We start from the raw sequence: 222500 nt of genomic DNA on the forward strand, positions 1-222500 counted from the left end.
CACCCACACATACCACACAAAACACCCACACACACACACACACACACCCCACTACACAACACACACACACACCCCCACTCAACACACCACACTGCCCCACACAACACACACACACCCCCCAAACACCCACACACACACAACACACACACACACCCCCACTACACAACACACACCACCCCCCCACCAACACACACACACCCACACACAACACACACACCCACACACTACAACACACACTCACCCACACACTACAACACACACCCACACACAACACACACACACACGACCCCCACACAACACCACACAACCCCACACAACACACACACACCCCCACTCAACACACTCTACCAACACACACACCACACCCCACACACACACTCACACACACCCCCACACAACACACACACACCCACACACAACGACACACACACCCACACACGACACACACACACACCACACACAACACACCCACACACACTCACACACACCCACACACAACACACCACACCAACACACACACTCACACCCACACACAACACACACACACCCACACACATACACACACACACCCACACACAACACTACACTCACACCCACACGACAACACACACACACCCAACACAACACACACACACCCACACACAGACACACACACCCATACACACACACACCACCACACATACACACAACACCACACACAAACTCACACACACCACCACACAACACACACACCACACACACACATCACACACACCCCACACAACACACTCACACACTCACCTCACACCAACACACACACCTCTCACACACACACCACACACATCACCACACACACCACACACTACACACACAGCCCACACACAACTACCACACACACACACAAGGCACACAATATATATATTATATTATATATTATATATATATATATATATACATATATATATATATACATAATATATTATATATACATATATATATATATATATACACATATATATTATTATATATATATATTATATATATACATATATATTATATATATACATATATATTATATATACATATATATTATATATACATATATATTATATATACATATATATTATATATACATATATATTATATATTACATATATATTATATATACATATAATATATATACATATATATATATATATTATATATACATATATATTATAATACATATATTATATACATATATATTATATATACATATATTATATATACATATATATATATATACATACATATATATATATATATACATATATATTATATATATATATATATACATATATATTATATATACATATATATTATATATAGGGAAGAGAAAAGGACATCTCCTATGAGGCTACCAAGTGAATTTTGAACTCTATCAAGGTAGGACAAGACCTTTCTAGCAGGTCCTGCCCAAATGTGACAATAGTACTCCATCCTTGGACGTACCTGGCTCTTATATAGATAGAGAATTGCATCAGCAGTGAGATATCTACTGGATCGATAGAAGGATCCCACTATGTTTCCAGCGGACTTGGCAACTGATTTGATGTACATGTTCCATTTCAGATCAGGAATAAAGGTCAAGCCTAGAAGCTTGTCAAAATATGAGGCCTCCCCCAAACAAGAGCCATTCATTTCAATTGATGCCAGCATTGATGATGTAAAGATAAAAGCTTGGCTTTAGATGCATTAAAAGTAACCAACCACTTCTTTTCCCATTCAAGATCAGGAGAGAGAATCTTGTTTGTCCAATTTAACTCCATTAGATTATTTTCTTTGGAGATATGTAAAGTCATCTCCATGCTGATAAACCAGACATAATAGACCACTTGGAAGACAACATTTGACACATTGCCAAACTGGAAGCGACAAAGATTTAAATTAAGGCTAGTCAATCAAAAAGAGGGGATGACTTTCGAAAATATCGGCGAAAAAAGTGACCCCTCCCTGTAGAAAAATGCCCAGTTGAGTATGAAGGAATTAATGTTTTTATCCAATTTTTCGATATTTGTCATCCGAAGGGTCTACTTCACAATGATACCGATCTTGTGCAAATCCGTCACCTCTGTCGAAAGTTTTAAGCAGACATACAAACATACATTTAAACAAACAGGTGAGATTTATATTATAGACTAGCGGGGGTATCTGGTGTTGCCCGGGTGTTTAGAGGTGTGCGTGTTGGGCGGTTTGGGGTGGGTGGGGATGGAATCAAAACAAAAGAATAAGCAAAGTAAGAACACTGTTTAAATATAAAAAAAACAATGTTAAAACTTCTTCAAAAAAAATTGTTTTCCGTGTGTTTGTGTTGGGGGGGGGGCTTAAAAAAAAAGAAAAAAAAAAGTTTTGGTAAGTAGTTAGGATCGAACCCGAAGTCTTGAGGCGAAGGTGGAAAATCAAGTGTGCAAAAAACCTGACACGTTACCCGCTCGGCCAACAAAGAGCAACGGAAACACGTTTGAATTTATTTAAGTATTAAAAACAGAATTGACACGTGCCCGCAATAAAAGTTAACTCTGCTGTTTCTATTTGACCTCATTAATGAGGTCAAATAGAAGTAGTGGACTTAACTTTTACTGCGGGGAAGCTTTTGGATTTGTTTACCCAACTATGGCTGGTTGTTTCCCCAAGATGTTGAGGAGGGGGAAACCAGCTCCCCATTGTCCAGATTGAATAGCAATTGTCTGATATAAGGAGTTTGGCTCCACATTGATCAAAGCTGATTGCTTCTGGACGTTCCCGTGTGCGATTGCCGGGAACACTGGGTATTTATTTGCTCCCCCACCGAGCAAATTAGGCACGAGGCCGATTTTTTATGTGAGGAGTGAAGGGGAAATGGAGACCAGCTCCCGGGGAGTAGGGAAGCTGGATAGTGACAATTGGTATGAAGGGTTGCCCCTACATTGACCAAGGTCTTATATGTGGGGTTCCCCCACATATGGTCTTTGCTTGCAGTATCTGCCGGAACAAATATAACACTTTGATGCCGGCCCAAAGGCCAAGAACTGGCACGATTGCCGGGAACAATTCTTAGCTTTGAATTAGTTTCGGTTTTATACAAAAAAGCTGAACGAACACAAGACGGGCTGAAATAGCAATAATTTTGTAAAAATTGACGTAAATAAATCTAGACGCAATGTGCATTCGCAAATCGTACATATTATGATCTAGGGGCTATATAAACAGTTCTGAGTGCATAAGAAGGTATGTCACAATCCGTATGGCCATGTGACCCATATAGACCGTCTCACATAAAATGGCAACAGATAGGAAAAGTTGCAAGTCATCATCAAATCAAACATCTAACCTCAAGCATGAGACAGGACAACAAAAATGAAAATAATGAACAGTGGTTGTAATTGAAGCTTTTTTTAAGAAAAGTTTTACACAACCCTTCCAACTTTTTAAGTGACCGTCATCCCAACTCAAAAATAAAAGCGAGTCTACATCATTGTAAGCAATAAACGTCACAGCTGTTTTCCTTCTAGATACCTGCCTTAGAATAAAGAAAAGCTGAAGAGGACATCTCTCCCAGTGATTTTACTGCACCATCAGACAACAACCTGAGCATTTCTATATCTCAGCATGCACACACAAACTGGCCAGTAATCAAATAGAGGTTCAGCCACCCTTTGATGGTTTTGTTATTAATCCTGCTCACCAGTTCACACACACACACACACACACACACACACACACACACACACACACACACACACACACACACACACACATTATATATTAGTGAGTGCTACTCTTTTACAAAAAGCCCATCCCTGCAAGATTGCAATGTTCAGTTCTGGCCACACAGATGGCTCAGAAGTCTAGATTTATTTTTACAATTATTGATGAAGATATGGCATGCAAGACCACTACATAGTTACTATGTACTATGTCATAGTACATAGCTATATTCTACTCCTGTTTGGTTGCCGTACAGGATCTCATGTTGCCCAGTAAATAAGCTATTTACAGACAGGTTCTACCACATGAGCAGCATATATGGTTGGGCTAAAAATATCTGGGACATTCAACACTAACTGTTTCCAGAAAGCGTTTCAAGTTAGAGTACTTTATTTGCTTTGCCGTCATAACACCCTAAAAACATATCTTTGGCGTGTATTTCAAAAGTTTGTCACACTGTGGTTCCCTGTTGTTAATGGAACCTGTTAGCTTCCATCCTAACTAAATGCCCTGCTCCTTATGTACAACATGGATTTTAATGTTCAACACACCAGTTTGTAGTAGAACAATTCTTATGTGAGTGATGTTATCATTTGAGATTAGCATCTACGTTTAAATATCTGCATATAAAACTTATTATACAAGCCATTTGGAAAATCGATTGCATAATTTCATAAATTGTGTAAATAATGCAAAAAATGACCCAATAAACATAGATATGTAAAAACTTGGTTTCCAAGTCATAATAAGCGATTAAAACAAAGACTGATCAACCTTTTATTTTTTTTTTTTTACCCAAAAATGACATTTGTGAAGGTTGCAGTCCAGCATTTTCTACTAATTAGTAATGGATTCTCATTGGTTTATTGAATTTGAACGACTGCTGCAAGATAACATATACACAAATCAAGAGAGATAGCAAATATTAAGGAATGGTATTGTTGCAGAAGTTTGTCATCTGTACCAAGAAAGGTTTTCAATCCGAAGATGCCATGATTGAAAAAAATTTGAGAACATTCATAGACTCCTTGTGAATATGAAACATTCCAACCATTGAGGTGAAGACAGAGAATGACCGAGGACAATGATGCCAGAATGAGAAGAAATGATACTCAAAAATGTAGAGGATAATCCGTAAATCAGTACAGAAGAAGTGGCAAGACAAGTAGCTATAACTTGTTTGTTTGGAAAGTAATATGGAAACATGGTTTGTACCTGCATCAATGTTTACAGATTGTTACAAACAGATTACCTTGCGTAAGTTATCTTCTACTGGTGGTTTCTGGAGCAGTGCGATGGAAATCCTAATGCTTCTGGCTGAATTTTCTTCTTTGATGTAGAACAGTTTACACGAGATGCAATAATCACACAATCTGTACGTATAAACAAATGATAATCGACACACAGCTGATTCATCATACAATCAACAGCAGTTCTTCTTGCTCAACATCTCGACAAGTATTCTTGATACGTCAGTGAGTTTTACTTATTTTCAAACAGATTGATGGGCGAAGCATATCATTGCTTCTTGAAAACTATGATGCCTGATGATGACATTCCTCTTGCCGCTCATTCACGATTGTTTTTTTCATTCATGATGATGTTCTCTCAATTTCAGTTGCATAGCCCACAGGCACCTTGACAAGAAAGATGAGGTGGATCAGTTACATGATCTTGAAGCTCGTCAGAAATTGAACGAATCAAGATCAATCTTTGAGGTAATTTGAAAACAACTATTTAACTCCAGTATGTAGTAAGGAAGACCTGCATAAGTGAATTGTCACAGGATGAACAGTCATATAAAACGAGGAATTTATAAACACGTTTAGGTTTCATGAGATGTCATTGTAAAGCCTGCATTACTGTAGAGAATGCACATTTTGAACATTTGCTTTAATGCATGCAAAAGCATTGCACGAGTTGGATAAAAAAAAGAATGATCCGTATTTGTTTCAATAGCCTATAACTCATAACCAAGCATTTCTAGATATATGTTCTTATTTGTACTTGTTTCAGGATTCACCCTGGAGCGGTGGGTCCAGCTCTATCCAAAGTATTTCCTGCATCTCAAACAAAAGTTGACCATGATGATGAGCCACCATAGTAGCAGAAACGTGTTAGTCAATTTGCAGTTTCAGTGATAAACCTCATAGAGGTGAGTACCCAGGATCAGCGGGACATCCTATTTCTGGGAACTTTTTTGTAATCATTTACACAAATAGAACATAATCTTGCAATTATGTTATTGGTTTACCAAACATTCTGTATATAATATATACACACTATGAATTTAGTTGAATTGTGAGTGATGTGTGTCTGTAAATTTTTAATTTTGTGTGGTATAATTCTACAAATAATGGAAATTGCAGAATTAAAATTCATTTGTGTTGTAATTTTTATCACCTGAAAATTTTTGGAAGAGCAAATAATCGTTTTCTAGTAGAACTGGAAACATTAATGATATGTGTTTCCTTTCAATCTACAAATAGGCAGGAGTGGCATGGGATCTCTGGATTTTACGTGGGTCATTTTTCAAGACTAAAATAAAGTAGTTGTTAAAGTGAATGGCTTATTGTCATAAGGAAGATTAAAACTCTGTGGTTGAAGTTCAAAACAAAATTTCTGTCTCTTTCTAGTATCCAACTTTATAAGTTGGAATTTTATCCCCTGTCCACCTAACATGTAAAGAACACCCAAGCATCTAAGTTTTTACACTATACAATGCATTGTTGCCTCCTTTTATTTTGTTTATAATGCATTTATTTAAAAATTCAATGATTTCTTTTATCTTGCCCACTTAAAAATCCTTTGTTCACACATCAAAAGTTGAATAACTCTGCAAAACTTTCTCATCTAAAACATGCTTTGACATTAGAAAGAAAAAATTTTTCTTCAATTTTTCATTCATTAGTAAAGTTTCAGAGTTTCAAACATGTATCTCTAATGAATACATTTTTACAAGTTCTGTAAGGTATACTTTTAATCCATTTTTTTTACATGATTAGGGCTCTAGTTATTTTTTCATTGTTTTTTTTAAATATATTTTTTTACTAATGATTCACCATTTTCACTTGAGGATAAAGATCAATGAGATGAATGAATTGTCAGTTGAGTGATGAAGAATATTATGAAATGATTTAAAATGATGAATGGAGTTAATGACTTGTAAACCCAGTTTATGACAAGTGTTTTTCGTTGAAACCGATTTCACTTGATATAATTTGGGTGGCTGAAATATGATTAATCATTTTTTTTTAATTAAATTTATTTGACAATTAAATTTTTTTTAAAGTTTGCTATTATTATTATCTATATATCTAGAAAAGTGAAAATGTGTGCATGTGTGTGTGAGGACATTTCTCAACCTGTATACTCAATAAATTTTTGATTTACAGATTTGAAATTTGGTATATAGGGTATTCAGACATGGGAAACTTTTTAATCGATTTTTATCCGGGGGGGGGGGGGGGAGAGTGCTAAGGGGTCAAAATTAAAAAATTGGTACGGGGGGTGGGGTATCAGAAACACAATTACAGGAGACGAAACTGGACATATTCTTTCTAAGTGAAACTAGCATAGGGCCAACCACTTCTCTAGACGAATTCATAATTAAAGGTTACTCCAACTTAACATCTAAATCTGACCCCAAGATCGCCATGGGTATGGAATATGTGCCTACATCAAAGATGGCTTTCCATGTGGTAGGGGTATCTCCAGAGAAGACCCTAATTTACCTTATATGTGCTTTCGGGTTGCACTAGCTTACACCACTGCATTTATATTTGCCCTCTATCGCCCCCACAACAGTTGAGTTACTATCTTTAAGAGCATATCTGAGAAAATTGACCACATCCTATCTGCTCATCCTTCGGCTAACATTCACATTTGCGGTGACTTCAATGTCCATAATGTGGAATGGCTGACCCACTCAAATAAAACCGATAACGAGGGGAGGTTTTGTCAAGATTTTGCCATTGCCTATGACCTCACTCAGATTGTTCACAAACCCACCCATGTGCCCAATACACCCGGTCAATATGCAAGCCTTCTCGACCTTTTCCTCACAACTACCCTTGAGCTGTGTTCATGTTCCGTTCTATCTCCTCTGGGATCCTCTGACCACTCTGTTATAGCAGTTAAGATAAAAATGAAATGTAATAAGCCTTCAGACGTACCTCTCCACCGTACTGTATATAGATACTCTATGGCTGACTGAGATAGCTTCCGTACATTCATATCTGACCTACCTCTGCATTCCATGTTTTATCCTCTATAGTATCAGACCTGACCGAATAGTTAATTATAGGCATAGACCGATTCATACCATCTAAAAAATTCCAACAAAAACCTAACAGCCAGCCATGGTTCTCCCCTGAATGTGCTGCTGCCATTGCGCACAGAAATCACTTTTTCCATAGCTACCAACGTAATAGATGTACTGAGACTAAAGCTGCTTTCAGGACTGCCAGCAACCACTCTAAAAGAGTAAAAAAAACATGCAAGAGAGCTATATGCTCAGTCTGTTAAATCCAAAGTAACTGAGCAGTGGCTTGGTTCCCACCAGTTCTGGCAAATAGCAAACAGGATCTTGAACAGAAGTGTGCGTTCTATCCCAACTATCATCAATGGACCTGAGGTCATCTCGTCAGCATCAGACAAGGCCAGGCTATTTGCCAAGAACTTTGCAGCTAATTCTACCCTATGTGACAATGACCATCAACTCCCTGTATTTCCTCCTATAAAAGACAACACGCTATGCAACATACAAATATCTGTGCGTGAGGTCGCCAAGCTAATCAAGAACCTTGATGCCAGTAAAGCAACTGGCCCTGATGGCATTCCAGTTATAGTGCTGAAAAAGCTCCAACTAGAACTTGCCCCCATACTTACAAAACTGTTTAAGCGTTGCCTTAAGAAGTGCTTTCCAACACCCTGGAAAACCTCATCAGTATGCCCTGTATTTAAGAATTCAGGTGAAAAGTCATCTCCCTCTCAGTACAGACCAATAAGTCTCCTGTGTGTCATGAGTAAGTTGTTGGAATCCATATTAAATAAAGTAGTCAACCACTTCAACAGAAACAACCTTCTTAGTGACACGCAGTATGGTTTCCGCTCTGCAAGATCTACAGCAGATGTGCTAACGGTTATATCACACAGGATTAGTGAATCTCTTGACAAAAGTTTCCTTTCCAAGGCAATTGCTCTTGACATATCGAAAGCCTTCGATAAGGTATAGCATAGGGCCTACTTCACAAGATTTCCAGCTACGGTATAGCTGGAAATGTTTTCTCAATCATTAAATCATTTCTCTCCGATAGGTTCATAAGAGTAGTGGTTGATGGGCAGAAATCAGAGGCCCACAGTATTAATGCTGGAGTCCCTCAGGGGTCCAACCTGGGTCCAACTCTCTTCCTGATCTACATCAATGATCTCCCAAAACACATACTTAAATCATTCGTTGACATCTATGCTGATGACACGACCATCTATGGCAACACATCAAAGGCCGTAAATGACAAAGTTCTCTCTAATTCTCTCTCCTCTGATCTTGAGCATGTGGTACAATGGGGGAAGAGGTGGCTGGTCACTTTTAATGCATCCAAAACCAAGCTTCTATCTTTACATCATCAATGCTCTGATCCCCATCTGGCATCAATTGAAATGGATGGCTCTCGTCTTGGAGAGGCTCCATGTTTTGACAAGCTTCTGGGTTTGACCTTTACTCCTGATCTAAAATGGAACACGTACATCAAATCTGTTGCCAGGGACGCTGGAAAAATGGTGGGATCCTTCTACCGCTCCAGAAGATATCTCACTACTGATGCAATTCTCTATCTTTATAAAAGCCAAGTACGTCCAAGGATGGAGTACTGCTGCCACATCTGGGCAGGAGCTGCTAAAAACAGCCTATCCTGCCTTGACAGAGTACAAAATAGACTTCGTGGTTTAGTGGGGGATGCCCTTTTCTCTTCCCTGCAACCTCTCTCCCACAGAAGAGACGTTGCAAGCCTGTCTTTGTTTTGTCGCTATTTCCATGGCAGGTGCTCGTCTGAGCTCCAATCCCCCCCCCTCGCCAATCTTTCACGAGAAACACTCGTCTGGCTGAAACTACTATCAATAATTTTCCCCACTCTTTATCTGTGCCTAAATCCAAACGTAGATTCCATGAGCAAAGCTTCTTTCTTAGAACTGCACGCCAGTGGAACTCTCTACCGCTTGCCTGTTTCCCACCTGACTACAACTTGGACGTCTTCAAGTCCAATATAAACAAGCTCCTGACAAACCGCCCCCTTAAGTAAGACACTATCAAAACCCCCAATACTAATGATTACTACAATACTATCTCATTGATTACTGTACACACAATAACCCTTATCCCTGAGTGGCCTTTGGGCCTTGATAAGTGGTGACCCCCATGTAAAAAAAAAACAAAAAAACTTGCACATGTGTGAATCAACACAGTATATTAAGAATAAATAAGTTTTGAAAACACTTTTTAAAAGATCGTGTCAATCTGGCTTAATGGTTATCATACTTGACTCACTGTGTTTAGGTTTTGGTTTCAATCTCAACTTGAGTATTTTTTTTGTTTTTTTTACTTACAAAAAGTGAAATGTTTAGAAAAAAAAATACTCGCATGTTTCTTTCTGTTTTTTTTTTAAAGAAATTTAATGTTACATTTAATACCGGGCAACACCAGGTACATCTAGCTTATTGATTTATTTTTAGAAGATTTCTGAACACAGAAACAGAGTTTCAATTAAAAGTTCAATGGCTAAAAATTCAAGATTTTTTTTTTAAATTAAAAAAAAAAGAAAAAAAAAATAGTCAAAACTATCAAAATTCATAAAACTAGAAAATATGAATTTTTTTCTTTTAATTGTGATTAATTTAATACTTTTATCAGCAAAACCAAATATATAAGAGTTAATGCAACACGCGAACCGAAAAACACTAACCCGAATCTAGAGTTAGTGATAATATAGACTATTAAATATTTTAGCCATTAAATACAAAAAGTAAAAGTTATTACTTGTTGATTTAGAATGAGTGCTTTATGCCAAACTTTTGGAGTAAATGTGGTATTGTGGTGACTAATCACTATTAATCCATAACTGTGCATTGAATGGATACCATAATACTTAGTTTGCTGCACCTTATCATAACAAAAGACCCATACAAAATTTCAGCCAGATCAGCCAAGTAGTTTCTGAGAAAAAGTGGAATGAACAGACTAAGGAATATAGATTTAATTCCTTTTTACCAATGACAGAAGCTATGTTTTATTTTTTCGAATGCATTTGTGGATGTGTACATTTCTGATTGCTCATCACTAACTTTTAGGCAAATTATTAAGTAAAAATGGTGCTGGATAGTATTTTATAAAATTTATTAAATTATATTCACTTTGTTGACAAAAACGTGTGCAATTGAATAAAATTAATGTAAAAAAAATAAAATTTCATTTCAATTTGTTATCGTTTTTGTAAAAAAAGTTTTCTTTTAAAATTCTCCAAAAATTAATTTTGACCTTCATTTGTAAAGCGGGCATCTGATTAAATATGGCAAAAGGGCAAAAATCTCATTCAACAACAAAAAGATAAATTTGACCTTATATATATATATATATATATATATATATATATATATATATATATATATATTATATGCATTGCTACAATCTATTATGGTTTGCATAAAAAAGGTTTATTAGAAAGAAATGAAATCCAGTAACTAGGTACTACAACAATGAAAGGCAACCACACAAAATGAAACCGGGATCCTGAAAGGAAAAATGAAAGAAAACATTTTTTTTTGGTAAATCGTTGCTTTTTATTTGACATAATTAAGCTATAACATGAAAGAGCAAATTATTATTAGATTTTGTCTTTTGTATTGCCACCTGGACTTAGGGTTGGTGATAGAGTTAAGGAAAGGAATGCATCTTTATGATTTAACATGGACATTTTTCATACTAAACAGTAATCATCTACTTGTTGTCTGGGTGTGGAATTTGATTTCAGCGTGGGCATTAGTGACAATCATGTAGTCTTGGTGCTGCAACAGAAGTATTTTTTCTCCAAATAAAACTAGAACTCCAATTTAAAACAAGTAACAATGTTTTATTTTGTGAAACGACAATTGGGTTTTTCGATAAAACGAGTCACATCTAGCTGAACAACACGTCTGCCAAATCAACAAAGTTTCTCATTTAACATATACAGTTTAGTTTAGGATCTAAAGACCCATCTGTCTCTGAAAACCACAAAAACCCAACTGACTCCTTCTGTGAGACTATTCAAAATTATTAGCTGTAAATCTATGGTCATAAAAACTGACTAAACCCAGCATCTAGTATGAACATTACTTTTGGAAAAAGTCAAGTGGGTCATAATCACAGCATGGAACCTCATATCAAAGAAAACATTACTATTTCAAAAATGCCAGCCAATTCCTTGTCTCTTTTCTTAATTAAATATTTCTCCATTGCAGATCTGTCGTCTTCGTGCATTGCAACTATGTATCCAACTAAACATCCAGCATTGCACATGTTTACGGTTGGAATACAATCTTTCATAACATTTCGAATCAAGTTTAAACCCTATTTTTGTTGTGTGAATTGATTTCTGTATGCATTTACAGCACATGCCGTGATCGTCTCCGCATTGTGCTCACCTGAATTTGGTACTGGATTCTAACACCACTCACAGTGCCCATCATGTGGTCCCAGTTTTTCTATGGGCATAAAAAATAACTTACTGCTTAGGGATCTCATGTCTAGAGGAACATTAATTTTTCTAAGACTCAAGTGGCTCATGATAATCACAGCATGGACCATCATATCAAAGAAAAAGACATTACTATTTCAAAGATGTCAGCTGATTCTTCTCTAAATATTTCTCCTCTTGCAGATTTGTCTGTATTCATTACAACTATGCATCCAACTAAACGTTCAACAAGGCTAAAATCTGATTTTTAAATCGATTCAAATAAGAATTGCAGTCAAATTTAACTTAAAAAGTAAAAAAAAATCACGTCCTCCCTTACTCTACCACTAACCTTAAATCCAAATGGCAATAAGAAAAATAAAAGAAAGATGGAGAAGGTGTATGTGTATAAAGAGACAGTTAAGAATCAATTTAGCCTTTTTATTTATTTGTTTTTGTGATTGTTTTCTGGTACTTCTGCAGTTTACAAACTATTGAAATAATGTTATTTAGAAACTCATTCTGAACATGGGAAGAAGTCAAGCTTTAATTATTCTGTACTTTCATCTAACAATTTAATAAACAAAAATATTGTGAAAATTGAAGTTAACCTGAAAATCCTATCTAAAAATAACGATCTATAAACTTCAGAAGTATTGTTTTTCTTAAACTGTGCCTTCATAAAAGATATGCATTATTTTGTTTTTGTAAATTGATGCATTTTACTAAGGCAGAAATTTTGGATTTATATCCGCATTATCAGAATTTTTATTTTTAATCGCAAAATTATACTTATGCAGACAAGATACCATGCTAAAATAATGTCATTATTTAGAAACCTATTCTTAACATGAGAAGTGGTATAGTATTACTATATGGTACTTTTGCAGAAACAGTATTACACTAGGTGTGTCAGACACTTTGTGAAAAATATTAAATAATTCGACCCCCTGTTTTTCCAAGCTTATAACTACTCAAAAAATGTAATTCAAACCCTATTTTTTTTTCAATTAAAAGAAGCAAGAACCAAGGTTTTATTAAAAAAAAGAAAAGAAAAGAAAGTGATAAAAAAAGAAAAAAAGAAAGTGATAAAAAAAGAAAAAAAAAAGGTTTTAAACTTTGGATTTTACCGGTAAATTTCTAAAAAACACTACTTTTTTTTGTTTTTAATTTGAATATATTATTTATTGATCTTTTATCTTCAATTTGTGATATATAAAACTTTGGTGAGTAAATTAATTATTTACTTTTTAATAGACATTTCAAAATGGGAGGGGGCGTGAATTAATTCGACCCCCGTCTTTCCAAGCTTATAACTACTAGAAAAATGTCATTTAACCTCTAATTTTTTTTTTCAATGTAAGGACCAAGGTTTCATTTAAAAAAAAAAAGAAGAAAAACAAACGTGGTTTAAAAAAAAAAAAAGTTTTAAACTTCGGACTTTACAGGTAAATTTCTAAAAAACACTTTTTTGTTTTAAATTTGAATATATTATTTATTGATCTTTTATCTTCAATTTGTAATATATAAAACTTTGGTGAGTAAATTAATTATTTACTTTTTAATAGACATTTCAAAATGGGGGGGAGCGTGAATTAAAAAAAAAACGTTTGTCTAAAATATTATATTCGGTTTATTAGAAAGCGCATAAAATTTCACATTGACCCTGAAAATATTGTAAAAATAGAATAGAAAAATTGATAGATTTTTAAAGTTTAAAAATTGAAAAATACTGAACTCATAAAATTCAATTAATTTCATTACTGTTTTTTAAAAAATAAAAAAATAATATTTCTATTACCTTTTATACAACTTTATTAGTTTATTTTGGAAGTGTAATCCATAAAGAAAATAAACAACCCACTTTTAAAAGAGAAATTACGAGTTTTTTTATATTTTATTTGCAGTTTCGTGTCGTGTTAGGGGTGTCAAAAATTCCTACAAAAATTCTATAACACCTAGTATTACACCATTTTTTTAAAAAGTATTTTCAAGTTTTATGGTATCTTGTTTATTAAATTGTTAACTGAAAGTACAGAATAGTTACCAAACACCCTCCTCTCCCCATGGTAATGTTATTATTTACCTTCTTTCCTTGAAAAAGTTATTTTTGATTGTTGGAAGGTGTGAATCAGTTCTTGAATTTTGGAGACCAAGACATGAAGGCTACGACAAACAAAGTTAAAACAAAAACTCAGCACGACTGAAATTTTTGGTGCTTGTTTACATTGGTGAGATTTTAAACCAACGCATTTCAGGTGAAACTATTATTACATACTTACATGTCATAGTGTAATTAGAATATATTTGAAAAATTACGAAAAAGGATCTAGTAGAAGATTAGGGTTAGGTGTATTTTTAACAAAAATCAGTCCCAACTACATTCTGAAATATGTTGATTTAAAAATAGGAGACCCATTTAAGTTGAGGTTAAGTTCCCTTGTTTGTCATACTGAATTGGTCGTACAATTCTTCTATATTAAAACAGACAATAAAATTCAATAAATTCTATTTTTACGTGTAATTATTTTTCTTTTGGATCATTTCTCTAATTTATACTAATTTTGTCATGTCATGTAAGTATGTGATGTTTTCACCTGAAATGCATTGGTTTAAAAGACCACCAATGTAAACAAACACCAACATTTTTGTTAGTAAAACTGGAGGCCTGCACCACATGCGAATTCATCTACCCCCACCCTCTTAAATGAGATTCTACTTTTTTAAGCGGATTACACGTAAACATGTAAATGTTGCTGCTAAAACTAAACAAAACAGGTTATAATCTAGATGGTCTGCTCTTTTTGACTTCCGGTTTCTGATGTCCATTTGGCTGGATAATTAGACATGTTCAAGCGGACAAGAAAGCCATTTTAAACATGGGGAAAGGGGAGAAGAGGGGGGGGCTTTCATGGACCATATCTTGCTTGTCATTGTCATCCTGTCTGCAGAACAGAAATCAGAGTAAAAAGAGCACAAAAACTTTACTATAACCATAAGAAAATATTTTACACTGAGAAATTAGTATCAGATATAAATTTAATATAAAATTATCACTCATTTTCGGACCGATAAGTGTAATGATCACCTGCTTCCGGATTTTAAGGACATGTAAGCAAATATTATGTCTGCTGGACAGAACTTGAATGCTTACTAGACACTATCCTCGAGTGTCTAAGGTTTCTTTGTAAAAAAGTTTGGAATAAGGATACTTTTCCCTACAAGTAAACCCTTACTAAATATTCAAAATCACATTTTGTATTCACGGCCCAAATAAGATCTCTTTGCTGTGACTAACTATACTATCTTTTATGACGAATGGTTCACCTTCTACAAGTGATGTTACCTAAGTAGCAACATGAAGCTGGATACTCTACCAAACTATTAGGTTGGTGCAAAAACAATATCATTTTCTCACATATGTTGCTTTTATATATGATTTCTGAATTAATTCATTGATATGTATAGCCATTTTGAAGTGTTTTTTTTTGCTCTATTGAATTGTGTTATTCATTACCTTTCTCAATCTCTTCATTTTTTTTTAAGGCTTTTCGACAGCATGGACAAAATTCAAATCTGCATAATTTTCTTGTTCCAGTTCAAACTAGGCCGAAAAGCTGCCGCGACAGCTTATGATATCAATGATGCATTTGGCCCAGGAACTACTAACGAACGTGTGGCACAACAGTGGTTCAAGAAATTCTGCAATGGTGACGAGAGCCTCGAAGATGAAGATCATCGCGACCAGTTGACTGCGGTTGATAACGAACATTTGAAAGCCTTACTTGAAGTCAATCCTCGCAAAGCTACACAAGAAGTTGCTGTTGAACTCAAGGTCGACCACTCAACAGTCATTCGACATTTAAAGCAAATAGGGAAATCAAAAAAGTTGGATAAATGGGCGCCGCATGAATTGAACAATAATCAAAAAAATTGTCGCTTTGAGGTGTCTTCTATGCTCCTTCTGCGCAACAAAAATGACCCATTTCTCAGGTGAATTGTGACGTGTGATGAGAAGTGAATCCTCTACAACAATTGGCAACGTTCGGCTCAGTGGTCCGATGCCGGAGAAGCTCCACAACACTTCCCAAAGCCAAAACTGCACAAAAAAAAAAAAAGTTATGGTGACTGTTTGTTGATCTGCAGCTGATCTCATCCATCACAGCTTCTTGAATCCATATGAAACAATTACGGCAGAGAAGTATTGATGACAAATTGACGAAATGCACCAGAGGCTCCAACATATGTGCCCGAGATTGGTCAATATGAAAGGACCAATTCTCTTCCATGACAACGCTCGCTCACATGTTGCTCAAATGACCTTGCAGAAGTTGAATGAATTGGTCCACGAGACTACCCTACCCGCCATATTCACCGGACCTCTTGCCCACTGATTATCACTTTTTCAAGCATCTTGACATCTTCCTGCACGAAAAATGCTTCAAAAGCTGAGATGATGCTGAATCAGCCTTCGATGACTTCATCGCTTCCAGAACTGCGGATTTCTATGCTAATGGGATGGATAAACTAGTTTCTCGTTGGCAAAAATGTGTCGATTCTAAATGTTCTTATTTCGATGAATAAAGTTTATTATGAAAGGAGTTATGATCTTTTGAAGTTGAACATAAAAAACAGCATTATTTTTGCACCAACCTAATAGATGAATTCTTGTCCTGGAATCCAGTAAAACAAAAAGAAAGATATACTGCAACATTAAAATGGTCAATTGTGGAGGTGAAAATTATGTTTGAGAGATAACGTCTATGGAACATTCAAATATCTATGTACGATCTCATATAGAGTTCAAATGTTAACCTCATGTAGAAGGGCCCCTTGATTTCTGAGAACTTTGCCTGAGAAAAATGAAAATAGAAAAATACATTCAACTTTCACTTTATAGAAATAAATAAAAAGACATGGCCTGTACAATGGTGGAAGTCTGCAAATAAACAGATAGGTCAACTCATGAGATTTAGATTGGGCGGAGACTTGTGGCCAGTAATCATAATGGAAAGAAAAAACACAATTATTTTATTAATAACAGGTTATCCCCTTCAACATATCGCTTCATAATTGATCGCCAATAAATCTTTTAAATGTTAAAAATAAATTTGGGTGCTAATGCATTTTGTGAACTGGATGTCTGTATACGTCCGTTCGAGTTTGCCCGGCAACTGACATAAACCGCCGGAATATACCGGGAGCGTTACCAAGCAAATCTTAAAAATGCTAGGAAACAGAAAATAGCAACAATTCATCGGATACCAATTACAATAAATTAAAAAACAAAAAAAAACAAAAAAAAAACATGCACACAAAAAATGGAAAAGCAATCAAAATAAAATATAACAAAAACCATGCTTCATGATTTAAAATCAATGACTAATAAAGTTTTTGCTTCTTTTCTTCCAATTTATCAAAAATCGTCTGCTAATCATGTGATTTCTCATTGTTTGTTTGTCGCTTTCTGATTTTTTAAAATTTGCTCGGTGACATTCAGATTTTTCCGTCGGTTTACGTCAGGTGTCGGGCAAACCCGAGCGAACGTTTAGAAACACCCAGTTCACATAAATGCATTAGTACCACATTTGCTACATATTCTTAAAAACGTTATCTGGTCCTGAAGTGGGTGATTATTTTACGTCATATTTATATTTGAAACCATTTCAAATCTAAAATATTTGTTTTTGTATTTGGATTGTTCGAGCTACTGTTCTCATCTTGGTTATTAGGGCTAGGACAACAGCATATTCTTTTCATTGTTTTGACTCTCGAGTGTGTATTTGTTGATATCTTATATGCTTTTATATAGAGTGATGTGGTTCTTGGTTGATTAACTGTGTCGGGTATATACCCGAGAGTCAAAACAATGAAAAGAATATCCTGTTGTCATAGCCCTAGTTATTATACCGTATAAATTGGCAGCAAACGTTTTCTTTTCTTTTTTTTTGTCAACATAATTGTTTTGTTTTTTATAAAAGAAATATGTATGCTTTTTTTGAAAACCGTAAATTGATAGGTGAAAGTACAGAAACGTTTTTTTTTTTTTTTTTTTCAAGAAAATTTACAAATTATTTTTTGTCAACATACGTTAAAAAAAAAAATAAATAAATAAACAGCAAAAATACCGGTATTTTTTTTTACGACCTGCCCCAGCGTAGTATAAACACCCACAAACACCCCATGTAAAGAACGACTTTCGGAATACCCCCCCCCCAACCTCGCCATAACGGCTTAACATGAGGTTTTGGGGTGCTTATAATACGCTGGGCTGGGGCAAGTCTTAAAAATTGCCCCCCCCCTCATTACCCAAAAAATAATTAAAAAATTATATTTTTTATAAAAAAAAAAAAAAACGAAAGAAAATGTCGATTTAGCGTTTAAATATTTGAACAACATTCAGCTTATTGGCCCTCGAACCCGAACAATAATTGACGGGAAATCCCGAAGATCTGGGTCAAATTCTGCAAGTTTTTATTATTATTATTTAATTTGTCGAGCACTTATATAGGTCAACCTTTACGACTATCCATATTGGTTCGGTAAAAGTTGTAACGTTAACAACAATCGAAAAATGACCACACAAGATGAAACCTGCGTTCATAGAATGAAAATAAAAAACTGACTTAGGTATATTTGCATTCTATTTTTAAGGATTTGTTGGGTTTGTATTACTATACACAGATTCGAAAGTTGCCCCCCCCCCCTAAAAAAAAAACAAAAAAAAAAACCAAAAAAAAACAACAACAAACAAACCAAATATATAACGAATAAATGTTATCAAAGGCAAAACAAGTTACTTTTCTACCTAACTGGATGATTTTTTTTCTGTTTTTATTTAATGTAACATGTTTATTCAGCTCGAAAAACAGTGTGTACGTACCGATGTTGGAAAATTAAAATTGCGCCCGACTCTCTCTTTGACACGGTAAGTTTGGGAAAATGAGTTAAAAATAAAAAAATATATACAAAATACTATTAGAAACTCCCTCATTATGTTACCGTGACATAGGCTTATATATAATTCGGTGAATTTCTAACAGTATTTTGTATAGTTTCTTATTTTAACTCATTTTCCCCAAACTTACCGTGCTCAAGAGAGAGTCGAGCACCATTTTTAATTTTCTAATACATCGGTAAACACTGTATGTTTTTCGAGCTGAATAAACAGGTTACATTAAATATAAATAGTAAAAAATTATCCAGTTATGTAAAAAAAAAAGTTACCACTTATCTTGCCTTTGATAACATCTGTTATATTGTTTATTTGACAACTTTCGAATCTTTGCGCACTGTAATACAAACCCCAAAAGAATTACCTTAAAAAATATATGAGAATAAATATATATTTACTTACTTGTGTAAAATTATCCCCTGATTTCTGACGATCCATGTTCGGTGATAAAAACACAGTCCGATTATTATTTGAGGAGGAGGAGGAAAAAGAAGGCGATTGGGATCGTCTTCTTCGTCGTCTTCTCGATTCCTCTTCTGGTCCATCTTGTCGGTCCCGCGAGATGGACCTGTCGTTTCTCCTCTCATGGTTACTTTCTGTTGACGACGATTCCCAGGAGGAAGAGAAAGGCCATTTGTTATCACAGTTTGTCGGGGTGGAATTTCTCAAAACCGAAGAGGACTCGCCAAAAGCACGCCAGCACGATTGACGAGTGCTCTTATCCGCAAGTTCCCCTGTAAAATCGTTCCGAGACGACATTTCCCCTTTTTGTTTTAATACTTACCAAAAAATAACTGTTTTTTAGTGTTTAGTGCATGTGTACTTAATAGTTTAGTCTATGGTACCAAAAAATAACGGGTTTTTAGTAGTTTTCCCATAAACATCTCTGTTTCGAGGATAAGTCATTATCAGTGCGCACTCACGACTGTCGTAAAACTCGCAGCCTTATTTTCTCTTGCTACACACACACACACGTACATAAGCGTATACATAAAACCAGACAAAAATGTACACGGGCACATGCACCAGAACGGTTTACGACTATCGCAAAGATTCTAGGTTTAAAATAAAAACAGTGTCTAGTCTATATTTCCTTATTAATGTTTAATATTTTTTATGTATTTTTTTTTTAAATATAGTTTTAGAAATTTTAAATAAAGTAATAAACAAACTATCTACCATTTTGAATTTTATTTATATTTAAATTCTGGAAATATAAATTAGTTAAAATATTAAATCATTTATTTTATGCATAAAAAAAATGGATTTTTTTTTTTTTTTTAAACAAGGAGCGCATTTTGTTTGTAGCTTCAAATATTTTTAAAATCAAATTTCCATTAAAATAATTTCTTTTCACACTAAACCAGACTTGTTGATATTGTTATTTTCATAACATTTTGGGCATTTTTTTTTCAAGAGCCCACAATAACAACAAAAATTTTAAAAGAATGAGGGGGGGGGGAGATGAAAAAATAAATATACAATAAATAAATGTTACTAAAAGGAAAGGCAAGATGTTGATTGTTGCTCTCCTATCTACTTTGTGTGTGTGCATGTGTATGCAAAGCGTTTATTTCGCAATAAAAGCAGTATCAAGACTGTTGAGTTAGAACAACAATAACAAAAAATGGCCTTGTTACAGCCCTGTTGACCCTGTGGGGGTCGCCTGGCCTTTTTTTGGGAACTGACTTCCTCCACAAATAATAAAAATAAAAATAAGAAATCTTATGTGCACTGCAACACTGCAACACAAACGGAGGTTTATTTCCGGAATAGAAATAACAAACAATAACAAGCAAAGCATAGTTCTCAATATTTCAGAGTTCTTTTTTTTGAGTTCATATGAAAGATGGAGAGTCTCTTTTTTTGTGTTCTTTGAATGTTCAAATATGTAACAGAGACAATATTAATGTTCGTCTGTTAAAAGAGAGTATTAATGCGCGGAGCACTGAGCAGTAGAAATGAAATAATTGATGTTTGCATGCGTGGCAAGTCCTAATGAGAAAGCGTTGAATGAGTCGGAAGAGTTTAAAGAGACGAAAGAATGCTTGAAGGCTAAGAGACTAAAGAGATAGATTTTGTGTTTGTGCATGTTTATATATGATTTGATCGGCTCCAAACGAGCTCTAGAAAATCAGTTTTAAAATATGTCCTAGGAGGAATTCCATTGGACGGAAGACATCACATGGGGTGCTTTCAACTACGTTCGCACCTTTGGTGTCTAAAGGTCACGCCAGAATTTGCGTGGGTGTCATTTTTCATTTTTTTAACGCGCCGAAACAATCAATTGCACTGCGCGCCTAAATTGTATTTAACGATTTTAAATTTGAATATTAAACTGTGTCAACTGGCACAACCCTCAATAATCATTCAAAAATCTAAAACCAAGCAAAATACTGATAGAACATTATGTTTTCGCACGATTGGTGACATTGGATATGTTTCTGTGACAACTCTACCTTCGAAGTGAGACTGAGAATGTATTTCAATGAAGCGGAGAAAGAAAGAGGGTAGCTATTCAAGCCAGTCGTTTTTTTTTTTTTTGGGCGCTCCTTCGAATCCCATCTCTACACAACACAGAAATATCGACACTTGCAAATGTCTTCAATTTAGCCATTAGATGCAACTATCACAAATCATCTTTGGTCATTAGCCTTCCCTGCAACAGAGAACAGTCGCAGTATGAACAGGCGTTCACTCATTGCGGTGATCCAGAGTCGTGGTTTGATTCCAACAACAGTTACAGACTCACTCACAGTGTCAATCTGGTCTTAGTCAGTATTGAAAGAGAAAAAATATCCCCCTCCCCCATCTAAATAAATCATGGCTCCAGTCTAAAACAAATAGCAAAGGTTTATTTTCTTTGCAGGTTACAATGATATTCGTTTTTTCTACTGACCAGCAGACATGTAGATGAGAATTCTTAGTCCAACGAAATCGAAACACGATTCCATTTATAAAAAAAATCAAAAGACAAAGTCTCATTTTTAACATTTCAAACAACTTTATTGGTCATTTTTGTTTATTGCATTAATAAAACGGGAATCAAAGAGAGAAGAGTGTTAGTAATGAAATAAGTTCACAAGTATGGACGAAGAAAAAAAAATTAGCTCCATTTATCCATTAATATATATATATATATATATATATATATATATATATATATATATATATATATATATATATGCGCATGCAGTGGCCCTGCTGGTTTAAAGAGCATCAGTGACTATGGCTCTCCAAATTGTAGAGCCATAGGAATCTCTGGAAGACAAGTAAAGACAATAGTTTCTTGTTGCTTTCCATCTTGATTCAGAGATGTTGAAGTCAGGGTCATTTAGATTCTAATTTCATTCGTCAACTTTTATGCAGATGACACTACCATCTATGGCAACATTTCAAAAACCAGCAACGACCCATATCTCTCTGAGTTTCTCTCCTCTGACCTTGAGCATGTGGTGCAATGGGGCAAAAGCTGGCTGGTTAATTTTACACATTCAAAACCCGCGCTTTTATCTTTTGGCCATAAACATGCTGACCCCCCCCATTTGGCCCCAATTAATATGACTAGTTCTCGTCTCAGTAACTTCCTGCCTTGACAAGCTTCTGGGACTGACCTTCACTCTGACCTGAAATAGAAGACTTACATCAAATCTGTTGCCAATGTTGCTGGAAAGATGGTTGTGTCATTCTACTGCTTCAGAAGGTATCTCATTCCCAACACAATCTTCTATATGCATAGGAGCCAAATGAACCCTAAAATGGAGTACTGTTGCCACATCTAGGCAGGAGCTGCTCAGAGCCTCCTATTCTGCCTTGACGGAGTTCAAAAGTGGTTTTGAAACCTAACAGGTGATACCGTTTTCTCTTCCTGCAATCTCTTTCTCACAGAAGAGATGCTCAGAATCTCTATTTTTATTTTCATGGCAAGCGCTTATCTGAACTTCAATCTATGGTTACCACCTTGCCAAACTTTCACAAAAAACATTCATCTAGCTACAACCAGTATCAACAATTTTCCCTACTCTCTATCTGTGCCTAAATCTAAACACAAATTTCATGAATAAAACTTCTTTCCTAGAACTACCCACCCGTGGAATGTTGTTATGCTGGCTTGCTTTGCAGCTGACTACAATATGGTTATCTTCAAGTTAAGTTGTATGGCTCCAGGTGGAGGGGTGTTGCTTACTAAGAGAGAAAATTGAGGTTAAAAGAAGTATTATAAAAGGAGTCAGCTCTCTTGGGTGTCCTGGCTGGAATTGAGAGAGTACACTGTGTGTTCACCCTTTTTATCAACTTCTATCATGTGCTCAGCGCCATGAGAGATCGTTTTTGATTGGGCAAACTAGAAGAGAAGTTGAGTCAATCAGCACCAAGCTTAGAAATGAAACAAATTCAAAATCATGAGCTGCGCGCTGCTGTGGTCGCCTGTAATCACTAATGCTGCGACACAAGAACCCAAATGTTCACCTCTCTCTGAAAGCCACACAAACGTAATTGACTGTGAGACATTCAGAAGGTTAACTAACCGCTTCTGTTCCTCTGCTGGAATATATATATATATTTTGGCTGACATACAAATGCAAAATACGCATCGGCTCCGATGTTGTATGCAGTTCGTTCGAGGGAGCATTCATTATTCCGAAAAGGAAAGGAGTTTAGTGTGCGTGGCCTTTTTTTTTTTTTTTTTCTTAAACGCTTTTTCGGATTATTTTTTTATTTGTTTTTTTATAGATACTTTTTTTTGCCGTGTTTTTTTGACTTTTTGTTTTTGGGATCGATATTTTTTCTTTTAGCTGTGTTTTTTTATTAGGGGGGATGGATATTTGGGGGAGCAGCATGTTCTTTTTGCTGGAGATTATAGTTATTAACAGGAAAATTGGTGCAAGTCCAGATTAGGGTACTCATGCAGTAGGTTTGTCAAAATTTTTTGGGAATTTTTGACACCCTTAACACAAAACTGCAAATAAAGTATACAAAACTTGTAACTTCTCTTTTTAAAGTAGTTTTTTTAATTCCTTTATGGAATATACTTCCAAAATAAACTATTAAAGTTTTTTGAAAAATAATAAAAATATTATTTTTTAAAAAACAGTGTTTACAAAGTGCATGCGCGTTCATGCAACCCTTTTTTCTATGTAATGAAATGAATTGAATTTTACGAGTTAAATTTTTTTCAATTTAAAAATCTATCAAAATTTTTTTATTGGTTCCATTTTTACGATATTTGCAGGTTTAATGCGAAATTTTATGCTCTTTCCAATAAACTGAATATAATATTCTAAACAAACGTTTTTTTTAAATTCAACACCCATTTTGAAATGTCTATTAAAATAAAATAATTAATTTTCTCACCTCAGATTTATATGTCAAAAATTGAAGATAAAAGATCAATCAATAAAATAATCTAATTTAAAACAAGAAAAAGAAAAGCATAGTTTTGTGCAAATTTACCTGTAAAGTCAAAAGTTGAAAACCTTTTGTTTTTAAAAACCACATTGATTTCTTTTTTTTTTTTGTAAGTGAAACCTCACATTTTGGTTATATTGTCCAGTAAATATCAGACACCTACAGCAATTTTTTCAATTTCATTCAGCGTTTTTCTTTTTAGATTTAAAAAAAAAAAAAAAATTCACTGCATAGAGAAGAAATAAAATATATTAAATCAAAAACTATTTCTTTAAGAGAATAAAAAAAAACATGGAAAATTGGTTGGGTGGTTTGTATTTAAAGGGCAAAAACTGATGAGTGAAATGTGATCATTTTTCACTTCTGGTGACCCATATTTTTACGCACAAACCACGACGGCTCACGTGTATGTGTTGTTTTTACATTTTTGAAATAATTACGGCCCTTTAAGACATCCGTATTTCACAACTGGAAGAAAGAGAGGAAACACCGCTTGCTAACAGCGACTAAAACGTGGTCTTTTCGGACCCTTGCTTAAAAAATTATTTTATTTAAAAAGTACATGGAATATAAAATATAAATATGGACAAATTCTTATGAATGAGGAATGGAAGCACCCATTGAATAGTATTTTTTATAGGTAAGTGATTTTTTGGCATTTATATATATTTATTAGATTTGGATGAAGTTAAAATTCGTTGAATTTTGTGAAATCTTCTTTAAAGAAAACTGATTTGAAAAAAATATTGTATATTTTTCGATTAAACCTTTTATTATTTCAAAATTTGGTCTTTGCTCTTTTTATTGACAAAAAATTATGGTTTGAAATGACATTATTCGTGTTGTTATAAGCTTTGAAACATAGTGAGTTTAATTAATCAAATGTTTATCACTTCTTTTGTAATGGTGACTTCTGGCACTTCTACTCATGCAGAGAGTGATCCAGACAACTCGGAGTAAGCCAAGCATCGCCGATGAAAGCATAACAAGAAAAGAAAACCTACCTTAAATTTAAAGTTTTATTAACTGTAAAGAAAAATATAACAATATTTTTTTTTTTTGTTTTGTTTTTGCTATATATATATTTTTGAATAAATAATGTTAAAGATTTTTTGTTTTGGTCCAAAATTAAGTCAAACAAATACTTTCAAGGAATTTTTTTCTTTCCAAGAAAAATTTAAACCAAATTTTTATTCATGTTTTTTGGGTATTTTTTATTTTTTTTCCAAAGAAAAACCTGAAAACTAGAAAAGTTGAAACAAAACTGGGTGGGATAGTTTTTTGTTTCTTTTTTCATATTAAAACAGATATTGTTGTTGTTGTTTCCTCAGACCGTTGTTTTATTAATGGTGTGTGTGCATAGATCGCATTCGCATTGGAGGTCTTTCTGTGCTGCTTGCTCGAATGCCCACAAGTAGATTATTTTAATTATGATGGCAATTGTCAGCCTAGACTTGTCAAAAAAGGTACCAGTTTAGATGGTGTAAAGGTTCGGCATTTGGTAGCCTGACACCTCCAGGCATAGTCATCGCTTACCTTTCCTCTTATGATAAGATTGCACCTGTGTCCACATGATGCAAAATTTTCCTTAAAAAAAAAAAAATTCCTTGAAAGTATTTATTTGACTTACCTTTGAACCTTTTCTCAAACAAAAAAATCTTTAACATTATCTATTTAAAAATATATAATTTTTTTCTTGACAAAAGTCGAGGACTCCAGCTGGTGTTTTCAGCTGCTCACTTAAGACTAAAATTCATGTTTTTTTTTTCTGACATGAAAGTACGAAATGGTGTGTTTCTTTCTTTTTTTCGTGCTATGTCAGACGGCTTAATCCGGCTGTTGACGTCATGTTCTGAGGAAAGCCAGGCGTGTGCTGAGTTATGTCTGGATCACTCTCTGCATGAGCACCAAAATTAATTAAAAAAAACATTTGAAAAAAGGTACTCTTGCATAATTTGACCCGAATTCTCATGAATTCCTGTCAAGCATGGATCAGGCGAGACCAGCTATCATCGGTGTCATGCAAGCATTATAACAGACGCAAACTAATGAAAAAAAAACCCAAATAATCAAAAATAACAAAAAAGCCTACCTTGAAAAATGAAAATATGTTTATTTTATTTTAGTATATATTTTTTATTTTGCAAAATATTTAGCAACAGAAAGTTTATTTTTTCTTCAAGAAAAGATTTTTAACTGTAGGTGTAAGTACAAGTTTTTTTTAATTTGTTTTCTTTTTTGTAACCATATTTTTTTTCTTGTTTTTTTTTTTTTCATTTTCAACATTTTTTGTTCAGTCAAGTTTTTGAACGCCCATAAATAAATGATTTTTACTATTGTTGGAATTTCCAACTTGGATCGCGCAAAAAACAATCCTGTGCGCAAGGATATCCATTGTCTGCACTGTCCATTTGTACATCTCCAGGAGAAACAATCCTTTACACACAGTCTATTTTTAAGCAAACATTTGTGTTTACAATTGTTGCACCTCATTTTTTGGGACGGCAATTTCTTCTGACAATATGAGATTCTACATCAATGTTTTCATTTCTTTTTCTAACATGCATAGATTTATTTCCTTATCTGTCATGCTTCTGTTTGGCGAGTTTGAAAATATATTTGTTTGTCAGCTTTTTTTTTTTTTGGTTTAATCACTTTCTTCCAATTCGAATGTCGTCTGCTTCCATTCAAATAGCACTTTTTCATTGGCTAATCAAATTCCCAAAAATTCAATCAAAAACAAAAATAATAAATAAATAATAAATAAATAACAATCAGAAAATAAAAAGTCACCTTCCCCTTAATATCACCTTAAAAATTACTAATAACATAACAGAAAAAAAAAAAAAATTAAATAAATAAAATAAAAAGTCGTGTTAGCGTTTCAACATTTGAATAACGCTCGGCTGACCCCAATGATTGCAGGTCTCGCCTGACCCATGCTTGACAGGAACTCATGGCAATTCAGGTCAAATTTATGCAAGAGTACCGAAAAAAAAATAATTTAATTGTTTAAATTATTTTTCATGTTTTTTTTTGTTGTTGCTGTTGTTGCATTTATTATACATAAGTATAAAATAACATTTGTTTAAATTGTTCTTTTAGAATTTCTGAGTTGGCAATTTGGTCTCATTTCGTTTTCCGGTACGCCTGATCTGACTTTTTGATCACCTGTTGGTCTATAGAACATCAGCCATATTTCATATTCTTCATTAGCTATTTACACGAGACATACACATTTTAATGATGATTTTCTCTAGTTCAGATGGGTACAGTAAATAAACTTTTAACTCAAAATGACCCCTAATGTACTAATGTATAACATAAGAAACATTTGTAATGCGTACACAGATTTATTTGCTCATATAACCTCAATACGCTTTGAAGGGATTTTACCAAAAGTTTTTGATTCTCCTTTGCTTTCAATTTATCAAAAGTCGTCTGCTAATTATGTGATTCCTCATTGGGTCATATTTGTTGTCGCTTCCTGATTTTTTGAGATTTGCTCGGTGACATTCGGCATATTCTGTCGGTTTACGTCCGGTGTTGGGCAAACCCGAGCGAACGTTTAGAAATACCCAGTTCACATAAATGCACTAGTACCACATTTGCTACATATCTTTAAAAACGTTATCTGATCCGGAAGTGGGTGATTATTTTACGTCATATTTATATTTGAAACTGATCCCCCTCATTTCAAATCTAAAATATTTGCTTTTGTATTATTTGGATTGTTCGAGCTACTGTTCTCATTTTGGTTATTAGGGCTAGGACAACAGCATATTCTTTTCATTGTTTTGACTCTCGAGTGTGTATTTGTTGATATCTTATATGCTTTTATATATAGTAATGTGGTTCTTGGTTGATTAACTGTGTCGGGTATATACCCGAGAGTCAAAACAATGAAAAGAATATGCTGTTGTCATAACCCTAGTTATTATCTATATATCTATAAAACTGAAAGTTTCTGTGTACATTTCCCGACACAATAACTGTTAATTTTCAGTCTACAGACTCGAAATTTGATATACAGGGTATTACGATTTGGGAAAATCTTTGTAATCTGTTTTCGGCCAGAAATTTGGCTGTTACGGGGTCAAAGTTCAACGATTTGACCTTTGATAACTCTACCAAACTCCTCTGTCAATTTTGTGTCTAAATACTTGAAATTTTGGATATAGGTTCCTTGGACATGGATCTAACTTAATAACTTGATTGGAGCCCAAAACAATAAATATTAAAGGGCCATAATAGGGGTCAAAGTTTAAAAGAAATTTGACCGCTTCGGTCTCTACCAAATTACTCAGACAATTTCTGGTCTAAACATTTGAAATTTTACTTAACGGTATTCAGAGATAGGGCAAGCTTTTTAATCGGTTTGGGTCGAAAATTTGAGCTACAAATATATAAATCTATGTATGTTTGCATGTCTGCCTAAAACTTTCGACAGAGGCAACAGATTTTCACAAGATCAGTATCGTTTTGTGGGTTATTTATTTTCTTTATGGAATATACTTCCAAAATAAACTATTAAAGTTGTCCAAAAAATAATAGAAATATTAATTTTTTAAAAAACAGTGTTTACAAAGTGCGGATGCGCCTTCATGCAGCCATTTTTTTAGGTAATGAAATCAATTGAATTTTACAAGTTAATTTTTTTCAATTTTTAAACTTTAAAAATCTATCAAAATTTTTCTATTGGTTAAATTTTTACGATATTTTCAGGGTCAATGTGAAATTTTATGCTCTTTCCAATAAACTGAATATAATATTTTAGACAAACGTTTTTTTTAAATTCACCCTCATTTTGAAATGTCTATTAATATTTTAATACAGAATAGGTACAAAAAAACCTTCCCTCCCCATGTTAAGAAGGGCTTTTTAAATAATAACGTTCTTATTTCAGCATGGATCAATAAGTGTACTAGTATCGTAAAAATTTAACAATCAGAAAACACGCTATGTGATATACGTATATCTGTACGTGATGTTGCCAAGCTAATCAAAAACCTTGATTCCAGTAAAGCAACTGGCTCTGACGGTATTCCAATTATAGTACTCAAAAAACTTCAACCTGAACTAGCGCCCATACTTACAAAACTGTTTAAACGTTGTCTTAAGGAGAATAGTTTCCCATCTCCCTGGAAAATTTCATCAGTATGCCCTGTATTTAAGAATTCAGGTGATCGCTCATCCCCCTCTCAGTACAGGCCAATAAGTCTCCTGTGCATCATGAGTAAGTTGCTGGAATCTGTGTTAAATACAGAAGTAATCAACCATCTCAACAAAAATAACCTTCTTAGTGACACTCAATATGGTTTCCGTTCTGCTAGATCTACAGATGTGCTTACAGTTATATCTCATAGGATTAGTAAATCTCTCGACGGAGGCAACCTTTCTAGAGCAATTGCTCTTGACATATCTAAGGCCTTTGATAGGGTATGGCATAAAGGTTTACTTCATAAGATCTCTAGCTATGGTATTGCTGGAAATGTCTTCTCAATTATTAAATCATTTCTTTCTGATAGGTTCATAAGAGTAGTAGTTGAGGGGCAAAAATCAGAAGCTCACAGTATTAATGCCGGTGTCCCTCAGGGGTCCATCCTGGGCCCAACCCTTTTCCTGATCTACATTAATGATCTTCCAAATCACATCCTTACATCATTTGTAGACATCTATGCTGACGACACTACCATTTATGGTTGCACATCTAAGACAGTAAACGACCAAGTTCTCTCCAATTCTATCTCCTCTGATCTTGAACACGTAGTACAATGGGGTAAGGAGTGGCTGGTTACTTTTAATGCATCTAAAACCAAGCTTCTCTCTTTACATCATTAACATTCTGATCCACATCTGGCATCAATTGAAATGAATGGCTCTCGTCTTCAGGAGGTCTCAAGTTTTGACAAGCTTCTTGGCTTGACCATTACTCCTGATCTTAAATGGAACACGTACATCAAATCTGTTGCTAAGGCCGCTGGAAAAATGCTGGGATCTTTCTATCGATCCGGTAGATATCTCACTGCTGATGCTATTCTCTATCTATATAAGAGCCAAGTACGTCCAAGGATGGAATACTGTTGCCACATCTGGGCAGGAGCTGCTAGAAAGGACTTGGCCTCGTAGGAGATGTCCTTTTCTCTTCCTTGCAACCTCTATCTCACAGAAGAGATGTTGCGTGTTTGTCTCTGCTTTATCGTTATTTTCATGGAAAGTGTTCGACTGAGCTTCATTCAATTTATGGTCCCCCCTCGCAAAACTTTCACAAGAAACACTCGTCTAGCTGTAAACACTATCAATAATTCCCCCCACTCTTTATCTGTGCCTAAACCTAAACGTAGATTCCATGAACAAAGCTTCTTTCTTAGAACTGCACGCCTGTGGAATTGTCTTCCGTTTTCCTGCTTTCCGGCTGACTACAATATGGTTGTGTTCAAGTCTAACGTAAATAAGTTCTTGATGAGCCGTTCCATATAAGTTATCAAATTTACCAAATTTTCATTACTAATGATTACTATATTGTCCAATTTCTACTGTACACTCTTTAACCCTTATCCTTGAGTGGCCTCTTGGCCTTGATAATGTGGTGATGCCTATGTAAAAAAAAAAAAAAAAATACCCCCTCATTACCCAAAAATAGAAAGAAAATGTCGATTTAGCGTTTTAATATTTGACAACGTTTGGCTTATTGCCCCTCGAACCTGAACCATAATTGACGGAAAATCCCGAAGATCCGGGTCAAATTCTGCAAGGGTATCCAAAAAAGAAAAGAAAAGACAAGAAAACGAAAAAAATTTGTACTTACACCTAACAATTATACGGTTAAAAAATCTTTGGTACTCCTTGGGCGTTGAGTTCCATGGTGACCAGCAGAAAAATTTAATGGGTAAATGTTTACTTTAACTACAACAGAACACCAACCAATAAAATTTTTTTTTGGGGGGGGGGGGTTCGGGGTAGCTGACAACGAATATGATAATCAAACCTGTCGCAAATTTACCGTTTGCATAGTATTAACCCCTGAACCCTCGCACTATTTTGTGCCAACTAACTCACCGACATTGTTTATGCTATTCTTACATGATGCGTTCGCGCATGGACGCGCGTAGTAAGGTGATTTGCCACATCGCGGAAGAATTTGTTAGCAGACATTTGAAATAAGAAAGTTTTCAAAAACAAAATGTGGTTAATTTTTCTGTGTTACGTAGTTTTTGATGCTTTTTTAATTGATAAAAAAAAAAAAAAGTTTTCACGAGCGGTCTACAAAAGCATTTTTATTTTTCGTTTTTTAATTTTTTTGGAGGGGGTTTTTCAATTATAAAACTTGTACAACATTTAGCAGGTGCTTCTGCAGTTTAATTTACCGTTTTTCCGTAAGTAACGCGCCGACATACACCGAGCAGAAGAACTGTTTAATTTTTCAATTAATTTACATTGGGCGGTAGGGCGGTGGAGGGACAGGGGGGGCGGGCTCAGGGGTTAATACTATGCAAACGGTAAATTTGCGACGGGTTTGAATATCAGATTCGTTGTCAGCGACTCCGAAAACCTAAAAAACAAAACAAACTTTATTAGTCGGTGTTCTGTTGTAGTTAAAGTAAACATTTCCCCATATTTTCATTTTTCAAAGTAGGTTTTTTTACCTTCTTGCACCTTAGGCAAATGGAAATTAGGAAGATAGGAAAGGAACAGCAGTCGTCTAACACCGGTTGAAAGAATGCCATTGATTGGATAGAGAAATTATGACGTCATTTTATAAATAAACAAGTTTTTACGCGTGATTTTAATTAATTAGAAACGATAAAAAGATACGATATTGAAATTGACAGTATTAGAAAACAATTTTTTTTTTAATAAATGATTGTTTTAGAAATAAATAAATGGGTTTGTATTACTGTACACATAGATTTGAAAAAGTTGTCAGAAAACAAATATATAACAAATAGATGTTATCAAAGGCAAGATAAGTTACTTTTCTGCCAAACTGGATATTTAAATTAACCACACGTGGTCTCAAAATGAATGACGACGCTCAAAGTGTATACACATTTTGACTCCTCCCTTTACTTAAAAATTCACCAAAAATCAGGAAATTAACGAATTTTAACGAAAATTGCAATATTTTTCAAATAATGATCGCAGAATATAATGAACTAATTATTTTTACTGTTAGAAATTCGCTCAATATATATTACCGTGACATAGGTTGGTTAACATATATTCGGTGTTTTTTTTAATAGTATTTTGTCTAGTTTATTATTTATAACACCTTTTTCCCGAACTTACCGTGTTTAAGAGATAGTCGGCCACCATTTTGAATTTTCCAATACATACATACATCGGTAAACACTGCATGTTTTTCGAGCTAAATAAACATGTTAAATTGAATAAAAACACGAAAAACATATCCAGTTAGGTAGAAAAGTAACTTATCTTGCCTTTGATAACATTTATTTGTTATATATTTGTTTTTTGACAACTTTTTCGAATCTATGTGTACAGTAATACAAACCCTTTTTTTCTTTCTTGTTTTTTTAATTATTTTCAAGACTTGTTGTTCAGTCAAGTTCTTTTGATGGCACTGTCCATTTGTACATCTCCAGGAGAAACCATCCTTTACACACGATCTTTTTTTAAGTAAACATTTGTATTTACACTTGTTCGACCTCATTTTTTAGGGACAGCAATTTCTTCTCCTGACAATATGAGATTGTCTGCATCGATGTTTTCTTTTTATAACATGTATAGATTTATTTTCTTGGCTGTCATTTTTCTGTTTGGCGAGTTTGAAAATATATTTGCCAGCTTTTTTTTTTTTTTTTTTTTTTTGGTTTAGTCGTTTTCTTCCAATTCGAATGTCGTCTGCTTCCATTAGATAGCGCTTTTTTATTGGGCTAATCAAACTCCCAAAAATTCAATTAAAAATAAAAATAATAAATAACTAATCAGAAAATAAAAATTCACCCCGCCCCCTTAATATAACCTTAAAAATTACTAAAAACATAACAGAAAAAAAATTAAATAGATAAAATAAAAAGTCGAGTTTTCAACATTTTTGAACAACGCTCGAGGGCCGCGGCTGACACCGATGATTGCCGGTCTCGCCCGATCCATGCTTGACGGGAATTCACGAGAATTCGGGTCAAATGATGCAAGAGTACCAAAGTAACTTATCTTACGTTTTGTAACATTTATATAATATATATTTGTTTCTTTACCACTTTTTCGTACTTTGGTCGGTTATAAAACAAATCCTTAAAAATAGAATGCAAATATACCTAAGTCAGTTTTTTTATTTTCATTCTATGAACGCAGGTTTCATTTTGTGTGGTCATTTTTCGATTGTTGTTAACGTTACAAAATTTTACTGAACCAATATGGATAGTCGTAAAGGTTGACCTATATAAGTGCTCGACAAATTAAATAATAATAATAATAAAAGAATTACCTTAAAAAATATATGAGAATAAATATATATTTACTTACTTGTGTAAAATTATCCCCTGATTTCTGACGATCCATGTTCGGTGATAAAAACACAGTCCGATTATTATTTGAGGAGGAGGAGGAAAAAGAAGGCGATTGGGATCGTCTTCTTCGTCGTCTTCTCGATTCCTCTTCTGGTCCATCTTGTCCGTCCCGCGAGATGGACCTGTCGTTTCTCCTCTCATGGTTACTTTCTGTTGACGACGATTCCCAGGAGGAAGAGAAAGGCCATTTGTTATCACAGTTTGTCGGGGTGGAATTTCTCAAAACCGAAGAGGACTCGCCAAAAGCACGCCAGCACGATTGACGAGTGCTCTTATCCGCAAGTTCCCCTGTAAAATCGTTCCGAGACGACATTTCCCCTTTTTGTTTTAATACTTACCAAAAAATTAACTGTTTTTTTAGTGTTTAGTGCATGTGTACTTAATAATTTAGTCTATGGTACCAAAAAATAACGGGTTTTTAGTAGTTTTCCCATAAACATCTCTGTTTCGATGATAAGTCATTATCAGTGCGCACTCACGACTGTCGTAAAACTCGCAGCCTTATTTTCTCTTGTTACACACACACACACGTACATAAGCGCATACATAAAACCAGACAAAAATGTACACGGACACATGCACCAGAACGGTTTACGACTATCGCAAAGATTCTAGGTTTAAAATAAAAACAGTGTCTAGTCTATATTTCCTTATTAATGTTTAATATTATTTTGTTAATGTATATATTTTTTAAAAATATAGTTTTAGAAATTTTAAATAAAGTGATAATAAATAAAATATCTATCATTTGGAATTTTATTTATATTTAAGATCTGGGAAAAGAAATTAATTAAAATATTGATAATAAAATCATTTACTTTTCTTGCATAAAAAAATGGATTTTTTTTTAACAAGTATATTTTGTTTGTAGCTTCAAATAATTTTAAAATCAACTTTCCATTAAAATAATTTCTTTTCACACCAAAACCAGAATTGTTGATATTGTTATTATTTTTATTTCCATAACATTTTGGGCATTTATTTTTAACAGGAGCCAACCATAACAACAAAAATAAAAAAAGAATGGGGGGGGGGATGAAAAATAAATATACAACAAATAAATGTTACTAAAGGCAAAATGTTCGTCTCCTACCTACTTTGTGTGTGTGTGCAAAGCGTTTATTTCGAAATAAAAGTAGTATCAAGACTGTTGAATTAGAACAACAATAACAAAAAATGGCCTTCTTGTTACAGCCCTGTTGACCCTCAATAATCATTCAAAAGTCGAAAACCAAGCAAAATACTGATAGAACATTGTTTTCGCACGATTGGTAACATTGGATATGTTTCTGTGACAACTCTTCCTTCGAAGTGAGACTGAGAATCTATCTCAATGAAGCAGAGAAAGAAAGAGGGTAGCTATTCAAGCCAGTCATTTTTTTTTTTTTTTTTTGGCGCTCCTTCGAATCCCATCTTTACACAGCAAAGAAATATCGACACTTGCAAATGTCTTCAATTTAGCCATTAGATGCAACTATCACAAATCATCTTTGGTCATTAGCCTTCCCTGCAACAGAGAACAGTCGCAGTATGAAAAGGCGTTCACTCATTGCGGTGATCCAGAGTCGTGGTTTGATTCCAACAACAGTTACAGACTCACTCACAGTGTCAATCTGGTCTTAGTCAGTATTGAAAGAGAAAAAATATCCGCCTCCCCATCTAAATAAATCATGGCTCCAGTCTAAAACAAATAACAAAGGTTTATTTTCTTTGCAGGTTACAATGATATTCGTTTTTTCTACTAACCAGCAGACATGTAAATGAGAATTCTTAGTCCAACGAAATCGAAACACGATTCCATTTATACAAAAAATCAAAAGACAAAGTCTCATTTTTAACATTTCAAACAACTTTATTGGTCATTTTTGTTTATTGCATTAATAAAGCGGGAATGGAAGAGAGAAGAGTGTTAGTAATGAAATAAGTTCACAAGTATGGACGAAGAAAAAAAAAATAGGAAGTCCACGTAGTGTTAAATAAATGTCCTGTTAGTGGAGAAGGAAAAAATGTCATTTCTTAAGAATAGATCAATGTTGAGTTTAGGTTAGTTTTCCATGGGTGGGGCAGGTTTGAAATTGGGATTTCTTTCCCTTAGATTGACTACCTTCCATAGCTGATGAGCTCCATCTATCCATATATATATATATATATATATATATATATATATATATGTGCATGCATGCATGCAGTGGCCCTGCTGGTTTTAAGAGCATCAGTGACTATGGCTCTCCAAATTGTAGCGTCATAGGAATCTCGGGAAGACAAGTAAAGACAATAGTTTCTTGTTGCTTTCCGTCTTGATTCAGAGATGTATCTTTCTCTGGGAGTTAAACCGTGACTACCGAGAGTAAAGAAGGCCGATGCACATGACAGCGTAACGTCACTTCCTGATTAACTTGTAGGTATAGACAGTTTCTGGTATTCAACCACATGGTCACGCTAACAGGCATAAAAAATATGGCTAACGATTGTCTATGGCTACCAATATGTACTACCGATTGTCCATGTATTTTCTAAAGAGAAACAATGATTCTCCATTTGGATAATAATTATCATAATTGCACATTGGGATAATTTTAATCTAACAAAATATAGTAAGTGAACTAGTTTTTGAACTTTTAATTTCTGTCGGAGAAAGTCGAATATTTCATTTTATTTATTTTTTTTTACTGCAAAACAAACAATTTTTATGTAATATTTTTCAGTCCGTTCTTTTAATAATAAATAAAACTTTTCCCTGTGTATTTCCAAATATTTTAAAGTTAGCATTTTTCGCAGCAGTTTTTTTTTTTTTATGATCGGTGAATTATCAATATTTTAGCACCGGGCATAATTTATTTCTTTGAAATATATTTAAAACATAAAGGTTTTGTTTTTTATAACATTTTAACTCTAAATAATTTACATGACGGGTTTGTTTTACTATACACATAGATTCGAAAAAGTTGTCAAATAACACATATATAACAAATAAAATATATCGATAAACATTGTATGATTTTGAAAGCGATTACACATTTTAAAGTGAGTAAAACCACTCTGATCCCCATCTGGCATCAATTGAAATGGATGGCTCTCGTCTTGGAGAAGCTCCATGTTTTGACAAGCTTCTGGGTTTGACCTTTACTCCTGATCTGAAATGGAAGACGCACATCAAATCTGTTGCCAAGGATGCTGGGAAAATGGTGGGATCCTTCTACTGCTCCAGAAGATATCTCACTACTGATGCAATTCTCTATCTTTATAAAAGCCAAGTACGTCCAAGGATGGAATACTGCTGCCACATCTGGGCAGGAGCTGCCAAAAACAGCCTATCCTGCCTTGACAGAGTACAAAATAGACTTCGTGGTTTAGTGGGGGATGCCCTTTTCTCTACCCTGCAACCTCTCTCCCACAGAAGAGAAGTTGCGAGCCTGTCTTTGTTTTATCGCTATTTCCGTGGCAGGTGCTCGTCTGAACTCCAATCCCTCGCCCCCCCCCCCCCTCGCCAATCTTTCACGAGAAACACCCGTCTGGCTTAAACTACTGTCAATAATTTTCCCCACTCTCTATCTGTGCCTAAACCAAAACGTAGATTCCATGAGCAAAGCTTCTTTCTTAGAACTACTGCACGGCAGTGGAAACTGGAACTCTCTGCTGCTTGCCTGTTTCCCACCTGACTACAACTTGGACGTCTTCAAGTCCAACATAAACAAACTCCTGACAAACCGCCCCCTTAAGTAAGACACTCTATCAAAACCCCTAATACTAATGATTACTACAATACTATCCCATTGATTACTGTACACGCAATAACCCTTATCCCTGAGTGGCCTTCGGGCCTTGATAAGTGGTGACCCCTATGTAGAAAAAAAAAGAAAAAAAAAAAGGAATACAAACCCCTAAAAACATATCCAGTTAGATAGAAAAGTAACTTATTTTGCTTTTGATAACATTTATTTGTGTGCGTGCGTCTGTGTATACACACACACACACACACACACACACACACCTTTTTTTCCGCTCGCTTTTAAAGCTTGTCATTATTTCAGTCCATCTATTCTTTGGCATGCTGTTAAATGTTGTCTTCGAATGGGTGAAATAATTATTTATATTATTTTTAAAAGAAATGCTGATAAATGTACTGTTGCCAGTTTATTATCGTTGGAGCGCTATATTTGAAGTTTAAATTATAATTAATTTAGAAAGGGAGACAACTGCCATTTTTTGAAAAATGACATTCAAGTAAAAAACCTTTTATAGATAAAAGGGAGATAACCAGTAATTTTTTTAAAAGTAAATTATTTATTTATTGCAATAGTTAAACATAGTAAAATAATAAAGTCCATAATAGTAATACTATTACTGTTTATGATAGTAATTAAACAATAATATTTATAACAGTAATTATAATAGCTATAGTACTAATATTCATAAAAAATACTGATAAATATAAAATAAAATAATAAAATAAAAAACAGAAACTAATAGTAATAAAATAACAAGTAAAATTATAATAATAATAGTACCTATTTACTATGCCTCCCCACGGGACAGAGTTAGACACCAGGGTCGTTTTTTAACGTGGAGAAAAGGTACAAAAATAAAAATTGTCTCAGTCGTGAAGGATTTCTCCTCCACCGAAAGAGAACAAGAAATAGAAGTGCAGCATCTGAAGAACAGATACTACACTTTGATCTTGTAATAATAATAATAATGATAGCTATTAAGTTATTAATTATAAATGTTTAAAACAGATTAGTAATCAGAATATTTTTATGATTTTATGGTGGCTTAAACCTGTCAAATTTAAACCAATGTTTATGAATACACCCCGTAAGAATTTCGTTTTTAAGTTTACGAGAATGGACTTACTGTCATTATATTTTAATATATTAAGGGCTCCATATCTACAAAGTATGCAGAATTTTTCACCAGGCATGTACGCTTTATAAGAGCCTAGTATTTTGCATTTTAAATTGAATGGAATATTTCTATCATTGAGATGCCAAATATATCTTGATAAAGCCGTCTGGTTTTTCAAGATTTTTGAAGGAGTGCCTATGTGCAGAGATTCTGTGTTTTATAAGTCCAGCTGTGGACCCGAAATATATCGCATTTTGTTTAATATATTTATAATAATTGTTTTCAGGTAGATTAAGATTGGTATTGATATGTAATACGTTTGGTTATATTTGACTGGTAGATGGGTTAATGGGGGTGTTGTCATTGATTAATTGTGTGCTGGTGTTTGTCTGTGAGAAAGGATTTATATGGTTGCTATTATTATAATTTTCATTTGGAGTTTTTGATACTGTGCAGCTATAAAGCACGTTTTACTTTGCAGGTACCTTGTAAAGGACATGTATTTTTTCTTCTACAGTTACAGCCTGCCATAGTTTGCAGACTTGTATTTTGTATTTTCCTAATTTTTTTATTGTTGGAACTAATTACTTTTTTATGCAGATTTGGTATTGTTGAGTAAGATGCTTTGATTGTGTTTTTGTTAAAGATTTTACCGTACTTTGAAGTTTCTTTCCAATATTTAAAAAAAATTCTCTGGCTATGTCTGTTTTAAGATTTTTGGAGTATAGAGGGTTAGACCATAGGGGTTCCTTTATCTGTTTTTATGTTTAATGATTTTGCTTTGGGGTTTATTTGCGTTAATGGCTAATGCTTGTGGTTTAATTTGGTTTTGCACTGTGGTCAGATTATTTTTTGCCATATTTTTGTGGGATGACATGGCCATATTATAGGTTATTATATTTTTACTAGGTTTATTATAATTATTGTAGTTTTCTATATAATTTGTGTTTTTATCATTTTTATTTTGGTATTTAATTTGTGATTTGTATCCTGAGTTTAAAGGGCCTCATTGTAATATTTTGTGTTTTTATTAAATATAGATTTGTTAGAAGATAATTTAGAAATTCTTAAAGAGACATTGGGGACTATTAATTTCAATATTGACTTAGGCTGGTTTGATTCATTATGGACATATAGTACAAATTGGTTTGGTTTATGATAGGGTTCAAAAGTAGAGTTTTCAAGATTTAACGTTACATCCAAGAAACTAACTATTTTTTTATTAAGGTCGATTTTTATAGTAAGCCCATAATTTTTAAAGACTTTATGTAAGGATTTAATTGCTTTTTTGTAATTTTTATTTATGGAGTTTGTTACGAAGTGTGCATCATCTCTGTAAATGCCCCCCTCTAATCTGAATTGTTTGTGGAGTATATCATGAATTTCACCCAAGAGGAAAAGGCCAACTAGATCAGTGACCTGAGCTGAGTTGGTCGAACTCATTAAAATGTTGAAATGGTCAGGGGTATTGTTTTTTGTCCAATATTTGTTGTCAAAGGTTATTATAGACTTTTTCACTAATAGTATTAGATTCATTTCGTCTGGTGATATATAAGTTATTTTACATGCCATAAGGAGGGACTTATTTAATAGGATTGGAGATATCGATTGGTAATAGGATTCGATGTCGAAAGACAGAAATTTAAGATTCTTTTTATTGTGAATGTTTGAAAACCATTCAATGACGTGGGTAGAGGATTGCCATAGTGGGTATTTTATCACGGATTTAATCTTAGGAATAATTTTATTGAGGATATTTTTACTAACTAACCCTATGTCTGATTTTGAGGGGCAAATGAGTCTAATTGTAGGGTTAATATCAAAGTCTTCTTTGTGATCTTTTAAAGAAAATCTTGGTACTGTTATTTCTGTGTATTTATCTATTTTCAGTTTAGTTAAGATATTTTTTGCTTCTTTGTTTATTCTATTTAGTGCTGACTTATTTGTTGTTTTGTAGTTTCTGTTAAGTTCCTTATATATTAGATGTTTATATTGTATATAATCCATAGTATAAAACTTCCTAGTTTTATCTGCCGGGCCTATCAATTTATTTTGGTGGCTTTTAGATATTGATTTTGAAATTTTTTTTTTTTTTAAGGGTTTGGGTGACATATTTTTTGTTATTTTTAAATTTAGTATTTTTAATTAGGTTAAGTAAGTCGTTTTCAAAATTTTCAATGTCCTTGTTCTTTTTTGTTATCAATTCAATAAGGGTTAAGGAAAAGGAAAATTAAAGCAGAGGGGGAAACCTCTTAAGGCCATAGCATTTTGAAGCCAAATGCTTCTCATTAGAAGAGGAGAAAAACCAGCATTATACAGAAGTAAGGAAAAATAAAGACAATACTGACATCAAATACATTTAAATCAGAAAAAGTGGAAAAATAATTGAAGGCGGGGGGGGGGTGATATGATTTTTAATGGGATAAATGCATATAAGTATGGACTACGGCAAGAAGGTTGGGGAGTCCACGTTGTGTTAAATGAATATCCTGTTTGTAAGGAAGAGAAAAGTGTTCATTTCTGAAGAATGAATGAATGTCCTGTTTGTAAGAAAAGGAAAAATGTTCATTTATGAAAAATGCGTACCGTACACTAACGTTGAAGTCAGGGTCATTTAGATTCTAATTTCATTCGTCAACTTTTATGCAGATGACACTACCATCTATGGCAACATTTCAAAAACCAGCAACGACCCATATCTCTCTGAGTTTCTCTCCTCTAACCTTGAGCATGTGGTGCAATGGGGCAAAAGCTGGCTGGTTAATTTTACACATTCAAAACCGCGCTTTTATCTTTTGGCCATAAACATGCTGACCCCCCCATTTGGCCCCAATTAATATGACTAGTTCTCGTCTCAAAGTAACTTCCTGCCTTGACAAGCTTCTGGGACTGACCTTCACTCTGACCTGAAATAGAAGACTTACATCAAATCTGTTGCCAATGTTGCTGGAAAGATGGTTGTGTCATTCTACTGCTTCAGAAGGTATCTCATTCCCAACACAATCTTCTATATGCATAGGAGCCAAATGAACCCTAAAATGGAGTACTGTTGCCACATCTAGGCAGGAGCTGTTCAGAGCCTCCTATTCTGCCTTGATGGAGTTCAAAAGTGGTTTTGAAACCTAACAGGTGATACCGTTTTCTCTTCCTGCAATCTCTTTCTCACAGAAGAGATGCTCAGAATCTCTATTTTTATTTTCATGGCAAGCGCTTACCTGAACTTCAATCTATGGTTACCACCTTGCCAAACTTTCACAAAAAGCATTCATCTAGCTACAACCAGTATCAACAATTTTCCCTACTCTCTATCTGTGCCTAAATCTAAACACAAATTTCATGAATAAAACTTCTTTCCTAGAACTACCCACCCGTGGAATGTCGTTATGCTGGCTTGCTTTGCAGCTGACTACAATATGGTTATCTTCAAGTTAAGTTGTATGGCTCCAGGTGGAGGGGTGTTGCTTACTAAGAGAGAAAATTGAGGTTAAAAGAAGTATTATAAAAGGAGTCAGCTCTCTTGGGTGTCCTGGCTGGAATTGAGAGAGTACACTGTGTGTTCACCTTTTTTATCAACTTCTATCATGTGCTCAGCGCCATGAGAGATCGTCTTTGATTGGGCAAACTAGAAGAGAAGTTGAGTCAATCAGCACCAAGCTTAGAAATGAAACAGATTCAAAATCGTAAACTGTGAGCTGCGCTGCTGCTGTGGTCGTCTGTAATCACTAAAGCTGCTATATAATAACTTAGAACCCAAATCAGAGAGATCTGAAAGCCACATAAACGTAACTGACGGTGAGACATTCAGAAGGTTAGCTAACCGCTTCTGCTCCTCTGCTGGAATATATATATATACATATATATATATATATATATATATATATATATATAAGAGAAAGAAAATTAAAACTGTAAGTTGAACTTTACAATCAAAATTTATTGTCCAACTGAATACTCGCAAAAACAATTTACAAAGTCCTTATTCTGCGGAGTTTCAAAGAATGCTATACTTGTTATTCTTCTCATCAGAGGACATAAAAAAATCAGCAAATTATATTTGTAGCAATGCTAGAATTTGCTAGTTACGGCATTAAGTGAAATCGCAATTTATTGCAGTTATAAATTGCCAAATAAAAAAGTGAAAAAATGTTGGATATTTAATATATATATATATATATATATATATATATATATATATATATATATATATATATACCGCGCATTATTTCAGCTTGCACAAAAATCCTCTCAAATTGATCCGAAATGCAAAATAATTCTTTAGAGAGAATGGAGTCCAAAATAATCCAGCATGACGATGCATATAATCCGATTGGAAAGCCTTCAAAACAGCTGAAATAATGAAAATTGTTTTTTTTTGGGGGGTAGTGCAGTAGCCCAAAGAGAAGTCTGTCCCCAGTCAAATGGGACCTAATAGTAAAAAGACAGAAAACCAGTATGAGAACTTTCATCATTAAAAAGTGATTTCAGATAAAATTTTAAAGTAATTAAGTTCAGGCTAAGCAGGGAAAAAAAGAAAAAGAATCAGTCCGTGAAAGCCTGTATTACTCTGATTGGAAATTGTCTAGACAGAATGAAACAGATCTTTCCATAAAGTGTTAAATTCGATGTCATTATTAAAAAAAAATTGGAGGAGTGAGGATAATAAAATTTTAAGTGTTGCAGAATCATAGCTTATTAAGGCTGCTGAAAAGTCATGATGATGATAAAGATGACAAAATAATAATAAATGCAAAGCAATTCTAATAATAGTATAGTCAATGATCATGGGTAATAATAGTAATTTAGTAATTATAATAGTAATTTAGTAATTATAGTAACAAATTTAGTAATAATGATTAAAAAACCCCAAAGAAAACGGTAATAAAGATGGCGATAATAATAATATTCATAATAGCAGCAACAGTGATAGTGACAAATGATTATGTCAATCATATACCGATGTTGATAAAAGGTAAATATATATATATATATATATATATATACACACACACACAAATATAGACATATACATACTTACACATATACATACTTACACATATACATACACATATACATACACATACATATACGTACTTACTCACATTTATACATACATAAGTACACGCATAAACACACAAGTGCATATATATATATATATACACACACACATATATATATGTAAATATATATATATATATACACAACGCACAAAACACATATACATTGACATAAAAAAAAACCTACACACATATATATATAAATAAATATATATACATACACATACATAGAAACACATAAAAGTTATATATATATATATATATATATATATATATATATATATATATATATATATATACTAGCAGGCCACCCGGCCTTGTCCGGTCATAAAATACGCTAAAATATTATATTTTGATTAATATAGATTTCATATTTATTATTATATTATATTAGACCCAATTTATAGTAGTGATTTTAAAAGTTTTTAAAAAATGACTCGTGCGCCACCACCTAGAATTGAAACCAAAACGTTTAGTTTACGATTTACTTTTTCCTTTGACATTAATGCCTGAGCTATGAAGACATGTTTCCTGCAAGGATAAAAGTTACGTTATGAATGCATATTTATAATGCCGTTTTTCGACCTTCACCTAGCAAATTCCATTTTTTAATTTTCACACTTTTGCACCAATTTTCCCCAACTAAAACTCAAATATAAAGTTTTACATGGGTTCGAATCCCCTATATACTAAGTTTTATGTCTGTAGACCAAAAACTGACACAGGAGTATGGTAGGCAAAATGTTTTAAACAACAATATATGCACATACATAAATATATGTAGAAAAAGTTTTGTGTTTAAACCTCTTTACACAAATATTACGCAAGTATAAATCATGTAGAATACCTGCATTAATATAATTACACGTAATAGTTTACAAAGGGTAATCATTTGATAAAAAAGAAATACAAACGAAAAAACTAATAGGGAATTAATTGAAATGAATGTTTAAAAGAATATGCTAATTAGCTACATCTTTTGCAGATGAATGCAATTCCACGATCCATGATATAACAAAGTTGCATTTTCTTTTTAAATAAACAGAAAAAGGTTCGCCTTTTTTCTTCTTGGCCTTCAAGCCAAAATCTTTTTTATGTTATCAAAGTGTAGTATCTGTTCCGGCAGATGCTGCAATCCAAGTTATATGTGGGGGCAACTCCACATATCAGACCATTGCTCTTGAGAAATCAGTTTTTGGTCAATGTAGGAGAAACCCTTCATACCAATTGTCACTATCCAGTTCCCCCGAGAGGGAACTGGTCCCCATCCCCTATATCCAAATTAAAAAAAAAAACGGCCTCGTACCTAATTTGCTCAGTGGAGAAGCAAATAAATAACCAAAGTGTAGTATCTGTCCTGAACTACACTTTGTAATTTGTCTCGGTCAATGGAGGGGAAACCTTCTGTACTGAGGCAATTATTATTTTTGGTCCCAACCAGAGTGCCCATTTTGCCTTTTTTTGAGGGAACTGGTTTAAGCCCACATTAAAAACGACCTTGTGTCACATTTTGCTTTCGTGGGTAAGCAAATAAATACTAATAAATCGAAAAAAGGGTCTTTAATATAAATATCAATACACAAAAAAAATATATATATATATATATATATATATATATATATATATATATATATATAGGAGTATAGATATTGAATCTCTTTGGATTTTTCAGTTGTAACTTTTTGTCTTGACAATATAGAAGCACCACCATCGCTAAGCCTGACTGAATTAATATTACCATTCTTTACTTGGAATTCTTTACATGGAATTCTTTACAATTCAAAGCTTTTCTGATTGGATTAATGCTACTAATTTTTGCTTCAGACAACTACATTTAATATTCGTAATTGAATAATTTTCTTTTCTTTATGATTAAATTATTTCTTTTACCATTCCTTTTTCTATTACAAGAATGGCTCTGCCCTCAAGAATTCTCATCTTTACTGGTGAAGTTAAAAAATATAAATAAGAAAGAAACAATGAAAATGTCCCAAACTGGAAAAAAGACCACAAAATCTATCAATCGGTATAGAAAGAAGAAACGGAAAAAAAAACAAATAAATAAATAAAATAAAATAAACATCTCATTATGGAAATAGAGTGAAAGACTTATTTTCGAATTTATTTTAGATAGCGAGAGGGGGTTTGCTACACTTGCTATTTATTTTTTCCCTTCTGATCACTTGAAATTTGCTTTGTCTGGCATTTTTATCTGATGGCATGAATTCATATTTATTTACATACTAGCAGGGGTGCCCGGCGTTGCTCGGGTGTTTGGAGGTGTATGCTGTGCAAAAAAAGCAAAAAAACAAAAAAAATGGTTAATTTTTTAAAACTTTGACCCCTATTATGACCCCTTAAAATTTATAGTTTCGGGCTCAAATCACTTTATTAAGTTAGATCCAGGTTCAAGGAACCTATATCTAAAATTTCAAGTGTCTAGACCCAAAATTGTCGGAGGAGTTTGGTAGAGTTCTTAAAGGTCAAATCGTTGAAATTTGACCCCTTAACAGCCAAATTTCTGGCTGACACCCGTCACATCGATTTTCCCAAATCTCAGTACCATGTATTTCAAATTTCGAGTCTATAGACTAAAAATTGACAGAGTTATTGCGTAGGGAAATGTACACAGACAGACAGACACACAGACACACAGACAGACACGTCCACTTTTATAGATATATAGATATGAAAAATACATATTGGACTTCATTACAGAGTGGAGAATTTACATATCAAATGAAGTCTATATTTAAGGGGTCACACTGTACATGTGTATTAATTGGAGGAGGTTTAAAGATTAACTCAAAGTTATATTACAAATCATTTTATTTACTATTGTGATTAATCAAATATAGTAGGGTCATTTCTGCTCCGTGACAACGACTTGAGGTAGAGTCTGCCTCTGGCGTGACCCAGTCATATAGCGGTCCAAGTATCGAGAGTTGTTTTGTATTACCATATTGTTTTTAAAATTTGAATTCTTTTCAATGCGTGACAGGCAGACTCCATTTTTGACCGGGATCCTGCGTCGGGCAAGTAAAGGTTCTTTGCTTCCCATCTTCTCACGGCAAACTTTTTTTTCGCTGCACCTTGAATACAAATATAAGAAATGATTAGAACATTTAACAAAAATAAAATAAAGTGTCTTTTTAGCATCATTTAGAACCTTACAAGCATTTTATTATTATTATTATTATTATTATTATTATTATTATTATTATTATTATACTAAATGTGAGTCAATCAACGTCTGTGGCTCTTTTCTATATACTTTAATAACACAAATACATCTAATATATAAAAGCCAGTTGTTTTTTAATTTATTTTACTTCAGTAAATTTGGAGAGATCAAGGGGTTCCCTCCTCTACTTGATTCTGTTATGATTTAAATTTATATCTGAGGGTTCTTTTAAGAATAGATACTGTTCCCTTTATGGCTATTATTTGTATTTTTTTTTTTTTTTTTACATGGGGGTCACCACTTATCAAGGCCCGAAGGCCACTCAGGGATAAGGGTTATTATTTCGTTACAGCTTGGTTTTCTAGGGATTGCTTCTATGTATTTCTTTCATAAGCCATGTCATTTTTAGATCATTTTTTAGGTCCTGTTATCTGTCTGTGTGTATGTTTGTATGTCCAGCTAAAAGTAAAAAAAAACAAAACAAACAAACTATGAAACAAAGACCCAAAGGTTGCTATATTCCTGATCAGAGTTGCCTTGGATGAATAATATCTAAATTTTAGAAAAAAATTATTCATTTTCTGAAGGTCAAAAGAACCAGCTTTTGTCAAAGGTGGTCGGTTTTTCCGTGTTATTATGCACTGATTTGGAAACAAAATTTTAACTAATTCCACAAAGAATCTATTATGTAAAGAAGAGTTGTGTGTGTGTGTGTGTGTGTGTGTGTGTGTGTGTGTGTGTGTGTGTGTGCGTGTCCAGCTAGAGAAGAATGGGCTGAGCAGAGGAAAAGAGAGATTTGAGGAGAGGCAGAAAGAGAGAAAGATAGAGAGAGGTAGAAAGAAAGAAAGATAGAGAGAGGTAGAAAGAAGGTTTAATAGAAATATGTTACATTTTTGTCCCAGGCAATACCGGGTAGCCCTGCTAGTGCTAAATATATCTTAGTCCTAGAATTGAGTTATGCTTGCAAACAATCCGTTTTAATGGTTCTAATTAGCTGTAATTTATAATTAATTGTACAAATCATTCATCTTTCTCTAGGCTATTTCTCTCGCGCCTCTCACTTTATGCTGATTCAACCACTCTTTGATATTTCTTAATCTTTCTGTGAGCATTTAGAGAAAGAGTGGCATTTTCTTTTGAATCACTATCTTTCTCCGTACACCCCCTCGTCTTACTCCTTTTCTACCTCCTTCCTTTTCCTTCTTCACCTTTCTCTTCACGCCTCTCTCTGTCCATTCCCTTCTCTTATTTTAATGAATTAAAAATAATTACAAAAAGATGTAAGAAATTCACCCAAGTTTTCAGTTTTAATATTATTGCTCCCACACAATGCCAAGTTATCTTGTCTCTGTCCCACCACTTTTAACACTTTGGGGAGACATATTTTTTTTAATGTATTCCCAAGCAATACAAAGTTTCTTGTCTTTCCCCTCTCCCTCAACACTACACTAAAACATATTTGTTTTAATGTATTCCTGGGCAACACCAATTTTCTTGTCTTCGCCATCTCCCTTTCAATGCCACAATGAAATATATATTTGTTTTAATGTATTCCCGGGCAAGACTAAGTTTCTGGTCTCCTCCCCCAACACTATAATGAAACACACATTTGTTTCACTATATTCTCAGACAACACCATGTATTTTGTTTCACACCTTCTTCCCCTCAACGCTATAATGAAACACATATTTATTTATTTCTCAAGCAACACAATTTTGTATCTTTCATTTCTCCTCATTAACATTATAATGAAACACATATTCCTTTTAATATATTCCTGAGCAAATGTGAATTTCTTGCATTCCCATTCTCTCCCCCTTCAGCATTATGAAAAAACATATATTTATTTTAATGTATTTCCGTGCAATGCTGAGCTTCATGTCTGTACCCTTCAACAATATAATGAAACAGATAATTGTTTTAAAATATTTCCAGGCAAAACCGATTTTTTTGTCTTCTCCCTCTCCACTTCCACACTATAATGAAACATATTTATCAATGTATTTCCAGAAAACACCATGTTTCTTGTCTCCTCTTCCTCTCTCTCACAATAGTCCGAAGAGAAATGATGTTGACAAGAATAATTCAAAGAGAATGTTATTTTATTTATCTTCTTTCCATAAGGTTAGACACAAGGTCAAGTGTGAGTGATGAAAGGGTTTCTTTTCTTTTTTTTTTAAATTCAATTTTCACCCCAAACAAGGCACAGTGCCACATTGAAGTAGGGGGCTACTATCAGTGACATAAGTTGCAGGGGTATTATGAAGGGAGATGAGTAGCAAGATGTCTGTTCACATTACACTTGAACTTCTGCATGTCAGTACAGTTGCGAAAGCAGAATCCCGGAAACGAGTTCCAAAGTTTAGCAGTTCTGGGGAAGAAACTACTGGAGATGAAGGCCTTTTTTTTTTACATAGGCATAACCACTTATCAAGGCCCATAGACCACTCGAGGATAAGGGTTAATAGTGTACAGTAGTCAATTGGACAAAATAGTAATCGTTAGTAATGGAAATTCGATAAATTTGTTAACTTAAGTGGAACGGCTCATTAAGAACTTGTTTACGTTAGACTTGAAGACAACCATATTGTAGTTAGCTGGAAAGCATGAAAACGGAAGACAATTCCACAGGCGTGCAGTTCTAAGAAAGAAGCTTTGTTCATAGAGTCTACGCTTAGGTTTAGGCACAGATAAAGAGTGGGGGGAATTATTGATAGTGTTTTCAGCTAGACGAGTGTTTCTTGTGAAAGTTTGGCGAGGGGGTACCATAGACTGAAGCTCAGTCGAACATGAAAATAACGATAAAGCAGAGACAAACTCGCAACATCTCTTCTGTGAGATAGAGGTTGCAGCAAAGAGAAAAGGACATCTCCTACGAGGCTATGAAGTCTATTTTGAACTCTATCAAGACAGGACAAGTCCTTTCTAGCAGCTCCTTCCCAGATGTGGCAACAGTATTCTATCCTTGGACGTACCTGGCTCTTATATAGATAGAGAATTGTATCAGCAGTGAGATATCTACTGGATCAATAGAAGGATGCGACCATTTTCTCAGCGGCCTCGGCAACAGATTTGATGTATGTGTCCCATTTAAGATCAGGATGAAAGTTCAAGCACAGAGGCTTGTCAAAACTTGAGGCCTCCCCAGGATGAAAGCCATTCATTTCAATTGATGCCAGATGGGGATCAGAACGCTGATGATGTAAAGAGAGAAGCTTGGTTTTAGATGCATTAAAAGTAACCAGCCACTCCTTTCTCCATTGTACCAAGTACTCAAGATCAGGAGAGACAGAATCGGAGAGAACTTGGTCGTTTACTGTCTTAGATGTGCTACCATAGATAGTAGTGTCATCAGCATAGATGTCAACGAATGATGTAAGGATGTGATTTGGAAGATCATTAATGTAGGTCAGGAAATGAGTTGGGCCGAGGATGGACCTCTAAGGGACTCCAGTATTAATACTGTGAGCTTCTGATTTTTGCTCATCAACTACTACTCTTATGAACCTATCAGAGAGAAATGATTTAATAATTGAAAAAACATTTCCAACTATACCATAGCTGAAGATCTTGTGAAGTAAACCTTTATGCTATACCCTATCAAAGCTTTTGATATGTCAAGAGCAATTGCCCTAAAAAGGTTGCCTCCATCGAAAAATTTGCTAATCCTATGGGATATAACTGTAAGCACATCTGCTGTAGATCTCCTTACATCTAGAGATCCAAGCAAATGTAGGCCTTCTTACACCTAGGGATCTCTAGTGTGAAGGGGTGGGATGTAACTGCTTGTCGGGGGTGTTCATGTTGAGGGGGCACAAATGCTTGTAGTTCATCAGAGCATTCACCATTAAAGTACTTGTAGAATAGGCAGAGGGATGTAACATTTCGTTGATGGGACAGAGGCTAAAGCTTTGATAACAGTTCAGGACTTACCATTTTGGCAACTCTCTTTTGAACCCTGTCAAGAAGTGAGAGACACCAAATGTGACAACAGTACTCCATACATGGGTGAATGGTGGCCTTATAGAGGTACATGATACTTTCAGGTGTAAGTAGTTTTTTTAGCACAGTAGAGAGAGCCCACCTTCTTTGCAGCAGCCTTGGCAATGCTCTCAAAGTATCTATTCCAGTTCATGTTCCCTGTAAATGTTAGGCCAAGGAGTTTAAAGGAAGTACTTTCGGGTAATGTGTTCTTGGCCATTGCTATTGCTGGTATTGTTGACTTTTTAAAACTATACGAGCTGAAATAAACATTAAAAAAAAAAATTACCCGGACATGTTTTATACTGTTTGCTGATTAGTTTTGCTGATTAGTTTTGCTTTTTAGTGAAACTGGTTCTCCAAAACCTCATTCTTTTAATCATTTTCTGAACAAAAAAAGCACCATTTTCATACATTTCCGTTTTTTAGATTTTTCCTGGATATTTTTATGTGTTTCATAATAACTCCAAGGACCAGATTAAAGACTTTGGCGGTCTGGATTTGGCCCGCAGGCTGTAGTTTGGGACTCCTGGCCTAAATTAAAATCAGTTGCTTCTTGTCCTTGACATAAGAATCCCAGGTTGCTTGAATGACGTGCCTAAATATTACACAAATAGAGAATCAGTCATAGGCATTTGCCATGCCTTTGTCGTGCCTTAATTTGCTGTTCATAATTAATAAAACTCAGGACCTTCCATAACTTGAAATGTTTTATTGTAGAAATTAAACTGATTCAATAAGTATAGTAAAAATTACTTACTTTTCATTACGACAGGTACTGCCAGGACTTGCCTTTCTCTCTGTATTTATAACTTTTGGGGTTAATATGGAAGCACTTGTATCAATCTGAGCTGTTGACGAAACGTCTAACCCTGGGTGACCATGAAAATCTACTCCAGCACCACCGATGTCGACACCCCATGGAGTTCGGATTCCTTGTAAACCACAGGCAGGGCTACAAATATATTAATAAAAACAAATAATTACTTTGTTTTGTTTAATTATTAGATTTGGATTTGAGAAAAAAAGGGGGGTGGGGACTCTAGTGAGAATATGTCAACTTCTGCCGCATTGGTTATGCAAATATATGTGTTATTCGATTAAAATTTAAATTCATGAGCAAAAAAAAAAAAAAAGCAAGTGTAAGAAGACATGCAAACAGACAAACCATATTTGCATGGATCATTTTTCCTTCCTACTTCTTTGTTCTCATAGAAGAGACGTCACGAGTCTCTCTCTCTCTCTCTCTTTCTCTCTCTCTCTCTCTCTCTCTCTGCTCTATTGTTACTTCTATGGTAAGTGCTCAGCTGAGCTCCAATCTAAAACATTCACAATAAATACTCGTCTGGCTACAACAACTGTCAACAGCTTCCCTCACACCCTATTAATGCTTAAAACTAAACAAATATTTTATGAGCAGAGGTTATTTCCCAGAACTGTCTGTCTGTGGAATACAGACTATAAAATGGCTGTCTTCAAAGCTAATGTGAATAAACTCCTATTGAGCCGTCAAATAATGTATGCCCTATTCAAATTCCACCATAACCGATCATACTGCCTCACTATCTACCCAAGCCTTTTTTTAAATTACATTTTCACCCCAAACTAGGCACAGTGCTACTTTGATGTAGGAGGCTACTGTCAGTTGCAGGGATACTGTGTAGAGTTGAGCAGCAAGATGTCTGTTCACATTACACTTGAACTTCTGCATGTCAGTACAGTTGGGAAAGCAGGAACCCAGAAAGGAATTCCAAAGTCTAGCAGTTCTGGGGAAGAAACTATTAGAGTAGAAGGCTTTCTTACATCTGAGGATTTCTACTGTGTAGGGGTGAGATTTTGCTGCTTGCAGGGTTTGTCAGGGTATTTATGTCGGGGGGGGGGGTACAAGGTCTTGTAGTTCATCGGAGCATCTACCATTAAAATACTTGTAAAACAGGCAGAGGGATGCAACATTTCGTTGATGGGACAGTGGTTGAAGCTTAGATGACTTAAGCATTATTCTTGAGTGGCCTCCAAGTCTTGATAACTAGTGACCTATTAAGTAAAAAGAAGTAAATCTATATACAGTCTGAATGCATGTCCTGGGCTATTTTGAAGATGGATATGATAAGCATCATCACAACCATCTTCTGGCAGAATCATGGCAAGAGATGTTGCATTTCTAATGTTGAGATGAAAGCGACAATAGTACATCTTGTGCCTGCAGAGACAACAACTTTGCATTAAAAACTTGTTGAAATTCCCGCTGAAGATATTATAAGGTCTCTTTGTGTTCGCTGTCAATTAAGTGACAAGTTTTTTTTTTTGTTTTTGGGGAGACGCTCTTTGTAGATGTTAGATGGATAAAAAATATTATCTAGAATTTTTCCTAGAAAGACATCGGGTACTTACTGGAGGGACCATGTGAAGGTTGCCAACATCCTAAATGAAATTGATTTTTAAGGAACAAACTGGGTTCGAACTTGGGACACCCAGGTTGTCAGTTCATGTCGTTAATTAACCACGTGACCACCATCATCATCATCTCCCTCTTTTTGTTGTAACATTACTAGATTACGATATTATAGCACAGTTTGTAACAGGTAAACTATTAAATAAACTATTACATAAATAAATAAACTATTAAATAAATAAATAAATAAATAAACCATTGAATAAATACATAAAGTATTAAAAATAAATAAATAAACTATTAAATGAATAAATAAAGAAATAAACTATTAAATAAATAAAAACATTATTAAATAAATAAACTATTAAATCAAGAAATAAAGTATTAATAAATAAATAAACTATTAAATAAATAAATAAACTATTAAGTAAATAAATGCATAAAGTATTAAAAATAAATAAACTATTAAATGAATAAATAAATAAACTATTAAAGAAACTATTAAATAAATAAGCTACTAAATAAATAAATAAATAAATAAACTATTAACTAAATAAACACAGAAACTATTAAATAAATAAATAAACTATGAACTAAATAAACACAGAAACTATTAAATAAATAAATAAACTATTAACTAAATAAACACAGAAACTATTAAATAAATAAATAAATAAACTATTAACTAAATAAACACAGAAACTATTAAATAAATAAATAAACTATTAACTAAATAAACACAGAAACTATTAAATAAATAAATAAATAAATAAATAAACTATTAAATAAATAAACTATTAAATAAATAAATAAATAAATAAATAAATAAATAAACTATTAACTAAATAAACACAGAAACTATTAAATAAATAAATAAATAAATAAATAAATAAAGATGCATTTCTTGTTGCGGTTTTACTCACCTAAAGCGGAAATCTCTCGGTAATGAGAAAGATTTCAGCGCACGCGTATGGCATTGTCGCAGCTGATGATGAAAGTCATCCTCTGCACAACCATATCCATTAAAGATGTGATCACAGAAAAGCAAATCGCCATTACAATATATCTGAAGTGAACAATAAATAAATAAAATAAAATAAATAGTGGCGTTTATTTTAAAGCTTTGAAAATTGGTTTCATTTGGATTATTCAGATTACCGTTCTCACAGTGAGTATTATTTTCACCAAGTTTCAGCCGATGTAATCTGTAACAGATAAAGTACTAGATTAAAAACAGTTCTAAATTACATTTTTTGGGAGTCGAAGGTTCAATCCTTAGTGTGGGCAACATTAAGAATGCAAATGCAAATTATTTACGGACTTCTACCCGATCGTGGCTGACAGAGCAAGATCATGTTACCTTTGTAGGGTTAAAGAAAGAATATCATTCTATGGAGATTCCCAAGTTCGACAGAAAGATTCCCAAGTTTGACAAAGTATTGTTGCAGTGTGTTTCAGAACACCAGTAATTTCTTACTTAAATAAAGAAAACATGCAATGGCTGCATTTCATGCCAAAAAGTCTGCCATGTTACCAGCACATGCGATTCACGTGCAACTCATATGCGCCAATGCGCATAGACGTTTTGTGTGGGTTTGTGTTATGTCAATTTTTTCGTTTTATCTGCAAACGAAAAAAACATAAAATTTTATTTTTTTTCAAATAATTAATAACAATAGAATTTTAATTAAAAATCGAATCAAACATAAACACAATCAATGTACATTTGAAACTATTTTGATTGTGCCAGGTTCGATAAAGAATTGATTCTATTCATTTGTTTTTTTACTAAAAGCGATGTCTGGTGTAACAACACTCTTTCATGGATACAGCGCTTCTACAGCTAAAAACCCTCAATGTGGCTAGGGAGCAGGAGGCCTCCCAAATGTGGCTTTGACACTCTCAGTGAAGTCGACGACCCCAGCAGTTAAAGGGTTTCAGCAGCAGCAGCAGTAACAGTACTTCAAACAGCCCTTTTCAGGGCTATCTTTTCAACACTACTTTTATGTGATCAACAAACTATTTTATGCGATCAACAAACTATTTTTATGCAATCAACAAACTATTTTTATGCAATCAACAAACTATTTTTATGCAATCAGCAAACTATTTTTATGTGATCAACAAACTATTTTTATGTGATCAACAAACTACTTTTATGCGATCAACAAACTACTGATGCAAATCACAAACTACTCATATGCAACTACTACTGCTTGCCTGCCTGCCTTCTGAGACTACCTTTCTACAAACAGCAAACTCCAGCTCACTTCTGTGGCTTCCAATGCCGCCTGCAGTCTTCAACACCTCCTGCAGTCCTCAGCGCCTCCTTCAGCACTTTCTGCAGCCCTCAGTGGCTTCTGCAGTCTTCAGCAGCTCTTGCAGTCTTCGGCGCCTCTTTTCAGCACCTCCTGCAGCCTCCAGCACCACCTACAGCACTCAGCGTCTTCTGCAGCCCTCAGTACTTCCTGCAACCCCCAGCACCACCTACCCGTTCCAGTACCTGTACCCGTCATGCTACCTGCTTCAGTGCCTGTCACCGTTCAGTTATCCGTTTTGGTGCCTGTAACCATCAGGCTACCCGTTCCAGTACCGGTCGATGTCAGGCTACCCATTCTAGAGCTAGTCAACGTCTGGTTACCCATACCAGTGCCTATTGATGCCAAGCATCCTTGTTCCAGTACCCACTGTTATCTAGTTACCTCATCCTTCAGTACCTACTGATTGTGACCCAACTACCTATGATGGTCGAAAATTGCCTAAGTAGAGAGTGAATGAGAGCTGTATTAGAGTTCTATTATATGAACAATCCAGCAGGCAGCCTTGCTGGTCAAAACGGTTTGGTTTGGAATGTAAAATACATGAAAGAAAAAATAATTTTGGGAACATTAATAATAATATTGTTTATGAAAGAAATCGTTGCATGGCGTTGAATAGTAATGTTTTGTCTAGATTTGACCTTGGGGTCAAGTTTTTCAGATTTTACTGTCTGAAAAACCTTTAAGGAAATCACATAATTAATATGCACAAGTGATTTAGCCAATTAGCCAATCAGGGCGAAATAGAGTATGACATAATGCAGAGGGATTGGTAGGATTAGAAACTCAGACTCACCAAACCCAACCCACTACCTATCAATAAAAGGAGGCACAGAACGATTTTTCAGCAGTTGAAAAGCAGTTAAGTTGAAAGTCAGTTGTGCCATGCCCCCCCGTTCACTGACTGTTTGATTAATAGAAAAGAAAAACAATGAGTTGTTGAAAAAAGGTCTCGTTTGACTCATTGTTTAAGCAGACTCTTGAAACTGCTGGTGAAAGAAAAAGACATTGCATATATTTTTTTCTTTATTTTCTTCTGTTCATAATTGTAAAAATAACATTTCCCTTGTATTCAGAATTTATTTAATAATTAACCCTTATAAACGAAAATCGAAAATTTAATCTGGAGTCAATAATTTGTTGCAACGGTATTCATGTCTGCCCTGTAAGTGAATGATACCAAATCGAAGTAATTTCTTTCAGCCGAAAGCAAGCAAGATGATAAGTTCGCCAACCCAGTGCCCGTACATATGGCCCATGATGCGTGTCTTCCCTCGAGACTTTGAGTTGTGTACTTTGGACTTTTGATTATTTTTTTTTATATTTTCCTATTTCTTTTTGTTCTTTACCTGCGAGCCACTGTTGAGGTAGAAAATACAAAAATCTCACATCAACCCAGTCATCATAGAACCGACTGAGACCATGCTATTGAGCTTCTGCAGGTGCTAGAATCAGAACCATCTAGAACTACACTTATGTACCGGTAAACACTATGATTTTCATTGTGTTATACTAATGCCCAGCAGCCCTGTTCCAGTACTCACTGTTGTCTGGTTACCTCCTCCAGTGCCTACTGACGTCAAACTGCCGCATTCCAGAGGCTGGTCCTGTCTTATTCAGACTGACCACAATCACAGGCCTTTCGAATTTGCCACTTGAATCTATTTCTTTTGATAAATAAAAGACGGTCCGTCGTCTTTTAACGAATTTCAGTGCTTGTCATTCTTCTTTTGCTATTGCTGTTTATCTGAAGAAGGTTGGAGGTTATATAGGCCGAAATGTTGTGTGAATAACATTCAAAATGAGAACAGTGGTCCAAATAATCAAAATAATACTAATCCAAATGATACAAATTAGGATACAAACCATTCTATACAAAGGACGCTCTGGATGGGCTAAAAATAAAAATTGCCTTAATTGAAGACAAAGCAGATGTTGCATTTTAATGTAAGGCAAAAGGCCGGCCTTTTCTTTTGTGCACAAAATAATTAATATATAACTAGCGGGACCTGTGAAAATTCCACAGCGGAATCCGTCATGTGTAATATATTGATGTTGACATTCTGTGGATGTTCAGTGTAAATGGAGACGCCATGATGTTATTGTAGCTCTTTTGTTAAAACTGCAAAAGTATTTATCTAAGCTAGCAGGAACACCCAGTGTAGCCCAGTCGTAAAAGACACTTAAATATGATATTTTAATTCTTGCAGATTGCGTATATATTATTATAGAACCAATTTTCTATCGATTCTTATATATTATAAAGTTGTGATTTAAAAAAAAAAAATTATAATTGGGTGCATCAGCTTGAATCAAAACCGAAACCAAAACTTATAAAAATGCCTAAGTAGAGAGAGAAATATATATATATATATATATATATATATATAGCATGGATTATTATAGTGCCAGCCACAATTTGCCTAACTCGCGATGGAATTGGTAACCAAATTTCGACCCAAGGAATTTAGTAGAAACATGAAATTGAAAACAAAAACTTTAACTGATCCAGAACGTGTTTCATAAATAATAAAAAAAAATATAACTCTCCATTTTCTTTGAATACAAACTATATATGATGTAATATACTGTAATATAGCCATGATGTAATATACTGTTTTGTTTTTAAATCCCCGAAACAGTGTTTCATGGTAAACAACTGATGATCCCTTGACAAATAAATTATCGGTACTATAGTAAATTCGAGAGTGAGTTGATGCAGTGATTGCAGGTGATTAAATGACTTACTGACTAGATGGTTTTCTAACAAATGATAAAAAATATTTTTTTGTATAGTTTTAAAGGTTAAAACTTCCAAGACTATATATATATATATATATATATATATATATATATATATATATATATGCATGGCTGACGGAACAAGAGAATGCTATACCCGTGAAGTAAATAAAGGGTTCTACTCAAAATTCCATCCAAATTCCCGAGTTCGACAGAAACATTGGCGAGTTTGACAAGATACACCTGAAGAAGCCCGGAAGTTACATCGACCAAAACATTGTGAAAATCACACTTAAGATGAGAACATTAGTCCGATGAATCTAAATAATACAATAAACAACGTTCTAAACTCCCCAGATATGACAGCAGTATATAGAACCTGTGTGTGTGTGTGTGTGTGTATGCATGCGTGTGTGTGTTTGTATGCATGTGTACGTGTGTATGTATGCGTCTGTGTGTATGCATGTGTGTACGTGTCTGTGTGTGTCTGCATGTGTGTGTATGCGCGTTTCTGTATATTTGCGTGCATGTGTGTATCTTCATACATGCACTGGTGTGCGTGTGTGCTTATCTATATCTCTATATCCGTGTGTATATATGCGTGTATGTGTGGGTATGTGTGTGTGTGTGTGTGTGCGTGTGTTCGTGTGCATGTCTGTGTATGTGTGTGTGTATGAGTGCGGTGTGTGTATGTGTGTGGACACCTTAAATCGCTGTGTTTTACTTACGAGTACCATGCCGGGGACAACATTGTGCCGACGGAGAAGCAATGGACGCCGGGTGTCAACAACGTACCCTGCAGCTTTATCAACATCATACTGAAGCACGCGAAACATATCGTTTTTGCATTCAACGCATGGGTGACGCCTCTTTCGATTTTCCCTCTGGTAAACCCGTTCCAGCATATGCAAGCCCGGATTGCTTTCTGGGAAGCTAAAATAAAGAAATAAAAAGGATTATTTTTACTAATTGAGATACCCGTCTATTTGTCAAGCAAAGTAAAAATACGTGCGTTTTTTGTTATTGTGTTTGATTATTAAAGTCGACGTAAATTTCTTGGATTGTAATTCTTGTAAAACTGGGTGAAATATGATAGAATAGTATGTGTTACTTAATAATGTGGTTTTATTTGAATAGTTGATTCTGTGAGGAGGATATATTCAAATCTCTCTCTCTCTCTCTCTCTCTCTCTCTCTCTCTCTCTCTCTCTCTCTCTCTCTATATATATATATATATATATATATATATATATATATATATATATATATATATATATATATATATATTGTAACAGAATGCGAACGCGCGTATGACGGCTGAAAAATTGCGTTAAAATAACTTAAAAGTAATATGGAAATGAACGATGTAAAAAAAGCAGAAAGTATTAACAATTGTTTATTTAGATAATTTACACACAAAAAAAAATATTGGGATGCTGAAAACGTAGACAGTAGAACAATATGTTTTATTGTCACGTTGATTATTTGTTTATGTATGCATGCGCAACCGGAAATCGTAAACCGGATGTTGGATTAAAAAACCCGTTACAAGGTCATTTAAGTTTCATAATTATATAGATTCTATGGTTAAAATTTTATGACAATTGGTAAAAAAGAACCTATATTTCCAAATCAATAATTATGCCCAAATTTGCCTATATATATATATATATATATATATATATATATATATATATATATATATATATATATATATATATACTAGCAAGGGATACCCGGCGTTGCCCGGGTGTTTGGAGGTGTGTATGTAGGAGGGGGGACCCTGTTTTGATGTTATAAAAAATTGGAAAAACCAAAACAAAGCAAAACCGCGAACAAATGTAAAAAAAGGGGGGAAAAAGGTGTAAAAGAGGAAAAAGGTGTAGGTAGGAAGATAGGCTCGAACCCAAATCATCGAGGCTAAGGCGGAAAAAATGCCTGATACGTTACCTCTACACCCAAGAAACACACAGTTGGGAACGGATAAAATTAACCCTTTAAAAACACTTGCAGATGGTTGAAACTAACGTCAACGTTTTCTAGGTCAAACGATATCACTGTCGCAGTAGCAGGAGGAGGCCGAGTTTAGAGTGAAGGAACCCCCCCACACACACATTTTAGCTTTTATATTTATAGATGCCCCCCGCCCTGGTTTAGCTAATATATGACGTGTAAAATTGAAAGGAATAAAAAACAAAACGAACGTGAAAGAATACAAAAGGAAAAAAAGAGAAAAAAGAAAAAAACCCAAAAAGTTACCGCGTAAAATGCAAATATGTTTATTTAAATCTAATTTTTTTTTAAAATGGAAAAACAAAATTAAAAAAAAAATAAAACTTACCGTGTATAACGAAAATATATTTATTAGATTTTATTTATTTATTCTTCTTTGTTTCAATGAAAAAGAAAAAAAAAAAGAAGAAATAAAATGTTGGTTTGTTTTGGTTTGTTTTGGTTTCTTTTTTTGTATTGTTTTCTTTGTTGTCGCTGTTAACCAATTTGAATGTCGTCTGATTCCAATATCAATAGCGTAGTAGTAATTGTGCTAATGAAACTCTCAGAAATGCAATGTATAGAAATAAATAATGAATAAGTAACTAATCTAAAAATAGGAAGTAAGCTCCCCCCTCCCCTATGAAATCAGTGCAAACATAATAGAAGTATAAAGACAGTAAATAAAATAATAAAGCGACTAATCGGTGCAAGATTTGAAGAACACTGGCAGCTGACTGTTAAAGTTTCTTGTAAAAACTGGAATCCAATGTTAGTTCGTTTAAGTAATCCTTCGAAGCGCACCCCCCCCCGGCTACAAAAAGAGAAAAAATATAAAGGGAGGAAAAAAAGGGGAAAAAAAGAAGAAATTTATAAAATGGCACAAGTAACCCACAGAATAACTGGAATGTAAAGTCGCGTTTCATCCGATGGAAAAATGCCAATCCATATTTTTTAAGCAACTAAGAACTCAAACCGATATTCCTCGTATATTCCCCTGTGGAAGTATCTGCAGCGGTGTTAAGTGGTTGCGGGTGGAGTATGAATCGAATAGAGAGAAAAGATTTTACAACTTCCATTGATTCTAACCGATTGTGGCAGTGAACTCTCACCGGAAAAAATATAGAAATGTACGAATATCAAGAAACTGTAAGGGTAGTAGGCCTATAGCACACCTCAGATCCTTTGCTGAAGTGTGGGGACATTACATTTGAATGTAATGACGTGATTTTCAATCCTATTAAGGTCAAACTCACACGGAAAAAAATGAGTTCATTTATTTATATATATATATATATATATATATATATAAGATTGTTGAATTTTTATTTATTTTTTATTAGTGATTAATGTCTTTCTTTTTTTTTCGCTCCCTGATCGTTTTTATTATAAAAAAGGAGTTATTTGCCCTTTGTTTACATTTTTCTTTGCCCCCATTTTAGGATGTATTACTTTTTTAATTTTATTTAAATATTAATTATTAATTAATAATTAATAATAACTACGTGCATAAAAGTAAGTCATCTATATACATGCATGTTTCAGAGTTTACTCTTCATTAGTATAGCTAGACTTTATTGACAAGGATCGAACCTACAACGGCTCAATAAGTAGTCTAGTGTTTTACCATGGGACTACAGGGCCCTTGCCAATTTTATGCACGATTTTTATCGCTTATAAATGTAAGATTGTTGATTTTTATTTATTTTTTTCACTCCCTGACCGTTTTTATTATAAGAAAGGAGTTATTTGCCCCATGTTTACATTTTTCTTTGCCCACATTTTAGGGTGTATTTACTTTTTTTTAAAAATTTTATTTAAACATTATTTATTAATTATTAATTAATAATTACATATATATATATATATATATATATATATATATATATATATATATATATGTAATTATTAATTAATAATTAATATATATACATATATATATATATATATACATTATATATATATAAATATATAATGTCCTGGCAAGCAGCTTCAGTTTTACTGCTTCAGTTGTCTCCCCTGTGGCCTTGCCAGGCCACTAATAGGCTGTTATCGACCAACTGATCTTAAAGCTTAAAGCAATTTCAATGCAAGTCAACACCTGTCAAATTACCATGACAATATTAGACTATGTATTGATAATGATTTTTTAAGTGATAATTTATTAGCATTTACTTAACTAATTATTTTTATAGATAGACGTGAAGCATGTTTTATCACTATTTTCTTTTTATTACGTTAAAATCATTGGATTTTGTTGTCTTATGTAATATAATGATGACAATAAAACAAGTCTGATATTTTACAAGCACGCAGGTAAAACGTATCATTGAGTGAAAATTAATTATAATAAATCTAAGTACATTCATGAAATAGACCCTATTTATATACACTCCCAACTATATAACACTATATTATAGTAAGTATAACTATATGAATAATAAATTTAACTATATTAAAATAAGTATCGCTACAAACTCAAATATATTATAATAAATGTTAATATAAACTTGAACCACCGATATCCATGACAAATAACACCCTACCTGAGAATTCTTCCTTTAAACTACCTTTGCTTAACACTCATGAGCAATATGAACTGGAACAAATACATTGATGATATTGCAAAGGCTGCTGCCAAGAAGGTCGGTTCCTCTATCGTACTAGAAGACTACTCACACCTGAGAGTATCCTGTACCTCTACAAGGCTACCATTCGCCCACGCATGGAGTATTGTTGCCACATCTGGGCTGATGCATCTACCACTAGTCTCTCCCTCTTCGATAAGGTTTAAAAAGGAGTCTTCAATCTAATAGGTCCCACTTTGTTACCTAAGCTCCAACCCCTGTCCCATCGCCGCAATGTTGCATCCCTGTGCTTGTTTACAAGTATTTTAATGGAATGTTTTCTGATGAACTCATAACACTTGTGCCCCCTCGACATACATATCCCTGACAAACCCGCTTAGCAACAAAATCACACCTCTTCACTGTTAAGGTCCCTAAATACCAGAAAGCTTTCTACTCTAACAGCTTCTTCCTTCGAACAGTTAGACTTTGGAATTCCCTTCCTGCAGAAGTTTAAATATAACATAAACCAACATCTTGTTAATCTTTTCTATGCATGGTCCCAAGTAGTCCAAGTGCGATATGCTTTGTAATGAGTAAAAAATAAATAAATATGATTACAAACTCAAGTATATTATAACAAATATAAGTGAAAACTCATATATATTATAATAAATCATTTGAATAACACCGAACGTAGTGCCATTATTAATTGTTGAGGATTTAGTTTTTTTGTTTTTTTTCTTCCTATAGTTTAAACATAAACCATTAAAGAAGAAAATTTCAAAAAGAAAATAAAAATACACTTCTCCTAAGCTTTAATTATATGTTTAACAAACACAAATTAGATAAAAGGGGTAAATAAGGGGTGGGGCAAAAAAAACAAACCCTATCGAGATGTCTTTCAGCCAACCCTTTTCAACGGGGAAGAAAACATCATTTAAAAACGTGGTCAAAAGACCATGTATTATTAGCGAGGGTAAAAAAATAAATTGTATAGGGAATAGGAGAAAAGGAAAGAATCTCAATAGCCATAAGTTCCAAATTATGGGTATACTCTGTTTGTTTACACAGAGATGGTTGGCGTAATTTAATGGATACTGTCTCGAGAATTGTTAAGTGAACTCTCGAGCGTGCTCTATGTAAAACTGAGAAAGTCTCATCAGTGTATCCGTCAGTGCAGATCTGGCACTGTAATAAATGCTCACCAATGACCGACTTATGAGCTTGTAAACGCCTGGATAATAATAAGTGTAAGTGCCAAATAATGTATATTATAATAAAATTATTCTAATACAAAATAAGTATCATTTATATATTGTTTATGTACTATTTTGGTTGTTTATATGTTTTTATACCATTTTCATAAAATTTTACTTGTGATAATTTTTCTATGATTTTGATATAAGCTTTTGTATTAAGTTGCTTGCTCAAACAGAGTGAGATCGACAGATATAAAAACAGATATAAAAACAGATCTTAAAACGGACAGGCAGACTGCCAAACAGAGGCACTACAAATATATTAGCTAACTGGCTGATTATAGTTGATGGTAACCCAAAAGCTCCTGTTCCATTAGCTGGATTCCCAGGATTACTCCACTTGCTCTTGAACCCTTCCTTATAATTCTGTGTTTAGCAAAAGAACATCAAGTACTATGTTTTAAGTCTTTGTTATGATTCAACTGAAGATAGAATCCTGGTAGATTATATTCGTGTCATTGACTGCATGCCCTTGCTTGGGTGTCTATTAAGAAAGCTGGAGAGCAAATGGCAGAAACATGAAGTTATTTTCCCCAATAGGATACTAACCGAGATGAAACCACAACCACAACGATCATCTGCTTATTGTTGGTCTCTCTATAGATGAACTGGTCATACTCAAGATCTGTAATCTGTGGTATCAGGCTAACACTGCACCGGCAGAAGACATGGTTGGAGGTGCCTAGTGTTGTCATATACTGCCGAAGAGCTGGAGTGCAGGGAATACCTAATACTGTATTGACACGGCGTCTTGGTCGTTTTGTCGTAATCCCAGTCAGATGTGGAGTTGTCTTCCCTTGGTTCTGGTTCTGTCCACTTGAATGACTTCTGTTTGACGATTCACAGCACACACGCAGTTTGTCAGCTGTTCTGCAAATACAGATAGTTTTGAAATAGAGATAAAAAATATTCATTTTTTTTTTTAAAGTTGATGAAAATATTGTATAGATACAAGCAGGACTAAATATAGTTTCAGCACCCAATCAAAGTGACAGTTGAAAAGAACAGAGTTGAGCCTAACATCATATATGACGTCATTGCAATCTGACACTTTCACGAACATTAGGAAAGTATTTATCTCCAAATTGACTTGGTTTCAGGGTTACATTTCTTTTGCTCTTTTTCACCCCAAACAAGGAATATGGCTACTTGGATTATTATTTGGGATTGTGTCTAACAGGGAACTGCGGGGAAATTAGATTTTAACTTTTTAAGGTTAGTACAGTCAGAGAAACAGGAAACAGAGAGGAAATTCCAAAGTCTAGCAGTCTGAGGGAAGAAACTTAGAGTAAAAAACTTTCTGACACTTAGGAACCTCAACAGGGAAGAGGGTGAGATTTTGCTGCTTCCAGAGTACATTCCATTAAAGAACTTATAAAACAGGTACAAGGATGTGACATTGTGGCGATAGGAGGGAAGTTGGAATTTGGTTGACAGTGCGGGACATATTAGATTTGAGTCTATTTTTTTATTATCCTGTTTAAGAGTGACATTATTTCCATTTAAAAGAATTGCAAACAATATATATTTTATAGTGGCGACAGAAGTTATATAACAACTGTGTTTTCCTATACGGTTAGAATTCCACCCGTGTTTGATTTCTTTTTCTATCTGACATGTGTTTTGGTGTCTCATCCCATACAAAGAGGAACAGCCACACAAATAACTAGGTGTTTTACCTAACATTTCCCAGGATGCAGCCAAGTCATTTTAGTTTTTAATTTGTATTTGATTGCAAATTTTTAAACTTAAAGTCAAAAACACCTATTATATTCTTCAACTTAAAATGAGTCATCTCCCTTGCTGATTTTTATTTTTAACTGTTTATTCAAAAATATTTCATATTAGCTGTTGCCAAGACTAGACTAAGTATTTTTTAAATAAATTGTAGCAAAGTATGAGGGGCATTCCAAAAGTAAAGTCTCCTATTTTTTTTTAAAACTCAAAATGTTGAAGAGCTACAAAGACGGGAATGGTACCATTAAAACGAGCGACCTTTTGTGCTCCAGAATTTATTTTTCTACATAGTCACCAACATTCACAATGCACTTTTATCAGGAATTCAATGATGCATCTCTGCTTCTGATGACAGGGATTGCTTTTTTAGAGTCTCACACTGTCAATATCTGCGACAGATAGATGAAACTTTCAGGTCAGGAATGCATAAGTTCAGTCATTATAACAATGTAATTTGCAATCCCCTCTGATCAATTCTAACGGAATAAAATAGGAGGCATTAATTTTCTAATGCCTTTCGTACCTTACTATATTGCCAATAACATGCTACTACAATAACTAATGAAAATTGGATAATCAGAAGTAAAGTTTGATTTGTCAGCATAAATACTATTTTTGTCTGATTTTGAAAATCCAATATAATTACTTTATATATCAGACAAATACTCAAAAGTTTTATTCAGGTTTTATGTCAATTTGCGTGTAATACTGATAAAATGGTTTCAACTTACTTTGAAACATGCTCAAGGGCCTTTATTGCATGCGTCTGCAGAGTTATGTCACTGTCGGCTGCAGAAGATTCTATTTTCTCCATGTCTTTTGGGCTGTCCTCATTTTGTCTATTTTCTTCACTCGATCCTCCATCAACGCTCTCACATTTGAAGCCTAAAAATACAATAGAAGAATTGTAAAGTTTTCAATATATTTTTCATATCTTAGGCTAAGGAACATTTAGTTTGGTCAGTATTGGATGGGTAACGACTTGGAAATGCTAAACGCTATGTGAAAGGATAGCGAAACTCCTTGCAAAAAAAAATTTTTTTTTTTGCAAAAATTAACTTTGCCAAAATCATCTACCCTGTCCTGGATATACATATGACTTATAGCGGATTAATCATGAATTCAATATTCCCCCAAACACTTCTACACTTTTTCAAATCATGTGCGGGCGAAAGATAAAGACAGTTCACCCCCCCCCCCATTTGGATGTGTACAGTTCCAATATAATGCAATAATATATTAGGTTATTCAATAAATATTGGCCGACTTTCTGACTTGATTTAAAAAAAAAGTTTATTTTGAGTTGCTTTTTTTGTGGTGTTTTACTGCTTGATACTTGATCTTGAATAAATTTTCAACTTGTAGGACCTGTATATTGCCCAGGAAAATCGAATGACCCAGAAAATTTATGCTTCCACCTCTGAAGTGCATATAAATATTTTTTACTTGATTTTTCATTTGGTTAATTAATTATAGTGTTTTGTAAGTATTAAATTTATAAGTAACATTTAAACACTAGTAAAATTTTATAACTATGAAAGAGTATCAGTGTAACAATGTATTTATGTAGCGATAATAATTTTTTTGAGAGGGGGAGGTAGATAAGTAATTTTATATAAACACAAACACTAGAGGGAAGGTAATGTTTATATATATATATCTGTGTGTGTGCGTGTGTGTGTGTGTGTGTGTGTGAATCATTGAAAGTGAATAAAACAAAGATATATTTTTCTGAAAACAGGCATCAAGAATTGTTCTAAATGCTCACTGAAACAGATGTGCACATGCAGCTTTTGGGGAAGAAGTCTAGGCAACATCTTTCATCTACAAGTGTCATAATACAAACATTTACAAATGAAACAACACAGAAATGATAATGTTCGCAAAAACGTTTATTCATCACAAACCAGAAAGATTCTCTTTGAAATTGTGTTCATAAAAATGTGTACACAGTTTACAATGCATACAATAAAGTTTGAAAAAGATGAGTACTCTGTGTGTGTGTGCGTGTGTGTGTGTGTGTGTGTGTGTGTGTGTGTGTGTGTGTGTAAGTTGAAGGGTTTGTCTTATATATCATACATAGTGCATGTGTGCTTAATGCGAAATGATACATGAAAAAAAAAAGGAGAATTTCCTTGTATTTATATTCATTAATTGCAGCACCCTCTAATATCTTGGAAGGGGAGATAATTGGGCTTAGTGACCCCTTGGTGAATGTATGTGCAAATGTATAGAAAAGAGTAGGTAATTCAACAAATACTAGATTGAGATAAAGATCCCTTGAGATCTGTTTTTAATAATATGTATACTTTAATGTTGTATGGAAATGTCATTTTTCTACCAGATTTTCTTTTATATTTTTAGTATGGTGTATGCATTTAGAGAATTAGATTACTTTGTACTATTTGAACTGGTATACTTGTCGTGTGTCTGTTGGCTTAGCTGTGCTTTTTTTCCACTAAAGATCGCTTTAGTCTGTCGATGTTGTGTCATTTTTGCCATTTTTTTTTATGATGGTAAAAACATTTCTACCCTTTTGAATACTCTGTATGGACCTTGGAAGTGTGGTTGTAATAGTTTTTTTTTTTCTTTGTTGTAGCTAAATCCATATTCACTATCAAAAAGTGTTTTGGAAACTTGTTTTGATACTTACCTGATAGGAAGTTGAATTCAGCAATAAGCTTTGACTAAAACTGTGTGCCTCTGTGGGTTGAAATGACTCTCAGTACATCAGATGTGGATATTCACCTTTTCAAGATGATTTTTGCTATTGTGTCTGCTGAGATGTCTACTAACAGACATCAATCATTGCAGTGGGCCAACAAGAAAAGCAATCAATGATCAGTAGCACATAGCAGTAGTCCTGACAAAATGGTCTGCCTTATGAATTGTATTTGAGTCTGTCGCCCATGTTGATACTGATTCTGACGGATGTGTTAAACCACTGGTTGATGAGGGTTCCATCCCGGGTCAAGTCATGACAATTAAGTAAGTATTGCTGTTGTTGCTTAAAATCAAATATTTAAAAAATCGATTTGTCGACTCTATCTTAACAAGCACCGAAACAAATAATGGGTGCAAGAAGGAAAAATGAAAGTCACAAAACTGAATTTCCACTGTTTACTTTCTATGTCAATTTCAACTAAAAGCAACGTTATCGACTTAATTGTTTGGTCGCAATTAGTAACATAATACTGCATTATTTATTTTTTATTATTACATTTTCACTCCAAACAAAGCACAGTGTTACTTTGATGTAGGGGGGGGGGCTGCTATCAGAGACATAAGTTGCAGAGAACGATGTTAAATGTAAAAATCGAAAAAAAACAAAAAAGAAAACAGAAAAACGAACACGTGAAAAATGGCTTAAATAAGCCTGTTTCGATATTAAAATTTAAAAAAATCGGTGGGTACCCGGGTGTTTTTGGGTGTGTGGTCGGGGGTGGATAAGCGAAGTAAAAAAAACCCCAGAAAAACGAACGTTACGTGAAAAATGGCTTAAATAACACTGGTTCAATATTTAAATTTAAAAAATCGAAAAACAAAAAGAAGACATCTCATATCACAATTCGAACTGAAAATGTTTAGATAATGAACCAACACGCTAACCAACTGAGCTAACGCGACGTACATGAAATTTGTTCAGTTTTTCAACTATGTAAAGTAAATCAGGTCATGACGTCATCTGACGCATGCGTAGAACCAGTCGTTGTCACGAGAGGACCGTTTTTGTTGACCTCCCCTCCCCCTGTCGAAAATTGTCGATTTCGGGGTGAAAAAGTTGTTTTTGGCCAATTTTTCGATATTTTTCGAGCGAAGGATGGAGCTTCAATATGATACCGAATTTATGAATTTTCGTTGTGTCTGTCGAAAGTTTTTAGCGGACACACAACCATACATACACACATTTTCGCTTTTATATATATAGATTTCTGAATTGATTCATTGATATATATAGCCATGTTATATATCATTTTGAAGTGCGTTTTTCATTCTATTGAATTGTGTTATTCGTTATCGTTCTCAATCTCTTCATTCATTGTTTGCAGGCTTTTCGACAGCATGGACAAAATTCAAATCTGCACGATTTTCTTGTTCCAGTTCAAACTAGGCCGAAAAGCTGCCGAGACAGTTCATGATATCAATGATGCGTTTGGCCTAGAAACCATTAACAAACGTGTGGCACAAAGATGGTTCAAGAAATTTTGCAATGGTGACAAGAGCATCCAAGATGACGATCACAGCTGGCCGACTGCAGTTGATAACGAACATTTGAAAGCCTTAATTGAAGCCGATTCTTGCAAAACCACATGAGAAGTTGCTGTTGAACTCGAGGCTGACCATTCAACAGATGTTCGCCATTTAAAGCAAATAGGTAATTAAAAAAGTTGGATAAATGGGTGCTGCATGAATTTGACAATGATAAAAAAAATCGTCATTTTGAGGTGTCTTCTGCGCAAGAAAAATGACCCATTTCTCGTGTGGATTGTGACATGTGATGAGAAGTGGATTCTCTACGACAACCGGCGATGTTATGCACAGTGGTTGGATGCCAGAGAAGCTCCACAACACTTCCCGAAGCCAAAATTGCACCAAAAAATGGTTGTGGTGACTGTTTGGTGGTCTGCGGCTGATCTCATCCATAACAGATTCTTGAATCTGGGCGAAAAATACTGCTGACAAATTGATGAAATGCACCAGAAGTTCCAACGTATGTGCCCGAGATTGGTCAATGTGAAGGGACCAATTCTCCTTCATGACAACACTCGCCTGCATGTTGCTCAACTGACCCTGCAGAAGTTGAATGAATTGGGCTACGAGACTTTGTCTCATCCGCCATACTCACTGCACCTCTTGCTCACTGATTATTACTTTTTCAAGCATTTCGACAACTTTCTGCACAAAAAATGGTTCAAAAGCTGAAATAATGCTGAATCAGCCTTCGATGACTTCATCGCTTCCAGAATTGTGGATTTCTATACTAATGGGATAAATAAACTTGTTTCTCGTTGGCAAAAATGTGTCGATTCTAATGGTTCTTATTTCGATTAATAAAGTTTATTATGAAAGGATTTATGATCTTTTGAAGTTGAATGTCAAAAAACAACATTATTTTTGCACCAAACTTATACAGTAAAAAAAACTAGAAAAATACATAACTACATGATAAAAATGCATAAGTACAGAGTGGCTGATTATCGCTGCAAAAAGCACCGCCAAAATGAGAGAACGAGAAGATTGGGGAAGAATAATACCATCCTGCCCTCAACTAAAAAGAGAATAGAGAATATTTGATTCTAAAGAGGTTCATTACTACTCAAATTCCAAGGACGCACACCAGTGAGAAACTTCTGATAATGGAGAGTGTGAGAACACTGTATGAGGTGCAATAATGATAATGGAGAGTACTTGAAATTTAGGAAAACTTGCTGTCGCTCACATTCCAGGGATAGGTACTAGTTTTTATTTTAATCAAAGGTAACAATTGGTTAGTTTCAAATAACTTGAGAGTGAATGGATTGATTGATGAGGAATAGCACCATCCAGACCATGACTCAAATGGAACAGAGATTATTGAAATATTACAGATATTTGCTGTGACTCAGATACCATGGAAAGCCATCATTTTATTTTGTTGGATTTTCAAAGTCAGGCCCAAATAGCAGTTCTTCTAACGTATCAATACTTGATTCGAACTAACCTTTGTTTGTTTGTTTTTCTATCAATTTTCATTATTGGCACGAATATATTTATTTAGCTTCAGTTATTTTTTTTTTTGCAATTACTTACTCTGGATAAGAAACATTTTCTCTGATGGCACAACAGCAAAGAAAATCCGTTGCCTCTGTTAAAGGTTTTAGGCAGACATACATACATACATTTAAACAGACAGGTGAGATTTATGTCATAGACTAGCAGGGGTACACAGCGTTGCTCTGGTGTTTGTAGGTGTGTATGTTGGGGGGAGTAGATCTAAAACAAAAATCCTGGTGTTTGGAGGTATAAAAGAAAAAAAAAAGTTTTGGTAAGAAGGTAGGCTCGAACCCGAAGCATTGACGCGAAGGTGGAAAAGAAAGGGGGAAAAATATGACATCTAACCCGCTTGGCTACGAGGGGAGAGGAATTGAAAACTGTGTAAATTTAAGGTTTATAAAGTTGACAGGTGCGCAAATTAAATGATAATGAGGTCAAACATATTCGGCAGTTAAGTTTTGCTGCGAGGCAGTTTTTCTTTCCCCAACTTTGGCTTTTTGTTTACCCAAGATAAAAAATCAGGGTGTCCATTTGAAAAGCAATTGTCTGATATGACGGTTTTTTGTCGCATTGATCAAAGCTAATTTGTTTTCTGAACGTCCCTGCCACGAATGTGAGGGAACTGATGGTGTGGATTCAGTTTTGCTTTTTTATACTGAGAAGTGAAATGAAGATGCGGCGATCGAAAAATCTCAAAAATAGTGCGTAAAAGTCAGGCAAATTAAAGATAGACATGACCTCTGTTCATAACTCATAGATATTATGATTGAGACAGTATATAAAACGTTTTAAGAAGGAGTGACCCAACCGAGCTCCCCCCCCCTTAAAAAGCCTTTGCCGGACATACATAAAAAGTGCACACACACACATTTTGCCTTCTATATATATAGATTAGCGGGGGGGGGGTACTCGGTGTTGCCCGGGTGTTTATAGGTGTGTGTGTTGGGGGGGGGTAAATCAGAACAAAAAGGAAACTTAACGATAGCAATTTTAAAAATGGAAAAAAAAAAGAGGGGTTGGTGGCAGGTAGGCTCGAACCCTGAGCCTTGAGGCCAATAGGCTGAGCCTGAACACTTGCACTACGGCGACAGTGGCAATGTAAGAGTGATTAAAAAGTGAGTCAAGTCAAAGAGGTTTGATTGACCGGTGGCCGCTTAATGAGGTCATCGCGGGAGTGTTACAATGACGTAAGCAATGGCTATTCAACAGTGAATATTTTCAATGTGGAACAGTTTTTAATGATTGTTTTTTTTGGGGGGGGGAAGGAAGGAAGGAAGGAAGGAAGGAAAGAAAAGCAGCTCCCCTGTTTATTATTAGGGGAGGAGTAATAAAGCAATTGTCTGATATGACGGTGAAGCCGACATTGACCAATCGAATCGAGTTTCGCTTTTTTTTCTTTTTTTTATTATTATACTGAAAAAGCAAAGCAACATGCAGTGATCCAAAAATGTGGAATATTTAATGTTTCAAAGTTAGGCAAATTAAATAGACAGGCGACTCCTGTTGTTAAGTCGTAGATATTACGATTTAGAGGTCATATAAAAAGTTTTAAGAAGGAGCGAGCCGAGCAATCTGCTCCAGGAAAAAAGCCTTTTGCGGACATACACAAAAAGTGCACATACAAATATACATACACACACACACACACACATTTTCGCTTTTATATTTATAGATGGAATGATTCCAATATTTTTCCCGAATTTAAAACAATTATCAATTCCGATTCTTTAGAAATCTCTAAATATTCAACTATAAAATTTGTTTTTTTTCTCGATTACCGTTAAATGTGCATATAATTTACTCAAACTTATTGATGTATAGATGTTAGTTTTACAGGTAGTTTAAAATCTATAAATATTTGTTTTCTTATTACTACCAGCAGTGGAAGATTTTGTTTTAAGCAAAATCAAATAAAAAAAAATAATTAAAGGAATCATTTTTGGGATCAGAAAATAGGCACAATTTTTTCTGATACTGATTCCGAAACCTCGAAAAGTTTCAATTCTTTGATTCCTGATTCTGATTAATCATCCCAACACTAGTTATTATATAAACATTTGTGACTATCTGAAACGCGCCTCTGGCATGGCATTGTCACTGTACCCCCTCCTCAAGGGCATTTTATCTGGCGATTATCATTTCACTGGATTAACCTGACTTTAATTACACCTGTGTAAACATTTACCAAAAATGACCTTTCATACTTTTTAACTTATCTCCTTTTTAGCAATTGATCAAGCTTGTTGTTTCTTAACATTTTTTTTTTACATGGTAGTCGCCACCGGAAACCACTCGGGGATAAGGGTTATTGTGTGTACAGTAATCAATGGGATAATATCGTAGTAATCGTTAGTAATGGAGATTTGATAAAGTGTCTTACTTAAGGGGGCGGTTTATCAGGAATTTGTTTATGTTGGACTTGAAGACATCCAATTTGTAGTCAGGTGGGAAACAGGCAAATGGAAGAGAGTTCCACAGGCGTGCACTTCTAAGAAAGAAGCTTTGTTCATGGAATCGTCGTTTTGATTTAGGCACAGATAAAGAGTGGGGAAAATTATTGATTTTAGCTAGACGGGTGTTTTTTGTGAAAAATTGGTGAGGCGAGACCAGAGATTGGAGCTCAGACGTGCCATGGAAATAACTATAAAACAAAAAGAGGCTTGCAACATCTCTTTTGTGGGAGAAGGTTGCAGGGAAGAGAAAAGGGCATTCCCACTAAGCCACAAAGTCTATTTTGTCCTCTATCTGTTTTTAGCAGCTCCTGCCCAGATGTGGTAGCAGTACTCCATCCTTGGACATACTTGACTTTTATATAGATAGAGAATTGCATCAGCAGTGAGATATCTTCTGGAGCGGTAGAAGGATCCTACCATTTTTCCAGCGACCTTGGCAATAGACTTGATGTACGTGTTCCATTTCTGGTCAGGAGTAAAGGTCAATCCCAGAAGCTTATCAAAACATAGTCTCCCCAAGCGAGAGCCATCCATTTCAATTGATGCCAGATGGGGCCAGAGCATTGATGATGTAAGGATAGAAGCTTGGTTTTAGATACATTAAGAGTAACCAGCCACCTCTTCCCCCACTGTACCACACACTCAAGATCAGAGGAGAGAGAATCAGAGAGAACTTTGTCATTTACAGCTTTTGATGTGTTGCCATAGATGGTCATGTCATCAGCATAGATGTCAATGAATGATTTAAGTATGTGTTTTGGGAGATCATTGATATAGATCAGGAAGAGAGTTGGGCCCAGGATGAACCTCTGAGGGACTCCAGCATTAATACTGTGGGCCTCTGATTTCTGTTCATCTACTACTACTCTTATGAGCCTATTGGAGAGAAATGATTTAATAATTGAGAAAACATTTCCAGTTATACCATACCTGGAAATCTTGTGAAGTAGGCCGTTAGGCCATGCCTTATCATAGGCTTTTGTTATGTCAAGAGCAATCGCCCTAGAAAGGAAGCCTTTGTCAAGAGATTCACTAATCCTATGAGATATAACCGTTAGCACATCTGCTGTAGATCTGGCAGAACGGAAACCGTATTGCATGTCACTAAGAAGGTTATTTCTGCTCAGGTGGTTGACTACTTCTTTATTAAATGTGGATTCCAGCAACTTATTATGACACACAGGAGACTTATTTGTCTGTACTGAGAGGGAGATGACTTATCACCTGAATTCTTAAATACAGGGCATACTGATGAGGTTTTCCTGGGTGTTGGGAAACTCTTCTCCTTAAGGCAACACTTAAACAGTTTTGTAAGTATGGGGACAAGTTCTGGTTGAAGCTTTTTCAACACTATAATTGGAATGCCGTCAGGGCCAGTTGCTTTATTGGAATCAAGGTTCTTGATTAGTTTGGCGACCTCACGTGCAGATATTTGTATGTTATATAACTGTTTTAGGAGGAAATATGGGGAGTTGATAGCCTTCGTCGCATAGGGTAGAACTAGCTGCAAAGTTCTTGGCAAATAGTTTGGCCTTGTCTGATGCTGACGAGATGACCTCAGGTCCATTGATGATAGTTGGGATAGAACGCACGCTTCTGTTCAGGATCCTTTTTGCTATTTGCCAAAACTAGTGGGAACCAAGCCGCTGATCAGCAACTTTGGATTTAACGGACTGAGCATATAACTCTCTTGCTTTTTTTATAACTCTTTTGCAGTGGTTGTTGGCAGTCCTGAAAGCAGAAGTACATCTATTACATTGGTAGCTACGGAAAAAATGATTACTGTGCACAATGGCAGCAGCACATTCTGGGGAGAACCATGGCTGGCTGTTAGGTTTTTGTTGGAATTTTTTTGATGGTATGAATCGGTATATGTCTACAATTAACCATTCAGTCAGGTCTGATACTATAGAGGACACATCCTTTTTAAACATGGAATGCAGAGGTAGATCAGATATAAATGTACGGAAGCTATGCTAGTCAGCCATGGAGTATCGATATAAAGTACGGTGGAGAGATACGTCTGGAGACTTATTGCATTTCATTTTTATCTTAACTGATATAACCGAGTGGTTGGAAGACCCCAGAGGAGATAGAACGGAACATGAACATAGCTCAGGGGAAGTTGTGAGAAAAAGGTCTAGAAGGCTTGCATACTGACCGGTAGTATTGGGCACATGGATGGGTTCGTGAACAATCTGGGTGAGATCATAGGCAATGGCGAAATCATGATAGAACCTCCCCTCATCATCTGTCTTATTTGAGTGGGTCAGCCATTCCACGTTATGGACGTTGAAGTCACCACAGATGTGAATGTTAGCTGAGGGATGTGCAGACAGGATGTGGTCTATTTTCTCAGATATACTCTTAAAAATAGTAACTCCGCTGTTATGGGAGCGATAGGGGGCAAATATAAATGCAGTGGTGTAAGCAAGTACAACCTGGAAGCACATATAAGGTAAATTAGGGTCTTCTCTAGAGATATCCCTACCACACAGAAAGCCATCTTTAATGTAGGCACACATTCCATGCCCACAGCGATCTTGGGGGTCAGATTTAGATGTTAAGTTAGAGTATCCTTTAATTATGAACTCATCTAAGGAAGTGGTCGGCCCTATGCCAGTTTCACTTAGAAAGAATATGTTCGGTTTTGTCTCCTGTAATTGGGTTTCAACCTCTGGAAGGTTGGAGCCTAGACCCCTGATGTTGGAGTAGGAGACATGGTAGTAGGGGTCTACATTGGAGGATAGGGTTCTAGGTTTATTCATGTTTTTTTTTCTGGAGATATTTCATGTTGAGGTTTTGGGATTTGTGGAACAGGTCGACAGACTTGGTTAGAGCAGAACAGAGAGAAAAAGTAAGTGAGAAAAAGGCAGGAAGTTTTTTGTAGCATGATAAGGTAAAGTTGTAACAATTACCCACTAATATGGCATTGAGAGGCCCCACCAGAAACTACTGCATGGTCCAGAACCCAATTCACCAAATGGCAATACAGCAGCCTCAGTACTTTGCATCTGCTGATAGGACAGCCTCCTTAGTGGTTAATCCAAGGTTCGGGTCCCTGACTATCAGGCGGGTAATGTCAGCCCAGATGAAACGTTTACCTCCAGCACCCTTACTAGTGACATGGCCACGAGGATAGGCATAGAAACAGAAAATTTCCGACATTTCAGGCTACTGTTCATGAAGTACTGCCGACCTGGAAAGCAGCTTTTTCTTCGCAATTTGTCAGAAAAATCACTCATTGTAAATGAGAACTGAGGGACAAATAAGGAGAAGCAAGAGTTACTGGAACTGCCGATAACACATCCACAGTGCATTATTTACTTTCCATGAAAAAAAAAAAAATAGGTACGAGTGACTTATTAATATAAGTCCGTTGCTCCATTTCCAATTTAGGACGATATTTGAAAATAGTCTCCCCTCCCATGTTAATGCGTGGATTTGTAATGTGATACACAAGGGATTACGTATCAGATATGAATAATAATGATAATAAAATTTTTTGACCTTATTAGAAGTTGTTACTGGACAGAACTAACCTTGAATTGGCTTCGTTCACATCATTTAAACTCGTTAGCCCTACTATTTCTACAAGTTCTTAGCATTATATATGTAAAAATCAGGGGCAGCTGGAGGGGGGGGGGTGCTAGACCAGCATGTGTTTTTTTTTTACGTTTCGCAAAGTTTCTGAATGATGTTTATACTTAGGGAATTTCGTAGAGATAAAATAATATATGAAATAATAATAATAATAATGAAAATAATAAAAACATTTATATGAAATATAAGAAATGTAGATGTCTCGTGTCAGATTCATTATCTTTATTCAAATGAACTTCTCGTACATTCGATAATCATTTTATGTTGTTTCTTGCATTTGTTGCCAGGTGCACACTTTTGTCAAAATGATTTCTCAGTATACACGGCCTAGATATTAAACGAGGTGTCAAGTTCATAATTTTTAATTATTTTGCTATTTCTTGTAGGTCAGGTGCTCGCTGTTGTCAAAATGATTTCTTGGTATACATGACCTAAATATAAAACCAGATGTCAAAGATTCATAATTTTTATTCAAATGAACTTTTGGTACATTTGATAACTAGCAGTTCAGCCCAGCTTTGCTCGGGCCCTATGTACTGTTTATAACTTTATATGCATGTATATATATATATATATATATATATATATTAAAAAGTGTGCATATGTATGGTAATGCTCTTCTATATAATAGGCTTCCTAAACTACCATAGAGAAAAGTCGGTAAGGACTGCAGACATCAAATTTTTTTAAACTTTGACCCCCAATTTTGACTCCTTAACATTTATTGTTTTGGGCTTGAATCAAGTTAAAATATTTGACCCATGTCCAAGTAACCTACATCTAAAATTTCAAGTGTTTAGACCCAAAATTGGCGGAGGAGTTTGTTAGAATCTGCAAAGATCAACTCTTTCAACCATGAAACATTTGCCCTAAAACAGGTGCACACTTTTGTCAAAATGATTTCTTGGTACACACAGCTTAGATATTTAACAGTAATAGTTGATATTTGACAGTAATAATCCACTTGCCAAACAAATGTGAAAGGAAAAGTGTTGTTTACAAATCTGGGAAATATACAAAAAAAAATTCCGACTTACCTGGTGGGGCAGACGGCATCCTGTGTTTCCTTTTTATAACCACGTTTATATTTGATACGGACATCAGACCAACATCTTTCAACTGGGAAGGGCTGCTTGGGTTGATCATTACAGCCGAGTGGGTTCTTCGTAACTGGCGGGTTCGACTTTTTTGACTCAGGGCCTGGCATATATCATTTGGTCGAATACCAATTATTATTTGGTAGTGTTCCATCCAACTGTCAACGATGTGCCTGTGAAGTAAAAGATGAAATTATGTTTTTAATATTAAGTTCGTTGCTTATTTAGAATTTAAACTATTTTAAAAAAATCTAAATTGCTGAAAAATCTTTATGATGTGCATATCTGTCACGGAATACAGATGTCATTAAAAAAATCTAAATTGATCAAGTAGTTTTATTTTTATTTAGAAAGTAATTTTTTAATTATTTTTTTTACGATTTTAATAATAAAGTGTATCCATTGTATCTGATTTTGATCTCGGTAGTTCAAATTGAATTGTCTTCCTTTATTTATAAAACATGGCGGATCAACACCCCAAGTCCTGCTTTGTCATAAAATTTAGTTTTCTTAATGAAAAAAAAAATACTTGATCAATTTACATGATTTTTGGAATAAGACATCTTCGTTCATTACAGGTACATACATTGTAAAGTTTTTTAAAGATTTTTCTGTATTTTTGTTTTGAAAATGGGTTTAATTCTAAATAAGCAACTTAAGATTTCATACCAACAAATTTAATTTGCTTGAATCCAAGTGAAAACATTTGCTCATGTAATTATTAACTTTTTTTTTTTGCTAGCATGTGCATAGTTTTTAATTTTTGTTTACACATTTTAAAATTTATACAGAAAAAAATGAAATTTTAGTTGTGAGGGAGACAATCCTTTTTATAGTCCTCAATTAAAAATATGAGTTATTCCCTTTGCTGATTTTGTTTATTCGGTAATAATTTAAAAATATGGTTATAGTCAGCTAATGTACTTCCTAATTTTTTGCATGGCTGCTACCGGAAGTGGTGACAAGACAAATCAGTTCCTTTACTTTTATTGTTCTTCAATATTTCTATTGTGAAGGGATTTATTAAAATAAAATATAATAAAAGGACATTATTGAAAAATATACGATAAAATTTTACAAAATTATACAGATAAAAATAACACAATTATTCTTTATTTGCACTTTTAATAACAAAAATAAAAAATAAGTTTTTATTTTATTTGAAATTTTATGAAATTATAAAAATACGTTTTTTTTTTATTTAAAAAATGAAAGTTTTTTATTTGAATGTGTAATATATATACATATATATATATATATATATATATATATATATATATATATATATATATATATATGTTTACATTTATAATATATTTATGTATATATTTATATATGTTTATGAAAGTATGAAAATAAAAGTATTGAAATCAAAATAACAAAATTTCAAATATCATAGAAAATGTATCCAATACATAATATTCCCAAAATAGTTTTAAAAGATTTAAAAAAGTATTTTTAATAATTCTTAAAAAAAAAAGAGCGCAGAAAGTATTTTCAATACTTCTTAAAAATATATAAAACTAATTTCAATAATTCTTAATTAAAATAAAAAAAAAACAAAAAACAACAACTTTTCAATGGTTATTAAAAAAAAAAAAAAAAAAAAAAAAAAAATGAACGACCGGGACAATTTAATAAAAAAGAGTATATGCCCAGGGGAGATATAGACATGGGAGAAAAAAGTGAAGGAACTGATTTGCCTTCTCACCGCTTCTGGTAGCAGCCATGCTGGAAGTTAGGAAGTAAAAAAAAAAAAAAAAAAAAAAAAAAATACCGGAAATTATTCTCTAGAGTAGATAAACTTAGGACTTTATTTAAGTAGTATACTTAATATATACTATTACTGCAAGCTTGCCTGTATTGAAAATATTTTCTTCTAGTTTTCGAATCCTACCTTATATAGTTAGCCTTATGTTCAAGTACATTCGAAATATAATACAGCGCGAAGAAAGTCACTCATGAAAACAGACCTCCTAAATTAAAACCTTGAAAAATTATTTAAACTCTAATGTAAATTAATATTAAGCAGTCTTTACAAATTGATAATAGTTAATTATTGGATTTTAATTAATTATAAGATGAAACTTTAATGATTCAAACTAGATAGATAACGACAAACTTCCACCCATTAATATGGGAGGGGAGATTATCACCAAAATGCCATGAATTATTAAGTTCGCACCGGACTTACTACTTAGATATAAGTCACTTGTACCCATTCCCCTTTCTCCCCCCCCCCCTTTTTTTTTTTTTTTTTAAATGGAGAGTAGATAATACAGTGGATGTGTTATCGGCAGCTCCAGTAACTCTCGCTTCTCCTATTTTGTCATTCAGTCCTCATTAAATGAGTGATGTTTCTGACAAAGGGTGAAGAAAAAGCTGCTTAAAGGTCGGTACTACTTAGTGACCAGTAGTCTGAGATGTCGGATATTTTTCTGTCTTTGTCTGTCCTTGTTGCCATGTCACTAGTAAGGGTGCTGGAGGTAAACGTTTTGTCTGGGCTGACGTTATCCGCCTGATAGTCAGGGACCCGAACCTTGGATTAACCACTAAGGAGGCTGTCCTATCAGCAGGCGCAAAGTACTGGGACTGCTGTATTGCCATTTGGTGAGTGGATCTGGACCATGCAGTAGTCTCTGGTGGGGCCTCTCGATGCCATACTAGTGGGTAATTGTTACGGCTTTACCTTTTCGTGTGCTACAAAAAAAAAAAAAAAATTTTCCTTGTCTTTTTCTCTCTTACTTTCCCTCTCTGTACTGCTCTAACCAAGTATGCCGACCTATTCCACAAATCCCCAAACCTCAACATGAAATATCTCCAGAATAAAAACTCGATTAAACCTAGAACCCCATCTTCCAGCGTAGACCCCTACTACCAGGTCTCCTTCTCCAATATCAGGGGTCTACGTTCCAACCTTCCAGAGGTTGAAACCCAATTACAGGAGACGAAACCGGACATATTATTTCTATGTGAAACTGGAATAGGGCCGACCACTTCCCTAGATGAGTTCATAATTAATGGATACTCCAATTTAACAGCTAAATCTGACTCCCAAGATCGCCATGGGCATGGAATATGTGCCTACATTAAGGATGGCTTCCCATGTGGCAGGGATATCTCTAGAGAAGATCCTAATTTACCCTATATGTGCTTCAGGGTTGCACTTGCTAACACCACTGCATTTATATTTGCCCTCTATAGGCCCCACAACAGCGGAGTTACTATCTTTAAGAGCATATCTGAGAAAATAGACCACATACTGTCTTCACATCCCTCGGCTAACATTCACATCTGTGGTGACTTCAACGTCCATAACGTGGAATGGCTGACCCATTCAAATAAGACAGATGATGAGGGGAGGTTTTGTCATGATTTTGCCATTGCTTATGACCTCACTCAGATTGTTCGCGAACCCACCCGTGTGCCCGATACACCCAATCAATATGCAAGCCTCTTAGACCTTTTTCTTTCAACTTCCCCTGAGCTATGTTCATGTACCGTTCATTCTCCTCTAGGATCCTCCGACCACTCCGTCGTATCAGTTAAGATAAAAACAAAATGTAAGAAGCCATCAGACGTACCCCTCCACCGTACTGTATACCGATACTCTATGGCTGACTGGGATAGCTTCCGTACATTCATATCTGATTTACCTCTGCACTCCATGTTTAAAAAGAAAGTGTCCTCTATAGTATCAGATCTGACCGAATGGTTAATTGTAGGCATAGACCAATTCATACCATCTAAAAAATTCCAACAAAAACCTAACAGCCAGCCATGGTTCTCCCCAGAATGTGCTGCTGCTATCGCGCACAGAAATCACTTTTTCCATAACTACCAACGTAATAGATGCACTGAGACTAAAGCTGCTTTCAGGACTGCCAGCAACCACTGTAAAGGAGTAATAAAAAATGCAAGAGAGCTATATGCCCAGTCTGTTAAATCCAAGGTAGCTGATCAGCGGCTTGGTTCCCACCAGTTTTGGCAAATAACAAATAGGATCCTGAACAGAAGTGTGCGTTCTATCCCAACCATTATCAATGGACCAGAAGTTATCTCGTCAGCGTCAGACAAGGCCAAACTATTTGCAAAGAACTTTGCAGCTAATTCTACCCTATGCGACGAAGGCCATCAACTCCCCATATTTCCTCCTATAACACAGAACAAGCTAGGTAACATACAAATATCCGTGCATGAGGTCGCCAAGCTAATAAAAAACCTAGATTCCAGTAAAGCAACTGGCCCTGATGGCATCCCAATTATAGTGTTAAAAAAGCTTCAACCAGAACTTGCTCCCATACTTACAAAACTATTTAAGCGCTGCCTTAAGGAGAAGTGCTTTCCGACCCCCTGGAAGACCTCATCAGTTTGCCCTGTATTTAAGAATTCAGGTGATAAGTCCTCTCCCTCTCAATACAGACCAATAAGTCTTCTCTGTGTTATGAGTAAGTTACTGGAATCAATATTAAATAGAGAAATAGTCAACCACCTCAGCAGAAACAACCTTCTTAGTGACACACAATATGGTTTCCGCTCTGCAAGATCTACCGCAGATGTGCTGACGGTTATATCCCGCAGGATTAGTGAATCTCTTGACAAAGGCTTCCTTTCTAGGGCAATTGCTCTTGACATATCAAAGGCCTTTGACAAAGTATGGCATAAGGGTCTACTTCACAAGATTTCCAGCTACAGTATAACTGGAAATGTTTTCTCAATCATTAAATCATTTCTCTCTGATAGGCTCATAAGAGTAGTGGTAGATGGACAAAAATCGGAGGCCTGCAATATAAATGCTGGAGTCCCTCAGGGGTCAATCCTCGGCCCAACTCTCTTCCTGATCTACATCAATGACCTCCCTAAACACATACTTAAATCATTCGTTGACATCTATGCTGATGACACGACCATCTACGGCAACACATCAAAGGCTGTAAATGACGAAGTTCTCTCGGATTCTCTCTCCTCTGATCTCGAGCGCGTGGTTCAGTGGGGGAAGATGTGGCTAGTTACCTTTAATGCATCTAAAACCAAACTCCTATCCTTACATCATCAACGCTCTGATCCCCAGCTGGCATCAATTGTGATGGATGGCTCTCGTCTGGGTGAGGCCCCGTGTTTTGACAAGCTTCTGGGTTTGACCTTTACTCCTGATCTGAAATGGAACACGTACATCAAGTCTGTTGCCAAGGTCGCAGGAAAGATGGTGGGATCCTTCTACCGCTCCAGAAGATATCTCACTACTGATGCAATTCTCTATCTATATAAAAGCCAAGTACGGCCAAGGATGGAATACTGTTGCCATATCTGGGCAGGAGCTGCCAAAAACAGCCTATCATGCCTTGACAGAGTACAAAATAGACTTCGTGGTTTAGTGGGGGATGCCCTTTTCTCTACCCTGCAACCCCTCTCTCACAGAAGAGATGTTGCGAGCCTATCCTTGTTTTATCGTTATTTTCATGGCAGGTGCTCGTCTGAACTCCAATCCCTGGTCCCCCCTCGCCAAACTTTCACGAAAAACACCCGTCTAGCTGAATCCACTGTGAAAAATTTCCCCCACTCTATATCTGTGCCTAAATCAAAACGCGGATTTCATGAGCAAAGCTTCTTTCTTAGAACTGCACGCCTGTGGAACTCTGTTCCGTCTGCCTGCTTCCCTCCGGACTACAACTTGGATGTCTTCAAGTCTAATGTTAACAAATTCCTAATGAACCGCCCCCCTAATTAAACACTTCATAAAATCTCCTCACTAACGTGATGTACTTGCAATAACCCTTATCCCTGAGTGGCTTCCGGGCCTTGATAAGTGGTGATCACTGTGTAAAAAAAAAAAAAAAAAAAAAAAAGTATGTTAGCTGACTATAATAAAAAATGATTACTACCAGCACAACCGATTCATAATATAATCTCTATGCTAGGCAAATGTGCTTTAAGCAAATTCAATGACCTAATATACTGGATTTTATTAGATTGCATCTCCATCTGATCGGGAATCTGTCATTCTATTGCAGTAACTTGACGCTCTTGACAAAGCTGCTATATAACTTACCTCCCCGGATGTAAAGGGGAGGTAACTCGTGATCAGAAGCAACAGCTTACAAAATTATACCTTTGCTGCCTTGCATTGGGTTCATATTCAACACCTGTGCTCAGCATATGTCCTAGATAACAAAAACAGTCTACTACCTCTATGTGAGGATGTAGCTCTATATTTTTTGCTATTGTATTACGGTATTTTGGGGGTCTTACTCACCTATTAAATGTGTCTAGTGTATGTTATGAGGGCTTCATTAATCTCCTCTCTCTCTCTCTCTCTCTCTCTCTCTCTCTCTCTCTCTATATATATATATATATATATATATATATATATATATATATATATATATATATATATATATATTATTTGCTATTCCAGAAAGATCTTCTTTCATGAAAATCTATAACAATGGCGAAAAAGAAATAGGAAGATTTAGAAAAATCTCAGTATAACGTTGTCTGTGGACCTACACATGTGTGCAGTTTCAATCTCACAGGAGACCAAGATAAAGAATAGGAAATAACTCTGACTCGCTTTTTGGTCCTGTACAATGACCTTTATTTCTTCATTAGTACAGCTGTGACGTCTCCTATGTGATCTAGAACGTTCTCTATGTTTCTCACGAGATCTTTGTCTTGCTCTTTTTTATAGTCCCCCCCCTCTCCACTGGTGATGTCACTTCTCATGCATTTACATACGTGCATCCGCGCTATGTTACACCTTTTAAAAAGATATTCTAATAATTGTTGGCACTCTTTATAAAAAGGTTTTCGTGCTAACCCAACAGTTGTTGGTTTGTCAAAATGTTGCTATTTTTTTTGCATTTCATCTGTGTTAAAGGTCCCAGAACTTTCCAGAACCTTCAAAAACGATGGTAAGGTTCTAGAAAATTCTAATACAGAATGATGCTCTATATAAAAGAAGGTTTTGAGCTAACTTGGCAATTGTTGGTTTGTCGACGTTACAAGTTCAGCCTCAGGTCTGGCGTGATTCCAGGGTTATAAATCCATCCGAAAGAAATCTTCTGGCAACAAAAGTTAAATTCTTTTGAAATATTTTTCTGATGAAAGATATCATAAATTAAAAATTTTGAGATTATCTTTACGTGAATAAATTAAACTTCTCGGCATATTTTGACCTCTTTCTACTAATACCCTCATCCATTTCCTTGTCACTAGGATTTCTGACTTCATCATCGCTTAAGTAAAAATATATTTTTTTGTTTTTTCTTATATGTTAAATGTGTGTGTGTGTGTGTGTGTGTGTGTGTGTGTGTGTGTGTGTGTGTGTGTGTGTGTGTGTTAAAATTATATTTAAATTAATCATCCTAATTTCCTACTAGTGGTGGTGGGGGTGGGGGGATTAGCACCCGACTTTGCCCAGTCATAAAATATGCTTAAATATGATATTTTAATTTGTTCAAATTTCCTATATATTATTATAGAGCCATGATTTCAAAATTAAAATAAAAAATATTTGGGTGCCATCAGCTAAAACTAAAACCGAAATCAAAACTGTAGCATTCACACCTGGTGACGTTACCACTGTACCAACGTGATACACATATGAACTGATTAAAAATAAACTAAGATGAATGCACAAAATGTATAAAGATTTTTTCAATTTTGACCCCTTAAAATAAATAAACCATAAAAGAACGGTCCATAAAAAATCCAATCATTTGAGGTTATTAGCGCCACAATGTGACTTTTAGTTTTAGAAGAGATAGAGTTTGAAAATATAGAGACAAACAGACAGACATACATAGTAGGTTTTATAAATTAGATTTTGTTACATTTTTAATTGCATAGTTAATATATGACTCCAAGAACTTTGGCTTTCTACATGCCCTTTTTGCTGTCCCGGTAGAAGTCAAGGGGTAAGTGGTTTCTGTGCCTGGAAATAAATTTTGAGATTTCAGAGACCACTGATTCTTTACAAACACAAACAAATTGAAACTGGTTTGGACAATAACATGTTGCAATTTCTCTTTGATTGCAATATCTACAATCACATAGAAAAAGAAATATAAAAACTTGTAACCTATCAGAAGATACCAGAGCTTTCCAAAACCTTCAAGAAAGATCGAGAGGGTTCTAGAATATTCTAATACTGGATGCTGCTGTTTTTTCTTATATGTTAAATGTTTTTGTTAAGTAAAGATTACATTTCAATTAATCATTCTAATGTTCTCATTAAATTTCTTATTTCGTTACATTTTTAATCATGTAACAGTGTATTTTATTAAGAACCCGTCATAGCATAGATATGTCATGTATACATTGCAAAGAGCAAATTAACTGCATTGAAAGTTCAAAGAGGCAGATATTGAATTTACCTTGCCTTTCGCTTGAGTTGAAGAAGAATCAGTTCCGCCGATAATCCAAATCTGACTTTCTCTGGGATTTCCAAAGACTTTCGAAATTCTTCTTTCTGGAGAGTTTCCTGTAAGAGTATGCAGAACAATAAAGTTGTTAGATAATGAATACAGAGATGAAAGCACACACAATTGCAAATGAAAAATAAAACAATATGAGATCAATCTGTATGATGATTGCAACGTCTTGTCAGATGAGAGCCACTCCCTCAGTCACTGAAAGTCCATGTGCCCGAAGATGACTTTTTAGCCCTGCCAGCGACTTGCACACCCTCAAGCAGACATGACACTGAAAACGTTCACTGGTTTGGATGAAACTAACAGCAGTGGAACCTGTATCATCATGGGCTTTCATGTGATTAACAAAACCTGCCTTAGACAACAGATCCCGATCACACACCTTACAGATCCAGAGATCTCCATGGTTGGGCGGCAAGGTTTGGCATTTTCTACATGCTCTCTTAAGCTTCGCTCGGTCTATTTTGGCTGCTTCAAAGTGTTCTGCACCCCTATATATCAGTGTCCTCCACTGCTTGCAATCAAACGCTAGGGACTCCCAACTGTCAACAGGAATATGAAAGCTCACCAGACTCTCCTTGATGCCATCACGAAAACGTTTTTTGGGCTTGTGCTGGATTTTTTTTTCCAAGAAAGAGCTCACTGTAGAACAACTGTTTTGGGAGTCTTAATAACAATGGTAGCAATACTGGTTGTTTTGGCCTTTTTTAAGACATATGTATCAGGGACAAAGCTATACCACTTTAAACCAAGAATATGTGTGAGGCAGTGCTGATGGAACCTCTCGAGCAATTCTCTATGTGACTGGTACAAGGTCCAAGTTTCAGATGCGTAGAGTGGGGATGGTACTACACATGCTTCATATACTGAAATTTTAGTTGTCAGAGTTAGATCACCGTCAGACCAGACTATCTTGTAACCTTCCAAAAGCATCAGATGCCTTGCTGATTCTCTGTCTTATTTCCGCATCAAGAGTGCCATCATTTGATTAGGTGCTCCCAAGGAAGACAAAATTTTTTATGACTTCAAAGCACTTTCCACAGACGAAGATATCAGGTTCCACATACAGATCATCAGGAGCGGGAGTGTACATGATTTTAGTTTTCTTAATACTGTCTGAAGCAGGTACGAGCATTTGTAAAGAGATCCATCACTAGTTGCATATCTACTGGGGAGTGGGTTACCAGATCAGCATCATCAGCATGCAACAAGTCCATCACTAACAAGTGTTTTGGCTTGGAATCTTCTGAGGTTGAACACTTTTCCAGTCGTTTGGAATCTAATATAAACACCCATATCGCAATCGTGGAAACCATACCAGAGCACAGCAGTCAATCTGTATAGCAGGATATGAACATACAAGTTACAGAGTACACAAGCAAAGACAAGCAGATGTAAAAAATTTGTAACATAGTTGGAATGCCGACATAATGAAAATAAATGAAGAAAACTACTTTTACGCCAAACCATTATAAATAATTGTTTTAATAATGGATTTGGAGATATGGGTTAAATCCTCGGTTGTGTCATACCAAAGATAGAAAAAATTGTACTTGATTTCTTCTAGCTAAATATTAGCATTATAAGATGATAATCAAGAGTAAGCGGTGCTCTTCCATACATCTCCGTGTAATTAACCAATGAAAGAGAGCTCTTGGGATATATCTTTAAAATTAGCTGTAAAAAATTATGTTAAATATATAAACGCACTCTGCAAAAAAACAAAAATAAAACAAAAAAATCAATCTTGGTCACGAGTAAATAATATAATTTGTTATTATTATTTTAATTTTTGTTGTAGTAGTAATAGTGGTAGTAGTAATAATAATAATAATAATAATAATAATAATAATAATAATAATAAAAAAAAAAAAAAAATAAGCAATCCAAAGTTTGGTTAAAAAAGTTTTATTGTCGTAAATTTTTATTATTATTGTTAGAGAATGGATCAAGGGGAGAGAGAGAGAGGGAGGTGTGTAAATTATATTGAGACACGTTGACCGGAAGTCAGAATCAGCTGATTGGACTGCGTGTGAGTTACGTGATCAGGTTAGCTGAATCGTGGAGATTTGGTTTGGGCTTAAAATACGACGGACAGCTTCACAGACGTCTCTCCCCCCCTTCGCGGGGGAAGGGGCGCTGGCGTGTATGGAAACAAGACCAAGAGAAACCACGCAGGCTAGAGATTCACTTTCCATCCTTCTGCGAGACATCTGGAAGGTGAAATAAAGACTGTAAAACCAATTCATCGTTTGGAGTGAAATGAATCTTTGTCCCCAAAACAGGTGCCAGTCTCCCTCCAAGACGAGACGAATTCAGATGGACCGGCATCCACGGCGCAGAGGGTGTGTGCAAGACTGCATGACATGTACCACACACATTCACACACAGGGGCATTTGAATATATCATTTAGTGAAGGGAACCACTAGTCGATCATACAATGTTAACTCTGATTAGACGATCACACAATGTTAACTTTGATTAGACGATCACGCTGTATTGCTATTTGGTGAATGAATTCTGGACCATGCAGTAGTCTCTGGTGGGGCCTCTCGATGCCATACTAGTGGGTAATTGTTACGGCTTTACCTTATCATGTGCTAAAAAAAAAAAATTTTCCTGTCCTTTTCTCTCTATTCTGCTCTAACCAAGTATGCCGACCTGTTCCACAAATCCCAAAGCCTCAACATGAAATATCTCCAGAAAAAAACTCGAATAAACCTAGAACCCCATCTTCCAACGTAGACCCCTACTACCATGTCTCCTTCTCCAACATCAGGGGTCTACGCTTCAACCTTCCAGAGGTTGAAACCCAATTAAAAGAGACGAAACCGGACATATTCTTTCTAAGTGAAACTGGAATAGGGCCGACCACTTCCTTAGATGAGTTCATAATTAACGATACTCTAACTTAACATCTAAATCTGACCCACAAGATCGCCATGGGCATGGAATATGTGCCTACATTAAAGATGGCTTCCCGTGTGGTAGGGATATCTCTAGAGAAGATCCTAATTTACCTTATATGTGCTTCCGGGTTGTACTTGCTTACACCACTGCATTTATATTTGCCCTCTATTGGCCCCATAACAGCGGAGTTACTATCTTTAAGAGTATATTTGAAAAAATAGACCACATCTTGTCTGCACATCCCTCGGCTAACATTCACATCTGTGGTGACTTCAACGTCCATAACCTGGAATGGCTGACCCACTCGAACACGACAGATGATGAGGGGAGGTTCTATCATGATTTCGCCATTGCCTATGACCTCACTCAGATTGTCCACGAACCCCTCCATGTGCCCGATACTACCGGTCAGTATGCAAGCCTTCTAGACCTTTTTCTCACAACTTCGATTATATCAGTTAAGATAAAAATGAAATGTAATAAGTCTCCAGACGTATCTCTCCACTGTACTGTATACCGATACTCTATGGCTGACTCGCATAGCTTCCGTACATTTATATCTGATCTACCTCTGCATTCCATGTTTAAAAAGGATGTGTCCTCTATAGTATCAGACCTGACCGAATGGTTAATTGTAGACATATACCGATTCATACCATCAAAAAAATTCCAACAAAAACCTAACAGCCAGCCGTGGTTCTCCCCAGAATGTGCTGCTGCCATTGTGCACAGTAATCACTTTTTCCATAACTACCAACGTAATAGATGTACTGCTGCTTTCAAGACTGCCAGTAATCACTGTAAAAGAGTAATAAAAAATGCAAGAGACCTATATGCTCAGTCCGTTAAATCCAAAGTAGCTGATCAGCGACTTGGTTTCCACCAGTTTTGGCAAATAACAAATAGGATCCTGAACAGAAGTGTGCGTTCTATCCCAACCAAGGTCATCTCGTCAGCATCAGACAAGGCCAAACTATTTGCAAAGAACTTTGCAGCTAATTCTACCCTATGTGATGAAGGCCATCAATTCACCATATTTCCTCCTAAAACAGTTATGCAGCATACAAATATCTGTGCATGAGGTCGCCAAGCTAATCAAGAACCTTGATTCCAATAAAGCAACTGGCCCTGACGTCATTCCAATTATAATGTTGAAAAAGATTCAACCAGAACTTGCCCCCATACTTACAAAACTGTTTAAGTGTTGCCTTAAGGAGAAGTGCTTTCCAACAACCTAGAAAACCTCATCAGTATGCCTTGTATTTAAGAATTCAGGTGATAAGTCATCTCCCTCTCAGTACAGACCAATAATCTCCTGTGTGTCATGAGTAAGTTGCTGAAATCCATATTAAATAGAGAAATAGTCAACCACCTCAGCAGAAATAACCTTCTTAGTGACATGCAATATTGTTTCCGTTCTGCAAGATCTACCGCAGATGTGCTAACAGTTATATCTCATAGGATTAGTGAATCTCTTTACAAAGGCTTCCTTTCTAGGGCAATTGCTCTTGACATATCAAAGGCCTTCGACAAGGTATGGCATAAAGGTCTACTTCACAAAATTTCCAGCAACAGTATGATAGGCTCATAAGAGTAGTGGTCGATGGACAAAAATCAGAGGCCTGCAGTATTAATGCTGGAGTCCCTCAGGGGTCCATCCTGGGCCCAACTCTCTTCCTGATCTACATCAATAATCTCCCAAAACACATACTTAAATCATTCGATTACATCTGTGCTGATGACACGACCATCTATGGCAATACATCAAATGACAAAGTTCTCTCTGAGTCTCTCTCTTCTGATCTCGAGCGCGTGGTACAGTGAGGGAAGACGTGGCTGGTTACCTTTAATGCATCTAAAATCAAACTCCTATCTCTACATCATAAACGCTCTGATCCCCATCTGGCATCAATTGAAATGGATGGCTCTCGTCTAGGCCCCATGATCCTTCTACCACTCCAGAAGATATCTCACTACTGATGCAATTCTCTATCTATATAAAAGCCAAGTACGTCCAAGGATGGAATACTGCTGCCATATCTGGGCAGGAGCTGCTAAAAACAGCCTGTACTGCCTTGACAGAGTACAAAATAGACTTTGTGGCTTAGTGGGGGATGTCCTTTTCTCTTCCCTGCAACCTCTCTCTCACAGAAGAGACGTTGCAAGCCTATCTTTGTTTTATCGTTATTTCCATGGCAGGTGCTCGTCTGAGCTCCAATCTCTGGTGCCCCTCGCCAATCTTTTACGAAAAACACCCGTCTAGCTGAAACCACTGTCAAAACTTTTCCCCACTCTATCTGTGCCTAAATCAAAACGTAGATTCCATGAACAAGGTTTCTTTCTTAGAACTGCACGCCTGTGGAACTCTGTTCCATCTGCCTGTTTCCCACCTGACTACAACCTGGATGTCTTCAAGTCCAACGTAAACAAATTCCTGATGAACTGCCCCCTTAAGTAGATACTTTATTAAATCTCCACACTAACGTACTGTACATGCAATAACCCTTATCCCTGGGTGGCTTCCGGGCCTTCATAAATGGTGACCCCATTGTAAAAAAAAAATAGTGATAATAATAATAATAATAATAATAATAATAATTAAAAGAGCATAATTCTTTTATGTTAATTATTTAAAAAGATTTTTAAGTTATTTTCATATACAAAAATTTATAATTAAAAACTTTTTTTTTAATATTAATTTAGTTTAATATAGATTCAATTCCGGACGAAAACCACTTTTTTTTTTATTAATATATTATAAACTTTATTGCATTAAAAAATCAGTCATCGAAGCTTTCTTTAATTTTCCAATGTCGGAGATGTTAACATTTTGTTATTAATGTTATAAACTTTATTACATTAAACTAAAAGTTGTCATCGTTTTTTCTTCAATAAAAAAATTCAAATCTTCTGCAATTATCGTCACATTTTCAATATTTTAATAAAAAGTATAATTCCTTCTACTCCAATCGTTTCTTCCCCAGAACAGCTAGACTTTGGAATTCCCTCCGGGCCCCTGCTTCCCTGACTGTACTGACATGCAGAAGTTCAAGTGCAACATGAATCGACATTTTGCTACCCAACTCCCTACAGATTACCCCTGATGCTTATGTCCCTGATAGTAGCCCCCTACAACAAAGTGGCAATGTGCCTAGTTTGGGGTGAAAATGTAATTAAAAATTTTTTAAAAAAGGCAAAGAATAGGCGATCGGCAAAGAAGATGATAAAGCCTACAGCATCCTTGGACGCATGCCACAACTGTTAATGAAAATGACATTCCACCCAGACTTGAGCAACCATGACTATCAAACATCTCTACAATCTCAGCCTAGAACCAACACCGAGCTTTTGACTTTACACTGTAAAAAGTTAAGCTCTGCAAACATTAACAACCCCCTTCAGGGCTTACCAACTCTCTCTGACAGATGATTCAACAAACCAAACCCTCACAGACATTCATCAAGCATATATAACCCATGGACATCACCAACAACCACAATGAAGAAGTCGCACCAGTTCAAAACGAGTTAAACTGCAACACGCACATTAAAACCTGCACAATTGGTCGTTTGATAATTCAATGAACACACAGGAAACTCAATCAACTCGAAGGATGCACACCAACACTAGTACAGACCCACTTGTACTTGGCACTGCTAACTTACTTGCAAGACTTGCACAACTGACTTTGACCACAGTGTACCACCAATCTTGACAATTATTTCTACAACACAAACGATACAATCAACAAGTGTAAACTCACTTGCACTCGTCTCTTCGACTCTGCAGACGCATCTGCAGACTAAGAACACAAACAATTGTGCAAATCCAATTGCACTCATTCATTACTCTCAACCAACCATGCTGCCGAGATATGTACACCACCAAACTTCCTCATCAATTGTGCAGGCCCACTTGCACTCATCATTTCGACGATCCTTGCAGATACATTTGGAAAAATCTGCGGAGACATTTGACATATGTTAATTCCTAATCGATAATAATCAATTATCCAAGGAGAGGGCCTTGCCACCACTTTTCCACTCGAATAAAGAAAACACACAATGACAGCATTTTGCGTGAACCAATTGCAAGTGCAATTCATGTGCGACTCGCGTGTGTCTATACTCATAGGTGTTTTGTGTGGCCGGATGTTATGTCGATTTCTTTTATTTCAACTGCAAAACATAAAATTTGATTTTTTTTTTCAAATAATTAATAGCAATAGACATTTAATTCCAAATCAAAACATAAACACAATCAGTGTATATCTAAATCTCTTTTCATGATGACAAATTTGGTTGGGAATTAATTCTATTCATTTTATTTTTTTTACTAAGAACGATGCCTGATGTAACAACACTCTTTCATGAATATAACACGTCTGCAGCTAAAAATCTCTAGAATGCCGTCCTGAATCACGACTCTTGATGTGTCCAGTTAAGTTGTTTGACCCCAACAACCACTGAACATACTCAGCAGCACCAGTAACAGTAGTTCAAACAGCGCTTTTCTGGGCTACCTTTTCCACACTACTTTTATGCGAACAACAAACTACTTATGCGATGCAACTACTACCAGCCTGCTTCCTGAAACTACCCTTTTTCAACCGGTAGTCCAGCGCCTCCTGTAGCTTTCAGCACCTCATGCAGCCCTCAGTGCATCCTACAGCCTTCTAGCACCCCCTTCAGCCCTCAGGCTACTTGTTCCAATGCCTGTACCCATCAGGTTATCTGTTCCAGTTCTGGTTGACGTCAGGCTACCCATTCCAGAGTCTGTCAATGTTCAGCCCACTGCAACAAAAGCAAAAGACAAGAGAAAGAATCTTCCAAAGAAGGCCTGACTCATCTCTCATGCTAAAAATTGCACAAATTGTCTGAAAGTCAAACTAAATTGATAACAAATACTACACTTTAATTCATTTATTAACAAATAAAAAATAAAAAAACATTCAATTTAAAAAAATAATTTCAAGGCTGTAGTGAAAAGGCTGAGTGAAAATTATAATTGTTGACAAACCTTATCTGGGTTTTTAATTTTCTGCTTAGAGTAATCTCCCTTGACTAATTCTTTAGCATATGAAGACGAAAATGGTCCAGACGTTTTTAATAAATGTTCTTTCTATAAGAAAAAAAGAAAAAAAGTTAATAAATGCAAAAGTCATTCAAAATAATTTTGCAATAAAATGACTCATATTTTCACTCATTAAAATCAGGAATGACTGAAGTATGAAGATTTAGCCACCAACTGACGTGTGAAGAACCACCTTGATGTGGGATGCATTTGTAATGTCATGACCCTTTAGGCTGTGATCATAGCGTAGTATCTGTTAACTGTGGCAAGTGGGGTCAAGGGTCAAAACATTATTATTGTTATTGTATTATTATTAATTGATTTGAGTGACGGATGGTCGCTGGATCAGTTATTATGATTAGAAGAATAAACAATTAAATTGGAGAAAAAATGATTGATGTGTAAATCGCAAAAGGAATGTGAAAATAGAAAATAGATGTAAAAATTATTTTGGGGTTTGGAATAAACAAATAACTAGTTGTGGACATTAGGTTGGTCTGAGACACATAATTAGGTGACATAAGAGAACACGTGATGTAGTTAGTTTTGGAGAGATTCAGAGAGTGGAGAATTGACCACCAAAGCGGACAGATGTCTAGACAGGGGCCCAGCTAGGAGCGGGCTGTAAGAATAGAAAATGTAGACGAACTGCAGATCCTGTGAAAACCATTTGAGACAACTGTAATAAATTTATATTATAAAAATATAAAGAGTTGTTTTATGGTTTCACAAATAAGAACAGATGTCTCAATTGGATGGTGCTGATCGTTTCATGGTTCGTCACGGAGCAGCGGGAAGATACAGAAGAACTCTTAAAAAAAAAAAGGTATGAAGCATATATTATTCTTCTTACATATGAACTGTAAAAGTATCCCGTGTGATAAGTCTGATACAACATGACTCAGTTTACACGTCAATATCATGTCCTCCTGGCTAAACAACATACATATGATTTATACGTTTATTATCTGTCTGTTAAAAGAACAATGTCTTACATCCACTAGATAACACATGACACGTTTTAATATATCATCTCCTCGAATATAAACCAATATACAACACATTGAACTAATTTGCAATTGCAATTGGTTCAATCCATATTGGGTGAATGTCACTAAAACTATAAGTCATCACAACCTTGATGAGGTGAACCAGAGTATTATCACTCACAGTGAGGACATTTCAATACTAACAATGGTCTCTATTAAGAAATCCACTTGTAAATCCTCCAAAGAAAAAAAACTCATAAACAGTAGGCTGCTCATAAAGCTTCCACGGTGATTGGTAAGATAAAGAAACCCAATAATCACAGATACGATAACTCTAGCTTTCTGTGACACTAAACGTTATCCATGATCTATCAAGTTTATGGTCTGGAAACCTCCATTTTAGTATTTGGTGTGTTAAATTACCTTAAGACCTAAAACCCCATTCGCCCATGGTTAGAATATTGTTATAAGGAGAAGAAACAACGAGATATTGTTGGGCTACACGAGCCATTTTTATTATTTCCCAAGGGGACATAACTCATGCAGCTAAAAAACAAAACAGAGTAAGATAATCTATAAGATGACACCTCCATTTGCCCATGGCTATAGTATTGTTGTATTTGTGCATATTTTTGACTGAAAAGATACAATTTTTACTCACCTTTGAGAAGTTGAGCAGTGCTTGTCCTTGCTGTGCATGGCATCCTGCCTTAGAACCTGGGGGTAGGGCACTGATGTTGAATTTGAATGTGTGCGAATCACATTTGAATGCAAGACCTAATGCATTAGGGCCTGCTGAGTGGAGACTCACTTGAGACGTCACCTCAGAACAAAAAAAATGAACACGCAAAATATATATAAAAGTATATGGAAATAATTCTATTCTTTTTTTTTTTTTTACATAGGCATCACCACTTATCAAGGCCAAGAGGCCACTCGAGGATAAGGATTAAAAAGTGTACAGTAGAAATTGGACAATATAGTAATCGTTAGTAATGGAAATTCGCCAGCTCATCAAAAACTTGTTTACATTAGACTTGAAGACAATCATATTGTAGTCAGCTGGAAAGCAGGAAAACGGAAGACAATTCCACAGGCGTGCAGTTCTAAGTAAGAAGCTTTGTTCATGGAATCTACGTTTAGGTTTAGGCACAGATAAAGAGTGGAGGAAATTAGTGATAGTGTTTTCTGCTAGACGGGTGTTTCTTGTGAAAGTCTGGCGAGGGGGAACCATAGATTGGAGCTCAGCCGAGCACTTGCCATGAAAATAACAATAAAGCAGAGACAAACTCGCAACATCTCTTCTGTGAGAAAGATGTTACAGGAAAGAAAAAAGGACATTCCCTATGAGGCTACGAAGTCTATTTTGAACTTTATCAAGGCAGGACAAGTCCTTTCTAGCAGCTCCTGCCCAAATGTGGCAACAGTACTCCATCCTTTGACGTACCTGGCTCTTATATAGATAGAGAATTGCATCAGCAGTGAGATAACTACTGGATCGATAGAAGGATCCCACCATTTTTCCAGCAGCCTTGGCAACGGATTTAATGTATGTGTTCCATTTATTCTCTGTTCAAACCGGATAATATGGCAAGCAATTAATTTAACTTCCATTTGGAGATAAGTATTTTATTTAGACAAAAAATATTATAACGATGTTTCTACAAATTTGAAATAATTATACGATTTATACTTTTTGTTTCAGCACACATTACAAGAGTTCACTTCTTGCTTAAAGCATGAAGCTCTAATCGTTGGGGGGGGGGCGTCGATGATCAGACACTTTTTTTTAATGATGTAACTGTTTTAGCACACAGAAAGTGTTTTAGCATGTAGATGGCAATCTGCAAGAGAAAGACCACCGATCCAGGTAAGTATTTTATTTAGACAAAAAGATGATGCAACTATAATGATGTTTGTTCCATGTTTTCATACCTGAGCATATTATACATTTTTTACGAACCCACAATTCGCTCATGCATGGAGTTTTGTTTCCATATCTGGGCTGGTGTATCTTCTACAAACCTCTCACTTTTAAACAGAATCCAAAAAGGTCTTCAATCCAATAGATCCCACACTATCAACCAAGCTCCAACCTCTGTCCCATCACCAAAATGTCGCATCCCTGTTTCACAAGTATTTTAATAGAACAACTTCTGATGAATTCATTGCACTTGTATCCCCTCGACATACATACACCCGACAAACCTGTCAAGCAACAAAATCCCACCTCTTCACTGTTGAGAGCTCTAGATGCCAAAAAGCCTTCTACTCAAATAGTTTCTTCCCTTGAACTGCTAGATTTTGGGATTCCTTTCCTGTTTCCTGCGTCCCTGTCTGTACTAAAACATAAAGGTTTAAATGTAATGTGAAAAGACATCTTGCTTGTCTCCTCACATAGTCCACAGTAGATATGGTCCCAAATAGTAGCCCCTCACATCCAAGCGGCAATATAAAGCTTTGTTTGTGCTGAACAATAGTAAAAAAAAAGGTTTTTAAATGTTCTGCCAAATAAGTGTGATTAGCGTATTAATAAATGATGTCTCGCAAAATGATGTTGAATTGAATGCAATGTTTAATTTCAGAAGAGTTTCCTATGGGTAGCTGTTCTGTATAAATCCTGGAGACAAAGAGTTTTCAGTAGGTAGCTGGTCTGTACAGGTTCTGGACTTTATAATTTGGCAGACAAAGAGCAAAAGATCTTTCTCGTGTTGGCACGAAAAAATTATGTGCTGGAATGTTAAAAGATTCAATCCTGGTTTCTGATTGGTTGCTAGCAGAACGTGGCTCCATTTGATTGGTCATTTCCAATCACTAGTGTCTATAAGTAGAACCTTCCAACTTTCAGTGATCATACCCTTTTATTATATCAAAAATATTGCAACAGTTACCTTGTATAATTAAAGAACTAGTGCTGTTAATTTTTCAAACCATAGCGTATAAAAAAAGAGCTGCACAGATAAGACTCACCTGGTGGGATATGTTTGGAAGAGACTTGTTTTTACCCCACAACCAATGGTGAAGTACCTCGCCATGTTCGCTGAAGATGTAGCCATCAGTAGCACTAAAAAATAACCTAAAAAGAAAAAAAAAAGGAAGAAATATTGTTTTAATCACAACGTTTTGACTGATGTGCTCATCGGCCTTCTTCATATACTACGTACAACACAGTTTTCTGCTATGCTTTTGCAGTAAACAGCGGATTAGTCTTAAAAAAAGATGTCGTTCTTTGATATCTTGACGATTTGGCCAATATTTTGTTCATTTCTCAGCAGTTCTCAGAACTGACACTACCATTTCTCATAGATTCTTCAATTGCAGTTCTGTGACACGATGGTGTCATGGTTGCATGTAGCGAGGTTAATACTGCAGTAGGGAGGGTGTTTGACCAGACGAGATGGGGTGGGGAGTGCAGAGAAATGCAAAGATTTGGTTAGCGATAAGGGACCAACCACCATGCTGTCATTATTAGTTTGTCACAACAAGCCAGATGGCATATCATCTCAAAAATGGAGACAGAATTAAGGTTATCTTCTTGAGATGTTTGGATTTGGGAGAAGCATTGCTAGTAAAGACCTCCCAGAGTTTTGACTGAAGAAATCCAGAAAAACTGTCACAGATATCAGTGTGAGCCACCAGCCTCCTCCCATGAAGGAGAGGGAGAGGTGTTGAGTGATTGAAACAAAGAGGGGCAAAGAGGGGCACTGAGAGGAAGAAAGAAAGGGTGTTTTTAACTACTTATACTTTATGAGGGAGAGGCGAGGAAAAGGGGTTGTACTTTGGAATAAGGATTCTGAAAAGATTCCAGTTCTAGCCAGCAAATTACAACTGCGCTGATCAAACGCTCCTGACCTGGAGGCCTCTCAGGGTCTGATGTTATAATGTTAACTAGACTGTTAACGGGGTTTGTGATTTTTGCTTGCTTGGTCTGGTCAGGCATTGTTCTCTGCTTGTAGTCAATCACCTTAAATTAGACAGTATCGGTTGTGAAATGATGAAAATAATGAATAGTTATTGTTATTGTAGAGTTCTGTTTGTTTGTGGTGAAGACTCTTCATTTGCGCAGGCTGACTGGACCAGCAGAGGGATTAATGAACCCAGAGACCAAACAGGACAAGAGACGATTAGATCAGGAAATGAAGCGCCCCACCATTGGGACACAATGTGTGAAGACGATCATAGGCCACCTTGTGACGGGACAACGTACGATTGGAAAAGCACCTGTCATATCGGGTGCTGTTCGATGAAGAAAGGCACCGGTCATATCTGGTCCCATGACCAGGATAAAGACACCAGTCATAGTTCTATCATCGGTCAACAATCTAGTTATCATGTTTGGCATCTATTTTAGCTAATGTAGAACAGGATCTGCATTTATCATTCATGTTGTTATAATAAGATAGAAATTAACTATAAAACTGGATACTTCCACCGTGTCTACTTGCTGTAAGAAACCTCAAAATAAACACAATGGACACAGTTGTTCTTTCCTAGGACTGCTCATCTGTGGAACACGAAACTAGCTTTAAAGCTGATTTCCCTGCAGTAAACAACAAAGAATCGCCTGTGGCATACGTAAAAGCTTCAAACAAAAAGTGAGGTTGATTCGTCGTTTGTAGCTTTATATAACAGGGATGATTTCCCTGTTCAGGAAAAGAAACTCAAAACGTCAGCGTTCATCCTTGTTTTAAAGCATCCAAATTCCAGGAGTATAAGTAACTATTGGAACGGCAAGTGCATTGTAGAGTCTGAGTTTTAAGGCATAAGACAAAGTTCTAGTCTGTTTTATATGCCCCTTGGCAATGATGGGTAACCTTGCTAGCTTTCAATAAGTATTATGCTTCAGCATACTATGCTGTAAAACAAAGTAAACACAGATATCAACTTGTATTCAACAAACTGTACACAACTTTTACAATAAGTATTCTTTTAGAATTAAATAATCTAAAAAAAGAACTTGACTTGCATGTAGAGAAAAAAGATTTTTTACTGTAATAGGTAAAGCCAACCTGCCCCCTTCCCTCTGAAATAACTAGCAAAGAATTGCCTCTACTATACACAAAAGCTTAAAAAAAGTGAGATGCAGTATGATTCATACTGTGCACTTGATTTGTCCTGTGTAGCTCCATCTAAGGGGGGATAACTGGCCTGTTTAGCAGAAAGAAACCCAAAACATCTCTAGAATCCAACTGTTTGTAGGGAGAGATTTGATGATCACAGGAGTTTTTTTTTTTAGTGTATCAATTATTACATCATCTGTTTCTCTTTATCACTGTTGCTTCAGGAGGGGAGGTTTTCCTCTACTTCACTCCGAAGACATTTTTTCCAAAAATGGAATTTATTCTAGTTTTTTTTTTTCAAATTCTGGGAAAAATGTCAGTTATAAATGTCTACTCACCTAAAGTGACACGCACCAGTTGCAAAACCAGTTGCCTTGTTTATTAACAGAAATTCCTATTCACATGAAGAGAAAAACAATTTTTTCATCTTCTCACTTGATTTCACTTTTGACTAATTTAATTGCAAATCTCTGCATTTTTTTTTTAACAGAAAAACCCGGCTATGCATGAACCGTTTTTCAATTCAATAATATTGTCATGTAAGGTGAATAATTTATCTGTTTCATAGCCACATCTGGGCAGGAGTTGCTAGAAATGACTTGTCCTGCCTCAATAGAGTTCAAAATAGACTTTGTAGCCTCATAGGGGATGTCCTTTTCTTTTCCCTGCAACCTTTTTCTCATAGAAGAGATGTTGCGAGTTTGTTTCTGCTTTATTGTTATTTTCATGGAAAGTGCTCGGCTGAGCTCCAATATATGGTCCCCCCTCGCCAGACTTTCACAAGAAACACTCGTTTTATAGAAAACACTATCACTAATTTCCTCCACTCTTTATCTGTGCCTAAACCTAAACATAGATTCCATAAACAAAGCTTCTTTCTTAGAACTGCACGCCTGTGGAATTGTCTTCCGTTTTCCTGCTTTCCAGCTGACTACAATATGATTGTCTTCAAGTCTAACGTAAACAAGTTTTTGATGAGCTGCTCCATATAAGTTTACAAATTTACCGAATTTCTATTACTAATGATTACTATATTGTCCAATTTCTACTTTACACTCTTTAACCCTTATCCTCGAGTGGCTTCTTGGCCTTGATAAGTGGTGATGCCTATGTAAAAAAAAAAAAAAAGAAACCCAAAATGTCACTAGCGTCCAACTCAGTTGGTTGAGAAAGATTTAGTCATAACAAGTGTTTTTTTTTGTTTGAGGTGGTGTTACTGAGAAATGTGCAACTTGTGTTCGATAAATAGGTAAAGCATAGTTCACAATCCAGAAATTAGAAGATAGATATTATATCCTGTTAAAGCTTTTGTTACATAGTAGGGATGCATTTAGCAATTAAGTTAGATGGTGTGAATTTTGACGAGGATAACCTTTAGTGCATGTCATAATAACCTATCTGCAGATGTGAATTGAAGCAGGGGGAAAAAGTTCAAACTTCACAAACAAAACAAAAGTCATCACGATATGATGCCACATTTTCGAGTGAAAGAAACAAAGGTTTTCTGATCAGTTCTCTTCAGGAAGCCATATGAAAAGAAATGGTTAGATGATGTGGAAACTGATAAACTCAGTGAATGTTACCAATGCCTCTGTCCATCTGTGTCTCTCAATTCTCAAGTTAGAAAACTAGATTAAGAAAGAAATAATTATTAGTTATTAGTCTCTCTTTCTCTCTCTATAAGTAAATTCTCTCCAATAAAATCTTGAAAAATTTAGCAAACGTCTCCTTGTGTCATTCATGTATGAGAGGTTTTGTTTGTCATAACGATATTTTTTTTTTTTTTTTTACACAAGCGGCCTTGTTGGTATGTGAATATATTGTCAGATTAAAAAAAAAAAAGAAGAAATCTACAAATTTATATAATATATCAAGAAATGCAATAATTGTTTCCCAGGAATGGAGGTATTTGAATAACAGGTATGACCTGTGAACTTGCTAAGATTGTTTGTAGTTGGGGTCGCAGAGGCCAGTAGATAGCGTGATGGATGATGCTGATGAAAGATGTTTTCTAGAGTCTAAGAACACAGATATCTCTCTCTTATTTGAAAAAGAAAAGTTATTAATTTAGAATTCTCTGATTTGGAAAAAAAGAATAAAAAAAAGAAAGGAAGGTTATTAATGTTTAATTTCTTTATGCAAATGGAAAGAGCGAGTTGCAGAGTTTATCAATAGAAGTAAAGGAAAAACGCAAGTTAGCCATTTTGCTTCTGCTCACCTATGCCGTTCTGAGAGAGCCGTCAGATTTGGGGTTGCTGTCACCAATTAAAATTGTCCAGAACTTTAGAAATTAAGAACCAAAAGCCAATCCAAAACACTTCAAATAGAAAGTGTTAGGTTGAGAAGAAAGTTCTTATGGAATTTTTAATTTTTATTTCAAACGATGTATTTTCAAATAAGTTTTTGTTATAATACCTTTACTTTATATATCATTTGTAAGAGCGTTTTTTGCTCTATCTAATCGTTTAAATTACAATCATTTTAAAACAATTATGTCTTCTTTTCAAAATGTTGAACACAAGATGGAAAAAAAAATTTGTACAATTTTCTTATTTCAATTCAAGCTAGGCGCGAAAAGCTGCTGAAACAGCTCGCGATATCAACGAAGCGTTTGGCCCATGAACCACTACTGACCGTACAGCAGAATGGTGGTTTTTGTGGTGGCAATGTGAACCGTGAAGGTAATGAGCATAGTGGTCGGCCATCAGATGTTGACAATCATCAATTAAGAGCTTTAATCGAAGTTAATCCACGCACAACTGTTCGAAAAATCGCTTCTGAATTAAGCATCACATATACAATGATTTCCAACAACTTGAAAGAAATTGGAAAAACAAAAAACTTCATAAATTCGTGCCTCACGAATTGAATGACAACCAAAAGAAATGCTGTTATAAAGTGTCATCTTCCCTTCTTTTACGCAACAAGAACGATGCATTTCTTAACTTGTAACTTGTGATGAAAAGTGGGCCCTTTATGACAACTAGCGATGCTCAGTAGTTAGATGCCAACAAACCTCCACGACACTGCCTGAAGTCAGAACTTCATCAAAAGAAGGTCATGCTGACTGTTTGGTAGTCTGCCACTGGTCTTATCCATTACATTTTTTTTGAATGCAGGCAAAATCACCATTATGGGGGGGGGGAGTGCTGTCAACAAATGGATAAAATACATCAGAAACTTCGACAACAACACCCAGTATTAGTCAACAGAAAAGGCCCAATTCTCCTCTATGACAGTGCTTGACTGCACGTTGCTAAAATGACCCGGCGGAGGTTGTACCAATTGGATAATGAAACTCTGCCTTATCTGCCATACTTTCTAGACCTCTCACCTACCGACTACAACTTTTTCAAATATCTCGACAACTTTCTGCATGAGAAATGCTTCAAAAACCTAAGCGATACTAAAAACGCCTTCAGTGACTTTATCGCCACCAAAATGCAAAATTTTTATGTTACTGGCAGAAATACACTTGTTTTGCATTGGCAAAAGTGTGTTGATTCTGATAGCGTTTATTTTGGTCAATAAATTTTTGTTTGAATCGAGTTCATCTGAGTTTAGAAGTTAAAAACCGCAAGAACTTTCTTGTCAACCTGATACAATTATACATGTTTTCCTTCCACAACTCCATATTGTAACGTTTATTGAAATAATTATTTTTTATACAAAAAAGAACAACCGTCGACTTGTTCTTGCTTAAAAGTGAGCTTTGCTTCCTCACTGACCACTCAGAACTCAAGAATGGCCAAAGTCAAGGATGTCACCAGAACAAAGAAAAAAGGATACAACGTACACAAAAGACAACACAATTAGGAAAATGGAATTCAGGATGGAATCTTCTGGGAAAAAGGCACAGAAAATTACCAAACCAAAGGTCTTCAACAGGATAGCAAGGTACCAAGGAATGGCCAAAGTCAGGAATGTCACCAGAAAGAGAAGATAAGGGGCAAAGTCTAAGTTAAACAGATGAGGCATTTGACAACCACTAGACGAAACAGACACTCATAAAACACCGACCATGAAACAGTGACGAGAAAAAAGCAACTAAAGAAGAGATTTTGTTTGCATGTATAAGACTTTGATTTCATTTAGTTATTGATCGCTCACCGGTAAAAACAGAACAATTCTTGCTACAAGAACAAAAGAAATACATCGTTGCAAAACAAATGGAAACAAATTATTTTGTTGTTTTTACGTAACGAATAAAATAAGGAAAGGAAAGAAAGAAAGAAATCAAAATGGACGAAAGAGACATCGGCCGGTGGCAAGGCCAGCGTAATTATAACCAAAAGAATCGAAGTATTAAATCACCATTGATGAAACTGAATTAAATTTATGCTTGACTTTGACAGGCGAAAGGCGGGAACAACAGGTGACGCCAATAAATCTCTTTTCGTCTATTCTTGGTTGCTCATAGCAAATTATTTGCACAACATTACTTGATGAAAATCAGAATCTTATAGGCGCAGATGGCACCAGCAATCTATAATTTTGCTACCTTTCGTTTTTTTCCTCCCTGACGTCATCTATTGCAACAGAAAATAGAAGGAGATAGTCATGATGTAATTATACTGCGGTTGGGAAGAGAACGGAAAAAAGAGGGAGGAGCTCATAAAAAAATGAATAATTATTATCAAGGAAGAAATATATATGATAGTCCGGGCAGGCATGTAACACAACTTCTCTCTTTCTTGTTTTTTCCTTTCTTTTCTCTACTCCTCACTTTTATTCTCTTCTCGGCCCATTCCTCTCTCGTCACGCACGCACACACACACACACACACACACAGATAACTCAAGTCGATGAAAGGGAATTAGCTCTTTAGTCGTTCAAAACGATGTATCCATTTTATTTTAGGGCGGTCCATTTTATTACAAGTGTTTCAAGAAGATTTTTCTATTTCAAGGAGGCCCAAAAATGGACCCAGTTTATTTCAAGGTGGTTCATTTAATTTCAGGGTGGTCCAAAAAGATGTATCCATTTTATTTCAGTGTGGTCCATTTGGAGGATTATTGCAAACTCCAATGTATTAATAGCCAAAGTAGTTTAGCATAAAGGAGTACATTATAAACTATTGAACTGTGCTCACAAAATATTGGCATATGAAGGAAAACTTAAGCGACACAAGCTTACATAAATTTATGAAAAGAAAATCGTAGTTTTCCTTTCTGTTATCGTGATCTGTTATGTTTTAATCGGTGAGCGATCAATAAATTGTACGTGCGGTATTTTATTTATTTACATCGTTGCTATTTTGCTTTATGTTTCATAGTGGTTGTCGATTGTCTCGTCTTTTTAACTAAGACGAATAAAACTCTTTTCATGCATGAAAAACACAAGGAGACTTTTGCTGAGTTTTCTTCAAGTTTTGTATTGTTATCATGATTGTGTGATCGTCTAAATGTTGCTGTCTATTTGTGATATATTCATATCTAATTGTTCATATGCAGTTGTGTGTGTGTGTGTGTGTGTGTGTGTGTGTTACATGTATTTTGACATACCTTATCTTCATGCGTCCTTGATCTTCCATCTGGAATTCATCTTGTTCTTGGAGGGGATACTGGACCTGTTTTGGACGAATATTCATTCATTCCAAGATGATGAATTGGTTTTATATAGATTTTATTTACCTTCCAGATCGATCGCAGAAGAATGGAAAGTGAATCTTTGCTTGCGTGGTTAAGGTCTTATTTTCACACACGTCAGCTCGTCCCCACCCCAGTGAAGGGGAGGGGACGGCCCATTAAGCTGTCTGCTCTTCTCTACTTCCAAATCCAAACTCACTGATTCCAGCTAACCTGATCATGTAACTCACACGCATATTCGATCAACTGACCCTCAGTTCTGGTAAAACGTGTCTACAATATGATTTAACATTTTTCTTTCTAATTTTTGATCTAATTCCTAACACAAGGTTTTATTGGAAAGAATCGACTTAAGTGAGAGAGAGAGAGAGCGAGCGAGCGAGAGAGAGAGAGAGAGAGAGAGAGAGAGAGAGAGAGAGAGAGAGAGAGAGAGAGAGAGAGAGCAATTTATGCCAAAGAATATTTCCTTCTTAACTTACTAAAATAACAAACGGGTGACACAATGGATAAAGATATTCTTTGAGATTGTCAGTTTTCTACATCATTTGGACATGTCTGGTTTGTGTGCTTCCAATAGAGAGACTGAACTTAAAACCTTAGCAGGTAGGGAATTCCAAAGTTTAGCAGTCAGAGAGTAGAAACTATTAGAGTAGATGACTTTCCGGCATCTAAGGACCTCAACAGTGATGGGGTGGGATTTTGCTGCTTGTCGAGTTAGTCAATAGTATTCACATCAAGAGGGAACAAGTGCTATAAGTTCATCAGAGCACATTCCATTAAAGTACATGTAAAACAGGCACAACGATGCAACACTGCAGGGATGGAACAGAGGTTAGAGCTTGATAAGTTTAAGTTAGATATGTGTATATGCAACATTTTCAGGAGCAAAATAAGTTTCTTTATACATATATGTGTGGGGGTTGGGGTTATACACTGGGTCCTTTATCGCCTTATCCGATGCACTTGTTTCTCTTCACTGAATTTCAAAGGTGCTTATCGATCGTCTCGTCTTTTTAACTTAGACAAATAAAACTCTTGAATTTTCTTCAAGGTTTTATTGGAGAGAATCGACTTAAAAGAGAGAGAGAGAGCATTATATTGTTCTATTTTTTAAAATTTAGATGAATAAAAGTTCTCATGTGGGAAAGACATTGAAGAAAGACGTTTGCTGAGTTTTCTTCAAAGTTTTATTGGAAACACTGGACTTAGGTAAGGGAGACTAAAATTATTTACTTTTTAATTTCCCAACTTATTCTCAAGAAATAAGTGATGCAATTAATAGAGCCTCAAGTTTCCGCTTAGACTATTTCTACATTATTCTACATTATTTTACATCATTCTATTCTATTCTATTTGAGAATTCTATTCTAGTCTATAATTCTATTCTATTCTATTCTAAAATTCTATTCTACAATTCTATTCTATTCTATTCTATTTTATAATTCTATTCTATTCTATAATTCTATTCTATTCTATAATTATATATATAATTCTTAATTTCTATTAAGTTATTCTTAATTATTCTGAAGTTCTATTATTATATATATAATATATTCTATTCTATTCTATTCTATTCTATTCTACATTATTCTACATTATTGGACATAATCCATTGCAATGCTTCCAATTGAAAGACTGAACTGAAAACTTAGTTTTCTCTTCTTCAAAAACGTGGCATTATCGCATCATCGTATCATTTGATTATATTTTATCTAAGGTGTGTAACCTGTTGTTCCCTGCTTCCTTATGTCAACCGTCTCTCTAGGGATTTTATTCTCGGACACTAAAATCAACAGAGATTAGACCATTCTTGTAATGAACCAGTTCCTGTTGATTTTGCGGTGGAAGTTTAGTTCTGTGCAGTTCTAGAAGGTTCACCCTCCCAGGCTTTGCCTTCTCTCTTTGAGAAGGGGTCAGTTTATTCCTAATCGCCTGAGGCGCTCTCACCGGAGAATGCCGTCGGGGCTGACCAGGCACTTTTTTGCAGGTCAGAGTGCCCCTCTTCAGAGGTGCTGACTTCTCAATCCCCCTTTCCAACCCTGATTCTTGCTGTGCGAGAGAACTAAACAATCCCTACATCACCCGTCTCTGGATACAATTTTCTTTGCAGCTCGGTTATCCTGACATGCACTAAGGGTGACCCTTGTTAAAATTCACAATAACTAAATCACTATTTACTGGCATAGGATTTCTACAAGGTGACAGATCTACCCTATTTTGCCACTGAATGGTTTCTTCCTAAGTCTTTGAATAAAGTCGTTATGACCAATCAGTAGCAGGGAGAAGAGAAGTTAAGTGAGGAAGCCACTTCAGTCAACCCATCATTTTTGTACTTTTTGTTAATACAATTTCTTATTAGTTATCTTATGTTCATGTTATTTATTTCGACGCTTTAGGGCCATACTACTTTCAATAATGAATGTTACCTATTAGGTAACATTCATTATTGAAAGTAGTATGGCCCTAAAGCGTCAAATACAAATGGTTATACCTTTTTGGACAATCCTGTAATTTCCATTCTCAGAAAAAATTGGGAAAAAATACGTACTTACTTGATGTGGCCGTTCTTAAACTGACAGCAACCAGTACCGTCAGGTAAAAAAACGAGAAGCAGCTTGCTGCCTGGAATGTCATCAAAGACCAAGGTGTAGTAGCACGCCGGGTGGTTGCAGCCACTTGGACAACCAACGACCTGGTAGCGAACGATTGCAATGCGGCCAGATTTATAGCTTTTTTAAAAGTAGTTAGTGAAAATGCAACACATGGATTTCAGAAGGGTATATATATATATATATATATATATATATATATATATATATATATATATATATATATATGCTTATGAAAAAAAGTAAAATTTGCCTAAATAAAAATAAATAACTGGTAATTGGAGTTACACAATATATATATATATATATATATATATATATATATATATATATATATATATATATATATATATATATATATATATGCTAAATTTATGGAGCACTTATAAAAAGATGAGATAATAATCTAAACCTGCATATTTAAATATTAAGAATTGAAAGCAAACGTAAAATATTTAACAGTAGGTTGTGGTATTTTTGTTTTTTTGCTTTAAACCTTTCTCAAGCGTTTTAGCTGAGTTTCATACTAAATTCATTACAATATTCGAAATGATTCATTGTCATACTAAAGGTTATTTCTTATTTTTCAGGTAATATTTGATTCCTACCAGTGCTATAATAATATATCTAATTGGAAATGTTTCCAAAGATGCAGCTTTCAGAGATTAAAATGGCGCACATTATTGCTTTTTCTAGTGAAAGATATTCCCAAGTAGAAATTTCCAAGAATATTGCCAGGAAGGGAGTTCAAACAACGATTAATAGGTACAAGGAAACAAAATCTTTCAAAAACAGAAAAAGTCAAAACCGTAAAACGTCTGCAACCGCAGATCTTTGAAAAAGAGCATCCCTTGCAGATAGGAAGAAAAGAAAAGTGATTTAGAGCTTGCTACTGAGCTTAGGGAGGATGCAAACAAAGACATCAGCCCAATTATTGGGCCAAAATTGTTTGGTCCAACGAAGTAAGTTAACAGCTTCTATTTCCTAAACTTTGGAAGGAACAATTGAAACTTTTATGCGAATACACATCCATAACATTTATTCAAAAACTGTAACAAATTCTGTTTTTTTTCCATCAGGCATTTCACCCTGATTGTATGGTTCCAACTGTATAATTTTGAGGAGAAAGCGTAATGATTTGAGCAGCATGGCTTCTTCAGGTGTTGTGCACATGTGAGGATAGAATGAATATTTATACTAACATGTTGGAAGCAGGTGTACCAAACCTTTTTGACTAAAATATTTAATAATAACATTCCAAATGATGTACTCTTCTAACAAGACAATTCCCCATGCCATATGGCAAAAGTTTTAATGGATTGGTTTGAGTGATGAAGTGGCCCCCCCCCCCTCAATCACTAAACCTAAATCTATTGAAACTTTGTGGTTCGATCTAGGGAAAAGAGTGAGAAGCAGAAATGTTCATCGAAAAGAAAAGACTTTATGAACAGTGGCAGAAAATACATCCTACCACCTGCAACAATTTGGTCAATAATATGCAAAAACGGATAAAAGCTGCTATAAAGGCAAAAGTAGGACATTCCAAATATTTATTGTTGTTTGAATAGATTTATTAATGTTTATTCCACTATTCTTAACTTTTAAATATATAAGTTTGAATCATAATTTCGATTTTTCATTGGTGCTCTATAATTTTGGTCAAGGATATATATATATATATATATATATATATATATATATATATATATATATAGTGTTATAATGGAATAATTCCAGGAGGGAATCCGGGTATGTTATTTTATTTTATTTTATATATATATATATATATATATAAAATATATTTTAGTCATCGACATACAGACCTGTTTCGTTGTTTCACAACTCATCAGTGCCGCTAGACTAACACCTCTCCCAAGCCGAGGATCGAACCTAGAACCGTCGTGATGACAGTCGGCAGTCCTACCCCTTGACTACGGAATCGGTGGCCGAAATTAACCTGTCCGAACGATTATTTAAATAAACATCCGTCCGCTACTTGTAGAGGGCTCAAACGTTTGTTTGTAAACAAATCGCGAGCTTCGCATTATTTCAGCTAAATTAAGTAGCGAGTAAGATAATTTACGAGAGTGCTCTACCAAAGAGGGGAGCTTTATAAAATATATTTTAGTCATCGACATACAGACCTGTTTCGTTGTTTCACAACTCATCAGTGCCGCTAGACTAACACCTCTCCCAAGCCGAGGATCGAACCTAGAACCGTCGTGATGACAGTCGGCAGTCCTACCCCTTGACTACGGAATCGGTGGCCGAAATTAACCTGTCCGAACGATTATTTAAATAAACATCCGTCCGCTACTTGTAGAGGGCTCAAACGTTTGTTTGTAAACAAATCGCGAGCTTCGCATTATTTCAGCTAAATTAAGTAGCGAGTAAGATAATTTACGAGAGTGCTCTACCAAAGAGGGGAGCTTTATAAAATATATTTTAGTCATCGACATACAGACCTGTTTCGTTGTTTCACAACTCATCAGTGCCGCTAGACTAACACCTCTCCCAAGCCGAGGATCGAACCTAGAACCGTCGTGATGACAGTCGGCAGTCCTACCCCTTGACTACGGAATCGGTGGCCGAAATTAACCTGTCCGAACGATTATTTAAATAAACATCCGTCCGCTACTTGTAGAGGGCTCAAACGTTTGTTTGTAAACAAATCGCGAGCTTCGCATTATTTCAGCTAAATTAAGTAGCGAGTAAGATAATTTACGAGAGTGCTCTACCAAAGAGGGGAGCTTTATAAAATATATTTTAGTCATCGACATACAGACCTGTTTCGTTGTTTCACAACTCATCAGTGCCGCTAGACTAACACCTCTCCCAAGCCGAGGATCGAACCTAGAACCGTCGTGATGACAGTCGGCAGTCCTACCCCTTGACTACGGAATCGGTGGCCGAAATTAACCTGTCCGAACGATTATTTAAATAAACATCCGTCCGCTACTTGTAGAGGGCTCAAACGTTTGTTTGTAAACAAATCGCGAGCTTCGCATATATATATATATATATATATATATATATATATATATATATATATATATATATATATATATATTTTAAATATAATGGGCGGAAGTCTCTCGAGAACTCTTTCAGCTATCATCTCATCAGGAGAAAATCGATAGCGTAAAAATAACACTATGTCGAAAGTAAAGAGTTCTGATGGGGAACTATTGAATGTGCCAAAAATTACGGGGACACTAAAATAAAGTTTATTAACGTTTAAAAAACGATTAAAATGATGGCACGACGAGGAAAAAAAACAAACAAAAAGGAACGGGAGAAAAGATTCACAGTTCCTCAAAGAGAAAAAATGCGTTAGATGTTTCTTTCTGCCGGCACAAAGAAGGTTTCTGCACCGCAATAGAGACAGACTCCAAAATCTTTAAATGGTTTCTGGAGTCCGCTCTATGTAGCACCTCGAACCATTCAATTTTATATCTATCGGCACGGCACGGGTTGTCAACCAAATGCTGGCCAATAGCAGAGTCCAAGGCTGCAGAAGGAGGGATCTTTTCTCCCGTTTTTTTTTTTTTTTTTTCCTCGTTGTGCCATCATTTTAATTGTTTTTTAAACGTTAATAAACTTTATTTTAGTGTCCCCGTAATTTTTGGCACATTCAATAGTTCCCCATCAGAACTCTTTACTTTCGACATAGTATTATTATTTTTACGCTATCGATTTTCTCCTGATGAGATGATAGCTGAAAGAGCTCTCGAGAGACTTCCGCCATTATATTTAAAACTTTATTTAAATTCTGTACCTCTAAACATTTATATATATATATATATATATATATATATATATATATATATATATATATATATATATATATATATATATATATAGTCTGCTTATCATAGAAACATTATTGGCTACATATGTGCATACATGTTTCAGTGGAATACCAATTCAAAGAGATCACTTCATCAGACCAAAGAAAGGGCGATATTGAAACTAAAGTGAAGATTACATTCGTTTACTTCTGCCCCGTGTATGGCATTAAACTATATCTAATGAAGAGGCATGACTCTAAAAATATGAAGAAGAGAAGAAATACCAAAGAAAAGGGATACTGTATAATAGTTGTCTTGCAGTTTGTTACACTTTGAAGCAATTGTTTTTCTTCCTCCGTATCGCTCGATTCCAGACGAGGTATTTTTGGAGGTTGCACGTCGTCCAATGTTAATGATTGTTTCTTGTTGTGGGGGCGTGGCTTTGAGCGCATTTTTCTTCCAGACTGGCTACCGTTTGATTGGACGATTTTTGATCCGTAAAAAATCAGGCTATAATCACGTGCTCCATCTGACAGTCTTCTATTTTTCCCATGTGTCCTGTAAAAGTAAAGATTATTGTAACAAGATTGTAATAAGATTATTGTAATAAGCTGTTTGTAATAAGATTATTGTAACAAGCTGTTTGTAATAAAATTATTGTAACAAGTTGTTTGTAATAAGATTATTGTAACAAGTTGTTTGTAATAAGATTATTGTAACAAGTTGTTTGTAATAAGATTATTGTAACAAACTGTTTGTAATAAGATTATTGTAACAAGTTGTTTGTAATAAGATTATTGTAATAAGCTGTTTGTAATAAGATTATTGTAACAAGTTGTTTGTAATAAGATTATTGTAATACGCTGTTTGTAATAAGATTATTGTAACAAGCTGTTTGTAATAAGATTATTGTAACAAGCTGTTTGTAATAAGATTATTGTAATAAGATGTTTGTAATAAGATTATTGTAACAAGCTGTTTGTAATAAGATTATTGTAATACGCTGTTTGTAATAAGAATATTGTAACAAGCTGTTTGTAATAAGAAAGGTCGAAGGTTACAACACCCAGTTCTTTTGGAACCCGAAGCCTAAAGTGTTGTGAAGGACCCCAAAATGTTTTGTCGAACTCTCTTACAAACAGAAGTAGCAGTTCAGAGTTCAATCTAATTAAAAATAAAAATAGACAAAAATCTTTGTGATGTCCATACACATCATGTCATATTCCAAAAATCACGTAAATTGATCAAGTAGTTCTTTTTAACTAAGAAAATTATATTTTATTAGTAGGCGATAATGTTGTGCTTTGATCTTTAGCATTTAACTAGCCTGAGTGCCCGGCGTTGTCCGGGTGTTTGGAGGTGTGTGTTGAGCAAAAAAAAATAGTTGTAGTAAGCAGGCAGGCTCGAACCCATGACGCAAAGGCGGAAAAGAAAGTGGAGGTGTGTGCGTAAGGATGTTGGTTGAGCAACAAAAAAAAAAAAAAATGAAAGAAAATTGCGAGCGCAAAAAAAAATGGTAGTAGGCAGGCAAGCAGGCTCGACCCCGTACCGCGAAGGAAGAAAAGAAAGTGAAAAAAAAAAAACATGACGCGTTAGCTGTTGTGCCCATTGTGAAACCGGAAGTGATGTAGGTTTAAATTAATCGAAAAGAGGCGATGACTTTTGGAAATAGCGGTGGTGGTGGTGGTGAGTTTTCTCCATACAAAGCCATACACTTCAATCATTTGGACATCCTTACATTTGGTAACCTCTCCATGGCTTATAGGAAAAGTTGGGAACCTAAAGGGTTCAAGATGAAGCAACCTACCTTATCGACTTGGATGACTGAAGTAATCGAACGCATTTCTTTAATATCTCTTCACGATCCCTGTCACTCAGACCGTCGTTAACGCTGGCATATCCTTGTTAGAACAAAATGAAAAATCACAATATTTAAATAGAAGTCCAATATAATAAAAAAAAATATTTTCATCAATAGATATCGATAAAATAGCACCTTAAAGTAATTTCATCTTAGTACTTACGTTATCACGTGTCACTCCCTTTTTTTTTTTTTAAAAATGGGACCTCTTGATTGCCAAAGATGGAATGCAAAATAAGTATTTTTGTTTTAAATTATATCTGAATAGCGGAAAGAGGGGGCTTTGCCCAGGCGTAAAATATGCTTGCATATGATATTTCAATTTGTCCAGATTCCGTATATATTATTATAGGGTTGTGATTTCAAAAGTAAACAAAAGTATTTAAGATGCCATCAGCTAGAATCGAAACCGAAACTCTAGCATTCAAAGCTGGTGCCGTTACCACTGTACCAAAGTGACATACATAAAAGCTAATCAAAAATTAAAAATTAAAAATAAACTAAAATGAATGTACAAAATATTTAATGATTTTTTCAATTGTGATTCATTTTTGACCCCTTGATAATAATTTTAACTAGCTAAAGATCCATAAAAGAATGGCCCATAAAAAATCCAATCATTTAAGACCTCTAGCGCCGCTCTGTGGCTTTTGGTTTCGGAGGAGATAGAGTTTGAAAATACGGAGACAGACATATAGCCGTTTATATATTAGATTTTGCTGTTGTGTTGAATGTGAAACTCAAACTAAAATGCATTACTTGATCTTAGGACCAAAGTGTAGTATCTTTTCGATCTGTGTGACACTCTCATCAATTCTGACATATACAACTGTCGTTTGGAAATCTGCGTATAATTTGTTTATAGTGGTGAAAGCTTTGTGCAGAACCAACCACTTTTTTGATACAACTGTTAATCTCAGCCGGTGCAATTGAATTGAACTGATAAATCCTTGTACAGAGAGATCTTAGACACTCGAGGATAGTGTCTAGTAGATATTCAAGTTCTTTCCAGATATGTCACTGTTTAAGAATTTTCAAAAGAAGTCAAAGTACAATAGTGTTCGTGGTTATGACCCAACGGGTCACGATTACTCTAGTATTTAACATATCTATTATTATTTCATATATATATATATATATATATATATATATATATATATATATATATATATATATATGCATATAAAAGTGAGAATGTGTGTGTGAGGACACTTCTCAACCTATATACTCAACGAATTTTGGATTTACAAACTTCAAATTTTATATATAGGTTATTAGACAAGATTTGAATTATACTACAAATTCGGGTTGTGAGTTCAATCTCGGCTGTGGCCGCGCTGGCTGGCTGGCTGGATGGATGGATGGAGACATGTGAAAAACTTTTTAATCGGTTTTCATCCGGAAAAAAAGGATTCAAAATTGAAAAATTGATATGTGGCGGTCGTCGGATTTTTATCTGTTTGTCAACTGTTTCACGAATGCGCATGTGTGAATGGTTCACATGACAGGTTCTTTATGTTAAGAATACAAATGTTTAAATACACTTTTTAAATTACGTGTCAAGCTGGCCTACTAGTTATCATACTTAACTCACTGACTTTAGGTTTTGGTTTCGATCCCAGCTCGAGTATTTTTTATTTACTTACACGAAGTGAACTGTTTAGAAAAAAACATAATACTCGTATGCACATGTCTCAATTTCTGTATGAATTAAAATATAATATTTATACCTGTATTACGACCAGGCAACGCCAGGCGGCCTGCTAGTATATATATATATATATATATATATATATATATATATATATATATATAAAACATTAAAATATTCTATCTCTCTCTATATATCTGGAAAAGAATTGAAAAAGATTAACCATAACCACTTACGAAAATTTAAAAAAGTAAAGAATGATTATTTTTCCAAATCTCCAGATCGTATATCTAATCTGAGAAAAATAAGCACATACATCCATTATTGATATAAATTGCCTGGCATAAACACAAAAATGAAGACCTACCTTTTCTCCAAGAACTTGCCGAAGCCAGGCTGAAGCGAATATTAATGCCTTTGTCAAACTGTTGTTGAACTGTTAAAAAAGAAGTTTTTATTTTTTTTATTGATTTAGTTACTAGCATGGCTGTGGAAATCCCACGCTTAATGAAAGTAAATAGGATCGGATTGTATCACTTTATCTCTATATCTTATACAGGGTGTTTAAAAAATAAAATTGGTAAATAAAGGAAACACATTGTATAGATTACTTTCGAAACAAACAATTTGATGTTACATATCCCTGATTCTGTCTCTTAATCTCACTTCCACATAACAATGAAGATATGTTTCCAGGTTCAGAACATATTCACTGCTTAGTTGCATTCCATTGACCAAAGGAAAAAAAAATTATTAGCTGAGAAACATAAGGTGAAAAAAACTTAAAAATGTGGGCATTTATTTTTTTAAATCCCAAGTATATTGACTGGTACATAACATTCTCTGATCATATCAATCGACACAAGACGTTTTGCAAACAACTCAACCCGTACAAAAACCAGATACATAATGTAAACAACTTATTGGACAACTGATCAACCATTCCATTCGATGAATACTAAATATAATTAGATCCTTCTTAGACAATAGGACCATCCAGGTTGTCATAGATGGATGTACATCCAAACAGCATAACATTAATGCGGGAGTGCCTCAGGAGTCGATCCTTGGACTATTCTTGATATTCATTAACCACCTCCTTGATAATATTGTGTCCGAGATGGGTATATTTGCTGATGATACAATGCTCTATAACATGCATGAGGGAAGAATGGATGTACACAAATCTAAGGCAATGGCAGAATACTTAGAAAATTACCTCCAGACAGTAGTGGAATGGGGCCGCAAATGGATGATAACATTTAATGCTACTAAGACTAAGCTGCTTTCCTTTAACAATTACAAGAAGCCTTCCCAACCACTGATATCCATGACAAATAACACTACCTGAGAATTCTTCCTTCAAACACCTTGGCTTAACATTCACAGGAAATATGAATTGAAACAAATACATTGCGGACATTGCGAAGGTTGCTGCAAAGAAGGTTGGTTCCCTCTATTGTGCTAGAAGACTATTCATACCTAAGAGTATCCTGCACTTTTACAAAGCCATCATTCACCCATGCATGGAGTGTTGTTACCACATCTGGGCTGGTGCATTTATCACTAGTCTCTTCCTCTTGGATAGGATAAAAAAAAAGAGCCTCAAATCTAATAGGTCCTGCTTTGTCAACTAAACTGTAACCCCTGTCCCATCGCTGCAATGTTGTTGTATGTTATATCTCTGTGCCTTTCGCTTACCTTTTTAACCAACTTAGCAACAAAATCGCACCCCTTCACTGTTGAAGTCCCTAAATGCCAGAAAAAAACTTTCTACTCTAATAGTTTCTAAACCGTGGAATTCCCTTCCTGCTACCTGCTTTTATATGCAAAAAATTAAATGTAATGCAAACTAAAATTTTATTAGTCATCACCCTGCATGGTCCCAATATATATATATATATATATATATATATATATATATATATATATATATTAGGCACCGCCAAAACTGGGGGGGCAGGTCAGTACTTTTTGACGGACCGTCTTTTTAAAAATCTACCAAAAATCAGGTAATTATCCGATCAATACGAAATTTTCAGCGATTATTAGGAGAAGAATGAACTTTATAACAGTGTACTTATTTTTCATAAACGATATTTATATATATATATTTTTTTGCTTACAAAACCCCCCCTTGTTTTGAAGTGGGAACAAATATGCTTAAAATAATCATCTGAAACTGAACAAAACATATTGTTGTTGTAAGGGACAGAATTATAGATTAAAAAAAAAAAAAAAAAAAAAAAATTGTTTGCATACCTTATTTTGACGTCTGAATATCAGAACTTCGATTGTGTTTAATTATCCCGCTTTTGAGTTTTGAAGTGTGAAATTCGGTGAATATGTTAAGTAAAATAATTAATTTAAGTTAAGCAAAACAAAAAAAAATTTTTTTTTATATTTATACGAAAAAAGCCATTTTAAAATTTTTGATAAATAAATTAACAATTTTTTTTTAGCGAGCCGAATAATGCATGACCATTATTAAACAGAGCATGCTTTGAATAATCGATACAAAAAAAAAAAATTCGATAAATATTGTGCCCTTTGTGTTAAAAATAGCATCATTTTTTTCGATCTCGTTTGAAAACGTTTGCCGCCCTTCGACTACGGTGGACCAAAAGCGCTGAAATAATTTTTTTTTATTCTGCTTTAAATTGCCCCCTCCCCCCATTTTGGGGAGCCTGGCCCCCACACACATACACATTAAAAACCAAACTCATACAAATGGTCACCCATCTGGTACTGGCCAGCCTCAGCTTAATAATACATTGAAATTTTCGTCACTGAAAAATAAGTTTTTTTGGCCTGTTTAGTCTTCCATAGTTTTCGTCTCATCGAAAGAAAACGTAAACAGAGTCGATCTGAACTCTTCGGCGACGCGAAATATCTGGTTACATATATGAATAAGTGGAATTATTTGAAATTCAGGTACTTATATTATAATATTTTTGCATATTCTCTTAGAAAATCATCCTAAATCTTAGTTAGACAATAAATGAATAAATAAATTATTTCAAAAACCCTTTTTTTTAAATATTTAAGTACGTTTTTTGTGCAAGACAAAAAATAACAATTGTTAACTTTTTGGGAAAATTTAACATTTAAAATTGAATTAAAAATAGTAGAAAAAGTTTTACATTATTCTGTTTTCTATATGATAAAATTCAGGGTTTTATCTTTCTGGAAAAAAAAAAGTTACTCAGAAATAATGGATTTTAATAAATGTAATTTAGTTTTAAAAAACAACAACAACTTGATTTTGCGGCCATTTTTGGCGGTGCCTAATATATATATATATATATGCCTTGTTTGGGGTGCACATGAGTAAAAAAACAAAACAAAACAAAACCTGTTAATGAACAAATTCAAACTCCATCATTTCACATACAGACAAATACAAATGAGAATCATGAAAGGCCTCGTAGTAGTTGCTCAAAGAACAATCCCAATTATGTAAAGCACCTGCAAATTTACTTCGAGTGCGTTCGGTACAGTTAAAAAATTAAAACGGATAAAAAAGATATTTGAGTAGAAACTAACAAAAAGAAATAATAGAGTCATTTCCCTTGGACCAAGAAGACAGTATTATCGCCCTTGAGTAAAACAGAGGCGGCCATAACAGTTTGAGAGATTTTAAAAATCTGTAAATTGTTGAATAGATGTTATGCTGCAATGCTGCATCCGTTTGATCATATTTTAACGGTTATTAAACCTATAACACGTATCATCAGACGTAACACTCCAGTCATTATAGCAGCTTTTGTAGAATACACAAAAAGGCAAAATTAGAAAATTATATACACAGGTGGCAAAAAGAAAGTCCGTACAAACCGACGTGAACATTAGAATATTTCAATTAAAAGTCAAATGTGAACCGGTAAAATTATAGAGGAATAAAAGGCAAATCAAATGAGGTATAGTTTGTTTAAACAGTTACATTAAATTTAGCTTAAATCTACAGTTTTTGAAAAAATTACAAGTGCGAACTTTTGCCGGCGCTGTATTTTTTATTGTAAGGTTGCCCTATGTTGATTTACTATAAAATGTCTAATCTGTGTGTGTGTGTGTGCTTGCATGAGTGTGTGTGTATGCGGGCGTTTGTTGTGTGTTGTGTGTGTGAATTGCGTGTGTGCACACATGTGTGTGTTGTGTGTGCGTGTATGGGTGTTTGTTGTGTGTGTGTGTATGTGTGTGTGTGTGTGTGCGAGCGCCCGTGTGTGTGAGTGCGTGTGTGAGTGAGCGTCCGTGTGTGTGTGTATGTGTATGCGTGTGTGTGTGTGTGTGTGAGCGCCCGTGTGTGTGTGTGTGTGTGTGTGTTTGTGTATGTGTGTGAGTGAGCGCCCGTGTGTGTGTGTATGTGTGTGTGTGTGTGTGTGTGAGTGCCCGTGTGTGTGTTTGTGCTATTCCAAAAGCTTACATATGCATGTGTGTCGTTTTCTCACCTCTACTGTGACAACTTTGGCAAGGGAGAGGTTCAGTTATCTCTTGCCAAACTTGGATAATGCTGAATGTGTACCAGAGCGGCGCTCTGGCAGAGCGCATGTGGGCAAGTGTGAAAATATCAGCAGGAGCTGTAGAATAGCTGGCCTTCGAAGATATTAGCAGCACATTTGCACATATGCAAATTAGGAAGCGTGTACGGGTTTGCATACCAAGAAAAAGAAAAAATACTCCACATGGTCAGGAAAGAAGTAAAGTATGGTCGAGATGGATGTGTGGCCCTGTATTGACATTGAGAGAGTTTTAAGCTGGTGTTGAGATGGCAGGGTTTTTAATCTCATGGCAGACGAAAGGAACAGAAAAAATAAATAAATAAAAAGCAGCATTGTTTGAAGAGTAACGATAATGCCTTTTGCTAAAACAGAAAAAAAAACAAGTTGGATTTAATTATTTTTATTTGTTTGTTCCTTTACAGCGCTACCTACCGGACAGTGTGAGGGTTCGAGAGAGGTTTGAAGTGTAACAAACATAGTTCGAGTATAATGGCCACGTTACAAAATAAGGGCACAGAAGACACACAAGATTGAGATAAGGATAACAGATGTATTGAATTATAACATTAAACAATAATAATAAAAAAGAAAGTCCTTGCAAAACTGCTTATGCTTGTGACTGTAGAAGTTCAACTACAATAAAGTTCTTTTATGACCAAGAAAATAGATGATCTTCAGAAGGTTCAGATTTGGGTAGTTACATTCAATTTAAGGAGAGTAAGGTTTCCTTACTTGTTGACTGGGCAGTATCCCATTCAAAAAAAAAAAAAAAAAAAAAAAAAAAAGAGGAAGAATAATTGTTTTTGTTTTTTTTTGCATCCAGCCCGACAAATAGAGTGTCTGCAGATGGGTTAAGGAGAATCGCCTTGGTTAATTGGGTGGGGCTTTTTTTTTAGAATAGGAGGGGTGGGCAAGATGAAAATTATTTATAAGAGAAAGAGAAGTAAACCCTTTTGTATAGTGAGTCTTTCTCAGTCTGTCTTTCCATACTGGTTTAATTAATGTCTGTAATTTTTGATTTCTTGCAAATTAATTTTTAAAATAAATTATTGTTTCTGTTTAAGATATTACAAAAATATATTTTTTGAAAATATAAAACCCCAAAATTGAATTAAATATTTTATTAAATGATTAAAATCATTTAAAAAATTTTTCTAAAACTTTTGGTTTAATACACTTTTTTCAAAGAAGACTTAGTTTTTGTCAGTTTTTCCTTCTTTTTCTTTTAATTTGTCTGGTAGTATTAACGCCGAGGGGTCAGAGAATAAGAAGGATACGTCAACAAGACCGAACATTTAATAATAAAAAAAATAAAAAAATAAAAAAAAAGTCTCCTTTTAAAAAGGTGTATTACACTGAAAGTTTCAGAAAAAATTCAAAAAATCATTTTAATCATTTAATAAAATACTTCATAACATTTGCTTTTCTGATATTTTCAAATTAACTTTATGAATTGTTTTAAAAAATGTGATTAAACTCCTATCTATCTATCTATCTATCTATCTATCTATCTATCTATCTATCTATCTATCAATCTCTCTCTCTCTCTCTCTCTCTCTCTCTCTCTATATATATATATATATATATATATATATATATATATATATATATATATTTTTTTTTTTTTTCTTTTCTTTTTTTTTTCTTTTTCTTCTAATTTACTTTTTTCCTATTGAAATTGAATTCCGCATCATCTGGTATTTTATTTTAAATTCCTTACCTTGAGCATTCAATTTTTAATTTATTGTTATATAATGGGGTACCAACATGACATACAGAGATATGTACTTGTGATGAAGGGTTCATCTGAGTGTGTATATGCCTCACTAAATGTCTATGATAGTTCTTCACTAATTGAACCCTAGCTTATCGTGTTGTAGTCAAGGTGTGTGTTCTTCACATTTTCTCAGTGTATAATTAACTCTTTTCTTTGATGCTTTTAACCCTGCTATGATCGTTGGTACTGTCTCTTTTAGTGTGTGTGTGTGTGTGTGTGTGTGTGTGTGTGTGTGTGTGTGTGTGTGTGTGTGTGTGTGTTGACATATAACACGAATCCATAAACTTGGCATATCTGATTCTGTTGCTTCCTTTTGATCATCTTGAGGGAGCTGATTCTCTTGACAGAGAAGACGCATGCAAGATACTCAAGACGGTGGGTTGGTTTTTATATTTTTTTATTCGCTCCCAGGCATTATGTTTAGCAGAGGAGCGATCAACGATCTTTACTTGAGTGGCCAGTTCTTACACATCCCACATCTGAGATCCCCATCCCCTTTTGAGAGGAGACCTCTTTGAATTCATTTTCTTCTGTTGACGTCCTCAATTCAACTCATTTATTTTTCTCAGCTAACCTGATCACGTGACAACCACGGCCTTCTGGGTCAGCTATCAGACACTGTTCCGGTGCAACTTGTCCAATTGATAGTTTTGACAAGTTTTTTAAACATCTTTAAACAATAAATAACTTCCAATATAAACTATTTTAACAATATCGCTGGATAGAAAGATAGCTAGATAGCTAGATATATCGATAATACACATAGATATATAGATAGATCGACAGACAGATAATTTCCTGTGTTCTACTTACTACACAAACACATGATGTTGTGACATAGCTCGAAACCAGGATATATTTAAGGAGTGAAACTGAGTTGAAGCTGCAAATTAGAAATGCAAACTCAGAGCGGTTTACTTGCCAACCCAGTTGTTGCTGCCTGGCATGGACGTTTATTATTGTACCTATCAAAATAAATCTATTCTATATATTATCGGGTCAATGCACAAGTTTTTATCGGTTTATAGAATGGGTATTTTAAACCATTGAAAATTGATTTTATGCATATTGTTAATAGTTAAATGTTAAAGTGTCTGCACATGTGTACGTCATGTGGAATCAAGCTGCCAATGAATCAAGATAGTGGCGCCTACAACTTTTATAACTAGCAATCTCGCAAGGTGATGCAAAATCTTGCTGTTCGACTGCATAAAAGTAGGCTGCGGGGAAAATGCAAACAAACAGTTGTACAAGAATCCTTTGAGACAGTTGTGTGAGAATCCTTGGAGACGGCTGTATGAGAATTCTTGTAGATAGTTGTACGAGAATTCTTGGAGATAGTTGTACGAGAATCCTTGGAGACGGTTGAATGAGAATCCTTGGAGATGGTTGTTGCCTTTATTGAGCCACTTTGCTTTCCTCCTTTTTTCCTTTTCTTTTTATGATAAAAACTATTTCGGCGTTATGAAATTTGAACTAAAGTTTTAATCCCTGAATTCGAGTGCTCCCCCACTGGCCCATATGTTGTCAAATAATTTGAAAAAACCGAATGCATTTGCAGGCTGTCCAAAATAAAAGAGCTTGCACTGGTCATCGCACTGAATCCCACAAAAGGAGCCTACACCATATACCAGCAACTCAGGGATGACGCAAACTTGGAAGAAATTAAGCAGGCACTATAGGCGGCCTTTGGTATAGACTCCTTCATCATCTGGAAACAATTTACTGAATAATGGCTCAAGCCAGGTGTAATGGTGGACTTATGGCCAATCTGAGGAGGCTGGCCTTATTGTTCGGGGGAGCGAATGGCTGCATACTAAGATGCGCCTTTTTGGCAGGTCTTCCAGATTACATCAGTCGGCTACTGCGAGCATCGATGAGGCACTTTGGCCATTTCAAACTGTCCTTTTCAAGGGCCAGCACTTTTGTTTCACACAGCTAGAATTTGGGCTTAATGTGGCACCTCTCATTATGAAATCTGTTATAGATGCCATCATATCGCAATCGATCGAGCATGTTGTTTTAGCATACGTCAATGACATTTTCATCAATAAAATTTGAAGCCAACCCGCTGCCTGAACTGGATGTGACCAGAGAAAGTTTAAGAATGGAGATATCATTTAGAACAAAAACCCGTGTGACAAGATATGGTAGCAGGTTGATGATGTGCCCTATCACATTAAAGACTTAATGATGTTGGTGACGTAATCTCAACCACCATTGGATGACGAAAGCCAATCGGGTTCTGAGACGAGTGAACAATTGCTCTGATTTATGCCAGCTCTATTAGGTAGTGATTCGGATATTGATAGCCTCCCGGCAGACATGGTGATTCTCAACCTTCAGACTGCAGACAAAAGCACCTTCCTGCCCTGCCTGCGATTAAGAAATCAGGTGAGAGTGTTGGGAAAATTGTGGAAACCAAGAAAATGGCTCATCGTTAAAGTTGTCAACCAAGTTGCCGTGGGGGGGGGGAAGAAAGAATCAAAATGGTGGCACTCACAATTTTTATAACTGGCAATCTTGCAAAGTGGCACAAAATCTTGCTGCTCGACGGTCTAAAAGTAGATAAGAGAGAACGCAGACAGATGGTTGTATAAGAATCCTTAGAGACTGTTGTTGCACATTCCTGAGTCACTTTGCTTTCTTGCTATTTTCCTTCTTTTTTGTGATACACCCGAAAAGTGAACAGAAAGGGAGTCATCTTCCATCATGATAATGCTTGTTCTCACTAGCATTACAGACCAAAGATCTCCTAGGAGAATGTGGTTAGAAATCTTGCCCCATTCTGCATATTCTTCTGATCTAGCTCCTCCATTTATTGCAAGGGTCACAAAACCATTTAGATCTCCTTAGGTTAACATCATGAAAAGAAGATTGACCATGAATTAAATTCATATCAAAATCTAAATAATTTTTAGAAGCTCATTGACAAATGGAGTTACGTTATAGAGAGCAAATGTTGTTGTTGAATAAAGATTTTGAAAAGTTTTTCATTTTCAATTGTTTATTCATCTTTTAGCACATGTTCTTATTTTTTTGTGTTGCTTCAAGTGCTATGAATTCCAAAGTCTAGCGGTCCTGGATATGACCTTAAACTATGTCTGAGGGTGAGGCCCCAATTTGCAGGCTTTGGGGAGTGTGGAGCCACCATTCAATTGCCATTGCTCCCAGGTCCACTCTGACCCGGAGTGGTAGTACCTGTTACGGTCCCAACTATGGGTTGAATAGAAACCAACTTGAAAAAAAAAAAAATATTCTATTAAAAGTTTTTTTCTTCAAAATCACTGGATTCAGCATTAAATAACCTGAAAAGGGTTGATATGCCGTAAAACAAAAACAACCAACCAAAGTCTAGCCTGAAGGAAGAAACTGTTAGAGTAGAAGACTTTCTGGCATTTATGAACCTCAACAGTGTAAGGGTGGGATTTTGCTGCTTGTCGGGAGTATGTACGTCAACGTATATATTTGAGTTCATCAAAGCACATTCTGATAGTGCAAAGATCTTCTAGATTTAAGACACTTTGTGGATCCTAAGAGTGGTAGATGCACCAGCTCTGATATGGCAACAATACTCCATGTACGGTATGCGAATGGTGGCTTTGTAAAGATATAGCCTACTCTCTGAGTAATTTTCTAGCAAGATAATGACTTTGAATATTACCAAGCCAACAATTGTATATAGCAAAAAAAAATAATAAAAATAAAATAAATAAATAAAAAAAAACGTTACAACTCACGTGATGTTTTATTGTCCATGGTGTCAACACAAGTGACTGTCGTCAAGCGAGACTGGCTTCGATTGTTTAACTTCTTCACTGGAACTGTTCATTATGCGAAGAAGAGAAGGAGTAAGCGAATAAATAAACAAATGCATAAATGTAATAACAACCATCGAAATTATTTTATTATGAACATAGATAATCATCAATAATAATAAATGGTCAACCCCATCATAAGTGAATGCAATGTGGCTTTAGTGGGGCCATTTTGTAACGTAGTACCCTTTTACACACATAGATCCAACACATAGCAGAGTACGTCACAAGGAACACAGGACAAGTAATAACTCGACTCCTTTTTTTGTAACATTTATTTCCTCATTGTTCTGCCATGGTCAAGAGTCAAAATTGGGGTCAAAGTTAAAAAAAAAAATTTACCTCTGCGGTCTCTACCAAAGTACTCAGCCAATTTTTGGTCTAAACATTTGAAATTTTACATAAAGTGTATTCAGACATAGAGCAAGCTTTTCAATCGGTTTTTGGCCGAAAATTTGACTGCCAATGGGTCAAATTCCATTGCGGTCTCTAGCAAACTATTCAGCCAATTTTGGGTCTAAACATTTGAAATTTTACAAAAAAGGTATTCAGACATGCAGCAAGCTTTTTAATCAGTTTTTGGGCGAAAATTTAGTTGCCAGGAGGACAAGTTGAAAGAGTTGGTCTTTCCAGACTCTACCAAATTCTTCTACCAATTTTGGGTCTAAACACTTAAAATTTTAGTTGTAGGTTACCTGGGCATGAGTCAAACTTTTTAATATATATATATATATATATATATATATATATATATATATATATATATATATATATATATATATATATATGCACATAAAGTTATGAACAGTAAAGCCGGGCTGAACTGCTATATATCTGGAGGACTCTAACGCCTGGCACTGTAGTTCTTGAACGATCAAATAGTACTAGTATTGAAATGAAAATCATTCAAAATCAGATGCGCTGGACAAATGACTCCCTAAACAACGGTTTTATGGCGAGAGAGCTAGGGGTAAAAAACCACAGCATAAACCAAGAAAAAGGTTCAAGGATTCTCTGAAAACAACTTAAAAATACTTAAGATGGATATACATAACTGGGAAGTCCAAGTGAAATATCGATCACTGTGGGGAAAAAACCATCAGAGAAAGTTGTAAAATTTTTGAAGAGCAGCGTGTAGATCTTGCTGTCTTAAAACGTGTTTTAAGAAAGCAAGACGGAAATTTAATGTCAGAGAAATTACAGCAGAAACTGAAGTGCACTGTATGTGGCAGATACCTTTTGTCAAAAGCTGGTTTTGTTCATCATCTGAAATCACATAAGACAATTGCACTTAAGGGAACAACAAGGATACTAAAGAGAGTTCTTGGTTGGTTTTAGTAAAAGGCAGGACAATGTTAGCAACTGGTTTGGCTGCCCCATACCCAGCGTTACAATCTTTAAAGGAAGAAAATTAAAGAGAGAGAGAGAGAGAGAGAGAGAGAGAGAGAGAGAGAGAGAGAGAGAGAGAGAGAGAGAAAAGGACATGAGTAACAATCTTATGAGAAGCAATGCTGAGTTATATTCGTGGCATTATCTGCAAATCTAAAAGTGGATTCACAATATTATCATGCGATCATCTTTACAAGAAGGAAAGTTTTTATGTCACATATGTGTACTTTCATGTAGGACTAAAGCTGGATTAAAAAGTCACCTACATGCACACAGACGTTCAATACTTAACTGAAGAGATGGCAAACTTCTGTCAAGAAGTAACAATCATGCATGTATATATATATATATATATATATATATATATATATATATATATATATATATATAGTGGAGATGGTAATTAATAAAAACTGAAGAAAGTGCTCAATACTGTTGTAGAGCAAATATGTGTTTTATTTTTATTATCGTACCTTTCTGTTAAGTTACATTATTGTTTCGGCTACTCGGCCGTTTTTTTTTGGCCGCCTGAAGCGTCCTCAGGCTTTTACATAAAGTTTTCTGTAAAAGTCTGAGGACGCTACAGACGGCAAAAAAACGGCCGTGTAGCTGAAACCATATTATGTAACTTAACAGAAAAAATAAAACGTATATATATATGTCAAGAATGAGAGTTCAATAGAAACGTTGTTTTAATTTGAAGAAAATAAAATGAGCTCTCATTCTTGACATTATTCACGCGTTAACTACGCACAGTTCAAACATTTCAGAATACAACTGCCAGATACAACGCGCGGCTCTGTACAAACAGATTTCTTGCTTCAACTTTACAACATGGCAAGGAAGAAGAAAAAGAAAAAAAAAAGAAACAAAACAACACACTGAAGATGGAGTATACCTCCGAAATATATTTGTCATAAATTTCAAACAAGTAAAATATTTGTTTATTTTCCTAATATTACGTTGTGATTTGGTTTCAAGCGCACTCGATGCGTATTTTATTATATATATATATTATATATATATATATATATATATATATATATATATATATATATATATATATATATATGTGTGTGTGTGTGTGTGTGTGTGTATGTATGTATGTATGTTTGTGTCAGGTCATGTCATATGCTATTGGTACCATGTAACCCAGTACTACCTGCCTCATGGTCGGGTCATCGGCGACTAAACTGGTTCCCCCACCAGACTTGTTTGGTGAGGAGAGCGGCTAGTCTCCCTGATGGATTAAAAACAATACCTTCCAAAGGGCGAATGAACTCTTTTTCTGGGTCAACGGCCAACTAGCACCGTGTATATTTGTGTGTGTGTGTGTGTGTGTGTGTGTGTGTGTGTGTGTGTGTGTGTGTGTGTGTGTGTATACATGTGTATTGGGGTGGAGAGGGCTCCCGTAAGCCGTGGTGAAGGCAACTTTCTAGGAGAAGCAAATCTCTGATTTAAAAAACCATAAAGCGGGAGACCAGTACCCGCATTAAGCTGGTCTGCAGTTTAATTTGTTGCTGGCTATCTTGCTCTTGCTTGTTGCTGGATCTCAACATTTTGAACCGAGAGAGAGAGAGAGTTAGCTGTCGTACAAAGCTAAGACTCTGTAACATCATCTTTGTATAGATACTCCCTCAGGCATTTGGGCTCATGGATTTTTAATGTCTGAGGGAGTGGCACTCGTCTGACAAGACGTTGCAATCATCATCATGTATGCATGTATGTATACACATGTGTATAGAGGTACATACATGTATTAAAAAACTGCTGGCCGAAATGATTTCAAGTGTTATGAGGAAGGGAGAAAGCAAATAGCAAGTCTAATGATACCCTGACATCTAAAGTGAATTCGGGAAACATCTTTTGTTGTATGGTCTCTGGCTTTGATAGAGACCATTTTGAAATGACGATAGCGTATTTAAATAGTCCCCAAAACCATCAACATTAAATGTAAACTGAGTGTAAACGTTATGGTTTAGCAAGGAAGAAGATCAAGTATATATATATATATATATATATATATATATATATATATATATATATATATATATATATATATATATATATATATATTTCTTTTCAATTTTCTTATTAGTTTGTTCAGGCTGGGGCATCGCACTGAATGCCAAACATTCACCCGCTATCTCATATATTCCAAAATCGTCCCTTTAAGTGCCGAAAGCGCAAGACGCATTGCTGTCAACGCAGCAAAGTCAGATATTTAGCTAAGAACTGTTCATGAAATAAGCCAGTTTCCGAACGGAAGAAAAAAATTTCCATCTTTTTTCTTGCTCAAAGTCAAAACAATTTCTTTTTCTTAAACAACTAGCAGAGGTACCCGGCGTTGCCTGGGTGTTTGGAAGTGTGTGTGGTTTTGGGTAAATCAAAACAAAAGAATAATAAAAAAATCGTTGCCCGGGTGTTTGTTTTTTTAAAAAAAACTTTTGGTAGAGGCGCAGTTGGAAAATAATAAAAGTGTGAAAAAAAAAAAAAAAACCAACAAAAAACAAAAAACAAAAAAAAAAAAACAAAACGTGCGACGTTAACCGTTCGCCAACCAAGAAATAGTAACGGAAAGATGTTTGAATTGACAGATGCCCGCAATAAAGTTAACTCCATTACTTCTATTTGACCTCATTAATGAGGTCAAATAGAAGTAATGGAGTTAACATTTACTGTGGGGCAGGGTTTTTTTTTGTTTCCCCAAAATGTTGGGGAGAAACATATATACTACTTTTTTTTTAATCAAAAGTAATGGACTAGTGAATTCAACGAGGTTGTTAGATAGTGCTCAATAAAAAGAGCTGATAATACTTGTTTATTGTTATATAAACATGCTCACATCACATCCCCTGCTACAAACAGCCACTTGTTTCAATCAAACAACAGATATCATCAGGCAACTACTTGACTATTCAAATGTTCATTGAATAATCATAATAATAAGATTATTCAATGAACATTTGAATAGTCCAGTCGCTGCCTGATGATATCTGTTGTTTGATTGAAACAAGTGGCTGTTTGTAACAGCGAGATGTGAGCATGTTTATATAACAATAAACAAGTATATATATATATATATATATATATATATATATATATATATATATATATATATATATATTATTTGAGTATTCTGTCGAATAATAAATTCATGTAAAATAAAATTTAAAGTCTTAAATTTGAGTTCTCTAACAAGCTCTATTTTCTATCTTGGTTCAATTGAGCTTTTTTATTTGGTTGGGATTACTATATAAATATTAATATTCGTTTACAGAAGCTTTTGGCTTATAAGTTTAATTTTTACTTCTGGTTTATATATATATATATATATATATATATATATATATATATATATATATATATATATATATGTGTGTGTGTGTGTGTGTGTGTGTGTGTGTGTGTGTGTGTGTGTGTGTGTGTGTGTGTGTGATAGAATAAGTGCACGTGTGAGCCTGTACTGTAATGCCATTCTCTGCGTGTTGTATAATTTTCGTAAAGTTTCGTTCAACATTGAAAGCTAAGAAAAAGACGATTTCGAGACGCGTCACGTTTGAAGCCTTTTCGGTTCCCCAGCAACAAATGTACATAATTTGCAAAACAAAACACGGATTAAATTCTGCTCGCGCGTTAAGTGTCCACACTTTACGTCGTCGGTTGCGGAGGAATAAGCAGGAGACCGAAAATAGTTCGTAACTGGATACATTTTTTAAAATAGCGAAACCTCTTTCTTTGTTTGTTTTAATAAAGACCCTGCTTTAAATATATTTCTTTTTGCCCTGTTTATCTGTCTATCAGTGCCAAATATCCATTGTTCGGCGTTGCTATATAGCTTGCTAATTGTCGCAGAAGATATTTAAGACACGCTTTCCGCCGAGCACGTGTAATCGATACGCCGGTAAATATGACAACTTGAAATATGTGGCAATTTAAAACCTCGTCTTGGTAACTCGTCTTTCAGAACAGTTACTCAAGGATAATTAATAAGAAATTTACTACTTTCATGAGTAAGTGGTGTAGTTTGCTTAAAGCATTACATGCATTAAATAGTTGTAGCATCTGCTACAGACGACCGGAACAAATCTTCGGCAGAGACATTCTCAGATCAATCACCGTTTTCAACATGTACATGTATGAAGAACACGCCAAGACACAATGTCGTAATTTGCCCACCCGCACACATACGATAAAGGAATAATGTTGCATTCCATATACAGTGATACAACAGACAGACTGGAATATTCTAGAACTCACCTGCATAAATTATTTAAGGATATTTTACAACAGGGCAATGCCGGGCATCTCTGATAGTATTCATATATAAATATACAGTTATATAGAAAAAAATGACATTCTTGTGCCATACCCTATCAAAGAAAAGAAGCCTCCATTGAGAGATTCACTAATCCTATGCGATATAACTGTTAGCACATCTGCTGTAGATATAACAGAATGAAAACCATATTGATGTCACTGAGGAGATTTTTGCTGAGGTGGTTGACTACTTCTCTATTTAACATAGATTCCAGCAATGCACAGGAGACATTGGTCTGTACTGAGAAGAGGACAACTGAATTTTTAAATATGGGGCATTCTGATGAGGTTTTTTGGGGTGTTGGAGTGCAATTCTCATTAAGACAATGCTTAAACAGCTTTGTAAGTATGAGAGTTAGTTCAGGTTGAAACATTTTAGCACTATAATTGGAATGCCGTCAGGACTAGTTGCTTTACTGGAATCAAGGTTTTTATTAGCTTGGTAACATCATGCACAATGGCCTTCGGACCAAGATCAAAGTGTAGTATCTGTTCCGGCAGATACTGCAAGCTATGACTAGCTATGACTAGCTATGACTAGCAAAGACCAGATGTGGGGGCAACCCCACCTGCCTGACCATTAACCAGCTCCCATTTCCCACCTCTCGGGAGCTGGTCCCCTTTTTCCCTTCCCCCTCCCTTCACTCCTCACATTAAAAATCGGCCTTGTGCCTAATTTGCTCGGTGGGGGAGCAAATAAATACCATCTGTTCCGGCAGATGCTGCAAGCTATGACTAGCAAAGACCAGATGTGGGGGCAACCCCACATGTCTGACCTTTAACCAGCTCCCATTTCCCACCTCTCGGGAGCTGGTCCCCTTTTTCCCTTCCCCCTCCCTTCACTCCTCACATTAAAAATCGGCCTTGTGCCTAATTTGCTCGGTGGGGGAGCAAATAAATACCATCTGTTCCGGCAGATACTGCAAGCTATGACTAGCTAGGACTAGCTATGACTAGCAAAGACCAGATGTGGGGGCAACCCCACATGCCTGACCATTAACCAGCTCCCATTTCCCACCTCTCGGGAGCTGGTCCCCTTTTTTCCTTCCCCCTCCCTTCACTCCTCACATTAAAAATTGGCCTTGTGCCTAATTTGCTCGGTGGGGGAGCAAATAAATACCATCTGTTCCGGCAGATACTGCACTTAAGATAATTTGTACCAGTCAATGGAGGGGAAACCCTCTATACTGGGACAATTATTATTTTTGGTAACCAGAGTGCCCCCTTTTTGCCTACTTTTAGGGGAGCTGGTTTTTACCTCACATTAAAAACGGCCTTGTGCCTAATTTGCTCAGTGGGGGAGCAAATAAATACCATCTGTTCCGGCAGATACTGCAAGCAAAGACCCTATGTGGGGGCGACCCCACAGATAAGACCTTGGTCAATGTAGGGGCAACCCTTCATACCAATTGTCACTATCCAGCTCCCCTACTCCCTGGGGAGTTGGTCCCCATTTCCCCTTCACTCCTCACATTAAAAATCGGCCTTGTGCCTAATTTGCTCGGTGGGGGAGCAAATAAAAACCCTGTTCTTCAGATGCTGCACTTCAATTTTTGTTCTCTGTCAGTGGTGGAGAAATCCTGCACCCGGCTTAAAGAAGTGTATGGGGATTTACCACCAGAGACGGCTACGCAATTGGTCCCCAATCCAGTTGAGTGTGAGCAAATGCCATCGCCTGTCGGATTTCCCCGAGTTTAATAAGAACAGTGAAAAGTGAGTATGCAAAAAAGCGGTAAAAAAAGAAAAAGAAAAATTCAACATGAAATAATGAGGAGGCCGAAAGCAGAAATATAGTTTATATATATTTTCCCCCTTTTATATGGGATTTATTTATCCTTTTTTTTTTGTATAAAACAAGTAAACAAACAAACAAAAAATATAGCCCAGGATGGCAATAACGTAAAAATCTCTTTGATGAGGAAACAGAGGGGGAGAAATTCACGAACCTTCATGGCTAACTCAGAGTCAACCATATAACGTTTTTTTAAGGTATCATTCCTTTTTTATTTGTTTTTTTTCCGCCGCTCATTCTACGAACCAGCAAAACGAAAACATCGCCTTTCCTCGCCGAAAGCGCCAACTCAGACTCCTTTCTTTTCTTTTCCTTCTCCTTTTTCATCTTTCTTCCGCATCTCGACGCGAATGCTCCCAGACTCCTCTTTTTCCTTCTTCCTCTCTTTCCCCTTCCTGCTGCTGCTAGTGTTTATTAGACCTCGGCATGACCTCACAAAAATACCCCCCCCCCCGACATCGTCGCCGTCTTTTCCGCTCTGCCACAGACTTGCGTCCACTGTGACTTGCGTCCCCTTCGACTTCCCACGGCTTTTGGACCGTGACACAAGATACACACATACGTTAATTTAACACTGTATATACACGGTCATATATAAACACCATCCCACAACGCAACAAATGCAGCATCTGGTATTCCCAAATTGTCACCCATCTGATACTGACCAGGCTCAACGTTGCTTAACTTCAATGATCTAAACAAGTTATAAAATGTCAATGTGATTATGCCGTATTAGGTGTAATATTTGAAAAATACTCCAATCTTTATAGTTAACTACTGATATCTCTGAAAAATACAGATGTCGCTGAAATATGGTTAATTATCATCCTGATGAAAAAAAAAAAACAACAACAACAACAGGACCATGAATACTAATGAGATTAATTTATGCTTACTGTGGCACGCGTGGAAATTCTATTGTGCTTTCTACATTAATCTGTATAATTTACTGTTATTAGTAAAACTCCTTTTAAATAATAAATGTCTGTTAGGGTTAATACTAGTATTGGAACAATTAATCAGAATCGGAATCAGGAATCGGAAAGAGCATAACTTTTTGAAATATCGGAATTGGAAAAATTTGTATTTATTTTCTGATGCCAAAAACGATTCCTTTAATTATCTTTTTTTTCATTTGATTTTAGTTTAAGAAAAACTTCCATTGTTGATAGTAATAATAAAATAATGAATATTTATTGATTTTAATCTGCCAGTAAAGCTAAAATTTATACATCACTCCCCCCGCCCCCACAAGTGCGTTTTTACATTTGAAAATATATATGTACATCTAAGATGTGTTTCTACCGTAATCGGGACAAAATCACTATTTTATACTTTAATATTTTGAGGTTCATAAAGAATTGGAATCAGAATCAGTAATTGTATCGGAATCAAGAATTTAGTACGGAATCGGTAATTGTATCGGAATCGGGAATTTAGTATGGAATTGGAACTGCATCGGAATTGGGAATTTGGTAAGGAATTGGTAATTGTGTCAGAATCAGGAATTTGGTACGGAATTAGTAATTTATTGGAATTAGGAATTTAGTACATAATCGGTAATTGTATCGAAATTAGGAAAATATTGGAAGCGTCCCATCACTAGTTAATACTATTAGAACAAGTTGACTTAATTGTTTATTTTAGTGACATTAGATTAATAACTAATTAATTTGCTGATCAGGAAAAACAGATGCCCTTGCGTATTTTGTTTTATGTCACACTCCAGAGGGCACACTTTTCACAAATCTATGTGCTATATCTAATATCAAATAAAAAGGAGATTGCAGAGAAAATCGTGACTTACCTAACTAGCGTGTGTGAATGCTTCATAGGGTTTGGTCGCTTAACAAAGCAAAAAGTTAAAAATGGCGACATACAGTTGTTTTTATGCTTGACGGTCACGCGTGAGTAATGCAGACTCTTGCCGTTCCTACGCTAATGAGATGATACCAGGCGCATAAAAAGGCCGTGGAGGGAACGGGGAGGTGAGTTGGAGTTCTGCATGCTACATACACAGAAATGTGGAACAGATTGCTTAAGTTAACTCGAAAAAATGTAGGCAATAAAGAACGCCACCTTATTGAAATCAACTTCCAAATAGAAGAGATCTTAGACAACCGGAACAAATGGATAAGTTGCAGCCCTCGTCTACTGACTTAACCATTGGCTTTGTTAGACCCTTCTGCTTGGGAATACCATCGGGACTAGGCGATTAGATCAATCTTCATCTAGCTCCTTACAAAAAACCTTATGCATAGCCCTAGCAGAGACATTGCTTTCAGGATCCACAAAGCATACAAGCTCCATCATGACCTCAAGGGCCGAGATGCAAATTATCACTAATAATCTTGGTTGTTATTTTCAGAAGTTAGTGATTATGAAAACACCCCAGATAAGAATAAAATTATTAATAATAAAATAACAAAATTAAAATTATGGAATACATGGAAATATATATTAAAAAAAATACTCATTTAATTTGAAGTGACATAAACATTGTTTAAAATAAATAAATAAAATTAAATAATAATTAAACTTAAACTATACAGTCCTCTTGTTAGTCTGTAATCCTGTTTTTAAAGTGGTAGCCATTTTAAGAATTTTATTTTTTTTAATACTAGCAGCCATCAGGTGGTGGCAGGAGGCAGAGTAGGGTTCGGCCCTTTTTGCCTTTATGAAGTAGAATGCCTACACTTCTTGACCTAGTGTGACTGGCATCATCATCATCATCATCATCATCATCATCATCATCATCATCATCATCATTACTTTCCAGCAGTAACCTTTCTTGCTCTGACAAGATTGAGGGAGGATGGAGAGGGCTCTTTGCTCGTTTGCCATAGTTCGAGTTTTGCAGGTCTTTGGAAAGGACGTGAGCTGACGTTCTCTGTCCAAAAAGGTTTTGACGTTAAACATTATGCTCTGAGTTTTTCTCACTTAGAGAAAGACGTATCAATTTCATCTCCAGTTAATTACAGGGCAACAAGGTCTTACCAACTGGGAAACTATTGGTCAAAAGACTAATGGAAGAAACCAATGGTTGTTTTTTTTTTTGCTTTTTTTTTTTTTTTTTTTTTTTAGATATTTTTCTGTAATCGACAGAGATTAAATTCGCCGGCCTCTCTGACAAGAAGACGAGCAGATTATCAGCACACGTGTTCTCCAGGAAAGAAAATTCCGTCTTTGTTAAAGGAACTTAAAAAAAGACACCGCCTTGGAAGACAATTCAACTAAAATTCCTTTCACTAAAAAGACATTTGTATTAAAAAAAAAAAAAAATAAATATAAAAATAATAAAAATAAATAAATAAAAACAACATTCGAACCAAAAGGTTCTATAGATTGAGAGAGCGCCTCTCCAAGAAAGACTGAAATAAAAAGAACACGTTTTAATGACACTTTGGGTTTGTATTACTATACACATAGATCCGAAAAAGTTGTAAAAAAAAATAAATATATAACAAATAAATGTTATCAAAGGCAAGTTAAGTTACTTTTCTACCTAACTGGATATGTTTTCAGTGTTTTTATTTAATGTAACATGTTTATTCAGCTCGAAAAACATATTGTGTTTACCGATGTATTGGAAAGTTAAAAATGGCGGCTGACTCTCTCTTTGACACGGTAAGTTTGAGAAAAGGAGTTAAAAATAAAAACTATACAAAATACTGCTAAAAACCCACCGAATATATGTCAGCCTATGTCACGATAACATATATAGAGTGAGTTTCTAACAACACTCTAAAATTGGATCCTTGATTGTAATTCCATGAAAATGTTTTGAGGGCTTTCTTGGATTTTGAAGCTTAACGGATTATCAACGGCCAGCGGGGGTGGATGATGGGTTGGGGGTGTCAAATCTTATGACCTCCCCCAGGTGGCAAAAATAGTTGTTACGTTACTGACATATACATACATACATACATACATACATACATACATACATACATTATATATAAACCCTGTTAAAGGTGGGTAGGTTACAATTTAAAATCTTGGAAGATATTTAGTTATTTTAATGTGAGATTTAGTTGTTTTAATTCAAAGTTAATTATCTTTTAAACTGTAGATATTTTAACTTGGGGTTCATTTGTTTAAATTTGAGAGCGAATTAGTATATCGTCAAGTTGCTAGGCCTTTTATAGAGATCTCCCGACATACATAGTTGCATCTCACACCCTGTTGCATAATATTGTCGCGGTTATTTTACAACTCAGAGAAGTCCAGAGAAATCCGTTGATGGAAACAAACGTAAGCTCAGTAAATCTTACAAGGACGGAAACCAGTTTCGTCTTGTTTCATTAATTAAAAATGGTTGTCGTCTGCTTTTATTAGTTGCTTTCTTTCCTTTTCACTGCGTTCTTATTCAGGTAGGCAAGAGAAAGAGGGAAAGGGATGACATTTTATGGTTATTCAAATGTCCTAATTTTGTGCCACGGGGAGGGGGCAGGCTAATTACCTCACATCTGCAGGTGGTCATGTTTCAACTGACATTAAATCTCAAATACCAATCGATCTGTTTTATGGTGTCCAGAAAACTCGTCCACGGAAAACTCGTCCACTTTTTTTTTAAGCATTCTGGAGTCCCACTATAAACTGATCTTGTATCTAACCTTGCTGGATTATTTTTAATGATGTGACACAAGAGTTGGAAAATGGGATTTGAAAAGCCAGTGTTCTAGAAGACGAGTTCTCTAGCCTGCAAATAAATGTTCCATTGGCATTCATCAGTTGGGGTGCCTCAGTCGATTAGCAATAAACTAATCCCTCCTCAATGGGAGAATCCAAAGCCTAAGAGTGTGGACCGCCTAGAACTGAACAGAACCAAAAGCATTCCTCAATCAACAGGGAACAGGCTATGGAAGATTAGAAATTGATGTGCGAAACGAACAAGCATAGGAAAGTTAGCAGCTGATATAAACTACATTTTTTTTTCTTTGTTCGTTTGGCTTACTTTTTCTTCTTCTTCTTCTTCTTCTTCTTCTTCTTCTTCTTTCCTTTTCACTTATTTCTTGGTAGTTTACTATTGGAACTCTACATCGATATGTGATTTAGACAATGCTAAAAAGCAAATGACTTAAATTACTACCCTTTTTCTTTCTCTATTTTGTTGGTATTCGCTCTTTTTCATCACTTCAAAAAAAATTAGTTTTCACAGGAATTTGTTAGTAGTCCAGCGAGTTCAGGTCAGGGAAGAAGGTGGAGGGCAATGAGAGAAGGGTATTATGTCGTAGCACTTCTTCTGAAGCCAAGCCTGGGTGTCCTTGGATTTGTGAGCTGGCGCCAAGTTCTGCTGCCACACCCAGGGTCGCACCAGGGAATCACCACACCTTTCAGCATACCCAGATACGCTTTAGCGTTGATTTTCAAGCCAACAAAGATGTGAGGTGGCATGATGTGGCCCTCACTTGAAACCACACCAAAGACCATGACCGTGGCTGGAAATTTTGTTGAGCTGTGCTCTCAAGCGTTGGATCATCTAGATTTGCATTTTGAGGGTGCTGGCAATGGTCCTGTTGTCATAACTTGGATTGGTAGAGAGCATGAGTTGTACTCCGGCGCATCTCCAATCTCACTCATTAAGCATTGTGTCACTTTCAAACATGATAGAAGGCTCCTACCGCCCTTAGGATTTGTACACAACTGACCATGGTCTGCAACAAAAAAAGAAAATCGGTTTTACCAAACGGAAATGAAATCATGTCGTCTTTTCTAGGGTGACACTTTTATTGTTCTATCCTGTATATATATATATTAGTCGTTAGTGCTGTTCTTGACACGTTTCAAAGACGTTGCTGTTGTAAAAATACACTATCCAAAGTCAGGAGTGGGACTATAAAACCATTTCAAGGATTGCCTATACTCTGTTGGCTTTTGGTGCTGAGGGAAAACACTCGGTTTTTGTCGTCATCCTTTTGAGAGAAATGGATTTTTTTTTCCACATTAAAACAAATCTTGTGTCCAACTATATTTTTGCAAATCTCGTTATTTCACATGATATTTTATGACAAATTTCGAATATGTTAACAACCGTGAAAAATGTGGCTAAATCTGTTTGATTCTGTGGTCTGAAATGTTTAAAAAGTTGTTACAAACCTGCCTTGTGCAATTTGTACAAATCTGGGCAGACCAAAAAATAAATGAAGAAAAAAGAAATAAAAATGGCCGCCTTATCTCTTTATATGCCTGCAATGTTACCACCTGATATGCAGATGAGATGCTCCTGGTTGGAGATAAAAGAGACCTGATTTTTTCAGAAAAGTTGTTCATTTTGGAATTGGATTTGGAAGAAGTAAGTTCGATCAGCAGAAGTGCTTTTGGAGTTGAGAGTGTAATAGCAGAGAGTTGAGTTTTTGGACTAAGGAATTGTGGCAGCAGTGTCTCAAATCTAGCAATTGAGACTTAACTAATTTAACCACATATTCATATCTAGGTGCAAATCCAAAATTCAACATAATTAAAAACTAAAAATTCAGAAAAATCCTTATGCTGTACGTACCCGTCACGGAACAAGAACTGATGTAAAAAATGTTACCAAAAAAAAAAAAACGCCAATAAAAACATTGTAAATGTATTTTACCATTTAAATACTGAAACAAAATGACTAAAAAAGAACGTGCAGGTTTATAAAAATCAGACCTTTCTGATTATAAAATTCTAATAAAGATTGTTTTCATTTTAACAATATTTTTTTTATTGGCAAACTTTTCTTAACTATGATAATAGTAAATTATGTACGTTTTGTTTTCCATAAAATTAAATCTTTTTCCATGATAACCGGAAGTAAACTATAAACCTTGATTCTTAAATTAAACCCATATGTCATATAGGTTTTTCTATATTTTCTTGTATTTTTTTTTAATTAGGTTGAATTCTGGACTTGATCGATCTCTATTTATTCTTTTTATTTATTTTAGAACTTTTGTTTTTATTATGATTTAAAAAAAAAACATATAGACTTTTAGATACTGCATGAAGTACATAGCTAGAGCTACAACTGACTACGAAACAGTACGTGTAAAACACGACCAGCTTTGTAGCATTGTATATTTCGGCGAATAAAGCGTCTGAACTGCTTTGTGTTATCTCTCAACATTTGCTTCATTACAGAAACACATGGACTAGTCCTTTTCATTTTTACAGATTTTCCTGAAAAAGTATGAAGACAAACGTTATTCTTGTTATTATGTTGTTTTTATTTCTTAATCTTTTTTCTTTTTCGTTTTCATTTAGTTTTTCGTTTATATTTAGTTTGACTTATCTTAAATATAATTTCATTTTAAACAAGGTGTATTAAAAACAGCAGCAACGAATGTTACTTTTACGTATTGATTTTTGATAGGATCAGCAGGGTTTTTTTTTCAACCAATCACAAGCGTTAGGATATCTACTGCCAAAATTTCGGGCGTAATATAAAAATCCAAACAAATCAAAAGCCATCAACGCAGAGAGAAAACTATAGAAATGAGACAACGCAATGAAGTTTCATTCTATATTAATAAACAACTTTATTTGTTATCTTCGTTAGTAGAATAAAGAAACGGGTTAGTAGGTTGAAGTGTTCTTGTATAGAGATAGAATTAATATATTGCCGGCTTGTTGAGGAGAGAACAGCACACATTTTCGTTAGTAGCGTTAGTAGAAGAGAGAAACGGGTTAGTGGGTTGAAGTGTTCTTGAGTGAAGATAGAATTAATATATTGCCGGCTGGTTGAAGGAGAGAATAGTTCAGTTCCATTTACACGTGTTTATAGCTAGAACAAAGGAAGGTGATTAAAGGAGAAAGAAGTGCGAAGACTTCAGTGTGTTTATGTGTTGGTGTGGGTGAGTGTGAGTTGTATGTTCTTTAGCATGACAAAGAATGTTCGTTTGGGTACAGCACATGGAAATAAATGTGAGTTTGAAGAGTACTCACGTTCAGCCTAGGGTAAAAGCCTCAGGCTAATGCCGCTGCCCAGCAGAGTCAGGTTGAAAGAGGGTTGAGAGTTTCAGATTTTGCTTTTTATATACTCTGTCACGTGATAGAGAGTTGGCTTGTGATTGGACAAGCCAGGGAAAAAATGGATTTCAAATCTCGAAGTCATGAGCTCCTGCCTGTGATGTAGCGGGTGTCGGCTGCTACAAAACCATTTAACCTAGCAACAGCATATACACACTACTAACCTGTAACCCTATCATCTGCTTGGAGTATAACTTGGTGACTACGTTTCTGAAAGGGCTATTATGTTCTGACATGAACACACCAGGTTTAAACAATAGGCACATCCTCTTTAAACGGATGGGTTAATCACATCTATAGCTTGACGCGTCTATGTTCATATAATGTAATAAAGGCGCAAGCAGAAAGACCTTTTTCCAAGGCTTTATTCAACTGAATTTTACAACGACAAATGCGGCAAGTGGCCAGGAATGCATGTTAATAAAATAATAAAAAAGAAAGTATTCAAATAAGAAAATAAAGTAAAGACAAGATCACGTGAGAGGAGATATGCAAATAAAGAGAAAGTCACTTTAATAAGAAAGTTAAAAAAACCCAAAAAACTTCCCTCCACTTGAAACAGAGATTATTATTAGAAAGTTTATAAACCCAGACGCTGGATTGGTTTACAAGTCCTGCTAGACCAGTGGAGAGGCAGCTCACCACTGGAAGAGTCAGAAGTCTCAGACTTTGAGGAAATATGAATGCCAGGACCTGCACCAGTTGAAGATGGCAGATTTTCGGGGTCCACGGCCCCAGCAGAATCCGGAGTTCAATCTGGGCATGGATTTTTACCAGGATCCTAAGATCGTGGAAAACGGGTCAAATGTCTCAATGCTACGGAATCCTCCCGACCATCACGATGTCAAATTCTTGAGTGTCTAGGGTTGGTTTTGAGTATTTGCACTGCCTCAATAATAATAGGGTCATACTTAATAATAGGGTCATACTCAATAATAGGGTCATACTCAATAATAGGGTCATACTTAATAATAGGGTCATACTTGCTTCTGCAACCAAATTCGTTTTAATAACAATTTTTCAGGTTTACAGAGCCAAACAGGCAATGCAGTGCCAGTGGAAGAGCGCCTTTCAAAATTGAACAACCGTTCGTGAGGAATGGCATAAGTGGTTGTGCATAGTAGAGAGCGAATTGCATGTAAAACATTCTGTAGAATGTCCTGCCAAGCGTTAATGGGTAACCGTTGACATTCCAAAGCTAATAAAATAGTGTTCAATATTATTCCATTATAGCATTCACATTGGCTGTTACCTATTCAGTTACAAGCAGTGGTGTTACTGGATCCAATCCCAAGTTATAGCAGAAATTGCTTCACTGGAGATAGAGCATCCTATTAGATGCCAGTCATTCCCCTGCTATCTCATACATTCCAACCGAAAGAAGTATAGTTGCTTTGATCTCTCTTGCACTTGGTTCACCGGGTATATTTGCCAGGTAGTTTTTTTAAATTCCTTTTCATGAGTTTGGTTGCTCTTATAATTATTGGAACAATAGAGATCTTCCTAAGATTCCAGTTTCTTTTCAAATCATACGTGTGACTTTGGTATTTCAAGCATTAATGGGTAACCGTTGAAATTCACCAGCTAAGATAGTGTTCCATATAATTCCATGATAGTTGTTACCTCTTGGGTTATAAGCAATGGATAAATGAGGGAAATCTGAAGATAGAGAAAATAGTCATCAGGCACTGTATTGCGGTTTAAGAAAAGCAATCACGACAAGAGAAAGCAAAAGGAAATCGACCATATTCGTCGGCAACCTGGTGAGGATACTGGAAAAGGTCCTTTGTAATCAACAGAAAGACGTTGAAAATAGAACAGATAAGAATATGATTAGAGGAATTAAAGAATTGAGGATATATTTTGCCACAAGTAGGACATTCAGAAGTCACGTGGCGGACTTCAATCGATTGAATATGGCATATTTTGTAACCTTACAAAATGCCAAAAAGCGTTGTACTGTAGGATGTGGTAAAAAATTATGAATTGATTTTAGTTCCTCCTAGGAAGAAATCACATGTTCGTGATATCAGCGACAACATTTTCTTTCCCAGGTGTTTTATATCATAGGAAAAAGGAAGAAGTTCCATTTTCCACCGTATAATTTTATTGTTTTTATTATTTTTCCGCGATTAAACATAAAAGATACAGCTCGCTGATCCATAATGATAGTGGGCTGGTGCATCTGCTACTAGTCTCTCACCCCTGGACAGGGTTCAAAAGAGCCGCCAACCTAATAGGTCATGAACTGTCATCCAAGCTTCAACCTCTGTCCCAGCGACGAAATGTTGCATCCTTCTGCCTGTTCTACAAGTATTTTAATGATGGATGCTCCGACAAACTACAAGCCCTTGTACTCCCTCGACGTAAATACCCCCGACACACCCAACAAGCAGCAAAATCCCACCCCTACACAGTAGAGATCTCTAGATGTAAAAAAGCGTTCTACTCTAATAGTTTCTTCCCCAGAACTGCTAGATTGTGGAAACCCCTTCCGGGATTCTGTTTTCCCAACTGTACTGGCATGCAGAAGTTCAAGTGTAATGTGAACAGACATCTTTCTGCTCAAATCCCTACATAGTATCTCTGCAGCTTATGTTCCTGATAGTAGCCCCCTATATCAAAGTGGCACTGTACCTTGTTTGGGGTGAAAATGGAATAAAGTATACGAGGTGGAACGGTGAAGTTGTCACACAAAAAAACCCAAAAAAAACTACAGCTTTATTTTAAAATTTTTATTGAAAAAAATCAATAAAGGTAACTTGATTATGCAGTTGAGCTGATATCTATTCAATGTAGTCACCTTCAGCTTCAATAACTGCCTTGATATGGATCCGGAACTGGGAGCATACCTTTTCCACAAGCACTGGCGGGGGCTCAGCAAATACTTGACAGATGGCAGCGATCAGGCTGACTTTCGTGTTGTGGGAGGTCATGTTGGTGATGTTCTCGATGTATGACCAAACGAAGTAGTTCAGCGGTTTCAGGTCGGGGGAGGAAGGGGAGGCCAGAGAAAGAAGGGTACAAAGTCGAGCACTCGTTCTGAAGCCAAGCCTGGGTCTCTTTGGACTTGTGGGCCAGTGCCAAGTCCTGCTGCCACACTCAGGGTCTGCCAGCTGCCATCTAATTACACCAGGGGATCACCAAACTCTTCAGCACATCCAGGTATACTTCGGTATTGATTTTCAAGCCGACTTCGAAGATGTGAGGTGGCATTATGTGTCTCACACCAAAGACCATAACCGTAACCAGAAACTTTATTTTCATCACCCTTGACACGTTCCTGTTATTGATGGCAATCCAGTGATTCATTTTGAGGGTGCTGGAAATCGTCCTCTTGTCATAAATTAAATTGGTAGAGAGTTTACATCATGTTTTAATAAGACCACGACTCCCCACGAGAACCATAGAAGTCAGGCACAAAGCTCTGAAATATGAGGGACTCCAGTCCACTGAAAAGGGTGCTTATCATTGTTTTGTTTTGTGAAAGAGTATGTTAGATATAGACCGGACAACGCCAGGTAACCTGGTCGATTATGATATATACAGTTCATACACGTACTCTTTCACAAAACAAAACATATATATATATATATATATATATATATATATATATATATATATATATATATATATATATATATATATATATATATATACAAGTACCCGTCGTTGACTGGGTTTAAAAACAGCCTACAGAAAATGAACTCTGATTTATGAAAGTATGATAGGTTATGAAAAGGAAGGGTTGTAAAGAGATAGCTTCGAATTTGGGGGTATCAAAACCAAAGCAAAATATGATGAAAATAAAAATAAAATAGATAAACCCAATAATTTATTATACCATACCTGTTCACACTGAAACACTTATCACAATATTCTGTGGATCTATATTAAAAAACCTTGTTAAATTTTGTGACATATTCCCATTCTATGGAGGTCAGGCACGAACGAACACCCCATAATTTTATCATACCATATTTCTTCAAACTGAAACATAATTATCAAAGTATACTTACGCAGATAGATATAAAAAGTCTTTATTAAAGTTTATGCCTATTTCCATTCTAAAGGTGCATCTGCCCGGCGTTGTTTGATAGTATATATACTTAGATTTTGTTTTGTTTTTCTTTATTTAAATAATGCCATCTTTTTCCCCAAAATATATTTTTAAAGTTCTAATAAAAGGGAAGTAACATCTAGATGGACGAATACAGAGTTATGTATCCGTGATCATTTAAAAATAATTTTGACATGGAGAACGCATTTTCTGTAAGAAATTAAATCGAATCATAGTCTATTCTTTTGAATAACATACAACAACAATCCAAGAAAAGAACTGATGAACCAGAATCAAATACTGATTTTGTAGGAAAAAAAAATCTATCGATGGCAAAAATGAAAAAAAGACAAACTTTACTTCATATAGTGGGAAAACGATGCAGTTACAGTTTATTCTCAGGGTTACATCAGTTGCTTTTGATCCTCCTCTTATAATGCTGATTGTTTAACAAGAAGGAATAAGGTATTCTATGCATGGAAGAATGGTGCCTTTGTAGTGGTATAAGATACTTTTAGGTATGAGCAATTTTCTAACATGGTAGAAGGAACCCACCTTCTTTGAAGCAGCCTTTGCAATGCCCTCAATTTATTTGTTTCAATTCATGTTGCCTGCGAATGTTAAGCCGAGAAGAATTGCTCACAGGAAGGTCCACATGAAGGTTGCTAACTAATAAAAGCGATACTATGGATCTGACAACCACAATCTGCTTCATGCCACGTTATTTTAATTGGCAGTACCAAACGAAGACATGTTACCTCTAACCTCTATCTCATTAAGCTTTTTTTCTTTTCAAAGTCAGTTAAGCATCGTGAAAATGTTAAGCGATATAATATTATTGCGCCCAATTATTGATAATCTGTGTCGCGAGAAACCCGAGCCGAGCAACAGAGGATTGTTTATTCAAATACAAGTGCAAGTACTTGAAAAGTAATCTCATTGTCATGATAAAAATTAAAAGAAAAACTCGGGATAAGCACAACCGACAAACAGTAGCATATCGGGCCTAGAATATTAGTTGCTAGGAGACACATAATTATGATATTATCATTTTATTTTTAATATCAAATGAGATTTTCAAAAATACACAAAGTTCGTTTGTAAAAGTAAAAATGGATGTTCTTCTCTATTTTTCTTCCTACGAGGGAAAAGTTAGACACAAGGTCGGTTTTTAATGTAGGAAAAATCTAGCTCCCTCAAATTGCCTCAGTCTAGAAGGAAGAGTACTTCAATGATTGAGGACAGACTAGAATTTGTAGCATAAGAACAGTTGCTACGCCTTGTTCCTAGCCAAAATGGGTTCTGTGTAGCTTATGGTTGCAACTATTTTGCATTTTTTCTTCACCTGATTTTGTTTATACATTTTTCTTTTTCGATGAGGACTCGCATTCAGAGAGGCTCGGGTTTCGAATCTCGAGTTCAGATATGTTTAAATGATGAGCCCAAATGAGGGCGAAACTCGTCTTGGACTTCCAGTTTGTTGGCTGTCATGTCTCTTTTGAGTTGCGACGTTGTTTGAGCGTAGAAATATATATATATATATATATATATATATATATATATATATATATATATATATATATTTCTCCCAAAACCTCTGGCCTTGATGGAGGGGGGGGAAACTAAAACTTGCTAATATGATTTCAAATGATCTGAAATAACAGCAAAGAGGAGACTTGATTCCAAACTTCAATTATATTATTTTAATTTCTTTATATTATTCTTTTTTTATATTTATATCAGATAAATATTTCTCATATGTTAAATCTCCCCTCTTTGGTTTTCATACATAAAGTAAATTTCACAGTGTATAAGGATTATTCGATACTGGAGATATTCATAATCATATCCTATTCCAAAATTCTTACACATATTGTAATGATTTATGGATTTCACAGTATCATATTCTGCTTAATGCACATGAGAAGATTAATAATTTGCAGTTGTCGTCCTATTACAATATTTCAATTTTAAATGTGAGTTATCACCTTTACTTATTTTTTTATATTTAAGTTATTACTAGGCTTCATACTAGTAGTCACTTATACCGGACTAAGTAATTATTTAAATAGATTGTAGGGAAGTATCTTTAATATATTGTGGATAACATGGTACAACAATAACAAATGAAATTGGCTAGTCAGAAGCAACGTTTGATTTTCAGTAATACACAGAAGAGGTTCTATTAAAACCAGAGTTTGGATTGATAAGTGTAACATTGTTGCCTCTCATTTTTCTTCTCTGAAAAGGATACCAACATACGGAAATCGCTAATATACTTCAAATTTTTATGCTTGATGTTATTTCTAATAGTTATTTGTCATTATTAGGCATTATCTTCGTTATGTGAATTCGCTTGTAATTCGTTAAGATGTCATGTGAAAGCAAAAAGACTGGGAATCGGAACTTACTTGGTACCTGTCGACCAGTTGATCATTTAGTTTGGACTGAGGAATCCAAAGAAAAACGATCTTCAGAATTTTAACCGATCGAGAAAGAACCCACAAAATACTCTAGTCCAGTATTTTGCTCATTGATTTATCGGCCCTTTCTGCTTTTTTTCTTTCTGTTTTATATCTAATGCATTTATGGACCCATGTCTTAGCATCATTTATTTTATGTTTCATGCTTATACTGCCACTGGAAATTTATCATTATTAGATTGGACTAGTTTTCAGGGGGTGATGGATTAACCATCAGCTTCGTGATGCAAATTCTCTTGTAACTCGATAAGATGTTATTTATAAACAAAAAGACTGGGGATCTGGATTTGCTTACAATTTTCAGAATTTTCACTGATCGAGAAAGAGTCTAGAAATGTTGCATTCCTCTGCCCGTTTTACAAGTATTTTAATGGTCGATGCTCTGACGAACTACAAGCCCCTGTGTCCCCTCGCTGTAAAAACATCCGACAAACCCGACAAGCAATAAAGTCCCACCCCATACATGGTAGAGATCCCTAGATGTAGGAAGGCCTTCTACTCTAATAGTTTCTTCCCCAGAACTGCTAGACTTTGGAATTCTCTTCCGGTTTCCTGCTTCCCCAACTGTATTAACATACAGAAATTCAAGTGTAATGTGAACAGACATCTTGCTGCTAAACTTCCTACATAGTATCTCTGCAACTTATGTCCCTGATAGTAGCTTCCTAGATCAAAGTGGCAATGTGCCTTGTTTGGGGTGAAATTGTAAAAAAACAAAAAACAAAAAAAAATATCCTAATTTAGTTTTTTTTTTTTTTTGTCTCGCTGGCTTATCGACCCTTCCTGCTTTTTTCCTGTTTGATATGTAACTCATTCACAACTCCATATTTTAGCATCATTTATTTTATATTGCTTATGCTCATTAACAATCTATATATTAATACGATAGCGTGTGTCTTATTTTGTGTGTCATGCTTACATCTTTCTTCCGAGTGACTGTCGTTTAATTATTATGACCTTTCATTTTTTGTAATAAATAATTTTACCAGGAATTTTTCATAAGTTTTGGTTTCGGTTTCGATTATAGCTGAAGAAACTCAAGTTTTCGTATATATAATTAAATTCATTCAAAAAAAGTATCACAAAACAAAAAAAAAACATCTACATAAAAAAACACGATACATTGAGTTGTGTGAGATAGTCTAGTGGTAGGGGGTTATGCTTCTTACCATGGGGTTCCGATTTCGAATCTTGCTTGATTCAGCCACTCTGATGAGTCGGAGACGACGAAACACGTGTCAGTGGATAATTATACTTTAAAAATAATAAATATGCTGCTCCTCACTCGGGGTACCAAAATTGGTTAAAGGGAAAATTATTCCCAACTCGCATTTAGGTAAAAATGCATTTTCATATATATAATTGAATTTATTCCAAAAGTGTCACAAAAACAAATAATATATATATATATATATATATATATATATATATATATATATATATATTGTTTTTGTTTTTTTTCTTCATAAGTTTTGGTTTCGGTTCCGATTCAAGCTGATGCACCCAAGTCATAGGTATATATTTTTTAATTTTTGAAATCACAACTTTATAATATATAAGAATCCATAGAAAATTGGTTCTATAATAATATATACGCAATCTGCAAGAATTAAAATATCATATTTAAGTGTATTTTATGATTGGGCTACACCAGGTATCCTACTAGCTTAGATAAATACTTTTGTAGTTTTAACAAAAGAGCTACAATAATATCAGGCCGTCTCCATTTAGGTTGAACATCAACAGATTACCAACATCAATATATTACATATGAATGAGTCTGCATCCACAGCCCCCGCTAGTTTAACATTATTAGATAGAGTGTTCAGAAGAAATGGGGATAAAAGATTATTTTCGCTAGTAAAAGTCTATCATCCCTAACACTACTTCTTACTTACTTGTTACGTTGTTGGGGTCCCTCTCTCACTCTATAATAAAGAGCAATTTTATCACATGATACATATTTAGCATATGTACAGTCACCACTTACCTGATGGAGAGAGTGTATCATGTTCCACATAATGCATTGTCTACTTAAAACAAATCTACGTGAAAAGATTGTCTGATAATTCCTATTATATTTTTCAATTTAACATATGAGTTATCACCCATGCTGATTTTTATATCGAGGTTATTACAAGATTTCATACTAGCAGTGATCGCAACCGGACCAAGTAATTATTTAAATAAATTGTAGAAAAGTACCTTAATATATTGTGGATAACATGGTACAGCAATAACAAATGAAATTGGCTAGTCAGAAGCAACGCATGATTTGTCAGCTTATATGCTATGTGAGTCTGACTTTCAAAATCCGACGAGATGACCTTTATATGTTAAATTAAATAATTTTTTTTAATGGAAATCGTTTCTGATGAGGCATGAAGCCACTTGATATAAGGAGCTAACAAGAATGAAAGATGATTATCGCAAAGACAGATTATTATTGATCTTAATCTTGAAAAGGCCAAGGTTATAGATAGGAGGAAAACAATCAGTAGAAAAAGAGTTCCATAAGTCTACAGTTCTTGGAAAGAAGATATTGAAATAGAAAGCTGTATTACAATGAGGTATAAAAACAGTGAATTGATGGAGACCACTGGACCAACGAGTTAAGCGAGCTGGAACAAAGGAGGCAGGTGTAGGGAAATTTAGGTAAAGAACATCGGTTTATATAGACACCGAGGAGTGACTTTCTTTTGGACAAAAAGAGGACAGATATATTTCAGCATTGACAAGAAATGTAAGGTTTTCCGCCAGTGAGAACATTGTCCCACTATGAGACAAAGTAGGACTTTAACCACTTCTAAGTTTTTTTTTTACAAAGGAGTCACCACTTATCAAGGCCCAGAGGCCACTCGAGGATAAAGGTTAATAAGCATACAGTGGTCAATGGGACAATGTCATAATAATTATTGGAAATTTGGTAAATTGGATTACTTAAGGGGAACGGCTCATCAAGAACTTGAAGACGACCATATTATAGTCAGCTGGAAAGCAAACAAAAGGAAGAGAGTTCCACAGGTGTGCGGTTCTAAGAAAGAAACTTTGTTCATGGAATCTACGATTAGGTTTAGGCACAGATAAAGAGTGGGGGAAATTATTGATAGTGTTTTCAACTAGACGAGTGTTTCTTGTGAAAGTTTGGCAAGGGGGGACCATAGATTGGAGCTCAGACGAGCACTTTCCATGAAAATAACGATAAAGCACTGACAAGCTCGCAACATTTCTTTTGTGAGAAAGAGGTTGCGGGGAAGAGAAAAGAGACTCCCCCCACTAAGCTACAAAGTCTGTTTTGAACTCTGTCAAGGCAAGATAAGGTCTTTCTAGCTGCTCCTGCCCAGATGTGGCAACAGTACTCCATCCTTGGACGTACCTAAGTATTTATGTTTGTAAGCATTTGTAGTTTCAGTGATTCAACCGACTATGAAACCCCTAACGCTTACAACACAGGGAATAGATCAGACAATTCTGAAGAACACATGCCATAATAGTATTTGTAGAAAAAAAGACTGTGACTAGCAACATCCTGTCTGTAAGAGAGAGGTTGCAGAGAAGAAGAAAGGGTGAGAGCCAATAAAATTGCAGATACGCTTCTGCACCTTATCAAGAACCCTCAAATTGGGCAGAGATTCACTGACGTAATTATGACAACAATACTCCATACATGGTATGTGCTATGTGAGTTTGATTTTGAAAATCCGACAGGATAACTTTATAGATTAAATAATTAAATCTGACTTCAAATAGCACACACACGCGCGTGCGCACACACACACACGCACGCACGCACGCACACACACACACGCACGCACGCACACACACACACGCACGCACGCACGCACGCACACACGCACACCAAATATAGATATTGAAGTACGTGTTCGGTACATGGGCGCATACAGTATGTACTTGTTCACGATTGGCTTATTAGTCAACAGATCTATTATTGGCAATTTGTTTTGCATCGACATTTAATCACTTATCATCTGATGTCGGTTGAGATCGATCATGAAAGAATAGCAAAAGTTATTTTAAAGAAAAGAAGCTGTAGTATATTTTTTTTCCGTATTTGGCGGCCATCTAGGTTCACCTTTTATCTGCCACTGAGTTTAAAGATAAAATCGGTTCTCTTTATCGCTCTAAACACTTTCGCACACCTAGGGTATTCCTATATCTCTACAAATTCAAAGGTCATAAATTACCTGGCTATTTCCGGAAAGACATCAGCACTATCCTTTTTTTTGAATTTTCACTAAGGATTAACCACTTATCAAGGCCAAAACCAATCAAGAATAAGAATTAATGTTTCTTTTTTAGAAATGTCTTGAACACAATACCACGAACCGCTTTCCAGCTGGCTACAACATAATCTTTTTCAAGTCCAATATAAACAAATTCTTGTTGAGCTATCCTTTTAAACAATCAAATTTTGCCCAATTTAAACCACTATTACCAATCTTCAGAGTTTATGTCACTGCCTACCTGACAATTTCATTAATCTGTATCCTCGATTGGGTTTTTGGCCTTAATAAGTGATGACTCTTTAATAAAATAAAATCTGTATCGTTTAGAATTACTGTGTTTTTCCAAATTTTTAGATACCTTGAAAAATCATATACACGACAGCTGATAAGTGGTCCTGATCACATAGGGTGGAGTTTGCTGCAAAGTTCTTGCCAAAGAGTTTGACTTTGTCAAATGCTAGCGAAATCTCCTCAGGTCCGTTGATGATGGTCGGGGTAGAGGACACGCATCTGTTCAGGTTCATCATGCTACTCTCTTCCTGTTGACTGTTTTCTTCCTACCTATGTCAATAGGCATATTCTGTCTTTGCGATAATCATTTTTCATTAGTTTTAGTTTCTTACATCAAGTGGCTTCATATCGTGCCTGGAGCAGTTTCGATTAAAATATATATATATATATATAAACAGGACGAATAATTCAAAAGTATTAAATATTTTTTTTGTTCAGTTTAGTAAAATGTCAAGGAAGATAATTCAAATTAAGATATTGTCTTCATTTTTATTAAGTTAATTAAAATTTTTAATGCTACTTTATCTGTGAATCTGCCACTTCCTTTTTTTAAGCAGAATTGGTAGAATTGCCTCTATTCTTTGTCAAATCGAAAAAATGTAAAGCACAAAACAATCTTACCTGACGACCTTGGCGTGATTCGATCTTTTGACTTCTGGGTAGCCGAAATACTCCTTGCTTCCTCCTCTTCAGCCATTTCTGCAGTCAAGGAACTTGGGTTACGTTTCCGCCCTTTCTGTGAAGTCTCTAAAGGATCAAGATTTTGTAAAGAATTGCAACTAGAAGGATCCGCCCTCTTTTTCTGTTCATTAGAAGCTTCGATGCTGCCAGAAGTGTTTGACGTATGAGCGTCGCTCTTCTTCCTTGAGACCCGGACGTGATCACGCATTGTGCTCGTCTGCCATTCTCTTGGAACCATAACCACGTCTCGCGTGAACTCTTCATAGCCGCATAACAACTGATATTCCAGACTTTTTGGTACAAGATTGTCTTTGTTTGGTAGCTCGTAAAGATAAAACGACAGTCGTTGTAGAATGTCCATTGCAGACGCTTTAGTCTGCTCAAATAAATGCCGCTGAGAATCTTCGTCATTGGTGAGCGTTGAGTCTAAGTGGTTCCTCACCGTGTGGTAGGCTAGGTTGATTTCCGGCAGTAAACTTTTCTTGCCTAAACCGTCTGTTATGTCCGTCTTGTTATCATCGCGGCCTGTGAATGGTGCCGAAGGTGACACTTTAACACCAGAGAGTAAAGGGACTTGGCTACTGGGGTACTTACGAGACCTTCTTGGTATGCTTCTGTTTGGAGCTTGGTCGTAGAAAAATATCGTTCGAAGCATGGTAAAATCTTGAGCATACACAGTGAGTTTTCATGTCTTCATTCTGGTCTGTCATTGAGTCAATAGTGTTTCTTGCCAAATTCTAGAAATAAAAAATATATCCTTTTTAGATCAAGGTTCGATAAATCATTTTTTTTTTTTTTGAAATAACAAAATGGTAAATATATTTATAATTTGCTGTCGAATGGTTATATTGAAATTATCGTGCAAATAATAGATATCTATCAAAAAATCTCAATACAACATTTGTTTTAAACCTACAAGGAGTACATTTAGTACCACATTTATAGAGATGATTAAATCTACAAAGAGTACATTTATTACAGCAGATATGATCAAATTTAAAAAGGAGTACATTTGATACAGTATTTATAAAAAATTATTAAATATACAAGGGATACATTTATTATAGTATTTATAGAGATGATTAAATTTACAACAAGTGCATATAAAACAGTATTTATAGAAAGGGTTAAATCTACAAAGGAGTCATTTGATACAGTATTTATAGAGATAGTTTTAATCTACAAGTAGTACATTTAATACAGTATTTATAAAGACGACCAAACATACAAAGTTTAATCAATTATTCATAAAAATAGTTAAAACTTCTACGAGTACATTTAATGCAGTATTTATCGAGATGAGTAAGCCTACAAGAAGTACATCTATTACAGTATTCATAGAGATCCTTCCACCGTTGTAACAGGTGTCCTTGTTTTGGAGGGATATTTTATCTATCATCTTTCCGAACGAGTGTTTTTATGTTCTTTACTTAACGTTCTTCTTATCTGTATTAAGCACCTTCTTCCTTTTTATTTTGTTTTTATTTATATTTGATCGTCTCTGACGAGCAGCCAGATAGACTAAAGACAATATTTTTCATCATGAGCTATGAAATGCACGAAAAAAACAAAAAAAACCCCAAAAACTTTTATCTTATTACAGTACTCCTATACCTATACAGTCGCCAAAGAAAACCAAAGATTTTTCAAAACAAAAACGTATTATTCAAGTTATTAAAAAAAAATGTTAAATTAAATCAACTGGCCACGTAAACAAGTAAATAAAGACTGGACATGTTACATGATAAGGGCTGTCCTCTTTTCATGTAAGTATAAAAATAGAGAGATTTAGTTAAAATGAAAATGAAATAGCATAGACGAAATTCGAACCTCGTAATTTAGGTTTAAAAATAGATTACAAAAGAGAATTAGCAATGGAATGTGAAAACAAACCATTGTTTAGCTTAGAGATAAAATAGTTTCAAGAAAAGAATGTGCGTTGTCAATTCTGTTATGAAAAATTCAATTGAGGAATGCAACTACAAGATAATTTAATAAACATGTTTTTAACATATTGGAAATATAGGTTACTGGGAATATAGGTTAAAATTCCTTTTTTAAACAAAGGAAAAAGTTTTGGACACGCATGTCCAGAACACGTGAAAGAAGACACATGTTTTAACATGTGTATGACGTCATGGAAAATGGGAAGTTCTAGATATAGTTAGAAACTTGAGAGAAACTGGGGGAGAAACTGAGAGGGAGTTTGAGGACGACAGACGATAGTCTGCAGTTGAGATTCGAACGTCTAGAAGCGAGACGGTTACTTTTGAAACTTAATATGTGAAGCTTTGAATTCTTGATGATGAAAACCACGACCAGTCGGGAGAAGAAATAAACCCATCATGTGTTTTTATAAACGTCGTCTTTGTGTTGTAATTCTACCAAAAGGTAAAGTGAAAATTGTTATATATGTCTTATATATATCATGTGTTTAAAATGTCTTTACATACACATCTTACATACACAATATGAGCACTAAGACTGTCTCAACACTATCTCAACACTCAAAGAGCTTCTCTACACTTCTAAGTATGAACATTTTTTATAAATATGAATCGCATTATAACACGAACAATCTCTCTTACTACAACATCTCTCTCTAAGACTCTCTAAGAACTTCTTTTAATAAGAAAATATAACAGATACACAAACAAATGAAACCAAATATGTTTCAAAACGAAAACGTATTATTCAAATTATTGGAAAAAATTTGTTAAATTAAATAAATTGGCTAAACACAAAAATATAATAATAAATTTGAATAAGAACATTTGAATAAGATATAAAAATATAATAATAACTTTGAATAAGAACATTTGAATAAGATATAAAAATATAATAATAAATTTGAATAAGAACATTTGAATAAGATATAAAAATATAATAATAAATTTGAATAAGAACATTTGAATAAGATATAAAAATATAATAAATTTGAATAAGAACATTTGAATAAGATATAAAAATATAATAATAAATTTGAATAAGAACATTTGAATAAGATATAAAAATATAATAATAAATTTGAATAAGAACATTTGAATAAGATATAAAAATATAATAATAAATTTGAATAAGAACATTTGAATAAGATATAAAAATATAATAATAAATTTGAATAAGAACATTTGAATAAGATATAAAAATATAATAATAAATTTGAATAAGAACATTTGAATAAGATATAAAAATATAATAATAAATTTGAATAAGAACATTTGAATAAGATATAGAAATATAATAATAAATTTGAATAAGAACATTTGAATAAGATATAAAAATATAATAATAAATTTGAATAAGAACATTTGAATAAGATATAAAAATATAATAATAACTTTGAATAAGAACATTTGAATAAGATATAAAAATATAATAATAAATTTGAATAAGAACATTTGAATAAGATATAAAAATATAATAATAAATTTGAATAAGAACATTTGAATAAGATATAAAAATATAATAAATTTGAATAAGAACATTTGAATAAGATATAGAAATATAATAATAAATTTGAATAAGAACATTTGAATAAGATATAAAAATATAATAATAAATTTGAATAAGAACATTTGAATAAGATATAAAAATATAATAATAAATTTGAATAAGAACATTGTAATAAGATATAAAAATATAATAATAAATTTGAATAAGAACATTTGAATAAGATATAGAAATATAATAATAAATTTGAATAAGAACATTTGAATAAGATATAAAAATATAATAATAAATTTGAATAAGAACATTTGAATAAGATATAAAAATATAATAATAAATTTGAATAAGAACATTTGAATAAGATATAAAAATATAATAATAAATTTGAATAAGAACATTTGAAAACCTGAAAATGTTATACAATGATAAAATCATTATTTACTTTTTTTTCTTTTTTTTTTTGTTAAATTCCGAATTTTCGCCAAAAACATGGCTTTATCAAGGAGAGGGTAGTCCGATGTATTTTTTTTTACTACATAGGCATCATTTATCAAGGCCAATAAGCCACTCGAGGATAAGGGTTAAAGAGTGAACAGTAGAAATTGGGGTATTTGGTACTATATAGTAATCGTTAGTAATGGAAATTCGGTAAATTTGGAACGGCTCATCAAAAACTTGTTTACGTTAGACTTGAAGACAACCATGTTGTAGTCAGCTGGAAAGCAGGAGTTTTTTTGTTTTTCTCTTCATAATGTTGTTATTAAAAGGTTGAGCTTCCTGAAGAGAAAAAAAAATGTCTTGTATCGGTTTTTTTTGCAATTCGGGTATGTAATCGCTCGATTGAAGCGCGAAATTTAAGAAATAGAGAACCACACTTCTTAGAGAACATTTTTTTTTCATAATAAATTTAAATGGGAACATTTGAAAACCTGAAAATGCAATGAAATGATAAAATCATTTTTATTTACTTTTTTGTTGTTGTTAATGTTTCAACCCTTTAAAAATAGTTTTTAAAATTTTTAAATAAATTTATTTAGAAATTGTAAATAATGCTATGAATTTATTTTGTGAAAGAACTGCTGCAAAGTTTAGTTTCGCTAAAATTTGCGTTCCGTTCGATTGTTTACATCCATTCACGGCTACCATCTTGCTTATGATGACTTAAGTCAAGTTTGCCCAAGGAATGAATGGCTTAAAATATTTTTGAAAAAAAAAAATGATATGCTTTTTTTTAACGACAAACTCCCCTACCCCTGACAAAAGTTGAGGTTCATGGTAAAATGTTTTTATTATATTTTCTTCAAATCTAATACAATTTGTATTGTGGCCATTGAAGTTTTCAATTTTGAAAATAAGTTTAATTTACGCGGGGAGAGTTTTTAAAAAAGTCAACTTCCAGAAAAACTTTTCCATTGAAAAATCAACAAAAATATTTAAAGAAAATCACTTTTTGCTTAACTGCCCTAAAACGCTAGAATAGCTCGAATATGAAGTTTTGTTTTACATCAAATTTACATGTGAAAATGACCTCCACTCTAAATTCTTAAATTTATTTTTTTCTTTATTTCTTCTCGCCCGGTAGATAATTTTCCAGACTATCTAAGAAAGCAAATAAATAAATAAATAAATAAATAAAAAGGGAGAAAAAATAAATACAAAACCATAAATGTTACCAAAGGCAAGATGAGGACCTCTTCTACCTGGTAAAAGAATGTATTAAACTTTTACAAAGGAAACAATTAGAACTTTTGCATTACATTAAAATAAGAGTTTAAATATGAAACAAAATAAAAAAAAACATATGTCAGTAATTATTTTTAATCCATGAAACATTTTGAATATCTTGAAAATAGGTTTTAAAAAATACACTTACATTTTATACTGGGAAATTTACAATGTCTTTTGTGCGTCCTCTTAGTGTATGTGAAACTTGAAACTAAATCGCCGAACGGAAACAAAAATAGTTATTTACCAAAAATAATTTCTATTGAGATTTTATTGCTTTATAGTGTCATCCAAATCCGCCTCCTTTTATTCAGACATTTTGTTTTAGTAGATAAACAGAAATCAAAGAAGAAATGAGCCAACACATGTTGTCACATATAGGTGTGAAAAGTTCGGAATCTACTAATCCTGTTAATGCCTAATTCATACGTACATATGAAACTGAAATCAAAGAATAAATGAATCAACACATGTCGCATATAGACGCGAAAGGTTTGAATTCATTAATTTTATTGCTGTCCAATTCATCTGAGTCTAAGATTTTGAAATTACGAAAAGTGTGTTTTCGTAAAGCACACTTTTTGATAACTTCTTGTAAACTTTGCTAAGGAGCCGGACAAAAGGCCACCGGAAAAAAGGACACCGGACAAAAGGACACCGGACAAAAGGACACCGGACAAAACCCACCATCTTATTAAAACAAAACACAAACAGATTAAATCTTAAAATGAATCAAAAACATTAAAACTCACTTTTTATATTTTTATTTTAATTTAATTAAATTTCAAAAAATTAGACACCATGGCAAGGTATGAAAATTAAGCAGCTATGGAATAAATATTAATTGAGGATAGATTTTAAGACTATTCTTGAAGAGGATATAGTTTTAAATAGAATTCAAGTGCTTCTCACAGAAATATACATATTTTTAAAAATATTTACTATTGTTTGAAACCAAATAAGTCGATTTCTCTAAGTTAGATTCGCGTTCTAATGATACTGTTCTGATATTATTTTTTACAATTATTATATTAACAAAAAAAAAGTAATAAATTAAAATTCTATTACCAGATTTAATTCATCTTAATACATTTCGGTTTATTCATAAAAACGTCAACGATTATAAAATTTTGTTAATATTAAAAAACAAAGTCAATTTTTCCGTGAGTGTTTGAAACTTGAAAGGAATTTGACAGTATTTAAACTATCGAATAGAAAGCCACTTAAATAGTATTTGAGGTATAGCGCTTAGCTCATATTTAAAATTATATCCCCGATAGGACGATCATAAAATCTGTTTTCAGTCGATTTTTATTCCGTAGTTACTTAATGTTTCTACAATTCCAAAATTACGTAATTTTCTATTGCTAATTTTCCAGTGTCCAATTCTCCGTTGCATCATTAAATTATTAGTGATGTTTGAAAGTATTTTTCTAGACAAAACTGTTTTGTTTAATTTTTCAATATTTTTCGGAACATGTAAATCAACTACTTTCTTTGAAAGGTTACCTAGAGAATTTGTGCAATTTTTAAAAAAGATTTTTGTTTCATATGTAAAATAAATTTACATCGTATTTTGATGTTATTATCATTTTAGTTTTAGTGATAATTTAAAACAATAAATATTTATCATTAGTATCAATAATGAAAAAATTAAATTATAAATTTAAAAGAATCGGTTTTGGTATCGGAAAATAGTGACACGTTTATCCGATTCTGATACCTCTAAAAGTTTTTCACAAACTTCAAGACTCATTAATTTATTAATTGCGGATTGTTATCCTTATCATGTTTTTTGGTTGTTGTTTCACGACGTTTCAGCCAAAAAAAAAAAAAAGATGTGGATAATCGTCCGCAATAAATAAATTAATAAATAATACTCATCTCAATAATGAATTCTAATTAAAATTTCAAGGCTCAGTATGGTATAAAATTTCAGATTTTTTGCTAGCTTTTATTTATATTTTTTCTATTTTCTAATTTACCCTCTAAAAATGCCGCCCGGGGCGCACCGCCCACCTCCATTTGCTACGCCACTGATATATATATATATATATATATATATATATATATATATATATATATGGGGGAGTTAAAAGAATAAGAATAAGTTCGATTCTTTAAGAGGAGACTTAACGGGATAATGAAAAGCTCAACAAAGTGTTTTGGAGCTTATATAGACTCTGATATGAAAGTCATTTTGTGTGTGTGTGTGTGTGTGTGTATTTTACAAGGTGGTCACCACTTATCAAGGTCCGGAAGCCACTCGGGGACACGGGTTATTGCGTGTACAGTACGTTAGTATTGGAGATTTGATAAAGTGTCTTACTTAAGGGGGCGGTTCATCAGGAATTTGTTAATGTTGGACTTGAAGACATCCAGGTTGTAGTCAGGTAGGCAACAGGCAAACGGAAGAGAGTTCCACAGGCGTGCACTTCTAAGAAAGAAGCTTTCTTTTTTTTTATAGATAAGAAATAATTTTTACAGGGGAATATTTTACGTTACACTGCAAAGGAGATAATAAAATCTTATCAAACCATTTCTTCTTAAAAAGAACCCAGAATTATTGATATCTGAAGATATAGCTCAGATCGAATGCTCTCCTGTTCAAACCCGGATGTACCTCACCATATATATATATACACACACACACACACACACACACACACACACACACACACACACACACACACACACACATATATATATATATATATATATATATATATATATATATATATATATATATATATATATATATACTAGCAGAAGTACCCGTCGTTGACTGGGTTCAAAAACAGCCTACAGAAAATGGACTCTGATTTATGAAAGTATGATAGGTTATGAAAAGGAAGGGTTGTAAAGAGATAGCTTCGAATTCGGGGGTATCAAAACCAAAGCAAAATATGATGAAAGTAAAAATAAAATAGATAAACCCCATAATTTATTATACCATACCTATTCACACTGAAACACTTATCACAATATTCTGTTGATCTATATTAAAAAACCTTGTTAAACTTTGTGACATATTTCCATTCTATGGAGGTCAGGCGCAAACGAACACCCCATAATTTTATTATACCATATTTCTTCAAATTGAAAGATAATTATCAAAGTATACTTACGCTGATGGATATGAAAAGTCTTTATTAAAGTTTGTGCCTATTTCCATTCTATGGAGGTTAGGCGCGAACGCAGACCACACAATTTTATTATACCATCCCTGTTTAAGTTAAAACATACTTATTAAAGTATTATTATGTACATCTATATCAAAAACACTTGTAAACGTTTTTTTTTTTAATTTTTAAACTTTTTATTTTCATACTTTGTGGACCAGGCGCGTATGCAGATCCCACAATTTTAATAAATCATTATTATGCCAGATCAAACATACACATTCCTGTGTCTCGATACATCTTCTATCATTATATGTGATCAGTTTTTAATAATAGTCAATCATATAGGGTCCTATTCGTGGCCAGACACACACACACAGACGTTCAGCTGTATATTATAGATATATACATAACATGATGAAAAGAATTGTATTTTTCGAAACTTCGAGGAATAAAATCTCTCACGTTTATTTGTACTCCTTTTCAGATGATTAAAAATTTTGTATACCTTTTTTGTATCAGTTTATAATGTTTTTTTTTGTTTTATTTTTAAATTTGAATTAATTTTCAATAATAAGTTTTTGTTTTCTATTTTATATATATATATATATATATATATATATATATATATATATATATATGTGTGTGTGTGTATATATATATATATATACACACATATATATATATATATATATATATATATATATATAGTAATTAGTAATTAGTAATTACTAACTAGCTCTACCTACGTATTGAGCACTTTTGAAGTAAATACTTAAAGTTTACGCAAAAATCTACACTTTCATATATTAATTTTATGTGAGTAAATGAAGTAGTTATATATATATATATATATATATATATATATATATATATATATATAAGTGAACGTGTCTGTGCGTCTGTGTGTCTGTGTACGTTTCCCTACGCAATAACTCTGTCAATTTTAAGTCTACAGACTCGAAATTTCATATGCAGGCTACTGAGATTTGGGGAAATCTATGTGATTGGTTTTTGGCCAGAAATGTGGCTGTTAAGGGGTCAAAGTTCAACGATTTTACTTTTGAGAACTCTACCAAACTCCTCCGACAATTTTGGGTCTAGACACTTGAAATTTTAAATATAGGTTCCTTGGACATGGATCTAACTTAATAACTTGATTTAATCCCAAAACAATGAATGTTAAGGGGTTATAATAGGGGTCAAAGCTAAAAAATTTACCGTTTTTTATTTTTTTTTTATTTTTGCTCAGCATACACCTCGAAATACCCGGGCAACGCCGGCACCCATGCTAGTGTATGTATATATATATATATATATATATATATATATACATATATATATATATATATACACGAGGGGCGTGCAATAAGTAATGCCCCTGACCCACTTCCAATTGTCTGATCCAGCTGAAATTTTGCATATGCAATGATTTCTATCTCTTATGTGGCAAATTACAGCTCTGAACTAATTGTGGTTTCTGTTTTACAGGTGTTTGAACTGAGTCAGGTGTGAAATGGAGCCTGTTAAATGTTTTTGTATTTGAAAGGACGCACACCACAGGAGACTTTTGATAAAATGAAAGAAACTTATGGTGATAATGCCCCATCATATGACCTTGTAAAACGCTGGCATCGTGAATTCAAACATGGCCAGAAGTCATTGGAAACAGCTCCCAAACCTGGTCGCCCCCACCTTCTGCCATTGATGAGGCATCTGTCTATCAAGTTGAGGCTGCCATTTTGGAAGATCGGCGCATTACTATTCGCCAAATAGCCCAAGATGTCAAGATTAGTACAGGGTCTGTGGAAACTATCATTCATGACCATTTGCATATGCATAAGGTGCTTGCCAGATGGATTCCCAGGTTGCTCACACCATTCCAGAAGTGAGAACGCGTCGAGTGCTCGAGGATGAATTTGGAGATGTGCCAAGAAGATGAGTTAAAGTTTTTCAAAAGATTGATTACACAGGATGAAACCTGGGTCCATCACTATGATCCAGAGACCAAAGCCCAGTCAATGCAGTGGAAGTACTTAGACTCACCACCCCCAAAGAAGGCAAGGGTGCAGCCCTCCGCTGGCAAGGTCATGCTCACAGTCTTCTGGGACAAGGATGGAGTAGTGATGACAGATTTCCTGGCAAAGGGTACCACAATTACAGGAAGCTATTATGCTTTTCTTTTGAGGAAATTAAGGGAACTTATCAAAATCAAGAGGCGGGGCAAGATCAGCAAAGGTACCCTCCTCCTGTAGGACAACGCTCTGATCCACAACTCGCATGTCGTCAGATTAGAAGCACGGGCGTGTGGTTATCAAATCCATCCCCATCCTCCCTACTCTCCTGACCTTGCACCCTCTGACTTTCACCTCTTCCCAGCCATTAAGTTGTTTTTGAAAGGAAAGTGTTTCCCAGATGATGCAGCCTTGATTTCTGAAATCACGTCGTGGTTGGAGGACCAACCTGGGGTGTTTTACAAAAACGGTCTCCACAGCTGCATCAAACAATGGGAGCAATGCATAACTCTGGGTGGTTCCTATGTAGAGAAAGATTAATAACTGTGCCAAGTTTCGTTGCTCTACTGCTATGGGAAGTGGGTCATGGACATTACTTATTGCACGCCCCTCGTGTGTGTGCATGTATATATATAGTCAAAAGGACAATATAGTAATCGATAGTAATGGAAGTTCGGTAAATTTGTTAACTTAAGTGGAACGGCTCATCAGAAACTTGTTCACGTTGGACTTGAAGACAACCATATTATAGACAGCTGGAAAGCAGGAAAACGGAAGACAATTCCACAGGCGTGCAGTTCTAAGAAAGAAGCTTGATCATGGAATCTATGTTTAGGTTTAGGTACAGATATATGTATATTCTTTTGTTTTTTTCCCCCAATTTCTTCCATATTTTTACATGTTTTTAACTGACATGAACACGTTTTTGCAATTTATGATAACTATCATAAATTGCTTTTTCGTTTGATACCTTAACCAGCAACTTTTAGCTCTTCTATAATAATAACAATAATGGAGCAAACTTTGCAACTAAAAAAACTTTTCAAATTCGAAAGATTAAAAATATAAATATAGAAATATATATTTGTATCATAACAACTTAATCCAGATTTAAAATTTAAAAAAATCAAGATATTGTAGAATTAGATTTACAATATTTTATTCGAAACAAGGAATACGAAGTAAAGGTAGAAAGTTCCTTATTCACTGGAGTTTCAAAGATAGACTCTTCTCCTTAGTGAAAAAAAAATGTTAGCAAAGAGTACGTATAGAGAAATATCTATTTTTGCTGGTTAGCTAATTTTTTAAAACATTTGAAAAAAAAAAGAAGCTTTTTGAAAGAAAGTGAAAGTTTATAGGAGACATGATAAAGAATACTCAACAATATTCCAAAATTTTGGTTGCAAATATCCATCAAGTTTCAAAAGTTCGTGAAAGGTGCGGCGATTAGTAAATCCTTTGGAATCTCTTTAAAAAGCATCAGGTGTTGCAGAAGTGATGAAAAGTTTATGTAGACGAATCTTGTATTGAGAAAGGGTGTAAAATCCAATTTATGGAATTAAAAAAATATTACGTCGAGAGGCATATGAGGTCTTATTTTAACAATATAATCAATCAAGAAAAGCCTATCTTTGTAACTATATATATATATATATATATATATATATATATATATATATATATATGTGTGTGTGTGTGTGTGTGTGTGTGTGTGTGTGTGTGGAGGTCGTTTTAAGGATCACCACTTTCACTTAATCTAATAACTCTCATATCCTTATTGACATAATAATGTCATCATGTTCTAATGTAACTTTAATCTTGTCTTCCTGTATTTTCTTATTGATTGCTCCTCTTAATTGGGTAGAGCTCCATTTATTCTGACAAGTTGGTCTTTCTCTCTCCAAAATAAATTTATTTTTTCCAGTTAACTATATTTCTTTCTTTCTCTCTCTCCCTCTCCACACACACACGCGCGCGCGCGTGCGCACACACACACACACACACACACACACACACACACACACACACACACATATATATATATATATATATATATATAGTCATCTACATACTGTACTGTTTCGCTGTATCACAACTCATCAGTGCGGGTATATATATATATATATATATATATATATATATATATATATATATATATATATATATATATATATATATATATGTTGTTTTGTTTTGGTTTTAGCGATATGCTTTGAATGAATTCAATTATTTACGAAAGTGCATTTTTACCTAAATGCGAGTTGGGAATAATTTTCCCTTTTAACCAATTTGGTACCTCCACATGGAGAGGAGTATATATATTATTTTTAAAATGTAATTATCCACTGACACGTATTTCGTCGTCTACGACTCATCAGAGTGGCTGTATCTAAAAATTATTTATTTAAACATAATATATATATATATATATATATATATATATAGAGAGAGAGAGAGAGAGAGAGAGATTATTATTATTATTATTATTATTATTATTATTATTATTATTATTATTATTATTATATTAACAGACACTAGTGTTTCATCCTTTCGGGAGGGAGTACGATTACAACCGGTCAGGCGATTTGAACCCGGCTACAAAGCTATCTCTGACTCCATGAACAAACTGCGCGGCCAACATTAACCACAAGAAATACAGTTGAAATTATGATTATAACATCATGATCTGCGCACGTGAGCTTAAGTGACCGACTTATTACATTTCAACTTAGGGTCCTCAACAATAAGAACCGAGTTCTAAAAGGGCTGACATAATTGTTACTTATAATTATTTTAATATGTATACTACAGAGAGGGGAAGTATATCTACAGGGCGGAGGAGAAAGTATATCTTACAGCATATTATACATATTGATTTATAACACGTTGACTTTTATGGAATGAGCTCTATTTAGTTTATATGACATATGCATACATACAGTTTATACGTACTTTAGATCTGCAAAAAAGTCCGAGAAAAATACTTTTCATATTGCGTCCAAACGAAAAATGAAATTCGAATAAGTACACGGAAGATTAAAATGTTCAGCTTACTGCCTAGAAACATACCTTACGCAGCTTACCTGGCGATCCTAGCCAGGTGAAACCCGGGTAGTAAACTTCGCTTTATTTATTTATTCGAATATATATATATATATATATATATATATATATATATATATATATATATATATATATATATATATATATATATATATATATAGAGAGAGAGAGAGAGAGAGAGAGAGAGAGAAAGAGAGGGGGTAAGGATAGAACCGCCCACATTTAATTTCGACTTTTCATTTCGTGTAGGTCGAGTTACGTATCGATTTGTCGTGCTGAGTTTCTTAATTAACCTCCGAACGAGGCGTCAATGTCGACGTAAAATCTATCAACTTGTTGAGCATGAGTGCGTGTGTGCGCGCTTTATCTTATGTGTGCGTTTGGGTTGAGCGCGTGCGTGTCTATGTCTTGTTTATTTAAATAATCTTCAATATATTGACACAAGTATACTCAACTGATACTACTACTACTACTACTGGTAATAACAATAATGATATGAATATTAATTTACTTGTCCGTAGTCCAGTGTCACAAAAAACATGATAATCGCAAACATTAATTTATATATATAAAAGCGAAAATGTGTGTGCGTATGTTTGTATGTATGTATGTTTGTATGTCTCGCAAAAACTTTCGACACGGTTCACAGATTTTCACGAGATCGGTATCATTTTAAATTTCCAACCTTCGCCCGACAAATATCGAAAAATTAGTCAAAAACATTAATTTCTTCACCCTAAAATCATCAGTTTTCTACAGGGCCTCCCTGTCAGCAAAAACCGTCCTCTCATTACAAGTTCGCTTCTACGCATGCGTCATACGACGTCAGAACATGATTTACTTTAAATATTAAAAAACCGACATAATTTCGTCGACGTTGTCTTAACTCAGTTGCTTAGAGCACGGCCTCATTATTTAACGGTTTTGGGTTCGAATCGTGGTGTGAGATGTCTTTTTTCTTTTTTTTTTTTCGATTTTTAAATTTTAATATTGAACCAGGGTTATTTAAGCCATTTTTCACGTGTTTTTTTTTTTTTTTTTTGGGGGGGGGTGTTATTTTTCAGATTTTTTAACGAAGTTTTAACGTTCGTTTTTCTGTTTCGCGTTTTCTTTTTTTGCTTTCCGATTTTTACATTTAACATCGTTCATTTGCCTTACGTTAATTTTTTATTTCGCTTATTCTTATGTTTTGATTAACCACCCCCACCCCCGCCCGAGCACACACACCTCCAAACACCCGGGCAACGCCGGGTACCTCCCGCTAGTTAATGATAAACGAATTACCTACCTTTATAGTTGCTCTTGACCAATTAAAAATCATTACAACCTCTCCAAACATTTTCAAAATTAAACAAAAAATATGGCTGTCTGTTTACGGTTTTTAATTAGCTATTTTATTTTATAATTAAAAAATGTCATGTTGAGAAGAGACTGTAAGTTTTTTATTTTTTATTATAGCTTCTTTCTAAAAATTAAAAAAAATGTGCAAATGAATTGACATCTGTTCATTTATAATTTGTAAAAAATTATTCAGAAAAAAAAAGTAAATAATATGTTGGGTGTTGAATTTTCATTGAAAAAAATCTAAATTTTTTAAAATCAATTTGTTAGGCTTTAAAAATTGGTAAAAAATTGTTTTAAATTCGTCGTTATTTGTTTTATTTTATTTTTTTACTCATTTTATTCATAATGTATTTTAAATATTTTCAACAAACTTTTTTAATATACACAGTCATGCATATCAAAACGAACTTTTTAATATAATCAGTCATGCATATGCGAGCAACTACATAAAGGTTAACTCATCTACATATTCTTTTGAAAAACGAACGTTAATTATTTACATTCATTTTTTGTGGTTTATTATTAGATAATTGGTTTAATTTCGCTATCACGCTGGGTTCTATTTATGCGTAGTTTCTACATTCTGCATAATTGTGTAGAATAAATCGTTTTGAGTGCTAGAACGTTTCCATCTTAAATTCTACGCAATTATGTAGAATGCATGTATATACACACACACACACACACACACACATATATATATATATATATATATATATGAATAAAATAAAGCAAGATATAAACGATGCTTTAGACGTTAAATAAAAAGATAATATAAACGATGCTTTAGATAAAAAGATAAATATAAACGATGCTTTAGACGTGAATAAAAAGGAAAAACCTAAAAGAGTAAAAACAAAAATAAAATCAACGTTTCGTCCCTAATTCAGGGGACATCATCAGGATTTCTAGGCGAGGATGTACAGGAAGACGGTCATATATCACATGCGAAAGAGGAGAAGTTCAGTTCTCTTTCTGTTCTGGAGAGAAAATATTTCATGATGAAAAGAGAATTTATATCTAGTGTGTGTCGAGGGGGGTCGGGTTATATACATATATGCATTTTTTTTTATCACCCAGGATCTAAATTAATGTTTTGTTCATTTATTATCATATTACCTATGATTGGGGCTACATTATAAAATCCTTTTCTTTGTTTGATGGTGTTAATGTTTGAAATTAAAGCAGATTCAATAAGTCTACGTTTTGCTCTATCTGGGATGGATCTTAAGATTTTTGCACGTCCAAAAGCCGAAAGAGTGGCCATGTTCGACACAGTGGGAAAAGAGTGCATTTAAGGGGTTGGCATTTCTTATGTCCCTTTTATGTTCGCTTAGTCTGATTTCCAAATTTCGCTGTGTCTCACCTATGTATAATTTTTTGCAGTCATTACATGGGATGGCGTAAATACCGGCTTTGGATTTGGAGATTTCAGCGGAATGCTTGCTAGTTTTTAAAGTTCGCTTTATAGTTAAGGAAGTGGTTTGTACTGCTTGTATGCCTAGATTATTAAGAGTATTGCAAATTGTGTCGTTGTTAGTGTGGGTAGGTATAAGAAGATGTCTATTTAGTAGTGGTGTATCTGGTGTGTTCTGCTTTTGTTTGTCTATGTTCGAGTATATTTTGATGGCTTTTTTCTTTGTTTTAGAGATAAGGTGAGTTGGGTATTGTAAAAGTTTTAGTGATTCGGTGATATGTGTGATTTCATTTTCGAGATATTGAGGGCTGCAGATTCTAAGGGCACGTAAGAAAAAACCGATGATCATACCTGTTTTTATTTTATCACTGTGGTGCGAATAATAGTGTATATAATCATACTATCCTTGGATCCGAGCCAGAAAATCACAAAGTATATTTTAGTTACACGTACGGCCCAAAAGGACGACATCATCATCATCATTATTATTATTATTATTATTATTATTATTATTATTATTATTATTATTTTTTTTTTTTTTTTTTTTTTTTAATTTAATTTTATTTGATACATTGCGTCTTCGGTGATCAGGTGATCCTATTTATTAAAAAGGAGGATAGAAGATGATAACGTACTACGAACATTAAATTAACGTATCTATATACTATCAAGGGTGAGAGTTCATATAGAAACGTTCTTTTAATTTGAATAAAATAAAATACGCATCAAGTACGCTTGAAACCAGATCACAACGTAATATTAGGAAAATAAACAAATATTTTACTTGTTTGAAATTTATCACAAATATATTTCAGAAGTATACTCCATCTTCAGTGTGTTGTTTTGTTTCTTTTTTTCTTTTCTTCTTCCTTGCCGTGTTGTAAAGTTGGAGAAATATATACTAATTTAATGTTCGTAGTATGTTATCACTAGCGCTAGGACAACAGCATATTCTTTCCATTGTTTTGGCTCTCGAGTGTGTATTCGTTGATATTTTATATGCTTTTATATAGAGTGATGTGGTTCTCGATTGATTAACTGTGTCTGTGTCGGATATATACCCGAGAGTCAAAACAATGATAAGAATACTCTGTTGCCATAGCCCTAGTTATCACCTTCTATCCTCCTTTTTAATAAATAGGATTTATAATTTGGACACAGTTACACCACACATACATTCGTACGTTGAACGTACTCCGGTATTAATATGCAGATAATAATAAAAATGATACGTCTTCTATTCAGAAACTTCGTCAATTCGTCCCCAAAAAATAAAACATAAAAATAAAAAAATGCAATTGATAAAATTTCGGCAAAAATGAAATAAAATTCGGTATTTGTACAGTTTAATCAAGACATTAAAAAATGAAAATATCGAAAAGAAAAAAGGTTATATTGTACGTATCCGCTTTGGACTGAAGATCTCCGAAAAAAAAAATAATTTAATTTGATCGAGTAGTTTTTTTTTTTTTTTTTTTTTTTTTACAGTGGAAAAACACGTTTTTATGAAAGCGCGTTGAAGTCAGCCATTATGGAAATTTTTAACACGCCATGAGGAGATAACTCAATGTAAAGCGCCGAGACTCCCTCCCCATCTTTATTACTAGTTTTTCTTGCTAAAAATCGAACCTTTTGCTCGGTATCATAACAAATTGTTTCTTCGTTGTAAAAAAAAAAAAAAAAAAAAAAAAAACTGCTTGATGAAATTAAGTGAATTTTTTTTTTTTCGAAGAACTTCGTTCTATAACAGATACGTACAATATAAACTTTTTTCGATATTTTCATTTTTAATGTCTTGATTAAACTGTACAAGTACCTAAAGTTATTAAATTTGATTTTTACATTTGACAAGTGTAGTGTTCATATTGTTTGCTCACATCGTTTATTGGAAACAAAGGTAAGTATAATAATTTAGGTATGAGCAAAAATGGGCCTAAGATATTGAATTAAATAAAAAAAGCACCTTGTTTGTACAAAACATGAATTAATTAGCCCCAAACCGAGTGATTCTGCCGTTCGCAAAACGCAGCAAACTAAAGTTTTTCTAAACACGGAATATACGGAGGTCCAAAATTTCAGCCAGTCGAAAAACTGTGAAAATGATGTCATGTAATTAAAAGGGAGGAAAGGGTGTGATAATTTTTTTTCCCTCAGACGTGCATCCGTACATTCCTATTCTGAACGTTTGTATAAATTTTTCCAATTTTTTATTTAATTATTTTTCTATGTTCCTGGTTTTAAAATATATTTTTTTTAAAATTATTGTTCAATATTATATAAAAAATGTTACGCCGAAAGTTTCACATTCTTGCGAGCAAGGAAATTAGTAAAATCTTGCACATAAAAATTATGCGAAACCTGTAATTTAAAAAAAAAGTAGAAATATTTTTTTGCTATTATAATTTTTTGTGAAAATGTTAAATAAACAATGCTTAATTCAATGGTAATATCGGTAGTTCGAGAAATTCATTTTTCTTCGAGTGAAATCGAATTCATTAATACGAACTTTAGGGGCTTTTCGTAATGTTCCAGTAAAAATTATTATTTTCTTTTATTGTTATAAATTACACTGCTTTATTTATATAAAAAAACAAAAATAAATCCTTGCATATTTTATTTACTACTGAAAAACATAACTTTAGTAAAGGTATTTTTTGTTTAAACAAAATAATACATTTCCACTAAGATTTAAATAAAAATAATTAGTTCATTATATTCCGCGATCATTATTTGATAAATACTGAAAATTTCATTAAAATTGGTTAATTTCCTGACTTTTGGTGATGTTTTAAGTGAAGGGAGGGGTCAAAATGTTTATACATTTTCAGCATCGGCATTCATTTTGTCCGTACAATATAATAATATAATAAGTATAATAAGTGAGATATGAAAAATTCAAGAAACATGGTGTGTGTGTGTGTGTGTGTGTGTGTGTGTGTGTGTGCGTGTGTGTGTGTGCGTGCGTGTGTGTGTGTGTGTGTGTGTGTGTGTGTGTGTGTGTGTGTGCGCGTGTGTGTGTGTGTGTGTGCTTGTACGTGCATGCATGAATGTGCGTGTGGGGAATAGTTTTTTTTTAGCGTGTATTTCATGTGTGGGATCAATTAGGGGTTTAAAGACCCCAGTAGAAAGGGAGAAACAAGAGGAACAGCTTTCGGTCAACACCTTCGCACGTATATGGCACTCTGTAAATAAACATTTAAAAAATGGATGCTTGTCTACATTTGGGCTTATAAAAAAAATTTTTCAAGAAAAATCTTTAAAAATCTTTATGATGTACGTAACTGTCACGGTCAGAACATGTCATATTCCCAAAAATCTAGGAAATCGATTAAATAGTTTTTTTTATTTAAGAAAATCACCTACCTCCCCCAATGTAAACAGATTTTTTGTTGGGGTCAACGTGTGGGTGTTCATTTTATGTTAAATTGTGTTCATAAACGTTCGTTTTCAGCGTCCTCGAAAACCTATAAAAGTAGTAATTTCAAAGGATTTTTGAGGGTGGAAAGATTTTTTTTTCAAAGTCAATTGTCTGCTCTTGTTGATCTTACATTCCCAATGATTTGTAATTAAGATGGTGCAGACTGCAGTGCACTAATCCTTCGATAAAATGTGTCATAAAATTTGATTTTCTAAAAAAAAAAAAAAAAAAAAAAAAATCTACTTGATCGATTTACGTAATTTTGGGAATATGATATCTTCGTGCGATGACAGTTACGTACATCATAAAGATTTTTACAGATTTTTCTGAAAAAAAATTATAGGCTCAAATGTAGACAAGCACAAACAAAGGAGTTGTTCGGGGTTTTCGTCTGCAAAAAGGGAACGCTTTTTTTTTTCTTTTTTCAAAACCTTTAATAAATCTATGTAAACAAATTTTTTTCATAAACAAACTAAGGATAATTATTTAACATTTTAATAGTTATAATATTCTTTTTGGTAGAGGAAAAAAATATATTTTTATAATGTTTTCTAAGCACTATATTTTTATGGTTTACGCGAATTTGCTTTCATATTTTTTTTAAATATATTTTTACTGATTTTATTAACTGGCAGAAAATTTTCTGCTTACAATAAAAAATAATAATAAAAGAACAACAGATAAACAGAACATCCATTGTCCTGGAAGTCTGTTGTTGAAAATAGATTCGCGCATGTGTGTCGTGTATGAGTGTGGTAGTCAAAAAACAAATATACAACAAATAAATGTTACCAAAGGCAAAATAAGTTACTCTTCTACCTACCTGGAGAATTTTTTTAATGTTTTAACTTATTTGAAAGCATTTACGTTTGAAACGCAAGTAATGACAAGCGCTTACGTTAAAACGATAACGAAGATGGCTGTCATTTTTGGAATTTCTAGGATCGCCTAAAACTCGAAAAATAAAACAAAATACGTGTAGAAATCCAAAATCCACCTAATAAAAGTCACTGTGACATTTCTAAGATGGATTTCTTTGTTTTATTTTCGAGTTTTGACTGATTATCGAAACTTACCAGATGATCGGCTCATGTCAGCATGTTTTTATTTATCGTTTTAACTTAAGCACTCGACACTACTTGCGTTTTAAAGTTAATAACGTTGTAAAATAAGGTAAAACACTAAAACCTTATCCAGGTAGGTAGATGAGTAACCTATCTTGCCTTTGGTAACATTTATTTGTTGTATATTTGTTTCTTGGCTACTTTTTCGCTTCGTTGTCTATAGTAAGACATGCCTGATTTTTCTTAAATATACATTTCATAAATACAACTTACCTTCTATGTCGTCTTTTTCGTACAGCAACAGCTCTATTCCCCTCTCTCTCTCTCTCTCTCTCTCTCTCTCTCACACACACACACACACACACACACACACACACTGAGCTCGCCCTCTCTCTGTTGATATGGACACTACTCAATAGTTAATATTTGCAGGTTTAAGGTTTTAAAAAAGTCCTGTACGATTAGTCAACTTCGTAATAAATACAGGTCGTTATTACGTCAAAAGGGCGAAACTAAGAGAGAAGATAAAAAATAAGTATTCACGAAAAAGAAAAGGTGGTGGTGGAGGGAGATGTTTAAGGGTGGTGGTGTGGTGATGGTGGTGGTGGTGGTTGGTGGTATTGTGCTACGATTTATTTTATCTTTCCTCTTCCTGGTGTATTGGTGGGTCAGTTGTAAATAACGCTTACTGAAGCCTTTACTGAAGAAAAGTATTTGGGAGCAACAACTTGGTTGGTGCGTACCAAGCGAAATATTGCTTCCCTGTCAGTTGATCCCCACCTGAGAGCGTGTTTTATTATTTTTTCCTGATTATTATCTATTGATTTATATTGAATCATAACTATATTTGTTTCTGGAGTGTTTTCTTTTTTCTTTGGGGGAGGGGGTACTTTGCAGTATATATATATATATATATATATATATATATATATATATATATATATATATATATATATATATATATATATATACTAGCAAAAGTATCCGTCATTGACTGGGTTCAAAAACAGCCTACAGAAAATGGACTCTGATTTATGAAAGTATAATAGGTTATGAAAAGGAAGGGTTGTAAAGAGATAGCTTCGAATTTGAGGGTATCAAAACCAAAGCAAAATATGATGAAAGTAAAAATAAAATAGATAAACTCCATAATTTATTATACCATACCTGTTCACACTGAAACACTTATCACAATATTCTGTGGATCTATATTAAAAAACCTTGTTAAACTTTGTGACATATTTCCATTCTATGGAGGTCAGGCCCGAACGAACACCCCATAATTTTATTATACCATATTTCTTCAAACTGAAACATAATTATCAAAGTATACTTACGCAGATAGATATGAAAAGTCTTTATTAAAGTTTGTGCCTATTTCCATTTTATGGAGGTCAGGCGTACATCTATATCAAAAACACTTGTAAACGTTATTTTTAAAAAATTTTTATTTCCATACTTTGTGGACCAGGCGCGTACGCAGACCACACAATCTTAATGAATCATCATTATGCCAGATCAAATATACCCATTCCTGTGTCTCGATACATCTTCTATCATTATATGTAATCAGTTTTCTATAATAGGAGCCTATTCGTGACCAGACACACAGGCAGACTTCAGCTTTATATATATATATATATATATATATATATATATATATATATATATATATATATATATATATATATATATATATATATATATTTTCTTTCTCCACTTGCACGTGGCACTCTTTCGAAAACAGATAAATAGATAAATAATAAAAAATGAGAACGTTACTTGTTATCGTGTCAAAAGAAGGAAAAAATCCGGCTCACGTGATTACGTGCCTTTTTAAAAGATTTACATAACGCTTTTATTTTTATGTATATATCTGTTTAAGCTTTTTTTTTGTCAGTGTACTAGAAGGAATGCAGTTGATTACAACCTTTCCTGCGTGTTCTTTACATTACAATAGTACAACCCTGAATCCGACGACGCAATACTACACCGTTCAATACTGTAAAACTGAAACGAAGCTGTTCTGCTTGAAAAGGGCGTCATTTTCTTCTCATTCATATTTATATCGATTCTTTGCTTTAAAAAACTAAAGTAATTACGTGTTTACTTTTTTAATATCCCATTTTGCTGTTTCGGATTATTTTACTAAAGTAAGTAAAGCTTCATTATTTTTCAAAACTGTTTTTGTTTCTTTGTTTTCGATATTTCGTCGATATTATTTAGTAAGAGTGTTTAGCAGAAAAGCCAACAAACGACTACCCGAAAAATAAATATACAAGAAATAAATGTTACCATAGTCAATAAAAGTTCAGTTCATGTTTTTTTTTTGTTTTGAAATAGTTTTTAATGCTCTTTACTTGAAATAATTTCAGCGAACCGAAGTTAAAATGAAATTTGAGGCGATAACTACTTAAATGAATTTTTATATAAACTACACATGCCATAATCGAATATTCCTCAAGCACAAAATAACGGAAAACATTAAAATATGTTTATAAATATTCCTTACGTTGACGGAACTCTCTTAAATTGTTAACACAGAATGCTCAGGTGCCCCTCCTTCAAATTGAAAACGGGGCTCTCCATTTCAAAGTCGCTGCCATTTTGATTTTTTTTTAAACCGGTTCGTAAATTTAAAAAAATATTTTTTTTTTTTTACAAACTACTTAAAAATACAAACCAATGAACTTTTCTACCATAAAAGTAACTTTTATTGACTATAGTAAGATTTATTTCTTGTATATTTATATTATTATATATATAACATTTTCTCTTTGTAAGGAAACATCATTTTGTTTGTCACTCTTGGCTACGAATGGAAACAAAGTTGATATAAAAAAATATATTTTCGCGAAAATTATCTTTACTTTCATCATATTTTGCTTAGGGTAAAATTTTGGAATATCAAAACCTATCTCTTTACAATTCCTCCTTTTCATAATCTATCATACTTTCATCAATCACAGTCCATTTTCTGTCGGCTGTTTTTGAACCCAGTCAACGACGGGTACTTCTGCTAGTATATATATATATATATATATATATATATATATATATATATATATATATATATATATATATATATATATATATATACCAAATAAACGTTATCAAAGGCAAGATAATTTACTATTTTACCTACCTAGAAAAATGATCTGTGTTTAAACTTATTTTAAAGCGTTTATTCAGTTAAAAATAAAAATACTGCCAGTCCTAAATCAGAACAAGAAAAAATAGCTGACATAAGACAGCTATTTGTGGATTCTCCATAATCGAGCAGAAATCGAAAATTAATTAAAGCATTGGTATAAACCCATTCAATAATTGTTATTCGGTAGTATCTTGTCTTTGGTAATATTTATTTGTTATGTATTTGTTTTTGGTCATCCCCACTTTTTTTTTGTCTATACTGCAAAATATCAAGTTTCTTTTTTCGAATTGGATATGAGCGAATATATGTGCGTATATATCTGCGTATTTATATGCATGTGTTATTTTAGTGTGCATTTTTGTATTTGATGTGCCCAATTTCCGCATGTAGTAGTATACTGAATAATTTTCTTATGCTACATCGCGTTTTTTTTTTTTTTTTTACTTCTTATTTGGAAAAATAAATAAATCAGGGAGTTAAATGGAAAAACACCACAAAAGATTCGCGAAATTCTGCTATCAGCAGAAGCTCGCATGCACCGAAATAATCAGCTAGCAACTTCCAGTTTAATAATAACCATATAGCGAATTGTAGCCCATAGTTCTTATAACCGCTGGAAACAATTATGTAGAACAGATAACTTCCTCCTTCCCGACACAATCTCTTTGAAAACATGGGGTTTTAAGCTCAGGTTATTCTAATCAATACCTTAGGCATCTTGCTCCTGTTGTCGCCAAATGCCTTCTTTAAGGTCAGTTGGTCGTAATTGTACGAGCTGAGGGAGATTAACAATCAAATCAGGTTTGACTGTACACTTCGTTCATAAGTAAACTATATTGTCATATTTGTGCTGTTTTCACTATCTACATAAATGATAATACTTGTAATAAAAATGTTGTGAGCGTTGCTTCTTCATCTCATCCATCCTCTCATCTTGTTTCACTACAAACGGCAACCGTGACGTAAGGTGAACAGGCATCGTTCGTCATCATCTATACTATAAATAGTAACCCCCGGCTGAACTACAAATAGTGACGCCCACGTGATTCCGAACGCAGCATATAAATTGGCGCTCATTTTAAAACGTTCGAATTTACCGGCGTTATCGCACATTTTTCTCACACCACGTGCGCGCATTAGGTAATGGTGAATGAAAGGAGACCCTAACTTTCAAACACACCGGAAGTTGGCACCCGCGTCTCTCAATTGAAGTATGGAAGCACAGAATCGATACAATTCTCAATTATATTTTATGCTTATTTTTTTTTCACGCCCTTCTAATAAAAATGTATAAAATACGTAAACTTTTTTTATAAATTTTTTAAATCGTATATCTTTTCAAATAACTATGTTTAGTATGTTATATATTTTGTTAAACTATTTAGATATTTTAAAAATAAATTTATTTACAGAAACATGGGGGAAAAAACAAGAATGTGTCATATTTTTTTTACAGTTTTAACAATGTTTAATTAGGTTAATATGTTTATATATATATGAGCAAACAGTTAATAAAATATGTTAAAAAACACTCTGAAATGAGTTAAAACATATTTAATCTGAAAAGGAAACACTAGATAAATGGATAGTCCAGTCCTTAATCCGCGGAGTTTCGAAGAAATACTCTCCTTCTCATCAGAGGGTAGGAATTAGCAAAATGCGGTATCGGATTTTGCATGCAGAAGTATTTGATGAAACAACAAGTAAGTCAAAGATCTTACTTGAAAACAAAATAAGTTAAGCAGAGGGAATATGGTAAAGAAAAAGGTGATTACACATGAATGGATAGTCTGGTGGAAGATAAAAAAATCCAGTGACGGTAAAATCCAAATGTAAAACTTCAGGAAAGTTAAAAGAATTTCCATTTGTACAAGTAAAATCCAAGGAAATCCCGTAATTGGAAGATGGTCCATAATAATCCAAAGGCAGAAATTCATGGAATAATTCACAAAAATGTGTATAAGGAAAAAAAATAATATTAATAAAAGAAAAATAAGATATGCTTTTCACTCTGCTTCCGAGGCATAACTATAAATAAAAAAGATCTGGGAAGAGAAAGGAGAGAAAAAAATGATAAAGTTAAATATAAAATATAAAATAAAGGGAAACAAAGTCAAAATGACCCAGACAGGAAATGTTAAAGGCGCGAAAATATATATAGGGCAAAATAATATAGGTCAACTGAAATGTACAGGTCATCACTTAAAAAAATGTCAGCAAGAGTTGTTAAACGACACTAAAAGGAAAATAAAAATTTACTTTAATTTTACCATCTTGGATCATTTTGGTAAATTCAATTGTAATTTTCATTATATATATATATATATATATATATATATATATATATATATATATATATATATATATATATATATATATATATATATATGCGATTAAAAAATAAAAATTGATAAAAATGCTTGCGTATTTTTATATATTTTTATTATAATGGGGTGGAAAAAAAACATAAAATATATTAGGAAATTTTATCGATTCTGTATTTCCATACCTGAATGTGCTAACTTCCAGTGTGTTTGAAAGTTAGGCTCTCCTTTTATTCACCATTACCGCGTAGTATAATAAAATAAATATGGTGGACATTACAATTTTTGCACTCAAACTTAAAAAAAGAAACCAACTAAAACACGCGCGAGCGTACACAGACACACATACACACACATTCCGCCTAGACACAGGCAGAGAAAATGACGAAAAGACCAACAGTATCCTTGAACACAGGCAGCAACTGGAGAAGATAACATTTCGCCCAGACTTAACCAACCACGACTGTCGTATCTCTCAACAAACACAGCCCAAAATTAACACCGGGCCCTTGACTTCATACTAGATGTGAAAAGTTAAGCTTAATAAGCATCAACAACACCATTCAAGGCTCACCTACTCTCTCCAACAACAGACGCGACAACTGAACCCTCACGGACATTCATTAAGCACGATAAAAATCTACAAATATTCACTAACAATCACGATTGAAGAAGTTGCACCAGTTTAAGACGAGTTAACCTGCAACACGCACATTGAAAAACTAACAACTGGTCATTCGATGATTCAATTAACGCATCATTTCGAATAGCACGCTCCAACAACAGTACATACTTGCAAACCTTGCACAACTGACTTCGACCATAGTCTACCACCAATCTCGACAATTCACTCCACAACATAGACGACATAATCAAAACGTGCAGACTCACTTGCATCCATCTCTTGAACTCTGAAAACGCACTTGCAGACGAAGAACGCAAACAATCGTGCAGCCCCACTTACACGCACCGATCACTTTCAACCAACCGTGCAGAATTTTCTCATCAACATTGCAGATTTTGACACTTCCAAATTTTTTTTTTTTTGTGTGTGTGTGTGTGTGTGTGTGTATGTGTGTGTGTGAAAACCCTGTGCTACGTCATGCCTAATTGTTCACCTTTTTTAGCTTCCGACTATTTGGAGTATTGTAAGAAACAAATTCGCAAAATCCTGGTATCAGCAGAAGTTCCCATACACAGACACAATCTGTTAGCAACTTCCAGTTTAATAATAGCCATATGGCGAATTGTCGCCCTTAGTTAGTTGCATATTTCTTATAACTGCCGCTAACGCTTATGTAGCGCGACTAATTTCCTCCTGCCCAATACATTCGGGGAACGAGTCACCGAACTCAATCTCTTTGAAAACATAAGTTTTTAAGCTCAGACTATTCTGATCGATGGCTTGGGTGTCTCGCCATTGTTGTCAATTGCTTTTTTTTAAGGTAGACTGGTCGTAATTGTACGAACTGGCGGAATTAACAATTAAATCAAGTGTGGAAATTATTTCTACCATCTTTGTTTGTTTGTTTGTTTGTTTGTTTCTTTCTTTCTTTCTTTCTTTCTTTTGCTCCTTCCTTCCTCCCTTCCTTCTTTCCTGCACCTTCCCTAGTTTTCATGCTTTTCTCCCCACTTTTTTACCTCATGTGACTGCCTTATGCACGTTGATTGGAAGGGACGTTTTTTGCGCCAAATTGGAGTTCGTGCTGGACTTTTTTTAAATTAATATCTTCAGTTGCAGAAAGGACTTCTTTGAGAGAACAAGAAAGATATATCGAGTTACTGAGTACGTCTTTTTAAGGTCTCAAGGAAAAACGAGATCGACAGGTTTATTGAAGATGATCTACAACTCCGTCCTAACAAGACATTAAAATTGTTGAATGAAGAATATGGCAGAGGGGTGTGAACATTATAATTATCAAGAAAAACATATTTATGGATTAAATGAAGAAAATTCGTCTCAAGAAGGTTTTTCTAAGAAAACTGAAAAATCAACTAAGATATTCTTGCGTCACATGGGATTTTAATCCTCGTAAAAGAAAGAATATTGGAAGGATTTATTCGGTCGTTGTTTGCTTTAATGAACTAGTATTTGTTCATTTTAGATAATGTACTTTCTCAACCTCATGAGAAGGCATGCAAGGACGCTGCAAAGGAAAAATGAACACTGAAACGTGTTTAAAAGAAAAGGCGGATTACCTCTAAAAGAAAACACGACAAAAATACCCTCCAAGGAAGATATTGTCAAAAGAACAAGGACTCTGTACATAAAAAAGGACTGATAACTATTAAAATGAGGACTATGAATACTTAAAAAAGGGACTTTTATATTGTTTCCATTGGATAAAACCACCTAGAAGCTGCCAGTAAGTGCACCCCTTTCTCTCGCTCTCTCTCTGGCTCTCTCTCTATATCTATCTATTTTTTCCCCTTCATACTCCCCCTTCAACAGTTGCTACTACAAGAATTTTTGTAAGCCAGATGAACATATTTTGCAACCCTATGAGGTCACAAACTTTTCTTCCCGTCATTATATGTAATAAATTAGATTTCTCCTTTCTCCCTTTTTTTTGTTGTTGTTGTTTCTTCCTTAATTGTTTCAGTGTTTTACTTGATATACGTAACTTGTATTTAACTACGAAGAATTACCTTCCACGGGAAGAAGTGGATAAAAATTTCTTCACAAGTTTTGACATTCGAACATTTACAAACTTTACATTTCATTTGTAAGTAAAAAGTATTGTCATATTTGTGCCTTTTTTCACTATCTACACAATAAAATAATAATACTTGTAATCAAAATGTAGTGATCGTTGCTTCTCATTCATTCTCTCATATGGTTTCATTACAACCTCCCCTACTCCCTAGTTATTTTGTATGTGAAAAAAATATATAAAATAAAAACTTTTTTAATTCGTTTATTTTTGTTGATATATTTTCAGACTGCGTAGATTTTTTTTTTACATGGAGGTCACCACTTATCTAGGCCCGGAAGCCACTCGGGGATAAGGGTTATTGCGTGTACAGTTATCGTAGTAATCGTTAGTAGTGAAGATTTAATAAAGTGTCTTATTTAAGGGGCGGTTTATCATGAATTTGTTTATGTTGGACTTGAAGATATCCAAGTTGTAGTCAGGCGGGAAACAGGCAAACAGAAGAAAGTTTCACAGGCGTGCACTTCTAAGAAAGAAGCTTTGTTCATGGAATCTACGTTTTGATTTAGGCTCAGATAAAGAGTGGGGAAGAACGCACGAACATCTACTCAACGCCCCACTGCCATGCCTTTGTGGCCGGGGGGGGGGTAAAGTAATAAAGGACTTAATGTCTCACATACCAGCTTTGTTCATCTTGCACACACTTTCCTACATATTAGCAATGTCAGGCGAACAGAAACGAATTGCTACTCATTTACACGCATTAACAAGAACCAGATAAACCAACGCACACACATACACAATGCTACGCTGGCCAATAATCACATCCGTATATTACTTACACATGTAGGTTATTCACACTATGGACGTTTTGACTTGTAACTACTTCTTCAACTTTCTTTACGCAAACACGTGTTTGAATTATGAACATTTACTGAAAATAACATTTACTATATTCTGATATCTTGTATAAAAATGTTTTGTTATCAAATTTCGTTTTTATTTCTTTTTCATTTATAAAACTCTGTTTATGTTTTAAGTAGCACTTGCTACCTGGTGACCCTTCTATTTTTTAAGGTTTCATTAATCCAATTTTATATGCATGCATGTTTCGTATATATCCTTTATTTTATCCTTTTGCTAAACGTAACATTTATACCCATTTTATATTAAATGTTGGTAATAATTAAGACGCCATCGTCAGCCAAGAACAGGGATTACGTCACATTGGAAGATGAATTTAATTTACTTTTGCATACTTGTGTGTTCAACTTCGTGGAAAAATAATTTGGTGGAAAAAGGTATATCGATGAGTAGCCTATTCCCCCCTCCCCCGGTCATTCGTTTCATCCCGGTCGTTCATTTCACCCTGGTCATTCATTTCACCTCGGTCGTTCATTTCACCCCGGTAACCAACTTAATCTCAGAGTTCCGTATTGTAATACAGATCCATTATGATCGCTATGTTTTGTTCTGTTTTTTTTTTACATGGAGGTAACCACTTATCAAGGCCCGGAGGCCACTCAGGGATAAGGGTTACTGCGTGTACAGTTATCAATGAGATAGTATTGTAGTAATCATTAGTATTGGAGATTTGATATAGTGTCTTACTTAAGGGGGCGGTTTGTCAGGAATTTGTTTATGTTGGACTTGAAGACATCCAAGATGTAGTCAGGTGGGAAACAGGCAAATGGAAGAGAGTTCCATAGTCGTGCACTTCTGAGAAAGACGCTCTGCTCATGGAATCTACGTTTTGATTTAGGCACAGATAAAGAGTGGGGAAAATTATTGACAGTAGTTTCAGCCAGATGTGGCAGTAGTACTCCATTCTTAGACGTACTTGGCTTTATACAGATAGAGAATTGCATCAGTAGTGAGATATCTTCTGGAACAGTAGAAGGATCCCACCATTTTCCCAGCGTCCTTGGCAACAGACCTGATGTACGTGTTCCATTTCAGATCAGCAGTAAAGGTCAAACCCAGAAGCTTGTCAAAACATGGAGCCTCCCGAAGATGAGAGCCATTCATTTGAATTGATGCCAGATGGGGATCAGAGCGTTGATGATGTAAAGATAGAAGTTTGGTTTTGAATGCATTAAAAGTGACCAGCCACCTCCCCCCCCCACTGTACCACACGCTCAAGATCAGAGGAGAGAGAATTAGAGAGAACTTTGTCATTTACAGCCTTTGATGTGTTGCCATAGATGGTCATGTCATCAGCATAGATGTCAATGAATGATTTAAGCATGTGTTTTGGGAGATCATTGATATAGATCAGGAAGAGAGTTGGGCCCAGGATGGACCCCTGAGAGACTCCAGCATTAACACTGTGGGCCTCTGATTTCTGCCCATCAACCACTACTCTTATGAACCTATCGGAGAGAAATAATTTAATCATTGAGAAAACATTTCCAGTAATACTGTAGCTGGAAATCTTGTGAAGTAGGCCCTTATGCCGTACCTTATCGAAGGCCTTCGATATGTCAAGAGCAATTGCCTTGGAAAGGAAGCCTTTGTCAAGAGATTCACTAATCCTATGAGATATAACTATTAGCACATCTGCTGTAGATCTTGCGGAGTGGAAACCATATTGCATGTCACTAAGAATGTTGTTTCTGTTGAGGTGGTTGACTACTTCTTTATTTAATATGGATTCTAACAACTTTCCCACAGGAGACATTGGTCTGTACTGAGAGGGAGAAGACTTTTCACCTGAATTCTTAAATACAGGGCATACTGATGAGGTTTTCCAGGGTGTTGGAAAGCACTTCTCCTTAAGGCAACGCTTAAACAGTTTTGTAAGTATGGGGGCAAGTTCTGATTTGAGCTTTTTCAGCACTATAATTGAAATGCCGTCAGGGCCAGTTGCTTTACTGGAATCAAGGTTCTTAATTAGCTTTGCGACCTCACGTACAGATATTTGTATGTTGCATAGCATGTTGTCTGTTATAGGAGGAAATACAGAGAGTTGATGGCCTTCGTCGCATAGGGTAGAATTAGCTGCAAAGTTCTTTGCAAATAGTCTGGTCTTGTCTGGTGCTGACAAGATGACCTCAGGATGTTCAGGATCCTGTTTGCTATTTGCCAAAACTGGTGGGAACCAAGCCGCTGATCAGCTACTTTGGATTTAACGGACTGAGCATATAGCTCTCTTGCATTTTTTATAACTCTTTTACAGTGGTTGCTGGCAGTCCTGAAAGCAGCTTTAGTCTCAGTACATCTATTACGTTGGTAGCTATGATTTCTGTACGCAATGGCAGAAGCACATTCTGGGGAGAACCATGGCTGGCTGTTAGGTTTTTGTTGGAATTTTTTGGATGGTATGAATCGGTCTATACCTACAATTAACCATTCAGTCAGGTCTGATACTATAGAGGACACATCCTTTTTAAACATGGAATGCAAAGGTAGATCAGATATGAATGTACGGAAGCTATCCCAGTCAGCCATAGAGTATCGATATACAGTACAGTAGAGAGGTACGTCTGAAGACTTATTACATTTCATTTTTGTCTTAACTGCTACAACAGAGTGGTCAGAGGATACTGGAGGAGATAGAACGGAACATGAACATAGCTCAGGGGAAGTTGTGAGGAAAAGGTCTTGAAGGCTTGAATACTGACTGGTAGTATCGGGCACACAGGTGGGCTCGCGAACAATCTGAGTGAGGTCATAGGCAGTGGCAAAATCATGACAGAGCCTCCCCTCATCATCGGTTTTATTTGAGTGGGTCAGCCATTCCACATTATGGACATTGAAGTTGCCGCAAATGTGAATGTTAGCTGAAGGATGAGCAGACAGGGTGTGGTCAATTTTCTCAGATATGCTCTTAAAGATAGTAACCCCACTGTTGTGGGGCGACAGAGGGCAAATATAAATGCAGTGGTGTAAGCTAATGCAACCCAGAAACACATATAAGGTAAATTAGGGTCTTCTCTGGAGATATCCCTACCACATGGAAAGCCATCTTTAATGTAGGCACATATTCCATGCACATGGCGATCTTAAGGGTCAGATTTAGATGTTAGAGTATCCTTTAATTATGAATTCGTCTAGGGAAGTGGTTGGCCCTATGCCAGTTTCACTTAGAAAGAATATGTCCGGTTTCGTCTTCTGTAATTGTGTTTCAACCTCTGGAAGGTTGGAACGTAGACCCCTGATGTTGGAGAAGGAGACCTGGTAGTAGGGGTCTAAGTTGGAGGATGTGGTTCTGGGTTTATTCGTGTTTCTTTGTTGAGATTTGTCATGTTGAGATTTTTGGATTTGTGGAGCAGGTCGATAGACTTGGTTGGAGCAGGACAGAGAGGGAAAGTAAGAGAGAAAAAGACGAGAATATTTTTTTTGTAGCACATGATAAGGTAAAGCCGTAACAATTACCCACTAGTATGGCATCGAGAGGCCCTACCAGAAACTACTGTATGGATCCAGAATCCATTCACCAAATGGCAATACAGCAGCCCCGGTACTTTGCATCTGCTGATAGGACAACCTCCTTAGTGGTTAATCCAAGGTTCGGGCCCCTGACTATCATGCGGATAACGTCAGCCTAGATGAAACGTTTACCTCCAGCACCCTTACTAGTGACATGACCACAAGGATAGACATAGAAACAGAAATTTTCCGACATCTCAGGCTACTGTTCACAAAGTACTACCGACCTGGAAAGCAGCTTTTTCTTCACCCTTTGTCAGAAAAATCACTCATTGAAAATGAGGACTGAAGGACAAAAAAGGAGAAGTGAGAGTTACTGGAGCTGCCGATAACACATCCACATTCTACTCTCCATTAAAAAAAAAAAAGTGAAAAAGACTTATTAATATCTACTTTGAAGTCCGTTGCCCCATGTGTTTTTTTAAATTTTTCTGCTACATGTATGTGTAGTTATTTTAAAGACAAACACTTAGGAACTAATAATGTTCTCTTGCTTTTATTTTAAGTATTTTGAAATTAAAGATCGCATAACGTTTGCGTGTTTATGAAAATATTAGGAAAAAATCAATCGACTTTCGTAAACATTAACTAAGTAAATGTTGAGTAAGAAATCGCTCTAATTTCGTTAACAATTACCTATTAGTTATGGAAAACGTACGATGTGTGGCAGTGTTTTGTGATTAACTAGAAGGACCTGTTAACCGGCATTGCGTGGTGGAAGCATGCGCCCTCCTCGTAAAAAAAATAAACTACAGTTCTTGGTGGTGGCCAATCCCTAACGTCCTAATGTTAAGAATGGGTTTTGGAATAAACACCCCTAACCTTCTCATGTTAAGAACGTCGTATGAAATATACAGGACCAACCTCGCCATGGTAAGAACGACTTTCGAAATAGACACCCCATTTTATGAGTGAGGAGACTGTCCAAGTATTTGCCTCAAGTTCAACCTTGACACATATTGTCAGCATACCCACCCACAAAGACCATAAACCAAAAAAAAAAAAAAAGAAAAAGAAGTGGGGGTGGGTGGCAATGTCTTGTGGAAAGAAGTACATTTTTTATCATGTGTGTGTGTGTGTAGAATAGTTAATTACAGTGCATAATGCATGCTATTATATCTCGAAAACTACTTGTCTCCGCCAAAGTTAAAATAGATTGTATTATTCAGCAGAGTCATAGTATAGAAGTCATTAGTTTAAAGAAAATGATGTAGTTGGCGCTAAGGTAAAAAAATTGCCTTAAAAAAGTTAATTTCTGAGCAGTGTCGAAAATCATTCATAATTTTTTTAGTGTAAAAATATGTAAATAATGTTAATGCAAATAACGTGAAATGGCATAATTTACGACGCCAGCATATGTGCAGTAGATGTAAATATCCTCTGAACTAGCTGTGCTAACTTATTTATACGAATGTTACGACTATTTTGTTAGTGTGATTCTAAGTTTAATGTTATGGTTAATTTTTGTAAACAGTAGATTGTAAAGTAGAGGAAAAGCGACGATAGGAAAGTATAAATGATTTAAAACCATGCGTGGCGATTGCGTGGCCTTATCAATTAAGGGCTGACGGGTTCGTTTTTTGTATGATTGTGTAGAATCCGGAATAATAGTATGTCATGGTCACAGCCAATGAGAATAGGCAGAATGTTACGTGGGAGAAATCATTATTTTCGAATAGTGAAATGTAATGGTAGTTGTATGAGTATGAGTGTTTAATCCAGTTAATGAGGGTATCAGGTCAATATAGTTATAATGGTTATATATTTACCCAGTGTGAACTGGGAGAGTGGGGAGACTTTTAAGGTAGAGTGGAAAATACGAAGTACTTCGTCTATAGATCTTGGCAATCGTGGTTATGTCGCTCGTAGGAAGTAAGATATGATTTGATTATAACAAATAAATATGTATGTAACGGCGTTCAAAAGTTACATGAGTTTTGACATAATAATGAGTATGTGGCATCTATTATTGCAAACCTACCGTAATTTAGCCCAGAGGGGAATTTTTGCAGTCAAAATATTATAAACAGGATAAAAAGTAAATAGAAACGAAAGACATACGAAACGTTTGAGGATCAATTACTTACACTGATTGTAATAGTCACAGGAAGACGTCATTTTGAATAGAATCTGTAGTGGACTGGTGGATATATTATATATCCCCCAGTCGTATATATGAGAAATGGGATAAATGATTTGAATTGGGAAAGGAAAAATGTATTGCTTTGAGGAAGGAATGAACAACGCGTTTACTTGAATTAAACGAACTAGAATTTATTTTGTGATGAAACAAGTGAAAGAAAAGGGCACAACACGTGTTCATGTCCGCGTTCGTCTCTCGCTGTTTACTGGTGAGGAGGAAAGTCTATTGTTGTAGAGAGAGAAAGGAAGAAAGTCAATCCAGTTTGGTGTGCGTCTCTCGCTGTTAGCTGGTGAGGAGGAAAGTGTATTGTAGTATAGAGAGAGAGAGAGAGAGAGAGAGAGAGAGAGAGAGAGAGAGAGAGAGAGAGAGAGAGAGAGAGAGAGAGAGAGAGAGAGAGAGAGAATGAGAAAAATGAGAAAAAGTCAATCTAGGCCATGGAGAGAGAAAGCATATAAAGTGTACATGCTGTCTGTTAGCTCGTGTCCCCTACATAGTAGCAGGGGACGTGACGCGCACGGGCGCCCCGCAAGGGGGCGAATGGTTTGACGACCGTTCAGCTCGAGAGCTGAATCGAAAAGAGCTGGAAAAGGCTTGTCTCTTGCTTTTATAATTGTTTCCGGTGGTCTTTTGCGACTGTGTGGATTTCCTTTGAAAGGGAAGTGACGTCGTCCATCTGTGTGTGTACATGTGCATACGTTAGCGTGTGTGTATACACGTGAATGCGAGTGTATGTGCGCGAACGTGAATATATGTACGTGTGTGGACGTGGGCGCGTATGTTTGTGTGCACGTATGTATATGGCAAGTAATATAGCTTGAAATGTGAACGCGTGTTTTTGTGTGAGACTAGAAAAGGCTCGCGCAAATCTGAGGTGTTTGTTAACTTATGCAAGCATTCTGAGGAATGATTGGAAGTATTATCAATAGATGGATGCAATCGTGAAAATCAAGTATTCCGATTTGTACTTGGAATAGATTCCGGGCGCTATTTTGAATGTAACTGAAATTGAGTGGGCGTCTATTATTTTTTTAATGTAGTGTAGTATGTTGGAATATATATATATATATATATATATATATATATATATATATATATCTTTTCAAGGGAAATAAGGTTAAAAAAAATCGATAAAAGTGCTCGATATGTTAATAGAGCGGTATATAATTTTTTACTTCTTTATTGAGCCCATAATAAATTTACATTACTGTTTCCATTGGATTTTCACCCCAGGATATATATATATATATATATATATATATATATATATATATATATATATATATATATATATATATATATATATATATATATATATAAGTGCGAGGTTCGAATCTAGTTTGTCCCACATGGGCACTTTCATCTAATCCAAACCTGTCCTTGTGTCTAATCTCCTAGAAAAATACTGAGTGAGCAGATAGAGAGAAAAATAAAATCATTCTTTTTAAGCTTTTGCCGACATGTTTTTATATAAACGAATTGGTTCAATTTACACTCGTAGTTTTAAAACGTAGATCAGAAAAGTTGGTACTTATTTAAGTTCTCTTTTTACTACTTTCAAAAACTTTACAACATACTAATCATCATCATCATCATCATCATCATCATCATCATCATCATCATCATCATCATCCATTTACCGTTATAGGTTTATGATTTACGTCATATTTCAAAACATGAATTCAAACATAAGCAAATAAATGAATGGGTAAACATTATTAACAACATTAAAATAATTTTAATAGTTCCAAACAATATATTTTGCTGTGTGTATTGTATCTGTAGTTCTTTTACTATTATAAAATTATCTGAGCTTAGCAAAAATATACACTTATAGATTTGCATGATTTTTTTTTTAATAGAACGTCGTTAGGATAAACAATTGCAACTTTTTCCAATTTTAAAATATATTGTTCCAAAATCAAATAATCCCGTCGACAAAAAGAGTACAAATTTACATTTATTTCAATGAAGCTACTTCTCTCAAATACGTAATCACACAAAGAAAATAACAAAGAAGTTCACTCTCTATTCATTAAGTCCTCTCAGTCCCGTCGCGTAACCGTGTTACTTCCTTTGTAAGTATAATTAATTTTTAGGTTGCGGTTAAATAAGTTTAAAAAATGAAATTCGTTTTTATTTGATTTCAAGAATATTTAGCTGACAATTATGTTTACGGCAAAAACACGGAGAATATTTATTGTTTCATTATGTTATATTGTCTATATATTTTATAGACGCATTTTTACAAAATGCTTGTCATAGTATATACACTCTGTAATAAAACAATAACTTGTAAAATCAACAAAGTTTTATTTATTTTATAGTCCACTATGACAGGAGAGAGTTTTGGTTGATATGGGGGTGGTGTGTGGTTGGTCGATTAACAACAACTGAAGTGTGTCGGCCCCCCTCTCTCTCTCTCTCTCTCTCTCTCTCTGACTGACTTTGTTTTGACTTATATTTTTTTATGTTTTTATATTTAAAATTCCGTTAGTTGGAATTACTGTTCACTTATTTTGACATTCTGCTTCTATTCTACAGGGTGTCCAAATGGTCGCTGAAGAGTTTTAAATCTTTGTCATTTTACTATTAATGATTATTTTTTCACTATTTCAGATATTTTACAGATAATATTTTGGAAATTAATTCTGGATAAGTATAGCATTGAACAACGTACAAACGTTGTGCAATTGTTTTACCAAAATCAGAGGTCAATTGTTTTGACTCAAAGAGTTTATCGACGGCATTTTCATGTAAGAGATAGACCAAGTCACAACACAATTTGAAACAAATCCCAAACCCTACAAGAATTGAGGGAAAACATCAGGAACGAAATAAGAGACTTAAATCGCAATCCAGAGATTCTGCAATCTGTCATGAATAATGTTTTGGAAAGAGTACAACTATTCGAAGCTGAAAATATGCAACATTTAAAAGACATTATTTTTCATAAAAAGTTTCCCAATGTCATAGTCAGATTGTGTTAAAATTACAGAAATATATCATCAAAAATAATGAATCTATTTAAGTTCAATGACTTTTTGGACACCCTATATTATGTTTCGCACTTTTAGCCGATTTTTCACCGATTCAGAACGAAATGTTTTTCTCATTGTTTTCTGATCTCGATCCTTCGATCGGAATGCAGAGTTGCCGTCATCGTCAGCAATCCGATTTACATCTGGTTTTGTCCGGATCCGATATGTGTTGTCCATCACTTATGCAACAATAATTTCAAAATGAATATTGTTATTAATGATACAGGTTGATGTAGAAAACACCATGGAAATTCCATGATGTCCCGCTAGTTAATGATAATAATAATTTAATCAGAGAAATCCAAATGGAAGCCAATCTCTATTTCTGTCAGAACGACGCATTTCGAATTTCTTGGATGCGTTCGCTTCTCAAGAAATATTTTGAAAAAGTCGTCATGTTATGCGAATCAGACGGAAAAAGTAACACAATAAATACATCAGATGAAGATAAGTGAAGAGGGAGGAACGTATGCCCACCCCGTTTTTGTTTTAAATGAGCAGGGCATAAAATTGACGAAGATCACATTTCTATTTGACATGAGGCAACACTGAGAATTGTTTAGCACACACACTCACGCACACATTTACAACCCCACACGCACACACACACATACACTCAAACACATACTCTCACGCATACACATACCACATTCAAACACACTCACACTCTCACACGTACACATTTACACTCCTACAGATACCACATACACACACGCACGCATGCACATATAATTTCATACACATACACTCATACTTATATCCTTGACACACACTCAGACAGCCACATGTACACACACTCAGACATACGCACACACACACGTCCACATCACACTTACACACTCAGTCACACACATGCACGTACACTTCCCTCACACGCATACACACTTGCACATACACATTAATTTGTAGTATTTATCGTTTTATTAGCAACGTTTAAGTTTGCATGATACAATATCAAATCTTTGTCCAAGTCTTTTTTTTTATTACATTTTCACCCCAAACAAGGCACATTGCCACTTTGATATCTTATTTATTCCTCCTGATCTCAAATCAACCATTCTTCCTATTTTTTTCGTTGACGTTCCCTTGCCAATGGACTTTACTACTTTAACTGCTCTATATCTACTCAACCAAGCACCCTCACCCATTTTATTACAATATGACCAAACCAACGGAGTTTCCTGTTCTGCACACACACACACACACACACACACACACACACACACACACACACACACACACACACACACACACACCTGTATACTGTCCAGATTTAATCTTCTACTGGCCTCATCAAATATCTTTAAGACTCATTATATATCCATCATATCATTCTCATATCATTTATCTCCATTCAACACATGACCGTCAGCTCTCATTGGTTGAATATTGCACGACTATTTTCTTTAAATTATTTTTTTATCATAATATTAAGTAGAATAATTTTCTCAGGAAAGCGGTCTTATTTACTGTTGTGGGGACATACACAGCCTTATAATCACTAAGATGGACTTATCCATTAGCTATATAAGCAGCAAGTATGGATCGCTCAATGAGAGCTATCCGGGTGTCGTACAGAGACGACTCCCTACGGACTTACTAATCTTCCTGTATCACTAACCCTGTTCTGGATATAAATGTTCTTCGTATTCTCACCAGTCGTCGTGTTTTCCTACTTTCACCTTTTCCGAGTCCACTACATTTAGCGACACTGAAAATGGTGGATCACTCTTTCGTTAATTGATTATTCGTGAATAAGTTTTATGTAAATAAATAGAGCTTGTTTATTTGCACGTTATTTTATTTTTTCATTTCTGGACTTGAAAAAGAAATACTTATTTATTTTTAACATACCCAACAGTAAAATAAATGTATATATACTTATATAATAGAAATGTAGAAAAGATCGTAATTTATAGTCTTTCGCTCTTAATGTATAATTCATATGCTTCAGATTTTAAAATTCAGTCAAGTAATATATATCAGTTTTCTCGACAAAAGACATAAATAAAAACGACTTCATTTATTTAGGCCAAATCCAAGTCATTAACATACGTCTCCATTTATTTATATGGGTTGTTAAAAAAGAAAGAGAGAGAGAGAGAGAGAGAGAGAGAGAGAGAGGCCGAAGAGAGAGAGAGAGTGAGGCCGAAGAGAGAGAGAGGCGGGGAGAGAGAGAGAGAGAGAGAGAGAGAGAGAGGCCGAAGAGAGAGAGAGAGTGAGGCCGAAGAGAGAGAGAGAGGGGGGGAGAGACCAGAGAGAGAGAGAGAGGGAGAGAGAGAGAGAGAGAGAGAGAGAGAGAGAGAGAGAGAGGAGAAAGAGAGAGACCGAAGAGAGAGAGGGAGAGAGAGGCCGAAGAGAGAGAGTGAGGCCGAAGAGAGAGAGAGAGAGAGAGAAAGAGAGAGGGTGGGGAGAGACCAGAGAGAGAGAGAGAAGAGAAGGAATCGGATAGAGAGAGAATGAGATAAATATATATATATATATATATAGAGAGAGAGAGAGAGAGAGGGTGAGAGAGACAGACAGACAGAGAGAGAGAGAGAGAGAGAAAGAGAGGGGGGGACGTATAATGCCTTTTACTTTTTATCAAACATTCGTATTAGACTTAAAAAAATATTGACGGAACGAAAGAAAGTATATCTGCTGCGTCGAAAAGAACAACAACATATATATAAAACATATAGAGGATGTTTGGAAAATCGATGCTGAGATTATGTTCTATATGTGCAAAAAGACACGTGGCGTGGTCCCTCGCCTTGGTAGAGGTTATTTTGGACGACGCTAGCGTCTTTGTGTATTGCTAAGCACCGCGCATCTGCATTTGATATGAATTTGGTATAAACGTTGTTTCATAGCGAAGTGAAATGTAGGATATATACGGAACATGCGAGCATAATAAAATGGAAATAAAATGAAACTTTAAGAGAATAAAAAAAGGTCACCAGATAGCAAGTGCCACCTAAAAAACATAAATATTTTGTAAATAAAAAATGGAGAAAAATAAATTTTATAACAAAACATTTGTATATAAGAGATAAGAATATAAAAGTTATTTTCATATAATTAAATGCTCATAGTGTTTGGTAAAGAAAGTTCAGTAAATAATCACAAAGAAATGTCTAAGTCATTATATTTATAGTGTGAATATGTGTGTATAAGTGATATACATATGTAAGTGTTTGGCAGCGTGGCATTGTGTATGCATGTGCGTTGCTTTATAGCGAACGAGTGAAATGTAGGATACATACGAAACGTGCATGAATAATAAAATTGGAAATAAACGAAACATCAAGAGAATGGAGGGGTCACCAGGTAGCAAGTGCTACCTAAAACATAAACAGATTTGTAAATGAAAAAGGGAGAAAAATGAAAATTTTAAAAATAAGAGATAAGAATATAAAAGTTACTATTAATCGTGAAAATGTTTATGTATGTATGTATATATATATATAAAGTAGGCTCCTTCAGTCTTAGACAGACTATGAATACTCATATATATATATATATATATATATATATATATATATATATATATATATATATATATATAAAAGTTTGAAGGAGCATTTTAAGAGCTCGAGATATTGGTTGCGACTATCCTCAGCAAGTCGCACTTCCAAACTTTTTTGCGACCCGCTTCATACGGCACTCAGCTACCATCTGAATTACAAATTTTTCCCCCGTTGAAACGAAAGGGAATGAGATAAAGATAGAATGGAGAGAGAGCGAGACAGTAATACTTATCAATAAGAAAAGAACAGGAAGAAAGAATACAGTCACCAGCAGTATTTTCAGCTCAATATATCTCGGATGATAAGTTCAATGGGTTCACTGCCTTCGACCTTTCAATCGTAACCTCCGGCAACCAATTTTATAAACAATCTGTCAATTTGAAACAAGGCAAAAATTGCTGTCTCCGACATGTTTTTAATAGCACATGTTAAAATATACTTGTCTCCATTCGAGTACAAGGTAAATCGAACACAATGTCCTCAAATGTGGGAAGCTGGGGCTCCTCCAAAATGACTTTTTATCATTGTGCCACATATTTACCTGCGTTTGATCTGTTGTATTCTGTTGGCTGAAATAAGAAGAGCCACGAAAATGATGATTCTGCCACTCTTATAGGTAACTAACAGGGAGACCCAACCTTGCCCGGGGTTTAATGAGGATGAACTAATGTTTCACACTCCCGCATTTTTATTGTCATCAGTGAAATGAGTGAAATCGCTCATTTTTCAATTAAATCGATTGAATGCCTGCTCTAGTCAGAGACGCATCGTGGTGCACCTCGAGGAAGCTTCATATGCCTCCAGGAAGTCAATTAGTCCATAATACATTATAAACAACATCGCACTGCTGATTTTATAAAATTATTTTTTATATATAATGGATTAAATTAAAGTGTAAAATGAAAAAATCAAGTATCATGCTTCAATTGTGCTCTAAACAGAAACATTTATTTCGAATGTGCCCCTGTTATACTAAAGAACCTACTGTTGATTTTATATGCATGGCCTTACTGCTCGTGCGGTGATAATGGCTTGAATTTTAGTTTAAAATAAAAAAGTCAAGTGTCATGGTTCAGTTGTGCTTTGAACAGAAAAATTAATTTTGAACGCAACCCTGTCATATCAAAGAATCTTCTGTTGATTTTATATATCGGGCCTTTCGGCTTGTGTGGTAATAAAACTTCTCAAATGCATTTGATGTTAAGCTGTGTAAAGTATTAACTTTGGTCAAAATCACCTGTTTCTTATTTGATCAGATTATTTCAATTATCGATACTTATTAAAGACATTCCGATACAAAACCTAAGAACACTACCAGGCACATAAAGTACATTTGTGTGAAATTTCATAAAAATCAGCCCAGTCGTTTTCGAGTCCATAGGGAACAAATTCACACACACAAAGTTCTTTTCATATCATAGTGGAGATAGAGATTTCACCACCTTTTTCTTTTCGACTAGTTATTAATAAATAAATTGAATTAAAAAGAGTTGTTTCTGTCATTAATTTTTTAACACTGATAACTATTATGTGTGCAGTCTTATTATTGTTTGGACATCATTGACTAATTGGCATTAGTGAACGTTGACTAACCGGAAGTATTTTTTGTTTTCATCTTCAGGAGAGTATTAGTAAAGAAAAAGGGGAGACAATCCAAATTTTAATGACTTAAAAAACTTTTCTGACAATTCAAAACAAGTTCAGTACAGTAACTAAGTAACACAACAAAAAACAGTAAATAACGAAGCATTTGTTGAATTAAAAAAAAAAAATTTAATTTACCATGTGAGCAACACAACTTTAAAATAAATTATTTTTTTAATTTAAAAATAAAATGTAAGATTCTGTATTTCAAAATATATAAATTTTAAACTAAAAAAAATTATTTAAAATTTGAATTGTCTCCCCTTTTCCCTAATAGTACTCTTCCAAAAATGAAAACAAAAAAATACTCCCGGTTAGTTAAAGTGCACTAGTGTTGACTAATTTTATAACACAGTTCAAGTCTATCAAACTAGTGATGTTGTATGAACTTTGTGGATGACTATAATATTTTATCGGTACTAGTGGGTGAATCTTATTTAGTAAGGCCCAGGATCCCTCGAGAATAAGAATTAAAGAGATCATCAGTTTAACCATAACTGGAATCGACAGGTTGCATGGGAGAGAAGATTACTTAAGAGGAATTGAATTACCCAAGGAAATGGTTCAACAAATGCTTGTTCACAGTTGACTTGAAGACAACTATGATGTAGTCCGCTGGGAAGCAAACTCCTAGTATCCTGTTCCGTAGGCAGGACGTTTTAGGAAAAGAACTTTGTACATGGAACTTTTTTTGGTTTGGAGTAAGGAGAGTAATAGAAAAAAAATTTCTTTGCTGCTGTTGAGAAAAGACAAATTCATGCCATGTATGTTTTACAGAGAGAGGTATCAGGTGTTGGAGCTCAGTCGAACACATACTATAAACGTAATGATACAGTAGAGAGAGAGGTTGACAACATTTTTTTTCTGTTTGAAAGGCGCTCTATGGACGAGAAGAACGCATCCCCGTTAGATTGTAGAGTCGATTTTGTATTCTCTAGGAAAAATTGCTCCATACAGCACCTCCAGATATAATAGCAGTACTTTATCTAAGAACGTATCTGGCTCTTATACAGGTAGAGAATTGCGTTAGAGTCAGCCACTTACATAAATAACAGCATATACAAGACTTGTAAAATCAGTAAATGTAGACACTGTAGATAAAGAAACGAAATAGTAAACCACATCTTAAGTGAATGCAGTAACGTGTTCAAAGAATCGCATGCAATTAAAAATTTACAATAGGTATTTTACATGCGCATTAAATAATCCCTCCAAAGAGTTGATGTGTCATAAATCAGACAAATTGAACCCATCAGCGAATCGTTTGAACAGAATTTTGTTTTGAATAATACAGTAACTTAAAAAGGGTTGATATGCCATAAAATAATCAAAACAAGACAAAAACCACACACCTATAAAATCTACAGACACATATAATACACACATGTCTGAATGAGTTAAATGATAAATACAAAGCTCTCAATATTATTCTTAGGGTATTTAGCAAAGAAGCCAACAAACGAAAAGAAGAGTCAGAAATTCAAATATACAACAAATAAATGTTACCAAAGACAATATAAGTTACTCTTCTACCTACCTGGATAAGTTTTGTGTCTTTTAACGTATTTTGAAGCTTTTATTCAGTTAAAAAAAAGAACTAGTAATTAGTTCATAAGTTTAACCAATAACAACATGGCCGACTCTGAACATGCTGTCCTGGGATAATCAATAATATCTCAAAAGTCTAAAAATAAACAAAATACTAATAGAAATCACCCAGTCAGTGTCAGGGTGACACTTATTGGGTGATTTCTATTAGTATTTTTATTTTCCAGTTTTCAGCCGAAGACAGCATGTTCGGAGTGTGCCATGTTGTTATCAGTTTAACTTACCAATTCGACACTAGTTCTTTTTCGAACCGAATAAAAGCTTCAAAATGCGTTAAAAGACACAAAACTTATCCAGGTAGGTAGAAGAGTAACTTATCTTGCCTTTGGTAACATTTATTTGTTACGTAGTTGAATTTTTTACCCTTTTATTCGTTTGTTGGCTTCTCTGTTAAGTACCCCATTCTTATTCCAACACACACGCACACACTAACACACATACACACACACACTAACACACACACATTAACACACACTAACACACTATGTGTATGCTGGAATGTTAAAGCGACTTGTTGTCACTCATGTTCTAAATATTATCATGCCGATTTTTGTCTGTGAAATAAAAAAAGCAATAATAATGATAATGATTTTTTTTTTCATTACCTTAATGAGCATAGCATGGCAAATAACTTCCTTTCTTTCTCACAGACCACTCGTTGTTCCGTCAAATACAATCAGTCAAACCAACGCTGTTTCTTGTGCTGACATGAGGACCTGTGATTTTTACTTTGCTAATACCAATCGCGTCTTTGTTATTGTGTTGCTATGTGACACTTGAAGTAAAGCTAAAACACTTTGGAGGAACAATGGTGAATAAGGACACAAATATGTCACCCTTGACTGGCCCGACGATCTTAATACGACTGAAGCAGGTAGGATTTACAGTGCCGTCGATAATAAACGCCGCCCACCCCTTATATACTCACCCGAATAGTACCCGTCATATATCTATTATATATTTGTTGCGTACCTGACTGTCTCAGCCATAGGCTTCTGCCACCCTCAAAGCCAACACTGTATTATCCATTTTTCAGATGCCTTTTCCCTGTGGGCTGAGGTTTGGCTTTGATCTTGTGCAGTTCTAGGGGGTCAACACTCTTAGGCTTTGAAGTGGTTTATTACTAATCACCTGTTGCATATCTAACGGGGAGTGCTGACAGGGCTGCCTAGGCATTTTTTGCCAGCCAGAATGTTCCTTTTTGGAGGTGTTAGTTCTTCAATCACACTTTCCGAACCTTGTGTCACATATTTTCACCATGGAAAGGAAATAAAAAATTCCACTCAGCACCAAAGCCAACAGAGTATAGGTCATTGTTTAGATAATCTTTCCTTGTTGGCTGAGGTATAGCTTTGGTCTTGTACAGTTCTAGGGGATCTACACTCCTAGGCTTTGCCTTCTCTCTTTGAGCAGGGATTAGTTTATTAATTGCCTGAGGTTCTCCTACTGGGAAATGGCAATAGGGTTGCTCAGGCATTGTTTAGTAGGCATGAGTGCTCTTCTTCTAGAGTGCTGGCTTCTCAAATCCCACTTTCGGGCCCTTGTGTCACTTCATCACACCGTGGGGGAGAAATAAATAAGTTTGGCTGTCTCTGCAGTAGAAATTGCAATTGTAAACAAAAATCTATATCAAGATCAAATAGAACTTCCGATGATGCTATCAATTATGCATTAGTTGTTTTTTTTCTTTTCACAATACTATCACGAACATCCATAAGCATCAAAGACAACGTTTAACTTTACTTTATTTTAAACTAGCGGGGGTACCCGGCATTGTCTGAGTGTGTGGAGGTGTAGTAAAGAACCCGGGATGGGTGGGAGGAGAATAAAAAGTGGTAGTAGCGGGGAGGGGGCAATCAAAACAACAGTAGGCAGTTTGGGTGAAGAGAGATGCTGAAAATAGTGGTAGTAGGCAGATAAGCTCGAACCCATAACGCGAAGGTGAGGAGGGAGGACATAAGGTCTAAGCCGATGTCTCCATCGCACAACCAGAAGTCAAGAATGCTGAAATTGAGCGTAGTCAATCCAACGGTGATGATGACTGGCTAAAATGTCGGCGAAAAAAAAAAAAAGCGAATTTGGTTCTCACGTGTTGGAGTAAGGTTACCGGTAAATTTCGTCCACTTAAAAGTGGGAAGCACTAAAACTCCTACCAAACAATGAATATAAGAGATCGAAAAGGAAAAAAATTCAAACATATCTGCTTAGCTCTAGTAAACGCTAGTTAGATATAAAAACAATGATAAACAATACATCCACACATTTAGCCTAATGAATTCCTCCAGGAATGAAACATGAACATTTTTGGTGTAGCTTATTTGCCATAAACATATTTCCATATTATTACTAAGCCTTACTCACATATTGAGCACTGTCATTCACAGACAGTTTTTCAGTGTGGCTAGACAGGCAAGTGCTTCAAGGCGAAATCAAAACGACATCCTAATTGACATTTGACGCTTCCAACTATTCGGCCATAAATAAATGCAGCTTGTTTTTATAACTGTTATAGCGATCAAAAGGAGAAATAACTAATAAAGAAAGTAAGAGTTATTACCCTTTTATAGATTCTAAGGAAAAGATTGGAAAGTTCCAAGAGAGAGGGTGAACAATATGGCGACTGGGCTCACACATGCATATCGTTCTGTAAATAATTAATATTTTCTGACGTGAAAAAATTGTATTTAACTTACAATGAGCTTGTCTACTTATTACTCAAATATTCCATTATTCTGGCTAACTATTTCTCCGGACACAACAATTACGCAAAGCTATGTCCAAAAAATGTGAGGTTTAATGTCATTATTCAATTGATTCTACTAAAAAATTGTAGGAAAAAAGTAATAAAGTGAATTAGCTTGCCCTTTCAAATTTAGATAAAACAAATCGCAAAAAATGGCAACTTTCTTGAAGGTAATTGGTTACATATGGAATAATAATAATAATAATAATAATAATAATACTAATAATAATAATAATAATAATAATAATAATAATAATAATAATAATAAATGGGAATAATATTAAATGGGAAGAGAAACAGCTACACGGACGATTCATAAAGATGACAAAAGATAAGACTAATGAAAAAACTTGGACATGGCTATAAAAAGGAAACATAAACAAAGAAACTGAATCCCTAATAACAGCTGCACAAGATAATGCGATTAGAACAAATAACATCAAAGCAAAGATCGATATAATGCAAGAAAACAGTAAATGCAGACTCTGTGGACAAAGCGACTAAACAATAAACCACATAATAAATGAATACAGCAAACTCGCCCCAAAATAAAATAAGAATAGACATGATCAAGTAGGGAAGGCAATACACTGAGAATTATGCAGACAACTGCATTTTGAACACGCTGACAAATGTTACAAGCACAAACCGGCAGCAATACTTGAAACCGAAAGTCACAAAATCCTGTAGAACATGGATATAAAAACAGATAAACAAGTAAGAAGACAATATGTCATAATAGTTAATAAGAAAGAAAAGCCCAGCTAGATCGTAGATTTCGCCGTTCTAGCAAACCACTGAGTAAATAGCAAGGAAATGGAGACTCGGAACAAATATGCGGAACTTGATAAGTGCATTATCAATGTCAGTGAACTCTATGTCCGCAACATTGTAAAATATTAATGATTTAGTTTAAAAAAAAAATGGCTATTGCAAACATGAATATATTTGAGCCTAAGGACTAGTTTGGATTGAAAGTAAACACAGTCGTAATCTGTAAGGTTGCAATAAAAGGAATAGTATGAGGGATGTGTGCTGGGACCTCTGCTACTATATATATATATATATATATATATATATATATATATATATATATATATATATATATATATATATTGACCAAAGGATGGAGGAAATGAGGAAGCATGGCTGTGGAAATCTTTTTACCCGAATACGATGTCCAGCATGTTAAAAATGGATAAACATCTGAAGAAGTTGGTGGGGACAGGATATTTTTACGGAAACATAAATCGTAAAATTGTCACTCATAAATGAAACAGCTGTAATGGAAACATCCAGGAAATAAACGAAGGTTATAAAAAAGAAAACGCGAGTCTTTGAATTTTCAACAAAACTTTGCACAATATATATATATATATATATATATATATATATATATATATATATATATATATATAGTCATCCACATACAGTACTGTTTCGCTGTTTCACAGCTCATCAGTGCGGCTAGACAGGCAACTACCTCAAGCCAGGATTGAAACCCGACCGTTTGTACGGCAGTCAAGGCTCCTAACCATTACGCTATTGGCGGCTGCTTGAACGAGTAGTGAGTTTAACGATGTTTTTGATATCGTCTGAAATACCCCCGCTCGATTTGTTTACACAAAGAGCGTCGCTTATATGTTAATGGTAATTCGTGTTTCACTTCTCAATATGCTCAACTCAAGATATATATATATATATATATATATATATATATATATATATATATATATATATATATATATATATAGGAAGACAATAGGAGCTGGAAATGAAGACACAGAACAATATATCGGTGGATATAGATTGGTTCATAAGGGAATACAATCGATTAGTTGGGGGATAGAAGGGACTCTTTATGCCAAGGCATTTCGAAGCCTAATGCTTCTCATCAGAAAAGTAGAGAAGATGCTAGGTAGCATAATGGGGATGCGGCGTCCAGCGTGGGATTCATCAGGAACGAAATAGATTAAAACAAATTAAAATTATAGATGATGTTGGGGGGTCGAATTCTAAATAAAGCAGGAGCGTATTATATATAGTGTAGTGCAGAAACGTGTATAAAGTCTTTATCATAGTCTTAAGTGTATTTAGTATATGATTTAGGGTTAAAGTTGGGACTTAACTGGATGTGTGGTGGTTCTAATTTAACGGCATGTAAGGTGTCTATTATCTATGGAGGGGCATTTTTTTTACAGATGCAAGCGAGATGACAACAACACTATGAATTAGTGTATACTTTTGGGAGGGATATTATGGTGGTGATTTAAGGCGAAAGGGGTGAGTCTGGGTGGGTAGTTATAAGGCTATAATATTGGATTTCAAAGTATACTATATGCTAGGTAATATGTGGCAGTATTTCTATGTTTTCTTTTTTATAAGGAAATGGTAGAGAGATAGGGTGGCAAATTCTTTGGGGGTGTATAACAGGACAAAATTAGAATTTTGGATATGGATGATTGGCGCGGTGGAGTAATAGGGGGAATTTTACTATTAACCATAACAATATTAATAACGACGATAGTAATGACAATAAAAATGATGATGATAGTAGCGATAATAATAGCAATGACGACAATAATAAAATAATAATAATGTTAACAATAATAATAGTATTAATAATAATAGTAATAATAATGATAATGGTAATACTAACTAGAATTTGAGTAAAATTAAGGGGTACAGATAAAGGCAAGACCCAAAACACATGAAATATATTTAAGGGTAAAGTAAAAGGAACAAAAAAAGAAGGAAGAAGGGAAAAAATTATATATATATATATATATATATATATATATATATATATATATATATATATATATATATATATATAAAAAGATAAGATAAAAAAATAAAACTTATAAAAACAGATACACAGACACTTTCACTTATATATATATATATATATATATATATATATATATATATATATATATATATATATATATATATGTATGTATATAGATAGATAGATAGATAGATTTGTTTAACAAAAATATATACGTATACATAAATATACATGGAAACAATTTTGTGTTTTCTATAAACTTTTTTCACTAATATTATGCAAGTATAAATCATGTAGAATATCTACATGAATATAATTACAGGTAATAGTTTACTAAAGATGATTATCCCATTAAAACACCGAAGCAACTAATAGGGAATTAATTAAAATTAATGTTTAAAAGAATATGTAAATTAGCTTGATCTTTTGCAGATGAATTCAATTCCATGACCCATATATAAGAAAATTGTATTTTCTTTTTAAATAAATAGAAAAGAGGGTTCCTAATATGAATATCAATACACACAAAAGAAAAACGAATTTATAGAAGATAGAAGATAGAAGATATATGCATATATATGATGATGATTGCAACGTCTTGTCAGACGAGTGCCACTCCCTCAGACACTTAAAGTACATGAGCCCCAAAATGACTTCCATCGCCACAGAACCATTTTTATAGACAAATCCCTGAGGGGGTATCTATACACAGATGATGCTACAGAGTCTTAGCTTTGTACGACAGCTAAGTCTCTCTCTTGGTTCAAAATGTTGAGGTCCAGCAACAAGCAAGAGTGAGATAGCCAGCAACGTTAAACTGCAGACCAGCTTAATGTGGGTACTGCTCCCGCTTTATGGTTTGCTTCTCCTAGAAAGGTTGCCTTCACCACGGCTTACAGGAGCCCTCTCCACCCCAACACACACACACACACACACACGGTGCTAGTTGGCCGTTGACCCCGAAAAAGGGTTCATTCGCCCTTTGCAAGGTCTTGCTTTTACTCCTTCAGGGAGACTAACCACATATATATACACTCATGCATACACACATAGACTAGCCACATATATATACACTCACGCATACACACATAGACTAGCCACATATATATACACTCACACATACACACATAGACTAGCCACATACAGACTAGCCGCATATATATATATATATATATATATATATATATATATATATATATATATATATATATATATATATACACTCACGCATACACACATACAATGGGGTTTGTCGGCAGAAACAAAGAGTTCGGAAAGTAGTATCCTGGGGTTTTTAATATTTCTTTACAGGAGAGGGTCTGTAATAGTCAACAATAAAGTCACGAGAATACCCAACCAGTAAGACCAGCTTTCTATGTTATAAATGAGCAGGACATAAAACAACAGAGTACATACATGTTTGCTTCTAAACGAGAAAAAAGTAATTTCTGTTGTATCCTTAGATATCTTAAAGATATGTTGAGGGTAGACATACCTCTAATCCGTTTGAATATCCGTGTTTGTCTTGCAGATTTTTCTTTTTATATAGTTCAGTTGGTATTCATTAGTTGTGCTGGTGCGATAAGTTTTTTATTCCTCGTTTCTGTATGAAATGGCAGAATGCAGGTTTGGTTAAAAAACTGTGACGTCATTCTCTGGAAGTAGTCGCAGGCATTTGTATTCTTTTCTGATGAAAGAATAAAGTTAATAGTGGCAACAAGGTTAGCTGGATGGGGGAAGTAGAGGATACTCTACGCTGGCGTGTGGGGTTGGTTGGATCTGTGTTTGCTGACCGCCAATCGGCATGGATGGGAATATGTCTGTGTAGATGACGGGGGTGGGAGGGACTGTATTGAGTGACTGAAAGTCGGAGGATCTTATTGTAAAGTAAATTTCAGTGAATTTAAATATTATGTATAAATATTTCTGGATTGACAGGTTAGTACTATTTTACTTGCATAAGTTTATATGTGCTGTTTTTTTATTATTATGGGGGAATTTAGATTAGTGCGATTAGTAGGAGGAGGAGCTCCTATTGTCTTCATATATAAGCTCCATTGATACTTGTTGAGCTTTATAATGTCCAGATAAGTCTCCTTTCATAAAATTGAGCGAGCTCTTTTCCTCTATCGCTCTAAGCTATATATATATATATATATATATATATATATATATATATATATATATATATATATATATATATATATATATATCGTTCCGCAGATTCAACCGACATAAGTCCAGCTCAAATAAACAGAAGTATATAGAAGCTAGAAATAAGTGTAAGAGAGTGATAGAGACAGCTAAGACAGACTACTCTGAAACCACAAGAAAACGCATCGAAGCACAGAAATTAGGAACCCGGGATTTTTGGAAAATCTACAACAGCGTAGTAAATAATGGACAGTCAACTATTCCCTAACTATCAAACAATCATGAGGTTGCTTGCACGGCAACTGACAAGGCTAATCTGCTTGCCAGTCGGTTTGCCTCAAACTCCACACTGAACCCGGTACACCACTCCTTCCCTGATTTTCCTCTGCGAACAGACGCCACACAAGACGACTTGAAAATCACCCCTTCTCAGGTACATACTATTATAAAAAACCTAGACAACTCAAAAGCATGTGGACCAGATCTCATCCCGGCTGTGCTATTAAAAAAAATGCTCTGCCGGGTTGCTTCAGTTCTCTCCAAACTTTACAATAAATGCCTCAACGAATCTTGTTTTCCCGACTGCTGGAAAACCGCTTCTGTGGTACAAGTCTTCAAGAATTCTGGTGAAAGAACTGACCCACTAAATTATCGCCCCATTAGCCTCCTCCTGCTTTTTGCCAAAATATTTGAGTCCTTAGTTAATCAAGCCCTAGTCCAGCACCTAACAGCTGCTAAACTCCTGACTGACAAACAATATGGATTCAGGCAAGCCCGTTCAACAGCAGATATCTTAACTGTAGTTTCTGAACGTATATACCGTTCATTGGACAAAACAGGGGAGGGTAGAGCGGTAGCCCTTGATATATCTAAGGCTTTTGACAGGGTATGGCACGATGGTCTTCTAAGGAAAATTAGATCATATGGAATCACTGGAAGAATTCATAATGTAATTAAATCCTTCTTAAGTAAGAGAAAAATCCAAGCTGTCCTCGACGGTCGTACATCTAAACAATATGATATAAATGCGGGAGTACCTCAGGGGTCTATCCTTGGATCTCTATTATTCCTGATATTCATAAATGACCTCCCTGATAAAATTGTTTCGAAGATGGGTATATTTGCCGATGACACTACTCTCTATAACAGATATGAGGGGAAAACAAATGAACACATATCTAAGGAAATGGCAGAAACACTAGAGGATGATCTCCAATCTGTAGTGGAATGGTGACAAAAATGGATGGTCACATTCAATGCTGCTAAAACTAAGCTTGTTTCCTTCAATAACTACAAGAAACCTTCTCTACCACCAATAGCAATGGCCAAGAACACATTGACTGAAAGTACTTCTTTTAAACTCCTCGGCCTAACGTTTATAGGGAATATGAACTGGAATAGATACATTGAGAGTATTGCCAAGGCTGCTGCAAGGAAGGTTGGCTCCCTCTACCGTGCTAGAAAACTACTTACGCCTGACAGTATCCTGTACCTCTATAAGGCCACCATTCGATCATGTATGGAGTACTGTTAGCACATCTGGGCTGGTGCATCTGCTGCTTGTCTCTCGCTCCTGGACAGGGTTCAAAAGAGAGTCGCCAACCTGATAGGTCCTGAACTGTCATCTAGGCTTCAGCCTCTGTCCCATCGACGAGATGTTGCAGCCCTCTGCCTGTTCTACGAATACTTTAATGGTGAATGCTCTGACGAACTGCAAACACTTCTACCTCGTCGACGTAACTACCCCCGACAAACTCGACAAGCTACTAAGTCTCATCCCTTTACAGTAGAGATCCCTAGGTGCAAGAAAGCCTTTTACTCCAATAGTTTCTTCCCCAGAACTGCAGGTCTTTGGAACTCCCTTCCGGGATTCTGCTTTCCCAACTGTACTGATATGCAGAAATTCAAGTGTAATGTGAACAAACATCTTTCTACTCATCTCCCGTCATAATGCCCCTGCTAATCAAGTCCCTGATAGTAGCCCCCTGCTTCAAAGTGGCACTGTGCCTTGTTTGGGGTGAAAATTGAAAAAAAAAAAAAAAAAAAGCCGAGATCAGAACTTGACATTCACATTGACATTTGACGCTTCCAACTATTCTAGTATAAAATATAAATACGGCTTGTATTCTATTGTATTCTATTTTGGCTGGAAGCGATATAATCGTACCTTTAATTCGAATGATATCATTTAATTTATCTATAACAATCTTTGAGTACCTACTCCTAAAATAGTTAAAAGGTTTTTTGTGGTATAAAATGTTATTAAAGTTTTAAAAAGGATAAGTGGAGTCATTATTAGAATTTTGAGGAAGATCGATGGTGGGGAGAAAAATAGACACGAAAAATAGTCAAAAGACCAATCGATTGACAAAGTCTGTCATAAATAAATTAAATGGCATCATTCGAATTAAGGGTAAGATTATATCGCTTCCAGCCAAAATAGAATTTCTCAAGTCCTGTTTGGACAACTACGTCGCCCCTGGGTATATTTCTAGACGTATTGTCAAAATTAAAGCTAGAAATATTATTAACTTGGAACGTGCTTTTATCAAGGATGAGTGCGTGAATTTTGAGCGCATCCTTGTTTCAACTGTTGCTAAATATCGCCGTTTATGGTCGCTTGCGTGGTCAAACCATACCTTTTTGTGATAGATTGCGTTTTTCGAAATATTTATCAACTAGCGATAAGTTCTAACAACCAGAGATGAGGTTCTTTTATTTATTTATTTATATTTTAGTCGAATAGTTTGACTATTTTCCGTGTCTATTTATTTTTTCTACCCCATCGATCTTCCTCAAAATTCTAATAATGACTCCAAACTTTAATAAAATTTTGTACCACTGAAAATCTTATATATATATATATATATATATATATATATATATATATATATATATATATATATATTATTATTATTATTATTATTATTATTATTATTATTATTATTTATTTATTTTTTTTTTTTTTTTTAAAGTAATCTACGGACACGCGTGTTTCGGAGCCCTACTCGTCTTCAGCATAAAATCCGGTGGAATCAGAGGAATGCGTGGAATGAGGACATCTTAACCTTTGAAAGGCGATGTCAAGATTGTTGCTTTAAATTTTTTTACTGCAAGTCACTTACCATTGCAAAGCTTGGGCCGATTAATATTTCGTAACATGATAATTGGTACGCCAATTGTCAATTGCAGTATATGCGGTGGCATCCCTGGCACATCTAGTGAATTCAAAGATTCTGTTGGATAATTAACCGCTTTGTCTGCTTCCACGATAGTGTCAACGGACTTGTATGTGACTACCTCACTTGGAATTTTAAGCTGAATAATATCGTTAAGTTCGGGGACGTCTTTGTTTTGAGCTGCAAGAATAGCTCGTTCACTCAGCCAACTGGAATTCTTATAATTAACTTTAATATCTGGAAAAATCTTTTTTACCAATTTTTCTTTTGATGTAACTAAATTACAGATATATGAGGCAATGAAATTGGCCTTAACTCGGATCAGCTGACACTTTTCCGTTCCCAATTTCCAACAATTGATGCGAAAATATCTCCGTGGATTGATTATTCTGCAACTGCACACGCATATTTTTAGTTAATTTTAATGTCTTCACATGGCACTAAAAGTCGAGTATTTGAGGCAAGCATTTATTTCACCTGATCGAGGAATTACAGGTAATGTTTGTCGGAAATCTCCAGCAAACACTATCACTGCATTCCTGAATGATCTGACACTGGCACGCAAATATTGCAAGAATTTATCAAGAGTCCCAATTGATTTTTTGTGTGCCATTGTGCATTCAACCCGAACAATAAGTTTGGATTTCTGCAATATTTTTCCCATGCTGGATGTTTTGGGGATATTGCACATGGGAGTTTTGATAAATTGAATATTTAATTGTAATTTAAAAGCAGAATGAGTTCTTCCACCTGGTAATAAGGTTGCAGCTATTCCAGATGAATCAAGAGCTAAGGTTACGTTATTTTCTTATCGAATGGCTGCCAAAATCACTGTAAGTATTTTAGGTGACTAAAACAGGATTTATCCATATTTTGACAATGCTTTATTCGCTGGAAGTAATATACGTGACTAAAATAGGATTTATTCATGTTTTACAATGTCTAAATAACTAAAAGTAATTTAGGTGACTAAAATAGGATTTATCAATGTTTTGACAATACCTTATTCACTGCAAGTAATTTAGGTGACTAAAATATGATAAAAGGGATAAGCGATAGATAGATAGAGAAAGAGATAGAGGTAGAATGAGAAAGGAAAATAAAGATAGAGAGAGATAGAGGGATTGAGAAAAAGAGACAAAGAAAGACACAAAGAGAGGGGGAGATAGGGGAGAGACAGAGAAAGAGAGAAAGAGAGAGGGAGAAAGATATCGAGTGGGTAAGAGAGAGAGAGAGAGAGAGAGAGAGAGAGAGAGAGAGAGAGAGAGAGAGAGAGAGAGAGAGAGAGAGAGGGGGGGGTGACCAGAGAGAGATAGACAGATAGAAAGAGAGAGAGAGAGATGCAGAGAGAGGGAGAGAAAGAGAAATAGGGAGAGAGAGAGAGATAGAAAGGGGGAGAAAGAAATAAAGGAAGGGAAAGAGATAAAAAAAAAAAGTGACAGAGAGAGAGAGAGAGAGAGAGAGAGAGAGAGAGAGAGAAGGTGAGAAACAGTTTCATTGTTTTTGTCCTTGATCAGTGGAGAAGAAATCCTTCTAGACTAAGGCAATTTTTCTTTTTGTTCTTATCCAGAGTACCTCTTTTTGAGAGAGTTGGATTTCCTCACATAAAAAACCGACCGTCTGTCTTACTCTGCACTCGTAGGGAGGCAAGCAAATAGGAACAGTGTGTGTGTGTGCGTGCGTGTGTGTGTGTGTGTGTGTGTGTGTGTGTGTGTGTGTGTTAGAGAGAGAGAGAGAGAGAGAGAGAGAGAGAGAGAGAGAGAGAAAGAGAGAGAGTAAACAATATACCTGCATGTTCATTTTTCAATACAGCTATTTGTTTATACTTCTTATACAATTATCCTGCAACATTAAAAATAAAGTTTTAAAGAATAATTTATTTTTCATGTTGCAATAGAATTGTATAAGAAGTATAAACGAATAAATTTGTTTAACGTTTAAAAAATATATATACTAACAACCACTAAACCAACGAATTACAGTAAAGTCACAATCGATATTTTTCGGCATTTATCGAAACACAGAATTATTATTATTATTATTATTATTATTATTATTATTATTATTATTATTATTATTAGATAGTAAATATATGAAAATAAACAGCATTAGTGTAATAGCAAAATAGTAAAACAATCGTTAAGGAAAAAATGATGAAAAAAACCCGAATTTTTGTCGCATTCAAAATGATCAACTTCTGGCGAAAAGAAACGATTTCGAAAAAAAATGTTTTTAATGTTGTTATATTTTTCCATCTTAAATATATAAAAACATGCTTTGACTACATAAAAACGCTATGTCGAGGCAATCGATTGAGTAATTTATTTTAGATTATTGGTAAGTAACAGACACATATATATATATATATATATATATATATATATATATATATATATATATATATATAACCCTACACCCTCTCTCATCCGAGGACCGAGCCGCATCCGTCGCTATCCTGGTTCACTGGAGCATACTTGTGATGTACTTCTGGCCGTGTTCATCGCTCCCAGCCCACAGGACCATAGATGCAACCCAGCAGGGCTACATTCTTATTTGTCTAGTGGTGGACTGGTGGATCCCTCAAGGGTGATCAGGCTCTCACTGGTCACTGGGAAATATCATCTGCTGCTCAGGGCACGCGAAATGGGCATGACCCTAAGTCCGTGTGGCAACATTGTCGATTTCGGCCGTCACCCTGGCTTCGTGCTGGATCCAGTCTGTCTCCTTCATCGTCTGGCGTCAGGGGATATCTGAAACAAACTGCATCTTCATCCAGGCTGGCAAATCGAGAAACAAGGAAAAACTCTGGGACATTTTTATATAACGAAACAAAATAATTATTCATAAATCGGTTTACACTTGTTTAGTCGAGTTCTTTGATTCAAGCTTCATGATGCAGGTTGCATACTTAAGTTCCACTAATCAATTTCCCAGCTAAGAATAAGAGCTTTTCAACTTAGCTCTTATGAGGTTTCCCCCCCCCCCCCCAGGCGGGGTGAGAGCGATGTGGACGCCTCAATGCCAGTCAGTAAAAAATGACTCTGGACTCTGGACCCTAACTCCAAAAAGTCAATCGCTTTTATCAAATCAGAAATTCCTCCTTCCACCTTTTTGGAGTTATTCTTTCTTTTTTCCATTATCCTATTCTTTTCTTTCTCTCGTGAACTCATTATTTTATTCTTTTCATTTTCTCTTTCTTTTCTCTCTTCTTCGCCTTTCATGACCATATCTCTCCCTAGGTTCAATTTATTTATCTATCCGTCCAACTAACTTATCACTGGCCTGGTGCACTGGTAGTTAAATACAACAGGTGAACCCAATGACATCTCCCAGACACCAAAGCAGACCTTTTGAACCCAAGTCAGTGTACCTTTCAACAGAACATTGTTTCTTTAATACTTTGAATTGTTGTTCTAACCTAAACCAGGAAACGACCCTGTATTGTTTTTTCTGCCAACTCGAGAATCTCATTATCATATTTATTTATTTTATTTTATTTGTTCCATTGAAATATTTTATTTCTTCTGGACATTTTCGCCTCTCCTTATCGCTACATAAGTACAAAATGGAAATTAAAACCCTTAAAGAACAATTATTATCTATTATTTTCTTCTTTTCTTGATAAAGTCCTAGGGACATTTTTCTTTCTTTCTTGATCAAATATCACACCCCTCTCCTACCTTCTCTTCCTCTATTTGTAAAGCAAGACCATCTGGTATCACCTGGGATCTTGCTACATATATATATATATATATATATATATATATATATATATATATATATATATATATACATATACATATATATATACATATATATATACATATATATACATATATATATACATATATATACAAATATATATACACATATATATACATATATATACATATATATATATACATATGCATATATATATACATATACATATATATATACATATATATATACATATATATATACATATATATACATATATATACATATATATACACACATATATATACATATATATACATATATATATACATATATATATACATATATATATACATATATATTCACATATATATATACATACATATATATATACATATATATATATATGTGTGTGTGTGTGTGTGTGTGTGTGTGTGTGTGTGTGTGTGTGTGTGTGTGTTGTTTTGAAAAAAGAAAAACCGAATAAATTTATGAAATGATCAACGTTTCGTCCCTATTGCAGAGGACATCTTCAGGAAATTAAAAGGAAAAATGCAAAAAAAAAGAAAATAATCATAGACCAGATGAAAATGAAAAGGAAACAGTGTTAGAATCCTACCCATATCAGGAAGGAAACTATGTGTATTCCTTTCCCGATATGGGTAGGATTCTAACACTGTTTCCTTTTCATTTTCATATGGTCTATGATTATTTTCTTTTTTTTTTTGCATTTTTCCTTTTAATTTCCTGAAGATGTCCTCTGCAATAGAGACGAAACGTTGATCATTTCATAAATTCATTCGGTTTTTCTTTTTTTGAAACAACATATATACATATATACATATATATATATATATATATATATATATATATATATATATATATATATATATATATATATATATATATATATACTGCCCATATGGTTAAGTCGTCAGTATTGCACACTTCATGTGCGCGACGACCTGGGTTCGCGCCCATGTCGGAACACGTCACTGATGAGATGCAGTACATCGAAACCCACTTAGGGTCTGGCGTTGTCCGTTGTCGATACAATTGATCGATTCCATCTAATTCTGGGTTCTAGCTTTATCGTGAAAAGGTGTATGTGAACGGGTATATATATATATATATATATATATATATATATATATATATATATATATATATATACATACATATATATATATATACATACATATATATATATCAATGTTATTAGTATTACTGTGATTTAACAAATTTATTTATCTATTGCAAGAAGACAAAGTTAGCAGTTGAATGTTTTTCACAAAAGGTTGTCTTCGACAAATTTGTGGAGTTAGTTTAAGCGACCGTATCGCAAATGCTGATTTTTCACTATGTGCGACATTGATGGTATTGAGTCGTTTCTCACGAAATCACAGCTGGCCATTTGTTTCGTATGCAAGAGGAAAGAATTTAAAAAATGTTGATGTACAGGTAACTGTACAGTGGTCACCGGACAGTATGTTGACCATTACTTAGGTACAAGGGCAAATTAAAAAGCAATCTTTTAGCTGCTGAAATAAACCCGCTGCTCTTGAAGACTCTGTGATTGATCGTAATGAACTGAGGTCGTCTGCATGCTTCAATGGCATTATTAAGAATGCAGCATCAAACATTATGAAACTAGTGGAAAGAAATAAAGTACCACCCGCTGTCGTCCCAGCCATATATTTCAACAACCCAAACTCTTGCACAACTTGTGAACTTCTTTGAACATCGTTAACTGGAATGAAATGTCATCTGCGACTCACAAAAATATGATAGACGAAGTGGTAAGAACCCCATACGTCAAAATCAACGGCGGGAGAGTATATGATTTATATATATATATATATATATATATATATATATATATATATATATATATATATATATATACGCGGAATATTCAGTGTAGCTTAATCGCCATATATATTTTATAACTTACTATATATATACATATATATATGTGTGTGTGTGTGTGTGTGTGTGTGTGTGATTTCGAAACTAAAAGCCAGTCAACAGAGCTTACCTTGGCTTTGCAGCCTAGCGTTCTCTCTCTCTCAATATATATATATATATATATATATATATATATATATATATATATATATATATATATATATAAGACAAGAAAACTAAATTCTCAAGTACCTTATGCCATAAAAACCAAGAGTTAGGTTGGAAGAGGAAGGGGAATAGAAAAAAGATGTTTATTATCTTCAAAGACCTCACTCATCCTTTTACCGTTTTTATGACTCCCACCCAGGTTGCATGCTAACTTGATAAACGAAATAGGAAAATGTATTTGGTGGAAATATCACTTTCGACGGTAATTCTTGGCCTGAAGACGTAATCCCCCAACGTGGGTGATTACAGAAACATGTATGCACATATGTAGGCATTAATGTTTGTATAAATAAAATTAATATACCTGCTCTGTTCACTCATTGAGCACTATTTTGGTAGACACATATTGTTCCATTGGATGTACTTCTAGGAAACTAAACTCTACTGGCTATATATATATATATATATATATATATATATATATATATATATATATATATATATTATTTATATTTTTATGAAGTATGTCTTATATATGTTTCGTTGAATATCTGAAGTCCACCAAACTACTCATTAGAGACAAATGTATGTGACGAAGTACCAATGCACCCCACACCCATACACAAGTAAGAAGAATAATAAATATAAAGGGGGAAAAAATAAAAGGCAAAGATTTTATTTTTTGTATATTTCTTCTAGATTTCCCATTCTCCAACACGAACTGTTTTTCTTCCAAATTCAAGAACTTTTTATTTTTCAATGAATTGAACTTTTTTCACACACACACACATTTTATTTAAAAAAAAAATGCACACACACACGCACAGAAATTGTATATATATATATATATATATATATATATATATATATATATATATATATATATATATATATATATATATACACTTGTGCCCGATATTATTCATACCCCTCGGATCTTTGAGATTTCTATAAGAATATTGCTCAAACCAGAAGGTAGACAATATTAAAGGGATTTCAAACAATAAATCAAGCATAAGCATTTAATTTAAACTCAACAAATAAATAAATTATGCAAGTTTGAAACATTATACAAAGAAAAACAATAATGGCACTAGTTCAAAATTATTCATACCTCTCTTACTAATAGTCAATAGCATGCCCTTTATTCTTAATAACTGCCTGCAACCGTTTTGGATATTTATCAACAAGGTTTTTACAAGCATCAACACTGATTTTTGACCATTCTTCAATGCAGTAGTTCTCCAAATCCCTCAAATTTCTAGGTTTCCGCTTTTTAACCTCAGTTTTCAATATGTGCCAGAGGTTTTCGATAGGGTTCAGGTCGGGACTCTGGCTAGGCCATTCCAAAACATTAATTTGATTATCCTTAAACCATTTCTTGACTATTTTGGCAGTATGTTTTGGATTATTATCCTGTTGAAGGACCCAGTTTGGTCCTAAATGGAGCTTCTCCGCATCCTGTCTAATGTTTTTCTGGAGTATCTCCAAATATTGCTCCTTCTTCATGGTTCCATCTATCTTGACCAAACTACCTGGACCACTAGCCGAAAAGGAGCCCCAAAACATTAGGCTACCACCACCATGTTTCACCGTGGGTATGGTGTTCTTTGGGTTGTAAGCTTCTCCTTTCTTCCTCCAAACGTAAGAAGCATCCATATGGCCAAACAATTCAATTTTTGTTTCGTCAGTCCACAAAATACTTGAGAAAACGGACTCTGGAGAATTCACATGGGTCCTAGCAAACTTTAGACGTGCTGCAAGGTGTTTTCCGGTGTGCAATGGAGTCCTTCTTGGTCTTCTTCCTTTCAGACCATTTTCATGCAGAGTCCTTTGCAATGTTTGCCTTGATATTTTTATGCCAGAAGACTCCAGATTTTCTAAAATGTCCTTAGTAGTGGTGGTTGGATTTGCATTAACACTTCTTACAATATTCCGGGTGGCTCTAGCAGACAGTTTCCTTTTCCTTCCTCTACCAATCAAGTTGTTTGTTGTGTGGTGGCCCTGGAATTTTTTGATGATGCTCTGTACTGTTGCTGTAGGGACCTCAAATTTCTTGGAAATTGACTTGTAACCTAAACCATCCTTATGTGAATTCACAATTTTAGTCCTAAGATCATTACTAAGCTCTTTTTTCTTCCCCATTCTAATAATTTTTATTCTTTTATTGGTTTTCAGTTGATATCATTTTAATTTCTGAAAAAATGCAAAAAACGCAATGAAATTAATCAAAGGTTGTATAAAAGCATTCAAAATAAGAATCAAACAGGAAACAAACAGTCAGAAACTCGATTAATACTGAAAAAATAAGGGGGTATGATTATTTTTGAACATTGCAGATTTTATAAATAGCTGTATATTTCTTTTATTACAAGTATCCCGAGATTTTAAAATGACGAAAATGATCAGAAGAGGTTTATTAAGAATATGTATCAATATGGACGTACACAATAAATTCTTACAAAGTTACACCTAATAAACTCAATTTTCAAGGGGGGGTATGAATAATATCGGGCACAAGTGTATATATATATATATCAGTGGCGACTCTAGCCTATTATTGCTTGTCGTGCCCCCCCCTGCCCTTTGTCAGGTTTAGTTCTCAATCCGTGGTCCGTGGACCCAAATAAGTAATCATAGTTGCTATTGCGTGATTCTCCATTGCATAGCACAGATTAACTAACGTACCTTGCATGGTGTTTGTTTTTGTTTTTTTGTGAACAATCAAGATACTATATAATTTGTGGTCTTGTTGATACAGTAGATAAGATATTTTTTCCCTTTCAAAAGTATAGAAGAAAAGAGATATTCATTACTATGAGTAGAAAAATATGTTTATTAGAATAAAGAAATTGATGACAATGACAACTAAGCAGGTTAGCAATAGATACAAAGAATTCGTAAATAAAGTCCGTGGTAAAATTGAATGTAGTGAAGCGACTGAAATATTTCGGCAACTGAAGTAATGTTCTCCAAAAACGGCGATTAAATTTTCCCATAGAATAAAAGGTAATATTGATGAATAAAGTTGGGTTTAAATAGCTGTGAAATGATGGATGCAGCAAGAAAAGTTACATACAGGGTTTTTATGAAAAAAAATTACAAAGTATTTACGTATCACTACGGAATTCTACGAAGGTTTATTGGATTGACGGGTTTCTTAGTATTAATATAAAATGACTTAAAACCCGTATTTTTCGTAGATTTCTATGATTCAAAATTCACGAAAAAAAAAATTCCTCAAAAAAACAAATTCACTCTTATTCAAAACCTGTTCTTTATTAATTAATGAAACAATAACTTCATCACTGATATTTATTTACAATCTGATATACACGCGTGGTTATGTTTACACAGAACTATTCGTGCTACTACATATTGCAACAGTAGTAGTAATCGTTCTTCATGTGTTTATGCGTATGTATGTGTCTAGAGATCTCTCTCTCCCCCCTCTTTCTCTCGGTCCCTCATCCTCTTCCTAAAACAGACATCAGCAGGCTCGATCGTGCTAAATATTTTAGGCACTATAAGTGGGCTTCACTTTGCGGGTGATTACAGAAAAATCTGGATTTCTCTAACATTATGATTATTACGAGTAAAGGTTTGGCTTGGCACGAATTACGGACGTTCAACGTCATAGCCGCTGTTATGGAGTTTTCAATGAATCTGGCGGTGGCCGGACAACGACAACCCGTTCAAAACAGCATCCTTGTATTATTCCCAGATATATTTATGAATTTTTTGCTGCTTAGTTATCGAAACTTGAATAGATATGTAATTTAATTGAGATCAGACTAAGTATGTTTGCTTGAAATTAATGGATGATTTTTTAATCCATTTTGAATAACATTAACTGAATTATTGGTCGTGCCGGGCACGAGTGGCACTAGTCCCATCTCCGCCCCTGATATATATATATATATATATATATATATATATATATATATATATATATATATATATATTGCAAAAACGCTGGGGTTTTCATTAGTAAGTTTAGAGTCCACAGAGTGAATGAGGTATTGTGGTAAATGTTGCCAGTCAAGACTAAAGTCGTCAAAGACTCCAATTTTTTACTTTAGTTACAAAGACCCTGCAACACTCCCCTCCCCAGATCTTATAGGGCCTTGTGCCTAAATTTGTTTTGTGTTTTGGAGATTTTACTTTTTAAAAATTTTTAATTTTATATTGGAATATTTTTAATTGTAATTTTTTCTTTAAACGAAATAAATTAAATATAAAGATCGACAATGTTCAATAACTCCGTACTGACCCCAGTAAACGAGAGGGAAGAAATACACTCCAGTATGAGAACATTTTTTGTGAAAGTCTTGTATCATCAGAATAACGAAAACATTATTTTACGTTTTAAATATTTTACATTTTAGATATTTTACAAACTTCACGAAGAGGCGCTACACACACACACACACACACACACACACACACACACACACACACACACACACACACACACACAATCGTCCGAAATGCGTTAAAACTATTTCCAAAAATTATTTCAATAATATAAAAATTGAAAATGTCAAAAAATAAAACAAGTATAAAAAACATAACAATCAATTGTTGGTGACTCCATATATATATATATATATATATATATATATATATATATATATATATATATATATACGAGCGGCGTGCAATAAACTTCCCATAGCAGTAGAGCAACGAAACTTGGCACAGTTATTAGTCTTTCTCAACAAAGGAACTACCCAGAGTTATGCATTTCTCCCATCGTTTGATGTAGCTCTGGAGACTGTTTTTGTAGAATACCCCAGGTTAGTCTTCCAACAACGACGTGATTTCAGAAATCAAGGCTGCATCATCTGAGAAACGCTTTCCTTTGAAAAACAATTCCATGGCCGGGAAGAGGTGAAAGTCAGAGGGTGCAAGGTTAGGAGATTAGAGAGGATGGGGAAGGATTTCATAACCACACGCCCGTGCTTCTGATCTGACGACATGCGAATTGTGGACCGGAGTGTTGTTCTGCAGGAAGAGGGTACCTTTGCTGATCTTGCCCTGCCTCTTGATTTTGATAACTTCCCTTAATTTCCTCAAAAGTGAAACATAATAGGCTCCTGTAATTGTGGTACCCTTTGCCAGGAAATCTGTCATCACTACTCTGTCCTGGTCCCAGAAGACTGTGAGCATGACCTTGCCAGCGGAGGGCTGCACCCTTGCCTTCTTTGAAGGTGGTGAGTCCAAGTGCTTCCACTGCATTGACTGGGCTTTGGTCTCTGGATTATAGTGATGGACACAGTAATCAGTCTTTTGAAAAATTTTGACTCATTTTCTTGACATATCTCCAAATTCATCCTCGAGCACTCGACGTGTTCTCACTTCTGGAATGGTGTGAGCGATCTGGGAATCCATCTGGCAGACACCTTATGCATATAGTCATGAATGATAGTTTCCACAGAACCTGTACTAATCTTGACATCTTGGGCTATTTTGGCGAAGAGTAATGCGCCGATCTTCCAAAAATGGCAGCCTCAACTTGACAGACAGATGCCTCATAAATGGCAGAAGGGGGCCGACCAGATCTGGGAGCTGTTTTCACAGACCTTCGACCATGTTTGAATTCACGATGCCAGCGTTTTACAAGGTCATATGATGGGGCATTATCACCATAAGTTTCTTTCATTTCATCAAAAGTCTCCTGTGGTGTGCGTCTTTTCAAATACAAAAACCGGATCACTGCTCGACATTCAATAAGCTCCATTTCACACCTGACTCAGTTCAAACACTTGTAAAACAGAAACCACAATTAGTTCAGAGCTGTAATTTGCCACATAATCCGTAGAGACATAAATCATTGCACATGCAAAATTTCAGCTAGATCAGACAACTGGAAGTGGGTCAGGGGCATTACTTATTGCACATCCTCGTATATAGTACAAAACTTTGTTGAAATTCAAAAACTTACATTTTTTTTTGTAACTTTTGTTTATTTCATCTTGGATGTCTTCATTACAGCCGTTTCGTTAATGGGATGGCAATTTTATGGTTTTATGTGTTCATAAAAATTTCCTGCTCTCACCAACTCATCAGATGTTGCTTCCATTCGATTATACAAACAAAAAGTTGTACATGATAAACCT

At 34.8% G+C, this 222500-nt stretch overlaps 2 protein-coding genes across 7 annotated transcripts in view; both read right to left on the reverse strand.

The window, feature by feature from the left end:
* LOC145260334 (uncharacterized) overlaps positions 1-20528 on the reverse strand; it is a 45229-nt gene extending 24701 nt beyond the window's left edge. Inside the window, exon 1 of the mRNA XM_080118248.1 lies at positions 19771-20528. Coding sequence (XP_079974374.1) covers positions 19771-20127 — 357 coding nt within the window. The 5' untranslated portion in view covers positions 20128-20528. The remainder of the gene's footprint in view (positions 1-19770) is intronic.
* A 26489-nt stretch (positions 20529-47017) lies between these two features.
* Positions 47018-200603, reverse strand: LOC145260335 (uncharacterized). 6 transcript variants are annotated; one of them, XR_013864274.1, is made up of 18 exons: positions 175502-175728; positions 154551-155347; positions 127269-127352; positions 117620-117688; positions 115548-115641; positions 114041-114298; positions 109893-110069; positions 99663-99768; positions 97354-97515; positions 95650-95751; positions 87663-87769; positions 79228-79460; positions 67112-67265; positions 65193-65513; positions 59619-59756; positions 54687-54829; positions 52132-52326; positions 47018-47298 (listed from the first exon to the last, which is right to left on the reverse strand). XR_013864274.1 is itself a non-coding variant. In XM_080118250.1 (18 exons), the coding sequence occupies exons 2-18, from the start codon at positions 155263-155265 to the stop codon at positions 47070-47072; spliced, it is 3354 nt and encodes a 1117-aa protein (XP_079974376.1). In that variant the 5' UTR covers positions 155266-155347; positions 200342-200603; the 3' UTR covers positions 47018-47069. The 6 variants fall into 6 exon arrangements, 5 of the variants coding, with proteins under 5 accessions (XP_079974376.1, XP_079974375.1, XP_079974377.1 ...); XM_080118250.1 differs by lacking the exon at positions 175502-175728 and adding an exon at positions 200342-200603 and having other exon boundaries at positions 59552-59756; XM_080118249.1 differs by having other exon boundaries at positions 59552-59756.
* Positions 200604-222500: the final 21897 nt, after the last annotated feature.

Source organism: Euprymna scolopes, chromosome 36 (genome assembly GCF_053919585.1).
Source record: "Euprymna scolopes isolate OS-2025 chromosome 36, ASM5391958v1, whole genome shotgun sequence".
Taxonomy (NCBI): Eukaryota; Metazoa; Mollusca; class Cephalopoda; order Sepiida; family Sepiolidae; genus Euprymna; species Euprymna scolopes.

Bases quoted from the DNA above. Each gene is read 5' to 3' on its own strand.
- LOC145260335 (XM_080118250.1), bottom strand. From the start codon at position 155,265: ATGCTTCGAACGATATTTTTCTACGACCAAGCTCCAAACAGAAGCATA. The intron at 127,353-154,550 runs GTAAGATTGTTT...CATAATGAACAG, and splicing joins AATCACGCCAAGGTCGTCAG to TTCCAGTGAAGAAGTTAAAC. The intron at 79,461-87,662 runs GTAAATTCAATA...TTTACTTCACAG, and splicing joins CAACTCAAGCGAAAGGCAAG to GCACATCGTTGACAGTTGGA.